At 51.6% G+C, this 207,067-nt stretch overlaps 10 protein-coding genes and 4 long non-coding RNA genes across 31 annotated transcripts; 10 read left to right on the forward strand and 4 right to left on the reverse strand.

Moving 5' to 3' along the window:
* The first annotated feature begins 1,286 nt into the window (after positions 1-1,286).
* Positions 1,287-12,231, forward strand: C6H10orf95 (chromosome 6 C10orf95 homolog). 5 transcript variants are annotated; one of them, XM_085064963.1, is made up of 3 exons: positions 3,210-3,308; positions 6,608-6,682; positions 11,358-12,231. In XM_085064963.1, the coding sequence occupies exon 3, from the start codon at positions 11,422-11,424 to the stop codon at positions 12,094-12,096; it is 675 nt and encodes a 224-aa protein (XP_084921089.1). In that variant the 5' UTR covers positions 3,210-3,308; positions 6,608-6,682; positions 11,358-11,421; the 3' UTR covers positions 12,097-12,231. The 5 variants fall into 5 exon arrangements, with proteins under 5 accessions (XP_084921088.1, XP_084921090.1, XP_084921091.1 ...); XM_085064962.1 differs by lacking the exons at positions 3,210-3,308; positions 6,608-6,682 and adding an exon at positions 1,287-1,369; XM_085064964.1 differs by lacking the exons at positions 3,210-3,308; positions 6,608-6,682 and adding an exon at positions 1,631-1,724.
* Positions 12,232-14,427: 2,196 nt separating this feature from the next.
* LOC146435213 (uncharacterized) lies at positions 14,428-18,970 on the reverse strand. Its single transcript, XR_014853176.1, has 2 exons — positions 18,750-18,970; positions 14,428-14,834 (listed from the first exon to the last, which is right to left on the reverse strand). It is a non-coding gene; the product is annotated as an uncharacterized LOC146435213 (long non-coding RNA).
* An 8,289-nt stretch (positions 18,971-27,259) lies between these two features.
* LOC146435214 (uncharacterized) lies at positions 27,260-28,834 on the reverse strand. Its single transcript, XR_014853072.1, has 3 exons — positions 28,403-28,834; positions 28,112-28,295; positions 27,260-28,008 (listed from the first exon to the last, which is right to left on the reverse strand). It is a non-coding gene; the product is annotated as an uncharacterized LOC146435214 (long non-coding RNA).
* Positions 28,835-39,518: 10,684 nt separating this feature from the next.
* SLF2 (SMC5/6 complex localization factor 2) lies at positions 39,519-69,205 on the forward strand. Of its 2 annotated transcripts, none has more exons than XM_085064966.1 (20): positions 39,519-39,788; positions 44,821-44,864; positions 45,314-45,483; positions 46,699-46,756; positions 47,446-48,587; positions 51,839-51,921; positions 52,880-52,990; positions 53,260-53,427; positions 55,397-55,499; positions 56,951-57,026; positions 58,320-58,461; positions 58,901-59,006; positions 59,623-59,799; positions 60,347-60,444; positions 61,104-61,191; positions 61,690-61,821; positions 62,634-62,711; positions 64,305-64,391; positions 65,779-65,847; positions 67,014-69,205. In XM_085064966.1, exons 1-20 carry the CDS (start codon positions 39,679-39,681, stop codon positions 67,047-67,049), a joined length of 3,078 nt encoding a protein of 1,025 aa, XP_084921092.1. In that variant the 5' UTR covers positions 39,519-39,678; the 3' UTR covers positions 67,050-69,205. The 2 variants fall into 2 exon arrangements, with proteins under 2 accessions (XP_084921092.1, XP_084921093.1); XM_085064967.1 differs by lacking the exon at positions 39,519-39,788 and adding an exon at positions 42,700-42,833.
* A 2,655-nt stretch (positions 69,206-71,860) lies between these two features.
* Positions 71,861-101,669, forward strand: SEMA4G (semaphorin 4G). Of its 8 annotated transcripts, XM_085064973.1 has the most exons (17): positions 88,886-89,692; positions 92,938-93,174; positions 94,332-94,480; positions 95,046-95,108; positions 95,189-95,287; positions 96,476-96,569; positions 96,800-96,913; positions 97,114-97,280; positions 97,429-97,598; positions 97,762-97,906; positions 97,983-98,205; positions 98,292-98,407; positions 98,734-98,885; positions 99,081-99,142; positions 99,225-100,468; positions 100,672-100,791; positions 100,874-101,669. In XM_085064973.1, exons 2-15 carry the CDS (start codon positions 93,051-93,053, stop codon positions 100,079-100,081), a joined length of 2,535 nt encoding a protein of 844 aa, XP_084921099.1. In that variant the 5' UTR covers positions 88,886-89,692; positions 92,938-93,050; the 3' UTR covers positions 100,082-100,468; positions 100,672-100,791; positions 100,874-101,669. The 8 variants fall into 8 exon arrangements, with proteins under 8 accessions (XP_084921097.1, XP_084921096.1, XP_084921102.1 ...); XM_085064971.1 differs by lacking the exon at positions 88,886-89,692 and adding an exon at positions 71,861-72,005 and having other exon boundaries at positions 99,225-100,791; XM_085064970.1 differs by lacking the exon at positions 88,886-89,692 and adding an exon at positions 82,293-82,505 and having other exon boundaries at positions 99,225-100,791.
* Positions 101,670-101,719: 50 nt separating this feature from the next.
* Positions 101,720-102,760, reverse strand: MRPL43 (mitochondrial ribosomal protein L43). Its single transcript, XM_085064978.1, has 3 exons — positions 102,587-102,760; positions 102,138-102,250; positions 101,720-101,951 (listed from the first exon to the last, which is right to left on the reverse strand). The coding sequence occupies exons 1-3, from the start codon at positions 102,715-102,717 to the stop codon at positions 101,737-101,739; spliced, it is 459 nt and encodes a 152-aa protein (XP_084921104.1). The 5' UTR covers positions 102,718-102,760; the 3' UTR covers positions 101,720-101,736.
* A 24-nt stretch (positions 102,761-102,784) lies between these two features.
* Positions 102,785-108,000, forward strand: TWNK (twinkle mtDNA helicase). Its single transcript, XM_085064977.1, has 5 exons — positions 102,785-104,197; positions 104,720-104,960; positions 105,643-105,750; positions 106,105-106,246; positions 106,894-108,000. The coding sequence occupies exons 1-5, from the start codon at positions 102,937-102,939 to the stop codon at positions 107,146-107,148; spliced, it is 2,007 nt and encodes a 668-aa protein (XP_084921103.1). The 5' UTR covers positions 102,785-102,936; the 3' UTR covers positions 107,149-108,000.
* Positions 108,001-109,050: 1,050 nt separating this feature from the next.
* Positions 109,051-115,545, forward strand: LZTS2 (leucine zipper tumor suppressor 2). Its single transcript, XM_085064982.1, has 6 exons — positions 109,051-109,097; positions 110,623-110,691; positions 111,743-112,183; positions 112,540-113,055; positions 113,561-113,830; positions 113,921-115,545. Exons 3-6 carry the CDS (start codon positions 111,782-111,784, stop codon positions 114,596-114,598), a joined length of 1,866 nt encoding a protein of 621 aa, XP_084921108.1. The 5' UTR covers positions 109,051-109,097; positions 110,623-110,691; positions 111,743-111,781; the 3' UTR covers positions 114,599-115,545.
* Positions 115,412-123,408, reverse strand: PDZD7 (PDZ domain containing 7). Of its 2 annotated transcripts, XM_085064979.1 has the most exons (17): positions 123,276-123,408; positions 122,231-122,638; positions 121,907-122,047; positions 121,341-121,515; positions 120,825-121,001; positions 120,451-120,598; positions 120,162-120,222; positions 119,285-119,710; positions 118,602-118,805; positions 118,374-118,415; positions 118,029-118,186; positions 117,749-117,840; positions 117,512-117,603; positions 117,344-117,415; positions 116,456-116,950; positions 116,066-116,166; positions 115,412-115,923 (listed from the first exon to the last, which is right to left on the reverse strand). In XM_085064979.1, the coding sequence occupies exons 2-17, from the start codon at positions 122,421-122,423 to the stop codon at positions 115,774-115,776; spliced, it is 2,727 nt and encodes a 908-aa protein (XP_084921105.1). In that variant the 5' UTR covers positions 122,424-122,638; positions 123,276-123,408; the 3' UTR covers positions 115,412-115,773. The 2 variants fall into 2 exon arrangements, with proteins under 2 accessions (XP_084921105.1, XP_084921106.1); XM_085064980.1 differs by lacking the exon at positions 118,374-118,415.
* A 259-nt stretch (positions 123,409-123,667) lies between these two features.
* On the forward strand, positions 123,668-129,451 carry SFXN3 (sideroflexin 3). Of its 3 annotated transcripts, none has more exons than XM_085064985.1 (11): positions 123,668-123,781; positions 125,177-125,343; positions 125,580-125,750; positions 125,913-126,011; positions 126,253-126,328; positions 126,752-126,837; positions 127,128-127,255; positions 127,381-127,430; positions 127,586-127,635; positions 128,097-128,144; positions 128,434-129,451. In XM_085064985.1, the coding sequence occupies exons 2-11, from the start codon at positions 125,180-125,182 to the stop codon at positions 128,528-128,530; spliced, it is 969 nt and encodes a 322-aa protein (XP_084921111.1). In that variant the 5' UTR covers positions 123,668-123,781; positions 125,177-125,179; the 3' UTR covers positions 128,531-129,451. The 3 variants fall into 3 exon arrangements, with proteins under 3 accessions (XP_084921111.1, XP_084921109.1, XP_084921110.1); XM_085064983.1 differs by lacking the exon at positions 123,668-123,781 and adding an exon at positions 124,504-124,621; XM_085064984.1 differs by lacking the exon at positions 123,668-123,781 and adding an exon at positions 124,558-124,621 and having other exon boundaries at positions 125,180-125,343.
* A 5,455-nt stretch (positions 129,452-134,906) lies between these two features.
* Positions 134,907-140,095, forward strand: KAZALD1 (Kazal type serine peptidase inhibitor domain 1). The gene is made up of 5 exons (XM_085064986.1): positions 134,907-135,049; positions 136,546-137,146; positions 138,350-138,510; positions 139,491-139,638; positions 139,853-140,095. Exons 2-5 carry the CDS (start codon positions 136,645-136,647, stop codon positions 139,936-139,938), a joined length of 897 nt encoding a protein of 298 aa, XP_084921112.1. The 5' UTR covers positions 134,907-135,049; positions 136,546-136,644; the 3' UTR covers positions 139,939-140,095.
* A 6-nt stretch (positions 140,096-140,101) lies between these two features.
* LOC146435223 (uncharacterized) lies at positions 140,102-144,878 on the forward strand. Its single transcript, XR_014853177.1, has 2 exons — positions 140,102-140,572; positions 144,503-144,878. It is a non-coding gene; the product is annotated as an uncharacterized LOC146435223 (long non-coding RNA).
* Positions 144,879-158,522: 13,644 nt separating this feature from the next.
* LOC146435224 (uncharacterized) lies at positions 158,523-170,683 on the forward strand. 2 transcript variants are annotated; one of them, XR_014853178.1, is made up of 3 exons: positions 158,523-158,971; positions 164,252-166,101; positions 169,240-170,683. It is a non-coding gene; the product is annotated as an uncharacterized LOC146435224 (long non-coding RNA). The 2 variants fall into 2 exon arrangements; XR_014853179.1 differs by lacking the exon at positions 169,240-170,683 and having other exon boundaries at positions 158,626-158,971; positions 164,252-164,346; positions 165,927-168,937.
* A 6,597-nt stretch (positions 170,684-177,280) lies between these two features.
* On the forward strand, positions 177,281-185,275 carry TLX1 (T cell leukemia homeobox 1). Of its 2 annotated transcripts, none has more exons than XM_085064987.1 (3): positions 177,281-178,475; positions 180,097-180,334; positions 183,717-185,275. In XM_085064987.1, the coding sequence occupies exons 1-3, from the start codon at positions 178,007-178,009 to the stop codon at positions 183,937-183,939; spliced, it is 930 nt and encodes a 309-aa protein (XP_084921113.1). In that variant the 5' UTR covers positions 177,281-178,006; the 3' UTR covers positions 183,940-185,275. The 2 variants fall into 2 exon arrangements, with proteins under 2 accessions (XP_084921113.1, XP_084921114.1); XM_085064988.1 differs by having other exon boundaries at positions 177,286-178,475; positions 180,133-180,334.
* The last annotated feature ends 21,792 nt before the right edge of the window (positions 185,276-207,067 follow it).

Genomic DNA, 207,067 nt, shown 5'->3' on the forward strand with positions numbered 1-207,067 from the left:
ACGAGATCTGCAGCTTCATCCAGTCCACCCGCCAGTCCAGCACCACCACTGTTACCCCTAAACCACTAAACCGTATCACCCAGCGCCAGATCCAGAGGCCACTTGAAAACCTCCAGGGATGGTGACTCCACCACCTGGACAACCAATTCCAATGCCTGATCACTCGAACAGCAAGAAAAAGTTTTCTGATATTTAATCGGAATCTTCGCTGTCTGCGTTTGAGGCCATTTCCTCTGCCCCTCTCCCTGCAGGCTCAGCAGAAGAGCCTGGCAGCACGACCAGAGCCTCCCCAGCACAAGCTCCTGTCAGGGAGCTGCAGAGGGTGATGAGGTCCCCAGAGCCTTCTGCTCTCCAAGGAGTGTGTGCCGAGCTGCACAATAACAAAGTGGAAGCAAAAAAATATATATGGCTGCTTGGGCAGGGACCAGTAATCCAGCAAATGTCCTGTCTCTGGTCCTAGTAATCAGCCACTTACATTTTCTCTCCCACGATTAATTTCCATTCATCCGGTGTATTTCAGAAGATAAGGAATAGCATTGTCCATTAGCATTTAAAATGTCTCTGTGGGCCTTTCTCTCAAAGAAGCAACTCCTGTGTTCAGCATATGCATCACCTTCCATCTCTCACTGCAAGAGTCACTCCCACTCAGCTGTTCTCAAATTTCACCCGGGGAAATTCCACCATGGAAAATTGAGGCAAAAGCCAATTGCTGTGTACAGGAAGGCATTATTGCACCCTATTACTTTCCAAGGTTTTTGCACATTAGACTTACTAGTAGCTTCTTAAGGAGGTCATTTGTGTAAATTCCTAGAAGCCAGGCAACTAATTGTAATCAACATGGTTTGTAATTAAAGAGTGATTTGTAGGTATTTAGCTTCAGGTATTGAGATCACCTGCAGCAGAGCAAGGGATAAGGCACTAATCAAAGAATCATTTTGTTTGGAAAAGACCTCTAAGATCATAGAATCACTAAGCATCTCTAAGGAGCTGCACTCCTGCTGTTGTGCTGGGTGATGATGAGCTGAGCTTGCAGATGGAGTCACCCAGTTAAAACCCCTGTGGAGGTTTCTGTCTGTAAAGGCCCACAGTGCAGGTGCTTACAATAAGGTAGTGCTGATGGGAGCCACTGATATGACTTCTTGCTTAATTACAACCTGGATAAGCCATGAGTACAAATACCAGCTTAGTTGCAGCTAAGTGTCAGTAAAATGCTTGGGGAGGAAGTAAAACTAAGAGAAAAGAGGACAGTTTGTTTATACAGTATTTAAGGGAGGGTTCTTTTCTGTGTTAGTCTGTTACTTTAAAGGTTATGCTTTTTTGAGTTTTGCAAATAGTGTTTTGCTGACTTGAGAAAGAACCTGAAGTTTTGGTGAGTTTTTCCATGCTGGCTTTATGTGCTGATTTTAGCTGTTTCTTTACCTGTGTCCTTTATCCTTGATCCCTGTCTGAGCATGTAATGGAATTGCTGAAGGAATGAGCTTCCTGTTGCTGTCTTTAGGTATGAGGGCATGTTCAGGCAGGCTTTGTAGCTGTAGTTACTATAGGAAAGCTTCCACAAGGTGTAACATGGTATCCTAGGGCATCTCCTTACTCTCTGTGTGTTATTAAAGCACTTCAGTGAAAAAGAGTCTGTAGAAAGTAATGTGCCTTCTTAGGATAGGGTTATGTATCCTACTGTTCCTTGGTTGAATGAAGGCATTCTCTTGGCTGTCTTTTCTCAGGATGTGAGTACATGCACACTCAGCAAATGTTTCTCTGTGTCCTGCACTTATAGACTGGTCTGTTTTGTGATGTTTCTGCAGTTATGTACTAGCTTAAATGTTTGCAGTAGCAGAGCAGTGTACAATTGAAGTATTCTGCACTTTGCTTGGCTTTTTGAAAACACAGCTCTCTCTGGAGATGGTGCCTCTTTCACCCCAACACATCTGCTGTTTGATCATGTGGATGCAAGTCCATGTACAGTAGGATAACTTGGTTGGGGTATTGGTTCATGCCAGTGCTCTATCCTGTAACATTTGTAGAACCACCTGCTTGTGAAAAATACTACTGTAAATTGTTACTGTTGTGTGATGATAGCAGTTAAACACTTTCATTTGGAAAAAATTACACAGAAGAGCCTTTCTGAGTGATTGTATTCTTGGAAACACAAGATTTCTTTTATTTCTCATTTAAAAAAATCAATAATGTCATTTGTCAGCTATGTTCTGTATTGTCTAAAGACCATGACAGAAGGCAGTTGGATTTTTTTTTTTAAAGTTATTATAAAGTTGTGGATCAGCAGATGCTGCAGCTGTCTGCCTTGGGTAACTCTAGCTCAGATGTTTGAACTTACGCTAGAAATGCAGACTGTGTTGCTGTTGTAACAGAAAACTCCCTTGTACACTAAAGTGGTATGTTGTATGTAATACAACCCCAAAGTCTGGATAATCTTTCCTGCCCTGTCCTACACTTTAGGCTGTTGATCCCATGGGAAGACTTAGTGCAAGTGCATGAGATTATGCCTTCTGTATTTCTGCATATCCATCCTTGATGCAGGATACATGGGAATGGGATCTAAGTGTATTTAAAGAGCAAATAGTTAAAATGCAAATAATTTTCTCTGACACTGTTATGTGTCAGCAGAGGAAACCCACTGTAGGCACAGACTCCCTCTGGAGAACCAGGCTGTGTGATCAGTTCAGGCCTTTGCATGACATCAGGAGACTCCCAAGAGCACTTCAAGGACAATGACTTGTCTCTAATCAAGCAGCTGAGAGAGGGGGATGCTATGGAAATACAAAACATGTTGCTGTGCTATGCAAAATGTGTGTAAGATAAGAAAGTGCTGGTAGGTAACTGGACCTGGGAATTAAGGCTGGAATTGAATTATTTGTCCTGGAGTGTGTAAAGTAAACAATATATAATCAGGAGGAGCCAGATAATTATGGAGTATCTGAAGCAGCTCTTGGAGGGTAAAACCTTTCAAGGCCACCTGCACCATATCAGTAATACCATGTAAGGCTGAGATTGCCAAGGTAACGATATCAGAAATGTAAGGCTTAGTTACGGATGTGGCAAAACTGAGACCAAAGAGGAAGAAATAACTGGGGTGGATTGGCTCTTTGAGAGGAGACTGGAGTAAGGGAGGCATGAATGTGGTGGAAAAAGTGGATTCTGAAATAAGAAAATAATGTATAAAATGAGATAGAGGTAAGATCAGTGGACTGAAGGAGTGTAGGCTTCTATGGATTATAGTGAAGCCTGAGGACCCAAGCCCACTGGAATGCTGAAGTGATGCTCCTTGAACAACCTGCTGGACTCTACATCAGGTCTATGTTGGAAAGACTTCTTGTGGGAGGGCAGAGTAAAGTGGGATAGATGTGAATCCTGGTGCTAAGTGGTGTGGGAGAGAAGGGTGACTCAATAGCATCATGTGTGGTTCATAAGACTTGATTAGTAGCTTCATAGCTGTGTGCAAAGTGATATAAATAACCATGAGATGCTACTGGTGCATTAATGGGGTTACTGATCATTTTGTTGACTTATTGGTGTGGTAGATATGTTAGTGTCCTGAGTCTGTTCTCTAAGCACTGCAGTCTGAAGGGGAAGAGCTGGGGGTTCAACCAGGACCTCTCAATTTAGAAGCTTGAACTAACTATACTGTGATCTTTTCTTTGAAGAAGAGAGAGTGTGGATGGAGATGATGGATATCTGATGAACTCTTGAGTGAGAGGAGGAGCAGGTCTGTTTGTGCAGGCTGTGTTTTAACATGGAGGGGAGCATTAGGACTGAACACTAAGAAGTGCAGATTAAAACGTGCTCAACTAAAGAAAAATGAGTGGTGTCTAGATACAGAGTTGTGTCTGGAAAAGGGTTTAAATGAGAAAAAATGTGGTGACTGCTATGCTGAGACACACGACACAGATTTGAACTTCAGGTGAGGAAGACATCTGATGCCTGCAGTAGTTACTGGGAAGATGAGAATAGTGGTGGTGGGAGCTTTAATAGCACAGAAGTTAGGCTATGCCAAAAGGAGGACGTGTCAGAAAAGGAGAAACTTTGGAGTATGTCCAAAATGTATGCTCTGGTGCAGCAGACCCATATCCAGAGAGAGGCTGAAGGGGTGACAGTGTCAGGATCACCCTGGCAGCAGTCAGAGGTGGTTTCCAGAGCCTTGCCAGCTGATGCAGTCACCCTGTGGTAACACTCACCATGTTTTATTCTTAGTGGCACAGCTGTTCCAAGGTTGCTGTGTTAGCCAGCAGCTGCAGTCACAGTAGGAGGAGTGGCTGCTCCAAACCTTCATCACCAGCAGTTATGCAGGGGGATGGTTTTTAGATAACTATGGTCAAGTAAAGTCTTGTTCTGCAATGACTTGGCCTTTTCCTGGTGTTTTAATTTCATACAGAGTCTGGACTTTGCACAGACCTCAGAAGTAAATGCCAGACCCACACTAGACTTCAGTGTTTTCTGGGAACGTTGCTTTGAATAGCTGAAACAAATCTGCTCCCTCTTCAAAGGGCCTCTATAAGGGGTGACTGACTGTAATATGCATTAGCTGCTATTTCCGCAATCACCAGTGCCAGCTGGAGCTCTTTTCTTCATGGTGCACTAGTAACAGCAGGGTGAGACTGGTGTCTTGTGGCTTCAGAAGTTAAATTCTCTCTCTTGGCTGAGCTGAAGGGATTGTTCATGGAGCTCTTATATCAGCTGTGCTTGTGGTATCTTTCCAGCTGGCTGATGGAAGGGTCCCTCCTGTGGTGTGAGGGGAAGCAGGGGCATTGCTGGGGGAGTTCCTCATACTGGGTTAGTGGTGTGTGGAGGCTATGAGGCTGCTTGCAGGCCTTCTGGTGCCACAGGAACTGGTAGAACTTGCAGCCATCTCCATCCATCTGCTGCCCTGTGCTGATGCTTTCTTTGATCCAACCAAAATAGCTTCTGTACTTACCTTTAGTAAAAGCATTCAAAGCTGTCTGGATTGGTGGGTTTCTTCTGATCTCTACTTCTAATCTCTCTCAAAGGCCTTCTGCCTTGTAGACTTACTGCTCTTTGGCGAGTCATGATGCTTTCATTCAAAGTACCTGCTCCTGCCTACAAAGCCCTTTTACTTCTCCTGGGCTATGTTCAGGCTACATTCCTCTCTGCGTTACCACTAGGCAGCACAAGGGACCATGGCAATTAGCCTCCCCCCTTTTCTGAGAAGCAGAGGCTGTGTGCTCTGCCACACCAAATTTCCACCCTGAAATACCTCAGAGGCTCAGTGTAAAGAGATGCTGGTGTGTAATACTTGTGCAGCTCCTGGGAGGCAGTGCCAGCTCTGTATGCAGGAGGTACATTATTGTTACATGTGCTGTGGCTTTACAGAAAATGAGTTGCTTGCAGAAACCTGTGACCATGAAGTCTGAAGCAGAGAGCTCTTCCTGAGCTGTGCTGCCCAGGCATGGAAGCTGGCAGGCTGCTGTCCTCATCCAGGCTGTGCTCTGTGCTGCTGGAGAGGCCACAGGGATGCACTGTGGGAGCAGGGATGGAGCAGAAATGGCTCTGCTTCATCTCAAGTCATCACACTACATCTTTTGTCCCTCTGTAGATGTGAGAGCTCATCTTTTCCAAGAAGTCAGTCCTACCCTCAGGTTTTGTTGGGCTTTGCCTGGAAAAGGGGAGACCTGTTCTTTAGAGCTTTGATTTGCATTGCTGTAAATCACTACTGTCTGCTGGCAGTTTGAACTACGCATGATATAGTAACCTCTTGTGGAAGTATTTAACACTTCTTGGAGTACTTTGCTGGGGCAGTATGGGTTTGCTTTTCTTTTGCAGTGTAGCAAAATGTGGTGCTATTTTACTTTTGTGGGGTGAGGGGGTATGTGTTCAAAATTCTAGTTTTTCCATTATTAACCAGCACTAACATGGGAATCTGATCCTCTAGATAAAAATTAAGGCCTGAAGAGACTCAGCTTTTAACAAGCTATTGCATTTTCCTTGAATTCCTGTGTGGCTGCCAAGCATATCTGGCTAAGAGAAAGCATCCTGTTCAGAAAGGCAGCCAAGTGCCTGTGTCCTAAGGGTCAGTACTGGTGGTGGAGGATCAAAGTTACTGCAGGGTGTTGTGTGGCTTTTTGTGCTGTTCTCCTACCTCCACAAGAAGTACTTGGGAGTCTTCTCCTGGATGAGTTTTACTGAAAAGGCTTCAAACCAAGCATGACCTTATGCTGGCAATAAAGGGATGGAAGTGACTAGGAAAAATATGAAACTGCTTTGTCATGATCTTCTCCCACGCACTATCTCCAGCTACCAGGATGCTGGATAAGTGTGTGGAACTGACACCAGAGCTATGGAAGACAAACTTTTGCTGAATAAGTACATTCCGTTTTAACATCTCACTTTAAGCAGTCCTTGAAGTTTTGGGTTTTTCAAAAAAAAACCAAGCAACCCAAAAAAAAATCTTTGCCAAAGCTTTGTCAGATGGCAACAATTTTGCAGACTCTGCTCAAAATGGGGAGACTAACTGGAAATAACTCATGACTTCTTAATCCTCTTGGTTGGGGGAAATTGGTGCTTCTTGCAGTATTAATCTCTTTACCCTTGGGAGTTATTACAGAGCAATGGCAGGAGATCTGTGTTTTTTTGGCAGGGTGGGGAGAGGAAGAGGTCAGGAAAAAAGCTAGAAAGAATAGTCTGAAAACTTGAGTGCTGGAATAGTGAAAAGGTAAGGGTAACTTAATGGGATCTATCTTCATTTGTGAGCTCATTACAGAGATATGGAATGAGGCAAGAATAGTCTCAGTTGAGAGTTACAGTGACCTAGATGGCCATGTCCTCTACTGTGTTTCTACAGTTGTGTTGGCTTGCAGCATGCTCTCTGAGGAAGTATCTAAACCCATTCAAACTGCTAGCCTGTCCTGGGGACCCTGCTTCAGCTGTACAGGCAACTTGCTGCAACCAGTCTCTCCAGACATGTGAGCTACTTGTATGAAGTTTCACTTGTTGAGTATTGTGGCACACCTCTGTTTGTTGTGTCCATGATACAGTCAGGCTCACGTCAATCTCTCTCCTAGAGAATGTGCAATCTATAATGAAATTGAATATTTACACTGTCCTCTGTAGCTCACAGTAGTCTCTTGTGCTCCACAAATACCTGAAAAGGTAGCTCACCAAACTCAAAGCTAGCCTAGGTGATAGTAGAGCTCTACTGTCCTGAGATATTCAGAAAAACCATGTTCTTCTGTATTTCTAGAAGGTAATTTCTGGTGCTTTAGATGCTAGGAAAGCCCTACTCCCCTTGGGCATTTCTGTATTAATTAGTGGTAGATTCATCACCTGTAGTAACTGAGCAGAGAGGGTTGAAACAAAAGCTGCTCTATCAAATGTCCCCTCTGGTTTTGTATTGCAAACATTGCTTGGTTGTTCCATAGCAACTCTGTGTGGGGCAGCTGGTATGAAGCACACTTTGCTTGGCAGGTCTTTTTTGGGAGCTGTGGTGTCAGTCTCCTTGACCTGCACCAAGATGTTTGAGGAGGGAAAGGCCCTGCCAGATGACTGGGGCAGTGGGTAAGGGAATTGCTGGAATCAGCTCTGGCAAGCCTGGGAATAGTCTGCAGTATCATGTTCTCACCAAGCAGAGATGACGATCTTATGTTAGTTGTCTGTGACCATCTTTGGAGTTCTCTCCTTTTTTTGTGCCTGATGTCTCATTCAGCTCCAGCCAAGTGGGATTTGAGTCCTTTTTCAGCAAGGTCAAAACTGCTGAAAAGGCCTAAAAGGAGAGGCTGCCTTGTATCTTGCTGTGGCCTTTCTCACTGTGTTGTTCCCTTGTTGCTCTCTGCTGCCAACCACGGCTCCCAGTGCCCTGGCTTGGGGAGGCTTGGCTCCCAGGCACAGCCTAGTGCTTGCCCACGCAGGCTTTCCATCTGTGCCACCAATACCAGGCATGTATCAGCATGTATGTCAATGGCTCTCATGACCAGGCAGGCATTTAGCAGAGTTCAGCTCAGGCTTTAAGGACTGTTTTTGCCTTTCCTGCTCAGGACATTCAAGTGCTGGGCAGTGAATGTAGTGATTTTTTTTTTTAACATTTTTCCCCCCAAGGCATTGCAGAGCTTGAAAGTGGAGGGTGGTGGTCTGAAGAGACAGATCAGCTGGGATCATCTCTTCCGTTCTGGTCCTGTAGTTGCTCCTGAAGAGCTGGAGGCTGTTAGATATTTACTTCCAAGGCCAGGCCAGCCTCTGGCTGCTGGTACTGGAGAAACAAGAGAACCAGGAGCGGGTGAATCATAGAATGGTTTGAGTTGGAAGGAACCTTAAAGATCATCTAGTTCCAACTACACTGCCATGGGTAGGAATGCCTTACACTAGACCAGTGTGCTCAGAGTCCCATCCAGCCTCAGCTGGAATGCTTCCATGGGTGGGGCACACAGCTTCTCTGGGCAGCCTGCTCCAGTGCCTCATCACTCTCACAGTAAAGAATTTTAATTTCTCATATTCAATTTTAATCCACTCTCCATAAGCTTAAAACAATTCCTTCTTGTCCTGTCACTGCTTGCCCTTGTGAAAAGTCCCTTGCCAGCCTTTTTGGAGACCCCCTTTAAGTACTGGAAGATGCTATAAAGTGTCCTTGAGAAGAGGAGAAAAAACTTGGGGGTTGGACTCTTTCCTCAAGTAGTATTGCTAGTCAGTGTTGGTGTTTGGAGTTGCTTTTCTTAAGCATCTGGTTTTTGATGCCTTCCAGCCATTAGATTGCATGACAAATGATCACCTTCCTGACAAATCCTGTTTTCCCTGAAGTACTGTCTGCTCTTACTTCCTGGTGATTTTGGGACAGGATCAAGCAAGCTGGTACTGCTGCTTTCAAAGCCCTCTTCTCCTGTACAGATGGATTTGTCATGCTGTATCTCAGCTCTGTGCAGTCTAGCTGGGCTTTACTCCAGCTGTGGTCTCCTAAATCCTGTCTCTGGAAGCTGAAGCAGCCTGAAGATCAATATGAACAACAGGCACTTGTATAATGGTGGGGAAAACGGCATTGTCAGCCCCAGGGAGCACCAGGGTACAGCTCTGCAGGGGCAGGGCATGAGCATTGTGCCTTCTGCATACCAAAACCTTGTTGCAACACACCTGAGCGTTCAGAGCAGTGCTGTGCCCTGCAAGCCAGGAGCTGGGGCTCAGTGCCTTGTGCCTGTGCAGGTAAGGCTGTGTCTGGGCAGTCTGAGAGCTCTGTGCTTAGGAGCAGGAAGGGACAGGGCAGCACCAGGTAGCTGTGTGGTGGAGCCTGGCAGAGGCCACCCAGCCAAGGCTTGCCCTGACGGGTTTGCAAACTTCCTCTAGGGCTGTGAAGTCTTGTCTGTGCTGTGTGGGCTGTCAACACCCTCCTCCCGGGTGATCTGCTTCCAGGGAAATGTCTTTGCTTCTGTAGTGGTGCATGTGACAATGCTGCCCTGAAGCTCTTCTAGCCCTGCTTAATCCTCATCTTGTTCCTCCTTCTTATCTCTTCAGTTTGCTTCCTCTTGTGGGTCATCCTGCCTGGCTGCACCACCAGCTTGTTCCCCTTATCTTTCTTCAGTGTAAAATCAAAGCAATTGTGCTCAGGCTGCCTTGTGATAAACCCCAGTGATTTAGATGGCCTGTCAGCCCTTCTTGCAGCTGCCAAGGAGATGTGGGAGCAATGATGCTGACAGCCAAAATGCAAGGTGCTACAGAAGCTTTTGAGCAAGAGTTGGTCATCACCTAGGTGAGAACAGCTTCTCCAGGGCTGTCTTAAACTGGCATGGAGCAGCACACTAACCCAGCAGGAGGGGTGTAAGCTGGGCTTCTTTTGTTTCATACAATACATGCAATAGCTGCACACTCTCTGAGCAGACTACTTGCTCTGAAATACAAGCACTTCACAGAAGTGTGGATCCCAATAGGAATGCATGGATGAGCTATTTAAAGAGGCACTGAAACTGGTTTTCAAGGAAGATGAGACCATTTATTCCATGTGCCCACCTAATGTGGCCATTGACATACAACACCCCTTTGGATTTTTATGGTGGTTCTGAGCAATTTAGGCAAGTAGGCTGTGAACTTTATTTCATTTTCTCCTATCTGAGGGGGTGATGGATATGGTGGGCTTTGTCTCCAAGGCTGCAAATCTTGTTTAAGGTTCTGCCCGGTCCTGACTTGAATACTCTAGTGCTGTTCTGCTGTTCCCTGTGTAGGGTGAAGGCTTCTAGCCCTGGACCCACGTAAAAGCAGGCTTGAGCTAGTGCACATTATGAAGCTCTAGGAACAGGAGCAATTTGTGCTGGTTAAAAAGAAGAAAAACCTCCATTTTGCAGCACTCAGCATTGCTTTTGTCAGGCAACTCTTAGGTGACAGCTGAACTTTCATCTCTCCTTGGTCAACAGCTGTGGGAGAGGCAACTCACGTTAAGGCTGAAGAAGAACCCACAGGATCTGAACTCCGTGGGGAAAAAAATATCCAATTTTCTGCCTTTAGTTCTGTGCATGGTTTCTTCCTGTCTCTGATACCAAACTTAAAAAAAACCAACCAAACAAAAAATACCAAAAAAACTAACCCTATGCTATATAAAGCTTCCCTTCCTGCCGTAGGGGAAAGGATAATGAGTCATGGGTGGACAGTGCTTAATGCCCTGGGGGGTGCTTAGATATCTGGTAAGGGCAGGCTAGGAGCAAATTCAGCTGTAGGTCAGAGTTTCTCAAGGTAAATGCACACTTAAAAGTGAATGGTAACTAGTGAGACCAGAAAGAGAAACCTATATGTGAGAACTTGTCAGAGGAAATGTGGATGTGCCTGGATTTTGCTCTAGAAATAAAAAGTAGTCACGGCTTTTGTTTGCTTATCAGTGTAGAAGCAGGGCTTTGGGAGACTGGGGAGAGCCAAGAACAGTTGAAGATCTTTTTATTTATTTATTATTTCCTTGTGTGGGCAGGACAGCAGTTGACATTACTGCAGCAAGGTTGGGCTGTTGCCTCTTTCTTTGCCTGCTTGCTTTGTTTCTTTCACTTGTGCTTGCCTTCCCCATTTTTCATGCCTGCTTAAGGGCCTCCAGCTTCTTGCAGTGTGTCTTGCTGCCTCTCAGCAGTGCAGACACAAGTAATGAAGATATGAGGGTGACTCTTCTGCCCTCAGTGGTCTTTATGTCAGCTTGTTCTTATTTTTGTAACTCCCAAGATGTGTGGGTTAAATAATGTCTTGCACAGCAGCTAACAGGCAGTCACTGGCAATGTGGCTCTACTTGTTCTTGGTAGGTACTGCTTCTGCAAACTGTGGGGAGCTCCTTGTATTAATTATTATTAATTAATTGGTATGCTTACAGTGCTAAATGTATCCCCTTATTCAGCTGAAATGTATAACCAATATTAATTGTTTCCCTCTTGTCTTCACAGCTTTTGAGAATCAGCAACTGCTCTGGAGGAGTGTCCCCTGCGTAAAACCCCAGGCTGTTGTACAATGTACCAGTCCAGTTTTGTGCCACGGGAATATTACCCAGCCATGATCCCACCTCCTGCTTACACCTACCCACCTCTGCGGCCTGGGAGAGCAGAAGACATGTCCAGCTCTGTCATGTTCCCTCCCATCCCCATGCACAACTTCTACAGTCGACCCATCACCTTTGTGGTGGACCGGAACAGCTACCCTGACTATGCAGGAGGTCAGGTGGAATATCACCATCTCTATAGTGCCTCCAATCCCTATATCCACCCATACCACACCTGGCACTTCCCTGCCATGGTCCCTATCCCTCTCTACAATCCCTATGCAAACTACCATCCCTATGCTGCCTACAAGAGGTCAGATCAGTATCGAGACCTGTGGCCAGAAGGCTTCACAATGAGAGGGGAGCTTCAATGGGGGAAGCTTGGAAAGGTGTTTGGGCCAAGGAAAGACCTTCCAGCATTTGTGAAGGATGACCTCCGGAGGGTTTATGGCACCTACCCCCGGACCAATGTTTCCATATCCTATCGGAAAGGAGAGTTCTTGGTCAAGGGAGACCCCAAGACAGAAGACCAGGAATTCACAGTGGAAAGAAAAGTCATCCAGCGGGCTGTGACCCCCAGTGCCAGTGAGGCAGATGACAGCAGTGAGGACCGGAACCGTAAGAAGAAAAAGAAACTGAGACATTGAGGTAGTCAGACACCCGATGGATCTTTCAGTACCTTTGTGGGAGCCAGTTGGCAGCTGTTCTTGGTGTAGTTGGCAAGTTACAAAAGCAATGGATGCCACCATTCCTGTTGTGTGGTTTTGTTTTGTTTTTTTTTTTTTTGAAACTGCTCCTTATCCTCCACAACCTTACGGCAGCTTTACCCTGTTTGATGCACAATGCCCATTCTGTGAAGAAACCATACAGCACTTAACTGTTGGATCAGCTCAGTGGTCCTGGTTTTGAAATGAACTTTTGATTTCCACTGGTTTGGTTGACTGGTCACAGCCTGGTGGGGGAATGTCCAAACAGTAGCCCTTGATCAGAGAAGATGGGCCTCTTCCTACCTTGTCCAAGGGAAGGGCCTGTAAGCTGGTTCTCTTCCTGGAGAGATCAAAGATGGATTTCTTCCAGGCTGAGACCAGTGCAGGTCCCAGAGGACACAGGGGTTCTTGAACACTCTAAAGAGCAATTGTCTGCATGTCTTGTCACTGCTGTTTATCACCATACCATTGTGCTAAATCACTATGAGAGGCTTGTATGCAGCACTTCCTTACACTCTGGCAAAAGATCCTCTTACACTTGGTAACCTGGTGCTCAGTACTTCTGACCACATGCCCTTATTGAAACTGCTGCTGAGGCCCTGCTCTGGGTCTGACTTGGCTCTGGTTGTTGGTGCTGGCTCTCCAGTGAGATTATTGGAGTTGTGTGAACTACAGCTTGGTGGTTGTGCTGGAAGCCTGGAGGGCTGTGAGGGGCTGGCTCTGACTTACTTGCAAACTTCTGTACCTTTTAAATTACGACAAACAATTAAAAAACCCCAAATGCAAATGCTTATATTTCTGGTTCTTAAATACCTGACATCAGTCTCTCCTGTGAACAACTTGCACTCAGATCCGGCACCTTTTTGTGAAGTTAGGGATGATTTCTGCCATGGCTTGTGCCCAACCATGGTGGCTTATTCTGCTTGTCCTGCTTGGCAGTACCCTCCCCTGCCTTAGTTCATTTTCTGTCAGCTTCTCTGGGGACCAGCAGAGACTTTATGAGCATACAGGGGAAACAGGGGACCTTCTCTGTTCCTCTGTAGTCTCCTAGTCTCACCCTGATCTCCCACATGGGAGAAAGGCCTTCTACTGTAGGTGGGAATTGGATGCTCCCTAGCTGCATAGCAAAGGAGAGACTGTGAGGGTGAACTTAGAGGCCCTTGGTTGCTTTGGATTGCTATAAAGTGAAAGCAAGTGGATTTTTTTTTTTTTTTTAAACTTAGTGCAACACGTTTTGTTCAGCCATTGCCAAAATGTCTCGGCAACTGTCTGGATTTCCCCTTCCCCAGTTAGCTTCTTGGAAATGTGTTAACTCTGCTGCCAGACAAAGCTGCAAGAGGGCTGAACCAGAAAAACTGCTGTAGAAACCTTGGACCAAACTGATGCTCCTTGGCTGTGTTGCAAACAGTGGCAGTGGGACTTGCTGAATGGGCTAGAACAGGCCTCCATTAATGAGTGCTGGCTAATCAGTTATACTTTTAGTTACCCAGTATAGGAAAAATGCAGCAGCTCCTGCTGGATTGTGTATTGAGTTTTGGTTTGTTTTTTTTTTTTTTTAATCTCTTTCTTGGCTGAGCAGCCTCTCCTGCCCAGGTGGAGATGTGCAGTTAAATGTGTGCATCAGCCTTGCTCTGGTGTTGCACTCCCTGTCCTTCCAGCAGCAGCAGCTTCTTTGGGCAGGGAACCCAAAGTCCACGTGTCAGATCCTTGAGTGGTGGTGCAGCACCCCAGTGGGGTGCTGGAAGGAGTTTTTTCTCCATCCCCTGGATGCTGTCTGCCATGGGCAGGGGCTACTTTAGGTGAGATTCTGGAGGAGGTGCAAACCAGCTCTTCTAGGCAAGGTGAGAAGGAGCATAGGGTTTGCCATATGGTGATGTTGAGACACTACATGAATTACAAGGACTTGCACAATAACTTACCCTAAATGACATTCCTCCAGCCCTCAAATTCCTCATGGCAGCATGATGCCATATTACAGTGGAAATGTCCCCAAAACACAGGGGGCACAGCCAGCCTGGCCCAGGAGGTATGTGATGGATGGGTGAAAACAGCCTGTTGCCTACACAAATACTTTCTCTGAATGTATGTCCCTGCTGGGGTCATCTCCAGGGCCCACAGGGAGAGAGAGGGCATAACCCTTAGCTTTACCTGTCCTGTTTATCTTCTCCAAAGTTTTGTTTGGTTTTGCTGCCTGGACTCTGAACAGGAGATTGTTGGGCACACCCAGGCTGTTCTGACAATGTGTATTTTTAGCAGAAGTTCACAATCACATGCAGTACATCAGAAGGTAGCAATGTGTTTATTTTCTCAGGTGCCATTTCACTTCTAGAGGGAAGAAAACATTCTATAGTTGGGTTTTTTCTTCACTTGAGGGGAAATGTGCCACAAACAGCCACCACCTCCAGTAGCTCTCTCTGTAGCAGATTTTTCTGTGGTGGCCCTAACTCACCTCCATGCCTAATCTGGTCTCTGTGCAGGAGCAAAGATTTGCATATTCCTTGCAGGAAGAGATCACAGTTGCATACTCTTCCTGAAGGTCTGAGGCTCAGTTGCTGCCCAGCTGCAGAACTGAATCCATAGGGCATTTTGGAGGCTTTAACGCCTATGGAATTCAGTTCTCAGAGCCAAGCAGCCAGTGCAAGTCAGCTTCCCCTGGCTCCAGCTGGCTGTGTCTCCATCTGCAAGGGGGGAAAAAATAGCAAAGAGCTTGTCATGTCTCTGACACAGGGCAGGCACTGAGCTGACACAGATTTTTGCGACTGGGAGCAGCCACAAGAAGACTCTGGCATCTCCCATCCCAGAAGCAGCACAGACAGACAGCTTTCTTTGGAAACTTTGCTCAAGTTGGCTCATATTTTTCTTTTTCCACTGCTTCAACACATCCTGTTGTTTGGAGTCACTGCAAAGCTTCAGGTCAGCCCTGAGTTCTGCAAACCTGCTGGAGCTGTAAGAGAAACACCATTTCTGCCACTTGGGGATGGTATTGGCAGGTGTGTTGAGAATCCCACCTATGTATTTGCTCTGTGTGCAGGCCTCACTCATCCCTTGATCTGTGCTGCTCTTCCTTAGCATGTGTGTCTGAGAAAGGGGCACACTCCCAGGCACTGATCCTCTGCTCCATTCATACTGAAACCGATGCCCATGGGAAGCCCTTGAACTGGGAGGTGCCAGCTGAGGGAAATGGTTTGTGCAGCAGGTGCTACCACGGTGGATCATGAGGTGCAGGGGCTTTCTGCCCATTTGGAACTGGGAAGGGACATAGGGTCTGTCTATGCCTTAAAATGAAGAGTGAAAGGCCTTTTCCAGAGAGCACAGAGAGTAGATTTGGGGAGGGATTAATTTCCATCTGGGTTAAGCTGGGACATGCTGGTGCATCCCACAACTATACACATGCCCTTTGCTGCCCACTGCTCCCACCCTCTGGTTTGGGCTGCAAAGCTTGCATGCATGGAGGGGCAAATTAGAGGGACACATGGGGAACCCCCTAAGCACCTGCAGAGGTGCTGATGCTGCCAGCAGCTTTGGGCAGCCTCACCCTTCAGTAGATGTTCACTTTCAAACCCAGGAACTGAGCTAATGGCTGAAAGGCTTTTCCTTGGCTCAGCTGTAGTTTGGCACAGTTGTGATGGCAGTGGCTCAGGCAGGAGTAAGCACTGGGAGAGGATTCCAGCCCTTTGCCCGTATGCCAGCAGTGCAGAACGGGTGCCCTTGGGTCAGCAGAAGAGATGGGAAATGACACACATTACTTTGGAGCACGGACAAAGATTTCAATGGGGGAAGCACCGAGCAACTGTCGCACGAGCAGTGAACTCCGCGATTGCTCAACAGCTAGCCCGGGGCTCTATTTTAATCCCTCCTCTGGGAATTGGAGTTCAGCTGGGGCAGCGTGAGCTCACCATCCTGATGCACATACCAAAGGAGCCAAACCCTATTGCAAATGCTGTGGAGTCCCAGGCTGAATGTGCCAGTTCTGGTGCATCCCAGGAACCACATGCAGCAGTACCACAGGGGCTGCCTGGAGGGGCAGCAGTGGAGGGAGATAGGGTAAAGCAGAGCTTATACCAGGGTCCCCACCCTGCAGCATGTGGTCGGGGTCAAAGAGGCAGCTCAGGGATGCATTTGTGCACTGTGATGGCTTTCAGACCACTGTGGCTTGGCAGGGCGTTTGCAATAGCTCTGAGCTCCTCAAACTCTTATTTCCCCCCTCCTCCTCCTCCTTCTCCCCCTGCTCTGCCGGCAGGCACCTGTGCTGTTGAGTAGGCAGGAAGGCAGCCTGCCAGAGACATAACAGCCAGATGGATGCGTAACTGCCAGCCTGGAGTGGTTGGTAGGGTTGGGATCCTTTGGGGCTGCTCGTTGTCCATCTCATGCCATGGGGTGGTTACCCTGAAGTCCCTGACTATTTGAGCACATGGAAAGCCTTTGTATTTAATTTTTTAAGCTGTAAAACTCCCCTTGAGGAATTTACCTCACGTTATTGATGGATGTCTGCTGTTCAAAGTGCCACCTGTCTGCCTTCACCCCTCTGCTGCTCTACGCAACCACTGCTTTCAGAAACTGAAAGGTATTGGCCAGGGAAAAGCCTTCCTCCTCATCTTCCTCCATGGGCTGATTTGCAGAGAAAGGGGAAGTGTTTCAAGCAGATAGGTGGGTGAGCAGGATGGGGGTCAACACCAACAAGCTTTCCCTGATGGTGCTCCTTCCCTTGCCCCATGCCCCAGGGAGGTGATGTGAGTGCTGGGGCTGAGTGGGACAGCCCAGCGGCCATCTGGCAAGGATCCCCCCATGCCCTGTGCCCTGCCCTCCCTGAGGTGGGGCAGGGACAGCTCCAGCACGATACTGTTGGTATCCTACCTGTGGATGCTGTGACTGGGCACCCCATTGCCAAAATGCACCAGAAAGAGTTTGATCCAGGTGCAATGGAAAGCCCACAGGGGATGAGCTGGGAAAGAAACGATTGAAAGGAGAACTCAGACAAGCTCCAACTCTGCTTTCATTCCTGGCTGTTCCTGGAAGCAATGTCCCCATGGCATGGCATCCACAGCATCCCAGGTGCTCTGCCTTTGCTCCTTGGTTTTCCTGACTCCAACTTTGTGCCATGTTCCTTCACCCAGGCAGAGCCAGGGCTGGATTTGGCCCTGTGTCTTTGGGATTATCCCTTGCCCCTAAGGGGGTCTGCACTGGAGTGGGATGCCAGGTAATACCTGGTGATGGGTATTTTGTGGGTGCGAATGTGCCCCGCCATGGCTTGACCCTGTGTTTTCTGGAGGCTGTGTCAGTGTCAGGCTGTAGCACTGAGCCATGGAGTGACCAGCACATGCTGAGCCCACTGCCCCAGCTCAGCCCCAGGGGGAATTGCATCAGCCCAGCTGCCACCTGTGTAGGTGGGGGTTTCATAGCCCAACTGCAACCTGCCTCCCCTGACTCTGGGCCAGGAGCCCTTGGCACCTGCTTTAATTCTCCTCTCTGCCTGGCTTGATGCCTGTGGCTTCCTCATGCCGGTTATGGCGCACATCCCCTTCTGATGCCTGCTTCTGTGGGTCTGGATTTGGGAACCTGATGTTGATCCCAACAGCTGGGTGACAGTTTGTTGGAGCTGACAGATGTGCCCAAGAACAGGTACCAGGGGAAAGATGGACTCCAGTGCAGAACCCAAAAGTTTCAGAGTTCCTCAAGGCTCCTGACTTCAGCCCAAAAATGACAGTGAGTCAAGAGACACTGCAGACAAGCAGGTGCCCAGGAGGAGACTGCTGCTGTGGGGCTTTCTCTGTGGAGCACAGCAGAAACGATGGCTGGAAGCGATGGAAGAACACAGGGAATCAAAAGCTCCCTCTTGGCCACAACCCTGCCACTGGAGAGCTGTGCCGCACCAGTTCAGCCCTGAGCTGCCAGAGCACTGTGCTCTTTCTGGCTTTCGGCCTCCACTCCCTCCCTCTGGTGAGGACATGGGCCAGGCTGGAGCGCTTCCCTCTCCCTCGCTCCTGGGGGAGACAAAGCACAAACGACTGCTCCAGAGGGGACGTGACTCCCAGGCAGTTCCACCGCACAGAGGTTAATGATTTATTGCTTTATGTCTTTGAAAAAGCAGCAGCACCCTCCTTTTGGCATTTTCAGCTAATTATCCCGGGAGTTACTGATTAGCTAGGACGTGCCTGGGACCAAGTAGCAGAGCCCTGTGGGTGCTGCACAGCCACCGTCACTGCGCTGACATGGTGGCTGGAGCATTATTCCAGGGAGTTTCACTTTGTCTTCCCGGGAAGTTTGTAGGAACATGCCTCCCGCCCTTTAAAGTATGAGAAGCACGAGTCCGGTTTTGCAGGTTGTCAAAAAAGCCGTGGATAGAAGTGAAGATGCTCGTACACACACACACACGGTCTGACACCTCCTCTCCCGCTTCCCGCAGCCGGGAGCGAATGCGTTCCCATCAGCCCTGAGACGTCACCGTGTCCCCACCGCTCGGCAGGGGCAGAGCCGCCCTCTGCAGTGCCCGAGCTGCGGCTCCTTGGGAAGAGCAGCAGCCAAGAAATCCCCTCATTCCAGCCGCACCAGTCCCCCCGCTCGGGCGCAGACCCTCCCGTGACCCCGGCACTCACCCGGCAGCTCCGGCTCCCGTCGAGGCGGGTCTGCGGGCGGCGGGGCCGGAGGCACTGTTAAATATTGCAGCCGACTTACTCACTTCTCTTCCTGGACGGCAGCGCAGAGTTTCCACCCACTTCTTTCACCTTTGGTTTCCAGGCTTTCTGAGAAAAGGGGAAGCCGTGGGAGGGAGCAACCTGCATCCCCGTGCCAGGGCCACGGCCCCCAGCAGCCTCTCCTTCCCGGGAAAGGGCGGATGCCAGAGAGGGCTGCTTTCCCGGGAAACTGCGGCGTGGCTGGGAGCGACTTGTGCTCGTGCCCAGCACTCCACGACCCTCCTGGGTTAGGCAGATTTTCCTCCCCAGCCGAGCCGAGGGGGTACCTGAGTGTTGCCTCCCTGGCACAAGCTCAAGGGTGGCTGCCTGACCAGCTCAGCCTCCTCCTCTGAGAGTGAAAATCCCCCCGGGACTCAGACTACCTTGTCCTTAGCCCGCCAAAGCCCATCCAGTCCCTCCTTTAAAGCAGTGCCTCTGCAAATGGGGACAGCGCCAGAGTTGGGGCCACCTACACATCACTGACATCTGTGATGAGCTGTGTCTGTCCTCAGCCCACAGAGCCCTGCCAGTAGCAGGTGCTGCCATGGGCTTGGGAATGTGCCAGCCAGCATTCCGTCCAGTGGCATGCCTGTTGGCACCACAGGGAACTGGCTGCCCTCCCCAGGGACACTGACAGATGATGTTCCCTGGGATACTATGACCAGGCTGGTAGCTCCCACTGGCTACTGCTAGCTCTGGTGTGTGAGCACATGTGTCTGGTGGGACTCCTTTTCCTTCAAGTTCTGTTCTTCAGTATCCTCTTCCCATCCTTTCCCCTCAGTGCCACTGAATGCTGAACCATTGTTTTTGCTCAGAAGTGACGTCAGGTCCCCCGGGGTTCCCATCTGCCAGCAGCTTGGAAATGAAAATCTGTGGCCTCAGCACTGGCTTTGGCACTGAGCTGATGGTGGGGTGAGCACCACTGCTCCTTCTGCGCCTCAGAGAACAAACTCAGGAATAAACTGGCAAATCAATTGATGGTGGGTGGTGAGATGTGTTGTACTCCTGGCTGCCTGCCCTGCCCTGCCTGGACTCAAGAGCTACCCTGCAGGTTCAGATAAAATTTACAGTGTGGTTTTGTCTTCTGGGAGCTGTCATGGCATTTCTGGAGTGGGAAACACCTGGAAGGCTCTGTCATGGAAGTGACCAAGCTGGAGTCACTCTTTTATCTATGCAAGCCCCCAAAGCAGGTGTCATCAGCAATTCAAGGCCTCGCAGTGTATTTTCAGGTGGTCAGGTGTGGCTTTGGCTGCACGCCCCAACTTTGCCTGGCCGCCACTCTTTGCCCCTTAGCTCCACCAAGGGGCTGGACAAGAACTTTGGCATGTGAATCAGTGACCTGAAATACCTCTGATTTCTCAAGGCTGGGCAGCCCTCCCTCTCACTTGGCACAAGTCCCACCCAAACATGACACAGTTTATGAGCACCCAGCACTCCCTCCCTACAGCCATCACTTTTAGCAGCTTCCAGTGCCACACTGGAGGGCTGGAGATCTCCCTGCTCCTTCCTTGCTGGCTGCTCAGCTCTTTCAAGGCAGTGCTGCAGCATCAGGGCTGTGATGCTGATGTCCCCATTGGGGATGGGGCCTGGCCAAATCCCTCCCTAGCACTGGCTGCATTACTTGTCCTTGCTGGGGTCAGACCTTGGACATCTCTCTGGCCACTGCTCCTGATAACCTTCCCCAGGATAAGGCTTGCCCCAAGAAGGGTTATCCCCCTTCCCAGTACCACAGCTGGCCTGGCCACTTCTTTGCACTCTTCTCCTTGGTCTGCATGTGTCTGCCTGTTGGGAAGGGTCTGGTGAGCTCCTCAGTTGGAAAACCACAGGGGAACAGAGGAAGAAGCAGGCAAGAGAGAGGCACAAGTAGGGCAAACAGGGAAGTCACTGCAGGCCTGATGCCAAGGGGATGGGCACCAGGGCAGCTCAGACCCTGCATGGGTGGGAGGAAGGGAGTGCACAGGTTTGCTGTTGTACAACTTTACCAGCTCCCACGATGCAGGTTGTGGGAGGAAGAGGAGGAAGAGTGTGCTTGGAGTTGGGGTGAGCACCTGGATCCCAGTTTTCATAGGTCTGGTCAGCAGAGGTGAGTGAGCAGAAGCAGTCTCTGGGGTCACACTGCAGCATGTGGGGCCCATCCCTTCCCTGTGACTTTGGCTCAGCTGAGACCTGATGCTATTCCTACTCCCCATTTCCCCAGATTCCCCCAGTCTCCCTTTGGCCAAAGGCAGTGGGTGTGAGTGAGGAGCAGCCTGGCCGGGCCCCCTGCAGAAAGACAGCAGCTTGGTGTTTATCTGAGGGAAGTGGGAGCTTCCTGCAGCCTCATTGCACTGGGAGCATGGGTAGCCATGGGGGTTTTACCCTTGTTAAGGGGAGTCCTGTGGGAGAGGAGGCAGGGGAACTGCCCCTGTGGGAATGAGACTTTACTCTGGGGCAACAAAATCCACCTTTCAGCTCTGGGAAGGGGGCAAAGGAAGAGAGAGCAGCTAGATTTTCCTACCCATCCAAAGAAATTAGGTTTAAAACCCCCACCTTTGAGCTCCTGTGATTGCAGAGAATGTCAGGCAGCAGGACCAGGGTGTGGTTTAGGGCTCAGAAACAAGACAGCAATTAGAATACCTCACAGTGCTACCGCTGAAAGCAGAAAGTAGCCTTAGGGAAGGGTTGATGTGTGCATTCCGAATGCCTGAGCCCTACAGCATCGCAGGGTTCTGCTGAAAGCTGATGCAGCTACTCCGTGCCCCAGGCAGGACTCCGGAAAGGGGACCAGTGAAATGTCTGCAGCCTATGGGACTGTCCCAGTGCCAGCCACTGCCTCTGGGGCTGGAGTGGGGCTGCTGCAGAGTAGAAAGGCCTTGCAAAGTGAGGGCCTTGCTGCCCTTGTAAAATCCTTGCTCACTTCTGTTACTTCGGCTAACTACAAAAGCATTCTGGGAATGACTCAGCTAAACTAGAAGTTAAAAACAAGTTACATAATTGTAAAACAATTATCAGAACCAATAAGTGCTCACACCGTGGGGCTCGTGGTTGGTTACATCTGATGCCTGTTCCTGTCATGGTCTATGGTGGTTGGTCCAGCATATTTGTTGTGCCTCACAAGTATGTAAACTCATAACAAACGAACCTAACAAACAAACTAAACTAACTAAGTTTAAGAACCCTGTAGTTTTGCAATAAAGTGTCTTTACCATACTGTCGTGGAGATCATGTGTTTAACACCACATGGGACAAGGGCTTTCATGGCTATCTGAGATGTGGTCTCCTCCTGGGAGATTCAGTCTCTTCCTGGGAGACTGCTCCAGGATGCAGCCCCAGGCTGTGCACAGCAAGAAGGCTGTGGCTGGAGGTGCTGGGAAGCAACAGTGACTGTTCAGCCCTTTGGCAGAGAAGCCCACAGGAGTGCCCAGATCCAGAGTCATGCCCAGCCAGCTCCTGCTGCCCCTCCCAGGCTGTTTCTCTCCGGTGCAGACTGACAGATGTCTAACACAGAGCTAATCCCACGCTCCAGCCTTAACTGAGGCTCAGTCCATCTCCAGACTTAAACCAGACAAACACTGGGCTTTGTGAGATTTAGTGGCCCTTGTGTGTCTTTCCTTTTCCCTCTCCCCTAAGCCAGCAAACTGCTTGCAAGCCACTGCTCCTTCTCTGAGACTTGTCATACATGAGAGAAACCACATCTTTCAGCCTTGCCTTTAGGATGAAGGATATTGTGTTAAGGGACAGCTTGGGCTCAGCAGGTGCTTTTTCTCCTAACAGTATGAAGCCAGAGATACTCCTGCTGAAAGAGCTGAGCAGCCTTGGTTAGTCCACAGAGCCTGATCCTCAAAACCAGGTTTGAGAGGCCACACCAGTGGCCTCAGAGCTGGGGTGGCAGGACAGGCAGCTTGGCTGGTGCTCAGCCTGTTCCCAGCCCCTTTGTTTGTGACGCCAGCTCCGATTGCACACAGAGAGCCTGGAGGGGCTGAGGTGCAGCCTCCATCACACCAAGTGTCCTGTGGGATGGGCTGCTCCTGCAAAGCTTGCAGATGCACTTGGACCTCACAGCCCCGGGGATGCTGGTGGGGATTCCTGCCCTCCAGGCCCTGCACTGAGCATTTGCACGGCTGCAGAGGAGCTCAAGCATGGTTATAACCATCAGTGATGCCTTGCAAGAAACCTCCCCCTGCAAAGGCCTGGCCAGCAGTGGGTATTTTCCTGCCACGGGGACTTGCTCTGACTCTCTCCCCAGCAAGGCTTTTTTGTACACAGCCAGGGTTTTTCTCAGGCTGTGTCACTCTGAGCTCAGGCTCCCCCTCCACCTGCCTGGCTATTTTTAGCCTATGTCATATTTTTTCATCCTTTGAGACTTCCTGCCATCTGGCCACCTGGATAGAAATCAGGTGAGATTTCATGAATGGAAATGAACAGGGGAAATGCATGGGAGTTCAGCTGGTGTGACCACTGGAGATGGCATTTACCCCTCTGGAGCAACTCCTTCTGCCCCCAAAGAGATGCTGAAAGCAGCACATACCTCATGCAGCTCCCTACTAAGTGTGATCACAAACCAGTCCCCTCCATCCTGGCAGCACTGGCGGAGGCATGGCTGGGGGAAAGGGAGTTTCTTGGGATGTTCTTCCCCTCAAGGTTCCTGTTTCTCTCCAGCCCTGGTCTATGGATGCTGGCAGCCTTCCCCTTTCCCATGTAACTATGCAGAGGGATCAAAGTGAGTGGCTGGGGCTGAAGAAGTCTGGGAGATGGAGGAAGGCTGAGGAGAGGAGGGCGTGGGGAGGCAGGGGTGACCCCCTGACCTGCTGCTGGCACAGCCTTGCCTTCCAGCAGCCCTGAAGCAATTCGGGAATCAAATCTGCTGGCAAGGAAGGGAGGAAAACCACAGGGCTGAGTCACTCCCTGGAAGGCATTTGCATCTGGACAAATTCCAGCCAAACCCCCTTCCCACTACCTCTGTGTGTGATGTCAGGGGTGGCTTACAGGAATGGCCACATCCTTTCCCCCCCAGGACGGAGCCTCCCTGGCCAGTCACACTCAGCCAGAAGCTGGGCAGCATCCACCACCGACTTTGGCAAGTTTCCATTAGAAAGCAGGAAGGCTTCCCTAGGGGGAAAAGCTGCACTGGGGAAGCAGAACCGAGAATGAAGGCGAGTGGGGCTGCGAGGAAGCCGAGCCTCTTCCCAGAAATGCAAAGTGGGGTGTTGCCTTTCAGCGTCTCCTGAAAGTGTCAGACTGGGGCTGATCCCTCATCCGAGCTTTGCATCAGCAAATGGGCAGGATTTGGGATGACAGTCGGCTCTAGGGGTTTATACTAGGAGAGGAGCAGCATGCAGGGAGGATGGAGGATTGGGAACATCCCAAACGCCGACGCAGCACCTGCAGAAACCCGAGTTTTTGGCAAGGTGAAAGAAGGGTTGGGGGGAAAGGTGGCAGGGCTGGAGTTACCCACTGGTGGTGGGAACTGGCAGGGGCAGAGGATTCACCCAGAAGGTCACAGAGTGCAAAAAGCTTCCCCAGGAATGAAAATGCCACAAAACGGTGTCTAAGAACTCTGCATCTATTTCCCTTCAGAAACATCTTGGGGGGCTTCTCTCTATGCTCTGCAGCTGGGGTTGATATATTCTCAAGGTTTAAATTCCCCTGATGTGCAAAGTCACGTTCCTGCTTGAAAAATCCTTTGCCAGGGTCAGATGCTGTGTGTAGCTAGCGCAGGATGGGTCCTGGGACGAGTCCCAGCTCAGGGCTGGCTCAGGTACCTCAGGGTGAGTTCTCAGCGTCCGTGTCCAGCTCTGAGACTCATTGCACAGTACTGGAACTCTGTGCACCATCTCTGTGATGTCCAACTTCCCTTTCCTCCCTCTAGTGGCAAAAATCCCAGCATTTCCCGGGGCTCCCAGAGCCCTCGGCAGCGCCCGGGGCTGGGGCATAGGGAGTCAGGGGATTGCCCCTGTGCTGGGGTAGTGGATAGGTGACTTCAGTCCCTAGCAACCCTCCTGACAGGGATGCTCCTGCCTGCCCCAGGTCTCATCTGAGAGGAGATGGAGCTTTGCAGAGGGTTTTTGGGTTAGGGATGGCGTTGCATCTAAAGGGAAGCTTTCAAGCATCATGCCGGTTCCCACACTGCTGCATGCCCACAAATGCGGGATGAGGAATACCAAGGGAAATGTCAACTCTTCCCTAAGTAATTCCTTTCAGCTAGCCTTGCAATTAGTCCCTCAAAAAAAAAAAAAAAAAATTGAGCTTTGCCAGCACTTCTCTTTGCAAACGCTGGTCTCGCCGTGTAACTAGGGCACAGTGGGAGGCGAGAGCCAGTTAACTCTTAGCATCAAGCTTTCCTCAGACAGCCCGAGGAGGCTGTGATGAGCCTGCCGGGGGGCTCCGCTCCTGCTCGGGGGAAAGGAGCCTGCAGAGGCTGAGGGGACGGCGAGAGGTGACCGGCAGCGAGGGGTGCCCAGTGCCCGGCAGCTCGCCTGCATTCAGCGACCCGGCTCGGGGCACACCGGGGCTCTTTCCCCTTCACACTCCATAAGCGTGAACCACAGGTTTGCTCCTGCACTCCTTTCGTGCTTTACTGCAGGACGGCTAGAGAGGATGTGGAGAAGGAGGTGTGGAGCTGCTGCTCCCTGAGCCCGGAATCGGCGCCGTGTTGCTCCCGGAAATCCAGCTGGGATCCACCCACTGTTTACAGGGAAGAGTGCAGTGAATCATCTGTGCGGGGAAGAAAAACACAACAAATTTGGGCCTTTTTAAGCTTTCCGGGCAAGTGAAAGCTGCCGGGAGAGCACCTGACTGGGAGCAGACAGAGTGTCCTGGGAATAGAAGCTAGGGCTGGCTCTGGACAGATCCGTGTCCCGGGACAGGGCACCTGTTTCTACCCCAGCCCAAAAAATACGTGTGGCTAAACCCATCACAGCTGACAGCAGCTGTCTCTGCTCCCCACCGGCCAACCCAAGGGGGCTCCAAAGTGAGTTTTCTGGGGAAATATCCTGGCTGGTGGGGAGAGGTGACATTTAAAAACATGCTTTTCTCTAGACACGGAAGTAGGAAAGCATTGATCTGGAAATGCTCGCTATAGCAAGGACTGGGTTACTACATCTGCCTGAACAAAGGGAGCAGAGCCCTTGGAGATGGCCTGGGGTGCTCCACCTGCCTTGCAGAAGGACACAGGCCTTCTGCAGTCCTCTGATATCTTTGCCAACTCCCTGGGCTGCCTTGGGTGTCCTGTGGTGCTCAGCAGATGCTCAGGTAGCTAAACCAAGCCCTTGGCATCACACACAAGAAATGTTACTTCTGTGTGAAATAAATGACGTGAGGAGAGGTCTTTGTGTCTGCCAAGGGCTGTGTTACCTTCCAGCTGTGGCAGCCAGAGCAGCCACTGTCCCCATGAATGTGTCCTTTAAGCCAAGCTACCCAGTGCTGTGGCCCCAGGTCTGCAGCAGAAGGGGAAGGGTGGATTCAGTTAGCACCAGGAGAGCTTTTGGGATGGGGTCTTGGCATCATTAGGATCCATCAGTGGGAGATGGTGAGAGCAGACTGAGACCTGGGCCAGCAAATAAAGGTTGTGGCAGGCAAACCCAGCAGCTTGGTGTGGCACTGAGGGATAGCTGGGTCTTTCCCAGAGGTGTGCTCTGGGGTCTTCAGACAGTTGCCAGGCACAGAACATGGAAGGAAAGTGGGGAAACAAGGGGAGAGGACCCCTAAAAGCCAGAAGGAACCCTAAGGAGGGGTGGAGACAGCTGCTGTGGGCGTGGTGAAGGGCTGACTTGGCACAGCCCTGATGTCACCTTGGCTGCCAGCCCAGCTTTGGGCCCCTTTGGGCTTAGTGATGAATTACTGCCAGAGGGGACAGGGCAGCTGGATCATGTGCAAGGTAAGTGCAGCAGCAGTGGCACTGTAGCAGAGACCCTGAGGAAGCATGGGTTTGCATCTCAAGTCAGAGCTCATGCCCCAGTCCAAGGCGAAATATTCTGCACTCATGGCTAAATTAGAGGAATCAGAAAAAAAAGTGGCCTCATGGGAACATTACCCTTCCATACAAATGCAGATGTGCCAGCTGTGCATGTTGAGGGAAGATTTGTGGCTGGAAGGAGTTGTAACAGCAGAATGTACAGGAGAAGAGTACTCCTGGGCTGACCCTGTGTTGCAGAGCAGAAAGGCCTTGCAACATGAGGGCCTTGCTGCCCTTGTAAAATCCTTGCTCACTTCAGTTACTTTGGCTAACTAGAAAAGCATTCTGAGAATGATTCAGCTAAACTAGAAATGAAAAACAAGTTACATAATTGTAAAACAATTATCAGAACCAATAAGTGCTCACACCGTGGGGCTTGTGGTTGGTTACATCTGATGTCTGTTCCTATCCTGGTCTGTGGTGGTTTGTTCAGCATATTTGTTGTGCCTCACAAGTATGTAAACTCATAACAAACTAACTAAGTTTAAGAACCCTGGATTTTTGCAATAAAGTGTCTTTGCCATACCATCATGGAGATCATGTGTTTAACACCACAACCCTGTACTTGAAGGCAGCTGAAGGCCATAAAGTTGGATTTTTTTTTTTTTTTAAGAAAGATGCCCTGGGCCTCAGGGCACAAAGCCGGTGACCTGCTGGCCGTCAGGAGTGGATTCAGTAATGACAGGTCCTCACTCACGGCAGAGGTGGAAAGCTGTGCAGCTCTGCAGGGACATGGCCACTGTGGCAGTTCTGTGGCTGGCAGTGAGCACTAGAGGGCTGCACACTCCCATCCTTGCTGCCAGAGGTGTCTCACGCTGCACAGTCTGGTCTGGAAATGCTGATTAACTTCTGCCAGACTCAGTGACCCGAGAGAGATGACAATAACTTTAAAAGACAGCAGTTTGCCACTATATGGCCAAGGTAGTGATTTTTCTTCATTTCAGTTGTGCTTTCCCCAAGCTCTGCTGCTGTCAGGGCAAACTTGCAAGGTGAACAGAAGTAAGTAGTGCATGGGCTTGATGCTGGGGTGTGCCGAACTTGTCCAGTTCTCATAGTCCTTGGAAGTTTCTCCACCACAGCCCTTATTACCAGGAAAGCTGTGTCCTTTGCAGAAGCAGAGGGCTCATTGGGTTGTTTGGCATAGGTAAGGAGTGGCTGGGGATGGTGCAGGCATGACTGATCCTACCTCCAGTCTGGGTGATCCACAGGGTTCTCTCCTAACATGGGTTTCCAGGGAGCCTGGCAGCACTGGAAAGGTGTAAAATGAAGGCACACTTACACTGAGTGATCTAAAGTAATTTTGGAGCAGTGTTCTTGTGACCACTTATGTCCACAGCTTTATTTTTCTTACCTGTTTCCGGCTGTTCTGTGGCCCTGCAGGAAGTCCCTGCTGCTTTGGGGCCAGCTGTGGCCCCCTCCACCCCGCATGGTAGACAGAGATGGTTACCATCCTTCCCTCTGGTGGGAAGGCTTGGCCAGGTATCCAGAGGTGTACAACATACCTAACTCCAAAGTTTCCAGACACCAGTGTCAGTCTGGAAAAGAGAGAGGAAGTGGTGATGATGAGAGGCTCTTGCCTCTGGGGGCCGTGGTGCTCATTCCTTCACTGCTAGTGTCACCTACCCTGTGTGACGCCACTGACTTTCCACTGGAGGACACCCTGGTGGTGAAGGTCCTGGACAAAAATCCATCATGTCCATGTTGTGGGAACCAGACAGGGTGGATCCTGGGACTGCCTGAACATCTCAAGAGTCAGCACAGGAAGTTTTTGTGTGTGTGCCAAAAGTGGAAAGACAAAGGTAAAACATTGACAGTATTGCCTGACGTGTCCCATGGCACAAAGGGATCACAGAAAGGACTCCTGCTGAGGGCTGGATTTATGAGGTATGCGGAAAAAGGATTAAAAATTAAAATTGGCCTGAAACAACACAAAAAGCTGACCCATCCACTTGTCAGGAATATTGAGCGGATTGCTGCCTTCCACCTCAAATAAAGATCTGCCCAAGGGGCATGTTGGCAATGCTGGACCAAGGGGGAAAATTTGAACAAGCAGTGTGAGGAGAGAAAAAACCTAAACAAGTTGATTGGGGAGTATATTCCACAAAAAACCCCAAAACCCATGAAACAGGTAAGCGGCAAAAAAAAAGTATTATATAAGAGCCCAGTGAAAAAGAAGAGGAGGGACCTGGAATGGGAAACCTGTTGCTGATATTGAATTCCCATGGAGAAGGGAGATTGAAATCCCACTGTTGAAGAGTTGTTGCAGATTGGTTACCACCTGAAAAGCTGCCTGTTCTTCACAGGACCTTTGAGTGATCACATGCATTTGCTACTAAGTTGCTTAGCACTGTAACATCTTGCTTCTCTTTAATATTTTTATTGTAACATCTTCTGTTTAAAACTTGAAATAAATTATCAATTGTGGGTTAGATAGAGATGTCCTGCCCCACTGTTCGGTTAAATGCCATGCTGTGGATGTATTTGCCACCACAATCCAGTGTCCATTTGGTAGTTTGTTGGGATTCTAAGGGGCTCAGAAGCATGATGTGTCACCTGTAACAAGAATTTGAGGCATAAACCACAGATTTAGACTAAAGTGGATGGGCCACCTATAGTTAATCTGGAAAGGGAACATGTATAATTCATGTGTTTGATAAATAACATGTAAATCTTCAGGTCCCCCATGAAAGACATGGGCTATCCCCAAGTAAACAGAAGGGACAGCATGAACTGATGCACTCTGCTGGTGTTTGTACACGGATGGAGGTGGATAAAGTAAAACCCCTGTGCTCAAAGGTGTCAGTGGTGTGGGAGGAAGGCATCTGTCAGAGATGGTCTCCATATGAGCTCATCAGGCTGAGTCCTGCCTCATCCTACCTTGTAATAACCACCAGGGTGGGGGGGAAAGGAAAAAATCGATGGTTTTGTCCTCAGAAGTCTGATATAAATGGAGTGTGAAGAAAGAACTGCAGGAATGCATGGGGATGAGGGAATGTCTGCTCAGGGCACTGATAAAGCAGAAAGATAAGGAAGGAAAAAGCCAGCACTTGCTTGGGAGATGAGGTAAAAATCAACCTGCTCCAGTTGCTCATGGTGGGAGAGTCCAGGGAGAGCATAGCTGTGTCAGGTGGGAGATATTTAGGACTGGTATTTTTTTACTGCTTGGTAGATGAATTGTGATGTGGCTTTATGGAAGTACTTGACCTCTGTTTTCCTATGACATGGTGACCGTATTTACTTGGCAACACTGGTGTTGGTGGGCAGAAAGTTTGCAGAGATTCCACAAGCACATGCCTCTTCCCAATGCTGAACTTCCTGGGAGATGGGCTAGCTGATATAATGGTAGTGGGAGTGGTATGAGACACAATTGTTCTTTTGTACAGAGGGCATTTGATTTTTCTACATAAAAACTTAGATTTATTGCCTGCATTTGTATGCAATAATTGAAGTGGATGAAGTTCTAACAATTTTTGTGATGAGAGTATTTGGCTTAGACATCTTGAAGGATACTGTGATCCCAAAGAGACTGATAACATCCAAGTATAATGGAGCTTAACCAGAACAGGAAAGATTGCTACACGGGCTGTAAAGGAATATGGATGTTAGGCATGCTGGAATTCAGAAAAAGCGGGTTTGTCAAAAGGCTGTTCAGACCTTTCCCAGGTTGCCAGTATGTGCTGCCTGTTGGTTACCTTGTCCCAGCAGCTGAGTGATCAGAGAATAGCTGGAGGGGTGTGGGAATTACTAGTCAGGATATGCATTGTAAAAGCACCTTACTGATTCTAGTGGGAAACAAGAGGCAAAGATAGTATTTTTCTGCTGAATTAAACATTCTTAGGATTGTGTGGTGATCTAAGCGGGGACCCAAAAAGTGACAGGGACTTGTGGGCTCCTTGTCTAATTTGTCAAAGTATAGAAGAAACTACATAAAACATGCATTAATTACTCTAAAAGGGATAATGGGATAGTAAAGGGGGATAATACTTTTAGGACACCCAGGACCTGTTTTGTGTAGGATGCTTGCTTGAGTGGAGCAGAAAGGAGAAGAACCTGAATTTGTTTCATGCCCTGGAATGAGAAAAACAGAAGGGCTGGGAATTGTATGTGACACGAGCTGGCATGTGGCTCTGAACAAACAGCAGACTGCTGTGTGGGTGCAGTGGTCAGCAGTGGAACACCCCATGTGGGGCCAAATAGCAGCTGCCTGCAGGAACTCTGCGGGTGCAGGATGTGTGTGCATGAGGATGCAAAAGAAATCCTCTATTTCCTGTCCTGGAGTTCAGCTCTGCAGAACAGGCAGAGACCATTAGACCCCATTGAGTGACCTCCCATCTTTCACAGGCCTTGCAATTTCTTCATGTTTCTCTTGACATCAGCCCACTGATTTATGCTGAACTAAAGTACATATATTTCCCAAAAAAGACAGATCTGAGGGCATCGGGAAATGAGAAAACCAACATTTCCCCTGATAATTTGTTCTACTAGTTAGCTACTGCCACTCTTTTCCTGTTTCTCATTTTTCATTTCAGTCTGTCTGGTTTCTGATGCTAAACATTAGTTCCTGTTATAGATATCAGGAATAAATCAAAATGCCGTCTAGAACAGTACCTGCTTTCATTTTGGAATGTGGGATATGGTAATTAAATCTCTTCAATTTGTCTTGGTTTTGCAGAAGGCTGGGTTTTAGTAGTATTGCTGCTGGGGTAAAAGCAAATCCCATCCTTCCCTCTTACCTGGCTTGTGTCCTCCCCCTCACACCCTGTACTGCAGCAGGGCAGGCAACTGGCTCCGTTGAAATATAGAAACCTTTTGTTGCCTTGGAGTTATTTTGAGTTTTCAGTTTGCTCACCACAGGGCTGTAAAGGTGTCTCTAGTGGTACAGTGCTAAGCCCAGCATGGTGAAGAGAAAGCTGGAAGTGTTCCAAATGGGACGTTTTTGCAGCAGAGCCCATTTTCAGGGACCAAACTGCAACCAAAAAACTTTTGCTCAGGGATGCTTTTCCAGTCCTCAACTTAAATGAAAAGCAAAAGGCCACTGTGTTTGGCCAGTGCCAAACGCAACCAGCCTTGTGTGCAGTGCTGCATATGAAATAATAACAGAGCAGTTACAGATAATTATGAAGCAATCAAGTTTTTTTTAGTTATTTAAGTGAGAAATGCATTCCTCACCTGTCAAGAAGATGGTTTTGCTTCATTGCCTTTGGAAAGCTACAGCTGCTCACTCTGAAGGCAGAAATATAGGAAGAGCAAGCATGTACTGCAAATGTACATCCTGATCCTCTTGAAGGGTTTGGCTGATAGGGACACACAATTTCAGATAAGTGTTTCTTTCAGGTTCAACCCAGCTAAGGCAAAGGTGAGTTAACTTACAGAAGCTCAGTTAAATGAAAGCATATATGAGCTGGAGCTATTGGTGGAAAAATGCAGAAAGGGTTTGTTTCTACACACACATGCTCATTTCAGTCAAAACAATCTGGATTAACAACAAGTCTCTTTAATAAACCAGGAGAAACTACTTTGATGGAAACGGGAGAAGGTGTGCTTACAGTAGCAGGAAGGAGAGCTGAGGAAGTGGTGACCTTTAGCAGAGGGCAGAGAGCAGTGAGCTGTCTTGCACAGCTGTGACCGATAAGGAACATAGATGAAACTAATTGATTGGAGCGATTATAGTCTTGTTGTTACAAGTTACACTCTTCCCTAAGTAGGAATTAAAGGAAATTCCTTTGGCCCAGTTGAGGGAAGTGTAGGAATACCTGCTAAGTTATAATCCCTTCTTGCATTTTTGTGGCCCATTTAATGAAGCTGTAAATGATTCATGCTTTGTGTGACTCAACTCTACCATCTCATAGTTTCAACAGAAGAAATGCTTTCTAGGTGAGTTCATGCTGCATCATGTTTTGTGCATTTGAAAAAATCCACAATTGTTTTCAAGGCTTTTACATGAAAACAGATTTTAAAGAGCTTTTTTTTCCTTATAAATAAGATAAATAAATGTTAATAATTACAATTTAATTATAAACTGTGGCTGTCACACAATATCAAATTAAAGGCATAGCTGAGCTCCAAACCATTTCTTTATCAGAGATAATATTCAGATAATCAGACTTAGCTAACCTGTTGCATATACTGACCTTGTACCTACAAATGAAGTTTGTAAGGATTAAAATGCCAATGGGTGTTTTGGAAGGTCACTCACATTTCCCAAGGCTTATTTTAAAACTGTGCCAGTTTGTCTTAGCTCAGGGTTTGACCTCTGGATCAGCACAGGCTGTTTATGTAGATGCCAGAGTCAACAGTTCATCATTAAGAGACAAGTAAGACACTGAGAAAAATGCCTAAGGGTGTCCTAGGGTGGCTCTGCAGTGTCACTCTGGAAGGTTTGGTTGGAAGCAGGAAGCTGTAGTGAAGAGAGCCTGTTTTAGCAATGCTCAGAGTGATGAAAACATGAAGTAGAGCATAGGGGGATCCATCTCTCCTTTTTAGCCTAGCTGGGGTTACTGAATGTATACATAAAGTGATAATATTCAGTAGTGGGAGAAATATTGGCATAAAGAGTGTTGCCTCCATATTTCTTCTAAATTTTGCCTCTGATAGGTGTCACCTGAGATTTAGGTGTGCTTCTGCTCTTCTACTATTTGATTTATCAATTTAACTTAGTTGTCACTATGCCCTGTAAATCCAACATTTGCAAGAAACAGATTTATTTATTTAATACTATGCTGCATTTTGCTGCCTGGTTACCCTGTGACTTGGTCATTAGAGTGTATTTACACATCATCACTATGAAGTGCAACTTCAGGTGCATAAGTACACCTGAAACCACTTTCAAGCTACAAGCTCAGAAATCCCTAACAGTGTAGCCCAGTGGAACAGAATTTGGCAAGGTATATTTGCCTATTTGTGTGTGTGCCTTGTAAATTTAGGTACCTGTCTGTCTTGACTTGTAGCCTGCAAAATTGACATGAGAGTTTTTTGCAGCAGCTGGTGCACCTAAATTGCACCAATTCCTGGCCATCTGTACCTCTCCTGTGCTCACTTGTACTTAGGTGAGTTACTGAGGGTGTGTTGCCAGAAGAGCAGGATTGATTGCCTAATTTTTTCCAGGAGCCCGTCCAGTGTCCAAGGGCGTTCAAAGGTTTCAGAGTCCACACAGTGGCCTAAAACTATGTTTGTGGATTATGTTTGTTAAACTGTTGTGAATTTGGGAGGGATGGTGAGCACTGAGTCAGGGTTAAAAGTTATCTTGAGGAATAGTCTCAGGAATTCATTGATGAATGGCAAAAAGGATTGCAGTGAGTTAACAGCGCACTGCAAGACTGTCAGACAGAGAGCGACTGTTCAGCAAAAGCTCTGCCAGAAATGATCTGCAGGTTACATCAAATCAGAGCTGTTTGTGAGGGGGGGACCTCCTCTCCCTGTGTGAGCAGGAGCTTATCCTGCAGGTATGAGGATAGATATTTCTGCTGTAGTGGGGCTCCTGTGGGAGTGTAGTGAATGGGTTTGCGCTTTGTTCTTCGGGAAAGCTGTGAATTTCTCAAGAGAATTCAGAGGAGAGCAATGAGTGGTGTGCTGTAGCAATACCTGATTTTTTTAAGTAGAAATGGTTCTCGCTAACCCTGTATGCTGCCCAGTTTTGTGCATTTCTAGCAGTGGTTTGGCTTTAGATCCGAGGAAGAGCCTGTGACTCATCTCAGCTATCTGATAAGAGCCAGGATGGGGGAGCTGCCTGCAGTGCTAGACTGGGAGGGTGTACTAAGCACACAAGACTCTGGGAAGATGAGATTTGTGCTGCACTTGCTGCCCTATGCCTGTAGAAAAAATTAATATTACAAGATTTAATGTGAACCTTAATGAAAAGGGAAGTTTAGTTTAAAGAGAACTTATTTTCCTCACTCATTGTCACATGTTTCACTCACGTTTTTACACCACGTGCCTGTGGATTCCAAGACACTTGTCAAAACTCATGAGGACCACTTGCGTAACACTAAGGATGTGACGTTGGCTTTCAAATCCTCGTTCCATGTTTTGGGCTCCTCTTGGCGGTGCTAGATCTAGTTTTTGAGCTGGTTTGAACCAATCTTTAGGATGCCATTTACTTCCTTAAGAATTCAGAGTTATTGCCGTGAATTTGTCCCCCTAAGCATTTTGCTTCTTCCTCCATAAGTCTTGGGCAAGGTGGCAACAAGTTTTGCTAATAACACCTAACTCTCTTCTGCTTTTACAAAGCCTCTTCCCCTCTCACCAAGCTGTGATGATGTCTTTTCCTCCCCGAAGTGACAGCCATGTGGTTCCCTGGCTTCTAGGTGAATTGGCTGGTCCTGCAGACTTATCTGGTTACTAAACAAAAAGACCTTTAAAGAAGATTTGCTAGTGTGTGCCACTTTTGATATATAGCCTTCCATTTGTTCACTCACAGACATGGAACTTAGATTAAAAATAGTGGGAAGTCAGTGTAAGGAGTTTTACTGACTGACTGTGTGTCTTGCTTTTGAAATATAACAGCGTTTGCTCATTTTGGCTAGACATCACATGTCCTGTCTCTGCTTACCTCTGACAGAGGCTGTGATTCTTATTCTCCTGTCCCAGCAGACATTTCCCAGTTAATTATTCTGAAGGCTGAGCAGTCCCCAGCTTCATCAGATCTCTGATGGTAAAAGAATTATAATATTTGAGGCTGATTCAGGGATTCTCTCAATCTTTGCAAAAGAGATATCTTTGAAAGAACTTGGTCAACAGTATAACGTAAGTGGAAGAAGATGAGAGAGGTCTGGCAACTTGATTAGCTAGCTGAACCTACCAACTAAAATTTTTGTTGTTATGCTGAAACATAATTTCTGTTGTTTGTCATGCACAGCTTGTTCATGTTGTGGAGAAAAAAGCCAGAGAAACAGTGATAAGATGCTGAAGGAAAACCCTTTCCATTGCCTGCTAGCAGTGGATTGCCCCTCATCTTTTCTTTTTGTGTTTGACCTTTGTATTAAGAATGATTAATCTTTGCAGAAACAATCAGTGATTAACAGGAAGTTTACCCAGAGACAGCCTCTATAGAAAGGGAGCACCAAGGGCAGGAATTAGTGTTGGTGAATGTCAGCATCATAGATATGTGCTGAAGAAGCCACAGGTGAAGGCCATTTCCATTTTTAATTTGCTTAAATTATAAAACAGTCGTTTCCTTGTAGTTATGACAAAGGAATTTTTTGTGTGTGGTTACATGGCTCTGGCCTATGAAACTTTAAGTATTAAGAGCAGTGGAACTCACAACTTGGAAATGCTTGAATAAATAAAAGGTAGGGAATAGAATAGATGGAATTTAACTGGCCTGGACTGATTTGAATTTTTCCATGAAAATGATTGTGGGAATTGGTATGCATGCCAGGAGAATCATTAGTGCATGTTAAAGTGAGCGAACTGTGTATTGATTAGTAAATGTATATTAATGTAGTAGAATTATTATGTACAGAAAGCCATGACAGATATTTCCTACACGTTGTGTCCCCTTGACACATCAGTGCAGTGCTGTCAGCTTTCTGTCCAGTCAAAAAAGTGTGCTAGCTGAGTTCCACGTTAGAGATGCCAATTCCCTGGATGAAGCAGGCTCTGAAAAGCACAAGTACTTCCCAACCTTGAGATTAAACTCCTCACTGATTAAACTGTTATTGCAATCGAAACTGGTGCCATAAATATTCTTCCAGATGTTCACCTAAAGGACAGTTTAGTCTTCTACCCCATGAGCTGCATGTCAAGGTATCAGTGTCTGCTTGGTAAAGGAGGTGGAAATTGGCTCCTGAAATGCACAGCAGGATCTGATAACATATGGGAATTAGTGAGAAGGGGAGAGATTTTCCAGCAAGATGGAAAAAAAGGAAACCAGGAATGCCAGGAAATGTCTGTATCTGAACTCTACTGTCATTTGTGACTGTGCTGAAACCACAGAGCAAATTGGTGATGAAGGGAACAAAGAGCCACTGAGGAAGCCAGGAAGCTGAGTGTGGAAGTGCCTGGAAAAGTGCATCAACCTGATGAGTTTACACAGGCTTGGCTCAGACATGTTCATGAGAGGCGCTGCTATGCTTCTGGGTATGTGCTCAGGTATATGATTCAGTCAGAGGAAGCCAGCCTGAGTCTAAAGAAAACATTCTTATTCTGCTATCATGAATAAGTGTTTTTCTACTTAAAAACCCCCAACCTGCATAGCACTTAGCAGTCCCCTTTACATTTGCAGTGCAAAGAATGATGTCTGTCTCTATCGAAACCATTCCACATGAAACTGGGCTTTATCCCTTCCACCAGTTCCACAACTTTCTTCAGTATCCATGTTCTCCCAGGAAAAACAATGAAAATCTTTAAACATTTCCTGTCTCCTTCTGAGCACTGACCCTGAAGCCAGTGGTGCATCAGCGTGTATCTGAGAAAACCACTGTGGTCATTTTCCACTTCCCTACTGGGTAATGATGAGTGATGGCATGTGTGTGAATCATGAAAGAATAACTGAATTTACTGTCTGGATAATGATCTGCTGTTAATAAGTCAACTTCAACAACTTAATAAAAGGTATGCTAATAAACATTGGTTGATCTGTTTCCACACAAACTTGGTCCTGTATCAGGGAAAAAGTATATTACAACAATAAATCTCCAAGGGGGTAAGACTTATGATGATTCTGGACTTTGCTGTCACCTGTCTGTCTCTGTGGTCTCTGTGGTTTCTTAGAAAACATTTCCTTTTGCAGCTTCACTGCTTGCATTTGTTTCTGTTCTTGTACTTGGAGTTGTAGGAAAGTTTCACAGTTCTCTGCCACTTCAGAAGTCCATCTTTACTTCCTATGATTAACAGCTTCACTTGCTATCATCAATGCTGGAACTGGACATTCTGTTGAAGCTGCTCTGCATCCAACTCGTTCGTCTTTTAGAAATTCTTTACGACTCCAGGTCACTTAACTGTAGAAATATCTCTACATCTATTGTGATTTTCCATGGGTAAAGTATTAAATTGAAAGATAAAGCAAATGTTTACAGGACTTCAATTTCCTCTGCTCCTTCAATGTATTATAAAAATATTTCTGGAATTCCTGGCTAACACTGAGCATGAAACTTTAACATTTTATTAATGGTGTTTCAAATATACACTACTGTCTTTTCAAGCAAATCTATATGACAGCAAGTCAAACTGTTCTTCATTTGTTGCTCAAGGAAGTTATACCCAGCATAAACATGGATTTATTGTACTGTTCTGCATAGTGGGTCTAGAAGTATGTTGTCAAACAGTGGGATCCACACCAGGAAGGTTCTTTGTAAACATAATAGATATAGGTAGTCCCTGGGGCAGAGAGCTTGCTGCTCAAGGCAGGATGTGTGTAGGATGGGCTCAAGCAAGGAAGAAGCAAGGTGTATGTTGTGATAGCAGCCCGAGTTTTACACTTTTGAGGCTGGCTTTATGAGATCAGAAATTACATGGCTCGAAGCTTTTGAAAAATAGAGACTGAGGGATGTGCATGATGAAAGGGGTGGAGTGCCTAGCACAGGGAAGACTCAGATATTAAGGTGTTCAAAAAACACTTTCCTATTTTGTCCTGTGCTTCCTCTTCCATGTTACTGTTGCTCCTGCTTTGCAGCCTTTCCGCAGGCCAGCCTAAGGTAAGGTGTGGGAAGAGACGTGGGATGGGTCACTCCTTTTCATTTGAGTCCATTGTCTCCTGGTGTTTCTGAATCCAAGAAAAACATCAGGAAAACAGTAGCCTTGGTTATCTCCAATCTTAGGCAAAGTGCTAAACAAAACCTCCAGTAAAAACCGCCACTAAACAGATTTCAGGACAAACCATCTCAGATAGCCTTCAGGGCATCTTAAATGGCTTTTCCAACCTAAACAAACCTATGATTGTGTGATCTCACATTCCTGCAGACCGCAAGCAGGGAATACCTCATATCTGTGCAGTGCCTGCTTTGATCTGCTAAAGCAATTGGTGCGGGAACATTTTGAAATCACTAACTTTTACGGGCTAATTATGGGAATTAGCACTGAATATTACAGATAGCCGTACTGGCATTCTCTGAGCTGGCCGGTCTGGTTCTTCAGGTTGCCTAGTCCAAGTTTTTGTCCAAAATGTTAGCCAGATAGTGTTGCAGGACACAGGATTAGCACCGAGGATGTGTTTGCAGGGGGACGTCCAGGCACAGAGGGAATCTTGCATAGCAGGCTGAGGACGGGAAGGCACAGGGTTTAGTGGTGATTTTGTAGGGGATTTTGAAAAAATTACTCCCATCCCAACTTTTTAGCCTCCCCGCATTGTCTCGCGGCTCCGGAGATGGATGCGCAGCCTGAATCTCTTCCCAGACGCAGTGCAAGCCGCACGGCCTGCAGCTGGCTGTTGGTCCGTGGCGGCGTTCCTCGCAGGACGCCTTTGCCCGAGGATGAGCCCCGGAGCTGCCCTCACTGCGCTCCCCCTCAGACTGGCGCGGCCTGCGCCGCGCTGAGGGACCGGGACGGCCTGGGCGCGGCAGGGGCGGAGCCTGGGGCGGGGGGCGGGGCCTGTCCCGAGAGCACCAATCAGAGAGCGGCAGCGCGGGCGGCGGGGACTGGCACGAGACCAAGGCGCCAAACAACCCTTCCTCCCTGGGACGCGGAACGGCGCTCCCGCCTCCTTCTCTCCCATCAGCCAATCACAGCCGCGATCCGGCTTCTCGTCCCGCCCCTAGCGGGAAGAAACCAATGGGAAGCGCCGCTGCTGCAGCACTCAGCCAATCAGAGGCCGAGTCTATTAAAAAAACAGAAAGAGCCCGTTAGCTTCCGCGCGTGACCCGCGGCCGCGCCGGGCGTTCGGGCCGTGTGGGGCGTTCGGGCCGCGACCCCGGGGATGCTGCCGGGGGTGTTCGCTCCCGCCGCTCCCCTCGGCCGCTCGGCCTCCGCCGGGCCGCCCGCGCTATGACCCGACCGCTCGGCGAGGGGCTGCCGTCTCCGAGCCCGCCCTTCGCCATGTCCCGGCGCCATGTTACGCCGGCGGCCGCGGGCAGAGAGGCGGCCCAGGAGCGCAGGTACCGGGGGGCGCGGAGAGGGACGGTCGCGGTGGTCGCCGGGTACCGAGCCCGCCTAGCGGGACGGCCCGGCTGCCGGTGTGCGCCGCGCTGCCCAGGGCGGGTGGCAGGGCAGGGCAGGGCTCGGCTCGGCGGGGGTTACCGGGAGCTCCCCGGCAGCATCACCGGGAGCCTGCCCGGGTGTTCCAGCCGCGAAGAGGCCCTGCCGGCGCCTCCTCATCGGAACTGGCCGCTGTTCGTTGGCCTAGGGGGTCTGGCAGCGCCCAGGAGGCTGAAGGGAGTGTCCGGCTGAGTTCTGGCTGACATCTCCAGCTCATCCGTCGAAATCGCGGAGTCCTCCCACCTGTGCCCTCCCAGCTCCTGCCCTGGCGTTGCCCAGCCCACCTGTAGGGCTGAGCGGCTTCAGCGGTTCGGCTTTAACCGAGCGCTTCAGGTGTCGGTTCGGCTCCCAAAGCTGCTCCGGCTGGACCTGCGCCGCTAACGGTGCTGGAGGACACTGCCCAGTGACAGCGGTGGCTCTCAGTGACAGTGTTTAGACTTCGCAAACTCGTCTGCTAACTAGAAATCCAAGTTCTGCCAAAGAGCTGAGGTTTTACAGAGGCTGCCGAATTGTTTCTTGCAGAATGAGAAAAGTCATAATTTTCGTGTGCCATTAGCAGCACCTTATTTTGTTCAGATCCTCTGTTTTGATAGCACTGTCATTTAAATGAAGGGGACAGGGTAAAAGTTCACTTTTTCAATCTTACTTTTTGCCCAAGAAAGTGAAGCGAAACTGCGTAATTTTGGTTTTGTTGCAGTTGTCTAAAAGACTGAGGTCTTCTGTGTCACTTTCTGTTTTGGTTGGTTTTGTTGTCATTTTTTTTTTCTTTCTTTCTACAGTGCTTTTCAGGATTCTCTATTTCATCTAAGATGTAGTAGGTTTTTGTAGTTTATGCCTATGTTAGTAATGTGGGTTTGCGATCTTGGAGCTATTGCTAGTGTTTCCAATACAGCTTTTTAAAAGGATAGTTTTTATCCAGCTGGAGATAACCACTGATATGGCTGTAAACACTAACTACTTTTACCAAATGCTGAGGGGGTTGTTTTTTTAGACAACTGAAAGATTTTCCTCCTTCCCTCTTCCATGAAGGCTGTGTCCTTAGTTTTGAAAGGCCTGGGAGGTCTCTTGGGTTCATCTCCTGGCTGTGTAGCTTTTTGCTTTTGGCAGGCGAGATCATGTATTCATGGGTTTTGTGTTTTCTTTTGGATTTTTAGTGGTCTCCCTGGTTTGTCAATCGAGCTGAGATTTCACAAAAAATGGTGTGATCATTTTTCTTGGGGATAAAAGGTCCTGCTGAATTTATATAGCTGAAAAGTGTTAACCATTTAGCCATATAGTTGTTGATAAAGATACATTGAATAGCTGTAATTTTCATGTTAGCAAGAGAGTGAAACACAGTAACCTCCTACTAAAGGGTGAAGGTTCTCCCGTGAACAATTTGTGAACAGAATCTTGGTTGGACAGTTCCCACCCCTTGCACTACCAAAACTCAGAATTAAAAATACAAAGGAGAAAATATTGGTGAATAAGCACTTTCAAACAAGTAGTCTTAAGATAAATCACTCACCATCTCTCCATTCAAATAAGACTTGAGGGAGAAGGGAAATGCCTTCATTCTATGTTATGTTGTACAAGGCTTTGTATAATTATGGAGTAAAGAGAAATTTTGTTACAAAGCTCTTGGATTTAGAATAAAAGACAGTAAAAAGATAGTATGATATGGGAAGGACATAAGCAGTTGTTTGGAATCAGTGGCTGTGGAAACAAGGACAGAGATGGCAGAAGGCCTTGGTTTTGGTTTTGTCACAAGCTGCCCCTGAAGGCCAGAGTAACTGAGGTTCTTTTTAATAGATCCCTTGGAGTGGATTAGAGTGAAAGAACACTGAATACCTGGTGTTTATATATATACACACACACATAGGGCTTATTTTAGAATAATTGGAAATGAGCTTTGTAGCCATTTTGGTTATTATCTCTAGTAATATGATCGTATGAAAATACGGAAATACCACTTAAGAAACTATATAAAGACAAGAAAGAAAAAGAAGGGATAAGAGTAGATTGTGGAGGGGAAGGACATCACCATCATGGATCCAGTGATGAGACTTGATTGTTGCAATTCAGATGTCTGCTGGTCAAAGTGATGCTTGCAGTCTTTGTCCATCAGAGATGGGAGAAGCTTTCAAAACAGAGTTCAGTGGGTTAATAGGTGTTCAGGTTCAGCTGGGAATGCCCAGGTGCCTCTCTTGGAGAGGGTGAGTTTACACTGTCTGTTGCAAGGCCCCAGAAATGAGTCTGGGGGCAATTCGGGGGTCTGTGATAGTTTATGACCCCGTCTTAGACCTCCGTTTCTCACGTCATGTTTTGCCACATTATGCCTTTTCAGAAGGAATAAACACCTTAAGGCCTAAGTGTGAATGTCCCAATACCCCTCTCAGGGCGGGAGGGTGTTGTTTTACAGCTGAGCCAGTTGTGTAAGGGAGGACATTGGCATGATAAAAAAGCTTTATCCCACCTCCTCAGGGTCTGTGCCTTACCAGCCTTGTCCCTTTTCTGGCTCAACCCCCAGCTTGTTTTGTCGTGGTCATCCTCCGGTGGCAGGTGTACACCATGTCTTGCCTTAGGCAGATCAGAGGGTTCACCACCACATACACAAGCCCCTCCTTTTTCCCTTCAGTTGGTGCAAACCTGAGCCTCAGCCATATTGTTTGGTTCAATGAGCTTTAACATTTCAGTCTCTCTCAGGTTGTCTTCAAGATTTAGGTGCAGAGAGAATTCTGGGTGGTAATTAAGATGACATGTGGCCTGCCAGCAGTGCTTCATGTGCAGATGAGGCTTTATGGGGAAGAAAGAAGTACAGTCACTTAGATAGGAAAACAGAGTTTGGAAGGATATGCAGTATGGAAAGCTGTGGGCACTGGATATTTTGCAGCTTGAGAGCAGTCCGAGCAAGCATCGGGTGTGTCCTGAGGAATGCAAGTTGGAGAGGGCTTTGCTGTGAGCAGGTGAGGCCAGGGTGGAGTGTGAGGAGGTCTAGGGCAGAAAAACAAATTGGTCAGCAGCAATAACAGTGAATAAACCTGAATTTTAGCCTCTGATTCTTCTGCTGAACTGAAATGTGGGGATCCTGTGTACTGAAATTTTTTTCTTGTTTGAAAGTAGGTGAGTGATGTAAGTAGCAAGAGTTGTTAGGCCACAAGTTGAACTTTACATGAACTACATGGCTCTGTTGTGTAAGTCAAAGATGGATTACAGCAAAACCTGGAGCTAACAACCTGAACATTAATAGCAGTTAGACTAGACAATGTTAACGGCTTAAATATTACTTAAAAAGTAATAGCTGGAGTGGACAGCCCATAAATTTTGGTACATGAACAGTAACGACCACATTACCACGTGGACCATAGAACTAACTGGAATTCACCCTGAAACAACCCAAGAGGGTGCAAATGTGACCACAGAACACCAGTGCGTAGCAAAACAGTGAACCAGTAAAGAGTGACAAGACCCCAGACCCTAAAATCACAATTGGTCTGGACTGCTGGGGAGTTCAGATTTTAAGGGTGTAATTGCCCAGGGATTTCTGTTTGTGGACTGTTTTTTTTTTTTTTTTGAGGCACCAGCTTGGTTTATGCTAGTAAAGCTGTTTAATGGAGTTTAGAGCCTGGTGTCAAAAATTTCTTTGATATTGTTGCTATAGCATGTGGAAAGAGTACACATATTTTGGCCTGTGTATTCAAATTGAGCTGGGACAGGTTGGAGGCAGCCAGTCTTTGACAAGTAGTTTCTCTGCTTTCTTTGGTAAGCCAAAAATTTTGTGCACTCACACGTTCTGATTACGGGTGGTTTTTCATGGAGTTACAGTACCATCTTCAAATATCACTGCTTGCCAGTATCCTGATTTAAGAAGTATCAGTGCATTCTAAACAGCTTTTTGTATTTCTGTAGGTGCTAAAAATGCAAAAGCCATGTGAGAAAATGCAAAAGTGATGGTTAGAAGCTTAAAGAAAGATTCAAAATTAAATCCAAATTCATTTTGTACAAGTGAGCAGTGGGCTCTTCTGGCCTAAACTTAAAAAATAGTTACTGAATCTGTGGGAACACAGTCGGGTATGGATACTTGAATATGTTAGCTTAGAATCTAGAGTAACTAAGTTTTGCCTTGGTTATCACTGTTGCACAGGCAGTAACAATATAACTTCATCTTGGAAGGTACAGAACATAATAAAACGTGGAACCAGCTTCTGCTGTTCTTGCAACAACATGAACAATTGTTCTCACATCAATACTTTAAAATTCAAGAGACATTTCCAAAACAGGCACTAAGTCTTGAACAGCCTTGAAGTCATTAGCAAACTGTGTGGAAGAAGATGAAGACACAAAATCAATAGATTCTGATGTATTTTAATGTTCAAATTGCACATTGCTCAGGCAATCTGCCCATTTCTAGAAGCAATATTCTTTAATGGAGAAATGCCTTGGTGGTCTCATGTCCCAGTTGTACTTGCCAGAGAAAAGACCTCTGGTTTAAAGCTATTAATTATCTTGTAGGTGGTTGTAGACTGCTGTTTTTGTTGGAAGCTGGATGAGATGCTAACTTGAGTTAGCTCAAAGTGATAGTGGACATGGAGAGGTTGTTAAATGTCATCACATAATGTACTGGTTAGGAGTCATTGAGAATACTGGATGCAGGTGAAGACGTTCCCATTCAGGAAAATTTATTTTAAGGTGGAAGGGTGGTTAGGATTTACTAGCATCATAAGGAAAACAGTTTGAGTGAGAAAACTGACAGGTTAACTTCATTAATCAAGCAGGGTGAAAGCTAGAAGGTGAAGAGGATGATACTACTTTTTCTGATTTATCAGAAATAGGGGCTGCAGCCATTAAAGAAACTGTGTAGAAATAAATTACTGTATTTTAATTATACCAACATTCACTGTATGGGCATTTAGGTATTGTTCTTTTAAAAAGAATGTTATGTTTTCTCTTCAGAAACCAGATGATTACAGAATTCTTCAAACCAGTTTTAAATCAAGGTAAATATGTTGGGTTTTTTAAATGAAAGATATTTATTTGAATTTTAATTATGTAGATGTGCAGAATAATAGTCCAATGTTATTCCATATTGGAGCGGCAACATAATGAGTATAGCTTACCAATTATGTCAAAATGAGCACATTAAATTTTCTTTCTAATAATGTAACTTAAAATGTCAATTTCCTGTTAAAATTAATTTCTTTAAATAATGATGTAATTATTATTTCAAGTTATGTCTCATGCTTAAGTTCGATTGTTTATAACAACTGAAGCTGCATCATAGGTCATGTGATTGGTGGTAGCAAAACTGGATTATTAAGTAAATTAATTTTAGATTACATGTGAGAGAGAAAATATCAAGTAATACAGTATAATAAGGTTTGTTTGTTTTTTGGTTTTTTTTTCTTCCAGTATTGTTTTTGTGAATAATTGGTCTTTTCTCTCATAGACCATGGCCATAAAGACAGAACTGTGCTATCCTCACCAGACAAAGGAAATGTAAAAGATGAAGGAATGGGACTGTCAGTTTTACGCACTGAAGGTTTTGAAAGGAATGTATCTTCTCCAGAGAAGGTCAGAAGGAAAAGATGCCAGACTAAACACCAAACAAGTCCTGTGGTAGGTGTCTTCTGGAAAGGAATTGAGGAAGAGAACAGTATAAGCATTTCAGGAAATGGCAGAGTGTGCAGGGTCCTGGGTTCATCATACCCAAGAGCTGTGATTCAGAAACTCCTTGTTACCACAGGGTCTCAGAGTGTTCCTTGGCCAAAAAGGGAAAGACTGCCAAGCCAGAACAAGGAAGAAATGAGAAGTGTCTGGGTGTAAGGAGAGCACCACTGTCTTATGGAAATAGTTGGGAAGAGAAAAATGACTGTATGGATCTCACAGGCTCCAGCTCAGACTCAGACAAATGGGTTTCACCACCAGAAGCTGATACTGGAAAAGCCTGGGCTAGAAATAATGGCACTGCAAGCATCACATCTCTGTGCTCAAGCCAGGCTTCCCCAGTGCCCTGCTCTCCTACTGATTCTGCATTTAGGTTGTCACTGGAAGCTCTCTGCAGAGAAAGGGAATGGAAGAAACAAAAATTGAAACAATCTAAGCCCCATCCTGTAAAGCCATTCTAAGGAGCAGATGTTTTGCATCAGGTGTATTTAAAAGAGTTATTAAAAGTGGAAATCACTGACGCGTTGTGCATATGAATATTTAATTTTTTTTTTAATTTTATGCTGTAGGGTCATATTCTTGCTGCCTTTTTCAGATGTAACAGAAGTTGTTCTTTTGCTATTCCTTTGTAAGTTTTAGGTCATGCTCAGATAAGCTTTTCACAATAAGTGAAAAATCCTATTTTAAAAGCAGGGGAGATATTCTGGGCTAGATGCAAGCATGGAAATGCAATAGAAATTGTAACTTGAAACTGTATTTTGTAGAAAAAGATGCATTTATCTTAAATGCCTTATAATCTTGTGTTTTCTTGCAATGTACCTTAGGGAGCAGACTGGCAAATTTCTATTTAGAAGTTGCAGTTAATAGCAGTTTAGATTAATGCATTTAAGACACAGTATTTAGATAGAGATGGTCCTGTTAAGAATGTAGTATTTCATTACAGGTCACTTTCAATCTAAAGAAAAAAAATTGGGGTGTGGTGAGTTCTTTGAGATCTTTGTAGCTGGATTTGAATTCTGTCTTAAAATGAGGTCTATTAACAGATTTTTGGAGCAGTTTGGAACTAAGTCTGTGCTGGATTCAACACTTGGCTTGAGATATCAACGTACTGATTTTAAAAAGTATGCAATTAACTTTTTTCTTCCCCCACTCTGTCTTTATTTTTAGGGAAATGGACGTTCTATTAGAAAAATAACACATTATGGTTCAAGGGACATTGCCTCAGGTACGAGCAGTTGATATAGAGTTAATTAAACAATCAGATTCATCATTGCATGTCTCTTTTTAATGGCTTTATTTTCCTTAGAGTTTTCTCTTACTAAAAAAATAATTACTGCTGTATAGTCAATGTTATTTCTAATATATGGGAAGTTTGAAGAGTTTTAAAAGTAGTTTGTGATTTTAGTGTGAAACACTTTGATTGTAACTTAATTAGAATTTGTGATATTTGATCACCTTAAAACCTTCATCCCAGATTATTTTTAAAGTTTCTCTTGTGCTTTGGATAATCCACATTTTCTGTGGTGTTTAATAAGTTTTGCCTTGCAGCTTAATCCAGAAAGAACATTTATGTTGAAGCAACACTACTGTTTAGCTGGTATTCTTGTTGCTTTTTGTCCCTTTTAACCACATAATTTTGTTCTTTGTGAGGTAGAACTGAATCTAAAAAGCTCACGTTGAGTAGAAGCTTGAAGTAGGTCAGTAGGAAGATAAACTTTAAAAAAAAGGGGGTCTGTAGCTGTGGAAACTCATCAGACTCTTTGCTGCTCTAGTCCTATTTGAATTAAAAACAGAAGTTAGTTTTTTAAAGGGAAAGCTGTTACATGTTTGATTTTTTAAAAAAATTATTCTTATTACTATTTTTATTTTTTTAAACATGGTAACTGTTTTCTTGTTTTCTCCAACACTTCATAGATGACCCATCTCAGCCAAAGCTAACACAGCTTTTAGAACATGAGGCATCTTCTCCACAGGCATTTAGAACATCATCTGAGATGGCCTCTGGTGCCCCGAAGAGCCCAGCTGCTCCTTCACACTTCCTAAAGATGTCCTTTGGGCTAACCAAACCAAGAGACTCTCCTGGGAAAAGAAAACACACTGCCATGAGTATGGATGTAGATAGTTCAGATCAGTCTGAAGTGAATGACCCTGCTTTTAATATATCATCTTCAAAATGCAAAAATAGGAGATCTGACTTTGTAAAAAATATCTTTTTAAAGTCCCCTTATGATGATGTTCTGCAGCTCAAGGAGCCTGCTGCCCTGTCTAGGCATGATTTGACTCTTTCAGAGGAATTCCTCCACTCAAGCAACGAAAAGGAGAAAAATAATTATTCTACTGTAGGTTTGTCACCTTCATATTCTGCACACAGTCCTGCTAAAAATAACCACATTTCTGTTGTGGATACCAAAGAGAATCAATTGCAGCTGGCTAACTCATGCTTTTTCTTGGAAAAATCCCTTCCTTTTTCTCAGGAAAAAAGTACTGTGTTGCCTTCTCCCCACCACTTAACACAAACAAAAGGCATGAAATCCCCTCTCCAGGTTGCTGGCTTATCTCAGGTATTGGATGTTAAGAAAGAGCAAGATAAAAGACCAGAAAGACATGAACGGAATAAAGGATACAGTATTCAACCCAGCAACAGTTTTTCAAGTACAAACCACAAGATTTCTGAAAATGCTCCTGATTCTTGTAGAATGGATGTCTCTGGGAAACCTGGACTCTCCCCAGAGGCTGGTAAAAATATTCCACCTTCATTGCTTTTCAAAGAATCTTGTATGGACAGTGGTCACAAGTCTTCACAAACCTCAGGAGAGCTAGAAGTTAAAAGGAACTTTACAGACAAGTCCAAGCTGAACAGAAAATCACAAAGCAGCTCTGATAGTGAAGATGACATTTTGGAATCCATTCTAATTGATGATGATGATGATGATGAAGAAGGAGCATTAATGCCACTGCAAAAAATGCTTAGTTCAAATTTCAAACCACAGGCAAGAACCCTGGAAGACTCTGACAGTTTTTCTCAGGACACCATAACTCCATTACTGAAGCTTCATGTAAGTGGCTAAAAACGAAAGAAAAAAACATGTTCTTTTAAGTATTCTTTTATGGATGTTCTTTGCAAGAAGAATAATACAGATTTTAGCATAGTGCAAGGTCTAGTGGGTGCTAAATTACTACCCCATATTTCAAATTTTAGGAGAATGAAGTTTTATATAGTAGGTATCCACCAAAACACAAACAGAGGCCCTGGTGAATAAAGGCATCTAACACTCAAAAACCAAATTGCCTCCAACCTTACGTGTTCCATCTGTTACATGCAAACAGCAACTGCTTCAGGTGTTCTAGAGAACTAATTTCTGCTATTTAGCTCTGTTTTATCGACAAATAACAGGTTGCTCCAGCAACTGAGATGTCCAGTAGTCTTCTAGTACCTATTCCACTACCACGCAAGGCAAACCATGACTGTCTGTGTCTTCTACAAACATTGAGTAAATGCTGTAGACTCAGTCAAGTTTTTGTCTAAGTGGTGCCAGTAGAACCCATTGGCCAACAACAGTCAGAATGTGTGTGACTTATTGGTAATAGTTGCTCTACATTAATTGTAGTCAAAAATGTATTCTGCACCAACACTTAGCCACCTCTTGCTGATTCTCATTACGCCCACCAAAGCTACAGCAGAGTGTGATGAGATAGCAGATAATCAGCTTTGTAATGTTCTGTTTTTATATGATTTTATCCCTTATTCATAATGCATGATAATTCAGAATTATTTGCCTGCAAAACTGGTTACTTGGCTGCTGTACAGTTACAATGTAGTTGGAGCAGGGATGTGCTTGTTACTGTGCTTGTCCTGGGAATGGCTGAAAGATGTTTTGTGCAGATGGATTGATTTAGCTGTGTGCCTTCTGGTGGTTTTTGGGAGTTCTGGTTTTACTTTTCCCCCCTTCAAGTTAGCAGGTTACATTTAGAGAATATTTGCAGTCTAATGTTTTTGTTTTCCTAGTCAGGAAAAATCTTAAAGATTTTTATGAGCTGAAGTTAACTGGAGGAGATTGATGTAGCCATTGAAAGCTGTGTGCTAGACTCCAGTCATATATCCTTGACACAGTCTGTGATTGTCAGAGATCTGCATATGAGTAAGTGTGGTGTTTTCTTTGAGGTTGTATTTCATGGAAATTGGAAGTATTTTAGGATTTCAAAATGCTGGATGAAAATCTGATCACAAGGGGTAGGTGATGTGTTGGAATCCTGTGTACAGGATATTGTGGTGATGAATTGGTTTGTAGTTTTAAAAATTTATTCAACAAGAGCGTGTCAAATGAGTAGTGATTTTGAAGTTTTGTTGTAAAATAATGTTTTAATAGGGAAGATCCTGCAGTAGGTCTTAGTGTGGCATTCCTGACAGTTGGTACAGGTTGGAAGTGGCTGCATTTAAACAAAGAGATTTTATACTGAGCCTGGCTGGGTTGGAATTAATTTTCTTTATGACAGCTGTATGGTGCTGTGTGTTTCAGACAAAAACAATGCTGGTAAGAGACCAGTCTTCTGCCTGTTGTGAAGCAGTACTTGCACAGCATCAGGGCTTTCTCTTCTTCCCATGCTGCCCCCATAGAGCAGGCAAAAAGTTGGGAAGGATCAGAGCCTGGAGAGCAGACCCCAGATGACCAAAGGGATGTATGTATTCCATGCCACATAATGTCCTGCTCAGCAATCAGAACTGACAGGGGGGAGTTGGTCTGGCATGTAGCCACTGCTCTGAGTCTAGCTGGGCATCCTTCTGCTTGTGAAAGGTGCTGAGTGACTGCCTTTGAATCACTTTTTCTCCATTATCCCTTTTCCCTTATTAAACTGTTGTTATCTTGACCCATGAATTCTCTTGCCTTTGCATTGCTTGTTCAGTGCCCTGCACCACTGGCTGGGGGAATGACCAAGCTGTGTGGTGCTTGGCTGCTGGCTGGGGTCAGCCCATCACAGTGGAAAACAAATAGCAGAATGCCTGTATAAATTCTCTCTTTTACCTCCCCCTCTCCTCATGTTTCTTAATCTCTGATATGGTTTCTTTGTTGACTGAGTTACTATCTCTGTGGGCAGATGTTGAGCAGCTGTAATTATTTAATCTGTCCTTATGATTCTGTAATCAAGAGTGTTGTAGATCAGACTGGTGTGATTACATGTGTATTTCACAATCTCAACCAACACAGCTACCTAATTAATGGTTAAGCCTGATAAACACATGCAGCCTAGATCAAATACTTGTGGGACATGTGTGTGACCACAACGATTGGCTTGGCCTGTTCCTGGTATAATTAAAGGCCAAGTAAGACAAAACAGTTAAGAATTGTCCCAACATTTCCATGACCATGGTTTTTGCATATACTTATGTTGTTCTCTTGTAAGAAGGGACATATATGCACATTGGAATAAAGTTTTTTATTCCTTAGTGTTCAACGGTTACTTCACACATATTAACCAAATATAAAATAAGCTAAGAAGTCTTCAGCTTTCCTATAAGATTTCCCACATAAAGACATGCTGCTTGTTACATTAAAAGGTAACTGAACACCAGGGTGGTGTCAGAAGGACTGTGCTTGTCCAAAGAACAGAATCATAGCCATAAAAGATTTCAAATCTGTTGTCTGCTACAAGCTGGATAAAAGACTGGCTACTGAAAAGCCAACCACTAGCAAAATTTCTTAATTTTCCATGCTGTTTTGTTTGTTTTTTTAAAATTCTGTTTATTAGCTCCTTAGTTTGTGTGATTTTGATTGGAAGTTTTGTCTGATGAATTTAGATGTGATTTAGCAAACACTGGAATTTTGCCCTATGGGGACTCTGAAAGTAAAAAAAAAAAAAAAGTACCGAATAATTTTTGGAGTTTCTTGTCTTATGCACAAGAATGGGAATTCCCAGGGTCTCAGTGGATAGCAATAATAATAACAACAACAGTAATAATAATAATAATAATAGTTAAGTTGTGAGGTAAAAGGCTTCTGATGCCAATTCTGTGTGTGAAGGTTAGCTGAAGGTCAGCCTCAGAGATACAGAGACTTGCTTCACTGTTCAGATCCATTGTGAGGCACAGTATTTTTAAATTAGTCACTAAGAGAGATTTGACCATTATGTAAAATTGTCAAGGGACTGAGAAACCTAAACTGTTAATCATTGGCTTTGCAGGGTCTCCTTTGGGTTTCTATCTGCATGTAAAATATCAATAATATTGGAAGATGTTTCTGTTTTGATTATTGTCTTATAATGAATTGATGGCTTATGGTATTTTTAAAATTTCTTACTATTTCTTTTACAGCTTTCTAAGACTCCTTTTATAAGCAAGGTGTCATATGTGAACAGCTTAGATCATCTCTTGAAGGAGAAAGAAGAATCGACAAGGTTTGTTTCTTAAAGCTGGTTTGAAATGTGAGATGGTGTTGTTGAAACTTAGATTTGCTTATCTCCCCAAACCTGATGGAGTTTGATTAGCACCAAGCTAAGCTTTGCCTGCTGATGCCACCAACATACAACTGTCAGGACCTTCAAGTGTGGCTTAAATTGTAAAAGGTGAATGACAGGCTCCTTCCAAGCAACAAGGAGTGATTTGTGATACATCTGTTTACCCCTGAAGAGCCAGGCTAAATTTACTGATGCCTTCGTTTTAGGTCACTGAGCCAGCTGGCAGCTGCTGGTCAGGCATGAAATAGAAATATTTATGTAGACTGACTGTACTAGTTTTTTCAAAGGCATTTGTAACTCAGTTTTGGTTCCCAAAGCTGTGCAGGCTGTTGGTGTCTGCGTAGTTATACAGGTCAGTGAACAGAGCTAATGAGTGTTCTTACAAGAGATCTTTTGGGTAGGAAGTGAAATGTGGTTTGTGTGTTAATGGCAAACGCTGGTGATGGATATATGTGTGTGATTAGCTGTTTTGATTAAAGATTCTGACCCTGGTAGCTGTGGGCTGACTGCCCATGGAGTAGCAGATACTCCTACAAATAATACTTTCTAACAAATGAAATACTTGTTTGGCGCTTAGCAAAACATAAACGTTCAGCCACAAGATTGAAAGTCTTGTGCAATTACAAAAACTTTATCGGGTGTTGGTTGAATGTATTCATGTCTGACAAACCACTGATTGATTGTGCTGTTGGAAATTCATTAGAATTTGGGAAACGTTCATTTTGTATCTTGGAATAGCAAGGTGCTTGTGTTTTACACAAATGCAATGTCTCACACGCTTTTTTGCTTTGTGTAACTGACTCCTGACTCCAGGGTTCATATTCAGAGCTTGGATTTTGTTGTTTCTGTCATAAATACTAAATGGTGATGATGTGCTCTGCTGCTGCTATTATTTCAGATTAGAGGAAATAGAGAAGCAGTTACAGGAAGATATAGAAAGAGAGGACAAGGCTTCAGGTGGAGAAAATGAGGACAATGCTAATGAAGATGATCTCTCAGAAGAACACAGGTCCTTGCAACTCCAAAACCAATTAAATCTTGGTTTTTGCTTTTCTAGCCTTTTTCCCCCCTAACCTCTCTCTGTTTTCAACAGCTGTTAATATGTTTAATGAGAACCATTTTTAAATCTTTTGGGGTTGGGTGAATTTCCTTGGGTGCTACTGTATTCTAACAATTCAGCTTTCACATGAGACTGATGTGTTCATCACACAATGCAAAGAACTGTCTCAAGCAGCTTCTCAATGTTTGAATTGATAAAAGCAATTTCGAATTTTACAGGGCGTTTATAAAGAGATTTTCAGTAGTAACTTATGTCATACCTGACTACCACCCTGGAGAAGATATATTTGATTTATCAGCCTCTGGGAAAATCTTCACTCAACATAACCTTGACTTGAGGAATTTTCACTTCATCCCTCAAAATTCTATAGAAAATCTGCTTCTTAAGTAAGAATAACTTCTTCACTTTGTTGTGTTTACTTGTACAATTTTCTTTTCCTTTTTAGCAGTTTTAAGATACTATTTTATCTTTGTATGCAAATGAGCTCTGTCTTAGTAAGTAGGCAAGACTGATTGGCTTTCCCTGGAATTTTCCTTTCTGGATTAGCTTTATGGAGCAGTAAATTGTAACTTGAAGCTTCCTTCTTTCCTCCTCTGGAATACTTGAAAAACCTCTTCAATGAGACATGAGGAAAAACAGCTGTTCTGGCCTTTGCCATATTTCTACTACATTGGGCTGCCGTTGATAACCTGACCAGTTTGTGGAAGACAAATGCAGAAGTGAAACGTTATAATGAACACAAGCTTAACTATCCCCAGACTGAAATAAGAGCTTTGTGGTTACCTATTTGTGACCTTCTAGTGTTACATTATGTCTGCTGAAAGAACTTTGGTGCTTCTGTCCTGGATGGGTGTGGGACTGGAGGCTCCAGCTAATGAGGATTGCAGAGTCAGGATCTCTGACATCTGTTCAGTTCAGTCACTGAGCCACCAGCATGTCTGTGTGTACATAAACAACTGCTCTGCAACTCACAGGCATTTTTGCTCTGTATTTACAAGGCTGTTGGGCTACAAGTAGCTAGACAAATTCTTGCCTAGTATCATGAGTGTAAATCCTGAACATCTCTGGTTATTTCAGTTGGTGTTTTATTCCAAACATGCATTAGAGGAACTGAGAGAATTCAGTCAATCTTAAAGGATTTTTTATACATGTGTATGTTCAGTTGTGGGTGTGAAGAGGAGGAGAGTGACTTCTCATCTCTTGAGGAAGTGGTGTTTGTGATACACTCCTTTGGCTTCAGGCCTTTCTATTAATATGTTTTGGAGATCACAAGGATATGAGCTTCAAAAGCATCTTGTAAATCAGTGACTGGAGGAATGAGAATTAAACTAATCATCCCTTGCAGAAGGCAATTATGATTTAATTGCTTATGCATTCTGTCCAGTTGGCACATCTGGCATGTACTGGCTGCCCAGTTGGCACATGGAGGTCTCACCAGTCAGGCAGGTAGAGGGTATGTGTAGGAGTGAGGACAGATCTCTCGACAGAATTACCTGATTTAGCAGATGGAGAGAATAGAGGAGACTAAAGGAGAGTATGTGGGAAACTGGATAGCTTTAATTCAGCTGCCCATGACATCCCTAACTTTCTAAAGAAGAATCACAGAATATCCTGAGTTGGAAGGGGCTCAAAAGGATCAAGTCCAACTCCTAAATGAATGTTCCATACGGGGTTTCAACCCACAACATTGGCATTATCAGCACCCTGCTCTGACCAGCTGAGCTCATCCCAGCGACTGAAGCCACAGTACTTCAGTAATAGCAATAGCACACTGTCTGTCCTCCCAACAGCTACTGTTTGCACCCCACAAGTTTGCACAGTGAGATTAGGCTGTGGGATTTTAATTCTGTTAGTTTACCTCCAGATCCTTTATTTAAGAGGGTATTTAAAAATTTTTGAAAACAATGTTTATTTTCTCTCTTGATCTGAAAGTGTTGGTAAAGGACATTGGACAGTTAAAAATCTTATTTAATAGTCTCATTGAGCATAGCAGCCTGTCTGTGTAGTCAGCACAGTGGTTCATAGTACAATAGTGTAAATCAATGTTTGTTTGAAACTATTATTCCATAATAATACAAATGTTTCCAAACTGTATGGTATGGCTTTCTATAGAGAAAGATAGTTGTTCTAAATGACATTTGTGAATTTGATTGCTATTAAAAATCAAGGTTTGATTACTGTGGCATTTTATATAAGTAATAGCATAAAAATAACATCTGTTTTGCATGTTCAAATCTGTCTTTGTTGTTGATGATGACCTGAGGGATGAGGAAGTTCTTATGTTTTTGTGAAAGTGATGATTCAACCACTGATTGATTTTTATCCTCTTTCCTTTCCCCCATTTTTCTCTTACAGTTCTAGTGTAACACAACAGCTTTCTTTAGCTGTTAACGGTTTTTTAAGTTCTGCTTACAGTTGTATATTGTGTCCCATACCAATTCTGAAGTGGCTTTTCCAGGTAAGTCTGTGCTATTCATGCAGTTATAATAACTCTGTGCATGTGTAATATTTTTTCTGGAAGCCAGTTGAAGCAGGAATAATCTGTTCCATTAGGTTAACAACTTTTAAATAATTTTTTAAAAAATTTGATTCTGGGTTCTGATTTGTTCGCCAGTCTGAAATACTTTGGTTGTCACTAGGGGTAAAACAATAAAGATAGCCTTTTCTCCACACTCTGAGTGAATGCAAAGCTGCATGTCCCTGTCCACATTCATATATGCTACTGCACTGAAAAAGGACACAGTAGGTGAGGAGAGATACTGTGGGCCAAATCATGAGCAAATGCTGATCTTATTTCCTTCCACCCTTAGAAAAACAATACATGCTGCAGTATGCAAAAGTGCAAAGGTACCATTTTCTACATATATCATCTTCTAAATCATCAGTGATACCAGCGTTATCAGATAATTTTCATTTGGAAAAGGTACCTTATGGCTCAGGAAGAAGCCTGGAGTCATTCTCAAAGGAAGTGTGGTGACTGTCCTTTCAAGATGTCTGTGTCAGTGTCTGAATCCCCAGGAATTTACACAGTGCTGTTACTCACAAAAATGCCCCTCTCCAGTCTCCATTCTGTTATTATTTGCCACATTCTAACTGTACCTGAAACAAAAAAGAAAGCTGAACCACCTGTGAAATTGCAGCCTCTGTCTGTTGATTGGCTTCCTACATTTGACAAAAGCAAAATATTTTGCTCTTCTGTGTCCTTCCCTCCAGCCAGTAAAAAGTTCCCTTCCCTCTTTCTGTGAGCTCTGGTGTTCCTGTAATAAGTAAGAAGTGTGAGCCAATTCAGATCACTTACAGAGCAGGAAACTGCCCAGCACTTGTGGGGAGGGAAAAGAAGTTTTGTTGGGCCTGTGAAGTGCTTCAAGAAACCTGAACTGTACTTCATAGTCGTGTTTTTGTAGTTAAGAGTTATGTGAAAAACTAAGAATTCACTGTTTGAGTTTAGTATTGTATATGTCCAACTTTCCTGTGACTGGAAAAGGATGTAGTTAACTCTGTTGCCTCCACTCCTGCTCAGGGAGCACAATTTGATCACAGATGCAAATGGGTTCTAAAGATGTTCATGATACTTTCCATTCTTTGAACCCTCAGAACTTTTTTATAAACCAACATGGTGTTACAGCATTCTGATACTGCAAATAATTAATTTTAAAGTATTCATATCATCTTTTCACTGCTTGAAATAATATAAATTCACAGTATTCTGTTCTCATTGGTGTATCTTGCATTAGAGGCTTTGGGGTAAGGGTTTTTTGTTTGTTTGTTTTTTAATCTGTTACTCATTCTTCTGAGAAGTTTGGTGGTGTTTTTGTTCTGGTTTGATGTGGTTGTTTTTTTCTAACTAAAAGGAAACTGATGCCGTCATGAAGCTTGGTTTTTGATGTGTAGCTTCTTCTCTCTTCACAGATGATGTCTATTCATCCTGACTATTGTGTTTCTACCCAGATCTTGGACAGATTGATGGAGATAACACTAAAAAACTGTAAGTATTTGAAGGATGGAAAACTGACCACCTGAGTGAAAGCATTTCTTCTCTCATCAGTTTAGAAAAGTGTTAGTGAGGAAGTAAAAGGCACCAGTTCTGTTGGGTGATTTTGGCATGAATTTAGGCTATTTTCTTACTTCTGTAATGCTGAAATGCTTGGGGTTGATCTTCACTGAGTGTGTGCAACCTGTACCACAGTATGTGGTCCTGGCATGTACCTGCAAAGCAGTGCATCCCAGCACAGGGCCTTTTAAACTCACTTCTGGTATTTCACAAGTGGAATTGACCTGAAGAGAAGCCCAGTCTGCTCGAAAGTTTGCTATCCTTTCCATCTTTTGCTTTGACTGATGCAGACGTTTGTAGCTTAAGGACTGCAAGATGTTTTTCACATTGTCTTACCCAGTATGTAGCACTTCATGATTTACTTTCCAGATAAATGACAAAAGTGAAGTGAATCATACACCTGCACAGAAACACTTTGAAGGATTTGCTTCAACCCACAGTGCTGCTGATGTCTTGTGTGTTTTGCCTTCCTTTGTCTGTACTCTCAAATATTTTTGCACTACAAGTTCCTTTATATGTTCCCCATGTCTTCATTCAGATCCATCAAAAGTGACATTCTTTTAAGGCTACCAGTTACAATTGTTAAAATAATGTGGTTCTTTTGAAGTATTTGCTCAGACCTGTCCAAACTGTACCCCATGTTTTAATTCTTGTTTGAAATTGGGCTATGAGCTGATATGAGAGGGAATGTAGCCTCCTTTATTTTGTGCCTTGCTGGCATTAGGCTTGATTATGAATGAGCATTCAAACAATTAGGGCTGGGAGTTCCTTGTTTAGCACTTCTGTTCCAGAAACCTTGCCTGTTTTCAAATCTTACTTAGCTTCACTTCCAGTCTCACGCTGATAACACTCTCTTACCTTTACCTGCACAGGCAGTAATTTATGTGTTCTCCTAGATGTAAATATTGCCTCATTGCTTGTTTTGCTGTTTGTGATGAAAGAGAGCTGTGATGGAAAACGGGTGGAACTTGAAAGTAATCGACCTGTTACCCAGGCAAGGTGGTGTAAAATACTTTTGGTGTAAAATTTCCCTGGTGTAAAATACTATATTAGACTTTTTTGCTCCCTCCTTGTTCTGAAAATAAGCTTTTTGTTCAATGTGCTGACACCTCTGAGATGAGAACTGGTAGAATTGATGCAAACTGCAGAGCTTATTTGTTTTTCTTAAAAGGAATTAATGCTAAGAACTAAATTTAAACTAATCCATTCCATGTCTTTTATTTGTAGCTTCCATCAGTGCTGAACAGTTTAAACCATGGATTCCTTCAATAGCTGATATATCAGCTGTTTTTATCAATATGGGTATTGGGTTCAGAACTCTCTTTCCATTGCAACATCTTCAACCCGACTTCAATGAGCATGATATTTTGTAAGTGTTTTCCTCTTGATATTTATTGCCTGGATCCTGTGAAAGCAAGTCATGTGCTTAGAATTTAGAATCTTCTTTAATTCCTTTCTCATACTCTTCAAGTTCTCAGCTCAGGTCTTAGTAAGAATAAATAACCCTGAACTTCAAACAATGCCTTCTAGGTAAGGATTCAGCAAACCAGAGCATTGTCCTTTGTCCTGCATCTTCCTAATGAATCTTTGCAGGATTATTGGCTAAATAGCTGGGCAAAGTAATTTGCTACAAGTTGAGTGAGATGTGTATGTTAAATGCTCTGTAACTGAGGATTATTTTGATTTGAAGGCATTTTGAAACATGCAGGGTTTGCGTTGTTTTTTTTTTTCCTTCCGTTTGATGTCAGTAAGCCTTTGTGGGCTTTTAAATTGTTCATTTGTTGCTCAGATTATGTTTCTTCTATTAGAAGTCAGGTGCAAGAAACAGTGAGTCAACAGCCAAGAGGAGACATAGCCTCTGCCTGCCCAGCTTTCCCCAGTCTACTTGAAAACAATTTAATTAATGTGATTAAGGTGAGAAAACTCCAAGGCTTTTGTAGGTTGGGTGTCTTTTTTTGTGTGTGTTTTCTTTTGAGAGGGTGGATAGGGTTTGCGATCTAGTCCTGAGCATGTGTTTGAGTAGATGCTATCCTGAAGCTTCAGCTTCACATTCAGCAGTTTATTGCAGGCATGTTGCAAGCTTCAGTTTCCTGACTTCCATTGGCTTCACTCACAACTGCAGAGTTTGCTGCGTCCCTTTTCCAGATGTGGCACTTTATTGAACATCTTGGCTCCCTCACATAGGAGAAATTATCCTTTGGTTTAAGTTTTCAGTGTTACTGGTGTATTTAGAAAATCTTTTGGCCTTTCCTTCAATTATCTGGATTATCTGTGTAGTTGAGAAAGATCCTGCTCAGGTAGTGTCTGGGAAATATTCCCATTGCTCAAAAAATGAGTCTCCAGCAGGTATAATTAAAAAAAAAAAAAAAGGGGGGCTGTTATTGGGAGATGGGAACATGTTTTGGTACACAAGTGTTGCCAAAACTGTACATAATTTGAGGTACATTTTAATATGAATGTGGAAAACTTATCATGCTTCAAAATAAGCTAAAACAATCTCAGATTTTAATGCCTTGTATTTCTTTTAAAGTTTCTAGGTTTCTGTACATCAGTAATTCAAGACAGATACACTGATCGAGAAATATGGCTGCTGCTTATATTGCTATTTAAAATAAGCTTGGAGAAACAGTTAAAACAAGTTCCTTTGATAGACTTTCAGTGCCTTTTTGTAAAGCTTCTGATGAGTATAAGAGACTGGGATACAAAGGTAACTTAATAAATTTATTGTACTGGATTTGTGAAACTGCAGCTTCTGTTTTGAAGTTTTTGTTTTTCATTCTTGGCATATCAGAAAAGTACTGGCTGAACATGTAATATAAAATTTTCAGTAATAGTACATGTAATAGTAAGAGAAATTCAAAGCTTTGGGTTTATGTGAGATTTAGGAGTGGGTGGGTATACTGAGGGGGTTTTTGTTGCATGAGCTTGCCTGTCCTCTTCTACAAGAGGACTGTTGTGTTTTTCGTAAGATTGTGTACTAAAATAGGTGTATGTTTAAAATGACAGTCTGATAGGATTAAGAAATTATTGCACTATGCTAGTAAGATGTCATTAAAAACATTACTATAAATATTATTTAGCAGACCCACCTTCAGGTGCAATGCAGAAATCTCATTATGTACCTCATCTCTTGTTAGATCAGTTCCTTTTATCACTTACGCTGACTGTGTTTCTGGGGAGTAGATGTGTGCTCCTCTGCAAATAAAGCAAACAGCCATTCTTCAGTATCAGGATGTTTTGTTGTTCTTTTAAAGATGCCTGAGCTGTGCCTGGCAGTGAGTGAACTCTCCAGTAATCACCATAACCTCCTGTGGCTTGTTCAGCTCGTGCCCAGCTGGATCGAGCGCGGACGGTAATGACACTGTAATGTCAGAAACACGCAGGGTCATTTACAGCTGGTTTACTTGTATAAGCTCAAAGTCTGAAAAATGCAATATTTATTACATAGCACTTAAAAAAAAAAAAAAGCATTTGTGTTTTCTCCTATGTTACAAATGTATATGCAATTCTTAGTGTTCACGTATAACTTCCGGATTACCCTTGCTGGGAAAGAGGGTTAAATCTTTTATGTAGTTTCTGGGCTGTGGATTTTTGGTACCCTGTACCACAAAAGGGCTTACCTTCAGGTTCTGACATCCATCACTTACTGTAATTCTTGCCTGAATGACCAAAACTTAAATTTTCTTTGGGCAATTAATGTCTGTTTCTAAGCATCATTTTGAATTCTGTATCTTTAAAATTAATATATTAAAATGTAACTGAGTAAGGAGAATTAGTCGGGTCATTAACTTCAGGCTTGGAGACAAGTATCTAGCATTGTTTACTTGTGCAGAAGCTGAGCAATGTGATTAAGGGTACTTCTGTTTTGCTAGCCTCCTTACTGGTTTATATAGCACCTATATTCAGAAAATCCAGTTTAACAGTTTAAGCCATGCGTAGCCTCACATACTTTGTAGAAACTGTGGGTTTGAGAAATTCTGTGGGAAATAATTTTTAAAAATTGTTTTTCAGGGAAGTAAGAAGACATCTTAGCCTAGTGATAATTGCAAAACTTCTTCATAAAAAGCATGTGGAAATACCTGATGACAGTGACAAGCAGGTACTGCATAAATAAGTTGTCTTTGTATAATTTGGAAATTTAGAAAACATGTATATTGTATGTTTTTGTTTTATGTTTTAATACTGTAAGCCCATTTTCAAGAACCTTGCAAAATGACCAATTAATTTTCTCTTTAGATTAGTATTAAAAGTAAATTTGCACCTGTGTTATCTGCATGTTCTGCAGCTTGTAAGTGCTTGTTTATGTGCCTAAACATTAATTTTAGACATGGGAAAGAGGTCTACACTTCTGTGAATCCCCCTTTTGTATTCATGTGGAGACACACTGTTTTCATAGGTCAGATTTTTATTGAGGCAATGTACAAACACTTAAGTCTGTGAATAGTCAAAAATTACTCAAAGCACGAAAACTTCCTTTTTAGTTAAAAATCCCTTTTCTATTCTTGTATTAATGGACAGCTAATATTACAGTGGCACTCAGTTTCCAATTTTCTGTTGTCAGTAAATCAGTCCAATTTGTTAATGTTTGTATCTGTAGATGTCTCTTCTGCATCACTTTCTGGTGTGTATGAAACCTTCTTGTCTACTGAAGAAGATGAGAGAGATGAGAGAAGGACTGAAGGAACAGAATGCTGATGAAAACCATCTTCATGCAGAACTAGAACATGAGGTATACAGCCAATAGTGCTTTTTTGCTTTTGGTTTTTATGCATCTTTTATATATTTTATACATTGTATATTTTATACAATTTGGAGAATGTTTATTTTACTTTTTAACTGTGGACAGTTCTGTATGTAAAACTGTAAATACACTGTTTTGCTACTGTTCATCTTTAAAATATTCATTTCGGCTACAGTCATGGAGGAAGGAAAGAAGTAGCACATGGTGAAGGAACCTGTATTGGGCTGTTTTACAAACACGGAAATGGTCAGATTTTCTGAGTCACGGGAATGTCTTGAGTGCCAACTTCTGTAATCAGAGGATGATCTTCCCTCCCTTCTGATGTAATCAGTGAAAACTGTTTGGTGCTGAGCCAAACCTTCACCTGCAGCCTTGAGAAAAAGATTTATTAATCTCTTCTCGTAAGCAAGTGTTGGAAAGATTTAGTATTTCCATCCATGCAAAAAATGGAATATTGGTTTGGATATTTGAGTGGTTATCACGGAATCTCTCAGCAAGTGATTTGATCTGGAGGTAGATGATGGGAAAATAAAGCTAACTGCTGAATATAATTTTCAGTTATTAAAACCATAGAAATTTTTATGGGTTACTTAGGTTAGGTAAAACAGTGTAATACGGTTTCTAATACATAAATATACTGTTGCAAATCAATTAGCTAGGTGGAGATGTTGATACAATTGCCCATTGGCCTGGCTGTTGGCGAGGTGGATTCATTCCAGAAAGCAGAGATAGTGCTGTTTCTAGATGTGCAGAGTTATAATGGTGCTTGGACTGCTGAAGCTTTTTTGATTTCTCTCCAGGTGTATTACCTAATCTACGTCCTCCTTCATCTAGTCAGTGAAGCCAGTTTCCTTGATGTTGTAAATTCTAATCAAAGGGTGAGTACTTCAGTGGCTAGACCTTTAGATTTTAAAATATTGTTTATCATGCAAACTGAGACTGTTTGGGTAAGAGCTATCATGTGATAGAAGATCACCAGTGCATAATAGCACTGGAGAAACTTCTGTTCTGGGGCAAGGTAAATGCAGAAGAACATCCTTGTGTTTACTGCAGAGAGGGAAACCTCTCTTCTGTGTTTCTGAAATGGAACTACCTCCAAACTTAAGGCTGTGGATGAGCAGGCATTTGTTATGTTAATCTTTCTCTGAAAGTATCTGGAGATTACCTCAACCCAGAAATTCTAAGTCAAATGATCTTACCAGCTTTGGAAATAGGATTGAAATTTCTCAGTCTGGGAGAAAACCACTTTAAAAATATCCAGTAAAATATTTTCAAGCACATTACAGTTTCCTGTGCTGGAGTGCAGCAAGTGAAAGCAAGGGCTGTAGCCCTTCTCTGTAGTGATTGTTCCTTTGTGCCATGTGATGTGAACATCTGCTAAGTAATACCTTCTGCTTAGCCTTTCAGTATTCCTGATTTCTGTGATCATTTACTGGGAGTTGCTTGTTGCAAGGTGTTTGTGTAAATCTGCTGCCCTGTGGAATTGCTCTTGGCTTTTAAGAAATCTGTCATATGAACTGTTTGAGAGATGTAAAGCAGTAATGTTTGGTTACATTTAGAGGCTTGAGTGTCTCAATGTGCTACTAAGATTTGTGGAGAGCTTGATATTTTCAGTTGGTTTTTTTTTTAATGTCTCAATTTCTCAATGAAGAAAGGTTCTATTATTCACTGACCTTTTAGCCATCAAGGAGCAAGAGGGGTGTGGCTGAAGATTGTGCAGGCTAGACTTGTGGAAAATCAATCTAACTATTTAACTTCTGGTCGTCTGCCAGTTAGAGGGGGTAAAATCTGGTGGCCTTGAGACACCAGCAGATGTTTATAAATAGAATTTCAGCATGTCTCACCTGTTCTGCAGAGCGGAGCCTCTTGGCAGCTGTTAAGTGAGAGATTGAAAACAGGAATTTTATGAAGAAATTAACAGAATGTGAAAGACCTTGGGAATCATTATCGAGAGATTATGAAGTGCAAAACTGCTTTATTAAAGTAATCAGAAATTGAGAGAGAAATAAAAGATCAGCGCATAAACCTTGGATATATTTTACCTGCTCAGCCAATTCCTACAAAAGAAATTACCTGAGTCATCATTACTGAAAAGCTTATTTTTAGCTATTGTAGCTTCAGAAATTATTTTGCTGATAAAAGATGTGAATGGCACTGCACTGTGTTTGCTACTTTGGGGGCAGAAAGGATTTGCAAATTAATTAGTAAGAACTTTAGAATTTGTGTTGTATAGCTCTGCTATACTTTGAAGCTGCCTTTAAAAACTCTTAGACCTGGTTTGCCAGGAATATGCCAGCAACAGATAGGGGATCTTGTGATCTTGGTTTTTTTCCCTTTTTCTTTCTTTACACTGTGTTTCTGAGCAGAATTCAAACTGAAACATGTAATTTTTAAATTGATACAATATTTGAGTAAAACCTGTAGTTTTGACGTGGAGGATTTAATAGCTGTACACTTTTGTCTTTATTTAGCAACACTTACTGAAGCTTTGTCGTGCCTTAGATAAGCACGTAAAAGGTGACATTAGGGAAGATGCAAGGCTGTTTTATCGGTCTAAGGTAAGACACAAAACTTGATTTTTCTGTTTTGTTTTGGTTTTGGGGTGGTTTTTAGTGTTCATATTGCATGTTGTTTCCTCATCCCAGCCCTGGAAATTCTAGGAGCTCCTCATGGGTTTGGGTTTTTTTTCCTGATTTTTCTGCCTGCATCATGTCTTTGCATGTGGATAAATATATGCCCATTTAAATTCACTGAAAATACTCGTTTTACTAACAACTGGACTCTTAACAGCTGTAAAATGTGACTGGTCTTCCTTTTAGCCAGGCATCTCAACTTTTAGGCTCACAGAGTTGCTCTGTTTCTCTTGGTGGCAGTCACTGATAGCTGACTCCAGTTGTAAGAGTAGAGCCTATATGCAGGGCAGGCTGCAGAGGACTGAAAAAGTTGCCTGTCTTGCATGAGTCTCCATTTTATTTTTCAAATGAATTAATGAGTTAATTAAAAATGTTGTGGATATAAGCCAACAGTGTATGTGACATAGCATCAAGCTTGGACAATTGCCTTTTGTTTGCTTTGTGGTGTGGGGCTTAGTACTGGTAGTCCTAATTTTGTGACCTTCATTCTTTGCATGCTGTTGTAGCAAACCAAGTCAGCTCAGTGATGAAGTGACCAGCCCCAGCTTTGGGAAGCCTTAGCTTCTTCACCTTGAAATCAGACACTTGCAGTTGTGTGCTTTCTTACCTCTCAAAAACATTCTTTTCTTACTCAGCCAGATTAATGGAGCATGGATCCTTTTAACAAGTTAATTACTCTTGCCTTGGATTATTGTATCTCTGGTCGCTTTCACTTTTGTTTGTATTTGCCTTTGCACTGAGAGGGGAAAATCTTACTCTGGTTTTCTCCATTGCTTCATTTGTGCAATACAGCAGTACCTTCTAGAGGATGCCACTGAGCTGGGTTTTAGCTCAGCATATGAAGCAAATCTCAGTGTGAATGGCTTGGATTAAACACTTGCTTGTGATTGGTTATGAAAAAGGAGAGTTTTGTGTACAAGGAATTAGTTTCAGAAGCAGCCAGTTCTGCATTGTTGGCTTTTGTGGTTGCAGTTGCACCTGTTCCAGGTACAATCAGACAAACCTCATTACCCAGGGATGAGGTGGTGTTTGGAGGCCAGAGGTTTGCATGGTGATTCCAAACATTTAACCTGGGGAGTCATGTGCCTCTAATGTGTTTGTGGAGTGCATGACTTTAAATTCAGAGTCACGAGTTGCAGGGATCTGAAGTTGGGGTGATGATACTTGGTGACAATAAAATTGTTCCTTTCCAGAAAACCTTGTATGTTGGGTTATCTGGGGTTTTATGAGCTTGAAGCTGTGGGGGGGAACACAGGGTATGATTTTGTCTTTTTAAACATAAATGGCTAAAGGAATCAATCTGAATTTGCAGGTAAAAGGCTTGGCTGCTAGGATATATGGCAAATGGCAGGATGTGATACAAAGCACTCGGCTTACTCAGGTACTGTAATGAAACCATTTTCTCTCTTCCCACATTATGGGGTGCATTTAACTCATTTTTTAGCACTTGAAAATAGCATAATCTTTCAAAGAGATTTTCTTTTTCTTCATAAATGGCATGGCTGTGGAATACACTTAGATCTATTAGTATGGATTTTAATTAAAATTCTTACTTTGCTGGCTTTGATAAAACCAAGATCTCTTCTCCATCATTAATAAAAGCACTATTTTTTGTAAAGGTGTGTGTAATACATGGAAATCCCAGTCCTGAGCCGAGTCACAGGGCCTGTCTGTTTACAGCTATTAACAAATGCTTCCAAAAGGACATTGGGGAAGGAATGCAGTGAGGCACTTCCTGCTGTGGTTTGGCACCGTGTGGCTTTGAGACTTTTGAGTCCAGGGCTTTATCCACATATGTTTATCCACATATGCTCTCGACAGCTCCTCCCCCTTTGAAAGTGGCAAATTTCATGCTGTGATTAGGCAAAGCCTCTCATGTTTGTAAAAATATGCAGTAGTAAATAATGCCATGGTAAATCTCTCAGAAATATTTACCTTTGTGACATCTAGCTGGCCTTGGTGGAATTAGGTGGATAATTTCTACTGATACCCAAAGTTCAGAGCTGTTTCTTCCAGCCTTGGCTTGTAAGGTTTCTTTTGGACTGTGATCAGGCCAACTGTCTTAGTCCTGTCTTGGAACATAAAGCTATCTCTCTTGGAAAATTAGCTTTACATTTAGTAATGCAGAGTATAATTTACATAAAATTTAAATTATACATATATGCCTAGTATTGATTGCAGTTAAAAACTGTGTAACTAACCATTTGTAAAGACTACTAATCACTCCCAACAATGTGCAAAAAAAAGAATTTGTGTGTAGTGTGTGTGATATTTCATGTTCTAGAGCAGGGAGTGACACATGTAACACATGGCTGCAGAATCTGCTTAGCAGTTAATGAAAGGTGATAATGATGTAGCTCCTTCAGAGTGGTTTCTTCAGAGATGTTTGGGGTTGATTCACATATGGGGAAACTGGCAAGTGTTTCAGGAAAAAATTCCAGGGACTTTTTCCAGCACATTGTGGTGCTCCCAAGCACTTGCCTACTCTACTCATTTCTTCTGACACTGGGTTTCTGAGTTGTATACTAATTTGTTTTTACTCTTCAGGGAAAACTGCATGACTTCTGGGAGCCAGATTCATGAAATCTTGCCTAGTTAAAGGAAAATAACAGAGAAACTGAAGGAAGATGTACAATGAATGGAGCTTCACCTTGTTTGGAACAGAGGAAATCAGTGACCTGAGTTAGAGCTTGAGCTTGATTCAGACAGATACTAGACACATGAGGATCTGATTTGACTAACATTGTTTTTTACTACACATGCTCTACTTCTGAAAAATTGAAGTGGATAAACTGAAAAAAAAATCAGCCATTCCTATAGCCGTATCAGAATTGGCTAGAAATATTTTACCATATTGAAACCTGAGGGAAGTTTTCTTGTTTCCCTTGTTAATCACAAGGCATATTTGAAAACAGTATGTATTCTTTTTCTTGCCAGCTCATACCTGCAAGCATTGTTTTAGGTTGGCTGGAGAACAACTTCCCTGTGACATGGAATGTGAGTTCAGAAGCAGTGTTAGACCTCCCCTGCTGTGAGCAAGTGAGGAAGTGGTTCAGGTCTGGGGTGAATCATGGTAATCTGCAAAGCAGAATTGGTATGAACATCCAGTGTCTCTTAAAAATACAAAATACATCAGTTACGCTTTCTTTAAAAATGAAGAAATTACTAATCCTAAAATATCATCTCAGTGGAGATTTGAGAAAAGCATTTGGCTCACCTGTGTAAAGACTGGGAAAGCCATATAAAGACTGAATTCCTTGGTGTGAAGTCCTGCTGCACACACAATATGTGCTCAAAGCTCCAGGAGGTGTTTATGTAATAATCAGAGGAAGGTGTGATCTCCTTTTGTGCTCTCTGTGCAAATGCCATCACTTAAATCCTACACTGTGTTTTGTCTGTAGGATGGATGTATATAGGAAGAGAAAGTTATAGTATTGCACCAGTGGGGGATTCCCATAATAAGTGAGATTTTTAATAACATCAACATGTGTGTTTTATAATACTGTTTCCTTTTAATTCTTGTCGATTACCCTGTCTTGTATGATAAAGTCTCTATGATAAGAATGTAAAATAAGACTCAAAAGAACTGCCAACCACACAATCTTTAATTATGTGTATTACATATAAAGGAACTGCTATAGAATGGACATGTCTTAGAGGAAATCTATTTTATTTGCAAATTCATACTAAATGTTTTTCTTTCTTTTCAAGTGTTATATAGTTATGTCAATGTCATCTTTTGGTGTCTTTCTTAGCTTATCTGCCTTCCCTCTTGTAACAGTTGCTTACTCTGTTGAATATATTGTATGTAATTTTATTAATGTTTATATTTTTTTTCACTAATATTGTATAAAGGTAAAAAAATGCAGAATGTTTACTGTATTTAATGTGTATATATTTTCTTACTGTGTAAAGTTGACATTGCTGGCCTGTATATTTTGAAGAAGGAAAGGGGAGGGGTTTAGATGAACAGCTTTTGTACTGCAGTTCAAAGCATGTTGAAACTGCTGAGGTTTGGGTTTTTTCCACACAAAATAACCACTTTGATAATTACTTTTATTTAACAGAACAATGAAAAAATAAAACCAGACACTCCTTTCTAGTTAAATGTTTCTGGACAAAATGGACTGTTTCACACACAAAAAAAAAATGGCTGCAGGTCCTATTTTGTTCTTATGGCACATGTGACAATTCTTAGGTTCACAGCTGATTAGCTTGCTATAAATGGAGACAGTTTTGAAATCATTCTCAGCTCAGCCCGTCCTGTGTTTTCATGCTTAATGCCTGTGTATACATTCTAGCACTTTCCCTCTCTCTCCCACTCCTGCTTTGTCTGGACTTCTCTTCCATCTGTTTTGTAGCTGAGGAGTAATTCCCCTGTAGCTGAAGTCTAGATGTGGGTTGAATTGGTGCTCATCAGAATCCTTGCAGAGGTGGTCCCCAAGCATCATGATGGGGTCTTTACAAGGGGCTCCTGGCAGTGAAATACCAAACCTGCTGCCCTTGTGTTTGGCCAACTCATTTGTCTCCAGCCAGAACTTACACACATTGGAAAAGGTTGTTTGCACACTAAAGGTCTTAACTGCTTTGGATGTCTTCAAAAAAACATTTTGCACTGAGGTCTATCTTTTGATACTATATTGGCTGTATTAAGAGCCATATTATCACATTTCATGTGGAAGTAGGTGCACTTTATTGCAGTAATAACAGAAAAAATTAAAGTCTGATTATAAAATAAATGTTTGTAGCGCCTTGCTTTTTTTTTTTTTCTTTTTAAATTTTCTGACAAGCCTCTCTATGGCTTAAAATAACCCAAATACTTCTGGTTTTAAAATTGAAGAAACCTGCCCATGAAACTATCTGTGCATCTCATATTGTCACTGTTCCTGCTGTGGAACTTGGTAATGGATGGAGATTTCAGAAGTGATTAATGACTTGCAGGTAGGTCTGGCTGAAGGTCAGTAGGACACTTCATTGATGCAGTGGCTGCCAGAACTCTCTGAAGTCCCCAAAGCTGATGATTTCGTTGAGAATGTCTTTGGGAAAAGCAGGTGACTGGAATACCTGAAGTGTGTTATTATTGGTGGAGCATCTTGTTAGATTGCTGCAAAGGCATTTTAGAGGAAGCATATCAGTGTGGAAAAAGTCTTTTAACACTGAGGGATGGGTGCTGCAGTGTTGGTTTTCTGACACAGAAAGCCAGGTCTGTCTCCATTAGAGTTTCCTGTGCTCAGCACTGTCCAGCACCAGTTCTGGGGGCAGCACTTTGGCACGGGGGCTGCGATAGACACTGTGCTGCTGTGGAGATTCAAGCAAGTACTTCCAGGAAGTTGGGTTCTTCTGCTGATCCTGTCACGAGTAGGAATACTGAAGCTAAGTACTAACGCTGGTCTTGCATGCTTGTTTTCTTTCCCAGAAGAGCTGTATGTATAGCACAGCATCCCTGGCTTTGGGTTTGTGTTTTGCTTTTTTTTTTTTTTTGTTTGTTTGCCTTCTACTCTTTTGTGGTGGTTGTATGACCTTTTGTTTTACTGAAAGGGGCAAGTCAGATACATTTTTGCTGAAGATGACCCCCTAGTTTTGATGGGGTCTCATTCCATGGGTTTATAAGCTTTTGGAAAACTTCTTGCCCAGTTTCCCTGTGGAAAACGCTGTCCTCTGCCAGAGGGGCAGCTGTTACCACTGGCATATTAGTGCTTGTTTCTGCATCCTGAACGAGAGAAAAGGCTCTTGAGGCTGGCTGCCTTCGAGCAGAGAAGAGGTTTGATGAGCTTGTAGGAGCCTAAGCAGCTGCTAGCAGCTCCAAAGGAGCTGCCCGCAGAGGTCAGACAATCATTAGTGGATTTAGCTTATGCCTTGTGGTTTAACTTATCAGAATTCCCTTAATGATGTTTAAATTGCCATTTCCCCATATTCCCCCAGGCTGTGAAGTACCCTCAGGTTTTGCCTTGTGGATATTTTGCCAGCTTTACTGGCAGGGCCCCTTATCACATGTTGAAAAGGGCTTTCAGTGCTGGGGAACGGCGTGGGCTGCTGATGGGGAGGATTCTAGAGAAAGTAAATTCCTCGAAGGGCTTCTCTTTGCGGAGAGGCTTTTAGTTTTGCCTGACTGATGCTTTTTTCAGCCAGCGCTTCCTCGCCTTTTCAGTCAGGAATTTGAAAGGGAGTATTTTATCTGGTATCAAAAGCAGGGCTGGGTGTTGAGAGAAGAAAAACATTCGCATCTTCCCATCTTGATATTTTGCTCTGGATGGTGAAAGCGAGTCCTATACTTCAAGGCTGCTTTTAAGTGGCGTTTGGGTACGCTGTACTTTTTTGAATGTCTCCCTTTTCTCTGCATGGTGAGCTGCTGCTAATGTTTCACCTCCTTCAGCTTTCCTGCCACCTCCCAGTTCCCTGGAGGGAGGTCACGGGGAAGGGGGTGGAAACTCCACTGGAATTGTTCCCTTCATTGTCATCAAAGCGCCTTTGCCATCAGCCTGGGGGGAAACCTAAAGCTTTTCAAGGCAGGTTTGGCCCGTATGGTGTGTAGGGGTGGATAAAGGGGCCATTTTCACACACCCTTGTCCCAGTGCTTGCCTTTGGGTTTGCATTTGCGGCTGAAGCTGCCTGAAGCCCGGCGAGCGACGCTCCTTCCCTCTCGCAGAGAGAAGCAGAAAGGGTAAATGGATTTGTGCTGCTTTTGTGCTACGGGGCGAGTCCTTCACCCGAGCAGTGAGCGCTGTGAGCTGGGGCTTGGCACGCAGCATTCGGGGCTTTGCCTCTGGGTCTCAGGCTCTCCTCTCCCCAAGTCTGATGAAACTCGGGGCTCTCAGAGCAGATGCAGGACCAGAGGGTCCTTTTCCTCTCTGGACTGACCGCCAGGCTGCGGCTGGAATATAAACAATAGCTTAAATCTGCCAGGCGCAGCGGTGGGGAGAGGGGGGCAAGGCGTTCAGATTCCTGCTTTCTTCACACTGCAGGCTTTTATAAAGGCAGCGTAAATCATGCAGGGAAGCCGTAGGCTCCTCAGACAGCATCGTTCAGGCTCTCAGACACATTGATCTGCGTGCTGGAAACTGAACCTGTCCCTTTTGCCCCAACCACGCAGTGGGGAGAGGCCTGCCAGGTGAGGATGCTGAGATGCTGCATTGCATACCAACTCTCCTCCACCTTCGTGGAGCGCTGCCAGCCTCCCCTGTGTACTAGCCCATTTTTTCCCCCCCAGTATTTTGTGCTCCAGCATTGTTATGGTAAGGTTTGCACAACACAACGTGTTTTTCCCTCCAGTTGATTTTCTCTGATTAGCCCATTTTTCCTCTTGCCCTCATTCTGTTTTTTCCCGCAGTATGCGAACGCCGTTTGCTGAGAAACTGTGTCAGCCTTCCTCTAATTAAGAGTCTGGCAGGAGCCAGCGCAACAGTAATTTTGGAGATGACGCTTCCAGTTTGGAGCTGACAGTAAGCTGAGGTGCTGCGGCAGGGGCTCGTGCTGGGGATGCGGGAATGTTCTCCGGCTGAGCAGGACAGGGGGACCCACGAGGAGCCTGCTGCAGGAGCAGTGAGTACCCTGGGTGCATCTCAGCTTGGGTGTTTAAACTGTGTCCTCTTGAAAAGCAGCTGCAGGAATGGTTAAATCCTCGGTTATGTCACAGGTTTAGCCCTTTGTGAGGGAGTCTGTGTGCGTGTGCAAAGGACAGGAATAAATTGCAGCGGCTGTCTCTCTAAAATAGTTGTAATATTGGAAAGTAAGATGGAGAGCTCAACAATTCAATGGCCTGAAAAGGGGCAAATAAGGAGAAGCCATTCAATGGCACCCTGTAATATGGCTTCAGACTCCATAGTTCTTTTATTAGCAGGAAAGCTCAAAGCAAACAAAAGGAGACGGGAGCTGGGGATCTGCTTGCCTCAGGATGTAGTGGATGCTAAAAGCTTTAGAGGTTCAAAGAGCATTTTGTGGCAGAAAATTGCAGCGGGGGTCTATGAAATGAAAGCAGCTCTCCCTGGCTGAGAAAGCTTCAGGCTGCTCATCCCTGAGGGTGGAGCAGGTGCTGGGGAGATATCCCAGATGTCTGTCCTGCTCCTTCATCCCCTTGCAAGGTGCTAGGATTTGGTCCAGTGTGGTGTTACTGCCTGTGTGCTTTACGTGAACAGCTGAGGGATTTCATATTATGTCATCTCAGTTTCCAAACTGTCTGTTGTGTCCACCATTGCATCTCTCCTTCTACTCCTGAGACAGAAGTTGCTGTTGAAGGTGGTGCCAGCCCTTGCTCTGAAGGAGCCTAGTGAGGTGCATGGGATCAAATGTTTCATTTGGCTGAAGAAAACTCAGTGGCATTTTTTGATCTTTCTAATGACCCTATGAGTGAGACTAGGAGAACGAGTTGAGTGGTTCAGGAGCTCCAGCAGAACACAGCCAACCACATGCCCGAGCTGACCTCCTTCCTCTCCCCTCCCACTCCATCCATAGATGTTTGCAGCTAGGAGAAGTGCAAATAAGAGCAGACGAGGTTTTTTTTTTTTTTAAACCTTCCTATGTGGTACCTCTAGATCACAATTCAGCATTTTCCCTCTCTACTTGCTGTGTCAGATTTGCCTCTTGGGGGCAACCTCACCCTGCTCTGGCTGAGACCAAAGGGAGTTGAAGTGCTTGGGGGGCGATGACTCACTGCGCATCTCTCTCTGCCTTTGCGTTATCTGATCATTTTTAGCAATCGAGGTCATTATTTGCTGAAAGGATTTCAGGATTTAAGCCGTCGAGGCTGACTGTTGGTGGCTTTTCAGAAATGATGCGATTGGATCTTGAAGGTCCCTTTCCAGGCTTGGAGTCCTTCAAAGTTTTTTCCTGCCCTGGTGTCCTTCAGCAAGAGGAGACTAGCATGGAAGGACATGTGTTTTGTGGTTCTGGTTTAATGGGCAGAGCATAAATCTGTGCGAGGAAGATTTACAGTGTTCTCCTGGCTCTTTTGCCTGGCTTGGCTTGGACTGCCACTAAGCCTATCAGATAGTGCTGCGGACACTCTGACTTGTCATAGGGGAGAGAGCAAAATTACAGCTGCAGCTCCATTTCAGCCCCGTGTCCCTGAGCAGGCGTCTCATATAAGCCTTGTCCACAAAAGACCATTTGCATTTATTTAAAGGGCGTTGAGGTATATGATGGAATAAAGGAAGTATTATTCATGCTTCGTGCCGTGGTTCCTAATGGTACTTTACACGCTGATATGACCTACAAAGCTTGTTGTTTTGTGCCTGCAGTGCTCTGATGTTCTTCCTACCCTGAGGGTCAGAGATGACAGGAATAAATGATCGTGATGAGTGTCTTGCGAATCCCTGCTCGCTCCCCTTGGAAGTGTCCTTGCCAGGGCACAGCTTGGTGACCTTGCTGGCTCAGGCAGTGTCCTTGTCCAGCCCACGGGAGTGAACAGAGTGGTGTTCCTGTGAGATGTGAGGGCAGATTCATTCATCCATATTTGTGTTTCACCTTCTCCCCAAAGCACAGGGATACAGTTTGAGCTGGGCAGGGGCTTGGCCCAAACTGGATTCACGCAGGGTCCCTTCTCTGGAAAACACCAGGGAGGAGGCTGGAGCAAGTGAGGTTAACCACGGACCCCAAAGCATAGGGAATACTCCAAAGAGGGGTGCAGGACCTTGCAGCTTGTGTCTGCCCAGCAAAGGACTGAGTCAGCCCTGCTAGGGCAGCAGCTCCTGGCTCCAGCCAGCCTGGGCACTTGGACAGCTCATTAACCCAGCCCTCCAGCACTTGCTCTGCTGGCCTTGACACTGTCCTTCCTAATAGCTCCTCTTCTTTCCTTCTTTTTTTTTTCTCTTTTATTTTTCTTTTCTTTTAATAAAGGTAAATTAGCTATATGGATATGCAGGAACATGAATCAAAGGAATTCAGTTGACTCTTGAATGAACCGTTCTTACAGAGATGTGCTAAAGCACCAGGATGTGATGGATGCAGCCTGCCCAGAAAACACCTAAGGACAAAAACTGCTTGTAAAGCATCTCACTGCAGCCTCCAAAAATCTGATTATGTAGGGGGAGGCAAAAAAAAGATCAGGTTTTGGAATACATTAACTCAGTTGAACAGCACAGAGAGAAGGTACCAGCGAGAAGCAAATCAATTCCTGAAGGCTGCTGGGAAATTTCACTGAGTTGGAGCTTCAGAGTAAGGCTGGCTGCACTTAGGAGAGTTATGTTTCACCTGAAATATTTAACACTGGGCATTTGAAATGCTCTGTGTGTCCAAAGAGCCCACCAAAAATATGCTTAGGAGATTTTAGAGGAACTCTGGGCTCATGCCATGCTGTTGATGGGTGAACCCAGATATTCGGGTTGCTTGGTTTTGTTGGTTTTTTGTAGTTTTTTTGGTTTTTAAAGAAAAGCATGGGAAGGATAAGTGTCTGGCCTCCATCACAGGGATGCAAAAATTACCATGTAATGAATGCTGGTCTGCTTTTGGGACACGTGCTGACAGATCTGTTGTTAGGAGGGAGATGTTTCCATAGCAAAACCATCATTCTAAATGGCACTGTAACTCAGCAGAGATGCTGCGGTGGCCCCGGGGACCATCTTCCCGAACCATTCTGAGCATCCTTCCAGGGAATACGGGAAAGCAGTGGCAGGGGGGATCAGAGCAGCTCGTGCTGATGCTCCCCACAGTGCTGCCATAGCACCAGGGCTCTGCTGGCAAGGCTGTCAGCTCAGCGTTTTTGAGTCCTTTCTGACTTTAAAAGAAAACTACAACAAAAGGCAAGCTCGAAATAGCTCATTTTATCTAAGCAGACAAACAACTTGCTTTGAGCATCATTGTCACTCAGGCTAAATTACTTTTAGATGTTTTTAATGACTGGGTAACGTTTTTCAGCTGTTCATGCTGCAGCACCCTGCTGAGGAACAGTCCATCTGTAAAGACCAAGGACTCCAATATTGTGGTTGTTCTTCCTGACATTCGTTTGGCTTTATTATTCGATACATGATTCCCTGTGGCAGAGATGTTTTCAGCTAAATTTACAGCTACAAGCTCTTTTCTTTGCATAACGGGGATCTGTTTCCAAAAGGGTTGGAAGGCTGGCTATGCATGCACTAGTGGGAGGTCAGGGATGTAGAGGAGAAACTCTGGGAGATTGAAGGTGACAGTCCAAATCCTGTCTGCTCTGAGGGTGACATTGGCGCTGGGCTGGAGGGATTTTAACCCATCATTTGTTACCTCCACCTTTCATTCACTTGTAATGCACGGCACGGAGAGCTGTGACTTGCAAAATGATCCCACCAGGGATGTGGTTTGTGACATCAGCCATGCAGGTCTCTTGAATCCCTCTTTCCAAGGCAGGCACAGCTTTTGCATTCGTTTCTAAAGGCAACTTCTAAGCCACTCGCCTTCACCATTTCTGGGTTTTGCAGTGCTTCTGGGAGATTGTATTTTTAAATCCTAGCTCATAAATTTTGGAAGCTACTTTCCTTCCCCACCCCCTCGCCCCTATCAAAGTGTCAGAGCTGAAGAAAAACTGTGAGAATGATGGATATGCCCAGCTCTGCTTGCCAGTGCTCTGCTGTGTGTGTGGGGGGGTTATTTACTGCACTGCTCGGGTTGTTTCTTCTTTGGTGGCAGAGATAGCAGTGTTGGGGTTCGGTGCCTGGGCAGGAGGGGTAGGATGCCCATGGGTCAGCTGAGCATTGGGCTGGAGGAGGCAGGGCTGGGAGAGAGGTCACTTGGGCACAGGGACACAGCAAGCCAAAAGGTGAAGCCATGGGGACATGGATCCTGTCCGGTGGATTGGCTCAGAGGGTGGGTACTGGGGGCCATGACACCTTCCAGGCTTTAGCTCTGGGGGGTGCAGGTTGGCTCACCCAAAAAGGCAGCTTTTAAAAGCCACCAGGCTTATCCCAGTCCTCATGCAACCCCAGGTGTTTGTGTTGCTGCTCTAGGAAGTGTGTGGCAGGGGCCTAACCTGCTGTGCAGGGGAAAACACAGGGGGCTGTGCCCCACTGCAGAAAAAGAGAGAGACACCCCTGTGCTCCCTGGCCAGGCTGGAGCCTGCCTGCTTTTACTGGGAGCAGCTGGGATGATGGGCAGAGGGGTCGCCAATATCCAGCCCAGCCAGTCACTTCTCCTGGAGTTATGCCTCTGCCTCTTCCCTGCCTGCAGCCACCTTTGCCCTGCTCCTGACCCAGAGCTGGGACAAGACCCCACACTGATCCCCAAAACTCCATTCTCTAATGGAATTCCCAGTGGCTGCTGGCGTTCCCCCTTCCCAAGCTGCAGGAACATCCCAAAGCAGCTCTGCCTGGTTGAAAGGCAGGTCAGGACCCTGCCCTCCCGCAGTCTCACCAGCCCTTCCCTGAGGGCACTCTGCCGACAGATCCTGAGCCAGGGAGATGCTTTCCGCTGGCTTAGAGAGGTTTGCAGACAAGCAAACCGAGCTCTGCCAGCTCCCTGTGTGAGCGCCTGTCCTCCGTGAACTCCCGTGCGTCTCTTGCAGCCGGGCTTGTGGGAACGGATCGGAGGCTGCTGTGACTCAGCTGCTTCTCCCTTGAGAAAATCTGCCCTGGCACGGTGCTTGGCTCTGCGGCTGGGGCTGCTGGCACCTGGCAGCCTTCATCAACAAATGGCCTTGGGCAAAACATCCCAATTTCCACTGCCAAACATTTATGGGAGGAGAAATGCAGCATCTAATCTCGCAGGAAGTTAAGGCAGCAACTCTGTGCTATACTGAGCTGGGGGGAAAATGCCCCATCCCTCCCTGAAGCTGAGCCTTGGGCTGGAGAGGCTGCAGCACGGGCTGGCTCTTCTGGTCTGCCCCTGCATTTTCCATCTCCTTATAACTTTCTCAGACAAATTCTTCTGCAATTGTAATTTTCCCCGCTGGCCCTCAGCCTGAAGAAACAGTGGTTTGGAAAGTTTGCTCAATGACTTGAAGGGAAGAGGCTCCCAAGCCTTTCATGCTCTGTGCCCACTGGAATATTTTTTTTCCCGGGGCTAATCTGTGGAGCATCACGCTTGGCTTGACGAGTCCATAACACTCTCAAGAAAACAAAGCCAAGTCTGGTGAGTGTGTACTCAGCTGCTGGGAAGCCCCAAGTGCTGCTGTCAGAGTCCAGGCAACACCATTGGGTCTTTTCTGTTCCTCTGCTTCACACAGCTCTGCTGGCCTGGAATCTGGGCAGGCTGCTCCTCTGGTGGGCAAAGGAGACTGATGAGATGGTGGGTGCTGGAGCAGTGAGACTGACCCCCTGGTGTGGGGCTGGTGTGCTCCTCACTGGGCTGTTTTTCCATGGAGGCAGGTAAAGCAGCAATGCAGGTCTCACAGCATAATTGAATGATGGAGGGGCCTGGAGAAAGGCTGGTTTGCCTGTTGCTTTCTCATGTCGAAAGGGGAAAGTACCCGTTTTTCCGCTGGTGGTTTTGACTTTATAACATGCCTCATGCCACGGTGTGGGCTGGCACAGCCTTAGCCTGAGTTTCACAACTCTTTTGTGGGTTTCATAAATCCCCAGCTGCTGGAGCACCGTGATTTTGTAACTCCCAGCTGGCTTTTAAACCAGTCTGGAGAGGAGCTTGAAACAGTCGGATGCCTGCTGCCTCTCAGACCACAGAGGCTGGCAAACCAAATCCCAGATCTGGAGTTCTATCTCACTTTTCTTACTTGGGGCAAGGGAAAGGCAGGCTGCAGGTACTGCTGAGCAGAAGCCAGGCCTGCCCTAGGAAGCAGTTTCCTATCAAAGACTGGGGATCCTGGTCAACCCCCTGGGTTTGATAGGCACTGGAGCCCTGTTAGTGCTGCAACTCCAAAACGGAGCCCTTTGTGACATGCCGCTCCCATGGTGAGCACACTGCCAGTGTATTTTTAATTTAATCCTGCCTGCTATTTGATCCTGCTAAATTGTTTGTATTTACACCTCTATGATCCATAGTGAAATCCTCTGTCTGACCAAATCTGGTTCCCAGTGGTGGGAGAGGAGACACACAGCAGTGGGGAGTGCAGGGGTCTCCTGCCAGTCACCCTGGACATCCCTGTGCATGGGACATCTACTAAGGTCTTGGCTCTGCAGGATAAACCTGAGAGGGGGCAAGAGGGCTGGAGCCTGGGGCCTGACATATTTTGGGACCGCAGGCAGGGTTAGGGTCCCTCGGAGTCCAGGGTAACAATGGGTTCTGAGCTACAACCAAACCAGACAATAGTTCTTCCCCAGCAGAGCTTGAGGCACTTGAGGCAATGTCAGGCAATAAGCACCTTAAATCATGTCGTTGTGTGCTCTGACGGGGTCCCCATGTCCCTCCAGGAAGGCTGCAGCTGGCGGTGGCTGGGGAAGTTGTCTCTGGCAGGGAGCACCCGGCAGCACTGCTGCCCCAGGCGCTGAGCTGCAACCTGAGTGCGCGCAGGTCGCATCTCCCAGGCTCGGGGCGAGCGCGGCATGCGTGCTGGGAGAGCTGATCCGCGCTAATCCCATCAATATTTCACGGTGTCGTGGCCCTGTTATAATTCCTCACATCATTTGGGATGCCGGCTGGGATGGGGGTGTGGTGCCAAGTGAAACATGAGAGCTGCCAGGGCTTTGCCCTGGCTCCCTGGGCATCTGAGGGGTGAAAGGGGCTGTCTGCGAGCATTTCTACTTGCTGCCATGGGTAGAGCTGTGTGATAGAGACAGGCGAACCCAAAAATGCCGGCTGAGTGTTGGAATCTGCCTGGTTTTGCTGTGTGCTGGAGCAGTGGGGCTGTGCTGTGCTGGGCTGTGTACAGATAGGGCTGTGACACGGAAGAGCCTGCTCTGCCCTGTCCTCTCTGTGTGGGACACAGCATTTAAGTGACGACAAGAAAAAATTAAACAGTAACTGGTCTCTGGGCTGGTGATGAGGGCACGAAAGCATTTCCTTTTCCTAAAGGCTGTTTGGAGTAACAGGGAGAGAGCATTTCAGATAAAATCTTGCATGGTTTTGTGGAGGGAGGTTTCCCAAGGCACCATGTCATGACTCAAAGGGTCCCCTGCTCTGGGCAGTCCCCTGGGCTGAGACAGGGGTTGTGGGGCTTTAAGTCCTATGAGGAGCAGCTGATGGAGCTGGGGTTGTTTAACCTGGAGAAAAGGAGGTTCCAAGGAGACCTTATCACTCTCTACAACTGCCTGAAAGGAGACTGTAGCAAGTTGAGGGCCAGATTCTTCTCCCAAGTAACAAGTGATAGGACAAGAGGAAATGGCATCAAGCTGCACCAGGGGAGGTTCAAGTTGGACATTATGAAGAATTTATTCTCTGTAAGTGTGGTCAAGTGTTGGAATGGACTGCCCAGGGAAGTGGTGGGTTCACCATCCCTGGAGGTGCTCAAGAAAAAAATGGATATGGCACTTAATGCCGTGGTTTTGTTGACCGGGTGTTGTTTGGTAAAAGGTTGGACTCAATGATCTTGGAGACCGCTTCCAACCTTAATGATTCTATGATTCTAGAGCTGCCCCAGTAGGAAATTCCCCTTCCAGCACCTTCCTGGCTCTGGGCTAGTGCTGAAGCAGGACCCAGACCTCCCCGCTTGGCAGAATGGATCTGTGGGTAAGAGGAACGAAAGCGCAGGACAGGGTTGGGTCTATTTGGGCTCCTGCTGCTCTGACTCTTGGGAAAGCCATGCAAAGAAGAGGAAGGCCCTGGCCTTCAACCTCGTGGAGCCCTAAATTCCTTCAGTTAATCTCATGGGGGCAGCAGAGCAGGCAAAGCTCTGAAAATAGATCTGTTTCCAGCTGCCAATGACTCGTGTTAATTAATTAAAGCCTCGCAAGCTCAGGCCTGTAAAAGCGCAGTGCTGGTCGCGCCTGGCTCAGCTTGCTCTGCGCTCATGTACTAATTATCCTAGTGCAAGGCCAGCAGCTAACGAAGCTCCAATTTGTGCTGGGTTCGGCTTCCAGCCATGTGGGAGGCAGGGAGTGCTGCTGCAGAATGGGACGGGCACAATGCCCCAGACAAGGGGGAGCCTTGGGCAGCTCTGTCTCAGCCCTGGCACCCCCTTCCCCAGCACTCATGGATCAATTCTCCCCATAACTGGCCCCACAACCTCCAGCTGTGCCTCTGCTAAGGTAGGGAATGGGGTTTGGAGAGAATATGGAGGACTGGCTGCCTTGCAGCACCTGAATCCCCCATCCCTGGGTAAGACAGGCTGGCCAAGAACAACCCTGCCTCACCATCCCTGCCTGGCTCCCAGTGCGTGGGCATCCCACTTCCGCAGGGTGGGCAGAGAGGCGAGGCGTGGAGGAGACGCTGGGGTTTTGCCCAAGGACAGGAGGAAATGGTAATTAGCCTCTGGAGCACAGAGGAGGTGAGGGCGGGAAGGCAGGGAGTGCTGGAGGAGGTGGGTAGTGTCTCTGCTCTGAGAGTAAAGACATGGGCTTGGGCTTTGGATATCATGCTGGAAAAGGGGGTGGTGGCTTCTTGGTGAGCGTGTGCAAGGGTGACAGAGTCACCTGTCACCAGGAGCACCCAGATGGGTCCCTCCTCAGCTGAGACCCATCGGTGGGTGAGGACTGGGGGGATTCAAACCTCTGCTACCCTCCCTCCCACCCACAGAACTTGTAGGAGGCAGAATTCTGGCATGTTAGTCAGACTCCCCACAGGAACACCCCAGCCCTGCCACCCTTACTGACCCTAAAGGTTCAGCAGGTGGTGGAAGCTCACCTGGGGCTGACCCTCATCACCAGACAATGCTCAGCAATTTTAGCACAACCTGCGCAACCCTATGCCTTGCTGTGGATCTGGCTCCAGGTCTGCAGGGTGTAGGGTTGGGGTGCCCTTTGTCCCCTTTCTGGACACCTAACTCCTTGGAGGGGTTGGCGTGGAGTGCAGGGGATGAGCTGGCATGCAGAGGTGGTGGTGCTGGGATTGGGCACCACATGGCTTTGTAACTGCAGGCTGGCAGCACTCGGCCACCCTGCCAGCTCTGAGAGAGCTGTAATGCAGCGTGTGCAGGTACAGCATTTCCCCACCTCCTGCTCCAGCTGATTTCCAACTGCCCTAGATCCAACCTGCTGATTACACAGAGTGTTGGCTCAGAGTTTTGCTTTCAGGAGGCCTGCTGCTGCTGTGAGGGGTGAGGAAGGAGGGTTGGCCAGGTGCTGGAAGCTTACGAAAGGAAAGCAAACACAGGCCTGGACCTGGCAGCTCCTGCACATGGGGAGGAGCTGCAGAAGCCACCCAGGATAAAAAGGCTCCACACAGGGCCCCAGAGAAACCATTACCTGCCTGTGTTTCCAAACAACCTTCCGCCATGTGAATGGGGAGACGCGCTGAGAGCAGAGAGAAGATGGGGCACAGTGCCTGACTCAGGCATGCAGCGCAGGATGCTGGGGTGACTTTGGGGAACAAGAAACCTTAGCGAGCACCATGGCACTGGCTGGGGGCTGTGCTGTGCTGACACTGGTGGCTCTGACTGGGGACTGTGGTGTGATGATACTGGAACCATGCGCCTGCTGTATTGGCAGAGCAGGATGAAGCTTATCCGTGCTCACTCGTGCTTCTCCATAATCACAAGTCCACGATACCAGCTCTTTGCCCCCCCTGACTTCGCAAAGGGCGTCCACACGGGCCTTTTGGTGGGTGCATCACCCAAACCTCCTGTGCTGAGTGAGCCCCCGGCCCACCCCACGTGTTGGGGGCTGCACGGTAGCATCCCGTCCCTGCCTGCTGCGATTCTGCCGAGGGCACGCTGCCGCCTGCTTCCGCGCAGCGCAGGCAGGGGCGGCTCTGCTCCGCTTCCCTCCTCCTCTCTCTCCTCTCCCTCCTCTTCCTCCTCCTCCTCCTCCAAGCGGCCCCACGCCGGCGGCCGCTGGCGGCAGGCCGGGCTCGGCGCCCCCGCGCACAGCGCTGCCGGCAGGGGGCGGTGCGGCTCGGCGCGGCTCGGTCCGGCACGGCGGGGCTGCGCATAGCCGGGCTGCGCTGCCGAGCCGAGCCCTGTGCTGCCGAGCCGAGCCCTGTCCTGCCGCCGCACCGAGCCGTACCCTGGCTTATCTCGCCCTGCCCTGCCCTGCCCTGCCCCGCCGTGCCGCCCGCACTGCCCGCACCTGCTGCGCCACCGCACCGCGCCAGGCAAGTAGCGAGGGGACGCGAGCAGCGCCAGCCGAGCCGGGGCGGGTGCGGGTCCGCAGGCCAGGGGGTGCTGGGTTTGGGCGCCGCACCGCAGGCAGGATCCGGGAGGCTGGATGGTGCGGCTGGCTGCGGCTGCTGCGTGCACACGGCTGGGGCTAGGCTGGGGCTGGGCGCTCAGCCCACGGGCAGGATCTGGGGTGCTGGGTGCCGCTGTTGAATCGCTTGGTAGGGCCTTCGGATGCTGGCTCAGGGTCGGGCTTGAGGTGCTGGATCCCGGGTGCTGAGTCCGCAGGCAGGATTAGGGGTGCTGGGTTCGGGTGCTTAATCCGCAGGCAGGGTTGGGGCTGTTGAATCTGGTGTGCTGAGCCTTGGTCCGGGTCCACAGGCAGGATTGTGAATGCTGGTTCTGTGTGCCCGGGTGCTGGATCCGGGTGCTGAGTCCACAGGCAGGATCTGGGGTGCTGGGTGTGGGTGCTGCACGCACAGGAAGGGTCCAGAGAAAGAGGAGCAGGGCTCTGACCTGCTGAGGTTGAAGTCCAGGGAATAATGTGTGGGGGAGACAAGAGGTCAGAGCCTTGGAGGCAGGATGGAGAGGGGTTCAGGGTCGGTCTGATGCAGGTGAAGATTTGGGGATGATGAGCAGGAGGGGAGGTGGCATATGCTGGATCTGGTGGCAGTGCAGGAGCTTTCTTTGGGGACAGGTTTGGGGTGTGGGGTGAAGTGGGGCTGGGGGACCCGTGTTGGAGTTATGGAGGAACTTGCTAGGGGTGTGAGGGAACACGATGGTGGGAGTTGCAGACAGACAGGGCACCAGCTCTGGGCAGGGAGGGCTGGATACAGTCCTTTCCTTCCCCAGCAGGATGGGGGAATCAGGGGTCTTCAGGGATGAGATGTTTGGGGAGGCTGAGTGTTACCTGGGATCAGCTGGGATGAGGTACTAAACCAATGCAGGTGGTGCAGTGCAATCCCTGCCCCCCTCTCCTTTCCTTTGGAAATCAGGGGGTGGTCATGGAATGTGGCTTGTCTGAGCCTTGACTCGTTGAGATTCATCTCCTTGGGATGCATTGCTGTGGGGGCTGCAGATGCCCCCCAGGCAAAGCAGAGCTGCTTGTGCTGGGGGCTTCTCTGCGTCTTTGTGCCAATCCAAAGGTGGAAGGTACCTGCAGCACTGGTATTTGGGGCTCTTTTTGCTCTCTCCATCAGTGCCCAGGTGGGCCAGTCACTTGTGCCTGGCCTTTAAAACCAAGAGCATGAAGTGGGAGGGGGAGCCATGAAAAGACTCTTCGGGTGCCAAGAAAAACAGCCTCCAAAGACAAAGAGGCTTCCCAAAATGGATGAGGAGTGCAGTTTTGCTCAGATGCAGGGAAATTATTAATAACAAGAGTGGCATTTTTGGTGCTAGTTGGCCTGCCACTGCGGGCTCTGGCTGCTTTGCCTTCCTCTGCGGCAGGCACAGGCTGGGATCCCCCAGTCTGAACCCCAAACCTGGGAGGGATGACCATGGCAGCTGCCCGCAGATGCTGCGTTCGTGCCCCGCAGGACAGGTCTGTGCTTCATCTCGGTTTGGCCAGGCTTGCTCTGCCCAGAGGGATGAGGGGCAGGGAGCTACCCCCCAGCAGGAGAGATCCCTATCAGGACTTTGTTTTTGTGTTGCAACCTGAGGGGAAAAAAAACCCAAACCCCAACCACCCTTTCAGTTCCTGCAGATGAGGCTTTGTTCTCTCCCCCTGCCTTTTCCAACGTCTGTTTGAACCTTTCACCACTTTACCCACCAGGAATGCAGCGGGTTTGCTGGAGCTGGGAGGTTTATTCAGCAAATCTGGCACGTCATGTGCCCGGGAAAAAGCATCCAGGTGTGTTAGCAAGACTGGTGAGGGGGCTCTCCCGTGCAGGAGGGCAGCGGTGGGTACAGTGGAGATGTGGTGCCAGCCTTGCCTGGCCGCATGTGGGGAATTTCCCTGCACTTGCCCGCCGGCTCTGCTTGGCATCTTGACGAGACTTGTTGGGAAGCAGCTCATGTGATGGGTGGTTTTGTGAGGGGGGAGCCTCCTCTGGGACCTGCTCCCTCTGGGAGGGGAGAGGTGATGCCTCCAGACATTTTTATGTACCCCCACTTAAAGCCCCTCTCACAGTGGTGCTGAGTGGGTTCCTGCTCCTGTTGTAAAGTGAGACCTCCCTACCTGGCTGGTGCTTCAGGAAGAAGCATTGCCATCTCCATCCCTCCCTGACTGGCTGTGCCACCAGCTCCTCATGATTTACAAGCATGAGGGCTTTGCCGTAGCAAGGTCATCACCAAACCCACCCCCTCCTTCCTCCTGGGGCCTGAGCTCTGCCGCTCACTGATGAAGGAGGCTGAGGGTTTCAGGCACCAGCTAGCTGACCGGCATGGGGGCCAGGATGCAGCTTTGTGATTCAGGGTGTGCTCTGTGTTCTGCTTTTCGTGTTGCTTAAAAGCTCACTCCAGGTACAATCCCACCTCCGTTACCTGATGGAGGGCAACTGTTTGCCTGTTGCAAAGCCCAGCCCATGTAAATAATGTGGGGATCTGATTTTGGGGCAGCAAAGCTGGTGGTATGCAAACAACTGTGGGAAAAGCCAGTTGCTACTGCTTTGTGCTGTGCAGTTTTGAATGTAAAGTTGGATATCAAAATTGGGTTTGACCCCAAATTGAAGCTCTGTTGGAGGGAAAGCAAAGGAAGCAAGAAGATGTTGTTGAAGCTGGAAGCTCTAAAACTGCTCCCGTCATCTGGTTTTGCTGGACTTTGGAAAAGAAAACAGTTTATCTTTGGAATAAATAAAAGGGAGAGGAACAGGCTTGCAGCAGAAAGCCCCATGTTCATTCCAGACAAGTTGGTTTGTGCTCCACCTCTTGTCCCCACTTCCAAGGGGACCCCAGGTTGTGTGTGATTTCTGAGCCTCTGTTTCCCCTTGGGAAAGCCCCTCACCACCCCGACGGTGGGAACCCCAGGCATTGCCAAGAAACGTCTTTGAAACTTAAACCTGGCTTTGGAAAAAACCTGGAAGACAAACCAGCTCTAAACAAACACCCGAGTTAATTCCGTGTCTTGCATTGTGTGAGCCCAGTGAAATGAAACACAGTGCAGCCACAGGGACGGGCAAATGGGTTCAGATCCCTTAAAAAAACCTGAAATTTGCTGGCTTTGAGACATCCTTTTACATTTAGGCTTGGGATTTTTTTTTTTCTCATTTTCTTTCTAATTGTTCCTGGGAATTTAATTCTACAATTATTTTGCTGCTTCTGCCGAGGAGACAATGTGCTTCAGCCACAAAGCCTTTGAAGGCTGAATTGCAGATCACATCCAGTGCTGAGCCACTTGGATGCAGACGCCCCCTTGCTGGGAGAATTTGCTGTGATGTGGAGGGCTGTCTGTCTGCTCGTTTGTCCGGGCTGCCGAGGGGCTGCCGGCCAGCGGTGAAGCTTGTCATGCTGCAAATCAGGAAAGGATGGAACATGTTGGGGTTTGGAGGTGATGGTGCTAGCACCGAGCCTGCCTCTTCCTCATGATGGAGGAGGTGGGAGCCCCAGGGATCTGCACCCCACATCCCAGGGGTCAATGGCTGCACTCTCCCATGTCCTGGATTGGAGGAGTGAGAGTGAAGTCAGAGTGAGGCCACCGAGTCTCGGCACCATCCGGTTTCACTTCCCGGTTGTTGCGTGACTCCTTGCAGTACTCTCAGGTGCTCTCAGGCTGTGGGGTCAACACAAGGCTGCAGCTGTGGTGTTTCCAAAGAAGAGATATGTGCTGTGTGAGAGGGAAGAGCCATAGGGGCTGTGTCCTCACTGTTGTCATGCAAAAGCCAAATAGCCTCCAGCACACGAAGAATTGTTTCTGTGAGGGGAATTTTGCTGCTCTGTCCAGGGTTTCTGGGTCTGGGCTGGCCATGGCATCCCTTGTGCTCTTGGGCCAACCACTGAACTGCAAAGATTTGCCCTTCAGCCTCCCCTGCTTGCACCCTTCCAGGCCAGCTCTGGGTAAGGCCTCTGGAGCCAGGCAAGGAACTGTTTCAACTAACAGACAGTGTTGTTGGTTTTTCCATTAGGATGGGCAGTGAAGGAGTGCTCTGTTCTGCTGTCCTGGGCACTGTGCTCTTGCCGTCTGCTTGTGTTGTGTCAGGAGCAGCTGGAGCAGAGCTGTCCCTGTGCCTGGCAGTCATGGCACAGGGCAGAGCAGCTTTCCTTATTTTTTCAGTCGGGCTTTTTTGGATGGGTTTGGTTAAAAATGGCTGAAGAGCTCTCATGGGGACTTGGCACTGAGCTCCGTTGCTGCCTGGCAGCCCCTTTGAACCTCCTGCTTCACATCAGACCCGACCTGATGGAGGAGAGGAACGAGTTCTTGTGAGATTAGTGAAAACAGGGAGCCTGGGAGAAACTAACACACCCTGATCCCTGCAGCCATGCAGGGGGGACGCCGTGTATTCCTGCCCCTTTGTGGGGTGGGCAGCATTCCCCAGAGGAATGCAGCAGGGAGAGGATGATAAAGGCGTCCTGATGGTGGGGAGGGCAAATCTGTCAGAAACTGGGCTGTTGTTAGTTTTGTGGCTGACTGCTCAGCTTGTATTTTCAGGGATGTTTGTCTCCCTCCAGCACTGGTGCCCCTGAAACTGACCCACATCCCTGACTGTCCCCGCTCGCTCTCCCATCCATCACTTTGCTACTTCACACATCTCCTCCCCACCGTGATGTTTGTGGGATCAGAGCTGGGTGCTCTCCTCTGTTGATGTGCTGGGCTCTGCTGGTGTCTAATGGGGACTGTGCTGTGGGAATTTGGAGCCTGTTCCCATGGCCTGCTGGAGCCTGCCACGCGCCTCCCTGGCTCCACGATGGCTGTGCTCTGTGTGGGGGCTCTGTGTCGGGAGCAGGGCAGGATACTCTCTGAGAGGAGCTGATGTTGCAGCTTTTCCTCCCCTTCTCTGTGCCCAAATCCCAAATTTGGGTAAAGGAGAAGTACATCTGCTTCCTGAATGGCAGAAGCTCTAGTGTGTGTCTGCTGAAGCACCTCAGGGTCAAGCATGGTTTTGTTTAAAGAAAGCAACTAAAATAAACCCAGGGAGGGGCTCCCAGGAGGTCACTGTGCTCCTTCTCTTCCTGACCCAGCACGGGTCCCCTCTTCCCGGAGGGCTTTTGGCAAGTTTGCGTTTTTTTTCTTGTGTTGTTGACAAAAATCCTGTCTGGTTGAGAAATATCTGTGCAGCAGCGCCAGCCCAGTCCCATGGGTCAATTCCTGTCCCTGCAAATCTGTGCTGGGAACAGTGGCTTGTTCTGGTCTGGCCTTTGGGGATGCTGCTGAGGGGGTACCCATGTCCTTGCAGGGCACCCCAGCATGAGGCAGGTCAGGAGCAAACTCCTTGAACAAATGGATGGACAGATGGACACTATGGGCTTGGGGTGGATCTGGTGTTTTATCATTTGCTGGTTGGGCTCTGCAGCAGAAGCTAAGTGCTGGAAGTTCGTCAAGGGCTGAATTAAAGTTGCCTGGCAACCTCCATCCCGGCTTCTCTTCCCACATCTCGCAGGATTTCCCACCCAAGGTCTGCCGCCTCCAGGGAAGGGGAGCCCAAAACGCATTGCGCTCGCATCCAGGCCAGGGCTAGGCTTGTCTCCCATCCCTGGATGGCTCCTTTCCCATAACTTGTGGGTTGTTCCCACGCCTGGGAGCTGGGAGCTCTCCCCACCTCATCCCCTGGGGCAGGTGCCTTTCCCCCCCACCAGCTCCGGGAACGGGTTGGGCTGTTTCAGCTGAACCTGAAAGCAACTTGAGCGGCTCTCCTGGAGGGTAGAACAGTTCAGTGACAGTGGGAATGAGAGTGCCTGGGGGAGCCAAGGGGTTGCAAGGGGATGTGCCAGCCTTGGCCCCAGTGAGTAGACTGGAATTGGCTGCATGGGGTTTGGAGTGCCCGGGCTGGACTGCCATGAAAAAGCAAATGTTGTCACCTGGTGCAGTCCCTGATGGGGGTTCTGTTAATGCTGTTTTGCAACTCCATAATGCAGAGAAGACCTGCTGGAAATCCCTGGCTTCCACTGGGAAATCAGCAGTGCTTCCTTGTAGTAGTCTGTGATGCCAAGGGGAGCAGCCCATGAGAGAGCAGAAATGTCCAGCAGCCACTCCAGGAGCCTGCTTGGGCTTTACTAGATCTTGAAGGAACAACCACAAGCTGTCTAGGGCAGGGTGGGATGGGGAAGTGTCTTATCCCACTCTGCAAATCTGTCCTGCCATCCAGAATGGATGCTGAGAGTAAGCTGGAGAAGTGGTGCTTCCACCCACCACTTCCATTCTTTCTCCTGAGTTCCTTTGAAGTTAAAAAGCTGGCATAATTTTTAGCTGTACGGATGAGGAAACATCCATGGGGGGCCCGTAAGACCCCGTCTGTGGTCTCTCCATGTTTGCCAGCCCCACAGACAGCACGGCTTCCCTGCACTGCAGCTTGCAAGCAGCTTTTGCTCCCAGGTTTTGCTGCCTTGTGACTTTGAGGACCATGGAGCAGCAGGAAGGGGCCCCTACGCTCACAGAATGTCCTGCTGCAGTGGCTGTTGAGGTGTGTGGCAGTTTTGGCTGGTTTCTTTGCCCAGTTTCTTTGGCCAGATCCAGGTTGGTGAGGCTGTGAAATTCACTCATCAAAAGCTTTTTGCTCCTCCAGAGACGCTGGTCATGGGGATTTTAAGGAGGTGCCGACTGGGCCAGCCCGTTTGGGTGTGCTGTTGCCGGCTGGCTGCCGGTGGGAGGCTGAGGCCGGCACAGTCATGCTCACACAGCTTCCGTCGTGACCCAGTAAACCCAGTCAGACCTGACCGGGGCTCGCTCGCTCCGCTGCGCACTCACCCACGCCTGCACGCCTCTGCCGCCCCACTGCTTTCCTGGCGTTCCCCAGGGACCAGCAAGCATCCCACTGGTGAGAGATGTTACCTGGGTCTGGCTCCATGCTGGGAGCTGCGGCTGAAGCCCGTAGGAGCACTGATAGCCCGTGGTAGGAGGGTGGGCTTGTGCCTCTGTGGATGTTACACGTTGCGAGTAGAGCAGCTGGTTCCTGGCTTCGCCCATCTCGGGGTGTCCGTCAGCCCTGCAGCTGGGTCCTGCCTCCACCATCCTGCTTCTTCAGTGTCGCCGGCCGGCGTGGGAGCTGGGGTGGATTATCAGGTCCTATGTCGGCCCCTCTGTGCTGGGAAGTAGGTGAGGTGCCAAGGGACTTGGGAGCTCACTGCTGGGGATGGGGTGGGCTTTTCTGGGCAGTTTTTCTCTTAAACTCATGGTTTTATTGGAGCTGCTGCTGCTTTTCAGCCTCTTACTCTCCCCATTTGTTTCCCTCCCCCAGAGAAAACTCTGTGGCATTTCCATTCCCAGCTTTTGTCCATTTCTTGTTGAAGTGCTGTACTTGTGTAATCCATCTGCCCCCAGTCCTACTGGTGGGTCCCACAGATCCAGACCCACTCTGCTTCCTGCCTGATTCCTCGGCCTCACCCTGAACTTAAAACTTGCACCCAGACAAGGGGGAAATTATGAGTTTGGGGGTGTTTGGTGTGGCTGCAGACCAGGCTATTGACCTGAAGGGTGCCCAGGATGGTTTCAGTTCCTTCTTGCTTTTTCTCCCCCATCCTAAGTATGAAAAATAAAAACCAGAAAAAAAAAATGGGGAAGCTTGGAACAGTGCTTCTCTTTGAGTAAAATATTAACTGGCTCTTACGGCATAACTGATTAAGTGTTCTTTAGGACAAAGTTACATCTGATCTCAGGCAAAGGAGCCTTTGGAAATGGGTGTAGCTGCTTCCTTGGAAAAAGCAGAAGAGCCCAGCCCTGGCAGCATGGGACGCTACTCCCCCCTACCCAGCCAGGAGCCCTGCACAGCCCCCCAGCTTAGTTTATTATTTTTGTTTCCCCCCTGTGCTGGCTTGGTGCTCACAATGGTTAAATGTTAGCTGGGGCTGGCTCGCAGCGCTGCGCTGGCCCTGTGATAAGCACCATCCCTGCCGCCCTGCCCGGCTGCACTCCCAGCTCCAGTCCCCAGCACATCGGGAGCCAAGCAGCAGGCAAAGTTCAGGGCTTGTTTGTCAAAGGGGAGATAAGCTGAGGACGCCCAGCAGCATGGAGGGCTGTTACTCATTTATAGAGATCATTGTTTGCCTTGTCGTAAGGAGGTTTCTCCTCTGCTCTGCTTTCCCCTCGCAGGTGCAGCAGCTCTTGTGGCTTCTGCATGATTCCAGACTCATGTCTCCATGTGGAGGCTTGGGGAAGGGTCCCTGCAGCTGCCAGAGTAGCCCTGCTCCTGCTGGTGGGGTGGAGAGCTGTCAGTGTAGGGCTGGCTGGGGGGCTTTGGTGTTCCAGGTGTGACCCTGCCGCTTGCTTTGCCCAAAACTTGGTGGGTCTGGCTTGTGCTAGACATGGTGCCACCAAAATTTCTTTCTTCTTGACCTCCATCAGCACTCACCTGCCTTGCATTGCTGTGCTAGGCCCATCATTCATGGGCAGACCCTCATTCTATACAGGGCTAGTCCTGGAAACAGGAGTAACATGGAGAGAGCCTGCTCTGGGATCTGCTCCCCAAGGACCTCAGCCCTGCATGCAGCACCCTGCCTGCACCCAGGGTTGGATGCTCTTTGTGATGTCTGAAACAGGCTACCTGTAACAGAAGCCAAGACAAGTTAGGAGAGTAAAAAGCAGACAGTTAAAGGCCTTTACGGTACATTCAAGGCAAACGAATTTCCCTCGTGAGGCTGCACCCAAAATGGATGACAAGTCACGAGCTCCTCACCTTTTATAAGTTCTGTTGTATTAGCATATTGGCCCTTAATTCTCCAATAACACCCTTAGGTGACGATGTTAACCACCCCAGGCCTGCTCTCCCCCAGTTTACTGTTGTTTACATATTTTCGGGCTCTAGGGCAACGAATGTGTCCTTGAATTTCCATTCAGAGAAATTGTTTTGACTAAAGGTGCTGGGGCAGAAGTTTTAGCATTTTATACTACACTAAAGCTACAGACACATGAAGAATAAAAACTAGAAATTCTTAAGGCATCATTTGGGTGCTCTGTGCTGGTCTAGAGCCTGGGGGACAGTGAGGCAGCAGGGAGAAACATCTCCCATCTGCCCCATTCCGAGAATGCTCTGGGGCAGTAGCCATTGTGGGTGTGATGTTTGTGTCTGAAACCCCTTGAAGGAACCAGCACTTTGATGCAAGTTCCAGAGCTATCACTGAATCCACATCCGGCCCCTCACTTCTCCTATTCAGCTGCAAAGCCCTTTTTTAAACTTTGGTTTTACCTCCCCTCTTCCTGAGACCTGGTAAAGTATTTGCTTCAGGGAAATCGTCTGCAGTGAGCGTGTTTGAGCAGCTTCTCTACAGGGTCAGGTATTTGGTATATGTATGTGTATATATATATAAACCTCTAAGCAAATATATAGGTGCTGGTTACTCATGGGGAGCTCTCTGGCTCAGAGATACCCAGTCACCTTTTTCCTCCTGCATGCCTGCAAGATGAACTGGTGGCTTTGCTCAGTGCAGCTGGGAGAGCTGGAGGATTATTTGTGAGGGATTGATTCATGAAAGTGAGAGCCGAAGTAGATGCTGAGCTTCAAGGCAGCTGGGATGAAAGCAAAACTGAAATCTCGTGGAAAAACACTGGGGGGATAAAATTGTTTCCGCTTGGAAAGACTTCACGAAGATGCCAAGCAGCTCCTATATGGATTTTCCTTCACTTTGCATTGCTGCGTGCCTGAAGCATCCTTCCCAATGCCTCAGTCCTCAGAAGTCTCATCATTTCGGGAGGGGCAAAACGGGACAAGTATTTTGCACGGCAGGACGTGGTCTTTTGGGAAGGAGAGCAGACCTTGGGCTCCCCAGGACCCCCACTGCTGCCATTCGCGCTGCAGCCATTTTGGGGAGTGGGTCTTGGGGTACCCCAGTGAGCCAAGAGACTCACAGTGGGGCTTGGCCCCAAGCACCCTTCTCTGCTTTTGAGGGACAAATGTGCCTGCTTTTTGGGTGTGAAATGCAATGGGGGATCATCTGGCTCTGCTGAAACATACCCTTCAGTCAGGGTGATCTGCAGGAGCAAAAGGCAGGGAGTGAAGGAGGAATGAGCCCAGAGAAGACCTGGAGAAAAATGCACCTCCAAGCAGCTGACCTGAGTGCTCAGCAAGCAACTACGCCACTGTGACAGAATGGTTGCTGACGCAGGGGGATGCTGCTCTGCTCAAACTCCCCTCCATGCCCTGTGATGGCTGCAGGCACAATGCCTTGTGCCATGCCTTCATTTCCCCTTTAGCAAATGAGAGTTTGTTTTTCCCTCAAGCCATCCCTGGTCGGAGGCTGTGCTGGGTCAAGCATCCATGCGTTTATGCAGCTGGCTCCTTCCCAAGCCTGCTTGCTTGTGAGGTGCTGGGACAGCGGGAGTTTCTGACCCAGTGCTCTGTGTTTCAGGAGGGTTTGGTGGCCAGGCCTGTCCCAGAGAGCTGGAGAGCCCTGCCAAGGATTGGCTGTGCCGGCCCGGCGGCAGCGGCTGAGGCGGCTGCCCTTGCCAAGAGAGCAGGAAGATGAGCGGAGGTCCAGCACATCTCCTGACAACTCTCTTCATGGCAGCGGCAGCCATGGGCTACCCATCACGGCACTCTGCCACCGACCTGGATGCCACCCCCAGGACAACAGTCACCTTTGATGGTAAGGGGGTGTGGGTCCTGGTGGCTTCAGTGAGGTTTGGGATTTTGCTGGCATTGGCTTTGGTGCATTGTGACTGTGTCTAGTCTTTGCCACCCTCCTGGAGCACAACATGGGAGGGTGGCTACATGGGGACTTGCAATCTCCTGGGCTCCAGAAATCAGAGCCCACATGGCTCTCTAGTACCGGCTGCCCCAAGGAAGGGAGCACAGCAAAGTCATCCCCCCAGAAGCCAGAGGGGTATAAGGGTATGCACGGAGCCAGCCCTGACCAACCCCTGGCTCTACCTGGCAGACCTTGGAGGGTGTCCTGGATGTCACACCTGGGCTGGGATCTCATGGCCCAAATAGTCAGCAGGGAGCTTTCTTCCATGATTTTCTCTATTTGCCACTGGGCTTTTGGCCTCCAGCCTCTGTGGTGTCAGTGAGCCCAGCAGTGTCATTGTCCCTTGGGATATCCACATGACTTCATTGACCTCATTAGTGAGGCTCAACTCAGCAATCGATGGGAGAGTTTCATTAGCAGCTGGGCTGCCCTTTTCTTTCCAGGTGATGCCTCTTTTCTGGGGAAGGGGGGCAATCATTCATTTTCCAGCTGCCTCCAATGTCCCAAGCCTCATAGAATTTTTGCTTCCTGCTGGTCGCTCTGGCCAGGGCTGAGTCCTACCTCCAACTTCTCAGTGCCTCAAATTCGATGATTTCATCAGCTTGGTGGGCAGGAGTGCTCAGCCTCACTGCAGAATTGCTCCCCTTTGCACGCCAGTTTTGGTTCAGGTTTTTTTATCCTTCTCTTTGGGCTGGCTGGGCTCAGTTCAGAGGCAGGGTCACTGCTGGCATGTTTCTGCTTTCTTCAGCAGTTCCTTAAACACTGTGGCAGGTCCGTGCCCAGCATGGACATTGCAGCTCCCACCCCTGAGCTGTGCTTTAATTAGCGGAGAGAAATTTCCTCTGTGAGCCTGAGCCCAATTAGTGCCTTTTGCCTTCTACCAAACCTCCTCCCTTCCTTTCCTCGTGCTGTAAGTGCTGGCACCCAGCACTGTCTGCCTGATAACCTCAGCGAGTGCCATCCCACCCACTTCCAGCTCCATCCTCTTGTCTTTTCCCAGTGGCTCGTGCTGTGCCTGCCCCAGGTTCCCCCTCAGCCCCCTGTTCCCTTTGCAGAGCTGTCGGAAGTCCGGCGCTTCAACGCACACACCCTCAACTACAGCACCCTGCTGCTGGAGGACGACCAGGGCATCCTCTACGTGGGCGCCAGGGGAGCCATCTTCGCCCTCAACTCCAGTGACGTGGCTGATGGCTCCCACCGCACGGTGAGCCCAGCCTCTGCTTGCTGCCAGCTGGTTGTCCTCTCCTGTCCCACGCTGCCCAATCCCCGTCCTAATTGTGGCCACTCTATCCCTGCTCAACCTCCTGCTCGCCGTCTCAGGTCTTGCCTAGAGGTGATGTCTGCACCTGGTCTGTCACCAGGTCCCCTGTGGACACCTGGTCTTTCTCCCCAGCCAGGCAGCATGGGGACAGTAATGAAAGACATCCCCAAGCTGAGAGCTGCCTGTTTCAGGGACACCCCAGCAGAACGAGGGGCAGCAGGGGCATCACACTCCTTTGCTGACTCAGGGAAGGACACCCCAAAATCCTCCAGGCTCCTGCAGTGCTCTGGGATGCCTGTCCACAGGTTGGGGTGTCGGACCACTCTCACCCAGGCTGGTGGGTTGTGTGCAGGGTGTCATCTTGTGCTCTGAGCAACTATCCCTCCCTAAATAAATAAATAAGGATTTTATCATCTCTAATGGCTCTGACAAAAGCTGGAGCTTGGAGTGACAAGGGGACCATGCAGCGATGGAGGCCACGCAGTAGCAGTCTCTCTTCTCCTTGCAGATCCACTGGGAAGCCTCCCCAGAGAAGCAGATGGACTGCCTGCAGAAGGGCAAAAACAACAAGGTAGAGCCGCTGGGTGGGTGCTCGGGAGGGGCTGCCCCCCGCTTTTCCCAGCTTGTAACGCCTGTGCCCCCCCAACGCAGACCGAGTGCTTCAACCACGTGCGATTCCTGCAGCGGCTGAACAGCACCCACCTCTACGCCTGCGGGACCTACGCCTTCCACCCACTCTGTGCCGCCATCGTGAGTACGGCTCACCCACAGCTGCCACCTGTCCCCTGCCACCATGTCACCCCGGCGAGGTGCAGCTCCTGTCCTCTCCCACTATCTCAACCCACAGCCTCACTCCCCTTCTGCCCCTGTCCCTGCCCCTCCCTGCCTCGCAGCAGGGGTGAGTGACCCCCAGGCTGAGGTGAGTAGGTTTGACGTGGCCACCATGATGCAGGTGCCCAAAGTCCCCACCCCAGCGCTGGGATTGGACTCTGACCCCATAGCAAGAGGGCTGGGTGTGGATCAGTGCCATGTGGGACACATGTGGGCTCAGCAGGATGGGATGCACCAGCCCTGGAGCTGGACTGCAGTGCCCGTGGTTGCAGGGTCCCCTCCTGTGGCAGGGGCTGCAGAATGGCTGTTGGCAGGTGGTAAGCACACCCAGGGAAGGGCAACAGGGGCAGGACTAACTCAGCAGCCCCTCCCCAGGAATTTCCTGTGCCAGTCTGGGAGTCCCCACATGGCTGTGACTCATGGCAAAGTGTCCAAGAGCAGCCTTGTTCTACTAGCAGTGGGACTTTGACCCCCTTTCAGTAGCACCTTGAGTCAATGGAGACTCAATTGCCCTTCGCCCACCTCCCTCCTTGAGCTGGGGGGCAAAAGGGGCCCTGGGACCATGTCTGCAGTGTGGCTGGGGAGCCCTGGAGAGGCTGTGCCTGTTCCCATGGCTGTGCTGCTGGTCCGGTTTGGCCATCACACACACTGGAAATTGGGCGGAGGAGCTGCCAAGCTGGAAGGGCCCCATCATTATTTGACATCCTTTGAACTGCAAACCCCAAAGACAGTACCTCCTGCCATGACACGGACAGCACCTGGGGGGGACCCAGCCTGGCTGAGCTGTGTCTGCCAGCCAGGCACTGTCTGAGAATATTGGCTGTACTAGCTGGCTCCTGTCCAGTGCCCATGCAATGCCAAAGTGTGGTATTGGGTCTCAGGCTCCCCTTCCTCCCAGAGCCCTCTACCCACTCTTGGCTGGGGGCTGTGTCTGGCTGTGTGTTTCTGACTAGCTGAAGGGTGCTGGGGGGGTTTGTCTTGCCTGGACATGGGCACAGCTGTGGGCATCACTTTGTCCCTGCTAGGAGCCTCTGCAGAGAGCATGAGGCTGGCAGGCAAGGTGGGTCTGTCTCCTCCTGTTTAACCTGACTCCCTGTCTCCCTCAAGGATGCCAACAGGTTCATGTTGCCGTCTCACTTCGAGGAAGGCAAGGAGAAGTGCCCATATGACCCTGCCCGTGGATACACTGGCCTCATTGTGGGTAAGCAGCACCTTTTCAGGGCTGGTGGGGACATGTGGGATGCCACTGACCATGGCCTCATCCCCAACACCGCCACGAGGAGTCCCAGCTGGGTGGGCTCCACATGCAGAGACCTTAGCAAACCAGGACATGGTCCTTCCCCTTTGTCTGCCTGGGGCATGGGATGCTGGTGGCCTGTGGGGCTGTCCCCAGGCTGCAGGGCCATGCTGATGGGCACCTGCCCTGCACAGATGGAGGCTTGTACACAGCAACACGCTACGAATTTCGGAGCCTCCCTGACATTCGGAGGAACCTGCACCAGCGGCCACTGAAGACAGAAGAGTCCCCACTGCACTGGCTGAATGGTGAGATGTCCCTGGCTCTGCCATCCTGTGGGCTGGCATCATGGGCCATGGGACACTGCATTGCCTCAGAGAATGTGGAACAGGTGTGGGGAGGGGCTCTGGAGTCCTGTGTGGTTTGCTATGAGAAGGAGCTGAGGCAGGGAGGCATTCCACATTCTGTGGTTGGTTTCTAATCACCACCTCTTTCTCCGTGTCCCCAGATGCTGAGTTTGTGGCATCTGTGCTGGTCCGGGAGAGCAAGGACAGCCCTGTGGGTGATGATGACAAAATCTACTACTTCTTCACGGAGCGGGCAGGAGAGGAGACCACGTCCTTCTTTGACAAGAGTCAGGTGGCCCGAGTGGCCCGGGTGGCCCGTGTGTGTAAGGTAGGCATGTTCCCAGCCACAGGGAGCCAAGCACTGCTCCTCTTGGTGCAGGGGCAGTATGCCTCCACCTGTGGGAAAACTGAGGCACAGGCAGAGGGGAATGACCACCCATCCAGCCTGTGCAGACATGCTCCCTGCACCCTCCCAGAGCGACGTCGGGGGGAAGAAGATTCTGCAGCGCAAGTGGACATCCTTCATGAAGGCGCGCCTGGTCTGCTACATCCCCTACTACGAGGTGCTGCGCAGTGTCTGCAGCCTGGATGGGGGTGGCTGGGCCAGCACTGTCTTCTATGCTGCCTTCACACTGTCAGCACAGTGGTGAGTGAGGCAGCGGCCACAATGATTTGGGCTAAAAGTCTGCAGTGCTGGGGGAGCCAGAAATGCTTGAGGGGATGCACAGGCAGGTGCTGAGCACCTGGGGATGCATTCATTGGGAGCACCCATGTATCTGCCCAGGCTTAGGTGAGGTTCTGCTCCTCAGGAGGACCATGGAAGCCTCGGCTGTGTGCCGCTACAGCATCTCAGCAGTGCAGCGTGCCTTTGAGGGCCCCTACATGGAGTACCAGGACTGGGCTCGCAAGTGGTCCCGCTACGATGGTGTGGTGCCTGAGCCCCGGCCCGGCTCCGTGAGTGCATGGGGGTGCAGAGCAGGGGGGCATAGTGCAGCTGCATTCTCCTCTGACCCCCATTTCCCCTGGGCAGTGCATCACGGACCACTCCCGCCGGAAGGGCTACAACTCCTCGCAGGACCTGCCCAACAGTGTTCTGGACTTTGTCAAGCTGCACCCACTCATGTTTGAGGAGGTGAAGCCAGCCGGTGGGGAGCCGCTCCTGGTGAAGAAGAACGTGGTGTACAGCCAGCTGGCCGTAGACAGGGTGCAGGCTCTGGACGGCCACTCCTATGATGTGCTCTTCATGGGGACGGGTGAGTGTGGGATGAATTTGACAGGCCTCTGCTGGGCAAAGGGCACACCTCAAATTCCTTCCTGAACTGCCTGCTCTGCTCTCCAGGGGATGGTTGGATCCACAAGGCTGTGGTGGTGAACTCTGGCATCCACATTGTGGAGGAGGTGCAGGTGTTCAGGGACCTGCAGCCTGTGGAGAGCCTGGTGATCTCCCACATCCAGGTAAGGGGTGGAACAAGTAGGGAGAGGTGTGCTCGTGCTGTGAAGCTGCCATTGCACTGTTTTGGGGACTGGGGGTAGGTGAATCCTGGGTCATCCCAGCTCGAGATATGTGCTGGAGCCCAGCAGGGTAGCCTGGGGAAGGGACCAGCCTGGCCTGCCACCTCCTTGCCAGCTGCACCCATCAGCACTGCCTGGGAGCTGGGTACACCCATAAAGGGAGAGCTGTGCTGTGGTCTGGGGGGGATCTCTGGGCACCATGGGGCAACCCACAGCCCAGCAGCTGTGACCATGCCAGATCAATACTGAGCCAGCCCTTTCCCTCTCAGAGGAGCCTGTATGTTGGGGCAGCTAGTGGGATTGTGCAGGTGCCCCTGGCCTCCTGTGCCAAGTACACCTCCTGCTACGACTGCATCCTCGCCCGGGACCCCTACTGTGCCTGGGATGGCGGGGCCTGCCGTGCCATCGCCACCACAGACAGGTAGGGATGGGTTGCATGTTGCCGGCCAGGTCTCATGAACCTTCCACTTGCCCCATCCTATGCTGTTTCATGTCACCCTGTGGCACAGTCACCCCAGAGCCAACCCCATCTGACAGTGGGTATCACGGTGGCTGTGACCCTGTAAGGGGGGAGCTCAGCTGAGGCTGTATGGCTGAAGCCCCCCATGCCTTGCAGCACAGGGCTGGTGCAGGACATACAAAGTGGCAACAAGGGATGCCGGAGTGGCTCTGGACGGGGTGAGTCTCTGCCGCCCCTCGGTACCACTGGGATGCTGGTGTCCAGCATCCCTTAAGAACGGCAGGGAGAGGTGCAAGGCAGTGCGTGTCCCCACAGGCTCCCAGCCGTGGAAGAACCGGACAGTGCTGCAGGGGGACGATGTGCTGCTGCCCTGTGACCAGCGCTCCAACCTGGCCCGAGCCGTGTGGCTGCTGAACGGCAGTGAGGTGCTGGGCACGGGGCAGGACCGTCTGCGCGTGGGGGTGGATGGGCTGCTGGTGACGGACACGCTGCCCCAGCACAGCGGCGAGTACCGCTGCTATGGGGAGGAGCAGGGTCTCCGGACACTGCTGGCTGCCTACAGCCTCACTGTGCTGCCCGAGCTGCCCCGCAACCCTACGGCTGCTGCGCCACCCCACGCTGCCAGCCAGGCGGCCAACGACATGAAGGTGGCTTACATCTCCGCCATTGTCACCTTGGTGGTGCTCTGCACCGTGCTCAGCATCATCCTCCTGTACATGTCCTGCCTGGAGAAGCGCAAGGGCAAGTATGTGTTGGGGGAGCCACGGCCAGCCAGTGTGGAGCTGCAGACCGTCTCAGCCAACTGCCTGCGCAAGGGCCACCGGGAGGAGGAGGAGGAAGAGCTCACCCACCCCGATGGCTGCCTGCGGATCATCCCTGGCGAGGCACCCACGGCTGCCACCTCCCCAGTCAAGGAGCTGCCGGCTGCCGTGCCGCCGCTGCCGCCCCCGCTGCCGGCCGAGCTGACCAACGGTGTGGGGGCTCTGCCCAACGTCCTCCGCAAGATGAACGGCAACAGCTACATGTTGCTGCAGCAGCAGGAGGAGCCGCTGGCCTCCCCACTCTACAGCGCATCTTTCACGGAGGAGCTCAGCAAAATTCTGGAGAAGCGGAAACACACGCAACTGGTGGAAAAGCTGGACGAGAGCTCCGTGTAGGGGCCGGGGAGGAGGGTCTTGCCAGTGGGACCCTCCTCCCCTCCAGCCCCTTCTCCCACCCCTTGCCAGCAGTGTTACAAGACTCAGGCAAAACTACCTCCTGGATGGCCGGGCCCAGGCTTGGCCATTCCTTTGGCTTTTCACTCACTTTTGAGACTTGCTGTACAGAAAAAAAGAAGTATCTATTTAAATTTGGAGCTCTATTTATATATAAAAACTCACCGACGGTGGCCACAAGCTGGAGACAGGAGCTGGCACCTGGCTGAAGGTGGACACCATGGGGAGGGAGAGTTTCTGTCTGTCCAGGCGCAAGAGACGCTGTTGTGGACGCATGGCCAGCCCTGCTGGGCATCCCTCAGCACATAGGAGCTGGACAGCTGCTGAGAGGTGGGTGAAGAGCAGGGAGGGGGGCTGAGGGCTGACACACTGTGCCTCACAGGGTGCAGGATCCCTTCCTGGTACAGGGCCGGCAGGGTTTCCCCAGCTGCCTGCTCTCAGGCAGGAGAGGGGCCCTGGACACATCTCACATTGTGAGGGGTGGCTTCAGTGGCTTCCAGCCCCTGCCCGGTCTCCCACATCTGCCCCCTCAGGGTTTCCTCTCTGGGAGAGGATGGCCTGGCGATGGACAAGAGACAGGGTGAGGAGCTGATGTCCTGAATACCCTGGAGCAGCTGGTGAAGGGGCATGTGCTCACTGCGAAGAGGCCACAGGTGAAATACAGGGCTGGGTGCCCTGGGGAGGTGGTACTCCCAGGGCCTCCGACCCTGACAGGGCTCTGCCCCCTTTCCCCAGGGCGCTGGATGCAGCAGCAGGCAGCAAGATGCACTGGCAGCAGGACTGGCACCACCACCGTGCCCTACAGTGTGACAAGGGACCAGCGCAGCATCCACATGCTCCTGACATCTGCAGTGCCCCTGTGGCCCCAAGCACTATGTGTTTCTGCCCTCCTGTGTGGTGCCATTGGAGAACTGGGGCTCAGGCACAGCCCTGTTACCCGTGGGATAACACGTGTGCAGGGAAATGTCCTCACACAGTGAGGAAGAAGAATCCTGGACGAGGGACTGCCTCCCTCTGGAGCCTTCTCTTCATGACACTTTCTAGGAGCAGCCATGGTCCCTAAATTCTCCCAACTATTTCTGCTTCTGCCACCTCCTGGGAGAACCTGAGAAATGGGGGTGACAAAAGCCTTTCATGCTCCAGGGACAGTGTGGTGACACTGGAGAAGCTGGGGAGGGACAGACTTGTGGGGGTGCATGTCCTCCCCCATGTTCCTTGCTCGCACCTCCATGATAAGGACATTGCCAAGGGCTCAACCCTGCAGGGGCAACAGGAGAGGGGTGGCAATCCCTGGGGTCCTTCATGAGCTACAGCCCAGGCCTCCTATTCCAGGAGAGTGAGGCTTAGCAGGAAAAGGCAAGAGTTGCACACTCTCCCACCCTGCCCCAGCCCTTGTTTTTGCTGCAAGAAGGGGGCATGAGCCACCCCCAAGGACCACCCCAACTCCCCAAGGAGGAGCATCACTCTGTGTCTGGCACTTCTCATGCACAGCTCCACATTCCCCCCAGCAATAAATACGGCTCTGTCTGGACATGGTGTGGCAGTGTCCCTCTGCAAACAGGAGAGATGGATGCAAAGACATGGGGCTAGAGGAGGCTTTATTGGGGCTGCAGGCGTGGGCCCTGGACGGTGAGGATGGAGGGTTTGTTGGTGAGAGGGTGCCACTGGCCCTGGATACTGGGGTTGTCGGTGTGGAAGGGCTTGCGGATGCGGATGATGTCCAGGCCGGACTGGTTGGCCAGCTTTGTGGCCAGCTGCACGATCTCCTCGCTTGTCTTGCTGGCAACGAGCTCCTCCCGCACCGTGCCGTTCACTGCGGCAGAGCGAGGGGTCAGGCCGGGATCCCCCCACTCGGCAGCCCCCGGGGGGCAGCTCCTGATCCCCCATCCCACAGCAGCTGCCCCGGCACCATCTGCACCGGACAGAGGTGGTGCAGAGCCGGGGCACGGCAGGGTCACCCCATCCACTCCCGGAGCCCCCCGCGCCCCCCAGCACTCACAGTACTCGGCCCGCAGCACCGGGGCCGGGCCCGGGCCCGAATGGGGGCTCACGTAGAGGACGACATCGGGGTGCTGCCGGGCGAAGTCCTGCGCTGCCTCCTCCACGAACTGCCTGGGGACCAGAGGGGACCCTCAGCCCCAGCCGGGCCAGAGAAGGGGGAGGATCGCCACAGCCCCCATACCAAGGTCACCCCTCGCCCGTGCCGGGCCCACGGAAGGAGTCATAGCGCAGAATGTGGGGTGATGCCCCTGGTGCCGCCTTGCAGCTCCTGCCCCGTTTGGCAGGAGGTTGAGGGTCACAACCCCACCGCTCCCCTGTGATCATGGGCAGCAGCACCGTCTCTTCCCCACGCTGACAGGGCAAGGGGAAGACCCGTCCCGCCAGTTAAGGGGTCAGCAGGCTCTCCCCGCCCCATCCCCGGCACTCGGGTGGTGCCTCCGGCGGTACCTGGCGCCGCGGGCGTCGGCCGCGGTAGGGCTGAAGAGGAGCTGCAGGCGCTGGAGCTGCCGCACGTACCGGCCCACACCGTTGTGCAGCACGGCGGTCAGGAACCGGCTGGGCGACCCGCGGCCCGTCATGGCTTCGCGCTCACCCGGAGCCGGAACCGGCGGGAGGGGCGGGACGGGGATGCCCCGACCCCGCCGGGAAGTGACGCGCAGGAGAGGGACCAGGCAATGGCGGTGTCCGTGCGGACACACGTGGGGGCTGCGGCCTGAGCGGCTCCGCGGAGCCGGGGGCCGCGGGGCAGCCGCCCATGCGGAGGGGCGGCGGCGCGGGCGGGTGTCAGGGCGGTCAGGATGGCGCTGGTGCCCCTGCGGCCCGGCAGAGCCACCAGCCGCCTCCTGCCGCTGCTATGTGGGGGGCCCAGGAGCAAGGGAGCTTCGCAGAGCCCCGGGGCGCCGGGCCGCGTCGGCCAGCGGCGCTACAAGAAGGACGTGCTGCCCTCCCCCGACGGGCCCGTGCCCTCCGTCTCCATCACCGAGATCCGGCAGTACCTGCGGGCGCAGGACATCCCTTTCCACGATGGGTACAGCTGCCTGCACACCCCCAGCCTCTTCACCGGCGATCGCGGGGGCCAGCAGCTGTCCGCCAATGCCCCGTACACGCTTTTCATTGACAAGACCACGGGCAGCTTCCTGTGCACAGCCACCCTGGCCGAGGGCACCTGGCAGGACTTCCAGGCTAACGTGGAGCTGCGGCACCGTGGCGTTACCCCCGTTCCCCCTGCCAGCTCGGAGGAGATTGAGGAGGAAATGCGACAGGCTCGCGAGGATGCCCGCTGCATCTGGGAACGGGCTCTGCCGCTCTGGGAGCTGCTGGATGAGAAGGAGATCAAGGAGACTAAGGCTTTGTTTGGTATCTCCATGGTGACAGATGCCACCCTGAAACGCTTCGGGGTGCGTTATCTGAGGACTGCCAGGTCTCTCGTCTTCCCCTGGTTCAGCCCTCAAGATGCGACCCTGAAGGGCCTGAAGCTCATGAGGGTGGAGAGAAAGGGGGACACAATAACTTATGTGGAAGAGACTTTACCCCGCTTCGATTCCTATCGCAATCTTTTTGGGCTGCCTCTGATTGGCCGCCAAAACACAGAGCTGGTCTTAACTGGGTGGGAGCTGGATGCCCTGGCCCTGCACCAAGCCGCAGGAGTGGCCAGCCTGGCCCTGCCACGGGGGGCCAGCTCCCTGCCTCCCTCCCTTCTCCCCTACCTGGAGCAGTTCAAGCGCATCACGCTGTGGCTCGGCGAGGACTTGCGCTCCTGGGAAGCTGCCAAGCTCTTTGCCCGCAAGCTGAGCCTCAAGCGCTGCTCTCTGGTGCGCCCCGGCAACCTGCAGCCCCGGCCCTTGGAGGCTCTGAACCAGGGCCTGAACGTCACCAAGATCCTGCGTTCTGCCTTGCTTGCTAGCCACAAATCCATTGTCTCCTTCCGGCAGCTGCGCGAGGAGGTGTTTGGGGAGCTGGTCAACACCGAGCAGGTGGCTGGTATTAAGTGGGCACGTTTCCCCGAGCTCAACAAGCTCCTCAAAGGGCACCGCAGAGGGGAGCTCACCATCTTCACAGGTAACGGGCACAATGGTGGTCAGGGGGAGCAGAAAGGTCTTTGGTGGCTTCATCCTCCTGGGGGTGGTGCTTCACTAGTCTCACAGATCTCTCTCTGCTCACGGGTTTGGCTGAGCCTGTCTTGCGGGTGTGTGAGAGGCTGGGGGGCATTCCTCAGTGCGGTGGGACCTGCATGCCCATGTGGTGATGGGCTCCCTGCCTGGTGTAGCAAAGAAAGTCCTGGGCAGTCCCTTATCCCAGCTCCCACCTGCCACCTCTTGTCTAAGCCCTCCCTGTGCTCTCCCCATTGGCTGCCCAGCTCTTCACAGGGGCCTGTGGGCACCCATAGGCTACGGGAGGCCATACCAAAGTTCCCAGATGTGCAGTGTGGCACAAGAAGTTTTTTTGTGGTGTGAGTGCTGCAGATGGGCTTTTCTTAGTCCGCTCCCTGGGGCTTTCACCTCTAAACAGCACCTCAGCACGTTCATGATGAGTTAGATCATCTCTTGCAGCTGATTTCTGCTGTTGTTGTCCTTGTATCAGGCCCAACAGGCAGTGGGAAGACCACGTTTATCAGCGAGTATGCACTCGACCTGTGCATGCAGGGAGTGTGCACGCTGTGGGGCAGCTTTGAGATCAACAACGTCCGCCTGGCCAAGATCATGCTGACACAGTTTGCTGGCCGGCGCCTGGAGGACCATCTAGAGCTGTACGATGAGTGGGCTGATCGGTTCGAGGAGCTCCCGCTCTACTTCATGACCTTTCATGGCCAGCAGAACATCAAGTATGGTCCTGCATCTCCATTCCCGGTGGCATTTACCCCTTACGGCATGTGCTGCAGGGCCTTGGGGAGCTGGGGCTCTTCCCCCGCAGTGAGTCACAGATTTGGGGCTGGCAGGAGGCACGTTGGGACTGTTCAAGTCCCAGGGTTGGTGTGTGGATACTGTGTGGCCAACCACCTGTGTTCCTTCTGTCATGGGGATTCTCACAGCCTCTTGCTGGGGTGGGGGTGAAGGAGGGAACTTGACCCTGTGCTGGGTGGCTGCTCTGAAGCCAGCCTGTGCCCATGGCAGGACATGTCCCCCCACACCCTGCTTACATGCAGTCTGCTGTTTGCTGAAGAGGGAGGACAGGCACCACCAGCTCCTTTTATTCTTCAGGCACTATGGCACCTGCATGCATCCCCATGTGCCCTGGGGATCCCTGTGGGCTGGGGGCATTGCAGGGCAGTAGGCAGGGACTGTTTGGGCAGCAGCTGGGTCCTCCTGATCCCAACTGCCTTTACCTGTGGGGATAGGGCTGCACCTGTTGTATAGTAGGGCAGATGCAGAGGTGGGTATGCCCAGGTCCCATCAGGACCCAGACTGGTACCTTCCAGCTTTTTCTCTGTGTCCCTTTGCCTGGCTCAGCATTTCCATCCCTACCTCCGCTAATCCCTGGGGCTGATTCTGGTCTCTCCTGCTCAGGACAGTGATTGACACCATGCAGCACGCAGTCTACATGTATGACATCACCCACGTGGTCGTCGACAATCTCCAGTTCATGATGGGACACGAGCACCTCTCTGTGGACAGGTAGCCCTTCTGCACTCCAACCCTTCCTCCCTGTGCCACGCTCACTGCTGGAGGTGTCCCTGTCAGGTGTCCACGGCATGGCTTGGGACCCACATGGGGTGTCCCCTTTACTCCTGTCTGGCCACCCTGTTATATTAAAGGGCAACCACTGCCCTAGGGAGGAGGAGGTGGGAAGGGGTGAGCAGCTTACCAGCCATCCCTGCTGTGCCAGATCCCTCTTCCCATGTGGGCTTGGTTGCCTCATGGAGAGCAAGCCCACATTCCTGGGTGCTTCCTGCTGTGTGGATCAGCACCTCGCTGCTCCCGCCACTGAGCAGTGGCAGTTCCCTGATGCCATTCTTGTTGCTGTGGCAGGCTCGCTGCCCAGGACTACATCGTTGGTGCCTTCCGCAAGTTTGCCACGGACAACACGTGTCACATCACCCTGATCATCCATCCTCGCAAGGAGGATGATGAGAAGGAGCTACAGACAGCCTCCATCTTTGGCTCTGCCAAGGTGAGCTGGGCCAGGGCGGCCCTTCCTGTCCCTTGGGCACAGCGTATTCCCAGGAAGGGGCTAGGATATGTTGGGCAGTCATCCCCAGCTCCCATCAGCACCCTGGATCATCACTGGGGACTTGAATGGTGTGGGATGTCCCTCAGAGTCCTGATGCAGGCAGAGAGCAAACCCATTGTCAGCTAAAGCTCTACTGGGGCTTTAGGTGCAGTTAATTAATACTCATTGACTGTGAGTGGAATGTAGTAGGAGATAATTAAAGAGGGAGGCAGGGAGGGTGTGGGGATGGGCTGTCTAAGTACTCCAGTCTCTTCCGTGATGCTGACCAACCAGGCAGTGGTGGGCAGGAAGTGCTCGCTGTGCACAGCCCTCTCGTGATCCCATTTCCCTAGGGTGTGCTGTGGCACAGGGTGTGCCTGGTGGGTCACGGGTGTTCCAGGGGAACACAAGGGGTTGGTATTGGGGAAGTGCTGGAGTTGCTGTGGGCTGGGGTGCCCTGTAACAGAGCTTAAAGAAGCTGGGCAAGCATTCTTGAGCATCTCTGAAGCCTGTGGCCTGTCCCCCACATGGGGAACAGCTCTGCCTTGCTCTGCTGTGACTCTGGCAGCATTCCTGGCAGCCTCCTGGAGATGTTTTCCTCCCCCCAGGCCAGCCAGGAGGCCGACAACGTCCTCATCCTGCAGGACCGTAAGCTGGTGACGGGGCCAGGGAAGCGCTACCTGCAGGTGTCCAAGAATCGCTTTGATGGAGATGTGGGTATCTTCCCACTGGAGTTCAGCAAGGCCTCGCTCTCCTTCTCGTCTTCCAAAAGCAAGGTCAGGCTGAAGAAAATGAAGGAGGAGAAGGAGCTTTCAGCCAAGAAAACTGTTGAGGGACGCTCAGGAGCCTCCAAGAAGCCATGAACCCAGCAGGTGTCTTCATCTGGAGGGACAGGGACTAGTTCTGGCAGCACAAGGCCAGAATATGCCAGCTCCTCTTCCCTGGGAGCATCTGCCATGTGCCTCTGTGGCCCTTTCTCCTGCATGAACCAACCTCCTGACCACCAGCATAGTGGCTCTGAGGTGGGGGACCACCATGAGAGGAGTGGGCTCATCCTAGCCAAGAGTGGCTGGGGAAGGTGCTTTCACAAACACTGGCTGCTCCGTGTAGGTGCCGAGTGCTGGGAGCATGGTGGGAGAGGAGACAGAGTAAGCTTGGGATGATCTGCAGCCCCAAAACTTTGGTATCTCTGGTCTTGGGGCAGATTGTTAAATTGTGTCTAAAATGGAGCTGAAATCCTGAGCAGTCACTACATGGGAGGGATTGTGGGGGGCAGCTGTGCAGAGGGACATGTAGTAGAAACCCTGTATCACAAATGGGGTCTGTGGGCTCAATCCTGGCTGGGATGGAGCCAGCAAGGGAAAGGAAAGGTGAAGGAAAGTGTGGGAAACTGTGGGTGGCTCATGCTCCAGGGTGGGAGCAGGTGTGATGTGGAACTCTACCCACTCAGTTGGCACCTGACCTGGCCCCCTTTTCTCAGGGTCTTTCAAGCCCCTTTCTCTGGAGGGCATTACCAGCAGTGAGATCATGTGGGGAACAGCCCTGCCTTGCTCTGCTGGGTTGGGGGGGCTGCCATCCCTCTGCCCTCAGGGCTACGGGCAGCAAATACTGTGACCTGACTAGTCCTTGCCATGGTAGGGAGTGTCCGTGGCTGGATCTTGGTCTAATCCCTTTGATTTTTTTCTCTTTCTAGTTTTATTAAAGCATAAATATGAGTGCTTCTTCTGTCTCTGTGACTGGAGTACCCTGGGTCTGGGGAGGGTACCTTGGTTGGGGAGGAGGTGGCCCCCTGAGGATGTCCCTGCTGTGCTGAGCATCCTGCCCCAGCCCTGGCACACTGGATTATTACCAACCTCCGTGCTGGGAATAGTTTTAACCTGAGCCATAATGAGGGCCCAGAGCAGGCGGGTGGTACACACCCAGCCCTGGGTTTCCGGGGTGCACCAGCTCACCCTTGGGGAGCACCCTTGGGTGCTGTCAGTGCCGGTGTGAGCACCCACAGGCAGGACCCGGGTGATGGCTGAGGCAGGTCCTGGGGAAGAAGAGGTAAGGCAGGGGGAGTGGAGCTGGGTCAGGGTTTGCATGGCAGTGTGGGTGGGGGCTGTGGGTGTCCCCCCTCAGCCCAAGGGCCCCCTCCATCTCACTGGCCCAGTCTAGTTCAGATCAGGTGCTGTCATGGGGTCTAGAGTGGAAGTGAGGCAGTGGGGTAGCCCAAGACCCCATCGCACACTCATCCCTCCATGGGCTGTGGAGGGGGTAAAGAATCTGAGCCTGTGGGGGGACCGTGGGTGATCCCAGCCCCCCGGGGGCAGGTGGTTTCATGAGGGCTTATTTTATTCTCCTTTTGCCCCCAGTGTGGGTCTCTCAGAAAGGCTGGGGGGTGGCAATAGCTGTAACAACTCATGGGGATGAATGGTGTGATGTCAAGTGGCGCAGAGACCCGCAGACCCCTTAGCAGAGTGCTGGGCTCACCAAATAATTGCGGAGGAGCATAACCTAGAGGGTGACTGACCCCAGAGGGATGGGGACACTTTGGGGGTGCAGAGCCCTGAGACGGGGGGCTTGGCTGGGCCAGAGAGGGGTATGAGCTCCGAGAATCCCCCGGAACGGACGTGCCTGGGCCAGTACTGGGGGAAGGTGCCCCAGGCGGGGGGTGCCCCGCGTACCCCTCGGTGCCCCCGTGCCCCTGCCCGCGGGGGGCGTGGCCTCGCGGTGGGGGCGGAGCTGTGGGGGGCGTGGCCGCTCGGGGGCGGGGCCTGCTCGGGGCGGGGCCGGGGCGCGGCGCGGCGCGGGAGGCGGCGGCGGGGCCGCGGTGAGTGCGGGGGCCGGGCCGGGGGCGCCCGGGGGTCCCGCGGGGCCGGCGGGCCGCGGGGGCGCTCCGGGGAGTTGGGTGGCAGAGCGCTTCGGGGGGAGCTGCCGGTGCTCGGGGTGTTGTGGGACCGGGCCCCCCCGAGCCGATTTGGGGGGGTCCGGAGGCTGGGGGGGGCAGCGGCGGCCCTGGCGCTTCTTGCGGTGCTTTGGGGATGTTTCAGGGGCACTTCGGGACGGTCCTGCGAATGCAGAGGCCCAGGGGCTCAATGGGGCAGTTGAAGGGGTCGCGGGCCACTTTTGGGGTGTTTCGGGGTGAGCTGTGGGGCAGTGCAGGCCTAGGCGCTCCATGGGGCACTTTGGGGGTGTTTTGGAGCACTTTGGGGGTGATTTAGGAGCACTTTAGGGGAGGTGTGGGGCAGCAGGGGCCCAGGAGAGCCGTGAAGCATTGTAGGGGTGTCATGGGGAACTTTGTGGATGGTTTAGGGCACTTTAGGGGAGCTGTAGGGCATTGGGGCCCACGGACGCCATGGGGAAGTTGAGGCTGCTGTGGGGTTGGGACGGTTGGAAGCACCATGGGACAAGCTGGGCGCTGTGGGGCTCAGTGGGGCGGCGGGGGGGATGGGGGCGTTGGGCGGGCAAGGGGGGCAGCACCATCGAGGGAATCTCAGGATGCTGGGGGCCTGGAGAGGGGCACAGCCGGGCACGGATGGTGTCCATCCCACATGTGCCGAGTGTGTGGGGAGGGACGGGGGGCTGATTTCCCCTGCCCTGGGATGGCCCTGAGGTGCCGTCGAGGCATGGGGGTCCCCAGGGGCCCGGAATTATCACAGCAGCTCAGGGTCGGGGTCTAGCCGAGCAGGGAGCGAGTGTTCCCTTGCCATTTAGGGGTCGGAACGGTGGGATCCGGCAACGCTGTGCTCCGGCCGGAGTGGCTGGAGGTGACGCCACCCCAGTTGCTGACTGGTTTTACTGGGTGGCTGGAGGCCGGGCTGGGCACTCCCTCCCTCCCGGGTGGCGATGGGACCCTCCCGGCGGGTCGGGGGACTGGGGGGAGGGAGAAGATGGAGTCTGTTCCCACCGCCTGCCTGGCGCGGCCCCAGTAGCGACGGTGTCCCCTCCAGGCTGTGCAGGGACCCACTGTCCCCAGGGCTGTCCGTCCCCTTGACCTGCACATCCCGGGGGAGTTTCGCTGGGGTGGGGTACTGTGTCTTGGCTGTCTGGGCTGGGGGCCATGAGATGTCCCTTTGAGGTTCCTGATCCCTGATTCCTGTTCGTCTGGCAGCGGCAGGTCCCCATGGCGGACTCTTATCCCCACCACACCTCCCAGGGTGACCACAGCCCACCCTGGGTGCCAGGAGCAGTGCACCCGCCGCCGGGCTCCGCTGCCACCCTCAGTGCCACGCTGGCACCACCTGCCCTGGCCGTGCCGGCTAGGGGACTTGGCGGGGGAGTGGGCAGCGGGGAGCGCGGGGACCCTTCTGCCGTTCAACCCCCTTACCCCCTCTTCTTCCTCCTCCCCGCTTCAGGGGCCGGCGGAGCCCTGTTCACCGTGCGGGGGCCCGAGTGGACCGGACGGATGGGCAGCGGCTGGCGAGGTGAGCGGAGCTGGGAGTGGGGGTCACCCACCTGCCCACCCAAGGGTATCACGAGCACGGTGTGAGGTTGCGGTGCCTGGGGGTGGCACGTGCCGGTGGGGGTGACGGTGGCGGCGGGGCTGGCTCGCCGGCATCTCTCCCCTGCTCGCCCCTCCCCGGGCGCTGGCAGGCGGATTGATTTCAGGTGACAGCTCGGCGGGCGAGACCGTGCGGGCAGTGCCCCCCCCCCGCCCGCGCCCTGTGCCAGCCGCAGCCATGTGCAAGATGCGATGAGGCAGCGGGGGATGGATCCAGCCCGTCGGCCGGCTCCTGTCACGCGGGCGTATGGCGTGGGTTGGGGCAGGGGGAGTCACAGCAGAGACCGGCAGAGCCCCCCCAGCTGGAGGGGGTGGGAACAAGCCTCCGTGTCTTGGGGCTGGGAAAGAGCCTGGTGCCCACCAGGCAGCTTCCCCCTCGGTGGCCCTCTCCAGGGAGCTCTGTGCCCCATTGTGCATGGTTTGGGGTGGGAAGCAACATCCGTGGGGTCACTGCTGAGAGCTGGGGGCTCTGGGGCAGAGGAGGTGGCAGACCCTGGTGTGTGGGGCTGTCCCCGGCTCTCTGTGAGGCTGCACTGGTGGATGCCATGGGGCAGACAGGCGGGCAGGCTGCCTGTGAGCCAGCTCTCTGCAGGCCTCTCGGGATTCGCCTCCAGTCCTGGCATGCTTCCCATGGCAGGGTCACGCCAGGGCACGGCATGAGGCAGGACTGCATTGCCACTGCCCTACAATGCCACCAGCACCCCACAGCCCCTTGCAGCTCCAGGCTTCTCCATTGGGGTGCTGAGGCCAACTTGGGGGTTGCAAGTACCACTCTCCCAGTTAATCCTGATGGTGTTCTGGTTCATTTGGCATCTCCTTCTGCCTGCTTACTTTGGGCCAACCTTCACCTATAGGATTGGGGATGGTGACTGGGGACCTGGGGATGCCCCCATGCCCACCTGGGGTTGCTGGCAGCTGGTGGGGCAGTGTTGTCAGTACCCATGGCTCTGATGCCCTGTCTTTCTTGCCTGCAGGCTGCCCGTGCGCCCCTGCCTGCCGGGGGCCCCCCCGCCATGGCCATTGTGCAGACGCTGCCAGTGCCCCTTGAGGCTGTTGCTGAGGGGGCCACACAGCTCCGCGCTGCCACCCGCTCACCCCCTGCCACCATGGGCAGCGTGGGCAGCCTCCTGCCTGTCCGGCCTCGCCACGACTGCGCCAGCAATGGGGACCCCTCCACTGCCTCCTACTGCAAGCCAGAAGGGCTACTCCGGCCCTCTCCTGAGGAGCCCCGTGTGTCTGTGCCCGGTGTCACCCACTCCTATGCCAATGGTGGCTTCTGTGGTGACTGGCTCGATGCCTCTTCTCCTGTCAGCCCTTGTAGCGACTCAGATGATCTCCATGATGACCAAGCACCAAGTGATCACCTTCGAGGGCCACCCCCCAAGCTTGTGCCTGTCTCTGGCAAACTGGAAGAGGTAGGAGGGGCAGCAGCAGGGTGGGTGGGTGCGTGCTGGGGTCTTGACTTTACTTCCCATGCCACACTGGGACTGTTGGCTCAAATGTGTGAAATGGGGTCATACAGCCACACTTCTGGTGTCCCTGGGGAAGTGGCAATCCCCGTGCTCTTAACGTCCCCTCCATCATGCCAAGGGTGTTTGGGGAACTCACCTGAACATCCATGGAAAGGGGATGATGTGGTGGTGATTGGCCCATGTCTCCTTGGGTGTGAAGGCATCCAGGCTGGGGGCATCCCCTGTAACATTCCTAGGCAGCCCTTCTTGGGGTTAATGGGTCCCTCCCCAGCTGCTCACACTCCCTCTTTTCCTACCAGAATGTGGAGAAGACCCTGATCCGCCCTATGGCCTTCAAGCCAGTGGTATCCAAGCTTCGGAGTGCCCAGCCAGGCACGCGTCTGGGGCTCTCGGAGAGCCAAGTGAGCCTCACCCACTTGCTGGGTGCTGAAAAACCTGGCTCTCTGAGCTGCCGTGCCAGCACCCTCTCGGACTCGGGGCGCAACTCCCTCTCCAGCCTGCCCACCTACAGCACGGGCTGCAGCCAGCACCCAGAGGTGGGTGCCTTGCCTACCACTCCCCATGGTCCCCTCGACCCCCCGGGCGGCTGCCGCCCCTCCAACTCGGACAGCGGGCGCTCATCCTCCAGCAAGAGCACAGGCTCACTGAACGGCCGGGGCCGGCCCTCCTCGGAGAGTGGCTCCTGTGGGCGCTCTCCACTGCCTGGTGAGGAGGCCATGCTGGTGCGGGAGCTGGAGGACAAGCTGCGGGAGAGGGAGGCCGAGCTGCGGCTCCTGCGTGACAGCCTGGATGAAAATGAGGTGGCCATCTGCCAGGTATGTCCCTGGTGTCCTCATGTCCTGTCCCTGTCTCCCTCCCTGGGGCACCTTGTGTGGACATACCCCCTTGCTGGAGGTAGGGACCCACTTTGGGGTGACCCTTGCAGGGGGACTCTTTTTGCTGTGCGTCTCGGTATGTGGGTTTTTCCCACCAGTTGGGTGGTCCTATGTAGTCCATGGAGGAGCCTTGTATGGCCCATGGCACCAGTTGTACAGACTGGGGTGCCCATTTTGAATGAGCCTGGGATCTGCAGCTTCTCCCTGCTTGTGATGGAACTGGAGGAGCCCTATAGGCTCTGGAGGTGCTAACATGGGGGGGCCATCATCCAGAAGGATAGGGGAGCACAAGGAGGTGTGTACCACCACATTGCATTCTTCATGGACCCTTCCTCCATTTGGGGGAGATGTGCTGCCCCCTCCTGTGATGCCGGTCTTGGAGATGGCAGTTGAAGTGGGAGGCTGCCATGCTGCCCTCCCAGCACCTGTGCATCCCCTGGCCCAGGTGTTTGAGGAGAAGCAGCGTCGGTGTGAGCAGGAGCTGGAGGGGCTGCGGCAGCGGTGTGCAGCCCAGGCACGGCAGGCGGCCCATGCGGCACATCGGGGGCAGCAGGTCCTGCAGCTCCAGGTGCTGCAGCTGCAGCAGGAAAAGAAGCAGCTGCAGGAGGACTTGGCCCAGCTGCTGCAGGAGCGTGAGCTGCTGGAACATCGCTGCGCCTCCTTCCAGCGGGAGCGTACCGAGCTGGCACCCCGGCTGGAGGAGACCAAGTGGGAGGTGAGTTGCCCAGCAGCACCAGGCGTGTCAGGGGGTGCAGACTACGGCTTGGGGGTCCTGGCCAGCACCTGAGCCCCGTCGTCCCCACAGGTGTGCCAGAAGTCGGGGGAGATCTCTCTGCTGAAGCAGCAGCTGAAGGAAGCGCAGGCGGAGCTGGCGCAGCGGGGCGCTGAGCTGCTGGGGCTGCGGGCTCAGCTGCGGGAGGCACGGGCGCAGCTGCAGGCAGGCGAGCGGCGGGCGCAGGGGCTGCAGGAGGCCGCCCGCCTCAAGGCGCTGGAGCTGGAGGTCTGTGCCAACGAACTGCAGCGCCGCAAGAGTGAGGCCGACCTCTTCCGCGCCAAAGCCGGCCGGCTCGAGCAGGAGGTGGTGGGGCTGCGGGAAGCTGCCCGTGGGCGATGCCCCCCGGGCACCGGTGAAGGGTGCCCCCAACCTGGTGAGGGATGTCCCCCAGCCGGCGAGGAGCTCCGGGGCAGCATGGGGCTGTGGCGGCAGCTGGAGCGGCTGCGTGCAGAGGTGGCCCTGGAGCGGCGACGTGGGCAGGAGCAGCGGGATGCCTTCGAGCAGGAACGCGGCACGTGGCAGGGCGAGAAGGAGCGGGTCATCCGCTACCAGAAGCAGCTGCAATACAGCTACATCCAGATGTACCGGCGCAACCGGCGGCTTGAGCAGCGGCTCCAGCATCTCCGGCTTCAGGGCGAGGACCCCCTGCCTGAGCCCTGTGACCCACCGGACCCGCCCTTTGAGGAGATCACAGCCACCGAGATCTGAGATGCTGCATGTCCTTGCCCCATGCTTGGAGGGCTGAAGGGGCCTCCAGCCCCTGTGATTTTGGGAGCTGTGGGGCTGTGGGGGGCCCCTGCTGTCCCCCAGCTCTGTGAACTGCTGGCACCGTGAAGGGGCAGAGGAGACCACAGGCGCTGCCCCTTCCCCAGCACTGAGGTCTTGGGGCGAGGGTCTATCGGTGCCCACCACAGTGGAGGGTGCCCGTGAGATGTGGAGTCAGGTGGGTGCTGAGTCCTGGCCTTGGGGCTGCCCGGAACTGGTTTCTGCTGATCCTCTTAGCGCCTGGGGATTAGCAGCACTGGCTTCAGCCAGGGTCACCTTGGGCAGGGAGAGGGCTGGCTTGTCCCCTCCCTCTCATCCCTGCTGGCACTGTCACCCAGTCACTTGGCGTGTGCCCTGTCCCTGCCCATGCCAGCCTCCCTCATGCCCCTCTGTGTGTTTGTCAGGGAATTCGTTTCTGTGCCATTTTAAATAACTCTATTTTTATAGGACCTACCAAAACATATCACCCTCTCCCAACTCACACCCCACCAGTCTGTGCCCCCTCACCCCTGCCACAGGGCAGCTTGCCCTCAGTGCCTTTCCCATGCCCTTGCCCCCAGCATCCCTCTGTTCCCCCCCCACTCCCAAAAGCCCATGCCTCTGTGATGCCCAGTCTGCCAGGGGAGAGGGGCGTGGAGCTGCATGTGCCAGCTGGGGACACCCTGGGGACACCCCTGGGGATGGGCAGAGGTGGGGGTGCCCTGCTGGGCACCCATGGGGGGGTCAAACCAAAGGAAAAGTCTGGCTGTGCCCAGCTGTGGCTTGGTCACCCCTGGCTCCAGGGGGGGATTTTTGTACTTTATTTTAGTCATGTCTCGTTCCCAGAGCCTGGCTCGTCCGTGTACCACCCGGAAACGGCGATTAAAAACAAGCCCCTGGCTGTGTTTTTTTCAGGACTCTGTCTGTGTGTCCAGAGCAGGGTCAGGGACCACTTGTCCTTCTGTGTTGCCAGTGCTGCCCTCCCTTGTGTCCCGCCGTGGGCAGCTGCTCCACGCCCTTGGGGCAGGTCTGGCTCTCACACCCTCTGGCTGCACTGAGACCAGCCACAGCTCGGTGCAGGAATGAGCCATCTGGCTCCTCTGGAACACAGCATGGCTCCTCGAATAGGGGCTGCAGCATCACTCCGGAGGTGGCCCAGGCACCCGCACCACCAGCTCCATGGGCTCCTTGGCTTTGTTGTGGTAGGCCTGGCGGATGATGTCCACAGCCCTCTGGTGCGTGACATTCTGCAGGCTCTCCCCATCCACTGACACCAGCTCCTGCCCAGCCTGGCTCCCCACAAGGGAAGGCAGCAGGGTGAAGTGCAGCTGCTTTTGGGGTGCCACAGGACTGCCAGTAACCCAGCAGCACTGAGGGATGGGAGTGTCTGGATATCTGCCCACCCCCTGGCATGTGCTGGGACCCCCGTACCTTGAGGATGCCACTGAGGAAGGCAGCTCCACCAGGGAAGATCTTCTCAATCTTCACCACCGGCTGTGCCCTTGACTCAATACCACCAGAGATGCTGATCCCTGCAAGGGAGCCATGAGACACTCACACCTGGGTAGGCTGGACCCCCACCCACTCCCACGCATGGCACCACCTTCTCAGGGCAGCTGCGCCTCTGTCTTGCCCTGTTTTGGTAGGTCCTACATGGGGCAGGGACAGCTCTTCCCCCCCATTCTAATTTTGGAGGAATGTTCTGTATTTGCCCCTTGCCAAGGGGGCGTCACCCATCCCACTGATGCTGGTGCCAAGAGAAGGGTCCTCACCCCACCCCTGGGATCCCACCCATGTGCCACCCACCCGTGTGCCACCCACCCAGCGAGTGCTTCAGCTTGGACAGAGTGACAGTGAGCAGATGATACTCTTCCTCCTCCTCTTCCTCCCTGCCAGCATCTTCGGGGCCATTGGTGGCTGCCCCAGCCCTCGCTTCACCCCCTGGCCCCCCAAAGACAGGGGCAAGAGGGGGCCGTGCCCGCTGGGGCTTCCCCAGCACTTCGGCCTCTCTGTCAGGCGCTGTCCCAGGGGGCTTCTTGCGCCAGGTGGCCCGGGGGCTGCGAGAGTGCCCATGCCCCTTGCCTGGGGGGGGCTCAGCCAGCAGCCAGTTGGGGGACCGAGGGCCAACGGTGGGCAGGGGGCGGCTGGCGGAGGCATAGGCATCCACTGGCACGTCAGGGAGTGGGGTGTAGGTGCGGGGGTGAAGCCGGCGGGGGCTGGGGGAAGCTCTTGGACGGGCTGGGCTCGCCTGCTGCTCCCCAGCTTCCTCCGGCTCTGGGGTCCCTGCTGGCTTCAGCAGGAATCCGCCCCGATAGTCTGCAACGAGAGGAGCTCAGGGATCTCCCCAGGGACCCACAGCCCTGCTCCCTGGGACCCCTGCCACACAGGCCTTGCATGAGTACCCCAAAGCCCTGGGTCCTCTGCCACCTAGAGCCCCAGATCTTCCTCATCTAGGGACCCCTAGACACCCCAACTCTCTGCAGGCACTCCATGTCCTTCTCCTCAAGAACCCCACCTCCCAAGATCCACAGATTTTGCTGCTCTAATTCTTCCCAACACCCAGGGACACCAGATGCCCTCTTCCCTGGGAGTCCCTTGCACTCAGGTGTCCCAGGTCCCTTTCTCCTCCTGCAAAGTGCCAATGTATTCCCTCCCCCCGTCCCTGCTGGGCAGCCCGGTGTCCAGGCAGTTCCTACAGCCGGCACTTACCAGGCACTGGTGTGATGAGGTGTCTCTTGGGGGGAACGTCATGGTGGGCCGGGCGGAGGGCAGGTGAGCGCACTGCAGTCAGGGAGAGCCCTAAGTCACCTCCTGAGCTGCACCCACTCCTGACCACCACCTTCCCTCAGTCAAGGTCCCTGGGGAGCTGGGATCTACCTGAGCGGCTCTTTAGGGCATCAAAGGCTTCCAGCTCCAGGGGCATCACCATGCTGTCAAACCTGCCCAGGTCTGTGGGGGCTACCACACTCCTGCCAAGGCAAAAAGGTGGGGACAGATTGTAGCAGCCTCTGGGATGGAATGTGATTTGGGCTGAAGAGCATGTGTGAGGCTCCAGTTCAGTCACACCAGGCTGGGCAATATTGGGCTACCCAGATACCTCCCAGCAGCACTCACCTCACGTCTCGCAGCAGCAGGACCTTCTCGGGCCGGTCCAGGATGGCCAGCAGTGGCCGCACCAAATCCTCCACACTGCCCTCGTGCAGGTACTGTGGGCACAGGAGGGGGGTCAGTGGATGGATGCTCCCTCGCTCGTGACTTAGTTTAACTCCCAGAATGAAGCATGGGCACAGAGTGCTCGCCATGCCACTAGGATGCAGGAGCTTTCCAGGGATGAGCCCAGGGTGGCAGCCCCGCCCTGCCTGTGCCCCGCCTGCGCTCTGCCTTCCGTGCATACCCGGGAGCAGTGGCGGAGCACGGCTGTCACCTCATCGGGGCTGAGGAGACGTGCAGCAGTGTCCTGGATGTGCGGGAGCCGGGACTCGGGGTCGCTGCTGTTGGGCTGCAGGCTGGCGATGCCCATGGGGCCCAGGATGCTGGCACGCCGGTTTTTCTCTGGGGAGGCACAGCAAGGAGGGGTGGCCAGCGGGGCAAGGACTGCCCTCGCCAGCCCAGAGAGCTTCCCATCCCCCCAACCCCAGCAGCTTGCTCCACACCAGAGTGGACAGACACATGCAGTGCAGGGCCAGATGCATGCAGAGCCTGGCCCGCACCCCCCCGGGCACACGGGCACCCCCGTTACCCCGCTTCAGGCTCCGGATGACAATCTTCTGCACAGCACCTACTGCAAGGGAGATGGAGAGGGGTGAGTGCCCAGGGCAGCTGGAAGCATCACTGCCCATTGTCAAAACTGCATGCTTGGGGAACCCCTCCCTATGCCCCCTCCATGCCAGGAATGCCACAACAGGCCCATGGAAGGGGGAACAGTCCCAGGTTGAGTCTCTCTCTGCCCTGTCACCCAGGTTGGTACCTCTGTCCCCGTCAGAGCGCCCTGGGGACTTGGCGCGTGCCCGGCGATCAGAGCCAGGGGCCTCCTGGCTAGGAGGGGCCCAGCTCTGGCTGGTGGCACGGCCCCCCTTGAAAAAGAGGTTGACAAGGGTCTTGGAGCGGTGCAATCCTGGAGGAGCCCCCCGTGCCCCTTGTCCATCTGGCTTCTCCTTCTTCCGCTTCTCCTCTGTGGACAGAAGAGAAGGGAGTGCTGGAGTGGAGAGGTGATAGGTGCCACCCCAAATCTTGTCTGGGGGCAGGGAATTTTGGGTCTTTGTAGGCGCTACTGGGAGACACTAACTGGAAGAGCCCTTCTGTGGAGTGCAGTGGATCACCAGGGGCCATGGGGCTGGGCTTTGGGGTGCCTGGCAAGGCCCAGGGACAGAGTTAGGGCTATGCAGGGTTATAGGATACCCAGGGCTGGTGGCCAGGGGTCTATATGGGCTATAGGGTGCTAGGGTAGGGACCAAGATGTTGGCTATAGGAAGACCAGGAGCAGGCACCAGGTATCCATGTGGGTCAGGGACTATAGGATGCTTGAGTGGAGAACAGGCTCCACATGGGCAGGGCCTGAGCTGCGGGACTCCCAGGGCTGGGGGTACACGGTTGGAAGGGGATTTCAGCCAGGGGTGAGTCCCATGTGTGGGGCTGTGCCCCAGTGCCTACCAGCGACAGTAAGGTCACTCTGGGAGCGTGTAATGGGCTGCCGTGGCCGGCTCAGCGCCAGCAGCAGCGCCGTCTTGGGTGAGTGGGTGAAGGTCCGGCGTGGGTGGGTGCCGGGGGGCTCACGGGTGCCCTGGCCCCGGATGGCCGTGTCCCGCAGCAGCTCGGGGGGCCGCACCGTGCGCCGCGTCTCTGGCAGCCCCTCGGTGGCTGGCTCGGTCTGCATGGCCCGCTCGGCACGTTCCCGCACCCAGCTCCGCCGTGGCCCGTCCTCCGTGGAGATGGCCACGTCCACGGTGCGGGCTGAGGGCCCTGGGGCAGCCGTCCCCAGCCCATTCACTGCCCCTGGTGCTGGTCCCGAGGAGTAGGAGGAGATGGAAGAGCTGGTTTCTGAGGTCTGAGACAGCTGTTGCAGCTGCCCGTTGGTCACTGCAAAGGCACAGCAGGGACACTATGATACACTGTGGGCCATCTAGAGCTCCACATCCCTCCTGAAGACAGCGGACGTGGGGAACCCGCAGGACTGTGGGGACCAGTGGGCTGCTGGCCACTGCATAGGGATCATCATGTCCTCTACAAGAGTGTGGACATGTAGGACACTGTGGGATCACAGGGACCACAAAGCTGCTGGCCATGGCAGGGGGCTCTTCATGTCTCCCCCAAGGATGGGGAACAGGCGGCACCTTGCAAGTCCATCAGGCCTGTGGGTATGCTAACAGTGGCACAGGGAGTTTCCTTTACTTTCCAAGGCCTTGAGACCCTTTGGCATTATGGACCTTCTCCCTCCCCACAGTGGTCAGACATCACACACATGGGAGTCCCAGCCCCACCATGACCCAGCCCAGCACCCCTGCCGGTACCCGCGCGGCACTGCCCTTACAGCGACTGAGCCAGCAGTACTCGGCCACCAACTCCTTGTAGGCAGGGAACCGGCCTGTCTCCTAGGCACAGGGGGAGAGGACAAGGGGGTCAGTGAGTGCCAGCTGCCATGGCGAACTCGATCTGGTGCCAGCCATGAATAATGCATCTCCCCCTCCCACCCGCCTGAAACCCAACCAGCTGGCAGCTGCACCAACCCCTGGCACTGGGCTGAGCTGGGGCAGTGGCAGTGAGGGGACATGCCAACCCCTGCCTCACCCAAAGGTCCCGTGGGGCTGGGCGTGGGTTACCTTGATGGTGAGCATGATGTGGGTCTGCCCCTTGAGCACCTCCACTGCCTTGCTATGGCTTATGTCTTCAAACTTGACTCCATTGGCTGCAAGGACTTGGTCTCCCACCCGAATGCCGTTTTGCTCTGCCAGCCCTCCAGGGTCCACCCTAGGGCAGCAGGAGGGCAGGATGGAGCCAAGCCCTTGCTGGAGTCCTGCTCCTGCCCCCCACCTCCACTTGGGTGATGCTGTGGCCAAGCACCCACGGTGGTGATGCCCACAGTCTTCTGAGAGTGGAGTGGGGGGACTCAGCCAGAGAGGACGGGCTGAGCCCCAGTGTGGGCACAGCAGAGATTGGGGTGCCACAACCCCCTCATGCCCCAGAGCAGCCGTACTTGGAGACGTAGATGCCAAGGCCGAACTCCCTGCCACCACGGATGTTGAAGCCCAGGCAGTAGTCGTCGGAGGTGGTGTAGAGGTGGACGATGCGCCGCAGCCCGTCTTCAGAGCCACTCTCCGATGGTGTTGAGCCGCTTTTCTCTACCACCAGGCGCCTGTTCACCACATCCACCCTGGAGCATGGGTACAGTGTATGGGGTCTCAGGGATCTGGCTCTTGTCCTCCAGCAGGGCGGGACCATTAGTGGCAACCAGTGGAGGAGAGTGATGGGGATGGGGGATGTTTAGCATGGGGCTTGCACCCACCCTATGTGCTCCAGACCTTCCTATCCCAGACTGTACCCCACTCTGGTCTCTCCCCACCTTTACCAGAGACTTCTGATGCCACTCCACCCTGCGGGTCCCCAGCTCTCGGATCCTTCCTGTTGCCCACAATCCGCCACCAATCTCCTCCCAGCATGCCCTCCATGGAGTTGGGTTTTGGGGTGCTGGCATGGGAGATGCCCTGCTCACCATGCCGTCTTCTCCTTGGAGAACTTGATTCCTGGCACACGGCCCATCCGCCGGACCACCATGCGGAGGCGATTGTTGCCGGTGAGGACCTTGACAGCGCTGCTCATCGTGATGTTCTCCAGACTCACACTGTTCACCTCTGTGATCTTGTCACCAACACACAGCCCAGCCTGCTCTACAAGGGGCACACGGCTCATCTGGGTACCTGACCTGGTACCCAAGCCTTTGTTTGGCATCCCCCTCCCTCAATATCTCCTTAACCTGATCTGAACCCCTTGGGAACAGAGGTAGGGGTGCCTGACAATCACACTGGCTGGCTTGTCACCTTGCTATGGCTTGGGGATGGAGCTCAGAGTCATTGGCACAAGGCTGTCTACTCCTGTGTCCTGCGCTTCACTTTGGGTCACCTGAAAATCTCATGGCCAAAGGCAGCAGGGAGAAAATGGTGGCTTTCCACCATGAAGGGTGGCATTGTCGCTGTGGTATCATGTCACTGGGAACTCCCTGAGAGGGTCTTGCTGGCATGTGCCTATCTCCACTGGTGTCCCTCATCCTGACCCCCTTACCGGCAGTGCTGCCCTCCTCCACTTTGCTGACAAAGATGCCCAACCCGTGCTCAGAGCCGCCACGGACGCTGAAGCCCAGTTTGCCGTCCACACTCTTCTCCACTGTGATGGCATTGATGATGTCACTCTCGTTGCTGCTGGCTGTAGGGACAGGGGAGGGGATGAGTCACCCATGCTGAGTGTGAGCAATGGCAAGGGGTGTCTCTCTTGCTGGGAAGATCCTCAGGTCCAGGACAGCCCTCCCTGCCCTTAGACCCAGGGAATTCAGACGTTGGGGAACTGCTGGCCACAGGGGCGGGCAGAAGGCTGGGACAGCCCACGCACCTTCGATGGGGGCATTGATGAGGATGACACGGCCCATGGGGGAGGCGGCGCGGCTGCTCCGGGTGGTCCCATTGAGCAGGCGGCTCTGCTTGCTGAGGAGGTAGCGGGGAGCCAGGCTGGCTTCACTGCTGGAGCTCCGTGACCGGCTGCCAGACGTCATCCCTGACAGCACTGCATCCCAGTCCTGGGCCATGGTGGTGCTGGGCACTCCGGTGTCCTGGTGTCTGGCTCAGGGCTGGCTGTGTCCTCACAGGGCCAGGGCTGCCCGTCAGCCAGCAGGGGACATGGCATAGTCCAGCAGCACATGCCCAGGCTTGGGCACTGCTCTCTTTTAGCAGTGCGATGCTGGGGGCAGCTGCCCTGGGTGCTTGCGGATGGCAGGACAGGTCTCAAGTGCAGCAGCACTGCCTGGAGGGGCAAGAAGCTTCGTGAGCCCTTGTCCAGCCCAATCCCTCCCGTCCTATAGTGTCCCGAGGATCAAACTGTCACATAGCTCCTGGGTACTACCACGGGGGTGTGGGCACAGGCTGCTTTGCCCTGGGGTAAGGATGCTGGGGTGAAAAAGAGCTCTGCCTAGCAGTGTAAATCCGGAATAGGGGATGCAAAAGGGCTTTACCTGACGGTGTAAATCCGGAAAGGCTCCGGGGAGGGGACACGGGGACATCAGCTTTATGCCAGAGAGCAGGATCTGACCCCTCTGGCCATTCCCCATCCTCCCTGGAGCCCCTCTGAATTCCCAACGCCATGGGGCTGGAGATGTGTACGCCGGTCCCCAAGGCAGTCCCGCGCGGATTTTCCAGGCGTGGGTGAAACGCCACCAGGGTGCCCCCCCCCACTCCATTCCCCGCTCGCCCCAGCCTGACCTCAATAAATTAGTCATGGCCACGGCTCCGGGGACACGCCGGTGTCCCCGCCGCTGCCAGCTCCCCACAACGCCCACCCATTGTCCCCCGCCAGAATCAGACGCTGGTGCCCCCTCCCCGAAGGGGCGCAGGGGACCCCCTACCGCCGTCCCTCCCTGCCCCCCGCCCCGTGCCCTCCTCACCTGTCCCCATGGTGCCACCTGCGAAAGAGACACCTGGCAGCGGCGCGGGGGGGAAGGCGAGGCCGGGGGGCAGCACCGCCTCCTGCCCCCCCGCCCGCGGCGATTGGCTTTCCCTGCGGGACCGGCGCGGCCATCGGGCGCGGGAGCTGTCAATCGAGAGCGGCCGGGGCTGGCCTTGCAGGTGGCGGGGGGGGCAGTCGTGTGTGTCCCCCGCGAGAGGGTCCGGGGGCGCGTCCCCCAGCGAGGCTGCGTGTGGCAAGGGATGTGGTGTCCCCCCTGACCTCTTCCCTCAGCGCGGAGCATCCCGGGGGCACACGGGGGAAACTGAGGCACGGTCAGGGGAGTGGGGATGTCGCGTCCCCCCGCTCCGCTCACTCCAGTGATGAAAGCCGGTGTCCCCCCGTGTCCCCCTCCCCGGGGGGCATCGCCTCCAGCCCCGGCCGGCCGTGACCCCCCGGCGGGGCCCGGCGCCGCCAGCGCGAACCCGACACCCGCGGCGGTTTCAGGTGATGCGCGGCGGCCGCGGGGGCTGCGGGGGGGCTGCGGCCGGGCGGCGGGAGCGGGGGCCGGAGCGGGGGGGGCGCCCCGGGGCAGCCCCGCCCGACAACGCCGGGGTGAGGGGCTGGGGGGGCACGGCCGGCGTGGGGACACGCACCCACATGCACACACACCCCATGCACCCGCACGTCCACGGCATGCGTGTCGGTGCCCTTGCGCGCACTCACAGACGCCCACGGAGCGCCGCACACGCGTGGACGCGGCCCCGCTCACACACACGCGTGTGCCGGCACGCACCGCCCTACGCACGAGCCGGCGCCCACTCCCGCGGAGGCGCGGCCCCCGCGCGCTCCGGCGCAGCAACCGCGACACGCGTGGACGCCGACGCGGCGCGCGCGAGCGCGGCGCTACGGGCACGCGAGCCCGCGTGGATCGGGCATCGAGACCCCGGGGGCACGCGCGCGGCTGACACGGGGACGCGCGGAAACGCGCACGTGAACACCCACGTGCAAACACACGCGCACACGAGCACCCGAGCGAGCGGAAGCACCGACGCGCGGGCACACGCGCGCGGGCACGGGCAGGCGCGTGAGCGCCCACGGGCACGCCCACACAAGCGCGGGAGGGCCACGGGCGCCGCGTGTGGCTCGGCACGTACCGCTCCCCCCGCCGCCGGACCCGGTCACGCGTGGTCCCCGCCGCCCCCCGCGCGCCGCCCTCCCCGCCCCGCCCCGCCCGGCGCGGGGCCGCCCACCCGTGACGAGCCCGCACGTCAGCGCGCAGGGCGGGAGCGGGGCGGTGGCGGCGGCGGTGGCGGCGCGGGCACGGCGGGCGCTGTCCCGGGAGCCGTGAGTGCGGGGGGTGCCCCGGGTCCCTATGCAGGGGGGGTCACGCGTGGCGGGAGGGATGCTCGGCGCGGGGAGGGAGGGGGCAGAGCGCCGCTTCTCGCGGGGAAGGGCGGGTGTGGAAATAGAGCCGTGCCGGGTGTGGCGGTGCCTTGCCCGTGGAGACATTCCTCCTTCCTACGCCCTTCCTTGCTCCACTCTCCCGGTGCTGGCAGCAGCTCTGGCCCCGAAGTGGTGGGTCCCTGTCCCCTCCTCTGTGACCGGGGTGCCCTGCTGGGGTGGGGGTGTCCCTGACTTCTGGTGGCTGGTGTAAGTGAGGTCGGGGAGTTAGCACTGGCACATTGCAGGGTGCAGTGGTGGGGTCACACTACTCATGAACTGCACCATGTGCTGGGTGGGCTCAGGAGTTGCGGCTGAGCTCCTTTACAAAGAGGCTTCCTGTTTACCCCTTGTCCCCCCAGACAAGTTGGGGGAGCACCAGAGCTGCCAAAGCATGGATGTGGGGGGGACACATGGGCACCACATCCCTCATAACCCTATCATTTCCTGCCCTGCCAGAAGATGCCACCGTCCTTGCCTGCCACCATCAACATCCGGGAGCCCCGCTGGGACCAGAGCACCTTTCAGGGCCGGGCCAAGCACTTCTTCATGGTGACTGACCCCCGAAACCTGCTTCTCTCAGGGGCTACACTGGAGGAAGCCCGCCAGGTGGTGGAGGACTACAGGTACCCACTTGGAGGGTAGATGTACCCTCAGCACTGCTCCTGGGCAGAATACATCCTGGTGCCATTCCCAGGCCTGGGAATAGAAGTGATGCTGATCCCCTTGTCCAAAGCCAGCCCCCAAAACTGCCTGGCTGGTCCCTAAGGCATCTCCCAGCTGCCGCAAATGGTGTGGGGGACCAGTTAGGCCATGTGTGCTGGCAGAGGGTCTTTCAACAGGTGTTACCCTTACCTGGCAGGGCGGGCAAGGTGCACCCTGGGCTGACAGAGGACCAACTTTGGCGGGCGAAGTACATCTATGACTCGGCTTTCCACCCCGACACGGGCGAGAAGATGATCCTTGTGGGACGCATGTCCGCTCAGGTCCCCATGAACATGACCATCACCGGTTGCATGTTGACCTTCTACAGGTACCTGTCCCCTCCTCACCCCAGGCCCAAGAGGATGCCTGGAGGATCCTCCTGGCTCTGGGGTGAGGAGGGGACACGTGTCCCATATCCCACTCAAAGTCATACTGTAGGACCATGGGTGGCATCCCCCAGTGACACCACCACCCTCCTCTCTCTTGGCAGGACCACACCAGCTGTGGTGTTCTGGCAGTGGGTCAACCAGTCCTTTAATGCCATTGTCAATTACACCAACCGCAGCGGGGATGCACCCATCACCACCAGGTAAGCATCTCTCTGACCAGGTCCTTGAGGCACCCCAAAACACCTTGGGGGTGCCTTGAATAGCTTCTTGAATAGCAGGGAACTGTGAGATGGGACAATGGGGACCTGGTGAAGGCAGAGATGGATGCCATTGGGGCTATCAGGTGTCCTGGTGCTCTTCAAGGGCATGCTGTACCCTCCTTTGGAGGGACAACTGGGATGGGGGTTCCTGGCTTACTGGTATTATTTCTTGCTCTTTCAGCCAGCTGGGGACAGCCTATGTGAGCGCAACCACGGGTGCAGTTGTCACAGCGCTGGGGCTCAAATCCCTCACCAAGGTAAGGTGACCCTTGGCCATCATGGCTGGGGGACCTGGACGCTCCCCATGGGGTCTCCCTGAGCTCTGAGCTGAGCAGGGGATTCACCTGGATTGGGGGAGAAAAAGAAGAAAAGGGGTTTGTTGAGGTCACCCACACAAGACAACTGCTCTCCCCAGTGATAGCTGTGGAGATGGCCTGTCCCTCCAGCCTTGCTCTGGATGTATCTCCAGGCTTCTTTCACCCCTCCGGCCTGGCAGGGACCCCCAGACCCCTCAGTCTGTGCAGCTTTCACCAGCTGACAGTTGCAGGGGAGGAGGGAATATTTTTCCCCCAGTGGGGCTGGGACACCTGAGGATCTTGCAGGAAGATTCTGGCAGACTCAGGGACAGCCAGCTCTGCCCACAGACCCTCTGCATGACGTGTTCTTTCTTTTCTCCCCAGCACCTGCCAGCCATCATCGGCCGGTTCGTGCCTTTCGCAGCCGTGGCAGCTGCCAACTGCATCAACATCCCGCTGATGAGGCAGAGGTAAGCCCCTGGGGTGGGACTGGCTTGCCTCAGGGTTTGCAGGCACTGGTGGGGAATGGAGGGACTTCCTTGCTGGCCCTTAGAGTGGGGGGTTGGCTTTAGAGTACAAGCACCTGGTTTCCTCCCAGGAGGTTATTGGTCTCAGTACATCCCTGTTGAGGGATGCTCTCAAGTGTGAATATGGGTCCAGCTGAGACCCCCTCTGATTTATTGTGCAGGCAGGAGGTGGAATACAGGAGGATGCCAGCGTCCCTGTCCTGTGTCCTGATCCCCTCACTCTTTCTCTGCAGAGAGCTCAAGCTGGGGATCCCTGTCACAGATGAGAATGGGAACCGCCTGGGCGAATCCACAGCAGCAGCCCAGAAGGCCATTTTCCAGGTGGTGGTGTCCCGCATTGGTATGGCAGTGCCGGCCATGGGTGAGTGTCCCCTCCTCCACCTGTGCTGGGCGATTGCAGCTGGTCCCTGGCAGTGTGGAATGGGGTCCCACTGCTGGCAGGGGCCTGTGAGCATTAGGAGCTCATCTCTTTCCTCTCTGCCTCAGCCATTCCGCCGGTGATCATGAACATGCTGGAGAAGAGAGCTTTCCTGAAGGTACCAGTGAACCTGGGATGGGAAGGTGGGCGAAGGGGCACCCACTGAGCTTGTCACATTGCTGGCACCCCTCAGGGCTGACACCCTGTTGGGGAATAGACACCTTCCTGCCCTGTCCACCGCACTGACACACATCCTCTCCCTGTCCCTGGCAGCGGTACCCGTACCTGAACGCTCCCCTGCAGGTCGGCCTGGTGGGACTCTGGTAAGTCACCCTCCACTGATGGGCATTGCTGCCCTGGGCGCCGACCAAGCCCAGGTGTATGGGACAGTGCTGCTGGGGACTCTGCTTGGCAGCAGGGGAGAGAACTGCCCCAAAGTCTCTTGGGGGAATGCCAGAGCTTGACCAGGCTGTTGGCACCCCTTGCAGACAGGAGGTTCTGGGGCCAGGAGTTGTTTTGCTCCATCTTATGTCTCTCAAGCCTCCCATGGGCTCCCACTCAGCACTGCTGTTCCCCCACATCACTGGGAGACAGGCTTTGCCCCACCTCAGGAGCCAAATGCAGGGTGTGGAGCTTGGAGAGGGCATCTCTGTAGCTGTTTCCTGGCTGAGCATCTGGCGCAGCTCTGTGCTGCCTCATTGCTGCTCTGGGATCAGGCCATAGGTGGGTGGGTGGGTGTGATTTATGCAGCCCAACTTCACCTTTCCGTGTCTCTCCCTTGCAGTTTGGTGTTTGCCACCCCGCTGTGCTGCGCGCTCTTCCCACAGAAAAGGTACAGATGGGCACTTTGCCTGCACGTGTGGCTCCTGTGGGGCAGGGCTGGGGTGTGGGCAGGGGGTGCATGGGCTCCTTGTGCTTTCTGACTCCTAAGAGATTCTTTTGCTTCTTTGAGCAGTCAGGGGCTTGAAGCTGTGCAGCCACATCTCTGTGCACACACAGCAGTGCAGACCCAAGAGCTTGTGCTGGGCCATGGGGACAGCATCCCCATAGGGTGCAGCAGGTACTTTCCAACCCAAGGCCACTGGTGGGTACATCGCCTCCATCCTCTGTTTCCTCCACAGCTCAATGCCTGTGAGCAGCCTGGAGCCTGAAGTCCAAGATCAGATCCGGAAGAAAGATCCATGGCTGCAGACTGTCTGCTTCAACAAAGGGCTCTGAATGGCGTCCTGGGGCAGCCAAGATGTGTCCCATGGAGCTGCCAGGCCAGCACATTGCTGAGCTTTGCCCTTCAGATCCCTTTGGGGCTGCTGCCACTTTCCCTTGGCTGTTGCGTGTCCATAGGTCCCAGGTGCTCAGCTCTGCTTCCCAGGGTGCCTGCAGCCATGCAGCACCACACCAAACCCTGTCCCCATGCCCGGCTCAGCCCTGCTCTGGGGACATCCTTCTGGCACCCTGGTGCACTCCTCCTGTGCTTACCCTGCGTGTGCCTGTAGCTGTGTACAGTGCACAGGGAGCGTGGGCAGCAACACCAGGGACCTTGTGATCTGTGGTGGATGAAAAAAATGTGGGATGATGAAGAAAATGGTGCTCCCCAGCTTTTTAGGAGGCAGCAGAGAATCATAGCAATTGAAGGTAGAACACCTCTGCAGGCACCCTACAGTGCCCAGCGGTTCAGCAGCTGGTGCTTGAGGATGGCAGAGCAGCTTTCAGAGAGGAAAAGTCCCCATATCCAAAATAGCTTGGGGTGAGTGATCAATTGCACATAGTGGCTTTAACTCAGAGTGGGGGGGCTCTCCCAGCCCAGGCGTGTGCTCCCAGCTCACCTTCTGCTCTCCTCCAGGCTGTTCTGGGGATTTAATCTGGCTTTCTGCTGCTTCCATCCCCAGAGCAAATGGCACATTTTAATCCCAGCAGAATCTTGGTTTTTATTCTCATTTTAATGCCATCTGCGTTCAGGGCTGGGCTTCCCCTGAGGAGTTACTCTACCCCCTCCTGGAGTGCTTGCTTTGAGGTGGACCTTCTCAAATAGCTTTAAGTGCACTGTGGTTTCCTCTAGATATTTTTGATATACATATAATGTACCTGTATATACCAAACAATAAAGGCAAATTGTTTATACAAAACCAACAGCAAAGAGAAGTGTGTTGCTTGCTAGTTTGCATATGGTGGAAAGAGACTGCTATTGGGGTGAGGATGGGAGCAGGAGGGAGGGGCAGGTTGGCTTTTGGGGTGCCCCTGCACCCCCTGGGGCTGGGTTCTGCTCCCACTTTTCAGCCCACTGCCTTTGCAGCAGCTGAGGCTGGCCTGGCATGTGTTTAAGCTTATCCAGCTGTCAGGAGGGTTTTTTTTAGTACAGTCGGCTTTGGACCTTGCCGCTGCGCAGAGAGCTTTGCTAAGCTGCTGCCCTGGATGCTGCTGGTTTGGAGAGGCCAGAGCGTCACCCTGGCTCTGCCCACACTCACACCCCCTCTTGCAGGCCACTCACAGGGCGATCCCAGCCCTGCTCCCGTGCCTCCCCTGCAGGACTATTTTTATCCCACTTTCTATGCGTGACTATCGGAGAGCATTTTAGAGAGCACATCGCTGCTATCGCAGGACCCTGGCAAGCCTGCGGGCAGCAGCTGCCTCTCCCTCAGCTTTCTGTCCAACCAGGGCAGTCAGAAGGAGCAAGCAATGGATGTCCATCCAGGGAGAGAAAGGATGGAGGCAACTGTGCTCTGCAGTGCCCTGTGATGAAGGACAGAGGAGCGAGAGCCACTGCAAAAGCCAAGCTGGGCAGATGTAGCAGTGACGACGTAAGGACCAGGCAGCCCAAAGCCACTCTGTGCCACAGCTTCCACAGCTGGCAGGGGCTGGCAGAGGTCAGGCTGGGGCTGTTCCCTTCAAGGGGCAGGCAAGAGAACACCTGCACTCAGCACCCACCCAGGGTGGGGAAGTGAGTGGATTGGGACAGGCACATCAGGGATCTGTCCCCCTCCTCCTAGCCCCGGAATATTGCAAATATCTCCCCTGAGCCAGCCATTGGCGGCTTATAAATAATGCAGCCCCTCGCCATGCAATAAGGGCTTGTCAGTAGCTATTCTGCTCTCATAAATTAAAGATGAAAAGGTACAAGGCTCTTGCCAGAAAAATGAAGACAAATTTTTAATAGCTTGCCAAGACACAGGGAGATGGAGCGCTCAGGAAAAATGAATTACGTTTTTATTATGTGTTTTATTGTGGTGTAATTGAACGGGATTATCTGAGAATACAATATATTTCCAGAGCACTGTAAAGAAAACAAAAATAATGATGACATCTGCCTCCTCCCACACACACCATCCAGCTTTGCAGGGACACCCTCCTTGTGTGTGCTGGCTGGGAGCTGGCCCTGAGCTGCTGGCGGCCACGAGAGGCAGGGATGAGAATGGGAGGGACATGGGACCAGAGACACCGATGTTCGGGGTGGCTGGGTCCAGCTGAATGGGTCTGGCTGGGCAGAGTCTGGGCTCACCCCAAGAGCCCCCCCCCAGAGCTGTGGGGGTGGGATACAGTGTAGATCTGCCTGAGATCCCCTTTGGTCTGTCCCCCCTCTGCACAAGCTGGCACCGCTAGACAGAGACATGACAAACTCAGCTCTGGTGCGTTGCAGGTCTTGGGTGCTGCTCTGCAAACCAGCCTCGATGTCTGCTCTCTCCTGGAGCTGCAGAAGTGCAGTGAGCCCACAGACTCAGTCACTTCACTGCGCTAGGGGGAACCTGTCCCCGTGGGTTCCCTGGTTGGTGGAGAGAAAACTCACTTGCTCTGTGAGTTTTGAGGGGTTTACAAGCCCAAAGATGACCCCGCTGCCTCTGCAGGGGAGCAAGGATGCTCAGTGCCTTCCCGGGCTGGCTCATCACAGAGGTCAAGGGCCAGTCCCAGAAAGACAGCAGCTGGATGTCCCCAAGGGTGCTGGGGGTGCTGGGCGGCACTGGGCTGGGGACATCGATTGGTCCCTGGCATTTTTAATGAGCTGCCCGACCACATGCTTTAACCTTGCCCATAATGAGGGCGAGCGGCAGAAATTCCTACCGCCTCAGCCGGCTCCCCCAGCCTTAATGAGCTAATCAATACTTGTTCTCAGCTTAATTTCCAGCTAATTGCTCTTTAATGACGCCTGGAAATGGGCAGCCTCTTGCAGGGGGGAGTGGGCAGGCTCCCCCTCCCCAGTGCCAGTCCCCAGTGGCAGGGGGTGCCGGGGTGCTGGCAGCGGGTCACCTTCCCTGGCTGTGTCCCAGCCCTGCTGGCGCTTCTGGAGGCTGGGGAAAGGGAGGGTGGCAAAGGCGACAGGGGCAGTGGTGCCACTGAGTTGGCAGCACCCTCCGGAGCACCCACCCCGTCTGGGGGGCCATGCAGCCCCGAGCACCAGGGCAGGCTGAACACAGGATCCCCCCATCACAGGAGCATGTGCCCAAGCCCCGCAGGACACTACACTGCGGTAAGGCTCCCAGGCTGGGCTCATAGGGGGCTTTCAGCGTGCAGGAAGACAAGGGTGGTGGGGCTGAGATGTCCATGCATTACTCCAGGTTCTGCAGCTTCCAGGTGCACGGTCAGTGTCACCGCAAGGGGCCGGGGACGAGGCCAGCAGTGCCCTGGAGGTGGCAGCAGAGACGCCGCAGCCGCCTGCCCGCAGCGCCACCCGCACCCTGTGCAGGGACAGCCCCCGGGGACATGCAGGGGCTGCGGGGTGCTCCTGTTTGCCGCGGGAGGAGCCGGGCGGGTCACGGGGCGGTGGGAGCCGCTCTCACCCGGCACCTGAGTGTCAAAGTTGGCACGACCGTGCCAGCTCGGGGACATCCCGGGAATGCAGCCCCCGCCGCCTTTTCGGTTCCTCCCTCCCGGTTATTAGATTTGGGCTGATGCAAAACCTTAAGAAACGGCGTGATTGCTGCGGAGATGGAGCTGAGCCGCGGCTCTGGCCGGAGAGCCCGAGCAGACTGGACACCGGGGCGTCCCTTGCCATTCGGCCATCGCGCCTCGGGGCCGGCTGACCCTGCACACAGCTGCAACCGCTTCCCCAAGAATTTGCTGACGGATAGGTTCTTCAGAGGAATTCGGTCTGGAAAAGCCTGGAGAAACCTGAGCCTGGCTGCTTCCCAGAGCGGGTCCGGCCTGGTACGCAGGCGGGGGGGACCTGCCTGTTGCCCATGCCTTGTCCCCTCAGTGGAGCCCTGGAATGTGGCTGGGACCCCTCGACAGCCTTGTTGTGGGCTGGCCAGAACCGAGCTTTTTGAGGCTGTCAGACGGCAGGAAACAGAGAGTGTATTTGTGGTGAAATGAAAGAGATTTGGTTTGCTATCAGGAGACCTCCACGGCCTCAGGCAGTGTGCTGGCAGCATTCTATCCCAGCATCTCTGGTGACATTTGCTTCTGCTGTGACATAAGCCACATTCTCAACCCCACCAGCCCAGCCCCAGTGCCGCTCACCAGCCCTGCCTGACATGAAGTGCATTGAGTCACTTGGCCCAGGGTTTTTTTTCCAAAGTGGATTTTTCCTTTGGCCTCATCTGCCATAAACCCCAGATTGCTGTGGGGTGGTCTGGGACATCAGCCCAAAGCTGTGGAGGAGTCATTGAGGCCAGGAGCAGTGTGGTACCCCTGATTGGACGAGATGTATTTCATGCTGATGGCAGAAGGATGCCACAGAGGCAGGTCTTCCAGGAGCACCCATTGACTCCTGGCTTCAATGTGACCATCACAAGATGGGAAAACAGTGATGGGGAGCAACCCAGCAGGAAGGGAGGAGGAAGCTTTGGTGCTTAAGGCTCAACCTTCAAAGCCCAATGGCAGGAGCTTCACCAGGCCCAGGGAAAGTGAGGAAAAAGGAGACATAACCAGCCAGCACGGGTAGGGAGCCAGGAATGCAATTTAACCAAGTGCCAGGCCATGCAGGCCACCCTTTTCCCCACAAAGCTGTCAAGCAACATGAGCCACAAACCCCATTTGCAGTAGGGCTGTGTTGATTGACTTGAGGTGTGATTGAGCAGAACTCGTTAAGCACAGGTTAGATCTTCCACCCCTCATTCATAGCTGCTACTGTTTATTAGCACATTCAATAGTCTCATTAAGCAGGATGTTTAATTAACTGCCAGGTTTGAGCTCCATCTTGTTGAGCTGAGCTGAGCTGCCCTTGGCTTTCAGGTACTGGGCTGTGTTGCTCCATGACTGCTTGCCCCACTGCTTTTCCCCCTTGGTGGAGCATTGGTGAAGCAAGTGAGGATGTGCTTGGTGCAGGGATGCCTGAATGTGCAGGGAGTCCTTCATCCCAAGAAGGGAATGATGGTATGCCAGGGATAGCACAGGAGGCTCAGCACCCCTGTCTGGTTCACCTATAGTCTGTCTCCTCTCTGCTCAGGCTCTAACCCAGCTCTGGGGCTGTGTGTAGGAAAAGCTCAGCCCTTCCTGACTTTTTCTCTTTTCCCAAAGCAGCTGCAGCCCCAGCTGCTCAGCAGCTCGTGGATGCTGGACCTGAAAACGTGTGGCATGTGGGGACTGCTCTCAATAGGCTGGACAAGGAGAGCCAAAGAGGAAGGCAGCCCTGAGCCGAGGGGCTGGGGGCCACAGAGGGGGAGTGGGACGTGAGGCTGAAGGCAGAGCTGGCAGGAAACCCCACTCTGCAGCAGGGGGCTGGAGGGGGGAGTTTGGCTGGCAAAGACAGATTTAAGGGGGCTGAAGCCTGCCGCGTTTTCCATCGTTAGACATGGCTGGATTCACAACGTGACCGAGCAAAAGCCCTGGAACCCGGAACGAATTTGCAGGAGGTTGTTGGAAAGCAAAAGCAGATTTTTGCAGCATAGTGAAGGAAACCAGATCCTTAGAGGGGTCCTACTTTGCTTGAGCTTCACGGGGGAAGTAAATCCCACGAATTCCTTGCCTGGAGGAGAGGAGAGGGCTGTGTGATCTCCCCGGCACAGCATCCGGAGCAAGATGCAAATGCATGGTGCATGTTTGTGCTGCAAAGGCAAGCTGGCTCCCCCGCTCCTCAGAGCCAGGGAAACTGAGGCAGGGAGCAGCAAGGCAGCTTGCTGGGGAGGTCTGGAGCCTCAGCCCTGTGCACACGGGTTTTGTACTGCTGTGGCATGGAGCAACCCCACCATTGCTCCCGACAGCTCCACTCCAGCCAAGGGAACACCGTTGTTTACAGCCCAACATCCCCTTCAAACCTGGCTCCTGCTGTGGGGCGAGTGCAGACATTCCCCGGGAGTTATGGCCCATTGACTTACGGCAGCTGCTCAGCTTTTCAGTCTATGTTTCCCAACCAAATTACAGGCTGAGAGATGCTTTTGACCACTTCCTTAGCCATGCCCACCTCTCCCGTTCACTTGTCCCCAAGGACTCCTGCAAATCTGGGCTGCACAAGAGGGTACCCCAGTGCCCTCCTGCCCCGTGGATGGAGCGGAGCATTAGCCCAGGTCCCGCACACGGCTGGGGGTGACCCCAGCGTGGGGGTGCGCGGGGAGGTGCCTGTGTCACGGAGCCGGAGCGGCAGAGCCCCGGGGCCAGGCTGCGGTGCGCAGCGGGACCCCGGCAGGGAAGGGGTGCCGGCCAGCCCGTGTCCCGGTCCAGGGACGGGCCGCGGGCCCGGAGAGGGGCGGGGGGATTCACGTTTCGCTGACATCACGGCGGTGCCGGAGCGGCCGGGGGCCAGCAGCCCCGGGGGCCAGCAGCCCCGCCGCCACGGCCACTGCACACCCGCGGCCGCCGGCACCGGCGCCTCCGGTAAGTGGCGGCTTATGGAGGGGTGGCTGCTGGGGAGCCCCGGGGAACGTCGTGCCCCTTCCCAGCACTCTTCCAGAACCCCCAGTGCCTGCACCCCAGTCGTGGGGAGCCAGAGACCAACTTTTCAGTTCCCCCGTACCCTTTCTCTGGCCCCCCACATCCACCGGGGGATGGAGCTTTGCCCCGTACAGACTGGGGTAGGGTGGGCCGGGGGAGGGCTCGGCACTGGGATCCTCTGCCCCTTTCCACCCCTGGGGGGCTCGGTGGTCTCTGGTAAACCGGTCAAATCTTCACGGTTTGTTATCCGGGGTGTACATATGTGTAACCCACTACCCGGGCCATCCCCACCCCAGCTCTGGGCTGTGTTAGCCCCGAGAGTGCGGGGTGTAGTTGGGGGGTGGGCTGCAGCTTTCCCTTCGGTACTGTTCCTAGCGGGAGGGGAGGGGACAGCCTGTCTGCCTGCGTCCCCTCCCCAGCCTCTCTCGCTTATGCTGTGTCGCCCTGGGGCAGGGGACCATAATTTCCCCCATTTCAGAGGAGGCAGCCAGGGTGTAACAGGGAGAAGAGAGGGATGTTCACAAAGGGATTCGCCACCCTCTCTGGGGACAGGCTCTGAGATGCCACGTTTTCCCCCCCAGCAGAGATGGGAAGCCCAGAGCAGATCAGCCTCTTCTTATCCTGAGTAGGTAATGCAGGCTTGGGGTTTGAGGGCTGGGACCCTGCTGTGCTGGTACAGGCTGACCACACTGTGTCTGCCATCAGTCCACTGCCTGTGCACTGAGCTCCTCCATGCCCACCCTCAGTTGCCTGTGAGATAACTCAGAGGGTCACAAAAACTTCTGGGGAGTGGGCATATTTTTCCCTGCTCAGGTAGGTGGTGCCTAAAAAGAGGGGTTACAGCACAGGGAGGGAAGGAGAACAAAAGTCAGGAATGATTGGGAGCATCCTCCTGGCTCGGCTGCCTCCGGCACAGAAAGAGTATCTTGTCTGCAGGATCAGCCACTCCATTGTGCTTGTGTGGATGGTGAGGGAGAAAAAAGGGCTCATGACCCTTGCAAAGCAATGGGGAAAGGAAAGGGGCTTGAGAGTAGCTTTCTGACAGGAGACCAGGAGCAGAGTATGAACCTGCTGAACCATAATGTTGTAGAACAGCCTGTCCAGTGCCCTCCTAGCCCTGTGGCTTCCCAGGCTTTGCCAGGGTCAGAGGAGGCTAGACTTTTCATGCTGGGCTGCCAAGAGAACAAGGATGAAACCTGGTGGGTCTGGGGTCATCAGGTGTTCAGCCCTCCAGAAGATGTTCAGTGTCTCAGGGCAGGGGAGCTGCTTGAGGAGATTCAAGTTGCAAAGGCTGTGGCTACAGGGCTGGGGGTGAGAGAGGCTGGGCCCAACCCTCCCCTGCACATCATGCAGTGCTGGTACTTCGAGCAAGCCAGCCAGGAGCTGAAAGAGTGGGAGACACTTCCTGCACCAGTAACACATGTCCTCCCTCCTCACAGGCCAGGATGGCTCCTCAGATCTAGACAGGGAGACCAGAGCAGTGCCAGAAATCCCCATCCAAGTGATAGTGGGATTGCGATAGAGGAGCTGCCGTGAGGATGTCTGAAGCCAAGCCCCTCAGCATCTCTTTCCTCGTGCTTTCCTTGCTCTGCTTGCACTGGGCTTTGCTCCAGCTGGGCCAGGCTTTTCCCAGCGCCTCTGACTACCTCCAGCGGGGCTGGCAACGGCTGCTGGAGGAAGGGGAGGGCTGCCCCGAGTGCCAGCCAGAGGAGTGCCCGATGCCACGCGGGTGCCTGGCTGGCACAGTGCGGGATGCCTGCGACTGCTGCTGGGAATGTGCCAACCTGGAGGGACAGATCTGCGACCTGGACAACACCAACCACTTCTACGGCAAGTGTGGGGAGCACCTGGAGTGCCGGCTGGATGCTGGGGACTTGCGTCACGGCGAGGTGCCCGAGCCCCAGTGTGCCTGCATCTCCCACCTGGCCCTCTGTGGCTCCGATGGCAAAACCTACACCCAGATCTGCAGGTTCCAGGAGGCTGCCCGTGCCCATCCGGATGCCAACCTCACTGTGGCCCACGAGGGTCCCTGTGAGTCAGGTAGTGCCTCTGGAGCTGTGGGAAGAGGGGAGCAAGGGGTTCTGGCTTAGCTGTTTCAGCTGTCAGCAAAACCACAGGGACATGACAGCACTGCAGGCTGCTCCATGCAGTGTCAGGCTCCACCTAGTTCCCCCACCCTGCTGCTCTGGGGGAGCCCCTTGCAGATCCAGGGCTTGGAGAAATGTGGGAGCAGCTTCGCCAAGAGGGAGTGGAGCTTATGGGAAGCAACAAATGCTGCTGGAGCAGATGGGGAAGTTCCAGGGAATTGTTAGCGAATTCTTGGCGGCAGTGCTGGGTTCACGCTGGCCTGTTGCTCCCGAGAAATGTGCCTTCCTCCTGCAAAACGAAACTGGGTTTGGTTTGGCTTGGCTGTGTGATTTCCATCTCCCATTTAAAACACAGGTGGGGGCTGAGAGGGGACAGTCTAGCAGGAAGGCCATGCTCCAGCCTCCCCAGTCCGACACATGTCACCCAGTGCTGTCACCACAGCCCAAGGGATGTCAAGGTTGACCTTATTTTCTGTAGATCATCATGTTCTTGAGTGTTTCCACAGGTGTATTTGGAGGTAGAGACCTTCCCTTGACCTCTGGCTCATGCTATCGGCCAGGTCACCAAGCAGGTGTGGGTAAGAAGGGTAGTCCTCACTCTGTCCCTCCAGAGAAGGGACGTGGAACCTGGAGGTGTTGACTCTATCTGACTCCCTTCATTGCTGGCACAAGCTCTGTGTCAGAGCAGAGGCCTCATTTGGCTGGAAGCTCAACTACCTCATCCATCCTCACCAGCCTCAGGCTGGATGAGTGCCCCTTGGCCTTTCTCCTGCAGGAGGAGTGTGCTCCGATCGCTCAGGAGAGCTTTGCTTTGTAACACTGCTGTCATGACACTGCTCCTGCTGCATGTGTCCCTTGAGCATCAGGGCACAGGCAGGGAGAGTGAAGCCAGCAGGGATAGCAACCCTCCATGAACTGGGGGTGGGGAGGGCTGGGGAGGGAGCTCCCAGTCCCAGCTGTGAGGAGGGACCACATCCTTGGGAAAGGTGAGGGTCTGCCATGGATGGGAGAGGAGAGAGGCATGGGAAGGGTCCCAGCATCTCCATGTGTGAACCAAATGGTGATGCTCCAGAGACCAGCCCAAGAGAGCCCATGGGACCTGCCAAGGGTGGACCTCTTCTGAGCCCACCCTGCTCTCCTGTATCCCTCTCCCCAGAGCCTCAGATCACCTCTCCTCCCGATGACACATGGAACATCACCGGGCAGGATGTCATCTTCGGCTGTGAGGTCTTCGCCTACCCCATGGCATCCATCGAGTGGAGGAAGGATGGCACAGAGATGCTGCTGCCTGGAGATGACCCACACATCTCTGTCCAGGTGAGGGGCGTGCCTAGGGCATTGAAGACAACCCCAGAATGACCCAGTGCTTCTCAGAGCTCATGGACAACCAGACCTGAGAGTGGTCATACTCTGGGAATGGCCAAGCCTGGCTGCCTGGGCATGAGAAGGGGTGACTGGAGGCTGCATACCATGAGGACTTACTGAGTCAGGTCTGGTGTCTCAATAGTCTATCAGTATAGCTCTCTTCTGTGATTTCCTCTAGTAGTTTTTGAACTTATTCATATTTTTGGGGACGTGCAGAGTGCTGCAACAGGGAGTTTCCCGCCTCCCTGCCTTTAGTTTGCTGGCTTCACTTGCAGTCCCACTGGCAGGGCTGGAGAAGAGGACCTCCTGAGTGCCTTCCACCCTGGGTTGTCCTCTGGTCCTACCAGCACACTCAGACAGTTCCTGTCCTTTTCCCATCAGCAGGGCTTCCCTCCCAGAGCTTGCAGGCCCAGGGGTCAACATCCTGCCTGTGGCCAGCCCCAAATATAGCACCCAGCTGGGCGCACCTAGCTATTAGAGGGTGTGGGCAGAGGCAAAGGGGCCATGCACCTCAGCCAGGCACCAACAGGGAAGAAACTGTGGTGGGATGGATGGAGGGAGACAGGGGAGCAGGTGGAACCTGTCACTGTGGCCCCTTTCCATACTTCTGTCCTTCAAGCCTCCCCATAGCCTGTCACCAGGTCTGACCAAAGATTTTCACCCCAAGCAAGGCTACCCTGCCTGGTTGGAAGAAACCCTACTGTCTCCACCCCTGGCCACTGCACCATAATAGCAGCCTACAAACACAGCTGCGGCCCAGCTGGGTCAGGAAAAGCTTATTTATTCCTGGGGATAAACAGAAAATAGCATGGTTGCTGCCAGAGCAATCCTGGGACACTACTGCCTGCTGAAACAGGGGACCCAGGGCTCTGTGGCACAGATTCCCTCTTGCTTCTGCTACAAGTGCTAACAGAAATCCCCCCTTCTTGCAGTTCAGAGGTGGCCCCCAGAAATATGAAGTGACAGGCTGGCTCCAGATCCAGGGTGTGCGGGTGACAGATGAGGGCACGTACCGCTGCTTCGCCAGGAACAGGGTCGGGGAGGTGGTGGCATTGGCCAGCCTGACTGTCTTCACACCAGGTGAGCACCATGTCCTTGTCCCCGTGCTCTCATGGGGATGAGGGAAGGGATGTTTGGGCAGAGTGCCCCAGCATGGCAGGAGCTGCTGGAGCATAGGGCTGTGCTGGGGATGCCCCAGAAAGCTGCTGTGCATGGTTTGGCTTTGGTCCTGGTGGGGAAGGGAATAGGCACTGCAGGGTGGCAATGTCACATTGTCCCCATGCTGCCATTTCAGACCAACTCAACCTGACGGACTTCTCCCTGCCAAAGCCCCACGTGACACCTGAGGACTACGGGGAGAGTGAGGAAGACTACTACTAGCCCAGAGATGGCATGTCCGGCTGCAGAGATCACCTTGCCCACAGTGACCCTTCCCTGGGGGCTGGGGACATCTCTGGAGCAAGCACCCTCTGGCCCAAAACTCCTTCTCTGAACAATCCTGGCACACCAGCCTGGTTTTTGGGGTGGGGGGGCAGGGTGACACATCCTTTAGGGGTGCTGGGGGGTGGGATACTGGCTGGTTGGTGCAAGGGCTGGAACCAGGGACAGCTCTGCCTGGAGCAGGGTAGGTCTGTCCTCTGGCACTGAGTGGAGACAAAAAGGACACTGTGGGGACAGCTGTGCTGTGTGATGAGGACTTGGTGCTGGGGATGGAGACAAGACCCTTTGGGAGAGTGAAGCCAGGCCAGGGGCATCCCTGCCCTGTATGAATCATTTTTGGGGAAGCTGGAGCAGGGATCTGGGGCCTGGCTGTGATAACCAGTGTGTCACCCCCATGTTTGCTCTGTATCCCCCAAGCACAGAGACATCCCAGCTTCTCCCCAGAACCTGAGGAACCTGCTGCCAAAACATCCTTCTCTTCAGTTTTGTTTTTAACCAGAGAAGTAGTGATTTGAGGAAACCAGACACTCGTGGCTTTCAGTGGTGTCTTTTCTCCAGCTGAACCGCCCTTGTGGTCAGAAACACTTTGGCCTTTTTTTGACTGACTTCATGTTTTCCCTTCCATGCCTTTGACTGACTTCATGCTTTCCTTTGTCATTTCAGTTGATGTTGTTTAAAATATACATGTAGGTCAAAGCCAAAGCTAGCCAACTGTCCTGCATCCACAAGGATGATTATGGGGGTGAGGAGGGTGCAAACACTGTGGGCGTTACCTTGCCCATTGTGGGTGTTTAAGTTGAGGAGCCCTCCTGCCCATCCCAGTGCTCACAGCTGGTCCTGGTGTGGGTCCTACCCTTCTCACCCCACATGGGGATGGGGAGGCCCAGCAGACCATCTCCTGTGCAGAGGAGATGCATCAACCCAGATCATTGTACTCCCATGTGTTTGGATCCCATCCTGCTGCTGCCCGTTTTCATCTTGGGGTTCTATATTCTGCGACACTCTGGTCTCCACCCTGGTGACCACAGCCCTGTGAAGTTTGGAGTGGCTCCGTGCCTAGCTGGTGAAGGACAGGGATGCCCCAGTTTCCACTGGAAACACTATATTTAAAAAAAAAAAAAAATCCCACCTACCTCCCAGAGCTGGTGATTTAGAGAAAACTTCTATTTGGGGGGTGCACAGGAAGGAAGCTCAGAGCTCCACTGTCCTGATCAGTGCCCAGAGATGGCAGTCAGGACCCCTTCCTGTGGGCATACTGGGGCTGAGCTCACATTCAAGGGGTGCTTTACCTCCCAAAGCAGCAGCATTTACAGGATTTCTGGTGCTCAAAACCTCCATATGGACCAAACCACTTCCAGTTACTCAGTCCCAGCTCCGGGGAGGTCCAGAGGTGCAGCAGGGAGCCAGACCCTGTGAGGAAAGGACTGGCCAGACCCCAGGCAGGAGCAGGCAGGATGCAATAAGGCTGGCAGCTCGGGTGCTGTGCTACTCTCCTTCACATGTTTTTTCTTTTCTTTTCTTCCTTTTTCTCTTGAGAGCTGGCTCAGACCACACAATTACAGCACTGAAACCTGAACAAGCAAATAAAAGGGATTTGTCTGGAGTTGGCAGCAGAGCAAAATTCCTGTAGAAGCTGAGGCTGGGCCAGTCCTGGCTCCCTGTACCACAGCTCGACGAGGCACTGCTGCCCTGCCTGCTTGAGTGCCTGGCCTCTCTGGCAGCAAACCCCTTCTCAGCCAGAGAAATGCAAAAGCCACCCGTGCCTCAGTTTCTCCTTCCATCCAACAGCATAACAGAATCCTCCCCAGCTGCTCCATCAGATTTGGAGGGTGTTCAGGAGGGACCAGGGACAGAAGTGTGCCATTGGCTGTTATTTTGCATTTTTTTTTGGGTGTAAAAGATCCTTTCAGAGGAGCTGGGCCTTTTTTTATCCATCCTGAACCTCTTACTGTTTCGCACACAAATGAGCTGGTGGAACTGGGCCATGCTAAGGCTGAGGCTGCCACGGGGAAATCCGAGAGCTTCCCGGAGCTTCAGCAGTCAAGAGCTGCTTGCTGGGCTCCCTGCCGGTGCCCGGGGCTGGCCCCTGGCCAGGGCTGCCATGCCAACCCTCCTCAGGGCCAGGCTCGCCCTGCTGGTGTTGGCACGAATCCAGGTTGTGCTGGGTGTGGATACAGCTTTGGTCTGGCTGGAGAGTGTCGGGTGGGTCACACACTCCATCCCTGGCTCTCCATGTGCTCTGCAGGACAATGCCCTGCCTGGGCAACTGCGTTTTGGCCTCAGTCCTTGCTCCCCTCAGCTTCACACCCAGTGCCTTCATACCCTGTAGGTAGCTGGCAGGGGATGCTGGTGGTTCCTGCCTGGCAAGAAGAGCAGGGGGGATGTGGTGTCTGAGAGGTGGGAACTTAAGAAAAAGCCCTTGGCCAAAATTAACCAAACCAAGGGCTGTGTCTCCCAGTCTCCTCAGATCCCCCTGAGGGAGAGCGTTGTCTGACTGGAAGGCTGAAGCTCAGCCAGTATTTGAGCTCCACTCCCCCCAAGATGAAGGGCAGCAGAGCAGCTCCAGGGACACAGAGGGGTCTGGTGTCTCCCTAACCCCATTCCCAGTCTTGCCATTTCCAGCCACTTAAAAATTAAAGGAACCAATATTGCTGCACGGCTGGAATCGGTCACTGCCACAGAGCTTAATTGAGGTTATTTGTTGGCTCTAAAAACGTTTGGTCACCTCTGCTGCTGGCTGCTCAGATATTTCCTGCAGCCCCTGCCCCAACAGGGGAGTCACCCCAGGCTCTGCAGATCCTGTTCTCAGCTCCAGGCACCTGGAGGGTCCCTGGGACCTGACCAACCTGGTGTCCACGTGGGTTCAGAGGGTGTGCCCCAATAGCATGCAGCACCAAATTCCTTTGCTGGCCGATTTTTGGGGTAGTTGCTTTCTGGTGGCAGAGGGGGCTGAGCATCTCCTGCCAGCCGAGCCGCTTGCACTCAGAGCACCCAATCAGCCCCGAGGTCAGGCTGATGTCAGGGATAGAGAAAGCTGGACTGGGAAGTGTTAAGGTGGCCACTGGCCCGGGGGCAGCACTGACACCTCCTGGGATGAGCAGGGTGTGGGTACCTCCCGGGGCACCAGAGGTCACTGCTAGCCTAGGTGCAAAGGAAGTGGGGCTTGTCCTGCTGGCACCGGAAAGACCCTGGAGGTGCACCCTCTGAGCAGCCACCAAGCTGCAGGGTTTTCTGGTCTGCAGGGAGAACCCACCAAGTTTGGCAAGTAAATATATGCCTGTTACAAACACATGCTGTGTCTGTCCTTCTGTGCCCTTGGGGGTGCTGGACCTGCCCCTGTCTGGTCCTGGGCAGGAGGCACATGGAGTCATATAATGGTTTGGATTGGAAGGAACCTTAGAGGTCAGTTAGCTCCAATGCCCCTGCCATGGGCAGGGACACCTTCCACTTGACCAGGGACACCTTCCACTAGACTAGGTTGCTCAGGGCCCCATCCAGCCTGGTCTAGAGCACTTCCAGGGCTGGGGTGTCCACAGCTGCTCTGGGCAACCCGTGCCAGCTCTTCACCACTCTCACAAAAGGGAATTTCTTTCTAATATCTGATCTAAACTTCTCTCCATTTAAAGCCATTCACCCTTGTTCTGTCACTACATGGCCTTGTCAAAAGTCCCTATCCAGCTCTCTTATAGCCCCTTTAGGTTCTGGAAGGTACTCTAAGGTGTTCCTTGAGCCTTCTCTTCCTCAGCCTATTCTTCCTCAGGCTCAACTCTCTCTGCCTGTCTCCAGCCCTCTGAGCATCTTTGTGGCCCTCCTCAGGACTCGCTCCAGGACAGGTCCACATTCTTCTTACACTGGGAGTCCCAGAGCTGGACACAGCACTCAGGGTCTCACAAAAGCAGAGTAGAGGGATTGAATCACCTCCCTCGACCTGCTGGCCGCTCTTCTTGTGGTGCATCTGTGCCTCCATCCCAAAGTCCATGTTTGGGCCACGGCCGTGATTAGCCGTTAAACAGTGCCATCTCCTGGCAAAGCCACCGGCCACGCGGGGCCCTGCCACTGCGCTGGGCAGCTTGCAAAAGCATGCGGGGCCTTGGGCACCCCTGGAGCACCCTGACCCTCAAATCCACCCATGCCTGCTCCACGCCCTCTCCCTGCCCCTGGCAGAACCTCTGCTTTGCTGGGAGGGGCGATGCCATCTTAGGGGACATGAGTTTGAACTGTCTCTTGGGATGATCACCAGAGGCAAGGCATCCTCTTGACACTGGTTTGGATGGCTGCTGCTGGCAGAGCTGGGATGAGGCAGAGCCTGGAGATGTTCAGCTGCAATCCTTGGGTGTCTAATTTGAGCTAGGGCTGCAAAAGGGTCAACACCCCTCATGGCCACCCTGCACAGTGAGCATCTCCAATGGGAGATCGATGGCTTCTGGCAGAGGCTCATTGAGCCTGAGCTGATCACTGGTTGTGCCTGGATGGAAGCAGCACTGCAACCTTCTTCTGTAAACAGGTAAACTGAGGCATGAAGCAACTACATGGGGAGAACTCAACCAGAGCCAGAGAGACCTTCAGGGCAGAGTGACCAGGTATCCCCAGGACTTCTGTCCCCAACCTGTCCCCAGCCCTGTGGGAGGTGGCATTTTTCCTCCTGTTCTCTGCATGGCACCTCTTCACCCTGCTGCAGTGGCTCAGGGAGAATATAAAAAGAGCAGGACGGCTTCCCTGCCTCCACCCAGTACTTATGCTGCCTGATAAACAGAATGGAAATAAATCCTCCTGCATTTGCAGCAAATAGGTCTCCATGGGGGGTTGCTTTCAATAATTCAAATGCCGTTGCAGAGCAGAGTCCACGCCAATGGGTTTTAATAAACACAGCCATAATGTGACATGCAATTTATTATTAAGCTTAAAACAGGAAGCAAAGAGTTTAATAAAAGCACCAGGTTCCCTGTATCAGTCACAGCAAGTGGTGGGGTGCTAGCTGTGGGGGGAGGATGGGCGAGCTGGCTGCAGGGACACACAGAGCTGGGTTTAATTTGCCACATGCTCCTTGAGCTGGGGCTGCAGGAGTCCTGGGCAGTGCATGGAGATGTGAGCCAGACCAGTGGGAAATGGGGATTATTGCCAGGACAGGGTAAGATGTGAAATGCTGCACCCTGTACAGCTGCCTAGCCAACCAGGGAAGAGCTCTATCCTGGCATGACAACTTGCTTTCAAGGGCAGATTAAAGCTTTGGGTTTAGTCCCTCTCTCCGATACTTTCTCACCCACATCCCTTCCTAATTCAGCTCCACCTGGTCAACCCTTTTCCACTCTGCCTGTATCACCCCTGGGCTGCCTTTAAAGGTAGGCAGAGGGGAAAGCTGAGCCTCCTGGGGACAGTGAGGTTGTGCAAGGTGAGATGCTGCAAGGCATGGGGAGCAGCTGGTGGCTGGCGCTGCAGCAAGTGTGTGTGCTGTCCACTGGGCTGCATGGCTGGCCCTTCCAAACATGGATTTGCTCAAGGGCTGGTGAAAAGCAAGATCTCATCAGGGAAGTGGCTCAGCTGAGGGATGGAACTGGTCCAACTATGTCTGGAGGCACCTCTGTGTACAGGTGAGAGGTGAAGGCTGTTGCACCATCCCATACTCATCACCTAGCAGGACCCAGATGCTGCTTTCTCACTGTCCCTGTTGTAGACCTACCTGGACACTTGAATGGTGGCACTTCCCTTAGGGATGTGGCTTTTTTGCCTCCTCTCCTTGATCTTGCATCCTAGCAGTGCCCTTTTTGATTGGGAAAAATCCTGCCAAACTCCAGGACACATTCCTGCAGAGCACAGCAGGTGGAAGAGATGTCAGAATTGGTGCAGGGACTGCCTGTAATGTTTCCATATGAAAATGGGGTTTGTATGACTGCCCTGTGCTCCTTGAGGAATGGCCTCAAGGAGAAGCAGTTCCCTGGATGCAAGCTTTGCTTGTGTTATATTAGACAAGAGGTCGTCCCTTCTACAGCAAGGCTGTGGGAGATGGGGAGCTTTGTCCCAGTCCAGCCAAATGACAGTCTGGGACTGGGAGTGGGGCTCCAGGCACCTGCAGTTCCTTCCAGCAGGGCAAACAGTCTCCTATCTTAAGGAGAGCTTTCCAGCCAGATAAAGCCATGCAAGCAGCCTCTGTCCTTCAGCTTGGCGGAAGTGCTAGCAGGGCTGTGCATGGGACAGCTTTTGTGAGCTCTTTAGCTGGTGTTGACAGCAGAAGGTTTATGCTGGGATTGATGCAGGGTAACACCCTCTGGTTCTGCCAGCACCGGTTCCTGCTGGAGCCTGTAAAAGGTTTTAACTTGAGACTGCTTTTTTTCTCAGCTATGCTTGCTGAAAGCTCCAGTGCCGCTGGCTTGAAAAGCCCAAGAGCTGCTGATGTGACTCTATCCATGAGCATTACTGAGGGTGTGAGTGAGATGTTGAATCTGGATCCAGTGAAGGGACATGGTGTCTTGCCTGGTCCCTTGAGGTGGTGATTGTTGTGCAGACTCATCAGGAGCAGCACCAGCCCAGGGAGAGCTGGAGAGCCCCCACAGTCTCTGCTTTGCAGGTGACTTTCTGGCCTTCGCTTGTGGTCAGATGGGGGATGGTCTTGGTTGTATCTCTGCTTGTGTGCTCATCTGAAGTCCTGGGTCTGCTCCCTTTGGTGTGGAAAGAAGGGAAGGCTTTCCCTTCTTCGTGAGCTTGGAATTTGGGACTGGGGTCTGACTCCATGGGGAAGAGAGGATGAGCTGGAGCAGGCAACAATCTACATGAGGGCACAACCTGCAGTGAGCACAGGTATCCTTCAGAGAGCGCCTGGGGTGTGTTATCTCAAAAGCAAGGAGGTGCTCAGCAGGGACCTGCCTTATCGGAGTGCTGGTTGCTGTCTCTCCTCGCAGCCCTTTCTGCCCTGGGGCTGCTCTCTGTCACTTCTCTGCTCCGTAACAGCCGGAGGCAGGCGGAAATGGGAGCCCCTGTGCCTGGTCCCTGCCAGAGTGCACTGCTTCGGAAGTGGGGGGGTATCTGGCTTGCAATTACTGTGCCTTTGGCTTGGCAGGCCTGAAAGTGTGAGTGATGGGGGTCTCTGCAGAGCAGCCCCTGAGCCCTGGCGGGTTGGAAAGTGTTCATACCCAGCAGCAGCTTCCCCAGCTGCCTTCACTCTGCTGGTTTGAGAATATGGGAGGGGAGCATGGGACAGCAACTTAGGGCTACTTGTGAAAACCCCAAATATTCACTTAGCTGGATGTCCACATTCAAAGCACAGCCTGAGCCCTCCCCTTTAATAACCTCCCACTCCCAGTTTTGCCTGTGAGGAGAGGCAGAAGCTGCCACTTGCATCTCCCATTCCCCCATCCACCTTTCCCGCTTTGCAGCCATGTGTTGTTGTATGTGGTGAAGAGATTGGGTGGCTGTTCAGCATCTCTCCAGGACACCTGCTGGAGCCAGTGCTTCCCTCACAGAAGAGTTCAGGTAGGAAGAATAAACCAGAAAAATTCTGGGTTTGCATATTAGCTGGTGTCAGTGAGACCAAGAATGCCCAGGGAACTCTGGTCTGGCATGTCCTGCAAGTACAGCTGCAGACAGTGGATTGAAGCCCTCCATGGCTGTAGATAACAAACCATCAGCCATCAGGCTGCTGAGTTGCAGGACAGGAGTGGCAGTTCCCCTGCAAGCATTTTGGGAGGGAGGATGCTGCCTTCCCTGATCAAGGATGGAGGAGCCAGAAACCAGTGATGCCAGCTCAACAGAGCTCACTTTAAACATGGAGAGAAACCCAAAATCACTGAGCCCATTAGGATAGTATTCTCAGGCGTTGTCCAAAGCCCCAGCTCTCTCTCCTGGCCTTGGGGAAGGAAGGGTTAAGCTGCGGGGCTCAGCAAAACAAGTGCTCTCTGAAAAGTCAGCCAAGCTACCCAAATGCTGGCCTCCCCTCTGCCCCCACCCTTATCCATCTCTCTTATCTGCCCTGGGCAAGAGCAGGGCATTTCCCCTCCTCTGCTGATGAGGACCAGAGCTGGCGACAGGCGGAAGCACAGCACAGGGCTCAAGGGAGGCCATGGCCATGGTGTCCCAGCTGTAGGGTGGCCTCTGTGCCTGCAGGTCAGAGATGTGGAGGGGTGGTATGGGTATGGTCTGCCATGAGGCTGGATCCTCAGGGATTCCCCATCCCTGCTGGTTACTCCAGCAGCACCTCCTTTCCGTAGCATGGATGCAGGGAGGTGCTGGGTGTCAGCCCTTCTGGAGAGCCCAGCTCACATCAGGGGGGTTATCAGCTCTGCAAGGGCTAGGTGCCCTCTGGGCACTGATATCTGAGGGCACAGCAGCCTGGTTTGGGGTGGCTCATGCAGTCAAGGCAAGCCAGGACACAGCTCTGTCTGTGCTGGGAGTGAAGATGGAAGGAGGCAGGGGTGTTTCACCCAGTGAGGGCTGCAGTGGGAGTGAGGTGCCAGGGCAGCTCTGGCAGCGTGTGAGCTCTGCTGACACGAGGCAGGCTTGGATGGGCTGTTTAATTAAATGTGAAGGGCTCTCACACTTCACAAGCTGCAGCCCTCACTGCAGCCTGAGCGGTTCTGGGAAAGAGCCCTTTTATTAAAAGAGAGAGAGGCTCTGGCTCTGCCAGGCAGCCATCAAATGGCACATTTAATTGTCTCGGCTCGTTTAGCTGTCGCACAGGGAGGGATGTGCTCTGAGCTCTTCAACCTTCACTATACAACCTCCCTGGCAGGCACATGCAGCCTGCATCCTGGGTGCTTCTGCTGCCCTGCAGGAGGGCTGGTGAGGAGGATGTGGGAGATGAGCCTTCATCCAAGGTCAGCACTGGGGTCTTGCTTGGTGCTCTGATGGCCCAGTATACTCAGGGATGAGCACTGGGGCTCAAAAGGGCTCGGGAAAGCATCTGGAGAAATGGGAGTTTTCTTGGGCCGTGGGAGCTGCTTGGAAGACAAAGGGTAACTAAATGGTAGCTTAAAAGTTTCTCATATATTCCCATGGCAGAACACTTCTGGCTCTGAAGAGGGCATCCTACACTGCTTTCAATGTGACAATCCTAGTGTATAAGTCATGGGACAGGCTGGCAGTGGGTTAGGATAGTTGTGCTTCTCCTTTCTTTTGTCCAAGAACTGAAATCCTTGGAAAAGTCCTCTGGGCTCTGCACCATCCTGGCAGCAGGGAACTGGCCTGTTCAGGGTGCACATGGAGGGAGAAAGGACCTCTGGGTGGTTTTGCTTTAAATCTGCTGGGTGATATAGAGAGGCTGAACTTGGGTTCAGCTGCTGGTACTGAGCCCATCATCCTGGAGGAGAGGCTGCTCAGCTGAGTGATGGAAGATGCCCCTGGAGGGGGAGTCACAGCCTTTCCCGTGGCTGTGCAGGAGCAGCCATGCCAAAACTCACCATTTGGAGCCGAGAGGGGGAAGAAAAAAAGATCAAGAGAGGGAGGAAATACAGGCTTTTATCAAAACCTCCTACTTCAAAGCTGTCCAGCTGAAGTGCTCCCCTTTGGTTTAATTTGAAGTGATGTTTCCTTCAGCAACTGCAGCTAAATGGTATCAAGCCATGCTGAAATGGCTGGAAAGCCTGGAAAGGAAAGGCATTGTTTGGGAATGGCTCGAGGCAGACCTTCCCATTAGGGTCAGCCTTGAAGGCCTTTCCGTAGGGATGAAAACTGCCAATGCTGGCATTTCTCATCCCTCAGCTCCCAGCATGGGATAAAATCCAAACCCTTTTGGGAATGGGAACAGTGTAATTTCTTGTCCTGGGTGCCTGGGGTGGCTCTACCCCTCTGAACTGGCCACAGTGTCGGCACCCTTGAGCAAGGGGAAGGCAGGAGATGGAGATGTGGGTGCTTCTCTGCCTGGGGAACCAGTGCATCTCCCAGGCTTGTGGTTTCCAGCCTGCAGCCTCCCTGAACACAGCAGCCCCTGCACACAGGTGAGAGCTAGACCAGATTGCAGGGTAAGGGGCATGAATCCATCTTCCTGATGAATACCTCCAAACCCTCTTGAAGTGGATGAGGAAGGCCACTGCTCCCAATGCCTGGGGAATTTCTGCGTGGGGGCAGTGGGGAAAAACAGCAATGGGGGGCACGTGCTGCCCTGTCACAGCATCCCTTAACTACTGAAAAACTGCCTGGGAGGCAAAGCAGCTGGCTTTTCTTGGGAAAGACCAATGTTCTCCTGTCTGCTGCATAGGAACTGACTTTCCCCAGCTGGTTGAAAACAAACTACTTTGAAGGCAGCTGTGTCCTGTCCCTGCTGGGGGCAGCAGCTCTGGGTACCCCTTGTGCAGCGGGTCTGGTCACTGGGAGGACAAAAGTGATCAAAACAGACCAGCTGCTCTGTAGAGAGGGAGAGGGAGAGGGACATGTCCTGGGAAACAGAAAGGTCATGGTCATCCCTTTAACCTCCAGCGGCCAAAACAAGGTTTTAATGGCAATGACTATGCTAGCACTAAAGCCACTGACCAGGAAAGAAAGTGAAATCACCTCTCACTGCGCATGAAAAACAGGTGCTCAGGGATGCCTCTCTGGTGGGAACTGCTCACAACAGCATCTGCAAAGCTTCTTCCACCCAAAAGACTTGAGTGTTGTTCCAGCCAGAGGCTGTTTTAGGGAATGGGACTTGAGAGACCTGTGATTGTGGCAGAGCTGGGACCCCACTCCCAGATTTTCTTAAATTCAATCTCAAGGGAGAGATGCTCAAATACATGTTTGTGCTCGCAGTGATGGGTGCTCTGTGGAGCAGAAGGCAGCTGACCATGTGCTCTTTCTCATGCTTTGCTTGATATTTGGGAAAATGTCTCCGCCAGTCTCAAGTGAAGTTTTGAAGCAGCATGAAGAGGCGAGGAGGAAAAAAAACCTTCTTCCACAAGAGTGGAGTGAAAGGAGCTGTAATTTCTCTTCTCCCAGTCCAGCAACCTCACGTCCCCCACAGCAGATCCATTCCAGCACTGGTATGGTTGCTGCTTTCTCTACTCTCCCTCCTCCTTGCCCCCTCCTCTCCCTCCCCCCAGCTCCCCTCCACGTGCTCCCAGCTGCTGTAGGATGATACAGGCAGGCGCAGAGTTCATGGGAGCCGTACCTGTGCTTTGTCTTCATCTGTCACCCCTCCTGACAGTCAGATCCATCTTAAACTGGGAGCGAGAGGGGAAGAGAGGGAAGCAATAATTAACCTCTGTGCAGGCCGCTCCCGAAATGCTGCAGTCTGGTGATGCACGAGGAGACATTCCTGACACTTTTATTGCTACTCCAGTGCCGTTCTGTGTCTGTAGGAGGTGATTTGGCCGGGCTGGGATACCCAAGACTTTCATTATGGTTGAAGAGCTGCTGGCAACTGCAGCCTTTCTCTGCTGGGTGCATTAGTGAGGGCTCCCCACCACCCTTGCTGGTGAAGCTGGAGGGCAAAACTCATCTGGGGTGTTTGCAGACTGAGTGGGGGTTTTCATGGCTCAGTCCTTGGGGGTGGGGAGTGGGTGTAAGGTGTGTGTTGGACTTGGGAGTTGAAGTTGTTTCTCATGTGGGTGCAATACATGTGTGCAGAAGCAGATTCAGTGTGTCATTCCAGCCCCAGGGTGAGCTGCCAGGATGTGCCTGACATCTAGGGCAGGACCCCAGGTGTTATTGAGCCTGTGACAGATCATTGGTGGCAACTTTATCCCAGACCTGAAAGTTTCCTTGATGGGGACATGAAGTGGGGCAGGGGCTGGGGGTTTTTGGCCCCCCTTGTGATGCTGTGCTGGACCACAACACCATCTTGGCAAGAGACAGTGCTGAAAACCCCCCTGGGCCCTGCAGCCTCCTGCCCTGGGTGCTTGTCTCTGTCCTGGCACTCCTGGGGTTGAGTGGCCTCACAGCCACCTGCCAGCAATGCTGAGACAGCAGTGACACTGCACTGACAAATGTCAGCTACACACCTGCCTGATTAGTGCCTGGTAGCAAAGGAGCCCTGCAATTAAAGCAGCATCAGTGGCCAAGCTCCATGAGATGCAAAGACAATATTTGTTCTTGTAAACCAAATGGAGCCCATGGACAAACACAGCCTGACCCTGCACGGAAATCAGGAAAAGCCATCCAGGGGTTGGTGTCTGGCTTGGCTCTTCTGCAGGATTGCTGGGCTGCCAATCAGAGCAGTGACTGTGTTTCATTACATGCTGATGCCTGTTTGGCAGATGTTGCAACCTCACCTCATACGAGAGTGAGGAAAAATTAGTGCCAAAAGCACCTGGCAATCAGACCCTGAGTTATGCTGATCCAAAGTGGCTCATGGTCAGGCTGGGGATGTATCAAGCTCCTGGTCCTTCAGGTGGGTGTGTAGAGGCTGGGGAAGGATGGGACACCACTGACCAGAGCTGGGAGCTGGGTGGAGGTCCAGGTCCTGGTGTGGGATGTGCTCTTGTGCAGTGTCTTGCAGTGTCCTGGACATGGAGTGTCCTGTGTGTGGGGAGGAGAGCTGAAAGGGCCCCTTGGGATAGCACTAGCATGTCCTGTTTGCCCATGAGAAGAGTTGCAGCTGCTGTTTCTACCCAACAACAGACCCAACCAACCAGGACTGTGAGCAGTGGGAACCTCGTATCAAGTCCTACTGCTGTTCCCAGGGTCTGCAGGAAGGGGCAGCCATCCAGGGGCTTTGAGCCTTCTAGATTGGAGGGTCGATGGCTCCATTCAAGCTAAGAGAAAAACACTTAAAAATAGGATCCTTTTTCTTTTCAGTTGTTTTATCAATGAGAGGGGCTATAAAAAGCCCTTCCACTAAGATTAGAGGTGACTTAACCAGTTATAGGGATCTGCTGTGCAAACTGGGATTCTTTCCCATGTCTTTTTGTCATAGGGATCCTTTATGCAAACCCAAGTAGGAGATGTCAGTGTTTGTAGGCATGTTGATGTGATCTGTCCTGAGTAATTTCTGAAGCAACTTCAGAGGATCCTGGCATCTCTTCTAGCCTTGAATTATCAAGTTGCAGCCTTGGTCCTGGCAGATTGCCTACTCCAAGTCATGGCACTCATGTCTTGGAAACTGTCAGCCCCATCAGTGTCTCCAGACTCTTTCTAAGGGGCCCCTGCAAAGCCATGAAGGAAGAGGTGGGTTCTGCCATCTGCAAATTCCTAGTGGAAGACACTCTGCTCTAAAGAAAACACAGGATTTGCATGTAAGAAGTTGTTGTTTCTATCCACTGTAAATGGGGAAACTGAGGCAAGGAGGATGAGACTGACTTTCCCAGCTGAGGGAAGGACCTAGTAGCAAGCCCAAAGAGAGCTCAAAAGTCTCATAAATATTCCCTCTTCCAACTGCAAAAGCATCCACTGGGAACAGGTCAGCACACTGAAGAAAACCAGTCCCAAACTTCCTAGCTCAGCCTTCAGGGGGATATTTTACCAGGCATAGGGAGGGGAAATGCTTCTGAGCACCTGAAATGTCCAAACAGGCTGCAGATGAGGCTGCACAAGTGCTGCCAGCTCCCTGGCTTTTGAGAGGCAGGAAGACTCGGCCTTTCCCTGCACAGATGGGGGTTTAATCAGGCGCAGTTCAAGCACATGGGTGTTCAGCACTAATCCAATTTCCCTCCATTCATTAGGGTGGTTATTCATCACTCGGGAATGATGAAAGGCTGCAGTCCATGTGGAAGCTGGAGAGTGGCAGTGCTGCTCGATGTGTGACCATGAGCTCCTTCCTTGCTGCTGAGCCTGACTGAGGGTGAGGACGGCAAATGAGTTGCTGGGCAATCTCAATCCCTCCACAACATCAAATTGCAAGCTGGGCTTGCTAAAGCAAACTCTGGGGATCAAGTCATCTCAGGCTTGTCCAGCAGTTACATGGGAGACTTGCTGAAGCACAAGTTAATACATGCAGGCAAGAAGCTGCTGAGCTGGGAGAGGATCTGAAGTGATGGAAATCTGTGGCCCTACTGTGCTCCATCAGACACTTGCGTTGCTCCTGGTGGTTAATTGAACAGTAGGCTTGCAGGGCAAAACTCATCTCCCAGTGCTGTGATCCCACAAAACAGAAAGTTTAACAAGCTGGTCCCAACCCAAGCTGGAGAAAGGCCAAGGTCTGTGAGAGCAGGGCTGTGGGGAGTGGGTGAAAGAATGGCCATTCCCCCAGGCTGGTCAGAGCTCACGTACAGCACCTGCTGGAACAGCCACTGGTGAGGCTGCACAGGGAAGGCAGCTGCCTTGGGTGCATGTTGGCTTCTTCCAAGACAGATGCACTTCCACCTCTTTTAGTGGTGCCTGGGCAGACAGGTCAGGAGGCTGCCACAGCATGTTATGGCTGTGCTTGGGGACTCTGGCATCCAAAAAGATAGGAGATGTGTTTCCCTCTGTTCTTTTCCCCCATCCATGAAGCTCAATGCCTTTGCTTTCTAGAAAACAGCAAAGTTTGCACAAATGTCTAAGATGTTCCCTTTCAATTCCCAACTCCTGTCAACAGTGTGAATATTCTCTCCATTAAAGGGAAAAAAGTAAATTATCCTCCATAGTTGGTGTAAATTTTGGTGTTATGTGAATTAAAGGGGCTGAAAACATGATGGAGGAATCAAAGGCTGTTGAGTGGATGCAAGTGTGAGTGTTTTCCTGCTGCATTTTTTCCCCAGTGCTAGGAAATGGTCCTTGTAGCATGGCTCACAGGGATGAGAGTTACTGCCCTGCCCCAGGGAGCTAAGGGTAACTACCAATCAGTGACTGTGGAGATATTGGATAATTCTGATTATCATGAGGTGTCTGGTGACATCTGGGTCATTGCCATGGGGCACCTGGGCTGTGAGCAGGTATTTAACCATGTTCTGGAGGGAACCAAACTGGCTCTCACATCCTGGACAGGGTCTGCAGACCCACTTGAGGGTCTCAGCACAGAGCCCTGGAGTGGTAAGGGGTGAAAGCTGCTTACCACCCATGGAGCTGAGCTCCCAAACCTCTGGCCAGTCCGTCTGTCCATCCTGTGCCCTCTTTGGCTGGGAGCTGGTACTAACGCATCTGAGATGCTGTGCCCCTCTCAACCTAGAAGGTGAACAAACCTTTGGGGACCTGAAATTACCCTCAGGCTAGTTGTTGGCATGGAGGCTCCTTGGCCTCTTCATTTAGCCCTTATATTTCCTTTTCTGTTTAGGATTTCTCCTCCAAAGCACTGACCCCTCAGTCCCACCACCTGAACCCCTCATTCATTCAGTCTCCATCTTGTGACATCTTCCCAACCTCCCTGGCACTTCTACAGCCTCCTGCCCTCCCTGAGCTCATCTCCCCTCCTTGTGCAACACCCCACTTCCCAAACCCTGGCTGAGCAGCAAGACACTAACACCAGCACCCCACTACCTTCCGAAAGGGGCTGGTGGTTGTGTTTGATGGGAGTAATCCATCTCCATCATTGTAATGACCATTCCCATTAATCGGCCATAAACTAATAAAGTAAGCACTTTCCCCTCCACACCCCGCCCCCCCCAACTTCATTAAGTCTTTAGTACATTAATATGTCTTACTTAGTGTCTGCTTTGGCCTCTGGTTTTGTGGTTGGGTTTGGGGTTTTTAGTTTGTTTTGGGGTTTGGGGTTTTTGGTTTTGTTTTGGTTTTTTGTTGGTTTTTTTATTTTTTTTTTCCTGTGGGTAGCATGGGTTTACTTGCTGATGTTATTCCCTGCAGCCCTGAGGAGGCTTTGACAGCCCAGGTCATCCTTACATCAGCAGGAACATCATGTGTGCTGATGAGTTGAAAAGAAAGGGACAGGGACAGGGATTGGGGCGGGGGAAGGAGGGAGGGAGGGAGGAATAAAAGATCCCGTACACCTCCAAATTAAATTTGTGATGCCTGGCATCAGATGGGCCCGCAGCCAGAGATTAATTCGACTGATCAAGTTATAAAGAGCGCTGAGGCAGGTAATCAATCTTGGAGCTGTCAGGCGAATAGGCAGCAGTATTAACCTGGCAGGACTCACACACACACACACGCACACACACACACACACACATGCTGAAGCCTTTTTAATTCCTTTCACATTGACTATTTTTTCCCAGGCCTGTTTATTTTGGAAGGGATGGGGGGGTGGCGGGTAGTGCGCTTTGCTCTCTCCTCCTCCATCCCCAGCAGCAATAGCCCCATTCAAGCAGAGCATCATTCTCCCCCTTGTGCACCCACCACCTCTCTGTGCAAAGGGGAAGCCCTTGGACATGAAGTTGGAAGGCTTTAGTGCCAGTTTCCAACTAGATTTTCTGCTGGATACTGAGAAGACTCAGGCTGGATTTTCTTCTCTTCCCAGACTGAAGTGGTGGCATTACTCTTTCCCACCAGCCCTTTGGCTGTGACTAGTCCCAGGCTTGTGGTGCTCTGCCCAGGACACTCCCCAGTCATGCAGAGCCCCCATGTGTCTCTGGAGGTTCACAGAGCCACTGTTCCATTCTGGATCAGCTGCAAACTGGAGCTTCTTGGAGCTGAGTCTGCAGAGCCACAGTGGATGAAGGCCAGGAGCTCTTTTTGGAGGTCTTCCTCTAGGAATGAGCTGTAAGCAGATTAGCAGTGGTGGCAGCTGGGCAGCTCCCTGCTTGGTCTGAGCCTTGGGAGTGACAACCCTGCTGCCAGCAGAGGAGAGTCCTATCTGTATGGGCTGGAGACCCAGGTGCTGACCAGGTACTGGGCAGAGACCTTACCTGGTCCAGCTTCAGAGGTGGATGGGGCAGGTCCTACAGACTCAGCATTGGGAGTCTAAAGAGCCTTGGAGAGCCAAGAGAGACTTGCAGGTGAGAGCAGGGACAAGGCCAGCTAGGCACCCAGGAGTGGGTTGTTTCAGGAGAGAGCTATAATTGGGGCAACTGGAAAGATGACAGAAGGAGTTTGGGGTGCTCAGCCAGCAGACATTGCAATGCAGCATTACAATGCAGCATTGCAATGTGTCTGTGAGACCACCAGTGATCCCACTGGGATTGTTGGCTGTAAATATGGGCTCAGCTGGTGGCTGTTCATAGCAAACCACCCATGACATTAGGAACAGTGGGACCTCCTTCCATGAGGAAAGCAGGACACAATCCCCTACTAACTCCATTCTGGCTGGGGACATCTTCTCAGGTGATGCAGTTGAGGAGCAATGTCTCCACACAGAAGTCACTGCTGACAGCCACCAAAAGCTGTTGGTGGGTATTTTTCACCATGTCAAACACACAGTGCCCCATCTGGCATCCTCCAGGAGCTGGGAGGGGACATGGGCAGGTGAACGAGTTTGTATTGATGCTGAATGCTGCGCATGGCTCAGATGGATGGGACTGGGAGATGGCTCTGCAGGGACCTACTCCTGGTGGCTGGTGGCCCTGCAGACCCTGTCTGAGCGTGAGTGCTTGTTTACTGAAAAGGCTCAGGCACAAGTTGTCCTCATAATGCATTTCTTCTGGTTGACCCAGCTGGCCAAGGGACGAGAGGCCTCACTGAGCCCCTGGCCTGGCAGCCCTTTGGCTCAGAGCCACGCTGCCCCATGTCCAGGCAGGCTGGAATTTTGCAGTGGTTCCACAGTACTTTCCAAGTGCCAAAGCTGCAAGCTGTCAGGATGACACAAGCAGGACACGTGACTTGGGCTGCTGGGAATGCTGTGTCCTTTCTGGGATGTTCAAGTGGGTCCTTTCAGGCTGGAACAAACTGCGTGGGCAGCTGAGGGATCTCTGGGAAATGCTCTGTGGTGGGAGCTGGTGTCTCTGCAAGAGGAGTTTCTTTCCATGCAAGGTGCCCCGGTCAAATATTTCAAAATCCTTTTGCTCCCACAGTTTTCTTGCTCATCCCCTTCAGGGCCTGTCAGTCAGGCTGTGATGGCCTTGCTGGGAGCCAGGGTGTCCAGAAAGGCTGCAGCTTGCAGCCAGCTCCTGCATCTCTGCATCCAGCATGCGTGTTTGTGCAAGGGCTGTGCCAAGGGCTGAGGAGGGGCACTTTTCTTGGGGTGCTTGGAGTGGGTCCAGAAAGGGGACAGAGTTTGGGGAAGGATTGCTGGATGATGCACTCAGCACCAGCAGCCATCCTCTGCGTCCCTTGCTCTCTGGAGGGGATGTGGGGATGGATGCTGTGTGGCCCAAGGGTGTCCCCATGCTCCCTCACATCCCCCATAAAGCAGAACAGGGGTGCTGGTACTGCTCCTCTCTCTGTGCCAGGCAGGTGTTCTCTTCCCTCTGTTCAGAGCAAGTAGTTGCAGCCATTCCCCCATCTCCTGTCCCGGTGGCCCCATTCCTGCCATCCTGTGGTGCTCTGATTGATGCCACAGCTTCTTCCACCAGATCTACCAACAAACACCTGTATCCTCTGCTGCTGTGCCAACCCCACCAGCTCACAGGGCTGCGGGCAAGAGGGCTTCTTTCTGGTGCCAAACTGCTCCTGCTCAGCTCATGCCAACAGATTTTGGAGCTGTTCAGTGCCAATGTCTTCTCCAATTAATCTTCCTCCTCCCTGGCTCCCCTCCTCGCTGGACCACATCTTGGGGGGGATCCATCCATCTCAGAAGTGCCCAGCAAAGCATCTGGAGCTCAGACTAGACCGTGTTCCCCTGCACCTTCTCCAGGTTGCTGGGTAGCAGTGCTGATATTGTCTTCATATTTGATGGTATTATTAACTGGGGGAGGAAGGGGGAAGAAAGCACTAATTGATCTGGTAATAAAGTTAATAGAAGCTCTTATGAGCTTGCCCATTAACAATAATTACGGAAGGCTGAGTGAGGGGAGGAGCTTGAAGGGAAATCCACCAAAGCTGGGATGGGCTCACTTGGTGAGGATTTACAGCTCTTCCACCCCACACCCTCTGCCCTTGGCCTCCACCCCCTAAACCCTCTTCTGTCCCTACTCTCAGGGTCTCATGCAGATCTAACTTCTCCAGCTGGAACTGGGGCAGCTGAAAGCAAAAGTCACCCAAGCCTCGGGAGATGTGAGGATGAGACCTTCCCTGTTGGTACCCAGACAAGATGGGGGTCCTGTGGAAATTGGTGGGGACCACTGGAGAGGGTGGTGGACTTCTTCCAAATATGTCCCAGCAGAAGGTGAGTACCTGTTCTTCCCAGGCTTTTCAGAGCTGCTGGGACTGCTCTGGCTCAGAGGCTAGCTTGGCAGGAGCAGCATCCCTGGGCCAGGCAGCAGACACTGCGGGCTCTCCAAGCTGGGAAGGGCTGAGGCATCCTGGGCTGGAGACAGGATGGCTGAGCTCTGGCATGGAAAAAAACCTCAACCTCCGTGCCTTTAGTAAACACAGTTGCCAAAAGAAGCTTGGTGGGGTCAGGGGTCAATACAGACAGGGCTGCTGCTACAAATGGCTGGACAAACAGGTGGGATTTCAGTGGCTGATAACAGGAGGCAGCAGGGACAGGTGGGATTGCAAGTTGGCACAGGCAGGATCAGCCTGGCTGTGGGGAAGGAGCTGCAGGACACCTGGGGGCAATGGAGAGTAAGTCCCCTGCATCTTCCCTACTCATGAGACTGCAGGCAGTGTGGCACAGTTCCTGAACTCTTGGAGGCACTATCCCCTACTTTCCTCACCTTGCAGGGCTCATTTTAAATGTGTGTTTAGCTTGGTTGATGCTGCCAGCTACCAGCACTGAGCTGGATTCCAGGGAGCTGGACAACTTATGCCAAATAAACAAGGAATTCAAAGGATGAGGGTGATGCTGCAGCTCTGCCTACAGCAAGGTACCCTGGGTTTGCTTTGCCTGTGAGCTGCCCCAAAGAGGGACAAACTATTCCTGGCTCTCAGTAATCCAGTCTGCTCCTGGCCTGCTCCCAGCCTATCCCCCTGCAGCCAGCCAGGACATGCAGCTGGAGTGGGGCTGCAGGGCAGGCGGATGTGGGGTTGCTTTGAGTGGCAGGTGGATTTTGCTGCAGGCACTGCAAAGCAGACACCAGGCAGTGGGCCTGGACTGGCTCCCCCAGCATCTCTGCACGGCAGCTCTCCCCAGCACTCTCCCCCTGCCCAGACTCTTACACATCTTGCTGACCTTGGCTTTGCAGCTTGGCTCTGTCCCTCTCTGCTCATCCCTTGAGCATTCTGTGGATGCAGGGCTGTGCTCTGGGGTCTCCAGGCAGCCAAACCCATTCATGGCATTTTCTTCTGTCCTGTCTGTATCACATAAAGGGTGGTTTCACCCTCATGTGAGGGATGTGGAATCCCTGAGACCCCTGGCCATAGGGAGAGAAAGGCTGGCTTCTCCCACCAGTGGGATGCAAGACAAAGCTGGTGCCCAGGCTGAGTATGGGGGGACATGGCAGGAGCAACCTGAAGCACCCTAGCCAGCTCAGGGTGCATGCAGCACCCATGGGAGGATGAAGCTTGCCTGCCCTGGTGCCCCCCAGGCTGACACAGCAGGCAACACTGTCTGTGTTTGTTTGCTTTGAGAAAAGGAGTGAAACCAGACCCAGCTATGCAGGGCCCTGACTTAGACACAGAGTACATGGTAAACAGAGGAGGGATGCCAGTGCTCACTGGAGAGGCTACATCCCTCCTACGAGTGCCTTGGCCACAGGGAAACATCTCCACAGCAATTCTCAGGGCATCCATCTCTGTCTGTCCTACCCTCACCTGCAGTCCATCAGTGTCCTGTCTGGAGCAGAAAATCCTTTTTTTTGTGAGCTTGTAACATTGCCATGTGATGTATTGGGTACCAACAAGGAATTGGCACCAGGCTGGTACTGTGACCCTGCAGAATTCCTTGGACTCCCCTGCCACTTCAGCCTACGTGACAGGCAGAGGGTCCCTGTGAGGAGATCAGTGACATCTTAAAAGCTGCTGCAACACTAGCTTGTGGCTTGGAAACACCCATATGCTCTGACAAGCCCTGGGGAGGGCAAGCCAGGGCCAGCAGGCTCCAAATATTGATCATGGCCAGCATGTTCATAGAACGTCTTTCAAGCCCTGCCATCGTGGAGAGCCATAGCCAGATGTCCCTGCTTTAAATACCCCATGGGTAGAAAGAAGTGGTACCTGTTCATTGGAGTCCAAATGAATCAAATCACTCCCCTGTGTCACCCATAGGTGACAGAGCCACCCATTGACACGGCAGACCAGGCATGTCCTGTGTGGCCATGAATCACTTCCACCCCGGGGTGACACCCTTTGTCCCCTGTGAATACAGGCTGACTAATGGGGCTTGGGACCCTTAGTAGTAATACAGAGCAATGATTTACATTTAATTAGCCAAATGAGTATGAAAATAAACTCTGCCCAAGAGCCTACTAATAACTTTCTCTGTAAATGGCGTGGGCTAATATAAGTCCTCCCTGGAAGATCACTGTGCTGTGCAGTGAAATGAGAGCCCAGCCAGGCTGCAGAGGGAAATGGGATTGGCCATGCCAGTGAACAGTTAGAGGTTTTTGCTGCTAGGCAGTCTGTGACCATGGATTCTCCCCTTCTTTTTTATGGATGCCACAGGTCAGATGCTATCAAGGCTCAGTAATGTGTAGTTAAAGGCTCACCACATGGATATGGCTCAGTGGCTTTCCCGGTCCTAAATTTGGTGTTGCATTGATTAGTAAGAGCTAGATTTGAATAAACAGGCATTTTGTTGTTGAAGCCCATGATACAAGAAGGAGAGATCAAACAGCAAAAAAAGTCAGTGTCCAGAGGCAGCTCAGGAGCTGGATTCAAACCCCATCATATCAGGGGCTCATACCTGTGAGCTTGGCTACAAACCCCCAGAACTCTCCCTCTTTGGTCCCTCAAGCAGATGCAGAAGCATCTCTGTCAGGCTGCTGGTTGTTGGAAACAAACCAGGTGGTTCTCATGGGACACAGGGACAGCTTGCCCCAAAAGAGTAAAACTCCCAGGCCAGCCTGGAAAAAAGTGCAGCCCTGGACAGGGTGAAAAAGGGCATTGGGAGTCAGCTGTTATCACAGAAGTAAACTAACATTTAGCTTGTTAGTTAATTAATGTTAATTAATGTTAATGAATTGTTAGTTATCTAATTAATGTTAATCATGTCAGATGTTGCTTTTTAAAAAAATTGTTTCTAAAGTAACTTCTGCCCACCAAGCTAGTCTGCTCCCATGGTATCAGAGGGCTGGTCTGACTGACAGACCTGCAGACTTGTGTGATGGACATGACCTAAGAACCAGCTTTGATGGCTTTGCAGTAAATCACAAAAGCATAGGGATGTCAGACTGTGCCTGATTTGTTTGTGTTTGGTTTCTTAACCTGCCTGAATCCCACTAAACTTCATTAAGGCTAATATGGGGTGGATTCACTCAAAACATCTCACATGGCTTGGGGTCTCCCCCAGTCAGTCTTGTCTCTGATTTCTTGCTGTCCAGGAGCCCCCAGCATCTGTAACTGAATGTGAGAGCTTCTGTCCAAGGCCACAGCACTGCATTAATCACTGCAACCTGTTGGAGCCAGGCAGATAGGTCCTCCTAGCATGCGAAATAACTCATGTTAATCATTGCTTGTGATTTATCCTTTTCTCTGTCTTGTACATGAATTATTCAGGATGATGCTGTGGGAAACTGAGGCAAGGAAAGCCAGGAGAGAGTCTGATGGCTGGTGCAGGCAGTCTCAGTCCCCCAGTTGGGAAGGCAGAGTGGGGTGCAGTGGGGTTTTTCCTCTGACCCTGGACACATCCTGTCAGTGGGAGGTGTTTGGCTGGAGTCTTCACTCTCACAGGGCCTGCTGGAAATTTATTGCACAGTTGACAGCCACGTGTTGAACTCTCTGGGCATCTCCACCTGGGCTTCTCAGGACAGGCTATCCTCCCATCTGTCTTTGTGCTGGCTGCAGGGCTGTGTCCGTCATTGGCGCCGCATTTGTTTTGCTGTGGGTATTTTTCTTTAGCCCAAATTACACTCAGGCTTACACCAAAACAAACAAGCCCTGGGATGTGGAGGTACCTGGCTGGCTCAGACAGGCTGGTGCCACGGCTGGCCCTGGGGCTGATAAAGGACCTGCAGTGTCGCTATGCTGGAGTCTGGGCTTGCAAAATGTGACATGGTTTTCCTTGACAATTAATCACTGGGGAGTGAGCAGCATCAATTAATGGGTAATAGGCCTGATTTTGGGTCAGGGTTTCCAGGTTGGACTCCTTTTGGCCCTCTCTCCACTACAAAAATGAGCATCCCCATCATGGTATCTGGATGCAAAGCCCTGAGGGACAAATATGAACCACGGTGTGGGTTGATCCACTGGTGGTGGCAGCCGAGGGGATATCCTTGGGCAAGTGAGAATATTGAGAACAAACTCCAAGATGCAGAAAACAAACATAGCTGGGATGAGGACATGACTGGCCTTGCACTCACCGCTGCTGTCTGTGCCCTGGCCAGGCTGGCAGCACGTGTCCAGTCTGAGCCATGGGGTGCTTTGGGACCTGGGTGCTTTGAGGGGTTCAGTTCCCTGCTTGGCCCTGTGTGGGGTCAGAAGCAAGGACTGCTGCCATTGTATTTAGAGGTGAATTGAGATGCCTCTAATGCCAGGAAACGCAAATATTTCTGGTCCACACTTGCTTTAGGAAAGGCTGCAGTGAGGTGTCCACTTGAAACACTTAGTGGGGAAACTGAGGCACTGAAGCAACTGTCCTAAGACTGAAAAGCCCTGATAAAACAGCGAACTTGTAGCCACTTGTGTAGCACAGGGGCAGCTCCTGGGACATCCTCAGCCACCTCCAGCAAAGCAGCCACTTTGGAGGACAGAGATGCACATTTGTCTGCCAGTGGTGAGACTTCTTCCCTTCAGCCAGGGACCACATCCCACTGCAGGGTGGCTGTCCAGTGCCTCTCAGGATCAGGCTGGGAGCTCCAAAGCAGTTCAGTGGAGGAGTACATGATGGGAGAGTAATTTGATGCTCTGAGTGTCCAAAAGAGATCCTGCTAGAAATACCCATCTGACACTGCTTGAGATAAAGCAGGGGAGGTGGGTTCACTTTAGCTTATCAGACACATTTCCTCTAGAGAGATCTCCATCAGCTCAGGGAGGAAACTACTGAATTTTTGTCTTTTGGTGACTTTTTTCCCTTTTGAAATTTTTCAAGGGGAACAAAGACAATCAGGAAAAAAATGTTTCACTTGGTCCTTGCTTTGTTGGTGAGAATGTTTTAGGTTGGAAAGTTTCTGTCTGTTTTGTTTTATTACCAGGAATTCAAAATTTTTTTCCACAATTAAGATGAAGCAAAAAATACTGCCTGGAGAACGAGATGGAAAAGAAATTTTTAATCTGAAGAAGAGCAAGTGACACACTTGGAAAGCTGTATTTTTCATAATTATCCAATGGAGACAAAGTGAAGCACAAGCACAACATGGGAATTTCACCTGCTGCTTCAGAGCTAATTTAATGAATTTCCATTTTTCAGGGACAGAAGCAGCTCATCAGAAAACATTTGCAGACATCCCCATCCTCAGGACCTGATCTCCTGCCTCCTATTCCTATTCTGCACGTGCTGGGGAGGTACAAAAGAACATTTTGAATGCCGTCACCCTGTGAAGACCCACAGGGGCTTTTCTTGGCCTTGCCTGCTATGCAAACTGCATCACTCCTTGCATCTGCTGTCATCAGTCCTTGCTGGGCAGGTTTTGGCCTCTCAGAGCTGCCCTGCACCCCCAGTCCCATTGCTGCAGGAGAGAAGTGGCTACTAGCCTGATCTTCCCAGGGCCAAATCCAGGCACTGGGGCACTCAGCAGGGACCTGTCCCCCAGGCCATCTTCTCTGGGGAGCCAGGCACCCTCATCTCCCCCATCTTCCAGCACCAGATGTGCAGATAGCAAGCCACATGAGCGGGATATGCCATGCCAGGCAGGATTTCTGCTCACCTGGCACAAGCCCAGGGAGCTGTCATCTCGCCACTGCTGCGATACTAAGCATCAGGCATCCAGCATCACTGCCCCAAAACCCATCAGCAGCTTCAGAGGATCCACCTGGCAAGCTGCAAGCATAGCAAATGTGTCATGGTGCACCAGCGTCTCATAAAAACTTCTGCAAGGCTGTGAGCACATTAAATACCAGTTTTGGTAGAGCAGCATGCTGGGACCAGATTCTGGGGAACACAGCCAGCCTTCAGGAGCTGGAAGTGCCTTCATCCATTTGACTTTCCAGGTCTTTTTATAATGGATTTTGAAAACATGCCACTTGCTAGTGTTTTGCAAGTGCCCTTTTGTGCCTTTGCTCTTTGAAATGCAGCCCTAGGACAATGCCCTCCCCACTATAATATATGATGTGATATGTGATAAAACATTTTAATTAATTTTCCTTCAAATTTTTTACCTATTTTCTGATCTCATTTGGTGAGGAGATGCTTCTCCAGCCTGCCAGGTTTTCTGCTCTCATTTTCAGCTCTATGTTAACCTGTCCCAATCATAGCTAAATATGAGGTTTGTGTTTGCTGCTTGTCAGGGTATTTCCCCACAGCCTTGGTACTGAGAACCATGATGGCCTCAGGGCTTCTTCTGGGGAACAGGCATGGAAAACAGACAGTGGGCAGACAGAACAGCCTGGAGGGAGATGTCAGCCCTGCAGCCATTGCTGGGGTGTGAGCAGTGCTGGGATGTGCTGGCCTGATGGTGACATGGTGCCCAGCCTGGCAGCAGCATTAGGTCCTTGGAAAGTGAAGTTTGCAGGATCTCAGTGACCAGCAGTGCTGGGTGTGTGGCCAGGGTGGGTAGTGCGTTAAGTAGCTGATTGGGGTGGTGATGGATGGGCAAGGTGTTTGGGGCTCATTAATTTCCTGGCAGGAATCAGCTTGTCACATCCTGTAATGCAATCAAAGTGGGAACACATCTCACTCAGGGAGAAAAAGGAGCACTCAATCCAGAGGCAGAGCACTGCCTTGCAGCATCCTCCAGCTGATAAAAAATGCCACTGCTGGGAGAGTTTAGCCCTGCTAAATGCTGGGCTTGGCTCTGTAACCCTCGTCAGGGGCACTGCTCCTGTTTGGCTGATTTCTCCTGGCTGCCCAGCAAAAGATGGCTGTGCAGAGGATGCTAGAGTTTAGCTTGGTGCTGCCTTGAAACACTCCCATCTCTGGATTGCAGGTGTCCTGGGAAGCCTCTGCCCTTTGGAAGTTTGGATGGGCTAAACCACAGACCACAGCACTGGCTGCAGTCATTCTTCCTTCCCCTCCTGTCTCCTCATCCAGCTTTGGGGCTCGCTGGGATCCCAAGAGCAGGAGCTCAGTTGTTGTGCAGAGATGATCTCCCTGGCCTACAGGTACTCTGGTGCAGCCAGGCTTGCAGAAGTGTGTGACAGGTTACAGCCAGCACTCCTGCAGCTGGACAATGCTGTGGGACAGGGCTGCAGTGGGAGGTAAGGACGGATGAGTTTATGCTCCCTCCCGGCCTGAAACTCCCCAAATCCCCAACCTCCTCTCCAAGAAGCTGCTGCTTCCTGTCCTCCAAAGCAGTGGGAGAGCACGGAAACCAGAAGATTTAAAAAAAGAAAAAGGCCCTGTGGTGACAAACATGATCAGCATGGCTGTGAGCCAAGGCACCACTCACCCACCCAGGGGACAAGCTCGAGGACACACACAGCCCCTCCAGCCGGGCCCAGGGCGGGAGGAGGTTGTTTTTCCCGCTGCAGCATTGTTCTGCAGGACTTGAATAAACACCCAGCTTGGGGCACCCAGGCACAGGGCACACTTCTCTCCCAGTGCCTGGAGCCTTCAAGGAAACCCCTTTTGTGTCTGCATTTGGCTGACCCTTGGAAACAACCTCCAATCCTTGCAGCCAGCAGTGCCTGCCCCAGTGCCAAGGGGCTCTTGCTGATGGGGAGGGTGGGACAGGACTGTATTCAGCTCCTGTGCAGACATTTGGTTTCCTCTGAGAGAGTCAAGGTCTCTCATCTGCTTCTTCAGAGCCTAAACCCAGCACATGTGTGGGTGTGCTTGAGAAGTACTTCAATTTACCTTTTTAATATGAACAATATTCAGTAGTAATTATTTGATAACCATTTAGTTATTCCTACAGTTTTTTGCTACTATTGATTACTTTGGTTTGATATCACTTGCAGAAAACAGGGAGTTGAGGTCAGGCTCAGCTGCCCCACAGTGAGTTGCAGCATCCCAAATAAGGGGAGAGATGCTCCGTGGTGCCTCTCCCCAGATGGGACAGGACTGGGAAAATGGCACTCTCTGGGCTCATGCAGAAAGCAAGGTTTGAAAGCTACTGGTTTTGTGGCCAGCTGCAGCTGGGGAGCTGTGGCTGGCCTACTGATTTGTACCTCTGTGCTTCTGGGGAATTTTATGCCTCCGAGTCCACCCATTAGCCATCCTGGGGGGTCTGGGACATGGCTGGGATCCATCAGGCTCTCTTGTCCTAGGCATGCTCTAGCAGCATAGAGAGCGCTGGCAGCAGGGTGCTGGTTGTTTGTGCTGGGCATGGAGCCTGGAGCTGGCACATTCCCCAGCTCAGCACAGGGCTCTGGCTTTGCCTGATGAGGCTCTCGCAGGTGCAGCAGCATCTGATGGGCTTGGGACAGGACCTGAGTCACTCTGAGAGGACAATGGCACCGGGAAACTGCAATGTCCTGGGGCAGTGCTGTTCTACAGGGCAGCAAACACCAGCTCTAGAGACACCAACAAGTGAAAACTGCCAGGACAGGTGTGATGTCAGGGATGTAATTTTCCCGTGCCATTCATGTCCTAGGCATGTCAGTGCTTGGAAGCATGTGTGCCACTCATTTCATCCCGTACTGAATTAGACTTTGCACTCTGTAGGAAAGAGCTGCTGCCTGCCCAGCCTGCTTTGCTGTGTGGCACTGGTACCACCCAGAGAAGGCAACACACTTCTCCACGGCACAGGGATTGAGGAGTGCAGGCTCATGGCTTAGCAGCCCATTTTGTGCCTGTTATCCAAAGCACTGAAAGGGCTGCAGATGAACTAAGTGAGAGGCTAAGTAAATAAAGGATTGACCTTCCACCCCAGGGGGCAGAGGGCAGCTACAAACTAGTGCTAATGTGAAATAGAGAGCCAAACTTTGCAGACTCTGGAGGAATTTACCCTGGAAGCATCAAAGAAGGCAAAGGACTCGTGTATCACCCTGTCGGCATCAACATGGGGATGATGGCCCTGCCACCCAGAGAACCAAGCTCTTGCTGGCGGCTCTGGGAGGAACTATGTGTCAGTTCAAGGGCTGAAGCAGGAAAGGTCTACAGGGAAACCCCTGGGTTGGATGCCTGGGGCTGCTCGCACTTTCAGCACGATGCCCTGTGGGCAGCACGGCACAAGCGATTTGCTGTGTATCCCCAGTGTCCTGCAAAGGCACCGTGGGGCTGCTGGGTGCTCTGCAAGGGGATGGACCTGGTGGTTTTATGTGGATGCTGGGACTGGGGAACACTGAGAAAGCTTGGGCTTTGCAGGACAGGGTTTTCAAAGGGCTTCCTAAAGAGGGGTCACATCTAGGTGTCCCAGGCTGGGCAACCAGCATCCCCAGTGACTTTTGACCATATGCAAAGGGGCTCATGGAGAGTCATTTGAGAGAGACAGAAGACCACAAGGGATGGACGGGTCAATAGGAGTTGGCAGATGGACATGGCCACTGGAGAAAGGGAAAAACAAGCTAACAAAGGTGAGAGATGGAGATCATCAGAGGAGAGCTTTGATGGGGATATTTTGAATGAGGTATTCCAGCTGAAGGAAGTTGATCCAGGGTGTAGTTTTTGTTATTGCTTTTCTTGGTCTTGTCTTGTCTCAGGGAAAGAGGTGAGGCTCTGCCTGTTATTAACAGCTTGAGATGTGTGGGCTTGCATAGAGCACATTGGATAAACCTAAAGGGTCCCCAAATATTCCTAGTAAGGCACTAATTCATTCACAGGATCATGGTAACGTGCAGAGACTTCTCTAGGCCTGTTGCATTATGAAAGTCTGTGAGTGATTTACACCCTGGTAGCAGCTAACCCATCCGTGTGTTATCTACAGAACGTCCGGACCTTCCGGGCTGCTTACAGCTCCAATTGCGATTTTAATTGGTGCCCGGAATTGCTCTTCCTCCCTTGCAACCAATGCCATGGTACTGTGCTTGCCTTTCCCTTGGTGTAAACAGGAAAAAAAAAAAATCCCCAATGCCCCAAAGCACCCTGTTAAGAACTTCCACATCTCATTGAGCTGTTATTAATAGGGGGATTGTCTGGTGTCACAGCACAGGCATAAAATACATTATCACATAATCTTATTTAGCAAACACTTGTGTCGCTTCGCCCTTGGTAATTGCATTTGGGAGATGCAATATTTATGGAAGGGGAGAAGGAAATGTCTTGACTCATCTCCTCTGAGCAGTAAAAGTCCTGGGAAAAAGGGGAAAAAATTCGCTGGGGGGATGAAGGGGATGTCAAAACCACTGTTTCCTTTGCAGCAGGTTCAGTGCCCTGTAAAAACTTCAGCTTTGCCGCTGAGCTGCTCCTGGAACTGAGCGAGGCTGGGGAAAGGATCCGGGTTTTGCATTAGGCTGTGTCGGACCCCAGAGCTCTCCCAGCATCTCTCTGCAAATCCTGCTTCAAGATCACTCGCTGCCTTGCGTTAGCTCTTATTCCTGGCTGGACCTGCGAGGCTCTTCGGTGATACTGTTCTCGGGGCTCGGGTCCGAGGATGCTCCCCACTCAACGGGAAGATGGATCAGGATTTCTCCCAGGACTGAAATCCCCGCAACCAGCCCCGTATTTCTGTGTCGGACCTCACAGCCCGAGAGCAGCAGCTGAGAAGTTTTGCCCAGCATCCCGACCCTGAGAGATCAGGTGGGCACCTTTCCCTCCACCTCTGAAGCCTCAGCTCCTGCCCCTTCCGACTTGAGGGGAATTTGCGGCAGAGGATGAGCTGCTGGAAGTTGTCCCTGTTTCCTAAGGCATGCTTTAGGGAAAGGAGAAAGCTGTCTTGGTAGATTATAGAATGCCTCGGGTAGCTCTATTCCTTTGGAGCACTGAAGTATTTGTCCCCAGAAATCACAGCTCGTTTCCCCATCTACAACCACCCACGTCCCTTCGTACCCACAGTGTCCGTGGGTGACCTTGACCGGCCAGCGAGGAGCTGTGGGCTCTTCTGGAGTCCCGGGAGCTCCCTCTCCGGAAAGTCGTGGTGGGAGCAATTACACGAAACAGCGGCTTTTCGCTAACCCCGACCCTGTCGGCATTGGCAATTCAAAGCCACTGGTGATGTGCACGGAACTGGGAAACTGGTGTCATCTACTCTCCTTCCCGACTTACGTTTACACACCGTGTTTAATGTTTGTTTTCTGTCGTGCTCTCTCTGCGCTGATTTTCGGGATTCTACTCGGGCATTTGGAAAAATCCACAAAACCTTTGGGATGGAGCTGGCTCTGACTTCTCCCCGTGGTCACTTGGTGAATCGGGAGGCTGTAGCGCTGGCTATTAAAACGAATTACAGGTGGAAAATACACTTAATACGAAAGTGAAAACTGGAAGTAATTGATTAAATTTACAAGTGTGGATATTGCTCTTTGCATCAATGGCCGATCGTGTTTAAACACAGATAATCCTTTGAGCTCCCCATCCCCGGGCATCGGTCCCCGGGCGGAGCTCACTCGGTGTTTTACCCGGAGGGAGTGGGTTGTGCCACGAGGGGAGACTTAGGGTTTGGAAACCCCGATGATTTCCTATTTATAGATCACGTCCCCGATTTTATGTCATGGCTAATCCCTGTGCTGCAAACGACATGTGCTGCGGCAAGTTTTGTCAGTGCCCTGACAGAATTTTTATGTATTCTTAAACGTCAGCAATGAGTTTAGGAGCAAAAAAATAGTTAAATGGTGAGCAGGGTAGTCGTTTGCTAGGAAACTTTCACCTGCCGACTGTTAATTCCAAAAATTACGTTTCAAAATATCATCAAATAAATGGTGCAAATTCACAAATGTTAACTTCGGTTACACAAAATATGTAGATGTCAGGTAAAAATTCTTAGGTCAAAAGCGACCTATAAGTCGTAATCCCTAGCGCTAGAATTTGTCGGTACTTTTCGTAGGCACAAAAATATTTTCTACTTATTTATGGATCATATATTTCATCCCATATATGAATCGCTTGTAAAAAGACAGGTGTAAATGAGAAAAAGCCTCTGAACCCGTAGGAGTCCCTTGACTTGGGGGACCGAAGGGACTCGCGGACAGGGCAAGGACTACTCCCCCCAGCCGCCCACCTGTATGGCAGCTGCCTGGGGGGAACGGGGCAGTCCCCCCTCTGCCCGGCCCTACTTTCCAAAGGCTAATGCAAACAGCAGCAAATTAGATTTAAGTCTACCCATTGGTTCTGCCATAATTTGTATTTGCTTTTTGCGCGCTAATTGACCTCGGGGAGGGGAAAAGAGGGAGGAAATAAACAAACAAACGCGAGGATTTACCGAGGAGGGTTTTGAGGTTTTTAGAGCTAAGCCCGTAACAATGTTTGCAATAATTAAGACCATTATTATCGGATCTTCTCATTCATTAGTGAAAGCTACTCTGTTAGCGGAGCCGGCAGGGCGGGCCGCTTCCCGCCTGCCCGGCGTTGGGAGCTGCCTGCGCCCCTACCCCCGAGGGCAGCTTTTAACATGGGGGGGACGGGGAGAGGGGAGACACAAATCTGTTGGCAAAACAAGACTTTGTCTGATGGGGAAAAGGCCTAAGGCTCGTGGCGGGAGGGAGACAAAGCGGCTGTCGCTTCCCCGGAGAGAGAACAAACAGGGCAGCTGCCGGCAGCCGGGGCCGGTGGGGGTGAGCAGCCCCCGTGGGTGCGGGAAAACGGCAGGATCGGGCCATGTCACAATTGCCATCCTCTATGTCGCGACAGGCCTGGCTGTCGCACGGGTCAGCGTTTCTCGGAGCGGGGGAAAACCAGAGGGAGGCGGCGAAGGGACGCGGGTGACCAGCCCACGTCAGCTCCCTCGCTGTCGCGGGAAGTGTAATTAAAATGTGAGTTAATAACGGGGTAGAGCCCGCGGTGTTCCCCACTGCCGTCGATGCCCTCGGGGGTGGCGGCCAGACGCCGTTCATTATGGAGGGGCTGGTGCGGGGCGGGTGGCCAAGGGGACGGGGCTAATGGGATTACACGCATTTCTACACGGTGGAGAGAGGGGCTGGTGCCGCAGGACCAATAATTTATTGGCAGATGCTCCTCCGGCAACCGGCGACGTTGAATATTCATGGGGCGCCGCAGGGCACCGCAGGCCCCATCGGCCACCACCCTATTTCCTCCCCTCCCGCGGGTACCCCCGACTGGGAGGGCCCGTAAAGGACGAGAGACCCCCGGCCTGTTGCATGGAGCTGGTCATTGCCGGGACAACGAGCCGGGGAGGCAGAGGGAAGGTGCAAGTCCTCCCTTCGGGACTCCACGGCACCCGCACTGCTTGCGCCCTCAGATGCGCGGAGTTGTGACCCTGCTCTTCCCTCTGCTGAACGCATTTTCTCCAGGAAGACAGCGGCTACAGGGGGGTGAAGGGGCTGTTTTCGGACTGCTCTAAATACTTATTTTTGGTAGATAACTACTGCCCCTGGAGATGTCGTTGACAGAATGTGGAGCCAGCCACGCCGCTCCTTCCCCGCCGTATTAACTCGTAGCCCCTCGGTCGTTTGTAACCATAAAGGGGAGAAATATCGTTGCGGGCGAAGTTCGTGAGATGCTGCGGCTCCCGCTGCGGCGGGCACTTTATACTCATTAAGTGCAGCGGCGTTAAGTCATTACTGTAATAAGGAGTTATGCTGAATGCACGGGGCCACGTTTCCAAAGCCATAAATTACAACTGTCAGTGCGCATTCGAGGGATCAACAGAGCTGGGAGTAATTATTTACAGCGTGCTTTATAGAGCAATTAAAAATTCCCCAAATGGTGTTAATTGCTTTTAACGCTCAGGAAGCTCGGGCCGCCCTTCCCGCGGACCCTGAGCCGGGGAAAAGCCGCCGCCGTCCGTGCGGGTCGGGCTCGGTGGGGATTGCGGAAAACGAGATTTCCCGTTGGGAAGCCCACAGCCCCGTGGGAACCCGGCTGGTTGGTGCGGGGGGCGTCCTGCTTCTCTATCGGCGTCTGTCGCGACACCTGCGGCGTAACTTAGCGCGGACGGCAGCGCTGAGGGATAGAGCCCCGACTGCAGCGGAGCCCGCGGCCCCCTGTCCAGGGAGAGGCGAGGGATGCCCGATCGGGCCGTCTTGGCCCCGGAGCTCTCCCGCCAGCCCCCGTGCGCAGCCCGGTCCCGCATGGCCCCTCCTGGGCACCATCGCCTTCGCCGAAATGGATTTCACTGGGGTCGGGACGGGAAAGAGAGCTGCGGGAGGTGATGGACGTGCGGAAGGATGGATAATATGCGGGAGGCCCCGGTGCAAGGAAACGAGGGAGGGAAGGAGTCTGGGTGCACCCTTCTGCTGAGGGGACATTTGTCGCCTCGCACCTGCCCGTGCCAGAGTCGCTCACTCTCCTTTCAGCAACATAGAGGATTTTACAGGTTCCGAAAAGCACGGCTCGAGGTGCCGTTTTCGGACCCAGCCCGATGGGCTTTGCTGGGATCTTGCCAAGGTCCCAGACACACACCACTTTTGTCCCCGGTCCCCTCAGGAGGGCTTGTATTTCACAGCAGTGTCCCGGCCAGCAGCTGCGAGGCAGAGAGGCAGCTTGCGATGCCAAACTCCCGGGAGCCCCGAGCTGCAAAGGAGCTCAGGGGCCAAGGGGAGCCCTGGCAAGCCAGCAAGGCGGAAGAAAAGGGGAGTGGAGGGTGGAGGTCAGGCCCTGGCAGGGCTGTTTCTCTCTGCTAGCAGGAGGCAGATGCACACGATCAATGAGAGAACCTGAGAAAGGATCCCTGGGCACTTCGTGGGGAGGGAGAGGAGAGCCTTATGCATCAGGAAGAGCCCTCATCTCAATTGTCATTTGCTAGCATGGATATACGAGGCACTCAACCCTCAGCTGGGGCAGGATTGAATCATTATTTTGGAAATAGCTTGTCCCAGCCGCTGTGTGGGGTAGGTGAAAAGGGACAAAAGTTTCAAGACTGGCAGGTATATGTATAGTGGCTGTGGGTGCTTGAAGGAGGTGAGATGCTCTGGAGAAATAGACACCAAGGACACTGGGCTTCCTCAATCTATGAATTGTGTAGCAACTTAGTGCACGTGTCAGCTCCTGCATTGGAGGCTTTCATCTACCTCCAAGGAGGTCTGACCCACCTTATTGGTGTTTCTTGCAAAATAGGATTTCTCTGACCTAAGCAGCTCTTTGAGCAAATATCTCGGAGTGCCTGTCTCTCTGGGTTCTGCCTAGAGTATGATATCTCAATTATTTTTGGCAGGACCTGACATTTAGAGTCCTAGCAAAGGGAAACAAATCCAGCCCTTGGCAAATGGAAGCATACTGACTGGGAATCCAGACAGAGACAGCTGAGCTGGGGTGCCTCTGGCCCCCACCCTAGGGATCCATTTGTAGGATCATTGGATGCAACTCAAAGTAGGTGCTGATCCTTGTAAATTCTCCTGTTGAGATATGACTCTGAAATCACCAAGACTGGCTCTCATGTGTCTTAGTGTGTGAGCTTGTAGTGCTGCTTCTTCATCCCTAGAATTAGGGAGTTGGAGGCAAAAACTATATATTAATTGCAAGCCCTAGTGAGAGGGGACATTTACAGAGCCTCGTGCTCTACAGTACTGCTCAAGCCACAGCCCTGGAGAGCCCAAGGGGAAACTGAGGCCAGGAGCAGTTTGAACTGAAGCATCTGAAGTGGGTTGTGTCCTGGAGCTTAAACGTGCAGTGCTCAAACTTCCAATGACAGGAGCTTTGTGGCTTTCCCAAGGATGCAAGTGAAGTCTGTGGCTTGTGCAGGGAATAAATCCCGGGGCTATGCATCATCCCAAACCCACTAGTAATTCCCACTAACTTTCAGAAATTCTGAATCCCCATCAGGACCTAGCCCTGCATGCCCTTCTCCTTTGTCCTCACTGGGTGCTGGACAGACGAAATTCTGATTTACCTGTAATCTGTCTCCTGGCAGGTTTCATTGCCCAAAAGCCCCTACCTTGTGCTCAGCAGCTGAGAGCTGTGACCCTTCCTGTCCAGACTGGATTGCTGCTGGTGACCCTGTGATTTCTTGAGGCCAGTCCCACTGGGGCTTTCAGCATCTGCTCAGCCTGGGGAATCCCTGGCGCAGGGGAAGTCAAGGCTTTTCCCGGCATCAACTGGAGCCTTTGGGATGTGCAAGCAGCATCAGGCAGCTGTGTTATTTACTGCAGGGGGGGCATCTCCTGGGTCTCAGGACTTGGCAGCAGATCTGGGTCCCTCTGGATGTCAAAGCTCACTGGCAGGGACTCTGGCACTGTGCGGGACTGGCATGGCATGTTTTATTGCTTCCCGGTAAAGGAAAACTGACATGCTCAGGATGGGAGAACAGGCTCTGCCCCACATCTCCTTTGTGACTAGGGGCAGGGGAAGAAGCTCAGGAGTATCCTGAAGAAGGGCAAAGGCAGCTGCCGTCCTGTGGGACAAGAAGGCCCCCTGCCCTAGGGCAGCCTCCCGGCCCTGGCTGGCCCCAGCCCTCACTCCCTCCCTCCTCTCCCAGCTCCTCCTAACCACAAGGACTTTGGTTGATGGAGCTGGCGCCAGCGAGTTCCCTGAAGAGTTCAGAAGTCAAGAACTGAGGCAGGTACTGGGAGGGGGGGAAACCCGACCCCAGCGGGCAGGCAGGGCTGGGCGATGGGGGGAGGCAGGCTGGCCGGGCACCGGCTGGGCATGGGGCTGAGGGGCGCCTGCGGGTTGCTGCTGCAGCCCGCTGTCTCCACAGACTTTCCGTGTGGGGCTGTGGTGGTGGGTGTGGTGATAGTGACGGGTCTCAGGGTATCACAACAGGGTTGTGGCTTGGATGAGGGTGCAGGAACCCGCAAGCACTGGTGTGTCAGTGTGTGCATGTCTGGGGGTGTCTGAATGCACAGGTAGCGGGGGTGTTACTGCCTGTTGTGGGAGTGACTGTGGGTGTGTGAATATACACAGTTGTGAAGGTGTGAATGAGAATGTGTGTCAGAACTTGTGTGGGTGCAGGGAGGGGTATAACTGTCTGAGTGAGGGGGGACTTTTGAATAAGAGCACAAATGTAGGTGTGCGTGCAAGAGAATGTGTGGGACTGTGAGCGTGGGTGTCTGTGAGCTCGTGAGAGTGTTTGTGAGCTTGTGTGCAACTTCGCTAGTGTGAGGATGTACAAGGGGTGTGTGTGTGAGAGAGAGAATGTGGATGGGATGATATATCTGGTGATGAGTGGGGAAGTATACCTGAGTGAACAGGCGCGACTCTCTATGACGGGGCACTTGTTTTGCTTAAGGGATACTTCAGAGCAGACTGTCCTGTGGGATCCCCACGGTCCCTCGTGGGCACTAAACCACGGGCACATTCAAGACGTAAAGGGCAGCCTTTGCCCCAGCCAGAGAGGAGGGGGCCTGGAGGGCTGGTTCCAGCCAGGGAAGGCGAACAGAACACAAACCACCGGGCACAACCCTGACGCCGCAGCCGGGAGCGCTGGATGGCGCTGGGCAGCGCCCGTCGGCAGCAGCGGGGGACAGATCCAAGCAAACGGCAGTGCCCCTGCCCTGCCCCACCGGCGGCTCTGCCCCCGGGCCGGCTGTGCGGAGCGGGCACCGACGGGCCAGGGCCACAACTTTCACAGAAATTGCAATAGCGGCTTTAATTTTATTTTTGTTTTAAAGTTTTAAAATAATTTAGGGTTTTTTTTGCTTGTTAGTTTTTTGTTTGTTTGCTTGTTTTTTAACTAAAACATTCATCTTCCCGCGGGCAGGCGCGGGAGGAGACGGCGGCGACAGACGGCGGGGCTGGCAGCAGCGGGTGCCCCGTCAGGCCTCGCCCCGCCGCGGTGGCCGCTGCCCCGGGGGGTGCAGCTGGGCCGGCCATGGTCCCGGAGGAGTGAGCCCCGCCCCGATTCTCCGGGGGGAGGTGTGCTCCAGGACCCCCTCGCTTCGTCCCATGAGACCCCTTCCACGGGTCACGGGTCCGGGCACTTGCGGGGTGGCCTTCTCAACGTCCCCGTGTCCTTGCTCTGGGGTCTGGTGATGGGAGAGCTTCCTCCTCCGCGGCTTTTGGAAAGGTGCTGACTTTTGAAATTGAGAACACCCTTCCGGAGCAAATGGGCACGGCGGGTCTGGGACCCACCAGAAGGGGATTCTCCGCCTTCAGCCCTCTCTTGGGATCAGCGGCAGCGCGTGGGGATGGCGGCCTAGGCTTGATTCTCCGGCGGGGGCTGGCAGCCAAGATCCCCTTTCCCAGGAGTCCACGGCCACAAACTCCGGGACCAAACGTTCCCACTCTGCCGCCCAGTGTCTGCCACTCTTTCACCCCCCAGAGCCCTGTGCGCACCCAGTGCTCACTTTATAAGGCCGAGACAGGCGGTGATTTTTTTTTTTTTGCGGTGGGGTCGGGGTGCGAGGGGGGGCTGGGGAAGAAGAAACTCCTCTTGTGTGCTCTTCTCTGCTGTCATTCACTGGGTTGCTCTCAGCATCCAACCAATGGAGAGTGAGGGCCTGCAGCCGTAGGCCCAGGGTAGGGTGATTGATGGGCAAGCGGGGCGGCGGGCGATCGCACTCGCAATCCGCCGCGCTCCGCTCCGCGGGGTTCCCGGCTCCCCACCGCCCGCCGCGGCCAGGGGTCCCCCGGGTACCCCTGTGCGCGTGTGTGTCCGTGCGTACGCGTGTGTGTCCTGGGTGAGAGGCTCCTGACGAGGGGTGGTTGTGTTTTGGCACCTGGGGTTGCTGGGTCTCATCGGAGCAGGACCAGTGTGAGTGGTCAGGGGTGTCGCGTCTCCTCTCCTGGAAGCTGTTGGGTGCGTTTGGCGCGGTTGTGTCTCCAGTGTCTGTGTCCTGTGCCGCGCTGGGCAAAGCTGTCGTGTCCCGGGCTGAGGGGGTGTTTCACTCTTGTGCATGGGCTGCGCATGGCTGTGCTGGTGTGTCTTCGTGCTGAGCGTGTGGCTGCCCTGTCCCGGCCGTGCGTGGCTCTGCTGGCTTTTCTTGGGGTGCTCGGCCGTCGTGCTATGGGACTGAGCGCGTAGCCGGCGTGTCCCGGCTGTGCGCGGCCCCGTTGCCGGTTTCGGGGCGGTGCGGGGCTGTGCGGAGCTGTGCCGCCCTGCCCGGGGCGGAGGTCCGGCACCGGTGCCCGGGCGGCGGCATGGAGCACCTCGGGGCTCACCACCTGCACCAAGGGCAAGCCGAGCCCATCAGCTTCGGTATCGACCAGATCCTCAACACGTCGGAGCCGGGCAGCTGCATGGTGTCGCACCCGCGGCTGCAGGACTCGGCGGACTACGGGCTGGGCTGCATCGTGGGCAGCGCCTATAACACGGTCACGGGTGGCTACGGGGCCAGCGGCGGCGCGGCCGGAGCCTACACCGGCACCTCCTGCAGCATGGGCGGCCTGCCCGGCTCCTACAACGTGAACATGGCGGTGAGCATGAACGGCAACACCTTGAGCTCGGCCGGCGGGGTGATCCGCGTCCCGGCCCATCGCCCCGTGGCCGGCGGAGTCCACCAGCCCCTCTCCGCCGCCGTGCCGACAGTGAACGGCATGAACAGTCTCACGGGGCTCACCTTCCCCTGGATGGAGAGCAACAGGCGGTACACAAAAGACAGGTTCACAGGTGAGTCGCGCCACCGGGACCCCCTTTTCCTCCCTGCTGCCGCTGTCCCGCTCCCTCCTCCGCCGCCCGGCCTCGGCGCGGAAACCGGTGCCCACAGGGGCACGCAGGATCCAGCCGGGGATCTCTCCGGCCGGGTGAAGAAAGCAGCCAGGATGGTCCTAGGCAGTCGGTCCGGGAGGAGGCCAGAAGCAAGACGGGGTGGGAAGTGAGGCGTATTCAGTGCCCCCTAAATGAGCTGTTTCCTTTTGTTTGTTTGTTTTAATATTTTGGTTGGTTTGATTGTTTGTATATGTGGTTCGGTTTTTGTTGTTGTTTTAGTTCCTTTTTTAAAATTTATTTATTCTTTTGGTGTAGTTTTTTTAAAATTATTTGTATTTTTTTCCGCGATGCGGCTTGGCAAAGACGGGCAAGGAGGAAAAGGGATGGCAAACTCCACACACCACCTCCTGCGAGTTCCTGCTACGGCTGCCCAATGCCTGCCGCCAGAGCCAATTGCCGGGGAAAGTTTCCTTCAAAACCGAGAGTTATTTGGGAGGCACGGCCGGCCCGGCCGGCGGGAAGGCAGACGGGCGGCCCCGGCCCTGGCCTGACCGGGAAGGCCGTCCCGTTGCCTTCCTTAACCGGGCTGGCTTTCCCCGGCTGCGGGTTTCGGCTCAGCCTTTTTCCCCACCAAAAGGGACTTTTTGCAGACCCGAGCAGAGCGGGGCTCGGGCTAGAGCCACTTCCCGGCCTCGCCGCCGCTTCCAGGTGTAGCTGGGCTAGTCTTTCGGCGCTAACAAAGCAAAAAACCGAACAACGAAAAGAAATAAATAAAAGAGACGCAAACAAACAAAGAAAAAAAAAGGAACGAAATTGTAACCGGGCAAAATCAGCGCCCGAATCGGCCCCTCTTCCCGAGGGCGGAAACCGAGGCCCGATTTTTGAAAGTTCCCGTTTAATTTCGACCCGAAGGCGCTGGGTTTGGGCACGGCCGCGTGTGGACGAACGGGCTGATCCCCTGGCAAGCACCTGACTGGATTTCACGCAATCTCTTCCTGGCTTAGACACAATGCGACTTTTCACTAATTATTTTTTTTTGGGGGTTGGAAAAAAAAATCAAACAAACCATATATATATATATATATTTTAAACAAAACAAAACCAAAAAAAGCAAACGAACAACGATTCGCAACTCCGGTTTCCACCGCGGGACTTTTCTTCCCTTATACGAGGCACTGGGGCCGGGGCCGATGGGGTTAGCGCCTGTCCCAAACGAAATTGTCTCGAGCTCGGTTGGCACGGAGCGCGGAGCCCCGGCCCGGCGCCAGGACCGGCTGCTGCTGCTGACCCCTCGCTCCCCGCCAGGCACTTGGCCGGGCAAGCGGTCGCTTTCCCCTCCGCCGGAGCCGAGCGGTGCTCGGCTGGTGCCCGCAGCACCCAGCAAAGGCCGCCTGCTCTTCCAGGCACCCGGGGCCGCCGCCGAGATTTTGCAGCCCGTGCGTGGGTGTCGGCGGGGAAGCGGCGGCTTAGCAAGCGGGGGTGGGGGTCCCCAGCCCAGCGGCCGGGAGCCGGAGCCCCTCTGCTGATGTGTCGCTGCTTGCTTCTTTGCCTCTCATCCCCCCTCCTCCCGTGTCCCCCCCAGTGGCCCTCTCACCCTTCACTGTAACACGCCGTATAGGTCACCCCTACCAGAACCGCACGCCCCCCAAGAAGAAGAAGCCGCGCACCTCCTTCACCCGCCTGCAGATTTGCGAGCTGGAGAAGCGCTTCCATCGGCAGAAATACCTGGCCTCGGCCGAGCGCGCTGCCCTGGCCAAGGCCCTCAAGATGACGGACGCCCAGGTGAAGACCTGGTTCCAGAACCGGCGCACCAAGTGGAGGTGAGGGACGGGGGGTCTCGGTGGATCGGGGTGGGGCAGCCCGGCTGGGGGGACAGACGTGGCTGCCAGCAGCTCTGCCGGGAGCATTGGTGGCTGAGCAGAGGCGTGCAAGCCGCGTGCGAGTGTGTGAATGTGAATGTGTGTGCACACGTGCGTGTGCATGCGCTGCGGTTTGTGCGTGTGCGTGCGCTGTGTGCACACCTGCGGGCGTGTGTGCAAGCAGGAAACGCGTGTGAAACTGCACGGTCGGTGTGAAGGCCACGCGTGGCCGGGTGTGCCCGCATGCAGTGTGTGTGTGCGAGGGAGTGTGAGTGCAAAACACAGCCCTGCGAGCGCGGTGTGTTGCGGGCCACCTGCGTATGTTACACCGCGTGTGCACACCAGAACTGCGTGTACGTGTGCGTGTACGCCACGGGGATGGATCTGTGTGTGCACACGTGTGCAGTGGGTGCAGTCAGTGCCACCAGTGGGTGCGGAGTGTCCCGCCCTCTGTCCCCGGCAGTGTGGGAGCCCCCGGCCCAGGGCTGTCGGAGTACCGCGCTCTGCACAGCGCGGAGATTTTCGTCCCCGCGGGGTTCGCGGCGCCTCTTTGCCCAAACGCTTTCTTTTTGTTCTGCTGCCGGGCGTGCCTGTAAAGCCGGAGAGGAAGAGAAGGCTGGGCTCACACGGAGCCTCCAGGGCTTCATCTCAGTGACCCTGCCCCTCCCAAGCTGCACCTTCCCGGGATGTTCCCGAGGGAGGCACCCCAGCCCTGAGAACATCCTCTGCCTTGGGCTGGGGACACGCACCCCGCAAGGGGGGAAAATGATGGGCAAGGGGGAGCTCCCTCAGCAGAGAAGGGCGGTGCTGCTGGGTGCTGAGCACTGGGTGCTGGAGGGTAGGCAGGCACTGCCTTCTTCAAAACGGGGGGAAAAGAGCTTCACCAGAGTCTTTCCAAGGGTTAATAGGACAGGAATTGCCTGAGGATGCAGGGGGTGGGTAAGAAATGGGGGACAAGGAACTTGAAACCAAAGATGTGTGTGAATCCTGAACCCCAGTGAATTCTTCCCTGGAGAGCCCATGGAAGAGCAATTCCCCAAGTGTTAGGAAGTCTCTAGCAAGCTGGAGTGATGTCTGTTGGCCAGGAGCAGAATCCTGGAGGAGGAACAATCCTGCTGTAGCCTGCAAAACGGGGTCAGCTATGTCTTCTAACCAGGTTTCCTAAGGAAGTGAGGCAAATCCATCTGTCAATACTCTTTGCGTCTGTTGGCTAAATTCAGCCTCTCTTGGCAGAAGAGCAGAGGATACAAACCTATTCACGTGTTTTACAAAAAATAGCTGGGTAAAGAGAAACAAAATCCTGCTTCTGCCTAAGGGAAAGGCTGCAACCAGGCTTCAGCTGTAATTTTAGACATGGGAGAATCTCCAGCCTGAGCCAGAGGGACTGTAAGTTACAGGAATATAAGTTCTGCTTGTATGCATCTGTGCCTGCTGGGTGTTGCGATGGAGCTGTGGGTGCCCCTGGCTGACAGCACACCCAACTTGCTGCCTCAGGCCCCTGGGCTGGGTAGTGGGCTCTGAGTGGTTCCTGGAGCACTGGGTGCTAGAAGGAGCTGTTGCAGGCTCATCCTGAATGAGGCAGAGGGAAGTATCCAAGAAAAGAGAGCTGCTGTAAGCCCTCTGAGTGATTTAACTGCTTAAATGTAGACTGGGGAGGAAAAGCCTTGTCCCTGTCCCTTGCCTGGGTGTCTGTGCTCGGGTTGGGTGCTTGTGTGATCCTCTCCTCAGATTTGGGCTCTTGCTTTAGACACAGCCCTTTCCAGGCCGATTTGAACCTGCAAATCTGAGCCTGGTGCGAATCCATGACTAGATTAGCTGCTGCAGCCCCTGGGAGCTCACAGCCACCCTGGTGCTACTGACCACCCTGGGCTTGGGGCTCCCTTCCTCCTCCTGGAAGATCTCCTCATTGTGCAGGGAGTCATTAAATATTCATTGAGGCAGACACCGAGCTGCTCCCCAGGCTGCATGGGGATGCTGGTGCTGCTCTGAGCCCCCTCTTCCCGGGATGTCTGACATGAGATGTTGCCACAGTGTTTAGAACAGGGACTCCCAGGAGGGAACACTGGCCACATGTTTGGAGGCTTGGGTGCCCAGAGGCCCACTGCTGCCATCCAAACACCAGCCTGCTTCCCCATTGGCAGCCAGGCACCCCCTGCCCTGTGTTCTGAGATGTCACTGTGCAGATCAGAGCTGCCACTTCCAATTCCCACAGCCAAAGAGGATGAGACATCTCACATCCCCCTGCATTGCCAAATTAAAAAGCTGCCATTTCCTGTGTCACTGGTCCACTGAAGCTGCTGAGAGAGTGTTAGCTGTGCCTGGGGGTGTGAGGGAGAGAGGGGGTGCTTTGGGAATCGTTCTGGGACCAGCACTGTGAGTTTCTCCCAGGGTCTCCCAGCAGCATCAATGGAGGTGCCAGGTGAAGCAGTGGTGACTGCAAGCTGCAGACTTTAGTCTGACCCACCATCCAAGTAAACGGAAGTGGGATGTTCATTGTGGATATAAATGCATTCAGGCTGTTTTTACCTATCCCATTCTCTGCTCCTGGGCAGCCCAGAGCCAGGGCCCTACCAACACTGGAAAGAACCCCTTCTGGCCCCCTAACACCCTCTCTTCAGTGGGATCACTTCTGCTGATGTCACACCAAGCAGACACATGTCCAATCTGTTCTTAAAAACACTGTCCTTCACCTTTCCAGACAGTATACTCTGTGCTTTGATTTTTCTTACTGCAAAAAAATGTGTTTTTAGTGTTTAGCTGAACTTTTGCTGCCTGCCATGGGACTAGTTTTGCCTTCATCCCTGCTCTCAACAGCTGACCACTGCAGCCTGGCAGACGAGATGGCAAGCCTGGATGCTGGAAGGGGATGTCTGGGGTGACACTGCCCACCTCTCAGCTGTGTGGCACTGCCAGTCACTGTCTCACCTCATCCTGCTCCATGCTTCTCACTGTGACTCTGCATGGTTGGCTCTTGCTGTCAGACACAGAGCATGTTTTCAGGAGATCACAACTTTTTCAATGCTGTTGTGTGACACTTTGGGTGTTTTGTCTCTGCTGGGTATTTTTTTCCCGTGGGCAGAAAATAATACAGAGCTGTGGGCTGCTCCCAGCTCCCTTTGATCAGAGCAATTTTTGCTGAGGCCAGTAGGACAGACAGACCCAGTCCCCAGCTTATGGGATTTACTGGCCATTTGTGCTGGGAATGTGGGACCATGCCATGGCAAGGCACTGTCTTTTCCTACCCCTGCCCTCCCACAGCATGAGCACCCAGCACAACCTAATCTCTCTGGAGATACCCTTCCTTTGCTTCCCCAGGCCTCCCTAACCCCTCCTTCTCTCCTAGGAGGCAGACAGCAGAGGAGCGGGAGGCCGAGCGGCAGCAAGCAAATCGCATCCTCATGCAGCTGCAGCAGGAAGCCTTCCAAAAAACCATCAACCAGCCCATCCAAGCCGACCCCATCTGTGTCCACAACTCCTCTCTCTTCGCCCTCCAGAATCTCCAGCCTTGGTCTGATGACTCCACCAAGATCACCAGTGTCACCACTGTCGCCTCTGCTTGTGAATAAGTCTGGCACCCACTGGTGGCACGTACACCCTCCAACCGTGGGGCTGTCCCCAGGGGCACATGTGGTATTCTTGGTGAGACATGTAGCAACTCTGTTTCTCCCCAAGGAGGGCTGGAACCCCCTGATCCTCTGGCTACATGTGCATCCAACGTGTCCAGCTGGGGAAACCTTCCACAAGGACCGGAAAGAAGGGAAGCCACCCCAAAAACTCTCCCCAGCCATGGAGTTGCTGGAGCAGCAATGCTGTCTCACCTCCCCCCAACCCCTTTGTTCTTTTGAAAGTCTCCAGTGTCAACCCTGAACTTGCTGACGTGCTGCCAGACAAAAGCCCAGCCCTGACAGACACAGCCGCCGGCGCTCATCCAGCTGGGGGAGAGGAAAACTTCCTTAGGATTCTACTGGCAGTCGCATAAAATCTATGGTCATCCTTATACATCCATATATATATATATATTCATATATATATATATATGTATTTTGAACTGATGACTTGAAAGAAAAGGAGGAGGCTCCCTGGGAAGCCCGTCTCTGCTGTGAGCCTTCCCAGGCTGTCCGCACCGGAGACGTTCGGGGATGCAACAAATGGAGGAAACAGCAGCAATTTCTGCTTGTGCCAGATGGGAGCCCTTCAGATCTCACCTCGCTGTCTCTCCTCCCCTTTTTCATTAATTTTTTCTTGCGAGGGGGGAACAAGAGAAGGATCTGACAGACTCCTGAGGACGGTAAATATGATATCTCAATTGTATGAAGAGCCCAAACAGTCCCCGGCTGCCACGGACTCTGTGCCCATCAGCGTGTATTTTAATAATGAGAAGACCTGGGTGGCAGTTTGCGGGGGTAATGCAGTTTCTTTCCATGGAATATTTCCATATAATTTGCAAAATGTTGTCCAATGTTTTATTTTATCCGTTTCCCGTTAGAAGGCAGTTCCTGACAACAAAAAATCGATTTCACTCTCAGCCATTTAACTTAGTTTTTCTTTTAATTGTACCAAGAGAATGAGACACAATTAAACAAAGCACTTCTAACAAATGCCAGGAATATATAGATATATATATATATATACACAGTATATATTTTTCAGTTACTTATAATCTAAAACAGTACGGCAAATTTAAGCAGTTAGTACAAACAAGCAACCAGAAAACCTATTTTCAGTGAGATTTTTAAAGGCATTCATTTGTTTGCTTTTGTTTGTTTTTGTTTTTATTTTTAAGTTATGCACTTACAAGGTGTTTTATGTGTATTCATTTTATAAAGTGCTTGTGTAATTTATGTGGAAACGAAAAAGAAAATAAAAAATCTCTGGGGTACTGAATAAATCATTTAAAGCCTTGCTGTTCCCTGTCTATTAGTTCTCTGAGAGGAGACAGCATATCACAACTACTGCTGAAGCCTGTGCTATTAAAAAAAAAAAAAAGAAAATAGAGTTAGCATTTCTATTTGACTTTGCTCAGGTCCGTTTGGCTTTGGAAGCTCCAGATGCAATATGCTGTGTTTTAATCCCTGGTCTGTAAACATTTTCAGGCTTCAATCCAGCAGAGCATTTAGCACGTGCTTTAATCAAAGCCTTTCTGGGGGCTTGCTGGGGATGGCAGGGGCTGTGCAGGGGCTTAGCCTTAAACTCATGAGGAATAATTTCTTGAATAAGACCTTGGAGTGAGGTCTCATCTGGGCTGAGGCAGATCTACAGATATTTTTGTCTGAAACTGAATATGTAAAGCGGAATTTGAATATAAAGAAATGCGCAAGAGTACATTTTAGAGACAATCTCACAAGGCATTATTCTGGGGACACTGCTTTCCATTCATACTCAGCCTTGCTGCAGGACATCATCCCCAACTTGGCAAGCCTTTCTCAGAGGAAAAACCAAACCAGTGGTAAAACTCTCATTAGCTTTCTTGGGGGACACTCCCAGCCCTACGGCTGGCTGCAGCCTGGTGTTTCCTTCCAGCACTGGGAATTGCTGAGTGAAGGATGTTGGAGGATATGATTGAAAAGGACAGGCAGCCATAAGCAGTGTCAGGGACCCCTGATGTGGCCCTGGGGTCCAGGCTGCCTGTGGGACATCTACAACAAAATACCCCAAACCTTTGGTACCTGGTGGTTGATGTGCTCCTGCAGGCTGGGTCCTCTGGGTGCAGCATTGTTGGGGAGTTTGTTAAGGGGGCAGATGAATAGCCTGCTTTATCCAAAATCTGCTGTTGTAGGACTGGGCTGACAATTTATGGTGCTGCAGGATTTTCCCATTCTGCAGTCCAATGTGTATGAGAACACAGAGAAACATCTGCAGCAATGGAGAGACAAGAAGCCAAAAAAAGAAAAAAAAAGATAAAACACAGGAAAATATGGAACTTGGAGAACATTAATTTTTGGAGATATGTTTAAAAGAGATTGATTACTGCCAAAAAACTACTAAAATAAAATAACTTGTATTTTTTCCAACATAAATTTCAGGGAAGTCTTTTGTTTGAATTCTGTTTCATACTACATACAGATTTTTCAATGCTGATTGAGCTAATTATTTAACACACACCCAACTTTGTCTACAAAGATAAACTCTTTCAGGAGGTGTTTCTGTGTACAAATCATTAATGGCTTACAGTTTGTTGCAGTGTATTTTTTTGTTTTCAGGGTTTCTGCGTAGGAAAAAGCACCAACTACAAAATAATAATAATAATAAAAAGGATGATAGGACTCACTGTTGATATTAAAACTGTTTTCTATTTTATTATTATGAAACATCAATATTGTAAAATGTAATTCTAAGACAGCCATTTTATAATATCCACCTTATTCAGTTCATAATCCAAAATGTTCTCCAGCAAAGTTGAGCATATGATAATGCACAGTTGAGTGACTATGTTTAAATAGAATATTTAGCTATACCTAATTCTCAAAACTGGTGACTTCCTCCTTTTCTTATCAATCTTTCCTGTTAAGAAAAAAAAAAAAAGACCAAAAGGGAAAAAAGAAATCTTGATATGAAATGAGAATATATGTTACATTGGAACCAGAAAAACAGTTGCCTGGTCTTTCTTGTCCCTGGAAAAATTGCTTCTGGAGGAGTTTTCTCTTAAAATATTTCACTTGGCTTCATTTTAAAAATTGGTTTAGTGGCAGAAGGTGTTTTTGATATCTGCATATGTGCTTCCAGTTATTAATATGATGATTTGTACCTAGACAATAAAAGTTGTCTCAAATATGATGGAATTAAATCAATAAGTAATGACATGAAACAATGACACGTAATGTTATGTTTTGTAGACTGACATCACCTCAGCTGTATCCTGGGGCCATCCATATCACATTGAGGGCTGATTTAATTTTTTGTATTATACTTATTTGGGAGCAGGAATAAAATTGCATTAAGATGCCTTGAAAGTCATTTCCCCCTCCCCTCGCTCTCAAAATAAAGCAAATCCAAAACATGAAATGGGAGTCAGGGAGAAATGTTTTTCTGCTGTTTGCCTGTATCTAGGAAATACAGACCATGGTAGAGTGGCTTTGGTCTGGAGGGGAAAAGCCTGTGTGATGCTTGCAGCTGAAGGCACAGGAGCATCACAGGGGACCACACTGTGGTTGTGCCCATCTCTCTCACCCACACTGCTGCCAAGGATTGAGAGCTATCATTCATTCGTTTGGGTTGGCTATGGATGTGCTGAGCTTTTGAAGGCAAAATCTGGAGAGGGGGAAATCACTGTCTTTGCTTGAGCAACTGAAGTATTAAACATCTGTGTGGAGCTGGAAGAGACAAAGCCCAACGGGATGGGCTGTGGTTGTCTGTGTTTGGTCCCAGCTCAGCAAACTATGAGGGCACGAGGGAACCAGAGGTCTGGCCCCCATTTAGCCAATTAGTTGAGCACATGAGTCATCCAAATGAATATCAGTTGGTTTATCTCTGCTGAGGGATGGCCTAGGAAAAGGCTGAAGGGTCTTTGCTGGAGCCTTCCACCTAGAGCAGAGCCTGCAGTTGTGCTTTTCCCTGGGCACAGGGCAGCACATTTGATCCCTGCAGTACACCCATGCCCCGGTTTCTGCACAAGTACTACATGCAGCTTTTCTTGGGCTGCATTATCCTGTCTACAGGGCATTTTTAATATACTTTAAGTTATTTTTCCTGCAGTAACAGCATCAGTGAGAGTCACCTGTAAGTGGCATTTGCTGGAGAAAGGCTGAGGCGAGTGTATGTATCCTCTAATACGGTTTGTATCATTGATAATGAAAGGAGGCACTGACCCTACAATCACCCATAGACAGGATAATTTTCATTATCTCACTGGCATTGCAGATTGGTATTTTTAAATCTGCTCCTGATTAACCAACAGAATAAAAAGAGCTTAAAACTGGGGCTGCTGCCTCAGCACGGAGGCAGAGGGAGCCCATCCTCATGGAGGCAGCCCCTCCTCACCGCCGAGGCCAGCTCACAGACACTCGGGGCTAGATGGGGTAGAAAACCCAAACCAATCGACTGAAAAACTGAAAATGGCTTTGCTGAAAACTGTTTGGGTTACAATAAAAAGCCATTCCTCTCTGGGGTTCCGGGACAGCTGGAAGTTTTTGAATTAATCTATTTTTTTCCCCTGCCAGAAGCAGACTGGCTGAGTGACACTGATTTCTTTGTGCAACAGTCAGCTTTGATGGCCACTTGTTTGAAAAACATTTGTGAAATAGCATTTGGAATTATCAAATTCTCCTGGGTGAAAATTTTATAAATTAGAAGGTCTTAAATTGTGGAAAAAATGTAGAATTTTTTAAAAACAAATATTAAAGAGAGAAAAAAGCACACAAAACTATAGATTATCACAACAAACTTCTGTTGGAGTCACACCAGATTTTTTTTCAGATCTTTTGTTTGTGCAGCTAACCATGATTTTGATTTTTTAAAAATTATTATTATTGTCTCTGGTACAGTAGGATGTGAATGAGTCAGTGCTTGTCAAAGATTAGGACAGTGCTTTTTTCCCTTATTCCTTCCCATTAATCAGAAACCCTTTGTTACTGGTGGTTTTAAATTAATTCTATACATTTATTCAAGTCACACCTAAAACAGGTTCTATTGAATAAAACTATTCAAAGAGTTGTGTTAGTTGTTTTTGGTTTTTTTCCTGACCAGAATAATCTTGATTTATCCAAGTCTAGAAAATAATTTTTAGCTTGTGTCTGGCTTTTTGTTTTGTTGTTGTTGCAGCTAGTTGCGGTAAGCATACGGCTGGCTCCAGCAGCTTTCAGCTCTCTAGCTCCAGGTCACACACCAGCCTCCAGCCCAACCACTGTGTGCTGAAGGTGTGCAATCCCAGAGAGCTGCAATCCCCTGCCCTGTGCTCCCCCGGGGCTGGAAGTTCAGCACTTACCCTCAGCTCAGCTGCCTTTTGTCTTTCTGCTTCGGAGGCAAAAATAAAATGAGAAGAAATGAGGAGTCTTCGCTCTGGTTTTTGAGCAGGAAGGAGCAAAGCTTGAGAAAACTCGTTTTTTCGCTGCCTGTAAAGAATGTGAACCCGCTGGTCTGAGCGCTGCGGTTAGCTGTCTGTCTTTCCTAGACTGCAAATGTCTAAAAATAACAAAGCAGTGATTAAAAAATATCAATCAATATATACTTTTTTTAACTACAGTTGGGAAGCGCTGCAAAGACAGGAACAGATGAAAACATGGAGAAAAGCTTTGTTTCCCAGGGTCTTTCCTGTCTCAGCAAGAGGAAATTTTTGGAAAATCATTATGTTTAGCAATTGTTCCCTGCTGTTGTGAAGCTTTTAGACACGTGCCAGGGCTCACCAGACTCTCCCTCTCTAGGTACTCATCTAGAACGTGTCTAGTTTGCAATGCCAGTGCTCAGCAGGAGTTAAACTGAGCCTGGGCTGTCAGGGATGTTGGACATAGATGTGCTGACAGGCAGGGCTTCACCCCAGATCTCCCTACGTAAGGTGACAAAGGGCAAGAAGAGGTATAGGTGGGGACAGGGCTTGCTCAGGGTCATGGTGAGGAAGCGATCACAAGTGCACTGAGTTGTGGCCAGGCCTCTGCACTTCCCCCAAGGCCAGGCTGGGGAAGGAGAGGATAAAGGCCAGCAGGTCCTGGAGAGCCATGATGGACCACAAAAATGCTCTTTTGAGAGCTGCAGGAAGAAAGGCACTGAATCTGCAGGCCAGTGGAGTTTGAGGGTGAGCAGTGAGGGGCACCTTGGGGTCCTGATCCAGTGGGAGCCTGGCTTGGGCAGAGGAGGGCTGTTCCCAAGCAGAGACCATAGCCAGCTTGCCTGGCCCTGTGCTGGTGGTGTGCACTGGAGGGTCTTGCAGGGTCTGGAGATGTCATATCACGGGAATGCTGCTGAAACGCAGGACCTGTCTCTGGCTTTCCACAGTGACACAGTTGTGGAGTGTGGTGGTAGCTGCTGGGCCATATCCAGGGCACTTCCCTCCTTCCAGGATCAAGCTCCAGGAAGTTTTATGTGCATTTACAACACTGCTGGGTTTCTGCCACTGCCAGGCTGTGCTGCACTGCCATTGGAGGGACACCTGCAGCCACAAAGGGGCATGTCCTGGGCACCCTGCCCTCTGATGTGACCACTCACAGAGCCAAGTGAGGGAGCTGTGGTGAGGGCATTTCCCACTCACCCCCATTCACACAGAAACGCTTGAAAAGGTCTGGCTTTCACTTTGGGATGGAGTGAAAACAAATGTTGTAACCTTATCAGTTGTTATGACAGGTCTGAAACCTGCCTTGGCTGTGGCTCATAGCACCACATCCAGAGGCAGGAGCTGGGATGCAGAGCAGAGCCTGCTCTCTGTGGGGCAAGGCACCAGACATCTGTTGGTGTAGCCACCACTGCTCCCATGCACTCTCCCTCCAGACTCGGTCCTTTGAGGATGTGAGGATCTGAGTAGAGCCATCTCACACACCTCAGGGAGAAGCCAGACTTGGAGCAGTCAGGTAGGGAAAGCAGGTCTCATGCTGGAACCCCAGGGTGCACATTTGTGCATCAGTCCCTGGGGAAACACACCACAGCCATGGCAGAGAAAGCACAGAGACAGGCAGAGACACACCTTTAATGTTATCCAGCGGAAAGGATTTCCTGAATGACCTTGAGGCCACAGGCACTGCCAAACGAGGTGAGGACTGAGGGACTGTGTCCTGTTGCTGAGCATCTCCTGTGTCTCAGGAGCTGGTTTCACTCCCTTCTCTGCCAACAATTGGGATTGCAGGAGGTAACTCCAGCATCACTCCCCTTCCTGGATGAAGCCCCGACTGTTGCTGATGGCTTGGCCCAAACTAGCTCTGGTGGGACAAGAGGAGTGGAGACCCCCTCACACAAGAGATGGGGTGGGGGACTGGGTGAGTACTGCCTGGCGCTTTTAGAGATGCTGCCTTGTATGGAATTTACCCCATGGTCCTTTTTTCCTTTCCTTGTGTCCCATCCCTCCCTTCAGTCTCAGAAACCTTTAATTTGCCATTATTTAAGGCTATGGGTGTTTCCTAGGTGGAAGCCAGAGAACCTCAAACCTCTCTGCAGCAGATGGAAAGGGATGCTTGGCTGTCCGGTTTCCCCCATAGGATGGGGTCTAGGGGAAGATAACCCTTACCGCAAGTGCTTTGAGGCACATAGGGGTCAAAGTTATGGGTGTTTCTCCCAGAATGCATGGCACTGCCCCTTACAGGTGACTTTGGCGGACGGTGACCCACAGAGCTGCCCAGAACGGCAGGACGTGAAACACTGTCCCGGTGACAACCTCTCAGGCCAGGGGTCAGCACCCATGGGCGAGTTAGGCAAGCAGGACTGGGTTGGACACCCTGCCCCTCTCGTCGCCGCTGTGCCGTGCGGGGGGAAGCTGCCGGGGAGCATCCCTGCTCGCCCCGGGGCCGCCCGGGAGGGATCGGCGGGCACCGAGCTCCATCTAGGGGTCAGGGAGCGCCTGGCGAGCGCTCCGCTCGTCCCTCCGGCACCGGCTACAGCCCGGCCGGGGGTGACCACGGGCAGCCGAGCCCCCGGGAAACCAGCGGATGTGCCAGACTGGGAGCACTGGGTGCTCGGGATGAAGCGCAGCCAAGCCCAGCCCCGAGAGCGTCCTTGGAGACGCAGCCTGTCCCTGAAGGGGACATAGAGTGTGAATAATTTAGGTTGGAAAAGACCTCACAGATCATGGAGGCCAACCATTAACGTGCGAGGTGCACCACTAAACCATGTCCTTAAGCACCACATGCTTTCTTCTTGGATAAAGCCAGCCCTAAGAAATTCAAGGGATGGATTCCCCTCAGTTCATTATTTCCCACTGGGATTAGGAAGTGTGATTTTCCATAGGATATCCCATGTGCTGATGCTTCTTGTGCTGGGTAAATTGCAGGATGTTTGGGGGCACTGGGCAGTGCCAGGATGGAGTGTGTGATGTGTGCAGGGCCACTGCTCAGGGGTTACAGCCACACTGAGAACACAAAGCTGGGGCCTCTGACTCCCCGAGCTCCAGCAAGGCATAGAGAAAGGGGTCTGGCTCCATCCCTCTCCTGGCTACACATCCCTGCCTCTTGGCTCTGGGAGTGCAGTAAGCACTGGGGACAAGCCGCTGAGATTTTTAAGCACAGAGGGATGAGCTTTGATCAGAACAGGTGGCTGCAGCAACTCTCTAGGACAGCCATGAGGCTGCTTGCATTCATCAAAAGAGAAAAAATATGAACTCAAGAAATGCTAAAGCAGATAAATAAGGAAGAAATTATTTTTATCTTTGTGACGAACAAAATCGATAAAACTCAAGGAAACCACCTGTATTTTATTATCCCATATTCATATATTTAATCTATTAAAACAACAGTCTGGGGTGAGCTGCAGGAAATCAAAGCACTTAGTGGTGCAGACACAAACCTTCTCTCCTCCTTCCCCAAAGGTGATTTGAACCAGTTCAAGCAAATGTGTCTTTGTCTCTTAAAATAATTATGCGATTTAAAGGCACTTTTCCCTGACTCACATCAAATTACATTAATGGGGGCTGCTTGTGTGTGTCTGTGTGTGTCAGTTTAACAAGTTATTGCTTTTTAAAGCCGCATTTATAGCCCAGTATTCACCAGAAAAGTAATTCTCTATGAGAAGGGATTATTTGTGTTCCACCATCACTTGGCATTTATTCCACAGAGCATTTAGTAGTGAATGGTTCCCAGAGGGCAGAGGCCAAAATGTAATCTAAAAAAATACATTGAAATTTGGGATAAACATCCTCTGTATGGTCTACCAGCTGTGAACTTTCTCTGCCTAATTGGTTTTGTCCTCTCTGGTCCAGTCTTGGCCATGCTCTTGGCCCTCCTCAAGGTCAGGCTGAAATCTGCCCTCCCTGCCTGTGTTTTCCCCGTGGCCCTGCCCCAAATGGGATTTCTCTGGGGCTGAGAAGAGCTGACATCAGGCCCTGCCAACCTGGGATGGGGTTATGAAGGAAGGTTTCCCACTTGCCGACCTGAGTGGCAGATGCCCTGGGCGGGTCCTCACAGGTGATCCTTCTGTCTTTGTCTGAAAAAGACCTGCTAGTGCTGGGGAGAAAAGGTCTGTTTTGGGGGCTAGCTGAGCCTGAAGGGGCACAGCAGGAGCCAGACTCCATTTCCACCCCTACCCCAGCCACGGCTGGGCCAGACAAAGAGTGATCTCCCCAGATGTTTGGGGTGATGCTGAGACTGCTCGCTAGGGTACAAAATAGGAAGAAAAGCTGGGAAGAGTCAGAAACAGCTTGAGTTTGTCAGGAAAGAGGGAGGTGAACACACAGCAAATCTGCATTGTTTTCTGCAGTAAGGAGAAAGCATTAACACTGTGGGAAAAAGCCACGGTGAGCCCTGCTTGACACAGTGCTCAGTTCTGGTAGGGTGGCTGGGGGCAGAGCACTGAGCCATGCTCCTCAGGGAAGACACTTGCTGGGTGAGCTGCTTCATTTATTCCTAGTCCTGGAGGCACTGGGAATCTCCTAAGCAACTGTGCTGTGCCACTGAAGCAGCTAATTTCTCCTCACATGTGTATTTGGCTGCTTCAGGTAAGGCTAAAATGAAGTCTCACATGTGAGTTATCAGCGCAGTCAGAGGACCAAGGGGGACAGTGGCAGCTCAGCAGCAACCACCCATTTCTTGGAGAGAAATATCAGCAGGAGGTGCAAGAAAGAAGGCTCAGCAGATAAAGAGTCAGGCTGTTCTTGACACAAAACTTGCGTTAACAGGCTGAGGTGATGGTCTGAGCAGGAGGTCTCCAGCCCCTCCTGCTGATATGAGGGAAGAGATGGGCACTACCAAGTGGAGAGACAGGAGGAGGAGTGGGATGGTGCTGTCTGCAAGGGTGCCTTTGTCTTGTCACATCCTTCATCATGGGATTCTGGAGCTGAGCTGGCTCCAACAGCAGCAGCAGGACAACCTCCTCCACGGGATGCTGGTGCAAAGGCCACTGGCTCTCTGGTGCTCTGCTGGCTGCTGCAGCTCACGGGAGACACCTCATGTGCCTGCAAAAGGGCCCAGAAACATTACTCCTGCAGCAGGAGGAAGTCACTCCACCAAATCAGGCACCAGTATTGCAAGGAAACGTTCAGGGCTGCAATTAAGAAGGTCTGGGTTCTTCATCTATGCTAGGCACTGGCTTTGGTGTGCAGGTCTCCTCTTCCAGAGCCGCATGGATTGGAGCAGGGCATTGCTAGGTCTCTCCAGATGGGGAAGAAATCCAGAAACAGAGGAAGCAATGTGAAATGTTCCAGTGACTCATGTGGGTGAGAGATTAATTTGTTTTGTGGCCACAACAGAGCCTTCTAACAATTCATCTGACCTACTGGATCTTCCAGGCACAACATATTTAACCCTTAGTTTGTGCTTCAGACTCCTCCTTCTTGACTTGTAGCAAATCTCCTAGAGGGTTGTCAATATTTGGCTAAAGGAGCCCCGTGATGGACAACCTACCCATCTATCCCAGCCCTACAAGGCTTCTAGCATGTTAGAAGTTGCAACTTTAACCCCAAATTGCTTTGTGTCAAATCCTGAATCCATTGAACCTTTTGTGTCCTTTCAAGGCTTAATCAGCAGCTTCCAGTGGAAGTAGGTTTCCTTACCATGTATCTTAAATCCTTTCTTGAAGAAGAAATCAGATCAATTCTCACATCCTTTGTGTCTGCAATAGCTGTGATTGCAAACATCTGCAGTCTCTGTCCTGATATAAAGGCACCAAGAAGAGCTATTGCTTTCTGTTGACTTTTCATCTCTTTACAAAATCAGAGTAAACCACTCCACTCCTTGTAAATGGTCCCTCTGGCTCATGGCCTGTTGTTTTCTTACCCAGTGCTCTGACAGGACCATGTCTTTGCCCTTAGGTGGTTATGAGGGAGCTGAATGTGTGGGTTACCCAGTAGGGATGAGACTCAGCTCCTTTGCACTAGTCTACTCCTGGGGTTATTTATTGACACTGGAATAACAAACTGAATTTTTGGGAACAATGGGTCCAGTTCTGCAACTGTACAGTGAGGGAAATGTAAGTATAATGGTCCCACTAAGGCATTTGTACTGGAATGGGCACCCCTGGGACACATCATTGGAGACAGGTTGCTGCAGGAAAGTGTGTTAGCAGACTGGGTAAATCCTTTTCTCTCCCTCGTAATCCCATTCCTCAGGTGGCTGTTCACTCACCTGTGGCACAATTATAGATTAATTTCTCAGTCTTCCCATTGAGGGACACAGAGCTCAGTCACTCAGCCACTCCCTGTCACCTGCAGTGGGAGAGTGCGGGGCTGAAGGATGGGCACTTCACATGGAAGCTCTGACACCAAGGTGGAAATTATTCATTTTGCTGGTCTAAGGTGGGTTCTCTGAACTTGTCAGCCTGATTTGGGGAACCCACTGGCTGCATGGCCAGCCCAGCAGGGACACAGCCACCTGAACATCCTGAAGCATCACAGCGAATGGGACATGGCATGAAATCTGGCCTCAGTTTATCTCTGGAGTTGGACATTTGGTCATTCACATCCCACTAAGGAGTTTGTTTGGAGGGCCTGATGGTATCTGCCTGAATTGGATAAGAACCTCCACAGGTTGGAATCCCCTTTTTCCATGTCCTGGCCAGAAGGAGGGAATGCTGTGGGATATACAGGTGGGGAAGAAACACCTGGACTGCAACAGTCCCAAATAAATCAAACAATACCCAGATTTGCAGCAGAATAAAGCTCTTGTCCCCACACTACATGGGTGCCTGCAAACTGCTTGTCACGAGGATTTTCCAGGATGGTTTTGCTGCAGCTTTCCATGGAAAATGAGTGATGAGAGTCTGGTGGGAACAGTCAAGGTTCTCCCCATGCTCCAACCTGAGGAATGCCCCAGCAGGAATAATCTGACCCTGTCCTTGGAGTGCCAGCCTTGTCCCCTGCTCCTTCCTTGCCCTGTTATAACACATCCTTTCAGCAAAGTGGTGAGTTATCTTCATTTTGCAGACAGCAGTACTCGGGGATAAGGTAACTAATTTGGGAAATTATCCTGGCTGTCAATTCCCTGAGTGATTGGTGGGAGAGGCTTTGAAGCCTCACGCATGCTCCCTGCCATTCACTTGGGCTCGAATTACCCTTTTATTTTACTTCCTCCTTGTTCTCATTGCCACACCACTCAAACTAAAATTATTCGCCTACAACCACAAACGCGGGGATATATCACCGGGAGTGCTGTAGGGCTGTCGCCATATATAATTCTCTGAGCTCAATATTTATAGAGCTACACAGGGCACAAATCATACCCAGAAAGCCCATCGAGCTGGAGAGCTAGGTATAAACTCCAGAAATATCGCAAGCCATCGCTCACAGGAGACTGCCCGGCAGACCCGCTGGCCGTACATCAAGCTGTAATGCCATCCGAGTCTGCGCTTGGTGCTGGAGTGGATCAGAGGTCACTTCCAAGCTTTTCTTCCATAAATCCTGGGTGCTGGCTCTCAGCAAGGTTAGGGGCTGGGAGAGCCCTGCTCTGAGTGCTCCTTCCTTCTGGTTGCTGCTGCTGACACTGAGCTGTCCCAACATTCTGTGTGAGCATTTATTGTCAGGGTCTTGTGCTCCCTTCTGCCCCTCTGCTATAGGAACCAGAGGCGAGAGGGAGAAGGATGTGCTGGATCTTATAGCTTTACTGTACAAGCTATGGGAGCTGACAGCTCCTCTGAAATGTCCTTTTGCTGGGCTTTGGGGGAGTCTGAGCCCCTCTTCTCACCCCTCAGGGTCACATTCTCCCTCATGCCCCAGCCCTGGGAATTTTCTCCAAATGCTCAGGTGGTTACAGGCACTCAGCAGCCTTCCTGTCCACATAGCAAAGGCACAGTCATCAGTCCTAGGACAGTTCAGGTCCCCATGTCATTGCTTTTTCTCCTTCTCTTTTCCTCCTTTCAAAACATCTCCCTGGCTTGGATGAAGCTGATGCCTCACTCAGGATGGGGGAGTGGTTCCTGACCAGGGCAGGCCCTGATACTGTCCAAGGCTATTGCATTGCATTTAAAGTCAATCCAAAGAGCAAAGCACAGGTGAAATGAGTGCTCTGCAGATGAAGTCCAATGCTTTCCCAGCTCTTCCCACCCTGTCAGCTTCCACCTTCATGTGCTGGTGATCCAAAGAGTACTGCAACAGGTGGAGAAGATCCAGATGAGACTGGATGTAATGAGCTAGTGAAGCCTCTCTGAAGCAGGGCAGCAGTGATGTGGTGCATTTTGGACAAAGAAGTTCTGGGGTTTTGCCTGAGAAATCACCAGCCAGACAATTACTTTTATTTCTAAGCTCCATATGATAGACTTGAGCTAACCAGTCTCTGCTTTTTCCCTCTCCCCCAGCAGCATGGCAGACAGGCTTTGACACTTAAGCAAAATAAAATCCAACCCTCAGCATTAAGTAAAACTCCCAGCGTGATGGGTTCGTGGCTTGCAGCAACATCTCAGCAGGGGCGTGTTAAAGCTGGTCTCCAGCGAGTGGAAGAATGAAGCTTTGCAAAACCCTGACGAGGCAAAGCTCCTAAAATAACAATTGAATTAAACTTAATTCATTTTCACTTAATATCCTTATAGTGCCTTTAGCAAATGAGGCTGTTATTATTTTGAGGAGGAAAATGGGGAGGTGCTGTCTGGATGGAACTCACATCTCCTTACTGAAAGAAAGAAAACTTAGGTGAAAATTAAAAAAAAAAAACCACAGGAAGAAATGCAGACAGTTCAGATTTTCCATTTTGCATGAAACACCCGCAAAACCATCTAGTCTCATGTTTTTCAAGATATGCCCCATACTCCAGAGTGTGCAAAACCGCCTCTTTTTTTGCCAGATGCTGGAGGTTTACTGGCTTTGCCAGGGTTCATCCCTGGTCACATGCAGCCTCTGTGGGCAGTTGGCCAGGTCCTTCCTTCTCTTGCTGTCTTGCAGCTTTTAGAGCTTCTCTTTGACATTTGAATGCCAAATGCCCATCACCAGCCCGCTGTTCTCGCTCTTGTTTCCATAACATGTTGGTGTGAGCTCTTCCCTGGGGAAGGCTGAGTTAACCTCATGACTCTGGCCCTGACTCAGTGGGTCAGGCAAGCACAAGCTCAGGATGGCCCTGCCCCATGGCAGCCCTGGACACTCACCCCCACTCAGGACAGCCTTTGTCCACATCCCTTATTTCCAGCCATGTCTCCTGTTTACTTGTGCCCACCTTTATTTCTGCTGGGGGTGGGATTTGGCAAGACACTCACTACCAAGATTGTCTTTCTCTGTTGGAGCTGCAGAACAGAATCCCAGAAAGGGCATCCTGCAGCTCTTCCCCTCAGACATCCTAGCAAAGGGGGAATAGCTCATGGTCCCACACTCCAGAGAGGAATGGTCAATTGGCACAAGCAGCAAATGATCCCAAGGATCCATCCCAACCTTGCCCTGCAAAATTCCTGCTCTCAAACCTCAGGCTCTGCCAACCAAAGGGAGCAAAGGCTGCTCTGAAATGGCCATGCAGGCACGGAACTACACTTCCCAGTAGGCCACAGGGAAAGGGCCCTTCTGGTATGAAAAAGCCTCCATTTGACTTGCCCACGCTCCCTAGGGTTGGAGACAGCTGGGGGATTTTAGGATTTCAGGGCTAGAGGCAGCCGTTGTTCATTGCTGCATAAGCAGCAGCAACAGACAGGCATTGTAGCAAAATTAATTTCCACTCTGAATGCAGCTCTCCTGTGTCACTACTGCCTTTGCAGTCTTCTACCCAGAGCTGGAGAACTTGGCCCAGACAGGCTTTGCAAGGTCGCCTCGCCCTCTGTCTTGCTTGGAGGCAGGCTCTGCTCCAGCTAATCCTCCTCTGACAGACCTTTTTTCTCTCTTACTCATAGAAACCTTTCTCCACCTGCCCTGGTTAGAGCAGGCAGCTTCTTAATTCTAAAAAAAAAAAAGAGAGAGAATAAACTTTCTTATTAAGACACAGCTTTTCAAAACTCTCTGCTCTTCCCATCTATTAGAACTGGAAAATTTTAGGGTTATGCTAACAAAACTGAATGAGAAAGTCCCTGGGACAGTGAGCACCCCTCCCTCATGGTTGCATCCCCTCTGCTGCCAACAGATGCTGCTGCTGCTTTCTCTTGCTGCTAGGCGGGGACAAGCAATATTCAGAGCCTGAGTCTGCAGCAGGGACAAGATAACTTCACTGGGACATTTTCCAATAATCTGAAAAATTAGCTCATACCTGTCATCTATTCCTCTGCACCCTCCTGCTGCTGGCAAGCTACACCTCTTGACCCTGATAGACTTTCAGAGCTATTCCAACTAAATCCAGCTTTATTTTCAAAAGCAAAGACCAATGGGAAAAACAATTAGTAGTCTTGGTGGAGTACTTCATCAGAATCAGATCATCAGAGTTTTGTTTTTTTAGAGTGTTGCAGATGAAGAGGAATATGAGATGAACTCCACCATCTCTGGGGCTGGCATGAACTATTTGCCTTCTATATCACTGGCTAAGAAATGGATTTTTTTTTCAGCTCTATTCCTTTGAAGGAAGATTCCTGCCTTGGTTGAGAGCCAAGGCCTGGAAAAAAATTATTATCTAGGTAGCTATTTGCCAGAACTTGTGAATGGACTTCTGTGCCCTGTGTGTGCCAGACACACACCCAGTAGGAAGCTGCATGGAAAGCCTCTCCCTGTCCTGTCCTGGTGAGGTGAGCACCTGAGGGGCTGCAAGGGGCACAGAGCTCACACTGCATGTTGTGCCTCAGCAGGGCTCCTTCTGACTGAGTCCTGGGAGCTCTCAGGGCCAGCCAAAGTCACTGAGAGAGCCTCATGAGCAGCCTGTGCCAGGACAATGAGCACCTTTCAGGGAGCATCGCTGAGCTCTCGTGCCTTGCTTTGGGGATGTCAACTAAAAGAGGAGCAAGGCCCAGCCTATGCTCTGCACACAGGATCCAGCCACGTTTGCAGGTAGTGGAATACCTGCCCTGTTTTGACCCCCAAATTTTTCTGTCCAAACCCTTTCTTCCCAGCCATGTCTCTGGAACATAATTCTTACCCTCCCTGCTGTAAAAGGGAGCCTAGAGAAGGTACCAAAATCAAGGGCTGCAACAGAGCAGAAATTAGGCAGAAGGACTGGGAAGTTTCCCCATGAAGTTAATGCCACTCCTTCAACTTTCTTCCACCAAACCCATTGCAAAAGGGTTTTGAGGGGGAGACTTGTCACCACTCCAAAGTGAGGTGTTTCAGAGCCCATCTCTGACTGTCTCACCCAGACATCAGTTAAATTAAACAGGTGGTCCTGGTGGCAGCCCCAAGATAGCAGTTGATCATTATTTCTTCTCACTTTGGGGTGATCCTGTCTGTGTCTTTACATCCTGCAGTGCTAATTATTCTTTCACTTTCCCTTGAAGTGTTAATGGATCAAATAAGTCATGTTGCCTCTCCCCTTGGCCAAGGTTTCTGCACCCTGGGCTGGACAGGGCTCAAAGAATGAGGGCAGAAGTTGTTTTGCAACCTTGCTCATGGGTATTGCAGCTGATTCCTCCTGCAGGGCAAAAAAAAAGAGGCAAGGAAGAGAGATTAAAGCTATTAGTATCAAACAATTAAGGGCTGTGGTTGAATTAGGTGAAAAAGAAATGGGACTATTTGGGAAAAACATTAGCAGATCATAAAATAATATCTTTAAGAAACGAGAAATAGAAGCTAATTACAGGCTGTGTGACATTGGCTTTATATTGGTGCTTGTGCTGATGGACTTGGAAGCTGCTTGACTGCTCCAGTTCATTTTGCTGTGCAGGAAAGCACTGATGGATGAGGGGGATACAGGAGCAGCAGCCAGGGTTTTTTTTTGCTTCATCATTGAATCATAACATAATTCAGGTTGGAAGTGACCTCGGGAAGTCTCTGATTGATCTCTCTCTCTGAGCAGGGCTCACTGCTGCTAGGGCAGGTTGCTCAGTTCAGTAAACCTTTGAATGTTCACATGGTTGGTGACTTCAAAGTTGGGTCTCTGGTCCAGTATTTGACTACCTTTCTTATGGAAAGTTTCTTTCCTTTCTAAGTAACCACAGTTTTCTTTGATGCAATTTGTCTGTCACTCCTTGTGTCCACTGGCCTTTCATCTTTCCCAGGACCCCAAGAAGAATCTGGCTCCATCTTCTCCATCACCCCACCAAGCATTCCTGGCGTGGATTGGGATGTCTGTGCAGAGGATGTGCAAGCACAGGACACCGGGGGGAGCTGTCAGCATGAGCATAAAGGAACGTGACTTGTGATACTCCCTGCTCTCAAGGCTTAAATACTTACACAGAAAACAAACAAACAAACACAAACAAATAAACAAAACAAAACAAAACAAACAACAAAAAAAACCCAAGCAAGCAAAACCCCAACCTGCTGTGAATAATTATATTTTCCTTCAAATTATTGTTTTTTCTGAAACTACTCATGGGAAGTAAAAGGGCTGTAATACTCATGCGTCTGCTCCAGAGGCAGGGTTAATTCCTGGAGGGTGATTTTTGCTCATGAAAGTGAGAGCAGAAAATAACCTGGGGACTGTCCACCAGCATATATGTAGCACTTCATGCTGGCAGCCCTGCCAGCCCCAGAGCAGGGTGCAGAGAATCCCACGAGTAGTGAAGGGGGATTCTCTCAAGCAACTGGCAGGTTTGGGACAGGCCATATACAAGGGAGGGCTCATTCCTGGTGTGAAGTCCTGTCAGTGACCCAGGGACTCTGCAGCCCTCTCAGTTCTGGGGGTGAAGCAGGAGGCAGGAGAGTTTCTGCTAGAGGTGACACTGGCTACATAGGAGCTGTGCTCCAGGGATCAGCTCCTGACAGTAGCAGGATTTGAAACATCCAAGGACAGAATTTACTTGTCATGTCTTTAGTCATATTTTGGCTGAAATTCAACAAGACATTTGAATTTGGGAGGACAGGGACTGAGGGGCATGCATAATGTGCTCACAGGATCAGCTAAAGAGCTGATTGCTTTGGTGTCACCCCACTGTTTCTGAGATGCCTCAGGCTGTGTCTAACCCTGTGCCTGGTTTTCACCTTCCATCCTCTTCCTGAGATCTGTGGGACTGGTGCCACTTTGGTTTTAGTGGCAATCCTCTCTGAAATCACTTTGAACCAGGGGATGGGTTTGACCCTTCAGACTGCATTACAGTGGTAGCATCCTGATTCCTCAGCTCCTGGTGCAGATCGTGGAGGACAATATGCTTCTTCACACAGTGACATTACTGGTGTCACAAGCCCTGAAAAAATACAGCTTGATTTCTCTGTGGGATGTGAAGTAGCTGCTCACCCTACAGAAAAAAAAAATGCCGGCGGGGGGGTGGGAGGGTTCCTCACGAAATGCTTCTTCTTTTCCACTTTTAACTTTTAGGAGTGTTTTTTCCCTTATTAAAAACGCTTGGCAGGAGGCGGCAGACCCTGCTCAGTTCCACACATGGTGTGCCAGCCGTGTTTCGGGGCCGGGTGGCGGTGTCGCCTGCAGAGGTCCCCATCGCCTAAGCTTTGAGCGCCGGGCTGCAGCGCCGGGCGGGGAAGCAGCTCCGGTGACTCCGGCGGTACACGGATCCCATTCGCACCCCTCGTCCCGACTCCCTCCTCCGCCATCCAGGGCAAAGCGGCGATGGGATGTCCACGGGTGTGTCGTAAGGATGTGGTGAGATGAGCTTGGAGAAGCGGTGGCCTTGAAGTGGTACCCCGGGAAGGCAGGACAATTAGCAGCACGGGATAGTACAGGATAATTGCGGGCAGCTGGAATTGAGGTTCCTGCGGCTCGTCCTGCCCTGCAGAGGAGGCACCTGATGCAGGATAGAGACACTTTGGATCTTGCCGAGAGCAGAGGCCAACAGGCTTGACAGTGCAGAGGAGAGAGGCAATGGGACAGGGCAGCCCATCCCTCCTTCCCGACTGCTACTGAAACCAGGTTTTGCTCCAGTCTCTGTGATGGATTTGGAGCTCTCCGTTTTGTGCTCATGTCAATACCATGGCAGCTCCATCTTTGGCAGTGCATGGGATTTTGGGAAGCAATGAGTGGCCTCAGCTGCATGTAAAGGTAGTGATAACTGGAGACACACCAGAGGGAACTGAAGAGAGGTGTCCTGCCTATGCCCAGTGGCAGCTAAAGGCAGTGGTACTGCAACCAGCTGGAAGGAACCCCCACACTTGGCCAAGGCTGTACCCCTGCAGGGTACACTCTGCACCCCCTGGCCTTGCTGCAAAGCCAGACCAGGCAGGGCAGGGGTGGGCATGGTGCCCTGGATCCCCACCACAGCTTTTCTGTTTATGGTCACAGGCCTCCCCTCACCCTCGGTGCACAGGTCATGGTAACCCCTGTCCTGACCAGGTGCTGGAACACGTGGGTTTGGTGTTGAAGTTTGGGAATGGGGACAGTGCTGCTCATTCATCTAATCCACAGCTTTAAAATAATAATAATAATAATAATAATAATAATAATAATAATAATATGGATTAGATGATCCATTCACCCACGTGGCAGTACCTGCAATTTTTACTGTGAGGACTTGGACATGAGCTGCCAACACCCATATACTCCTGTGACTGGGCCAGAATTTACAGAAATTGTAAATTCTCCACAGCCAGCAAGTCTCATGCTCACAGTCTCATCACTTTTTCACCAAATACCATGTTCCTGCTCTCAAAGAAAGGAACTTTTTTTTCCTTTCTTTGAGAGCAGGAGAACAGCAGCCAGCTACTAGTGTAAAGAGTGGAAAACTCTGTGAAAGGGTCCTCTGAGGGAGTCGGCACAGGCTTCAAGTTTCTGTGGCGACTTGCTCTGTGGTGTCCTCACTGCTCTGATCTCTGAGCAAGGTGTGAGTCCCTTCCAAGGGAAAAGTTATTTCCCTAATAAATGGACTTGGGGGAGCTGAGAGGAATATTGGCTTTGTCAGGAAAGGACAGATCAGAAATGATATACTGGAATAATTTCAGCATCTTGAAAAACTCCAGATTGGCTGTAATACTAATGTTTTTGAAGATAAGGAACATTTGTGCAATAAACTTGTGATTCAGTGTGGCCTTGGCATTGCTTTGGGCTACGAAACCATCATGGACCCTCTGCACTGAATGCCCTGAACTCCCTGAATGTCCATGCTTGACTGCCTGCAGGTTTTTCCAGCAGCAGGTTAGTGGGTCTGTGAGAACAGAGGAGTGGGACTGGTGTAGGTGAGGGTGGTGTGGAGGGGGTAGCTGGGTCCTTGGCACGGGAGATGTTTGCAGATTGGGGCACCATTCAGAGCACTTCTGATCCTGGCGGTTATGGTCCCGGTGAAGCAGAACCTTCGCTTTGCCGTTTGCTGCCCTGTGCGCTCCCTTCCCAGGCCGGGCACCGGAGGGCACATGGGGGCTCCCCGGCAGCAGGGGCAAGTGTGAGCCCTGGGGGCACAGCGGGATGGGGCAGCCACGGTTCTGTGCCACAGGAGCGGGGCGCAGGGACTGCCCTGCTTTGCAGGCTGCTGTGACCGGCTGCACTCTCACCACGAGGTTTGCTCTGGGTGTCGGGGAAGGGGAGGAGGGAATGCCGTGGAGCAGTAGCCCATCTCCCCAGCAGTCAGGACAGCTCAGAGCATGGGGGGTTTTGCTGCAGCCTCAGAGGTTCTTGCATCCCTCTGAGGGACACCCACCAAGTCGGGGACAGTCTCCCCACCATCCATGGGCCCGCTGAACCTGGGGGGCCTAGAGGGCTTCGGGGGCTCCCCAGGAAGCTCCAGGCTCACGTGTGGAATCCTTGCTCCCTTCCTTGCCGTGACCGCTCGGTTGCCCCTGCTCCATCCGTGTTTCTGCCCGCGGAGCCGTCGCCGGTGGGGGACAGAGGCAGTGGGGGAGCACTGTCTTGTTCGGGAAATGGGAGACAGGGGTTGGGAAGGAGGGAGAAAGGCTTTTGCCAGAGGAAATCGATATCCCGTGAAAAGTAATTATTGAAGCATAAATTTATCATAAGGGTGATCACCAATAAAACATCTCTTGGCGACGTTTTAATTTAAAATCAAATTCGAAAAGGCCACCCTCCCCCTTCAAAAAAAAAAATCCTTAACAAGCAGAAAAATAACTGCAGCCCTTGGAACACTTCATTATACGTTCAAAGAGAGCTCCATCATCTTCGCACCGACGCCGGGCTCTGCTCTTCTGATGGATCCAATGCAGCTGATTTATGGAAATGACTTGCAAATCCATAAATGTAGTTTGCAGTGACAGCCGTGCATATCACTAGTAATTCCTTTAAACTATGCAAAGAAAAATGATTCATATCTGGTTGGACCCTGCCTTTTCCAAGGGTCGCCACTCCTGAGTCTTGATGTGTTTGTCTGTATTGGTTTCCCTCTTGATTTTTTTTTTTAACTCCGTGATGGATGAGGCTGAGATCTTAACTCTGGAGCCCGGGACCCCGAGACGGCCAGCGAGGGAAGGGTTAAGCCTGTAGGAAGGTGGTTTTGCCCCCTTTCCCCACGGACACGCGTGGGGTCTGACGCGACACACATTGCCGCACTCGGTGTCGTGTCCCTCCGGCTTTTCTCTGCAACCCCCCGGGCTTCAGCCCCAGGTTCCGAAAGCTTAATTGTGTTAATTAATTAGTCCTCCACGTGTGATTGCTGGGTGACTCCGGGGCGGATGCAGAGGGACTGGGGAGGTGCAGCCTGGAAGGATGCGTGCCCATGCCTCAGTTTCCCTACCTGAGCAAGGGGGACGTTTGGGGACAGCCGGCCCGGGCCATGCTGCTGCAGCCCTGCTCTGAGGATGCCTCCCACTGTCTCCTCCCTGAGGCTCCAGTCTCTCTCCTCCTTGCAAATCCCAGTGCACAGGGCTGGGCCGCACACGTCGGGCAAGGATGGAGCAAAATTAACGGTTCTGGGAATTTCTTCACTGTTTTTCGCAGTTATCCCAGGCATCACCATACTCCTCTCCCCTTTGTATCCCCAAAGATCATCCCCCAGCAGTATCTCTGATAATGCATTTATTAGGCTTCATGATGCAATAACCACAAGCAGACAGAAAATGTAGCATATTTCCACATTATCATCCAATTTCCCTTCCTGGGTATTTAGTTCAACTCTTTAACACCAGCCATATAATTAGAATTTGGATTTCCATTAATTTTCCTTGGGCCTGCAACCATTTTAAGATCACAGTGGTAATTAACGTGATACATCACTAATTTCACCAAGCACAATCTAAGTAGGCTCTCCCCCTCCTTCCCGGGGGCAAGGCTGGGGGGGATGGTAGGGGGTACGTCGGGGGTCGGGGTGGCCCGGGGCCCCTGCCAGGGTGACTCTGTCCCCTCCCCGGCCCCTCTGAGGAGCGGAGCGTGTCGTGTCGCAGCCCGGCCCCGCCACATCCTCCGCGTTCGCTACGGAAAAATACACTTTTCTTTCCAGTAAATTTAACAATTAAAAATATTTATCGGTAGCAGATTTACGTTGTTGTGTCTCCAGTCTTGGGGCATATTGGTAGACTATTAAGACTAATTAGCATCCTTTCTGCATGCAGATTTACTAAGCTGATTGCGGTATAACTCATCCCTAAAAGCCCCTATCCCTTCACATTTGCAGAATGTAGCTGAAGGCAAGGCCCTTTCGTCTCTCTCCGAGCTTGCAAGCAGCTCACGTTAGCCGGGCCTTTTGCTAAGTAAACTTTAAAAATGTGAAGCAATAACAATTTGAGTTAGAAGCTTGCAAAGTACTAAAATGGAAATATTA

Source organism: Lichenostomus cassidix, chromosome 6, assembly GCF_008360975.1.
Source record: "Lichenostomus cassidix isolate B80296 chromosome 6, HeHo_3.0, whole genome shotgun sequence".
Taxonomy (NCBI): domain Eukaryota; kingdom Metazoa; phylum Chordata; class Aves; order Passeriformes; family Meliphagidae; genus Lichenostomus; species Lichenostomus cassidix.

Bases quoted from the DNA above. Each gene is read 5' to 3' on its own strand.
- C6H10orf95 (XM_085064962.1), top strand. From the start codon at position 11,422: ATGTACCAGTCCAGTTTTGTGCCACGGGAATATTACCCAGCCATGATC.
- SLF2 (XM_085064966.1), top strand. From the start codon at position 39,679: ATGACCCGACCGCTCGGCGAGGGGCTGCCGTCTCCGAGCCCGCCCTTC. The intron at 39,789-44,820 runs GTACCGGGGGGC...TTTTCTCTTCAG, and splicing joins GAGGCGGCCCAGGAGCGCAG to AAACCAGATGATTACAGAAT. The intron at 62,712-64,304 runs GTGAGTACTTCA...GTCTTTATTTAG, and splicing joins TTGTAAATTCTAATCAAAGG to CAACACTTACTGAAGCTTTG.
- SEMA4G (XM_085064971.1), top strand. From the start codon at position 93,051: ATGAGCGGAGGTCCAGCACATCTCCTGACAACTCTCTTCATGGCAGCG. The intron at 95,288-96,475 runs GTGAGTACGGCT...GTCTCCCTCAAG, and splicing joins ACCCACTCTGTGCCGCCATC to GATGCCAACAGGTTCATGTT. The intron at 97,599-97,761 runs GTGAGTGAGGCA...TCTGCTCCTCAG, and splicing joins TTCACACTGTCAGCACAGTG to GAGGACCATGGAAGCCTCGG.
- MRPL43 (XM_085064978.1), bottom strand. From the start codon at position 102,717: ATGACGGGCCGCGGGTCGCCCAGCCGGTTCCTGACCGCCGTGCTGCAC. The intron at 102,251-102,586 runs GTACCGCCGGAG...TCTGGTCCCCAG, and splicing joins GCCGACGCCCGCGGCGCCAG to GCAGTTCGTGGAGGAGGCAG. The intron at 101,952-102,137 runs GTGAGTGCTGGG...GCTCTGCCGCAG, and splicing joins GGTGCTGCGGGCCGAGTACT to TGAACGGCACGGTGCGGGAG.
- TWNK (XM_085064977.1), top strand. From the start codon at position 102,937: ATGGCGCTGGTGCCCCTGCGGCCCGGCAGAGCCACCAGCCGCCTCCTG. The intron at 104,198-104,719 runs GTAACGGGCACA...TCCTTGTATCAG, and splicing joins GGAGCTCACCATCTTCACAG to GCCCAACAGGCAGTGGGAAG. The intron at 106,247-106,893 runs GTGAGCTGGGCC...TCCTCCCCCCAG, and splicing joins CCATCTTTGGCTCTGCCAAG to GCCAGCCAGGAGGCCGACAA.
- LZTS2 (XM_085064982.1), top strand. From the start codon at position 111,782: ATGGCCATTGTGCAGACGCTGCCAGTGCCCCTTGAGGCTGTTGCTGAG. The intron at 113,056-113,560 runs GTATGTCCCTGG...CCCCTGGCCCAG, and splicing joins ATGAGGTGGCCATCTGCCAG to GTGTTTGAGGAGAAGCAGCG. The intron at 113,831-113,920 runs GTGAGTTGCCCA...TCGTCCCCACAG, and splicing joins TGGAGGAGACCAAGTGGGAG to GTGTGCCAGAAGTCGGGGGA.
- PDZD7 (XM_085064979.1), bottom strand. From the start codon at position 122,423: ATGGCCCAGGACTGGGATGCAGTGCTGTCAGGGATGACGTCTGGCAGC. The intron at 118,416-118,601 runs GTACCAACCTGG...TCTCCCTTGCAG, and splicing joins GCGCTCTGACGGGGACAGAG to TAGGTGCTGTGCAGAAGATT. The intron at 118,187-118,373 runs GTAACGGGGGTG...GTGCCTCCCCAG, and splicing joins CATCCGGAGCCTGAAGCGGG to AGAAAAACCGGCGTGCCAGC.
- SFXN3 (XM_085064985.1), top strand. From the start codon at position 125,180: ATGCCACCGTCCTTGCCTGCCACCATCAACATCCGGGAGCCCCGCTGG. The intron at 125,751-125,912 runs GTACCTGTCCCC...CTCTCTTGGCAG, and splicing joins TGCATGTTGACCTTCTACAG to GACCACACCAGCTGTGGTGT. The intron at 126,838-127,127 runs GTAAGCCCCTGG...CTTTCTCTGCAG, and splicing joins ATCCCGCTGATGAGGCAGAG to AGAGCTCAAGCTGGGGATCC.
- KAZALD1 (XM_085064986.1), top strand. From the start codon at position 136,645: ATGTCTGAAGCCAAGCCCCTCAGCATCTCTTTCCTCGTGCTTTCCTTG. The intron at 137,147-138,349 runs GTAGTGCCTCTG...CCCTCTCCCCAG, and splicing joins CGAGGGTCCCTGTGAGTCAG to AGCCTCAGATCACCTCTCCT. The intron at 139,639-139,852 runs GTGAGCACCATG...CTGCCATTTCAG, and splicing joins CCTGACTGTCTTCACACCAG to ACCAACTCAACCTGACGGAC.
- TLX1 (XM_085064987.1), top strand. From the start codon at position 178,007: ATGGAGCACCTCGGGGCTCACCACCTGCACCAAGGGCAAGCCGAGCCC. The intron at 178,476-180,096 runs GTGAGTCGCGCC...TGTCCCCCCCAG, and splicing joins CACAAAAGACAGGTTCACAG to TGGCCCTCTCACCCTTCACT. The intron at 180,335-183,716 runs GTGAGGGACGGG...CTTCTCTCCTAG, and splicing joins AACCGGCGCACCAAGTGGAG to GAGGCAGACAGCAGAGGAGC.